Source organism: Papio anubis, chromosome 11, assembly GCF_008728515.1.
Source record: "Papio anubis isolate 15944 chromosome 11, Panubis1.0, whole genome shotgun sequence".
NCBI classification, from domain to species: Eukaryota; Metazoa; Chordata; class Mammalia; order Primates; family Cercopithecidae; genus Papio; species Papio anubis.
The window spans coordinates 98,349,379-98,620,234 of record NC_044986.1 but is presented as its reverse complement, the minus strand read 5'-3'; the positions used below and the strand labels follow the sequence as shown (position 1 = coordinate 98,620,234).

Here is a 270,856-nt window from a genome sequence, read left to right as displayed (position 1 = left end):
TCGCTGTAGGAACTTAAAGACAGGGGTAAATCCTAAGGTTTCAACCGTCAATTTTCAGCGAACAAATTTCACCACAGAAGCAGATCTAATTGATTTCATAAGACGAAAGAGCCATCTTCTCTTTTATGGTCTCTATCAGTGGTGCTGTCACCAGGAATTGTAATGAAATCAGCTCTAACATACCCCTGAAACATTTTTTTGGTCAGCTGTCCCAGGTAAAGCAATAGGCATGATACAGTTACTTGCAGTTTCTCAGTATTCTACTAACTTTTTGAGCTATATGCTATAGTACATGTTAGTATAGGACAAATGAATTTTGTTGTTTTAGTACTTAACTATATTTACTCAATTTAAAAATGCATTTAGAGCGCTTTTATTTAAGATATTCTTACAGGTAATATTTGTTTTCTTAAATTCTGAAATGAAATATACAGCAAAAGTCTTAATGCAAAAATAATTTTCATTTGATATAGGAATAAAATACGTTTGAGTAAGCCTCAATTCACTAAAAAATTAACATATGGTAATTCCCTTAGACTATGATTTAATAATTAAAATCCATTTAAAAATGAAAGAAGAGTGAAGGATCCATTCTAGAAGTGAAATGGTGTGAAATATCCCTCTGTAATATACAAATGAGCATTTATTTTATTTTTACAAGTTTTATCCTCTATGCAAAAGGGAAGTGTTGTCTTCATTTTAACCCACAGTTCAAATACATTCATAATTAAATTACACCTATTTCTAAATTAAATGTTACTCAGCTTCTTGTGCTATATCCAATGTCAGTATATGAAATGCTATATATAATCCTCAGAAGTAAAACCTCCAGTTTTAGAAAGTTTTAGAAGATTTAAGAAAGTATATGTAGTTTGTGGAAGATGGCCTTATGCAGGGGGGAAAAAAACCCAAAACACCTAAAAACTTAGACCAGAAATCAGAAGACTTGAGCCCTGATTAACTAGAATCAACTATCTTAATTCTAATTAATTTGATGTTGGTTTAGCCTGAATTTACTAAAGTATAAAATGACAATAATAAGTTTTCCACAAACTGCCTTACACTATTATGAAGGTTTTTTGTGTTTTTTTTTAAATGTGAAAGTAAGATATTGCTTTGCTAAAGCTAGAAAGACGTTAAGTAAGAACATATGGAAGAAATATTAATTCATTGTATTGGACTCTGCAGTTATAAATATATGTAATTATTACTTTCTGGTAAAGAAAAAGAACAAGTCTTCAGTTTTAGCATTTTGATATTTTACCAAGGTACCCTGACATTTCAGAATAAATATTGGTCAAAGTGTTTGAAAATAATGAGTGTTTTAAAACTCCTTTTTCCAGTTATTACTTATAAGCAATAAAGCAAACTACAAAACCAGAGAATGACTACAACTTCCTGCTCAAATGGTATAAAATAGTAAGTTAATGAACAAATAGCAGGTTCAGCTCACACGTGGCCAGTTTGATGGCAGAGATACATACTGGAGTGTGTAAGGGGAACAACAGAACAAGTGGTGACACATACGGCTGCAGAAACACTGAGCTAAGTAGTAGAATGGGTGGCCACGAAGTATCTCACAAGATGTTTCTGCTTTGTTTATAAGTTAATTTTAGTTCCATAAATAATGCAGAATGAATAACGCCTTACAGGGAGGGTCTTTTGCATAAATCCACTCTCAAAGGAAGAGGAATACAAGTGAAAATGCCTCTCAGCCACTTCCACCCAATCACATTCTGCAGAGGAATCACCCAAAGCTGGCAGTTGCAGGTTGGATATGCATCTCTTTAAGTTTTTTCTATGCACTTACATACATGAATAAAACAAATAAATTATAGCTTTGCCAAATGAGACTGTATATAAGTGTACATATACATACCGAGTATTAAACTAATTCTTGCTTTTTCATTCCGTGATGTCCTAAAGAACTTGTGTATTAGTAGGCATACATGTAACTCCTTCTTTTAAACTGTTACATGAGACTCCACAATCTATTTAACGATTCTCCTATGAACATGTCTGTCTTTCCAATTTTCACTATTGTAAACATCAAACATCCTTGCATATGATTATTTCCATATATGTATACGTGTTTCTCTAGAAAACAGTTACCCAGATATAGAATTTCTGGGTTGAAGGAAACATGGTTTTTAAATATTGATAGATACTTGCAAATTTTTCTCCAACCTATACCACCACTGACACATGTACGCTCCAATTTCCTCACATGCCACACAGCATTGCATATGTTCAATCTTCATGTTTGCCTAAATGATGAGTAAAATAATGCCACACTGTTTGAAAACCTATTCCTTTATAAGCTATTTGCATTTCTCAATTGAATTTCCTTTGCTTATATCCTTATGAGATGCCTTATTGATTTACAATGCTTATTTATAAATCATTTTTTCAGGATATATATTTTTACATGTTGCAAATATGTTACCTGGTCTGTGGCTTGCCTTTTACCTGTTTTGTCCTTGTCTTACAAAATGATTAAATGCAAATAGATCAGTATGTCAGTCTCCTTCTTTGAATTCTGGTTTTTGTGTCGTGCTTAAGAAGGTTGTTTTTGTTTTTTGTTTTTGTTTTTTTTTGTATTTTCATCTAATACTTAAAAAAATTGCTTCCACTTGGCTTCTTAATAAGTTATGGTTCAGATTGAGATGGTTGATTCAATGGTGTTCTAGGATGAAGTCATTTATCAGCTTAGAAGCAGGAGAGCAGTTTCCAGCAGCTGTATTTTCCACAGCACAGTGTGACTGCACATAGCTTTTCAAAAACATCATGTAAAAAAGAAGGGATAACCTTTCACAAGCAATATAAGGTTATTTGTAAAAGTAATGAAAAAGCACCCACTGTTTGAAAGTAAAATGTATTTCTCTCCTTGTTTAACTTTTCATGGAATGGGAATTAATTTTTTTTCTTCGTAAAGCAGCTAGTCAAGATAGGAACCTTTGATAATGATTATATATGAGTCAAATTCATTCTGGCCAGAAATGCAAGTACTGTATCACCATGATTTTAAAAACCATTAGCTATGTATAAGTGCAGAAAATACACATAATAAGCAATCAATAGAACTGAGATCCAAGTGGGTTAATGTCTTGTTCTACTCCAGGTCTTGCTTGAGACAGGACCTGATGTGACACTGACCTCTAACAACCTATTTTTTCTCTTGATACCAAAGTATCTTCAGTGACCTCAAATTAGAGTCCACTATATTATACACAAGAAAATATACTATACATTGGGGCTTTGACGGGAACTGGTGGAATATTTCATCCTGAAAACGTTCATTTACACTTAAATACTAGAATTACTTTCAGAAGACTCTTCTAGCTTGAGAATCAATTTGCCTTTCTGTCAAAAAGTGTCCTTTTAAATAAAAATAGTGAAGACTTTTGTCCCTAGGCCAGTAGGGCTCTACATATGAAGCCTAATGGACTTCAGGAAATCAGTAGATTTTAAATATTTAATCACGATATGTGCTTCAAAATGTGTCATGCTTTTGGTTGGCCCTCCCCAAATCCATCTTCTCTGTTTTCATTTTCGATCTATGTGTAGGATAACTGAGTAAATTCACCAAAGGACTGAATGTGAGCAGGAGTGATGTGTACAACTTCTGCTCAACAAGCTTAGAAGGAAATTGCTGCCTTTCTCTCCCCTTTAGCTCTTCCTGTGTCCAAGGGTTGGAGCATGGATGTGGGAGGGTATTAGTTCACTCCAGCTGCCATCACAGGATATCACAGGCTGGGTGACTTAAACAACAGAAATGTATTTTCTCACAGTTTTGGAGACTCAAAGTCCAAAATCAAGGTGCTGGCAGGGTTGGTTTCTGGTGAGTTCTCTCCCCCTGGCTTGCAGATAGCACCTTCTTGCTGTGTCCTTACATGACCTTTTCTCTGTGCTCAGGCTGTGGTCAGAGAGAGGGGAGGAGAAAGAGAGAGAGAGAGAGAGGAAGAGAGAGAGAGAGGTCTACTACTTCTTCCTCTTTTTAAAAAGGACACCAGTTGTATCAAAGTAGGATCCCACCATTGTAACTTCATTTAACTTTTTCTTTTTTTTTTCTGAGACAGAGTCTCATTCTGTCACCTAGGCTGGAGTGCAGTGGCACTTTCTAGGCTCACAGCAACCTCTGCCTCTGAGATTCAAGAGATTCTCCTGCCTCAGCCTCCTGAGCAGCTGGGATTACAGGTGCCTGCCACTTCGCCCACCTAATTTTTGTATTTTTAGTGGAGATGGGGTTTTGCCATGTTGACCAGACTGGTCTCGAACTCCTGACCTCAAGTGATCTACCCACCTCGGCCTCCCAAAGTGAGCTAACATGCCCGACTGACTTCATTTAGCTTTAATCACCTCATTAAAGGCCTTGTCTCCAAGTTCAGTCCCACTGGGGGTTAGGGTGTCACATATGACTTTTGAGGGGACACAGATCAGTCCATAACAGGCAGTGACCCATGTCAGCTGAGCAGATAACAACCTAAGAAACAGCAGAGTCACAAGATAAAGGGAAACTGTGGCTTTGAATGGACCACTCCAGTGAGAGCTGTCAGGCTAACCTAATCTGGGTCCAAAAACCTTTTTCTGTAAAGGGCCAGATAGCAAAGCCTTTCTGGGCCCTGTGATCTCCCCCATGGTGACTGAACTCCATCATTGTGGTGCAGAAGCAACCGTAGACAAGACTTGACTATGAATGAGTTAAGGAATGAGGGTTGATGTTTTCCAATAAGACTTGACTGAATGGCACTGAAGATTGAATTTATGTCATTCTCATGCTTACTGATATGGTTTGCCTGTGTCCTCACCCAAATCTCATCTCGAATTGTAGCTCCCATAATTCCCACGTGTAATGGGAGGGAGCCAGTGGGAGGTAATTGAATCATGGGGGCAGGTCTTTCCCGTACTGTTCCTGTGATAGTGGTGACAGTGAGTAAGTCTCATGAGATCTGGTGGTTTTATAAAGGGCAGCTGCCCTGCACAAGCTTTCTTGGCTGCCACCATGTAAGATGTTCTTTTGCTTCTCATTCTCCTTCTGCCATGATTGTGAGGCCTCCCCATCCATGTGGAACTGTGAGTCCATTAAACCTCTTTCCTTTATAAATTACACAGTCTCAGACACGTCTGTATTAGCAGCGCGAGAAGAGACATACACACACAATAGCGTTGTTCCTTTTATTTTTTATTTCCAACCAGTTAAAGATGTAAAAGTGATTCTTACCTTAGAAGGTGGAACAGGCCATGAGCTGGATTTTGCCAGAGAAGGGGCTGTGTTTGCTGACCTATGACTTACACTACTCAGCTCTCATTGCAGAGGAGACAAATGCCCCTTATTTAAGTCACTGTATTTGGGGGCTTCCTTGCTAAAGGAACTTAGTCTTTACCCTAAGTAATAGACACTTGTAAAAAAAAAAAATGATCCCAGTGGCCACAGGTGGGCTTAAGAAAAGTGCTTTCTAGATGCCTAGAGGCTGCTACACCAGGGCAATCTGGAAAGGAGATGGGAAGAAAAAGTGCTTCCTCCCCTTGCCTCCTGAGACTGTGTTCCATGTGTTTAGAGAATCAGCCTAATTATTTTTACGTTTATTTGGTGCTATGCTCATTTAAAAAATCTTAATTTTTCCTTTCTTTTCCCCTTTCCTTTCCCCTTTTCTTTCCTCTTCCCTTTCCTTTCCTTTCCTTTCTTTCCTTTCCTTTTTTATTTCATTTTTTCTTTCCTTTCCTGTCCTTTCTTTTCCTCCTTTTCTTTCCTCTCTCTCCCTTTCTCCTCCTCTCCCTCTTTTTCGTCCTTCCTTCCTCTCTCTTCCCCCTTCCTTCTTTCCTTCCTTTCTTTCTCCCTCTCTCTCTTCCCTCCCTTCCTTCCTTCCTTTCTTCCTCTCTGTCTCCCTTCTTTCCATCTTTTCTTCCTCTCTTCCTACCTCTCTTCCTTCATTTCTTTCTTTCTCTTTCCCTCCCTTCTTCCTTACATGCTTCCCCTCACTCCCCTTCCTTCCTTCCCTTCTTCTCTTCCTTTCTTTCTTCCACTTCTTAGTTATTGATATGATACGATATGCCTTTGTTATTGATATGATATGCCTTTAGGTGCAGTATTGGTACTTGGATTTTGATGCTTATGTTTTATGTAATCATGGAAAATGCTGATTAATTTTCAAGGCTTGCTGTTTTCTGACCAATACCCCACCACTACCACCCCAAAAAACTCACAAAATTTGAGCTATTTTTTATTGTTTTATTTTTAATAATCAACAATAAGTATTTATGGAGCACCTGCATGCAAAGTTCTGTGCCAAGAACTGCATCAAATCTGATTTAAAAGACACGATCCTTGCCTAGCTTACAAACCTGTTAAGAAAGCACCGGAAAATAAATATACCTCATCTAAAATGCTTTAGGGTATCTGATATAAAGATTGCTTGAATCCAGTAAATCTATAAGTCATCTGTAGCAATGCATGAGGGAGCTTAAAGATGATAGAATGACCATTTTATGTGTCTGCTAAAAATTTTGTAACCATATTACCAACATCCTTCCCGAAAACATGCAAAAAGAGAGCATTATTTTAGAAATTTGAGCCTGATTGAAAAACAGTATTTTCACCTCTTACATCAGGCTGTTTGAATGTTATGCCAAAAACTTCTGGGTTTCAAGAAAGATTTTTAGGACTTCCGTTGAGAAAAAAAAATACAGTAATGGTAGACACACAGAGGTTAGTTGTGACTTTTCTTCCTTGTGCGTGCCTTTATCTAACCTACCTCACTGCACCCCACTTTGATAAAACCCCGGTTTTGGAAAAGTGCTAAAGGGAGAGAGGTATTGGAATAGAGGTGTTCTGTGCATAAACTTGTTATGGGTGGCAGTGAAGTCATTCCTGGGGTTCTAGTCATTCTCTGCACAAGAAAGATTAATTCTTGCCCAAGTATCTGCGCCAGGGAACCTCAGGCCAGGCAGCAGGCACGAGCATCTTTTTGCCCTGCTTTTCACTGATCTTTGTTAAAAGTGCTTTGATGGAGTAGGCTACCATAAATCCTGCTGAGAAAGGAGTTCGGGCTAGTAGAAAGGGAAAAGGAAAAAAGGCATTAGGCCAATTACTTGCATACTATTTATTTATTAATGTAAATTCTTCGAGATAGGCTCTTGCTCTGTTGCCCAGGCTATAGTACAGTGACATGATCATAATTCACTGTATCCTTGAACTCCTGAACTCAAGAGATCCTCTCATCTCAGCCTTCCGAGTAGCTGGGATTACAGACACATACCACCACACTCAGCTAATTTTTAATTTTTTTTTTTTTGTAGAGGTGGGATCTTGCTATGTTGTCCAGACTGGTCGCAAACTCCTGGCCTCAGCTTCCCAAGTTGCTGGGATTGCAAGTGTGAACCACCACGCCAGGCCTAATTGTATAATTTAAACAGCCTGAAGTGTAGGATAGGGAAAGTCTTGCAATATCCAAATGTCACAAATTTTTCTTAGACCTGCACTAGCAGGCAGCTCAAGACATATGTCCTGATACTACTCTTCCAGACTCATAAATGGTGACATAGTAAAGTATATTTTAAAAATACATAATACATACAAAGCACTTCCTATGAATCCATGCACTATTCTAGGCAATTAACTCATGTAATTCTCAGAACCACCCTTTAGTACCCGTTTTGTAGAAGAGGACATCTAGGCATAGGATTACCCTAAGTCACAAAGTTGGTGACTAGTGGAGCTGGGATTTGAACCATGTCAGGCAGACCCTAGAGCTCATGTGCTATATCACTTAACTCTGCCCCTTCTTTGAAGGTATATAGGAAGGGTAGACAGAAAGAACTCTAAACCCTTGTCTCCATAATTGCAGGCACAGCTAAACATGCAGCTACACACCTTCCAACTCCTCACTTCACAGGTAGAAACTCAATGCCAATATGTTCGCTTTTCATTCTGTATATGACACTTTTTTCTAGGTGGAGAGTAGTGGAGTGTCAGTGTCACCCGGAATAGGATGATTTTAACAGCTTCAGCATCATGGTAGAAAGGCTCCACTTCATGTTCATCTTCATGGCTGGGCTTACACCCAGAAGCCAATTGCTGCTGAATATTCTAAGGGTTCTCGAAATCTGGAGAACATCTTTTCCACCGGACAATGAAAAATAACATGCTTTGGAATAGCCTCAGTGACCCTGAAATGTTGTTTTCTTGTGGGAGTAGACACAATTATAAGTGGCTGATTCTAAGAGGGGTGAAAACCAGTAGCTTTGAGGAGGAAGGTGGCAGTGGCCCTACAACTTCATGATCCTCGTTGGTTATTTTGTCTCTGTTTTGTTTTGTTTTGTCTTGTTTTCATTTGTTACCGTCGTCAGGCTTACCCCTAACATTTGTGAAGCCTAAGGCAAGAGTACAAATGACGCCCACGTACCATATGTCTAAATATTTAAACCCTATAAATCAAGCTAAAACATTTAAGTAACATATGCCCCATCCTTCTACTTTGACGAACATACCATCTCGCTGGAAAATCAAAAACTGTATAGAAAGTTAGGACTTTAGTTAGAAAAATGTTAAAGGCAATCAGATTTAATTGTTATTGCACATGTCTGGATATCTTGCTGTTAAGCTTGCGGTGTTTAGACGAGTAATAAAATATAAGAAATATAAAATATATTTATTATATTAAATTTAATTTTCCTGTCTTTATTTCAGCAAAAAACACTGTGTTATTATAATCAATATTTTCTCATAATTTGTGTTCCGAAGGATTACAAGTAAATGCAATTCTATTAAGTGTTTAAAATCTGAATATGTTTTTATAAAGAATGTACATTAAAGTAAATATGGCAGGTTTGAAAATTAAATTCATTTTCATGTGTCATTTATGAAGTGCTATTTTTATTCTAAAATAATTATGTATAAAATTAAAAGATAAAAATAATGAATATAAAATTTCAAATAAATCTAATGTTGTATTTAATCTTTGGAAAATTAATTTAAAATATCTTTATACAAATGAAATTATTTGCATTGCTAGTGTTCAATACATGGCTGGTTTCAATGCAAAGTATTGACATCAGATTTCTGACTGATTTATCAAGATTTATACAATTACTGATTTAAGTGTGATGAATTATTTAATATTGCAAAACGTTCTTTTGCTACCAGTTGCAACTATTGCAAAGCTTTGCTAAATATTGAATACCTCCAGAACCACGTGTTGGATGAGCAAGAAAAAATGATGCCAGGCACTACTGGGAAACAATATTGCATGAGGCAAAGATATATTGCATTCATCCTCTCTGAAAAGAAGGATCTGTTGAGTTAACTAATTGGTCTTTTCTCCCAGCTGTCAGAAGCAGTGTTCACTGCAGTGTTCACCTCCAGTGTTCTCAGCAGTGCAACCCAAACCTTTACAACATTTGAATGTGATCACCTTTTACTATGAGGACATAAAGCAAACAATGTGTAGAACAATTTCCGTGGGCCTGAATGATGTTGTCACAAGAGCAGACATTTAGGTTTAGATTGCACTATGCCCTGTTTGGCACACAATCCCAAATGGTAGAGTGTGCGTGTGTGTTTTTGTGTGTGTGTGTTGCAGACCTTTTAAAAGAAGGATTCAGGGCAGTAGCCTTTTGCCTGGGTTTAAGGGTGGCATGGTTATTTGAAGTGTTTATTTATCTACTTATTTTTTTTAAAAAAACTATTAAACTTGGCCCTCTGATTAATGAAAAAGAAATTGCAGTAACTGAAGCCTTTCCATGAGTTTATCCTCTGATGATCCCACAATGATTAACACACAATTCAGCCCCTGAAATTGCAATGGCAGGGCCACTGTCTTAGTTCTTTTGTGCTGTTATAACAAAATACCTGAGGCTGGATAATTTATAAAGAATAGAAATTTCTTTCTTACGATTCTGGAGGCTGAAAAGTCCAAGATCAAGGTGCTAGCATCTGGTGTCTGGTGAGGGCCTTCTTGCTGCATCTCACATGGCAGAAGAATGGGAAGGGAATGAACCCACTCATTCAAGGCCTTAACTAGGAAATAATGTCCTAATTCCATCCATGAGAGCTCCACCCTCATGACTTAATCACCTTCTAAGTGCTCCACTTATCTTAATGTTATCACACTGGCAATTAAGTTTCAATATATGAATTTCAGAGGACTCATTTAGCTTATCACATTGGAGAATAAGTTTCAATATAGGAATTTGAGAGGACACAGTCAGTCTGTAGCAGTCCCTATAAAGCCCTATGTAGGTCACATACATTTTTTACAGAGCCGATTGTTGCAGAATCATCCTTTAGGAAATAATTTCTTTGCTGAGGGTAAGAAGTTTATACACTTAAGGTTGGACTTGCAAATTCAGTAAGACTACTAAGGAGACTGCTGACTGTGGACACTGTATATAGCCTATGGCTGTCAGTAGAATGCCTTATTCCTAGGCACTCGTGGTCTGCACGGAATGCTTTTTATTTCCTCAATGCTAGGCTTTTCAAGCTGTTGAACCACCTTAAGCAGTGGGTACTTGTTAGAAATGCAGATTCCACATCCCAACTATAGATGCTCAAAGCCAGGTTTTCTGGGCTTCAGGCTCTATAATGGTGCTGATACAGATATTTATCAAACTGTACATTGAGGAAAATTGGTCTGGAGCAATGGCCCTCAAACTTTTATTGTACACTCTTATCGGTAGAAAATATTTAGGGGTGGCCTGCTCTAATACATATGTAGTCATTTACTGGTAATGGATGGTACAGATGTACAACTGGGCTAATATATTTTATAAATTGTAAAACATTCAAAAATGGAAAGGTTTTTAAAGAGGCAACAATGAGATAAACAATATTTTAAAACAAATTTTTCTATTAATGATACAAATATATTTTTGTTCCCACCAAAATATTATGTCAATAAATAATTATTAATATTATCAACAAGGCTACTTTTAGTGAAAGCAATGTAATTTGAATTGCTTCATGCTTAAAAAATAGTCACACTGTTTTCCACAATGATTGAACTAATTTACACTCCCACCAACAGTGTAGAAGTGTTCCTTTTTCTCCACGACCTCACAAGCATCTGTTATTTTTTGACTCTAGTAATAGCCATTCTGACTGGTGTGAGATGGTATCTCATTGTGGTTTTAATTTGCATTTCTCTAATGATTAGTGATGTTGAGCTTTTTTCATATGCTTCTTGGCTGCATATATATCTTCTTTTGAAAAGTGTTCATGCTTTTTGCCCACTTTTTAATAAGGTTATTTGTTTTTTCCTTGTAAATTGGTTTAAGTTCCGTACAGATGCTGGATATTAGACCTTCGTCAGATGCATAGTTTGCCAAACTTTTCTCCCATTCTGTAGGTCGTCTGTTTACTCTGTTGATGGTTTCTTTTGCTGTGCAGAAGCTCTTTAGTTTAATAAGATCCCATTTGTCAGTTTTTGGTTTTGAACAACTTAACTTTGATTTCATAAAAGCTCTATGCTTTTACTCCTATTTTATGTTTATGAGGTCACAATTTACATATTTTTGTGTTATGTATCCCTTTACAGATTGTTGTAGCTATTGTTAGTTTTAATAATTTTGTCTTTTAACCTGCATACTAAAGATACATGTAATTTACATACCACCATTACAGTATTAGAGTATTCTGAATTTGACTATGTACTTACTTTTACCAGTAAGTTCTAAACTTTCATGTTGCTCATTAGCATCCTTTTTTCTTTTTCATTTTTCATACTGCTGTCATCCCTAAAATCCCAGATATCTCAGGACAAGACATAGATTCATACAGAAGAGGTGGATTTCTGACTATATTTACCGCCCCATCCACAAATTATACAAAGGGGCTTGCTTGAGATTATGCTTTTAAGTCTTCCTTGATATCAATCAGTTCTTCTTATAAATTGGTCAGAAAGTGTGGCACTTCAATTTAAAAAAATGACTATCATATTCCCTGCAACTTTTAAAGAGATTTTAAAGTAGATTTGAAAATTCCTTTTCCAAGTTTTTAAGTAAAATCAGAGTTTTTCAATAGATAATACAAGTTATTTTCAGAAACAAAATTATGGAATGAAAGGCACATTTCTAAATCCTAAGTGTCTTTTGGAAGGCAGTTATTTTCTCAATTACTGTTAAATGTCATCTTTACCTGAAGGGGGCAGATGAAGAGTGTTTTATATGTGTTTTGCTTTTATATAACTATAAAGTAGATATCCTTGAGGATGATAGTCACATCCTCAAGAAGGTGAAAAAATTATTGTGGCTTAAGGCTGAAGCTTAGGATGCATAACAGAAAGTGAAATGAGAAGACTGCCAATAAATGGGCAAATGCTAGATGATGGAAGGCCTGTATCTTATGTCCATTGTTTTGGTTTTCTTCCTATAAGAACGGAGCAGCCACAGATGCCACTGGGTCATTGTGGGAGGAGTGAGGGAGCCTCCAGGATGGCCTGCAGCCCTAAGTGACTCAGGGGACAATGGAATCCTTCACTGTGAGAGAGAACAATCACAGGAACAAGAGCTGATGTTTATGGAGCTCTTAGATGCTAGGCATTGTTCTAGGGCTCTCATGTGTATCTGTTCATGTAAGGCAACACCCTAAGCACACGGTCTCATTATCAGTCCTTTCCAGATGAAAATCTGAGCTCGAGGTCATATAAAAGCCAAGAGTCCAGCAAATCTGGGCTATGCTGACAACTTCAGTTGTGGACACGAAGAGTTAAAGTGCTGACCTGGCTCTGGACCTGCTGATTATAACTCAACTCTGTTCTGCTAATCCAAATTCTCTATTTAAAGTCATTGAAAATGATTGCATTGATCAGCGCTAGGTCTCAGAAAGGTCTAAAACCCTAATGTCATTGAACTGTGGCACTCCTGCCCTCAGCACACAATTCTTTCAGTTTCTTAACCAATAAATAAATTTTATTGTTACAGAAGCCATATATGTGCAATAAGAAAGCTAGAAAATAAGATAAGCAAAAATAAGAAAATAAAAGTACCATATTCTTACCACCCAGGAATTATTTCTGTTAATACTATTTCAATGATTCATTCAGATGATTTACATATGTTTGTATTTTAATATAAATGAGAAAATACTTTGCAACTTGTTTTGTAACCTGGTTTTCTACATTAATGAGCTTTAACTTTAAAATTCGATAAATTTTTATGTCATAATCTATCCGTATTTGAAATCTTCATTGTCTTCAAGGCACCATTCAGAACCAGTCTGTCCAAACTAGAGTCAAATCTAGGCCCACATCTTGAATCTAGTTGTATTGTCTCCAAGTTTTTTTCTAACCAATCACCATCCCTAATGATTTTTCACTACACACTGACTTGTTGGATGGACTGGACCAATGACCCCACAGAATTCTCCACCTTCTTCATTTGTCTGTGTACTTTCTGATGCTGTTATTTTACTTTCCCTCATGCCCTCTGTTTTCCATAAACAGAAGTTAGATTTGAAAGTTTGCTGGACTCACACTGAGCATTTTCGTAGAATATGTCTCAGGTGGTGGTTTGCATTTTGTTGTGCGTCACAGCAGGAGACATGATATTTGATGGCTGCACCATAAATGAGGTTAAACTTGACCACTGGCTTCCGGTGATGAAAACCTGGTCCTTCTATTGTACACTTACATTTCTCACCTGTGACTAGCCAGAAAGCTTTGGTATTACTTTGGTACTCTGCGAATGTCTGATTGTCCATTCATCTTTTTAAAGCCCAGCTGCTTCCAACACTAGTTGATAATTCTTGCCTGGGTCAATAATTTCATTAGGAATTGACAACGATTATCATAGTGTTCAGTTTTTTATCTCTCTTCATAGATGGTATTCTCTTGTAAAACCCCACTAGATGAAGTGAGGGTTTTTTGGTTGGCCTGAAATATAGTCTTACTGGAAAAGCAGACTAAGTGTTAAAGTTTTCCCATTAGACATACATTTTTAGAATAAGGAGCTTAATTAATAACTGCCTCAAATGTGTATGTGGGTGGGGGGGCTTTCTCCTTTTTGAATACCATTATTCAATTATGAGTTTTCATTGTTTCCATCTAAGAAAATCACAGAGTTTATTGGCTTTGTAAAAATTGCCACTTCATCCTGAAAACATTTTGGATCCAAGAAGTTATAAGTTGAACAACTCAGCATCAGTTGCTTTTACACTAAAGTGTTATTTAAAAGAAGCAGATACAGCCAACTTCACAATTTTATGAACATTTAAAAAAAATGAATTGACAAGAAAGTGAGAATGTCTTTTGTTACACATGATGAGCCACTCAGCCCAGAGAATGTCCTCTTCTAATGGCAGCATATAAGGCTCTGTCTATCAGCCTTGCATAATTAAAGATGAATTCACTCCAGAAATATGGGTTTATTAAGGCTGGAAAGGAAACACCATTTCAAAAATGGTTACCTATACCATCGTCAAGACAAGATGTCTCTATTTTGAGAATTTTTCTTTTTATTTAAAATGCAAATACTGAATTTTAGGTTTTACTTTTCTTAAAGATGAGTTGATAAATAGCTAACTACTGGTTTACTTGCACACATAGCACATAGATTGGAAAAAGTATTATATTTGGTCGTTATCCTCTAAAAGGATGTTAAACACAGAGAAAAAAATAATAACAATAAATGTATCTGAACACACATACTTATACACATATACACATCCACAGACATAACCCCCCCCCACACACCGTGCACCTCCACACAGACACACACACACAGAAGCACACACACCCCATAACCACTCACTAACACACACGCAGATACACATACACTCTGAAAAATATATTGCTAAATTGTAGCGTGACCAACTGTCTTGATGTTAGCACTGAAAATCATGTGTCCCAGTAAAGCCTCCAGGGTTTGGCAACGTGGTGGGGATGATCCCTATAATTGGTCCTTAAAATTGCCAGATAGGAAACCATACAGGATTCAACCAACAGGTCTCTAATAAATCTTCTGTTCTTGACCTAGACATTTAAAAAGGTCTTTAATTCAGATATGAGCGATATATCAAAATGGCAAGAAAATACGTTTTTAAATACATAGGATGTGAGTTCTAAGAGTTATCAGGAATGTACTAAAATTCTTTAAAACTCCCAGCACAAAAGGGCCCAAGAATCTCACTACCTAGTTTTTCTTCCAAAGAAGTAACATTGTTGCCAATATTTCTGAATATTTCAGCCAAAGTTTAGAAAATAAAATGGTATAAGGTACAATGTGCTTGGGTTGATTTTCACTCTGCAATTTTATTTATAGCAAATACTATTTGTACAGCGACTATTCATTGAAAAGAGACCTTGAGAAGCCAATAGAATCTATCTTTCCATATTTAGTCAAGGCCATAATTAAGCCATCATGGAATTCTACCCAATATACTTAAAAATATCCCCAAAAGGGGGGTATCATTCTTTGACAAAGGTTAGAAATTGTCTTTGCTTTTCTTTTCAGTATTTTAGTTCTAGAAGCTGTTAACTTTTCTTCAAAGTTTATATTTTAAACTTGTAGTTACATGTGAGGCTCTCCTCCAAGTACCTGAAGCATAGATTTGGATGTATTAAGCAAGCAGGACTGCAAGCAGAGATTTTCTTTGGGGGGAAAAATACAATTTCTACTTTGTAATACAAGTTTTTATATTCTTGAAATGATATGAAACTGACATATATGTAGTGGAAATAGTATTAAATAATAACCTATTGTTGCAGACCTGTAATAAAATTGATGTCTCAATAAATAAAACTATTAGTTTTATTTATCAGAATTTAACAGACTCTGTAGGATCCCCAAGAGATTCTACAGGTATGGCATCTTATTGTTAGAATTTATCACTATCATTTTATCATTTTCAGCTGAGGATCAGAGAGGAGCCTAATCCTAGATGCTTTCTAGGAAAAAGAAGTGCTTTGAAATGAAAACATACTCCCTTTTCCCCCAATGGGAATATAGGTGATGCTACGAGACATATGTTTTAATTTTAGTCCTTTTTTTGTTTTGGTGCTTGGTGGGTAGTTTAGAAGTACAGAAACGTTTTATTTAGGTGACTAGTATTTTTGAGATTGAAAGAGCTGAGAGAAGTTAAAGGGTATTTGTTACTTAATGTCAATACAGAAGAAATGAAAAGCAGTATTCTCAAATATTCGCAAACTTCAACTTGCGTGCAATTCACGTTGGGATCTTATTAAAACCAGATTCTGATACTGTGTGGTCAGAGATTCTGCATTCCTAACAAGCTTCTAGGTGGGGGTGATGGCCCAAGGACCACACTTTGAATAGCAGGGGTGTAGGGTGGTTTATATACAGAATGAAGTATTATTCAGCCCTAAAAAAGAACCAGATCTTGCCATTTGCCACAAAACGGATGGGCCTGGAGGATATTATGTTAAGTGAAATTCTCCAGGCACAGAAAGAAAAATATTGCATCATCTTACTTATATGTGGAATCTGAAAAAATTTCAAATATGCAGAGATGGAGCATATAACAATGATTAGCAGGGGTTGGGGATGGGGGGAAGAAATGGGGACATGTGGGTCAGAGAATACAAAGTAGCAGATATGTAGGATAAACAAGTCTAGAGATCTAATGTACAAGAAGAAGATTATAGGTAATACAATTGTACTGCATTTGAGATTCATGCTAAATGAGTAGATTTTAGCTGCTCCTGCCACAAAAACAAATAAAAAAGTGAATAATTATGTGAGTTGATAGACATGTTTGTTAATTTGTTTCACTATATTAACCTTTTTACTCTGTATATGTATCCCATAACATCATACTGTGTAACTTAAATACACACAACATAATTTGTTTCTTTGGAAAACTTTCAGCTATAGCTTAGTTTCGTCTTTCTCTTCTTAACTTAGAAAAACAAATAGAACCCAATGAGATACACTCATTATAGAGAGGGGTAAGGGCATGGACAGGGATTAGAAAAACCACCTCTATGGGATGATTTATTTGGTGTAGAGAAATATTTGTATGACCAGTTAGGAAGCTATTTCTGTAGCACAGTGACTAGAACATAGATATAAATCTGAACACTGTGTTGGTAGTTTAGCGTACAATTGCTGAGTGTTTTAATTACAATTTTTTAATTGTTTATTTTTAGAGACAGGGTCTCACTCTCTCTCAGGCTGGAGTGCCGTGGTGCCATCATAGCTCACTGTAGCCTTGAACTCCTGGGCTCAAGGGATCCTCCTGCCTCAACCTTCTGTGTAACTAGGAGTACAAGTGCACCCACCATCCCCAGCAAATTTTGAATTTTTTCTCTGTAGAAACAGGGTCTCTCTGTGTTGCCCAGGCTGGTGTCAAAGTCTTAGCCTCAAGTAATCCTCGGGCGTTGGTGAGAATTATAGACATGAGCCACTGTGCCAAGCCCCTAGTTATAAATTTTTAATCTACATTTTATAACTAGATGTAGACTTATTTTAATCCTCTTTAATAAAGTTTAGTTTTCTCTATTTTATATCCTGAAAATACCAAATAACTTTATACAAAGATACTTCATATACTGAAATTTGGTATTGCAAATATATAAACCAAATACCTTTTTGTATTTTGTACTTCAAGTTGATATGTAGATCTTTGAGACAAGACCCAATAGCCTTATTTCATGGGGTGCATACTTCAATTCACAGTCATTTATTAATCCAGCAAAAATGATGTACTGAGCAGTCCTCATTATTTACTATGCTTTTTGAATTTTTGCCTGATCTGTTAAGATTGTTTGGCCATAACAGAAAAACTCCAAATCAAAATAGTGTAAACAAGATCATTGCTTACTTTCTTTTCATATTCGAGAAACCCACCTGACATTCCTATATGCCAAGGATCTAGTTGCTTTCTATTTTGTTGCTTCCCCAATGCAAGGCTTTCTGTCTTGAGATAATTATCTGGTCTAAAAAGGCTATGGGGGTTTCAGCCATTATGACCACATTCCAACCAGGAGAAAAGGAGAACGAATGGGAAATAGAAATGCATGCTTCCTCGTTCCCACACCTAGCTGCAAGAAAGGCTGGGAGATGCAGTCTTTATTCCAGGTGGCCATGTTCCTATCTGCAAAATAAAAATGAAGGATACTATTACTATAGAAGAGGGATCAGCAAACTATGATCTGCCACCCTAATCTGGCTCACTGCCTATTTTTGTAAATAAAGTTTTATTAGGAAGACATAGCCATACTCATGTATAGAATATCTATGGCTGCTGTCATACCATAATTGTAGAGCTAAGTAGTCCCTAAAGAGATCACACAGCTCATGAAGCCTAAAATATTTTCTGTCTGGCCTTTTCACAGAAAGTGTTTGCGGATCTCTGCAATGGGAAAAAAAAAAGCAGGGAAAGCCTCTGTCATATTTCTTTTCGTTTCTTTTTTTCTTTTTTTTTTTTTTTTTTTTTGAGGCGGAGTTTTGCTTTTGTCACCCAGACAAAAGTACAATGGCACAATCTCGGCTCTCTGTTATCTCCGCCACCTGAGTTTAAGTGATTCTCCTGCCTCAGCCTACCGAGTAGGGGGTACTACAGGCATGCACCACCACATCCCGTTAATTTTCGTAGTTTTTGTAGACACAGGGTTTCACCATGTTGGTCAGGCTGGTCTTGAACGCCTGATCTCAGGTGATCTACTCACCTCGTCCTCCCAAAGTGCTGGGATTACAGGCGAGAGCCACTATGCCTGGACACCTCCGTCACATTTTTTGGGCCATTTTCTTCTCATCTCTCATCTTTAGCCAAGTTCAGTTCATTTATGAAATCCACCAGCTTCTACAAAATGCTGGGAAGTAGGGCCTGCACAACAGTGGCATTTAGCCTGGTACAGGATGAGGGAGATTATTTGAGCAAGTTACCAAGATGTTCCCACATATTACTATCATTTTCTTTTTCTTTTTTTCAAGATGGGTCTTGTAGCAGTTAGGGCTTCATTGGTGCAAACGGAATCCACTCTAGCTAGTTCAATGAGGAAAAGATTGATTACAGGACATGAAATGATGTGGAAAACCACTAAGAACTTAAGAACAGGAAGAAGGGAAGTGCTTAATTAGTAAACTCTGGGTACACTTGGTATCACCCTAGTCCAGGTCCCTTCTGCCCACACGCAATAAATCAATCACCGTGATACGTGTTTTGCAAAAGAGAGTTTATTCACAAGGCAGCCAGATGAGGAGGTGGGAGAGCAGGTCTCAAATCCACCCCCTTGAAGATGAGGCTTATAGGGATATTTATGGGTTAGAGAAGCAGGGTGGTCTAAGGTGTGGGAAAAGGTGATTGGCAGTAGGGAAAAATGATGTAATCAGTGATCTGCACAAGCATAGGCAGGGTGTCTGGCATTTCACAGGACATATGTTCAGAAAATGGCATTGTGAGCATGATCTGTGGGTAAAGTTTTGGGTCCTCTCATGTCAAAAGGTCAGTTTTTGGGCATTTGCACAGGCCCCGTTGAAGGGTGGTCTCAACCAGTTTGGACTGGATAGGAGCTGTCCCAAGTTCCTGAGAAACAACTGACGTGACCATTACCGTGGTGACTTATAAGTGTTGTGAATAAGGTGGCCAGTGAAGGTGACATTGCAGCATTCATCTCATGGCCTTCAGATTCATGGAAATAAAAATGACCAAGAGCAAGAAGGCGGCTACATCTGGCAGACCTGATCAGGTTAACCCCTCAGTTCCAGGTTTTTCAGAAATGGCTTCCTAAGTACACTGCAGAGCAGAGGTACTGAAAGAGCTTCTGCCTCCTCCCTGATCCTAACTCCAGAGCACCACCCCACTGTGCCACAGTCAGGAAGTGCTATGATCAAGAAACCACCACTGCTGCTGGCGCCAGGACTGTGACTCCCATGAACAGCACCGATGGCCTGCACCTCACCTCTGACACCCATGGAACTTGTATGTGGACACCAGAAAGTCTGCCAATTCTGGAACAAAAACCTGAAATGTCTCCACGAGACTGACTGCTGAAAGAAACAGAAAACCACAGAGGTGAGGCCTCCACCGTACTTCCAAATGCTGTATCGCACATGGAACGCATTTGATTTGTCAGATCAGTCACATTCAGAATCCAATTTGCAAAGGAGTTTTGGAAACATAGACCTGAGTTTTCCAGCCTCTGTCAGACGAGAAAGCTAAAAAAGATTGGAAGGGATGATGAACATTCATATTTCACATAAATTCAACTTCTATATATGTGATAATGTCTTCTTTCTTTTTTAAGATTTATTTTATTTTCTTGTAGAGACAGGGTCTCACTTCGTTGTCCAGGCTGTACCACAGTGGTAAGATCATGGCTCACTGCAGCCCCAAACACCTGGACCCAAGCAGTTTTCTCCTCTCAGCCTCCTGAGTAGCTAGAACTACAGGCACACACCACCATGTCCAGCTAATTTCTTTCTTTCTTTTTTTTTTTTTTTGGTGGAGATGGAATTTCACTATGTTGCCCAGGCTGGTCCTGAACTCCTGAGTTCAAGCAGTCCTCCTGCCTCGGCCTCCCAAAGCACTATGACTACAGGCATGAACCACCATGTTCAACCTCTTTTTTCTTGATTCTGACAAGTCGGTACATCACTCTGTTATCATCAATCTCCCTCAACTTGATCAAACCACGAAAGCACCAATTTTATTTCTCCGAAGTACACCTAAATTGTGCCATCTTAGATTTGAAATAGTCATTTTTCTTATTAGATCAGTGCCTTAACACATGTTTTTCTTTTGAGCCAGGAAACTCTTCAAATAAAATATCCCTTGGAAATATTACACACAAGTAAAGAAATATACAAATCACTGCTCTTGTTGGAGTGGGGGTAAGGTCTTGTAGCAGAAATCATTTGTACTTGCTGTGGATCCTAGGTGCCTCCTGAGGTTTCCTGGGCTCCCTGGAAGTTAGACAGGGGCCATGTGACTTCATTCTGGCCAGTGGAGACTGCCACGTCCAAGCTGGCCCTAAAATCCTCCATGGACCCTCCATTTCTCCTTTTCTATTGCAGCAACAGCAGTCTTTAATATATAGTGGCATCACACAATGGTGGCAGATGGATTTACCAGATGAAAGAGAAGGCTTTTTGGTCTGTGCTGGTGTTTGTGGAGCAAGAAATAGCATTTGTGGTGTGAAACCACTGAGATCATATATGATTCCCACATAGCCTATCTCTCTTGCAAATATGAGCCTAGGGAGTCCTGCCCAGTCACCATCTCCCATATCACAAACTCCAGCCTCCCTTTGCTTTAATTTTTTCCCCCTGCTTTCTATACACATCCTAAGACAACTCCAGACAACTATTTCTAGGGAACAGTTTGTAAACCATTGTGTTAGGCTTCTAAAATAGCCTCTCTTCTGGTTTTGGAATGTAGAAGACTGTATAAAATATGAATATTCCAGTTACACATAAATCCAGTGATATGGTTTGGCTCTGTGTTCCCACCCAAATCTCATCTTGAATTGTAGCTCCCATAATTCCCACATGTTGTGGGAGGGACCTGGTGGGAGATAACTGAATCATGGGAGTGGTTTCCCCCATACTGTTCTCATGGGAGTGAATAAATCTCTCATTCTCTCTCTTGCCTGCCACCATGTAAGATGTGTCTTTCACCTTCCACCACGATTGTGAGGTCTCCCCAGCCATGTGGAACTGTGAGTCAATTAAACCTCTTTTTCTTTATAAATTATCCAGTCTCAGGCATGTCTTTATTAGCAGCGTGAGAACAGACTAATACATCCAGGAAGGACAGAAATTAATTCTGTCATTGGGATGGTGAAGGAATGTGCTGATCGCCCACCACACTTCATGGAGAACACTACTGAATTTATGTTTCACAAATAGAACCTCCACTGCTCAGAAACATCATGAAAACCATTGTTTTCAAACTTTTAAATTATTATGTATAGAATCCAGTTTAATTTTCTGGAAAGAGCAATGTTTGCTAAAGTGATATAATTTGATAGAATTTGAATCTGATTTTTCCAAAGAAAAAATGTTAACCTAGGGACTAAGGGTGTTGACTAAAAGTCCAACTTCTGAAATAAAAATGACCACAGACATTATACTTAATCAGCTAGAAATAGAATATGTGATTAGCATATCAAAATAAAATAAATAAAATAAAGCCACATTATTCAAATAAATAGGAAGATGTATTAACTAGTCACAGAACATTTTATTTTATAAAAAACATGATCATCATACAGTGTAATAAACCCATCAGCCCATGAAAGGCAATCTCAACAAAGGTCACGAAGTTCAGAAGGACTTCTTTGAGAAAAGATTAACAGCCCTTTTTGCAGGGAAATTTCGGCCACAGACTTTTGACACAGGTCCCCCAAGATTTGATGACTTTTTTGGCTCATCCAACATAAATGCTGTAATAATTGTAGGTATCTGATATCAAGGGCTTGATCTTCCTGATACATTGAGCATTGGACAATGTTTCTGTCAACTTCTCTGGGGTCTGTGCTTGTTCATGCATGCCTCAAGGATCAGGAGCAAAAAGATGACTGGACTGAATGTGTATTCTGTTTTTGCAAATTGAACTTCTAATTCATTCAGGCCTCAGTGCAGAGGCCACCTTTTCAGGGAGATAGTTCCTAACCATCTTATCTAAAATAGCTGTGCCCTATTTCCTAATTGCTTTCCAGGCCAGCCTGCCTTCCTTCCTTCCTTCCTTCCTTCCTTCCTTCCTTCCTTCCTTCCTTCCTTCCTTCCTTCCATTTTCTCTTTCTCTCTCTTACTTTCTTTCTTTCTTTCTTTCTTTCTTTCTTCTCTCCCTCCTTCCTTTCTTTCTCTTTCTTTCTCTTCTTTCTTTCTTTCTTTCTTTCTTTCTTTCTTTCTTCTTTCCTTCTCTTTCTTTCCTTCCTTCCTTCTTCCTTCCTTCCTTCCTTCTTCCTCCCTCCCTGCTTCATTCCCTTCCCTTTTCTTTCTTTCTCCTCTTTCTTTCTCCCTTTCTTTCTCCCATTTCTTTCTTTCTCCCATTTCTTTCTTTCTCCCTTTCTTTCTCCCATTTCTCTTTTTTCTTTCTTTCCCTCTCTCTCTCTCTCTTTCTGTCTTTCTTTTTTCTCTCTCCCTTTTCCTTCCTTCCTTCTTTCCTTCCTTCCTCCCTCCCTTCCCTTTTCTTTCTTTCTTTCTTTCTTTCTTTCTTTCTTTCTTTCTTTCTTTCCTTCTTTCTTTCTTTCTTTTTCTTTCTCCCTTTCTTTCTTTGTCCCATTTCTTTCTTTCTTTCTCCCTTTCTTTCTCCCTTTCTTTCTCCTCTTTCTTTCTTTCTTTCTTTCTCCTCTTTCTTTCTTTCTTTCTTTCTTTCTTTCTTTCTTTCTTTCTTTCTTTCTTTCTTTCTCTTTCTTTTTTCTCTCTCCCTTTTCCTTCCTTCCTCCCTCCCTCCCTCCCTCCCTCCCTTCCTTCCTTCCTTCCTTCCCTCCTTCTTTCCTTCCTTCTTTCTTTTTTCTCTCTTTCTACAGGACCTTGCTCTGTTGCCCAAGCTGGAATTTAGTGGTGTGATAATAGATCACTGCAGCTTCCAACACATGGGCTCAAGTGATCCTACCACCTCAGCTCCCCCAATAGCTGGGACTACAGACATGCACTACTATGTCCAAAATTTTAAAAAAATTTTTATAGAAATAGTCTCTCTATGCTGCCCAGGCTGGTTTTGAACTCCAGGCCTCAAGCAATCCTCCCACCTCAGCATCCCAAAGCACTGGGATTACAGGCATGAACGACTGTGCCTGGCCAGGCCTTTCCTTCTCTTAGTCTCTGCATACCACTTACCTCTAATTGAAATTTTGTTGTTTATGGTCTTTTTTTCTCTACTACCACATAAGCACGATGAGAGGACAGCTTTTGTTTAACGCCACTGTGTCTTTGGCAGATAAGCTATTGGCTGGCATATAGTAGGCACTCAGTATTTTCTAGGTTTCCCTTAGAGACTTATACTTGAAATATTATCCGAAACTCACACTTCTTTCAGTTGTATTCCCCTGTGTGATACAGGAGCTCAACTGGTGTGAAGATAAGGAGTCAAGAGGGGAGGCTTCCTCTAGACCTGTGGGGAGGTCTCAGTCTTGAAATGAGCCTGTGCCCCTGGGCTGCGACCTTTCCAAGTGCTTCTCAGGTCCCCCCCCACCACCAAGCTGTGGTTAGACAGGAAGGTTAGATGGGGCTGGAGTTGGAGATTTCCCTCCTCTACATCAGTTGGGGTCTAGCAAAATCTCAGTAGGTTAGGCTCTCACAAAGCAGTTTCTCTTTGGGGTAGTCTTTGTAAGGAGAAAAGAAAGCTCTGAATGTTATTTCACAATGGCTACTTTCCACACACCCTACTGGAAACAGGAGGGGATTTTTCTGAGATGTTAACTGTGAGAACCTTGAGTGCTCTTGGAGGTACAATTCCTGAAAGTGCTCCCCATTCCTTCTAAGACCAGGTCCCCGGGAGTTTTTAATTCTCAAACTTGTCCAGACTGAGCCTCCAGCGATTTGTCAGTTAAGCTTAGGCTTTCCTACCCTGGTTCTGGTGCCCACCGAGGTTTCCGCTTGAACTTCCTTCCTTGTGTGATGGAATTTTCTGTATCCACCTGTCTATCTCTTCAATTCTGGGGGCAGTATTTTTGCTCTGTGATCTCAGTTCTCTGATGGATCTAAGAAGAGTTGCTGGTTTTCAGTGTGTGGAGCTTATTTTCCTGAGAGAGATGACATCCAAGCTCTGCATATGCTGGACTAGAAGTTGAAAATTTTTCAATGTGTTTTACAGGTACGTGAATGACTGCTAAAACATAGTGCATCTACCAGCTTGTTTGCTCTAGTTGCTCTAGGAACTCTTGTTTGCTCTAGTTTTGAATATCTGAACTTTAATCAAACATAACTGTACAGAAAGAGATTAATTTTCCTATCAGTGAATAGTAATTTCCAAACATGACCTCCAATGAATTTTGTTACTGTAACAGATTTTATTTTTGCACAATACAGAGACTAGTATATATGTTATATTGTCCATTAGTCAATAACTCCTTAAATTGAAGGCAACATTTTCTTTTTAAAAAAATTATTTTAGATTTGGGAGGTACACATGCAGGTTTGCTACCTGTGTATATTAAGTAACGGTGAGGTTTGAGCCAAATCTCACTATTATTAATGTCTATTGTTTCCATTTTTATGTCCATGTGTACACATTATTGAGCTCCCACTTGTAAGTGAAAACATGGATTATTTGATTTTCTGTTTCTGAGTTATTTCATTTAGGATAATGACCTCCTGCTTCATCTATGTTACAGCAAAAGACATGATTTTATTCTCTTTTTATGGCTGCATAGTATTCAATGGTGTATATATACATTTTCTTTATCCAGTAATCCACTGATGAACACTTAAGTTGACTTCATGCCTTCGCTATTATAAATGGTGCTGTAATAAGCATATGGGTGCAGGTGTCTTTTTTATAGAATCGTCTCTTTTCCTTTGGGTAGTAGATATCCAGTAGTGGGATTGCAAGGTTGAGTGGTAGTTCTATTTTTAGTTCTTTGAGGAATCTCAATACCATTTTCCATAGAGGCTGTACTAGTTTACATTTCTCCCAGTTGCAAATTGTGAATGCAATTTCTCTGCATTTACACCAACATCTGTTGTTTTTTGACTTTTTAGTAATAGCCATTCTGACTGGTATAAGATGGTATCTTGTGGTTTTAATTTGCATTTCTCTGATGATCAGCAATGTTGCTCAAGGTTTCAATTGTTTGTTGGCTGCTTATATATCTTCTTTTGAGAAATGTCTGTTGATGGTTTTTTGCCCCCTTTTTAATGGGGTTATTTGTTATTGTTGTTGAGTGGTTTGAGTTTCTTGTAGATTCTGGATATTAGTGGTTTTTGCAGAGGCATAATTTGCAAACGTTGTCTCCCATGCTACAGGTTTTCTGTTTACTCTGTGGATTATTTCTTTGGCTTTGCAGAAGCTTTTTTAGTTTAGTTAAGTCCCACTTGAGTATTTTTGGTTTTGTCGCATTGAAAGTGACATTTTCTAGGTGTATTGATTATGGTGTAGGCTAAACTGCAATAGCAGATACTTCCATACATCACTGGTTCAAACATAATAGAAGTGTACTTCTGTCTCATACAGTCTGGAGAGAAGTGGTTAACCAGTTTGGATGGGCAAAAGACTGGGTCGGGACCTGGGTTCGTTCTATGTTATTGCTCCTGTGATACTGTTCTCATCCAGATGGTTGAAACTGGCTCAGGTTATTGTCCATAATTTAGCCTACCAGAAAGGGATAATAAATGAATCTAGAGAGCAAGCAATTTTCTCTTAAGCACCTGCTGCAGAACTTGCACAATCACTTCTGCTCACTTTCCACTGGCACAAACCTAGTCCAGTGGTCAACTAGCTTCAAGGGAGGCTGATAATGCAGTCTCTAGCATGTGGGCTAGAGGGAGGAGGAACTGAGGATCAATTAGCTGTCTTCCACACCATGTGACTCTATGTGCGTGTATAAAGTAAACTTGCCTAAAAGTTTTGAAATGCATTTTGAAGTCTGACAAACAGTGAAACACAAATGATATAAATATTATTAACTTTCCATTCTTGGAAATAATGTTTATATGAAAATCTTAAACTAAGTACACAGAACACACTGCAGAAAATGAACCTAGTAATTTTGTCAAACTTTATATAGTAATAAATACGTAATCTTGATGCTGTTTAGTTGGAAGGACTGTATATAATCCAAATACAAAGAGTTTTTGTGTGCGGAGTGACTGTGTGTGTGTGCGTGTATGTGTGTGTGTAGAGCAGTTGTTCATAGGAACAGGTCTTAGTATAGTGTCTCACCTGAGGAAATCTAGACTCCAGCAGCAAAAAGTAACTTAGTCAATTTTGTGCTGCTAAAATCGAATAGCAGAGACTGGGTAATTTATAGTGAACAGAAATTTATTGGTTCATGGTTTTAGAGGCTGGGAAGTCCAAGATGCAGTGGTATCTGGCAAGGGCTTTTTTGTCGTGTCATACCATGGCAGAAGGCATCACATGGGAGAGAGAGACACCCACAGAGAGAACTAAAGAGCATTAGAACCAGAGGAGGCAAATTCATCCTTTTATAAAAGCCCACTTCTAGGAAAATGCCATTAATCCATCCATTCATGAGGGCAGAGCTCTCATGGCCTAATCACCTCGTAAAGGTCTCAACTCTTAATACTGTTACAATGGGAATTAAATTTTGACATGAGTTTGGGAGGGGACAAACACTCAAACCATAGCAGTAACTTAGAAGGAATTTTAATATTTTATGTGTATTTCTCAGTCTTAAAGGGAATCTATGTTATAACCCACAAAAATACTTTTGGAAATATCATCTCTCTTCCACACTTCTTTCAAGCTCCATATTTGTTGCAGACTCTCCCCAAACTTTCCAAATTCTCCCAACATCAATCTAGCATTGCTTTTCTGTCTTCTTCCTCCTTCCTCCACCTCAAAATCTTTCTTATTTATATCAATTTGGAATTAGGGTTCTTTTTATAGTTTCATTTCTGCTTTGCTCATTACCTGGATTCTGCACAATAGAGAACCCAGGGCCGACCCAGAAAGCAAAAATCCTTTCCTTTTTCTTCAGGCATCTGTGGCCCAGTTGCTCTCCCTGCCCCTTAATTTTGCATTACAAAAATATCAAGAACTAGACGGGCAAAGAAAGAATTCCTAAGACTGTGGGGGAGGGGTAGAATCTGCACAGACAGGAATGAAGGAGGCTATGAATACTTACATATTAAAACGTCTTGTTTCCATCACACATATATCATTAAGAGCTCAAGTGAGGCTAATGTGGGCTGCTATAACTCCAAAACAGATGGAAAATCTCTCAGTGTAAAAATACTCACAAAGCTGGATTTATACAGATGTTCCACCTGAAGGCAGAGCTGGACAAATTAATGCTCACAGTGGACTATGAAACTCTAATCTATAAAGTGAAAAGGGAAGGGAAGGAAACTAAAAGTTATTGAGCACTTACTCAAGTATTGTGCTAAGCTCTTTAAACAATGTCATGTCATTTAAAACCCCCAATAACCTTACAGATCAATGTTCTCAGCTTAGGGATCTACAGACCATATTCTCAGTAGTACATGAGTGGTAAGATTGAAAACTGCTTGTGTTTCATGTCAGAAATAATATGAACCTGGTTAACATGAGCATATTCTGAATCATCAGAAAGATTATAATCAACACTTACAATGAGAGTGTCACGCAAAGTAGTCCATTGTGCTACTTTAACTGAAGTACACTAATGAGAAAGGCACAAAGGCAGACTTAATATGCAAATGACATACAAATACATTCATTTCATACAGTATGAGGTCTTTTGGTCAAGACAACCTCACTGTGTGTGAAATCAATGATGGCTTTGCAGGAGTTCACATCCAGAATAGTGCTAAGATATTTTAGTTATCATCTGACAGACAGTAGTAAAGTCGTATCCTAAAGAACATGCATCATATTCATATTTTGAGCTATAATTTGATATAAGACAACAGTGTCACATTGAGTTAATACTGTTTCTTTGAGTTTCATTTTTTGCTTTGATTTATATCAGTGTGGTAAATTATTCTCCTCCTTTTTTTACTCCGTCTCCATTATAGGATTCTACAACCAAGCCCTTTGTCTAGACTTTGCAATACCTCACCTTAGAGAAAGCAGAATGCTACAGGAGGCTGGAAAACAAGACAACCTGTACCACTGTTAGCAGTGGTGTATCGATGCAGATCTTCAGCAACCTCAATTCTTGCATCCTCAAAAGAGACAATGTGACTGAGAGGCATAAGGCAGAGGGAAAGACCAAGGCAGGTTTTAGAGCAGGAGTGAAAGTTTATTAAAAAGCTTTAGAATAGGAAAAAAAGGAAGGAAAGTATACTCGGAAGAGGGCCAAGCAGGTGACTTGAGAGTTCAAGGACATGGTTAGACCTTTGACCTGGGGTCTCATACACCGGCATACTTCTGGGGTCTTGCATCCCTTCTTTCCTGATTCTTCCCCTGGGGTGGGATGTCTGCATGCACAGTGGCCTACCAGCACTTGGGAGGTGAGCATGCACAGTGTGTTTACTGGAGTTGTACACATGCTCACTTGAGGCGTTCTTCCCTTACCAGCCAAGGGTTCCTAGAAGAAGGTCATTTACCTGTTAAACTCTGCCGTTTTGCCTCTTAGTGTGCAGGCTTGAGCCTGTTCACCCAGTTCCTGAGATCTTATCGGGAAGTTGCTGATCACCAGTTTCTGGTATTTCTATCTGTTGGGAAACTACCTTTTCTTGGCATTGTCTGCAACAAATCATTATTTTAGAGAGATGGTTAACAATGGCCTGACCATCACCTGATGGTCGCCTGACATTCCTGGTGCGGGGCCCTCTCCTGCCATACTTATGTCTGCCTGACTATCTGCTGTAACACCATGGGGCAGTGAAACATTTGGGCAAAACTATCGTTTTTGATGACTAAGAAGGCAAAAGGTGTTCTCTAATGAACCTGTGGCACTGGGCAAGGAGATTCTGAATCCGAATGTTGATAACGTGAATAGGCTGCAATTCTCAGCATTTGAAAAAGTACCACAAGAGATAAGCTCAGAAAAGAACTGGCCAGTTTTCAAGCAAAATTGACAGGGAATGTAGCAAGCCTAGAAATTCCAGAAGCTGTCGAGTTGACGAATAAAGCTGTTTCTCATTTTCAATCAGTAAAATATAAAATTAAAAAATAACTTGCATTTGAAAGACTCACGAAAATAGCCTCAGAAAAATGACATGATCCAGGCGCAAACTCATCACAACAAAACCAAAGTAGGTACTTTTCCCTGGACGTAACAACTTTTAAGTGGCCCAGAAAGTGGGCTCACTGATGCCTGATGCACCCAAAGTACTTGTAATTGAGTTTAGAGAGAATGAGATGTGCCTCACAAAGAATTACAAGTGTGGCTTTTGGTACATGGAAATGTCTGGAATCAACTGCATCAAAACCCAACAGGCTTTTGAGAGAGCTGTGTTTGCAAAAGTGTTGCTAGATTAAGAGACTGACCTTGAGATGAAAAAAAGAACTCTAGGCTCCTAACTTTCTATAGGTAGGAAGTGGGTGAGAGAGCTGCTCTCCCATCCTCCAATACAGTTGGCCCTCTGTATCCACGGGTTCTGCATGGGTGGATTCAATCAACTATGGATCAAAATTATTTGAAAAAGAAAACATTAAAAATAATACAACAATAAAAAAAATACAAATAAAAAACCACGGTATTGTTTCCAGAGCATCTACTATGTATTAGGTGTTATACAGAGTAACATCTATTACATAGCATTTACATTGTATTAAGTATTATAAGTAACCTAGAGATGATTTAAAGCATATAAGAGGATGTGTGCAAGTTATATACAAATCCTAGGGCATTTCTATCAGGGACTTGAGCATCCACCAATTTTGGCATCCAAAGAGAGGGCATCCTGGAATCAATCCCCTATGGATACCGAGGAATGATTGTACTCTTTTCGGATGTGGCCAGGAAAAATAATGGAAAAGGAAGGCTGTGCCAGAGACAGAGCTGGGACATGGAGAACAGTGGACTGGGGCATTGCTCCAAAGAACAATCCCTCCCCCGGTGGGGAAACTGGTCAATACTTTCATAGTAGGATTTCAGAATTCCTATGGCCCAGTAATCACTATATATCTTCTCAGTCTTCCCCTTTTAAAAGAAGGGCATTTACTGCTATTTCTCAACCCTGTTTCACCATTGTATGTTGGGAATATAGGCTGACAGATGCCTTGTCTTTTTAGTTTGTGAATATCTGAATAAAGAAGAGCCACATCTCAGTGTTCAAGATTTTGAACTTTGAGCCCCATGCCATGATTGGTTAAGGCTTGTGGTGTGTCTTGAGGGGAGGGGGAGCACGTCACATATGGGAGCAAAGTGAATAAGTACAATCTTTTTTTTTTTTTTTTTTTTTTCTGAGACAGAGTCTTGCTCTGTCATCCAGGCTGGAGTGCAGTGGCCCAGTCTTGGTCACTGCAACCTCCGCTTCCCAGGGTCAAGCCATTCTCCTGCCTCAGCCTCTGGAGTAGCTGGGATTACAGGCGTACACCACCATACCTGGCTAATTTTTGTATTTTTAGTAGAAATGGGGTTTTGCCATGTTAGTCAGTCTGGTCTCGAACTCCTGACTTCGGGTGATTCACCCCACCTTAGCCTCCCAAAGTGCTGGGATTACAGGCATGAGCCACCATGCCCAGCCGTGAAAAATGATAATCTAAGAAAAATTGTGGATTGAATCATTGCTGCCAGTCCTTCCCTTCCTCCCTGTTATGGATTTATACTTCCATGATCTTTGCCATGGGTCTTTGCAGTACCTCTCCCAGAGTAAGCAGACTATACTTCCCTGACCCATTAAGGCTGGACTTGGCTGGAATATCAGCTAATGTGACACAGGAAGAGACTCTAAATGTGTATTCATAATTTGACACGGCCCCTGCGGTCTTGTGATACGTCATCAAAAACAAAACAAAACAAAACAGCCATGCCTCACGTAGCCTCTGATCCTGCGATGAAAACAGAGGAAGCAGAACTGAATCTACCTGCAACCTGGTGCTAATCCTCACCTGGCCCAGCTGAGATCGGCCAAACCCTACTGTGAATAGAAAACACAAATATTTGTATTTGTAATTTACCAAGATTTCTGGGGTTGTCAGTTATGCAGCATTATTTCCATAGTAATCAACGAATATAATTGGTATAAGAAGTTAAAATAAGCATAAAGAACTTATACCTAGATTTATGTAATAGCTCAGCAACATTAAATCAGAAAACACTTTGAATCAACACTCTAGGCATCTTTTTTTCCTTAAAGTTTCCATATATGAATAACGTTTTAGAAATTCTGCTTTAAATAGTCCCAGTTAACCCCATTTTAGGGATGAGTAAACTGAGGCAACTCCAAGAGGTTGGTGGCTCCTTTAAGCCATAGGATCTGACTTGACTTGCCTGACTTCAACATGAAGATTTTTCTACTATATGCCTGGCTGTCTTTGAAAATTAATTTTAAGTAGCTTCTCTTTTTTCTAGGTGATAATTAAATTAAAATTCTATATAAGCATACAGAGATCAAAAGATAGAGAAAAAAATTTTTTAAATGAAAGAAAAAGAAACGAAAGATAGAAAGAAGGTAAACTGCCAAATTCCAATGATGAAACCTGGCAGAATAACTATAAGCAAAACTGTGAGTGTCCAAATCCAGTCAGATATTTTCCCCATCAAAGGATTGACACGCAAAGCTCATGTGTCTGTGCTATTAACAGGAAACTGCTTTCAAAATACTTCAAAAACTTGTGACTGTCCACCAATAAGATTGATACTAACATCAAAGTATGCAGGACTTGAAGATCCAGCAGAATTAGACTTGGAATGAAAGGGCTTCTGGGAATAAAAGTGCAGATTACAAAACAAGTGGATTCTTTTAATGTTCAAGGGAGCTTTTTCTTGTTTAAGTTTTCCTCATTGGAGCATAATTTGAGTAGTTTCAGATGTTAATCACATCACGGAGAGGAGGGAAAAACCCTCCGGAGTATTATTTTTTCATGTGGCTCAGTGTTAACAGGCCCTTTAAACCTGGAAGAAACTCATAAGCTCCCTGGGATAGTTTTCACAAACCGTCCATAAGGCCTGCCATTCGGAATCCCGTCATCCATCCGGGCAGGATGAAGGCTTTCCATTGCTTCAATCATTGACTCTTTTTGGTGATCAGAGACCTTAAATGTTGCAGAGACCTCGACCCTTTCCTGTCTGTCTAGGTGGATCTGTCGTGACTACACCATTTGCTCTCACAGAGACCAGTAGGTAACCAGAATGTGCCTTTTATGAGCATGACTTCCTCAAGGAATGTTGTGGGAGAAGCATAATAATAAAAATAAAAGAAGGAAAAACTAATAAGAAAAAGAAGTTAAATCTTCTCCCTTGGCCACCGGTACCAAATTTCCTTGCTTCGGAAAACTCCCGCTTGATTTCTGAAATATCTCAAAAGATGCCCACCTGTTAAATTGACGGACCCATTTTGTGGGTAAAAGTACTCCCCTCTTTCGTAGGACACACTGAAACACATTGCTCTGGCAGAAGTTTTGAGTCAGAGAAGGACAGTTACCCCATGGATATGGGTCTCTTTGAGGAATAAAAGCAAGATGGTTCAGGCCACTGGGCTGGCCCTTGTAGACTCAGTCTCAGTCGCCTGGGAGGGTCACTGTAGTTTTTGGGGTTCTCTCAACAGAGACAGCCTGTGTCCAGGCTTCTCGGACATTGATAGCCTTGGGTGGGGGGCCATGCAAAGAGAGCAGCTGTTTAGTAAGAGCATGTTTTGCTCTGGAACATTATGAGGAAAACAGCACTTACAACAAATCAAATTAGCATCAATAAAAGTCACAGATTTTTCATCAAAATTGAGATGCATATAGATATTATTGTTATTGATTAACTGATTGGCTACTCTTTTTACAACCATAGGTGAGGCAAATTCATTTTTGTCTTTTCCTAGTTTTACTTTCCTCTTACTCCTTTTCTGGGAGTACTAATCTGATCCTGCACATCATGGGATAGAGACAGAGAAAAGGGAAATAGCCACAATTTTTAGAAGGAGTTGGGGTATCCGTCTTGGTGAAGTTCTTGCAGTAGACTTTCTTTAAAAGCCATGTTTAGTGTCTAAGATGTCTGAAACAAACTGACATGAACAAAATGGATATAAACACTTATTTTTGCCCATGTTGTGAAATATCTGAGTTTATTAATTAAATGAAATGTCAAAATGCTCTCAAAACCTTCAAAGCACGTCTCACATCTTTTGCATTGACTTTGACATTTTGTTTTCTCTAAACTAAGATGTGAAGTGATTATAATAACTTATGTATATCTGACAAAATGCGACCTATTACTGATACATCCATCTGAAATTAACATGAAAATTAGATATAGGTATGTCTTATGTAGACCACTGCACATATCCTTATCGTTAGTCATTTCATTTTGGGTGGCTATATTAGACTCTTTCTATTTTGAAATCAGGAAAATTGTTCTTTATCCATCATTTTAACAGATGTATTTTATATAAAATAAAACTTTCTCACTGAGAGATTTCAAACTACACAGAGGTAAATACAAAACCACCCAGTGTATGGGATTTTATTACGGCAGCATGAGGAGACAATACAAGAGTTTTCTTTTTGAATCCCTGAGAATGCTCTCACCTGCAAGCTACAGAAAGCCCAATTAAAAGGAGCTTAAACATTAAAGGCATTTTAAAAAACCTTTCTTGAGAATGTCAGAGTTTCAGGGAATTCCAGGGCGAGGTAACTCAGTGCCTCGCAGATTCATCAAGGGCTTAGGTTCTTCATCTTTTCCCTCTCCAGTTCCATTTAGATATTTCTGCCATTTGTCATGATTTTGAAGTTGCTGTCACAGTTGCCGGTGTCTTATTCAGACAACAGCTTTTGGAGGCAGAAATGAGAATATTCGTGACTTTTTCAAAGTGAGGAAATCTTTCCAACCCTCAGAAGCATATTTACACTAATGTTTTGCTGTCCAAAACTGTCTTAAGCAATGAGATTGCCATAATTAACATGCTTCAGTGAGGATTTTCCCTTAGGTAGATAGGAAGAGTAAATTCAAGAGATCTATTATACAACATTACACTCTGTTTTCCAGACTGGAGCGCGGGTGTGCAATCTTGGTTCACTGCAACCTCTGCCTTCCGGGTTCAAGCCACTCTTGTGCCTCAGCCTCCCGAGTAGCTGAGAATACAGCTGGATGACACCACACTTGGCTAATTGTTTTATAATTAGTAGATATGGGATTTCGTCATGTTGGCCAGACAGGTCTTGAACTGCTGCCTTAAGTGATCCACCCAGCTTGGCCTCCCAAAGTGCTGGGACCAAAGTGCTGGTGACTATAGTTAATAACAATGTATTGTATTCTGGAAAATTGCTAAGAGAGTAGATTTTAAGTGCTCTCACCACAAAAAAGATAAGTATATGAGGTAACACATATGCTAATTAGCTCAATTTAACTGTTCCATAATGAATACAGATTTTAAAACAACATGTTGGTCGGGTGCAGTGGCTGCAACCTGTAATCCCAGCACTTTGGGAGGCCAAGCTGCGTGGATCACTTGAGGCAGCAGTTCAAGACCAGTCTGGCCAACATGGCGAAACCCCATCTCTACTAATAATTTAAAAATTAGCCAAGTGTGGTGTCACGCACCTGTATTCCCAGCTACTCGGGAGGCTGAGGCACAAGAATGGCTTGAACCTGGAAGGCAGAGGTTGCAGTGAGCCAAGATTGCACCACGGCACTCCAGTCTGGAAAACAGAGTGTAACTGTGTTCCCCAAAAATAAATAAAATAAAATAAAATAAAATAAAATAACATAAAATAAAATAAAATACATGCTGTACCCAATACATTTGTACAATTTTTACTTGTCAGCTTAAATAAATAAGTAAATAGATTAATCCTCAGGGCTGAGAAGTCTAGCCTTTCCCAACAGACTGTTTTAGTTATCTATTGTGACACAACAAATTACTCGCATATCTCCAAATTTAATGGCTTAGAGCAACAAACTTTTATTACTTCACTCAGTTTGTGACAGTTGGAATCCAGGAATTGATTATTTGCTTAGTTGTTGCTCCAGATCTTTGATGAGGTTGCAGTAAAGGTATCAGATGGGGTGGCTGTCATCTGAAGGCTTGACTGGGGCTGGAGGATCTGCTTCCGAAATGGTTCACCAGCATGGCTGTTGGCCAGGGATCTCAATTCCTTGCTGGCTGTTGGCTGAGGGGCTCAGTTCTTTGCTACCTGTTGGTTGAGGGCCACAGTTCTTTTTTTTTTTTTTTTTTGAGATGGAGTCTGGCTCTGTCGCCCCAGGCTGGAGTGCAGTGGCCAGATCTCAGCTCACTGCAAGCTCCGCCCCCCAGGTTCCTGCCATTCTCCTGTCTCAGCCTCCCGAGTAGCTGGGACTACAGGCACCCACCACCTCGCCCGGCTAGTTTTTTTGTATTTTTTAGTAGAGACGGGGTTTCACCATGTTAGCCAGGATGGTCTCGATCTCCTGACCTCGTGATCCGCCTGTCTCGGCCTCCCAAAGTGCTGGGATTACAGGCTTGAACCACTGCGCCCCGCCGAGGGCCACAGTTCTTTGCTGTCTATTGGCTGGGGGCTACAGTTCTTTGCTACCTATTGGTTGGGTGTCTTAGTTCTTTGCTGCCTGCTGGTTGGGGGACCACAGTTTCTTGCTACTTATTGGCTGGGAGATTCAGCTCTTTGCTGACCATTGGCTGGGCTCTTCAGTTCTTTGCTGTTGGTTGGGGTCTTCAATTCTTTGCTGGCTATTGGCTGGGGGCCTCAGTTCCTTGCTGTCTATTGGCTGGGGGCCTCAGTTCTTTGCTGCCTGTTGGTTGGGTGCCTAAGTTCCTTGATAACTGTTGGCCAGGGTCTTTAGTCCTTTGCTGACTATTTGTTGGAGGCCTCAGTTCCTTGCTGCCTATTGGCTGGGGGCCTCAGTTCTTTGTTGGCTGTTGACTGGGAGCCTCAGTTCTTTGCTGCCTATTGGTTGAGTGCCTCAGTTCTTTGCTGTCTGTTGGCTGGGGGCCTCAGTTCCTTGCTGCCTATTGGCCAGAAGCCTCAGCTTTTTGCTGCCTACTGGTTGGGGGAGCCTCAGTTCTTTGCTGGCTTTTGGCTGGGGGCCACAATTCCTTGACTGTTGGCTGCAGTCTTCAGTTCCTTGCCATGTGAGCCTCTCCATAGGGCTGCTCATAACATAGCAACTAACTTCCCCTAAGGAAAGCACTACAAAAGAGATCCAGGAGGGGGCTGCACTGCCTTTCATGACTGTCACTTCCACTTGATTCATCAGAATTGAGTCACTAGAAGGCTTTGCTTCTCGAGAGCTTGTCTGGAGATTCTAGCAGGGGAGTGCAGCTACTCATACACCCTTGACCAAAGAAAGGACCTCTTCTATCAGGGAAGGTCGTCCTCTTTGATCAAGCATGCAATCCACCTCTTGAACAGAGAAGTGGTAAACAATTTGTGGACATGTTTCAGAACCACCACAATTGCCATCAGAGGAGAGTGAATAATGGTGGGGTTCTTTTAGGAAGAAGTGAAGTTGACTGATGAGGAGACACTCATTGTTTTTTCTATCTTCCATTCCTAATTTTCTAGGTTTATTTATTTTTAATTATGCACATTTGAATTTCCCCAAAATTTTCTCAATGATAGAAATAAGTGTTTTTCTACTTTAATATTTTAAGGTGTTTGATCACATAATTAGGTTTTTTTTTCTAACATTGAAACACCTTATTATTAATGGGACATACACTTTAATGTCATTCAGTATGAGTATTTTATACATTGCTGATTTGATTTTGCATCTATGTTCCAGGGTGGGACTAGTTTCTTCTTTAGTCTTCTATTGTACTTGTCCGGTTTTGGCTTCAAGGCTATATGAGCCTTGCGAGATATTTTGGGTAGTTTCTCTTCTTTTTCGGGCTATGCCTAACTGTCTCTCTTGCTCTATGTTTTTGTTATTTTTGCTCAGCTTTTTTTGGCTAGTGGGTATCTTTTTATCTGAAAAATTTGTCTTTCTTAAGTATGGAATTTTCTTCCACTACTTTTTTCCCCCAATAACCATTTTTAGCCTTTGGCTCCACAAGGAACTCACAGTTTTCGTCCTTCTGCTTTATTTAGAGAACTGTTTTTTAGGCTTCATTCTGGTGAAAAATGCCACCATTTCTGTATGATACTAGCCTAGTACTTCTGCAACATTCTAATCAGGTATGCATTCAATAGTGTGTGGCTTATGTTGGATCCATGGCCCTGCTGACTGTAGCCTACAGTTCTTGATGGGAAGATGGTAACTTGGTTTTCTGGTGGTCCTCTGCTATATGTGATTGGAGTTAGGAAGGCTGGGCTCTGGTTTTCCCGTAAATCCAATCGTGTTTGCTTTGTGTCCTACAGAAATTGTTCGCAGTATTTGGTTTCTTGATGCTATTCTTTGTTGGTTTGTAGCACTGTTATGGATTCGTATCTGTTTTGGAATTTCAATGAGATTTGGGGAGAAAGGGTAATAAATCCACACATAGTTTTATTCAGTCTGCCATTTAGACTGAAAATCGCTTGCTGCTGCACACTGACCACATAGAACTTTACCTGTGCACAAGCATGTCCCACAACAGTGGCACTTAGAAACCATTATTTTAAAAAATATATGTTTTATTATGGTTTTCATTACAAAAGTAATACATGCATTTTATAGAAAACTTGTAAAATGTACAAACCTGAAAAGAAGGAAAAAAAAGATGCATTGGCCAATCACCTCAATACAATTTGATTTATTTTATTTTATTTTATTTTAATTTTATTTTATTTTATAGACGAGGTCTTGTTATGTCACCCAGGCTGATCCCAAACTCCTGGGCTCAAGGAATGTCCCAACCTCAGCTTCCTGAGTAGCTGGGATTACAGGTGAACTCCACTACACATGGCTAAAACAATTAGTTTTATCAGGCTCAGGAATTTCCTTATAGTTCTATTAAATATATATCTGTAATCCTATAGTATATATGTTTGCATATCTTTCCACTTAGCACTAAACTAGGAACCTCTTTTAGTGTTGTTGCATATTTATAATGTACTGTCATTTTTGGAATCATAATTTCCATGGTTCTAAAATATTGGTATTTTTCCTGATTATGTCCTTTGCATGTTCTTTATAGCACATAGTCTTATTTTATACAGAGTTTTCTTCTGTATTGGTATTGTGTATTTTATAACCAAGGATGGCTCACATGTTATCTTTATATAATCCTTTCTATTACTTTCTTTGCTGTAGGGTATTTCTATGGTTGCGATGCTATTCCTTTACCACAGGCAGCTCTAATAAGGCTTTCTCTTTCATCTCAATGTTGGTATGCCATCTTGGGCCCCTTCTTACTTATCTGAGACCTCACAATGTGGAGGGCTGGGCCTGCCGTTTTGGCTCTATTTGGAAGCCCAAGGCTCTGGATGGCAAGGGAGTGCTCAGGAAGTACCAGGTTAGTCGGATTTGGTGAATGAGTTCTGATCTTTCTTCTATAATTTAATGTAAAGCCCTGTGATGGGGTTAATTCCATCTAAGCAGTGGCCTTTCTTATTCCCTTAGGTAGTTTCCTCAAGCTTCAAATCCTTTCCTCAATTCAGGATGTAGCACTTCAGCTAAGAGTCACTCCCGTCACTCGTGCCAGCAATCCCAGCAATCCTTCAGACGCTTCTCCCTCTTCTTTTTAAATAACAGTTTTATTGTGATATAATTTACATATGACCTAGGTCATCTTTTTAAAGTGTATAATTCAGTGGGTTTTTTTCCCTATATTCACAATGTTGTGCAAGCGTTACCACTAATTATTATTATTATTATTATTTGAGATGAGTCTCACTCTGTCTCCCAGGCTGGAGTACAGTGGTGTGATCTTGGCTCACTGCAACCTCCACCTCCTGAGTTCAGGTGATTCTCGTGCCCCAGCCTAGGGGCTGGGATTACAGGTACCTGCCACCACACCCAGCTAATTTTTGTATTTTTAATAGAGATAGGGTTTCACCATGTTGGCCAGGCTGGTCTCAAACTCCTGACCTCAATCAAGTGATCATATGCCTTGGCCTCCCAAAGTGCTGGGGTTACCAGCATGAGCCACTGGGCCTGGCCACCACTACCTAATTTTAGAACATTTTCATCATCCCCAAAAGAAACTCTAGCCGTTAGCAGTTCCTCCTATTGTCTTCTCTCCTCCAGGTCCCAAGAATCTCTAATCTACTTTCTCTCTATGGATTTGCCTATTCAGGATATTTCATATAAATGGAATCATACAGGATGTGACCTTTTGTGATGGGCTTTTTTTTTTTCTCACTTAGCATGATGTTTTCAAGTTTCACCCACGTGTAGCATGTATCAGCATTTCACCTCTTTATTTCAAATAATATTCCATTGTGTGAATATACCACATTTTGCTTATTCACCCACCAGTTAATGGGCATTTGAGTTGTTCATACACATTTTGGCTATTATGAATAATGCTGTAATATCTCAGGGTTTATTTATTTTTTAGAGATAAGTTCTCACTCTGTTGTCCAGGTTGGAGTGCAGTGGCATGGTCATAGCTTAATGCAGCCCCAACTCCTAGGATTAAGCAATCCTCCTGCCTCAGCCTCCTGAGTAGCTGGGACTACAGGAATATGCCATCATGCCAGGCTAAATTTTAAAAAAATTTTGTGTGGAGCGGTCTCAAATTATTGACCTCGAGTCATCCTCCCACCTCCACCTCCTGCCTGTTGGGATTACAGGCATGAGCCACCTCACCCAGCCTCAACTCAGGGGTTTAAAAGGGAAAAATTACACGGGTTTTGCTCCAGATGGTCTTTTATGGGAATGGAGTGGGGCAGGAGGGCAGGAAGTGGCAGAGATTTCCCTTGGCCCCACCGCTCTATCCTTCTACTCCTGCAAACGGTCTCGCCTTCTTTTTCTCTCTTCTTTGCTTTCTGTCCTGGCAAAGTGTTGTTTATGGCTGAGCTAGTTTTCTGTGCCTCACTATTGACTGCTTACAGTCCCCTCCATGTCTTCTCCTAGTCCAGAGCGACAAGCCATGGCAATGCTCTCTCTTCACTAGTGAGCACCAACCTGAGTGCAAGAGACTCTTTTTGCAGGAGTTTGCTGCTTTTCTTTCTCCATCCTCTCCTTCTCTATCCCTATTTGCCTCTCCCCAAGCTGAGTAGGATTATTGAAACTGCTTAGGAGCCTGGGCAACATAGTGAGATTCTGTCTCTACAAAAAAAAAAAAGAAAAAAAAAAAAGTAAATTAGCTCGGTGCAGTAGACTGCAATTGTAGTCCCAGCTAGTCCTCCAGAGGCTGAAGCAGGAGAATGGTTTGAGCCTGGGAGGTCAAGGCTGCAGTGAACTATGATCACTCCATTGCACTCCAGCCTGGGTGACAGAGTGAGACTACCTTAAAACAACAAAAAACTCCTTAGGATTTCATCTGCTCACCTTTCTCCATCTCATCTCCACTGCTTGGGGATGAAGAGTTAGGAGCTAATCCAAACGACTTTTTGGTTTTTCTCTCACCCTGATGCTTCTTTTCAAATACTATTATAAGAAGTTGGTCTTCTTTCTGGGTGCTGGGGTTTTGTTCCTTCTCTTTTTACCTATTTTTGCTCATTTCTTTAGTGTTAAAGGGAGGGATATTTTACAATTTTGTTTCACTCTTTCTGGGAGTGTCTTCAGTGATTCTCTAGAACCTGTTACAAATTATTTATTTAATTGCTATAAATGGTCCATTAAACGAATGTAACATGATTTATTTAAGAACCCTTCCCTATTTTTAGACATTAAATTTATTTCCATTTTTGGCTATTATAAATAATGCTGGGAGGAACAATTTTTGCAAAAGGCTTTTTTTTTTTTTTTGCTTTGAGATCATTTTCTTAGGTTAAACTGCCAGATGTGTAATTACCCGACTGAAGAATAGGAGTAAAGAAAAGGATGATTTTAAAGTCCTTGAAACAACTATGCCAAATTGTGTCCCCAAAAGATTCATTTGCATACCCAACAGCATGGGGTAAATGTCCCTTGCTGATCCAAACTTTCTTTTATTAAATAAATTAACCAAGCATAGGATCATTAATAACTTCTTATTGTTAGAATTAATAGCACTGCGGGTTAAAAAGAGCATAAAATCTTTGCAATTGCCTTAAAAGGCACAGAAGTGTCACAATGCTATTCGCATTTTTAAGAGACTCTATGTAAATTTTGATTGCTAGGGTTTATTTCAATTAAAAAAAGTGGAAAGACACTTGTATTCGTGTGATCTTAGCAAGTTTGCATATAATTAAGCAGATTTTTTCAGAATCTTGACTTTAGCTGGGCCACTTTTTATTTTCAACAGTTTTATCAAGGTACACGAACATATTGAAATATATAATATGTTGGATGATTTAAAGTGTACACTTTGATAAATTTTGACATGTATATACATATGTGTGATGTGAAAACATCACTACAATCAAAATAATGAACATTTTCATCAGTCCCAAGTTTCCTCTTGGTCCTTTGTAATCCTTGGAGACCCTTGCTGCCTTCCCACAACTCCATCTGCTTTTTATCTCTAAAGATTAGTTTTCATTTTCTAGAATTTTAAATAAATGAAATCACAAAATATGTACTCTTCTTCATCTAGATCCTTTCAATCAGTGTAACCATATTGAGAGTCATCTAAATTGCTGCATTTCCAGGTTAGGGCCATTGCAAAAATGTCGCTAGGAACATTTGTGTACAAGTCTTTGTATGAATATACACTTTCTGTTCTCTTTGGTAAATCCCTGGGAGTGACATGACTGGGTCATATGGTGGGTGTATGCTTGATATTTAAAGAAACTGCCAAACTTTTCTAAAGTGGCTCTGCCACGCCACACCCCACCAGCAGGGTACAAGAGCTCCATCTCCTCCACATCCTCGCCAACACTTGGTAGGGTCAGTCTTTCTGAGTTCAGATATTCTGATTCTGATGGGTGCATAGTGGCATCTCATTGTAGTTTTAATGTCAGTTTCCAGCTGGGATACTTTGACATTATAGAGGTAGAATAAGACACTGTTATGTGTCTTACAGCTTAGTGCCTGTGGATACGTTACTTAATATCTGTATACCTTGGTTTACTCATCTAAAAAATAAAGGTAATGAAGACTGTACTACATAATTGAACACAGTTGTTAAAACTAATAGACATTATGAATATAAAAATGCTTTGTAAACTACGTAAGTACTAGATATTATCATCATGGTGGTTGAATTGCTGCATGATTTTGGGACAATCATTTCAACTTATTTGAGGATTCTTTTTCAGTTCTATAAATTGAGGGCTAAATAAGGTAACCTCTAAGTTTCCTTGAAGCACAAAATGTTCTTGTTTAAAAAATATATTGATGTTCCAATATCACATATATATACACATATATGCATATATATATGTGTGTATATACCCAGCTCTTGATCTGAGTAACAAGATGTAGTGTTTTTTTTTTGTTTTTTTTTTTTTTTTTTTTGAGACGGAGTCTCGCTCTGTCGCCCAGGCGGGAGTGCAGTGGCCGGATCTCAGCTCACTGCAAGCTCCGCCTCCGGGGTTTACGCCATTCTCCTGCCTCAGCCTCCCGAGTAGCTGGGACTACAGGCGCCCGCCACCTCGCCCGGCTAGTTTTTTGTATTTTTTAGTAGAGACGGGGTTTCACCGTGCTAGCCAGGATGGTCTCGATCTCCTGACCTCGTGATCCGCCCGTCTCGGCCTCCCAAAGTGCTGGGATTACAGGCTTGAGCCACCGCGCCCGGCCAAGATGTAGTTTTTTAACTTTGCAAAAATACTTTGAACCGGCTGCGGGATATTTAGTGAAATGATTGCCTTATTTGGAGGTTTGAGAATACAGAAGATGGATTTCTATGTAAATATTAAAATTATTTTTTCTTTGGATCAAATTACAGAAACAAAAGATTTATTAGTAACCACTTCCACATATAAGACACAGAAAAATAGAAATCTGTAGTAGAAGTCTAAAATTTGGAGTAGCTGAGATAATAAGAACTTACAAAGTACATTTTTTTTAATGTTTAGCTCTCATTTTTTTCCACATTAAAGAGTACTTTTCCATAAATATGTTTATATATATATATGTGCACATATATATGTGTGTGTGTATATGTATATATGTACACACACACACACACACATATATATATATAAACACATTTATGGAAAATATATTCACATGTTTTTATTCCCGTTTCCTTGAATAGCTTATAATTTGTCCACACTCCACAGGCTTTAACAATTACCTTTTAGGTAAAGAGCAATACTAAAAAGTAGGAGGCCAATTCCTCCCCTCATATTCTCTGGCATCTAGCCAATTAAAAGTTGACAATGTCACACCATTGGTCTCCTATTTCTGTTTAAAAATTTTATCTTTCCAGCTATTTATTTCACCATATTACCCTCTTTCTTTAGTCCCTCTACTCTATTTCAGGGTTTGATGTTATAGTGTTTTCTCAACAGTTCTTGAATTTAAATGATGGCTCCAGTTCTTTCCCCCTCCCCGTGTTCACACCTTTTGCCCTCCCACTGCAAGTGGGTGGAGTGACTGCCATCCATTAACACTGGGCTCAGCCAGGTGATTTGCTTTGGCTAATGGGATTCTAACTGACCTGTCATAAGCAAAGTCTTGAAAAGGGTTTTCATATGTGTCTTGCTCTCTGGCACCTCTGCCATCACATGAGAACATCTCTGGGCTTGCCTGCTGGAGGATGTGAGAAATGCAGGCAGAGTCAAGTCACCCCAGTCATGCCTAGTCCTACCAGTCATTACCTGGATCAGAAAATGGCTAGCTGACTCCCACTTGAGCAAACTAGTCCAGCCAAGATTAGCAGAGCTGCCAAGATTAGCAGAGCCACCAAGCCAATCCTCAACATACTTCAGACACGTGAGCAATAAACACTGCCGGTTAGGGTTTGCGGTTTGTTACACAGCGTTATTGTGTCAATAGATAAGGATACATTAACTAAATTCCCACTTCTAGGCAACTTCCCGTCATGTACATCATTTTTTTAATTAAACAGAATATGAACATATAGTAACTAGAACAAAAAGGCATAGCCATCATTTCATCATTTTTGCAATGATACCAGGAAACTGCTGCTCCATTGATAGTGAATGGGAAAAAGTTTCACACCCATGTTGTTTGACAAGGTGGACTTATTGATACTATCAGACCTGGATGGATAAAAACCAGAGGCAGAGTTTGATGCTTTTCTGGCTGAAAAACAAATCAGGTAGATTTCTTATAGAAAAATGGAGTTTCATTATTAGTTTGAAGTGCAGTTTGATTGTATAGTTCTTAAGCAGTGCTTCTCAACCCTAGTTGCATATTAGAAGCACTGGGGGATTGTTCTAAAAATATTCGTGCCTACGCCCCATCGTAGACCAACTGAATTACCGCCTCTGGGAATGAGGCCCAGACTTATATATTGTTTAACAGCTTTCCCAGGTGTTCTAATGCACAGCCTGGGCTGGCAGATGCTATTATAAGATGAACGATTCCATTATATAGGAGATAGTTCTAAATATTTCAATCTGACCTCAAAAAGCAGGCTTGTTATCAAAAAAATAGCACTGAGTCACTTCTATGGTACGAGGCCTTTTCTTCCAACATGGGTAGAAATATATTCAAGCTAAATGTCTTGTGACCATTCTCAGCATTATCTTATACAAACAGTGCAGCACATAGTTTGACAACCTCTTCACCTTCCAAAGCTTCTCATTGACCACTGCTCTTTAGAAATCCCAGCCTCTGCTTCCCCTAAGAATCTACTAACCAGGGCTGAAACAAAGAAGAGTACAATACCTCCAGAATTCAACAGTTGAAGACTGCTACTAGGATAAGAATTCTAGCTCCAAATTCAAATAGTCCTGGGTTCAAAATCTGGCTTTTGTGATAGGTTGGTGCAAAAGTAACTGCGGCTTTTGCCATTACTTTTACTGTTTACTAATTTTAGTTTCATTATTTTCAAATGGGGATAATAATGCTCACTTATTCATGAGGCCATTGGCATATTAAATAACATAATGCAGAAAAGTGCCCTATACAGTTCTTGGCACATAGTTGCACTCAGTAAATGCTAGCTATAATAAGGATAGCAGTTGCTTTAAGACAATTATAAGGTAATTCATTCCATTATAGTTATGGGGCAGCTTTTTATTCTATTTAGACCATTATGTATTTTCTCAGAACTTCCAATGTCACTAATTTCTTTTTTTGGAGTAATATGGAATAAACTTAATCTCTCTTCTAAATGCACAAGCTTCAACTATTCTGAGAGATGTATCATGTTTTCTATTTTGGACACATTTTCTCCTTCTTTCTGCTTTCTTTTAGTAGATTACCTCTGCTTCATTGCATGCGGTCTTAAGTAAAAAGATAAGCCAAGCTTATTTGTTTGTTAGGGTAGCAAAGTACCACAGACAGGGTGGTTTAAACAATCGGAATCTGTCTTCTCACAGTTCTGGAGTCTGGAAGTCTGAGATCAAGGTGTCAGCAAGGTTGGTTTCTTGTGTGGCCTCTCTCCTTGGCTTGCAGATGGCCATTTGGATTCACATTGACCTGGCCTTCTCCTGCTGTGTGTCTCTGTGTCCAAATTTTCTCTTCTCATAAGAATACTGGTAGGATTAGGGACCACCCGAATGACTTAATTTTAACTTAATTACTCCTTTAAAGACCCGATCTCCACATATAGTCACATTCTGAGGTTCTGGGTGTTAGGACATTAACGTAGAAACTGGGGAGGATACAATTTAGCCCATAACATCAACCTTCAGAGTCTCCTCCTAGGAGGCTGAAGATCTTAGAGCACAGTGATGAGGACAGAACATGTCAAAGGCGGATTCACAATGGCAGGGCTGTTCCAAGGGTCTTTTCCCAGGGCTACCTTGCCATGACTTCTGTCCTTCCTGACACCTAGTCCTTTTGCTTACTTTTCTTTTTCTATGAGCAACCCTCATATCATTGTGATAAATTCCCTTCTTTTTCCCTTTGAGCTAGCCAGAGTCCATTTCTGTTGTTTGCAATAAACAAAAACTCTGATGTGTAGCCTTAATCATGTTCCCCAAATGTGGGCTCTTAGGCAACTGGTGCTGGAAGCCAGCAGCCCCCCTTGGATGTCCTTGGTATAAGAACTGCCAAGTTCCCATTTGTTTAGACCTAAAAAAAACTCTAATTGTATATGCATGCATGCTAGCAGATATTCTGCTTTACAATTGCATTAAATTATTTATGTGTTTACTATTAATCTGTTCAAGGAATATGTGCTGTGAAAGTATTAGGAGAAAGTATTCCATCATTTTGATTTTATCCTTGTTCTGTTTGTTATTGAAAACCTTTTGATACCGTTTGGCTGTGTCCCCACCTAAATCTCATCTTGAATTGTAGCTCTCATAATCCCCATGTGTTGTGGGAGAGACTCAGTGGGAGGTAATTAAATCATGGGAGTAGGTTTTTCCTGTGCTGTTCTAGTGATAGTGAATAAATCTCACGAGATTTGATGGTTTTATAAAGGGCAGTTCCCTACACTTCTCCTTGCTGCTGCCATGTGAAGAAGGACGTATTTGCTTCCCCATCCGCCATGATTGTAAGTTTCCTGAGGCCTCCCCAGCCCCTTGGAACTGTGAGTCAATTAAACTTCTTTCCTTTATAAATTACTCAGTCTTGACTATGTCTTTATAAACAGTGTGAGAATGGACTAATTTGCCCTTATTAGAGACAAAGTATTTTTGTTAACTATCGTGATCTATGATAAAGATCAGAAAAAAAGTTGAATTGGAAACTGTTCTGATGGAACACAAGCACTATATATAAGACAGGTGCTGCTTGGGAATAAAAGACGACAACTGAAAGTCAAACCCATTATACTTAATTCACAGGAAACTGTTGCTGGCTCTGGCAGAGACTGCTGATTGCACTCAAGAGCCATTCTTCCTTTCTTTTATGGTATTAGACTATTTTAGCTGGGTGCATGGCCACTCAGAATAAAGGCAACATTTCCTAGCATCTCTTGTAGGTAAAGTGTGGCCTATGAATGTGCCCTAATGGGTAGGAGATATGTAAAAGTGAGATGTGAAACTTCTAAGGTTTGCACCCTCCCTTTCCGTTTTCTTCCTTGCCATATAATCATGGGTCTTGTGAGCTGTTGTGGAATGTTGCAGACATGCAACATGCTAGAATGGCACTAGACCAAAAGAGAAGGAACATAGGCACCTGATAATTTAATGGAACAGCTTGGAAGTTTATGCAATGGAGAGAAATAAGCTTCTCTCTTGTTCCAGGCTCTGTATTGTGGTTTGACCTGCAGCAGTACTTATGGCTTAATTGATATAGTCACCATTAACATGCCACCTGCTCTTGATTAAACTTGTGATCATGCTGGAAATTGGAATATAATCAGGTAATACCCAGTAGTCCTAAGCTGTATTCTGTGTGCTTAGTGAACAAATGAACAACATGTATAATAATCAGCTCTATCACACGTTAAAAGTGAGAGAAAAGGCCTCAATTTAATGAGAAATGTTATATCATATATTTCAGTTTCAGTAAAAAAGTGCCAGCAAAGAACATCTCCAAGATTCCAAGTGACTTGCTAAAGTAGCATGTATTGGAAGTATATTTGGTTTTGTTAGTTGCTTGATTCTAACACATTAGAGCTAAAAAAAAAAAAAAAAAAAAAAGAAAAAGAAAGAAAAAAAGGAAAAAAGACCCCTTGATTTCAACATCGGAGAGGACTTTTTAAGACAATCAAACTGTGTGGAAACAGCTCTATCACTGTGTGTATGACTCTTTTTAACACCAAATCTCAAATTTCTTCCTTCTTTAGAGAAAAAATAATAATAACATCATATTGAGCATATTATAAAACCACATGCATATGCTGTTAATAGAAATTATAGAACTCTCTCTGGAGTCAAATGCAACCAAAAAAACGGAAAACATTTACCCCACCTCCCAACTCAAAGCATACAAGAGTCCAGCTTTGGAGTGTATAGTAGTCTTCAATTGGAAATTTCTTCCTAGCTTCAATCCAAATACCCAGAACCATTTGTCAGAGCCATAAAACATTTTCTTCCAGTTCTGATGATTTATAATGTGAGTTAGAATTTTCTTATCTAGTAGAATAAAGATGAAAAAATAAAAGCATTTGGATATGGAAACTGATCTAATGCTTTAGCTATCCATTTTTGAGATGCATGTAGATTTTTGGTAAAAAGATTGCAAAGGTCAAAATTCCTCTTAAAATTATGTGTTTTTTTCTTTAAAAATCTCCTAGATCCTTTTTTATTCTCTTCCTCTTTCTTCCTTTTCTTTCTTTTTTTCTTTTTTTTTTTTTTTTAAACTACAGAGATAGAGTCTCACCATGTTGCCCAGGCTGATCTCGAACTCCTGGCCTCAAGTGATCCTCCCACCTTGGCCTCCCAAAGTGCTGGGATTATAGGCACAAGCCACTGCAGCTGGCCTAATTCTCATAAATCCTTTTTTGAAAAAAATGTACTTACAATGGATGGTCCCTGTGTACAATGAAGTTTCAATAAAAGGATTTTACATTCCAAAATTTGAAGAAAAAATACTCTTTAAGTTACTTTTTCTCCAGGGTTTGCATTCTCAGATTCCTTAGGGTCAGGATTCTCAACTGGGGTCCATGAGTGAATTTATGGGTCCATGAGTCAACTGAAATTATAGTCAAAATTTTGAGGGTTATATGCTTTGTTTTGTATATTTTTATACAGATCCATACTTTTCATCAAATGCACATAAGGATCTATAACCCCAAAATAGGTTAAGCGTCTATAAGGTACTGAATAATAGGTACTAAATAAGAGTATCTATTATTGGAAGTTAATATAGCATTGGAAGATTAAAGCAGCTTACTCCAATTGGAAAGACAAAAGGAGAACATCTGTTGTAACAGTCCATGGTTTTCAAAACCTTGTTATTTTTTCCTCAATTCTACAGTCTTGCCTGTCCTCTGTGATTGTGGAGCCAGAGTCTTACAAAGGCTGCTTAATGGAGAGTATAATTCAAGACTGCAGTAAGAGTTTGATGTTTACTGCATCAGTTTCCAAGTCCAGCTGTAAATATACTATAGTTGAGAGATGGAGCACTATAATCTATTTGAGCTTGAAAAGACAGTGATGCATAGCCAAATACTTTGAACTGTTTGCTTGTTTAAGGAGAAATCTATTTCAAGATTTGATTACCATGAAGTCAGACAACTTTTTCATCACTAAGTCCTTTCAATTCCATATCATGTGTTTCAAATTTTGTCTGCATAACTTATTTTTGTTCTACTTTTCTGTCAAAAACAATGTGGAAATCCCAGGTTATATAATTGAGGTCTTAGAGAGGCAATATACATCTAGCCAACCAAAATAAAATGAAAGCTATTATCAGGAAACATGCTTAAGGAAGTCTATCCTTTGTTCGGTTAAGAGTGCCAACATTTGTGATCTTAGGATGAAGTCGAAAGGAAATAAAATGGGTTTTCCTTAATGCAACCATGTGCAAAATCATTCTTTACCATAACAGATGATCTGTACAAGTATTCATGCATTTTAACTATTCATGACAAGAAATCAACTTTAAATAAAATAATAATGTATTATTTGTATAATAAACCTGGAAGTAGAAATCATTCTATTCCTCTTTCTTATTTGGGTTTACTATCATCCCTATGAGACAAATCAAATGAAAGCTCTCTACAAACTCTCTCTACACAGGGCAGGTGGTGAAATGTTCATTTCTTCCTCCCTCCTTTGAATCAAGTTGAGCATGCAATTCATTAGAGTAAATGGTAAAAGAGAAATTTTGCATAGCTTTGGATTTTGAAATTCACAGAAGCAGATGTTCTATCAATAAGAGGTTACTAATGTGCAGAGTTGTGAAGCTAGTGACAGAGTCCACAAGGAGATGGCCAGGTTAGCAATACTTGGAGCAATTTAGATTTCTTTGTGGAGTGGCCAGAGAGGGCAATAAGAAACTCCTCTGATAGCCACCTTACTAGCATAAGGAAAATGTTCCCCTGTGGAGTGGGAGTGTGGACAGGCTGACCGTTACTGGTCTGGCTATTTGAATAAAATCGCCACAAAAATGCTTAATAAAGAGAAAATAAATGGCATGTGGACTCTAACTGAGACTTCATGAAAATACTCAAGGAAAGAAAGAACAGAGGGCAGTCTTTCCAAAATACATGGAAGAAGTATAATGTTTTCCTAAATTTTCTGTCAGTGTCAACATTTTGGATGGAAATATGTTATTAGAAAAAAGACAAGCCCCAGTTGTCTCAGAAAGAATTTTCCCTGCAAATAATCCTGCATTCGTTTTTAATATGTAGGGTTTCTATTGCCAGTCAGTTCTGTTTTACAATTTTCAATATTATTTCTTTTTTGACCCATAAATTATTTAGAAGTGGGTTTTTACATTTCTAAATGTATTCGTTTCATGACTATCTTTAGCTATTGATTTCATTTGTAATTTTACTGCTTTGATTTTTTACTGAGTTGCACTTTGTGGTCAACTATGTGATCAACTTTTATAGATATTCAATATGTGCTTGAAAATATGTATTTAATATTTTTTTGCTTGTAGCACTGTATACATACACAGTATATATATACACACACACATATATCAATTACATCAAGCTTAGTAATTCTGCAGTTCATAATTTCTCAGTTCTTACTAAGTTTTGTTCTGCTCAATGTCCTTGGAAAAAGTATGTTAAAAATCTTCCACTATGACCTAAAATTATATAAAATTATTTATATTGCCAGCTGGGTGTGGTGGCTCATGCCTGTAATCCCACCACTTTGGGAAGTTGAGGCCGGCAGATCACCTGAGGTCAGGAGTTTGAGACCAGCCTCAAACTGGTGAAATATCTCTACTGAGATATGGTGAAACCCCATCTCTACTAAAAATACAAAAATTAGCTAGGTGTGGTGGTGCACTACTCGGGAGGCTGAGGCACGAGAATTGCTTGAACCTGGGAGACAGAAGTTGCAGTGAGCCAAGATCGTACCACTGCACTCCAGTCTGGGCAACAGAGAAAGACTCTGTCTCAAAAAAAAAAAAAAAAAAAAAAAAAATTGTTTATATTACCTTATATTTCTGCTTGCTTTTTACTTCATGTATTTTGAAGCTATGTTTTTAGGTGAATACAGCATCAGAATAATTTGTCTTCCTGGTGAATCTATCATTAAGTAAAGCAGCCCTTGATCCTTAATAATGCTTTTATGTCCTTAAGTCAGTTTAGTATACATCAACTTTCTTTTTGTCAACACTGATCTGGTGTTGTGATCATCACCGCTTGCCTGGCTAGAATCCATTTATTCCCCTTCCTTCCTAAACCTCAGATTTGTTTAGGTAGTCACGTCTTTCCCAAATAGCTAAGTGTCTCAGGCAAAGATTTGATTGGTCAAGTGGTGAGTCCATTATGCTTTCCACTTGAGTGTTTATTGGGCATGAGGTCCAGTCCTGGCCAAAACGAAGCGTGCTGGTAGCTAGATAGCCTCTGGGAAAGTTTCCTTTTTCTGAGCAAGAGCCAGGGCCTCTTATCTCTACCTGAATATTGCTATTTCTGCTATGACACTCGAAATTGCTGCGGCTGTCTTGCTACAAGCCAAAAAAATGAAATCAACATAGAGGAGAAGGAAAGAGCTCAAGTCTTTCATGCAACCATTACCTAATTTATTTTTGCATAGCCCTTTATTTTTATGTGTAGCTTTTCTTTTAGTGCCTTGCTTAAACTGAATAAAATTGAGTTGCTTTGGACCTAAATACAGAGGGTTGTTTTTTCGACCTCTTAAGAGGTGCATTCGTTCATTTGCATTCATTTGCTCTTCCATTCTCGTATTTTGCTAGTTTCAACTTCCTTGCAGTTTCTTTTGCTTTCAACCTTTTGTTATACCGATTTGGTTTTATTTGCTTTTTTCCTTATAATTTTTGAAAATTATAATCTTCATTCTGCAACAGTTGCCTTTGAAAATAAGATTTTTGATGTTCAATGACATTTTTGTAAAAATGAAAATTGATGCAATCTAAATATTGGCAAGAATTAAATTATTATGCATACAAATAATGAAATATTTATAAGCAATTGAAGTGGTAATATTGATATTCACCTGGAAAAACCTTCAAGTCATGCTGCTAGATGATAAAAGCAGTTTGTAAAACTGAATTTACAGTTGACCCTTCATGACTTCCTTAGTCTGTTTCCATTCCCATTATATTTAGCAGAAATTCTGTTATGTTTCTGATATGTAAATGCCACCTTTTACTATTTTCCACAGCTAGTTCAGGCTTTCTCTAATTTTTATATTCCTTTAGTCATATCATTGGCCTGAGTGGTGGCATGAGAATTAGAGTTTCTATCTTTCCTGTAAGCCTTTGTTTTTCTTTATAAATCAATGTTGTGCTTAATTCCTTCCTTCCTTCAATAAATGTTAATGACTACCTACTAAGTGCCAGATATTTAAATTTAACTGTAAGGATAGATGTTTAAGCCTACAGATTATGTAATCTGTAAACTAAACATAACAAAAGGAAGAGACTGGAAGACAGAAGTATCTGGAAAATAAACACCCAGCAGAGTAGCTTTGACCATGAATGAATAGCAGAGATAGTGTCTCATGCATGTATTTGCTGAGTTTCAACTGAATCGGTTCAGTAACCAGAAGAAAGTTCAAGGAAAGTGTAAAAGAGATTAGCAAGTCTGAAGTTATTTTTAATGTGAATCTTAGTAACTTATGAAGAAAAAGTTACACCATTTCAATACCTTGGAAACCCAATGCCTTATTTATCATCTCTTTGTGTCTCCTCTGTAAAATGTGGTAATAAACACCAACCTCTTAGGTCTAGCCTGAGCATTAAGTGAAAACTAGTAAAATGAGGTAATAATGATGTTGTTATATAATAATCTTGCATATTACATATATAATAATGATATATTAGATGTGTCAGACACTGTTGTACTTACTTTTTATATGTTAAGTTCTTTTATCCTCATGATGCCCTATGAAGCAGGTGTAATTATTCTTATTTTGCAGATGAGGTTTTGAGGTTCACTCTAGACATTTCTTTTAAGAGATAAAAATGTTTTTCTAGAAATTTCAAAGACATCAATGGTAGTAATTATAGAGAAAAAATGGAAATTATCCTTTATAGAGCAAAAATCACTTTTGTTCATTTAAGAGCATAAAAATGTGTCTGGACATTTATTCTGACCAATTAAGTTTCATTGAAATTAAAATTAAATTTATGCAGATGATAATTACACATGGAGGAACTTAATTTACTTTGAAATATTTTCAGCTTTATCACAAAGTGAGGTGTAAGCACGAGAATGTTTGACTTTTCAAAGATCCAACGTGAGAGAAGGGTATTCACGTTCCTACAAATTTAGTGATTACAGTAAGTTAAGAGAGAAGATGGCTGCAGAGCAGCTATTCATGCTTTTAATACACAGAGCTGGTGCTTTTCTTTCAGGCAGATGTGGGATACAACCGGGCTGACATTCAGGCCCTGAGAATGTTGTCTAACCTGCCATGGTTTGCTACATGTTAACCTTGTTCTGATTACGTGCCTATTAAGTCACCCAAACCAGAAGAGAATGTAACAGAGTCCTTTTCTGCTCAGACTACCTGAGGCAGGCATTTTACTGGCTTCCTGCACATTTACCCCATTGAGTATCAGCCCTGTGGGTTGGATGAGATGGAGCCCGCCATGTTCCAGTCGACACATGACCCAAGGAAGTCAGCATAAATCCATCTCCTTACCAGTGCCTGGTTCTTCAGGGATGAACACATCTAGGATCAGTCAATCCGCATGGTAATGACCTGAGTCAGTTCAATCAGCGTGAAGCCCAGACAGTTTGCTTTGTGGTTGGAGGAAGAGGAACTCCTCTGAACAGTGCAATGAGGATATGAGATTTGGAGTGGCTACAGCCATTTTGCAACCATGAGGGAAGCCAGCTGAGAATGAAGCCAATGTACAGAGGAGGGCACGGCCAAGATAATTTCAGACGCATAGAATTCAAAACTCGATCAAACTTTACCTAAAGATCACTCTATCTTTAGACTTTTTGTTTACATGAACCCACAAATTCCCATTATTTAAAAAGCCATTTTGGCTGGGCATGGTGGCTCACGCCTATAATTCCAGCACTTTGGGAGGCCAAGGCCAGTGGATCACCTGAGGTCAGGAGTTCTAGACCAGCCTGGCCAATATGGTGAAACCCTGTCTCTACTAAAAATACCAAAATTAGCCAGGTATGGTGGCACATGCCTGTAATCCCAGCCACTCGGGAGGCTGTGGCAGGAGAATCGCTTGAAACTTGGGAGACAGAGGTTACAGAGAGCCGAGATCGTGCCACTGCACTCCAGCCTAGGCGACAGAGAAAGGCTCTGTCTCAAAAAAAAAAAAAAAAAAAAAAAAAAAAAGTAGCCATTTGAGCTAAGGTTTTGCTATTTGCAATCAAAAACATTTAGTCAATGCTGATTATGGAGCCAGGCAACAGGCCAGCAGAGAAATACTGTATGTGAAATCCAGGGTTGGTTGTTTAGCCAAATGGTAACATGGTCAGGAATAACTTGGATTTTATTAATGCAGTTGATTAACAGCTTCCTGATGTCTTTTATGTCTACCCACACTGCAGTGTCTTTCTCACTTTTGATGTGGTCCCTGCACCTCCCAGTCCCTTCTTTTTGTTCTTCTTTGGTGATCTGGCTGGACATCATTTCACGGTTCTCTATTCGCCTTTCAGAACTTTGCACAGTTCTGCCTTGCCAGTTTGGCACCCTGTTCCCTGTCCTGCACTTCCCATACAGTTTGTTCACCTGCCAACATTGTTTGTTTAAAGAGTATCCATCTCTTCTGGATGGCTTTCTTCCCATTAGGTTTCCAAAATATGTATCTATTTATTTATTTATTTTGCCAGTGCCCTAAAGTTACTGAAATTTGCTTTCCTGGAACAAATTATTTTTTCCTCATCAGTTTCTTTCCTTTTCCTTAGGAAAAGAATGCTGTGCCTTTTTTTCCCCTTAGTATATTAATTTCACAGAAGGTTCAATCCTCTTTTAGTTCTCTGTTAATTCTGCCGTTATTGAAAATGGAGTTAGAAAGGATCTTTGTCTTTATGATGTATTTTGTAAAAAGTAATTATCTCCAGTGTACTTAAAAATCAATTTCACAGTTGGTGGCTGACCCATTTTCTTCAGCAAATTTCAGGGTAGCTAGAAACTGTCTGAACATACCACACTGGGGTGTTAGGACACTCGTCCTCGTGTAATTTTGGGTGGGATGTATTAAAATAAAGCAGGAGTAAATATACATTTGTATTGTTTGCTTATCTTAAAGTCCCCATAATAAAAATTTTGAAGATAAAAAATTAAATTATTACCCAGGAGCAAAAACAATTACTTTCGTTTCTTGCAACTCTCCCTGTTCCCAAAACACACTCACATACTGAAGTTATTTTCTTGTGATCTTGGGAAGAAAAATCACAGAAGTTTAAGAGGTGGCTGCAAAGTTCTTCCAAGAGGAAAGAAATGTATTTTAAGTAAAAACAACTTAAGGACTATTTTGATTATGGAAACACAAGCCCTTGGATTTGTCCTATATATATGTGTCCCCCACCCAACCACTCCCCATATACACATCTTTTTACAACATGACTTTGTAGCCCCCTATCAAGTGGAGACCTTGTGAGTTGCTTTGACAGATGGAATGCAGCAGAAGAAATGATGTACCAATTGTCCCTAGGCTTCAAGGATCCCTACATGCTTTTGGGTGTTCTCTTGAAACTGAGTGCAACCTCCATAAGCCTGGGCTTGCCTCCTGGAATGTGCGTGGAGCACATTCAGATCAGCCCAGCTGTCCCAGCTGAGGCCCCAGACAAGTGAAAGCCCGGCCAAAACATCAAAGTCAACCTATAGGTGACAGCAGATGCATGCAGGCCCCCACCTGAGCCCAGTCCAAATTGCTGACCAGTGGAATCATGAGCTCAACAAATGACTGTTGGCAATGGCTTGTTAAGCAGCAAAAGCAAATAGATACAGAAGTATTTAAATTTCTGAGGATAGCATCTGGGGGTGGGGTGGTGGTTCTGGAAATGGGGGGAAGTTATGGGAGAGGAAATTGGATGGTGAGAAAGAAGGATCCCAAGGCCAGTGATGCCGGTGAGAGGTTCTCAGTTTTGAGAACAGCTGGGAGACAGAACATAGGTGTGGGTTTACAGAGTAAAGCTTTCTTCAGTCCTGTCCTCATTCATGGATCATCACTCAACATCTCCTACTTCTATTTGCCTGAGGCCAGTGGTATTTTTCAGAAATCAAAGAAAAAGGGTTGCGTTACATGCCTGAGATTACAAGGGCATGAAAGAAGAAGGAAACGGGAACACTTGCAAGAGGTGAGACTAGAGAGACCTGAACAGGTAGATGATCCGCCAATCATCAGGATCATGAGGTAACGTGGAAAAACAGGTCCCACTCAAGAATTCCTGGAAATACTGGAAGAATGTTGAGTTTTCCCCTCTCTGTGTGTTCAAGCTGATTTTATCAAAATCTTAGTGGATAAGATCACCCCCACCACGCAGAGAACGCTCATTGACAAGGAGCTGACATCAGGTTATCCAGAACTTCTAACCTTCATACATACTGTTTTGTCTTTTCATCTGTTTCCCAGGGGTTGCCAGAGAAAATGTGCGGCCCACTGGTTTGGCTCTGACATCAGTAACAAGCCATTTTCGTTGCTAATTTTCCTTTTAATAAATCAGGAATGAAAGCAGAAATCATTTACAACAACTAAGGCGAAAAGCCACACAACAGACAAGCAAGTGTGATGTGAAAACTAAGCCCCAGGCCTTATTCGAAGTGACGGGATCAACACAGACAAGATGTGGAAACAGGACAGTCCAGCATATTCACGGAAGAGAAGCCGTTTAGTTTGGCTGATTGAAATAGGCAATATTTTGAAATACCATATGATGTATTTTTTTTTCTCTTTAGTATTTCCAGGGTCGGGTTTGTTTGTTAGTTTGGTTAGTTGGTTGTTTTTAAAGTTTTGCAGCCTCCCCTCTATTTAAGCCAGGATGCTCGCAGAAGATAATTTTCTGCAGGGAAAGGGAGACAAAATGCCACCCAGAACAAAAAAGTCCTTGCTCAGCTTTGAGTTTCCAACTATATTTTCAAAATAAACTTTGCAAATAAATAATCATCTCCAAAATTAGGCTTTCAAGCAGGAGTCGATGGTTTTCTCAGACCTCTAAGAGCAGGTTTTATATAAAGAAAGGAGGATTGGAGGATTGAGATCAGAAAAAAATGGAGAATTCGATTCCAAAAAAGCTCCTGCTACACAGAGGAGAGTAAAACTCCCCTGTGTTGGGAGGACAGCTTGGAAGTGCAAGAAGAGAAGGGAAGGAGGTTGCTTGGAGAGCTTGGCTTACTTTGAAGGAAATAAAAGTTATTAAAGTCAGCCTAGAGGGGTTTATGCTCCTCAGGGAAGGTCCAGTTTCTGCAAGGCACCATGTCTGGCCCAGCTAAGGGAGATTTCTAAGCCGGTGAGCTTAGGGCAGCCTTGAAAGAGCCCATGCATGATTTTGTGGTACAGGGAAAGCAGCCAGCAGCTCCCAGTCTCCTGGGAGAGCCCAGCAGAGCTGAGACGACCCAGACACCAGACAGGGCCAGGGGTTCTAAGGAGAGGTCAGAGGTGGAGGCTTCTTGACTAGGATCCACGAGAGACTCCGTGCATCAGCACAGGTGCCGGCCTGCCCTGTGACCAGGACACTCAAAGCTACCCACAGCAAGACAAAAAGGAGGCAGGCTGGGGATAAAGGAACAAAAAGGGGCGTGCAACTTTCCTGGAGATTCCCACACGTCTTCCCAGAACTCAGCTCACAGGCGCCCAGGAGGGCAGAAGGGAAGGAAGGGGAGAACACTTGAGAAGGGGGAACAACTTTGAGAGATGTAGCAGTGAACCAAGAGGAGCTATTTTTAATCAAAAGAGGCTAGACACTTCTAATTGGCAAAGTCAAGCTTTTCACCCATCAGTGGAAAGACATGTAAAAATTAAAGGAAGTTACGTAAATTTTTTCACATCTGAGTCAACATATGTGATTTTTTTTTTTTTTTTTTGGACCAGACTACATGTAGAATATATTTGAAGGAGAATAGTGGGAGGTAAGAACGGGGAGGTAGATTGAAATTAGAATGAATTGAATTGAGGAAAGGGAAATCGAAGACATTCATATCAATTTCCTTTGATTGCCTCTGAATAGATTGGCCAGGACTACATCTGAAGAACTAAGAATAAATTGAAGGTTTTCTAGTGCTTATAAGGCATTCCTCATTCCTTCTCTGAAGCCTCAGTTCTCTGCTGAAAGGGTATAAATAAAAACAATCTCCTTTCCGAGGAAATTATTAACAATATTATCCAAAAAAATGGAAAACTGAGAGGCCAAGGAGGGAGGACTCCTTGAGCCCAGGAGTTTGAGACCAGCCTGGGCAACATAGCGAGACCTCATCTCTACTAAAAATAAACAAATTTACCTGGGTGAGATGGTGCACGCCTGTGATCCCAGTTACTCAAGAGGCTGAGGTGGAAGGATTGCTTGAGCCTGGGAGGTCAGGGTTGCAGTGAGCCATGATCACACCACTGCACTCCAGCCTGGGTGGAAAAAAAAAAAAAAGAAAGAAAAGAAAGGGAAACCTCATATAGTCACAGTGCAAGAAAAGTCGGGCTCCTATAGGCCCATGAGCAGATTCTGCATTAGAAATCCAAGCAGACCAGCCACACATCTTGGTTAAAGCACATCTGTCTCCAACATCTGTCTTGCACATTCATGACACTCATAGGCAGAAAAGCAAAGACCCTCCTTTCCTTTACACCTTCAAGTTTGTTGTTTTAGCTCATAATTAGTTCCGTTTAAGAGAATAATCTAAATAAATTGACCTCACAGATTACAATGCATTAGCTTGTCTTCTGTTTTAAATCAGCATCAGCAGCTGTTTATTGCTTCAAACAGGACAAAATAATCAAGGTGATCCCTTAATGTTTTACGCCTTGCAGTTGAAGATTAGGAACGATCATCGAAGCTTGAAAAAGCAACACATCTCCTTCAAAGCAAAACCTGGTGCTAACCGTGAGATTCTCCCCATGTGTGCACAACATTTAAAGCAAGATGAGGTTCGGCTGGAGCTACAGTTTCTCTGCAAATGAAGGGAGGGGTTATAGAGAGAGAGGGGAAGACTATGCAGAAGCAGACAGTGGCATTTGCAAGCAGTCAAAGAACCAGTCTCGCCATCTTCACGGGCCTGTTTGTGAGTATGAATTACATCCACAATGCAAATTGAGCAGATTGTCATGGCAGCATCCCACCCAAGAAATCTTTCTCACAGTTCAAGCACGTTTTCAGAGGTCTTCTGCCCCTTTTTCTCTCTAAAAGGGCTTAATTGCACACAGCAGTTGCAGAAAACTGACATTTGCCTTTTAGCACAATCTAAACATCACACAGTAGAACTTAAGAGAGTTAGTGTCATTTTTTAGGTCATCTTGGCACTCATAAGTGGCACAGTTATAACACCTTACTGGCATTTCAAATGCATGACTATACCTCCTCAAATGCCTAATTTGCCAACTTCTTACACAGCGAAGAGATAACTGTCTGCAAGCCAGTAAAAGAGGCCTCCCCAGAAACCAACCTGCTGGCCCCATGATCTTGGACTTCCAGCCTCCAGAACTGTGAGAAAATACATTTCTGTGGTTTAAGCCACCCAGTCTGTGGTTAAGTTTTACGACAGCTCTAGCAGACAAATACAGCTGCCATATTTAAAATGTGGGAGATTGGCTATGAAAAAATATGTATTTCTACTGAATAACTGCAAGATCTGGCAATGGTTGTCCAGCAGTGAGTAGTAATTGTCTGTATTCTCCAGTTCTCCATGGTCTCCACCCATCCCTTTTGTCTCCCAGATATGGAGGCTAAAAGTCAATTGGCAATTATATCAGTATTATTATTATTTTTTAATCTAGCTATTTTCTCTCATTTAGATTACTTGCCTAGTGCTTACAGACGTTTAGGTTTGAAATTGCTCATGTACTAATCTAATGGCAAACAACAGCTTTTTCTTTTTCTTCCCAATAGTGAGAAAGGAGTTGCATTGAACTATCCATACTCCTTTGTCTGAACTTCCTTTCTGACGTATGTATAGTCTTCCTCAGTGGAAAAGCCAACCAGCTATAGAGTCTTCAAGTCTATAAGAACCACACTGATATGCACGAATGTATCTTTCGATCATGAAAATAAATTAGGATATAACTCTAAATTGTAACTACAAATCTAAACTCTGAACATCATGGGGCAATTATGTAATTTATAAAAGATGTCTTTATCAACTAATAAATCAGAGTGGCATGAATTGGCAAAAGAAAAGCTTCCTTTTGTCTTGACAGATGCAAATAAAGAATAAGTCACTTTTACTTGAAAATTTGAAAATAATGGGTTGAGAGTATAAGGATTCCATCTGTTACACGATTTCAAGTCAGCCATGACAATTATACATCAGAAACATATTGAAATATCAACTTTATATCTTGCATTTATAGAAATTGAAGCATAAAATATTTTAAGAGCCAGAAAATGTAATAACCATTTGTCAGAGAAAATGGGAGTAGAAGCTGGAAACATGGAGATTAGAGTGGAGGGAAAAAAAGAAGAGAAACAAATGTTGGAATGAGGGGAAATTAATGTAACAATCAGAGCATAAAGAAATAGCACAAAGGAGAAAAACATAATGCTTTAAGAGAGAACAGAAGTCTAGAAAACTGTCCTATATTTACTTATTGTTTGGCACAGTTTGGTTGAGAGTGTACTTCTGTTAGAATTATTCAGGTAAAATATATAAAGAGACTTAGTAAATCACAATATTATTCATCTTAGGCATCTACGATGGAGTAAACAAATAAATGGGCCCAAATCATTCTTTCCTTCTCAAAACAACATTGTATGAAGCAATCTTTTAATGATCTTCGGAATTGTTACATCACTTGTGTGTTTTCTATACTCCTGAGGTAGAATTCAGCTGCTTGTAATGGACAAAAACCAAATAAGGAAACAGTCAGAATTTACACATGGGCCACTTCAGCACGTTTCAGTTATGCTGCAGCATTATTATTTGTGGGTTAAGGCTATTGCAAATACATATTTTGTAGATTAAGAATATTTTTATGGTGTTTCAGATGTTGAAGCTATTTTTCTTATATTTCCAAAAAGTGTGTTGTGTATTCCATTTGTAAACTGAGAACTTCTCTTTTAAAATTAGTGCTAGAAAGTAGGAACAATGTCTGGTTTAGAAGTTTACAAATGATAAAAAGATAAAATTAATCGATAATGGTTTCCCTTTAAAAAGCAGAAATTCATGTTCACTGTGAAATAGATCAGAAAACACACAGAGGAGCAAAAGAGGAAACAAAAATCATTTTTATTTCAGTATTCAGGAATATGTGTGGATAACTCAGCTCTTTCTTTCATTGTAACTATTTAGCTATGTGTATATAATTTTTTAAATGTGCTCATACTGTATATACTATGTCAGAACCTGATTTTCAATTTAATGATATATTCTGAAATGCGTTTTATGTCATTAGCTATTTTATTATCCTATAATGTTTTCATTGCGTGATTGAACCATAATTGAAATAAAGCAATGGTGTGTTGAGCATCATTGTAGATAAATCCTTGGACATAGCACAAAGGTATACAAAATTGTAACACTTTGGGTATACATTGCCAAATTCACCTTGCAAAATGATTGTGCCCATTTAAGTAGGCCCTAGTCAGATCTGAGAGTGTCTGTTTTATCAGTTCTCCTGTATTTTAAATGATATAATGAGTACAAAATACCTAATACGATGCTTGCATAGAGTAGCATCTTATAAAAGTTGGTTTCCTTTCGACTCCATTCTCACTTAGAGAGAGAGTTCCACTGTTTACGCTTAAGTTCTTGGGGACCATTGGTTTTTGGGGGCCATTTAATGAATGTGAAGCAGTGAGGCTCTTAAATAAGTGGGTGTCCTTATTGTTTTCACTGAGTTACAGGAATGGACATAGACTATTCCATTCCCAAATCTTCATGGAACGAGATTAAATGCTTTAAATTATCTGGACGGGACAAGTTTCTTTATTTTTGCTAACCCAATCCCACTAGGTAAAAGAAGAAGGATGGATTTACTTACAGTCTGGTCATCATCTGTTTATCAACAACTGAGATACTTACTCTCCTGAGTAGCAATAAATTTTCTAAATATTTTTAATTATAGTCTCTCAGTTCCATGCAAATGCCTTAGGGATGTATAATGGTAACATCAAACTCTATCAAAAATAACAGATTTTTCAATGCCAGGCCCTACGAAAACTATCCTCGCATTCACTTTCAGAAGCTAGAAAAGTTTTTGTAAGAAACAAGTCATTTTCAGTACAAGTCATCTTGATATTAGCAAAAGAACATTGACTGCAAAAAGCAGAAGGATCAAAGTAAGGATTTCTAGGAGGAAACCTTGCAAACTAAAGAGACTAGAACATCAAAGAATATCTGCTTAAAATTCTTTCCACCTTAAACCCCTCTCAAACTGTAGCAGCCATCAGTTATTAAGAGAGCATACTGTATTCCCTCAATGTCCTGGGCGGGGGAATAAAGTCTAAAAAAGAACCTTGTCCCCCAAAACTTACAAAGAATTAAGACTGTCAGCCATAAATAGCACAAAATAAATATAACAAAAAAATCCCTCATACAAAAATGAATGAAAAAGAAAAAGAGTACTCACACGGTATGGGGTAGCAAAACAATGGAGCGATCATCCATACCTGTGTTCCCTGAAAGCTGGGGGTGTTTCCGCTGGCTTTGACATTTTTCTAGCAAGACCAGAGTTTTCTGTGATGCCATTTCACAACAATAGGCCAAAAATGGACCTTTAATTTCAACTTCTCATTTGTTTACTCTGAAATTACTACATTTCTGGTGTTTAAGAATTAGAAAAAAAAAATCCTACTTAGAAATATACAAGACAATCTTCATGCTAATTTTCTCTGTTTCCAAGTGCTTAGTCTATTTTAAAACGGCACTGTTACCTTTCTTTTATGCATTTATTAACCATAAACACAGAAGCCCCAAGTTTTCCTCCAAGCAAGCACATGGTAAAGAAACGACTCTTCCTTTCCAACGTTCATACGGTTCTTTTTGTTGTTTTACCTGCTGTTTTTTTTCACTCCCGGGACCACTACTGATACAAGAACATTTTAAAATCTGAGAACAATGGTAGAAATTTCCTCTAATAATATTACAACAGCAATGTGTTTTATTCTTTTCCTGTCGCTGTCATAATCCATGGCTTCTAGAAGTATTTTTAATGCCTAATGAAACAAAGCCAAACAGTGACTTTAACATTAGAAATCTCTGCTGTTGAAAATTAAGGGATTTCCTCTATTATTTACATTTCAATTTTTAGTTCGCATTAATACCATGTTCTTGTTCTTCGCATTATCCTTTTTTAGAACCTCCTTTGAAAAGTCATGACAATGAATTGGTGGTTTATGAAACCTTAACATTCTCAGAAGGGCTTTATCTTTTTACCACAGTATCTATCCCTTGTATGATTTTCATCCTGTACAGGCTTTTCATTTCATACAAATAATTTACATTTAATTCAATTAAGTTTATGATCTTGAAACGATGACACACATATCCAGTATCTAATATTTTTCAATAAAACCTCCTTGATTGCTTTTTTAAAGCATTAACTGAGATTGTCAGTTTATGGTGCTGATGAATACAAAGCAATTTTTCTGGCAAGTGTTACAATACTAGGGACAGTGAGTTCCCAAACATTTCAGCACACCGAGCTTACATATGTGATTCTTCTAAGTGGGTTCTAATGTTTCTATAACCTGATAAAATGCCATTTTTTTTTTGTAGCCACTTTTTAAAAAGTACTTCGTGTGCTGAAAACAAGTTCAGAAATTCAAAGCAATTTTATGTGAAGTCGTATTATCCTTACATCAGTATCAATTAATTTCTTTCAAGAAAATGTTGGTAAATCTCTGTGAGAAATAAAACATATAATTGTTTATGCTCTGTAAGTCCAAGTGTAAAACAACAAAACTCATTGCTTATGTTCTTGTGATTTGCATGATCTGGTACAGTGACAGTTATACATTATTCTTTCAGATGTTTGCTAGTATTTAGGAGAAATTTGGGATGACCTTAGGATGATCTCTCTAAGTCCAGCTGCTTGACACTAAATTCTATTTAATAACAGTTTGTGAAATCAGCACATCTCCTCGGAACTCTCCCGTGGGTTGCAAGTGATCAAACAGACAAAGCCGTAATGACAGGACAGTTAGATTAGTTTAGCAGAAAGGGAACTGTAAAGACGTTCATGAACAACTATGAAACTGCACATTGGGAGGGTCATATCGTTTATTACAATCACCACAAAAACAAAAGCATCACTGAACTCTCTCTATATATACTGCATACGTATATTCTCAAATTCTTAGAAACTTATCAGAGGTTTATTGGCTTTCCATCTTACTACATGTCATATCTCTAAAACATTAAATGGAAACAAAAGTCTCCATGAAATTTTCAGATGAAAAACATTCTGTGCATTTTCAATTTATGTGTTTTCATTTAGACGGTTGAAAGGGTTTGCAAACGTTTCCCAATGTAGGTTTCCTGGCCATGGGAGTGACACGTCCTGTGTCATGTAGAATTTGATAGCTTGTAATGTCCATTTAAATTTCAAGGGTATCTGGCCTTGTCTATAGCAAGAGCCAGCCTGCGGATATTGGATATACAACCAGCTGCAGCTTCCTGGAGAGCGTGGTCAGCGGATCCAACCATATCCAGTAGAAGCTGTCACACATAAGGAGGAGGAGAAGAGACACAAGAATAAAAACATTAATCTGAAGACGTAAAGTTAGGCTATGAAAATAATTTTCAGTAGTAAATATTTTTTAAAGCCTCCAAGAAAGCATAAGAAATTCCATTTAAGCAAATGTGAATATAAACAGTGCTAAATCAGATGCAGGAATTCCTCATGCACTTCTTACCTTTCTGGAGCTGAATTAGACTCCTTCCTCCCCACTTTCTCTGGGTATCTAACTGCTATTTTGGGGTTCTGCTTCTCAAATTTTTCTTGCATCCTTTCTGGCTTTTCCATCTCTCAGAACAAGCCAACAGCACACCATGCTTAGACTAGCAGGGCATCCAATAAGATTCATCTCTCTGAGTCCCAATCCACCTGATCATGTCACAACCTCATTATATCAGTCACTTAGTAGGGACTTTCAGTGACTTCCAGTGCCAACTAACTAGAGCAGATCTATTAACTGGTCCTTGAAGGGTTTGTGCACTCTGACCTCAATGCATTTCCAGCTACTCATCTTTCTCCTCTTCTCCAAGATCACACTCTCCTACTTCTCTTGACTTTATTGATGCTGTCCCCCATCTAAAATGCCTTCCCATCCCCTTCTCTGGCTTGGTAAGTTTTATCCATCTTTCAAAACAGACCTAGCCAACTTTTCCACGAAGCCTCCAAGATTTCCATCAAACTAAATGCCATTTATTCCTCATCAGGCTCTCAGTAGCAGTTTACTCAAATGTCTGTAGCTATACGTATTTTTTCCTTTTCATAAGATAATTGGCTTAATGCTTTCTGTCCTTCTTTAGATTCTAAGTGCTTAAAAAATGTACAGTATCTAATGCATAGAAGACAAATAAATGAATTAGAACATTTAATATCTAGAAATTATGATTCTAATTAATAGTCTTGGTAAAAGAGTTTTTAAAAGTAAATTTGAATCACATATTTTTCTACCCCATAGCATTTGAGTGCAAATGTAGATAATGCCAAAATATGAGGATGATTTGATAAGCAAAGAAATCTTATAAAGAAAAATACTGTGAGATGTTTTACATATACCAGGCTTAGGGTGTGGCTTTTACTCTATAGGTAACAAAAAGAAGTTATTTAAGCACTTTAATCAGGGGAGTGACAAGGTCATATTTGTATTTTAGAAAGGTAACATTTACAGCAAATTACAGAATATAGACTGTAGGGAAAAGAGGTGGAAGTACTGTATTACTTCATGTAGAGGTGACAGGATGGAATGTGACAGGATGGAATAAAAGGTAAGGATAGTGAGGAAGGAACATATTCAAGGGATATTTGGGATGAAATAACTTCAATAAATGGCCCCAGAACAACTGCTTATCCAAATAGAAGAAAATTAAAACGGTAATCTGACATCACACATAAATGTCAATTCCAGATGGATTAATGATGCTGTAGGACTCTCTTCTCAGTTCAGCTACAGACAGGGTCCTTTTTACAAGGCAAGGCCATGAAAAATTAGGCTCACAGACAATTTGAAGGGGGAGAAAAATGGAATTTATTGGGCAAAATGGGGGAAAAAGGGAAACAGGGACTCTCCGCAAAGCCAGAGTCCTTGTGGGTGTGCTTCCTGCCTCGCAGATTGAATCCCAGGTATCACCCAGGAAGAGGAGGGCCAGGCTCCTGCCTGCTGCAAACATCACGTACTTCTGTGGCTCCACCTCAGTGCACATTCCTCCACCCCAGTGCCCATTCCTCCCAGTGCGCATTCCTCCCATTGTGCATTCCTCCCAGTGCGCATTCCTCCCAGTGAACATTCCTCCCAGTGTGCATTCCTCCACCCCAGTGCGCATTCCTCCCAGTGCACATTCCCCCCGTGCACATTCCTCCACCCCGGTGCACATTCCTCTACCCTGGTGCGCATTCCTCCACCCCAGTGCACATTCCTCCCAGTGCGCAGGCTGTTTGAAGTTTCTCTGGGGACCCCTTTCCACCTGGCTGTCTCACTGAGATTCAATAAGAAAGGGACAATGCAAAACATTTAGAAGGTTGTATATGAGAATATCATGTTCAAATTGGGGCACCGAAGGATGTCTGTCCTATTAGTTCCTTCACCTCCCATTGTCACTGATCTTCACACTTCAACCTTCCACCTTCAGGGTCTCACCTGGGCCCTGATTTTTCATCACTGTCAACAGTCTGACCTCCAAACTCTCTGACCACAATGTCTCCTCTCACGATTTGGCTATGCAGCCATCTTACTTGTTTGTTCTCATCATGATCTCTTGTCCATAGGCTCACATACTTTTTCTTTAACCATCTTCTGTCTTTGCTTCCTCCATAAGCAGCTTAGATTGCATAGTCCATCTTTTGGATCATTCTCTTATCAGTTTCTTAAACCTCCTTACAACATCCCTCCAGGAAAACCATTAACTGTCCATAAATCCAACTCTGTTCTTCCCTGTGCCTTCACCAATAACTGAGTCCTGTGAGAGACCATATGTCAACAAGGCAAATCAATCCACTTTCAGTTCAACCTCAACTGGATTCTCATTCACTGCCCAGCAATAGAAATTTGTGTCCCTCTCATTAGGTTACTTTCCCTTTTCAATGCCTATTTTAAATCTTCCTCCTTCTTCAATCTCCAGTTCTTCCTTTAACCACCATTTCCAGAAGATGACCAATAAAGTCTCCTTCATAAACTCAATAGTGTTTGGGTGAGGGAAAAGGGACATGATGGAGGAAGATGAACAAGATGGAGCAGTCCCTGTTGTTTCCGGGTTCTTCATCACAGATTTTCCCGTGCCCGGGGAAAGAACCAAATCAACTGAGCATGCGCAGAGTGACGTCAAGCCGGGGACACCGAAATTCAAGAAGCCACTCCTACACACACGCCCCAAACTCCTCCCCCTCCAGCTCCCAGGCATAAAAGTCTGCTGCCCGTAAGCGCCGGTGTGACTTCTTCGGCCCCCCACATTTGTGGACCGGAGAACATCACCCGAGAGCGCCGGCGCGACTTCCCTGGCCCCCCACACCTGAGGACCAGAGAACCTCGTCCGAGAGTGTATGCATATTTGCAAATAAAAGGCTGCCACTTTCTTCGCTCGTTTTGGCCTTTATTGATATTTAGTCTTTGCGTCTATTAATGGTAGTAAAAGAGAAACAAAACAAATAGAAGCCATTAGATAGAAACTACTCTACCTAAAACGGCAACCATGCCAGCATCTTAGCAGATCTTTTTATCCTACCTTCCAGTTATAATGGCTCTCTCCTATCCCAGGCCCACCATCCACTTGTATTCTTCATTCATTCTTCTTCTTCTTAGGACATTTTACTACCAAATACTCCCTGTTTCTCTTCTACTTTAGCTTTCACCTCTTCCTTTCTAATGATTCCATTATCATTTAAACACATGTCTTACACATTAAAAATCAACAAAACAAAAAGACACCACTTTGACCCCATTTTCTTCCCTTCATAGCCAAATTTCTTTAAGGAGTTGCTGTCTGGAATTCCTATCTCCAGTCTTAAATTCCATCCCACTCACTCCAGGCTGCTGTCTGCCTTCAGCTCTCCTCTGAAATGACCCTCTCAGAGGATGTCGGTAACTTCCTTCCATGTGGCTAAGAGTAGTGGACACTTAGGAGTTCTCATCTTATTTGACCCCTTAACAGCATTTGATATAACTGGCAACTTCCTCCTTCGCTGCCACTGGCTTTTTCTACCCCTACTCCCTGACTTTTCCTTGTATCCATTCATTCTCATCTTCTCAATCTTCATCCATGGCTCTTTCTGTTTCTCCCAAACAAAAATTGTTGGAGTTCATCAGAACAAATTCCTCTTCTGTTTTCATTCTGTTCTCCCTCCCTAGATGACATCTTTCACTACCTGAATTCAAATGGCATTCATATGGAACCATCTTCTAAATTTCTATCTCCACCCCAGAACCTTCTTTGGATTGGAACACTTCATATCCAACACTTCTTAGCCATCTCCACTTGGAAGTCTCACAGCCACCTCAAGCTTAATAGATTCCAAATGAAATTTTTTACTTTTTCTATATAAACATGAATCTCTTTCCAAGTATTTTCCTGTATCCATAATAGATGTTATCACTTAGTTGTTCAAGACGGAAATCTGTGTGCCTCACACTCACTCCCACCCTCATCTCCCCTATGCTGCATCCAACCTATTATCATATTCTTGTGATTCAGCTGCCTACACATCTTTCAAAGTCATTCACTTCTCTTTATTGCTGTTGTCATTCACCCCAGTAAAGCCCACAACACCGTCCCACTGTCCCTGCACCCTGTCTTGTCCCCTGATTAACTATTCACACTGTATCTAGAGTAATTGCCTAAATTGCAAAATTCACTAATAAGATATAATGTTTTTGACAAACAGGAAGGAACAAGACAGGATCAATCTTCTGAGATTAAAGAGAAAGGAAGATTCTGTTCTGCATGAGGGAAACAGGGAAGTTTGGAGGGGCTCATGCCTTGGGAGTTTTGTATTTTTCTTTTTCTCCAGCATTGTTCAATATCCTAGGCATAAGACAGAGGAAATAGATTATAGGAGTGTGATTCATTTGAACAGCCATATGGTCCGTGCTGGGCCGGAAGGGAAGTGAAAACAGGAGGCTACTGATCACTGGGAGAATTAGGAAGTGAGGCCTCAACAATGCAGGGAAACAGTTTTGGTGGGACCAAAGCGTAGGAAAAGGGTGAAAATAAGACATTCTCATCTGAGAATGAGATATTTGGATTTAAGATTTTACAGATGAAGTTGCTTTGAGTATTGACAAGATCCAGGGTATGGCCATGGGAATGTAGGTCAGTATAAGATTGTTAAGCATTTTTTGTTTGTTTGTTTGTTTGTTTAGACAAGTCTCGCTCTTTTGCCCAGGCTGGAGTGAAGTGGTGTGATCTTGGCTCACTGCAACCTCTGTCCCCCAGGGTTCAAGCGATTCTCCTGCCTCAGTCTCCCAAGTAGCTGGGATTACAGGCGCGTGCCACCACGCCCAGCTAATTTTTGTATTTTTAGTAGAGACGGGGTTTTGCCATGTTGGCCAGGCTGATCTCTAATTCCTGACCTCAGGTGATTCACCCGTCTCAGCCTCCGAAAGTGCTTGGATTACAGGCATGAGCCACTGTGCCCAGCCTGTTATGCAGTTTTATACATACACACAGATGTATGCATGCATGCATACACACTTATATATTCTCATTCTCTCTCTCTCACTGTAGGAAAAGGAAACAATGGAAAAATAATGAGCAGGAAGAACAAAGTAGCCACTCTCTTTGGTTATCCTAACACATGACTTAGATGTCTTTGTATAACTATTCACACTTAAATCCCTTTCCTAGCTTGCAACTTTTAACACATGATCTATGGTTCAGGATTTTTATTAATCTCTTTGTTTATATCTCACTTTACTATATAGATAGTTATAATTCTTTCCAAAAATTTTGGATATATTTCAAGGGTACAAGTGCAAATTTCTTACATGCATATATTGCACAGTGGTGAAGTCTGGGCTTTTAATGTACACATCGCACAAATAGTGAACACTGCACCCAATAGGTAATTTTTTAACCTTCACTCCCCCTCCCCATTTCCCATCTTTTGGAGTCTCCAATGTCTGTTATTCCATGTGTACTCATTGTTTAGCTCTCGCTAATAAGTGAGAACATGCAGTTTTGACTTTCTGTTTCTGAGTGATTTTACTTAAGATAATGGCCTCCAGTTCCATTTATGTTGCTGCAAAAGACATGATTCATTCTTTTTTACGACTGAGTAGGCATTCCATGGCATATATATACCACATTTAAAAATCCAGTCCTCTATGGATGGCCACTTAGGTTGATTCCATATCTTTGCTATTGTGAATAGTGCCACAATACACATACAAATGCAGGTATCTTTTTGACATAGTGATTTCTTGCCGTTTAGGTATATATCCAGTAATGGGACTGCTGGATCGAATGGCTGTTTACAGACAGTTTTTAAAGCAGATATAACTTTATGAAATTTAGACTATTTCTTCTAGATACATACTTCACACCATTCACCATTTTTCATACTCACATGGCTTTTACTGACCTCTTTGTAGCCCACATCCACCATGGTAACCTTTGTTATCCTGGAGTATGGAGTGCCAACTGTCAACCTGGAGATTTTACTCCTCCACACCACTACTACATCACTGAATGTGAGCGCTGCCAGCTTGGATGCCAACAGATCCTGATATTCATGTCTCTATGCCCAATGGGCCTGTTTTTTCCTCACTTCTGCTTTCTGATCTTTAAATTATTTCTTATATTAAAACAAAACATTCCAACTAATTTCTTGGTAAATTATGTAATCAAGGGATTGACTTGATCCCTTGATTACATAATTGTATAACCCCTTGATTATAGGATTTTAAAGTTATTAATTTCCCTTTACCTGAGTTATTTTCTCACTCCTTCTCCCAAGTAGATGATTCATAAGGATTCATGAGTCCCTGTGTTAACTCCATTGTTGTACAAAATATAGCAGAAAAACTCTCCCAACAATCACTTTAATAGACAACAATTATTACTTTACGAATTTTGTTATTACAGCCAGGTCATCACAATGAATAATGCCAGTTCCCTGTAGGTGTTTCTGGGCCCTGGATTAGGGGACCTAATGCTACACTAAAAGCTTGATTTCCACAAGCAAATGAGATTTAGAAAAAAATCTAGTCTCCAATTGCCCTGTATTTGTTGTTTAGGTAATAGGAGGAGAATAGATTGCTAGCTACGGCAATTCCACCTAACATCTACCTCCCACAGCCACCCACCTTGCTTCCGCTCCAGTCCTTGGCCTCTCTGCTCATAGTTCTGGTCATTGTTGCTTTTTAAATCTGGAAAGAAGTGAAGTAAAGTCCTAGTCCATAGCTCAACTACCTGAGAAGGAATCTAGATGCCTTATACTGTTCACTCCTTCCCAGAAAAATCACTATCAAACCATAGTCAAGGGTATGGGTTTTGAGGTCACAGCATCTTGGATCTGTACTCTGACTCTCCCAGTTACTGGTCACATCACTGAACCTCTTAACCCAACCTTCTCATATGTGTAAAGGGATCACATACCTCTGGGGGTCACTGCAAAGATGAATTAAACATACATCTTTAATAGATGTTTGAACACCTGTATTCACAGCCTCTTCCTTTCTTTATGTCCTTTGATATTTCCCCTTCCTATTTCATCTGATGATTCCCCCACCTTCTGCAAACCCAAGTCTGCAGTGTGTGAGAGGAAAGAGTGGAGGAGCACAGGTGGGGGGAATTTACACTGGCAAGGGCAGAGGACTCCTTATGGGACAGAAAAGAGCAACAGAAGGAGAAGGAATGAAAAAGGGAGAAGGAGAACTTTCATCCTGTTTTGAAGAGTTTGAGAGGTTTGGAGTAGAAAGTTGTTTTAAAAGCAACTCTGAGGTGAGAGAGATATACTGAGAAAGATTAAGAACTTAAAGCTTAATAGTGCATGATTGTACTCTCTATCTTCTAGAGAGTAAAACTAGGATTCAAATTACTTTCAGGCCGGGTGCATGCCTGTAATCCCAGTGCACTGGGAGGCCAAGGCGGGAGGACGGCTTGAAGCCAGAAGTTCAAGACCATCTTGGGCAACATAGTGAGACCCTGTCTCTAAAAAAAAAAAAAAAAAAAAAAAAAAAAAAAAAAAAAATTAACCAGACATAGGTGTGTTCGCGTGCACCTGTAGTCTGGGTAGCTGGGTGGGTCTGAGAGGCTGAGGCGGGAGGACTGCTTGAGCCCAGTTCTTCAAGACTGCAGTGAGCTATGATCACACCATTGCTACGACCTCAAAACCCATACCCCTGATTATGGTTTGATAGTGATTTTTCTAGGAAGGAGTGAACAGCATACTGTAGATTTAAGAGAACTCGTCTCTTAAAAAAAAAAAAAAAAAAAAGAAAGAAAGAAAGAAAAAAAATACTTTCAAGTGCTATTGGGTTGCTAGGGTTCTGTTTCTCCGACTGCATTTTCAGGTCAGGACTGGACCATGAAGCAGCCTGGTTTCATATGGGTTACGCATTTGAATCACATAGTCCAGTGTCCAATACAAAGCAAGTGCTCCATGAATGCTATTCATGCTCATGGTGATTATTTTGCCAGTTCAGAAGTCTGGTTCTGGCATTATTTCCTGGAGGCCTGGCCTGGTTAGTTTGGAAGGAAGGAGGAATTTTGGCCCAGAGGTCAGTCTAGCTTCTGTCAGCACCTGCTCCAGGCCCTGCCTTGTCGCTGGGTGACCTCTATGGACACCGATGGCCCAGGCTCCACAAGGCACTGGCTGCTGCTACCCGGTACAGCTGCCTTGGAAAGGAAACCCTTGACCTGATGCCTGTCAAAATCTAGCCTGCATTTCGCCCACCCTCCCTCAGACCTGGTCATTGTTCTGCAGTCTCTGCTTGGGCTTTCTAAGAGTCGGTTGTATTTATTCCTAAACTCTTGATTCACTTACATAATTTCCCATTGCATAAACCAATGGACTGTGAGTGTCAAGCATATGAGTCATAATGTTTGGCACACAGAAAACTGCTGTGTGTTGGCTATTCCCGGAGTCAACCAGATAAGGGTTGCTGGAGGCAGCATCTCCTGTGTGTTCACAAGACTTATGTTAGAAGAAAACTTGTAATCTAAGCAGGTACCCTTTTTTTGACTCTATAAATTAAATTTTTCTTTACCTGAGTAACTTCTAGTCTTGAATGTACCAAGAGGACTGCTCTTTGTTGGGGGAATTTATTTTCCCTTAAGTTTCTTACATTAACCACAAGGCTTCATTCTATATCCCATATGCTGGTTGGTTAAATTTTAGCTTAACAATTAAACCAATGAAGCCCAGCAAACCCCCTCCTTTTTTTTCTCTTTTTGACAGAGTTTTGTTCTTGTTGCCCAGGCTAGAGTGTAATGGTGTGATCTCGGCTCACTGCAACCTCAGACTCCTGGGTTCAAGCCATTCTCCTGCCTCAGCCTCCGAGTAGGTACGATTACAGGCATGTGTTACCATACCCGGCTAATTTTGTATTTTTAGTAGAGACAGGGTTTTACCATGCTGGTCAGGCTGATTTCAAACTCCTGATCTTAAGTGATCCGCCCACCTTGGCCTCCCGAAGTGCTGGGATTCTAGGCGTCAGCCGCCGGGCCCGGCCAGCATCCCACTATTTTAAAGAACTATGATTTATTCTTTACTACTGAATTTAGCTTGCTCTGTCCATTTTACTTAGCTAAGTACAGTCTCAATCAAGGGTATGGAATTGGAAGTCTAGAATTTTCTGTGTGCTCAGGGTCTGAATGGCTTATTATTTGAGACGTACCCCCAGAACCCTCTTTGAGTTTTGCTGCTAGCTAACTGTATTGCTTTTCCCGAGTTTAACTTTATTGTCAATAAATGTTACTCGTTGCTTTGTTATACACCCAGAGGCTACGCATCTAATGCTGTTTTACAAATTGAATAAGGTTATGCTACTGTCCCAAACCACCATCTGAAAAATATGTAGCATATATGTGTCTTGGTTTTGAATTGGGTTCAGGAATATGTTTTTATTTTCCTATGAGCCTCACAAGCAAACTAAGGCACTAATTTCTTTAAACTAAGGCACTAGTTTCTTTAAACTAAGGCACTAGTTTTGTTAAAACTAACAAATACTCATACAACAGAAAGTTGGTACAAAATCCTGAATTTGATGTGCAGCTAACAGAAATGAAAGGCAGTGCGTATTTTCAAATCACTCACACACAGAGCAAGGTGAGGGCGGTTTCTAATCTTTTTGTCACAATTACATAAAAGGAATAGTTTTCTTAGGAAAGTGAAATACAAATTTGGTACAAGTAAGTATGAAATTGGTATACACTTTTTCAGTGTCTATTTTTTGATCTATAGACTTTCTTTCCAACAATAAAGGCATTTTTTAATATTCTAAGGGGATTACCTTTTTGAAGTCCTTGTTCCTTTCCAACTTTTCTCCTTTTAATCCTCTGCCTCCCCCAAAACACACCTAAGGACTTCAAATTTATTGGGAGTTTCATATATACACTGAAGGAAAACTAGCCCCCATGCTTTTGAAAACTTAACTGCACAGAGCACTTTAAAACAGCATTCAAACAAATAACTTTTTACAACGTTGGAGTGAACAAGAACGTGGGGACAGGCACAAGGAGTTGTTTGGAGACTGGGTTAACACCAATGCTTCCTCCGGTGTAAAAGGCTTTGATCTTAAGGTTCATGCCCTCGGCATGCAGCTGTGACCCACAGTTCACATCTCCTGGAAGGTGTGACAAAGGTAGCATGGGAATTGGGTCTGAATTCAATTTTTACATTTCCATTTAACAGTTTATGATTTTATATAATATTTCAGTTGTATGGAAAATATGTACCAATTTGAGTGATAACAGATTTTCTTGTGGTTTGACTTGACATTGTTTGGGTGAACACAGCCTGGAATTATGAGTTTTAATTAGAGCCGGATGAGCTCTGGAATGCATACCAGGCTTAGGGGTTTTCCCGAAAGATCTTAAGTGCCCAGAGCTGATTGGAACTGGGAACCCTTCTGACATTCTCCTGTTTACAAGGCATTGCAGTGACGTTGTAGCACTCATGCACAACCCAGTAACAAGAAATGCCTTTGGACTGTGTCTGCCTATGGAATGGTTTCCCAACTATTTGGGTTGGCTTGGGTTCTGCAGCTCTTCCAACAGAGAATCCACCGCAGTGTCTTGCACATCCAGACTCTGAGCCTCAGCAATTCATTTCATATGACAGCTCACCAGAGCTAGGGGCCTCAAAACATATGTAACATTTGCTGGTTGGAGCAAAACCTTTAGTTCTGTTTGGTCAGTGAAGGGAGTCAAGGGGCTTGCCTTTATTGATGTCTGTTCTCCTCAAGGTGATAGGTGTGTGTGTGATCTGAGGTCCATGTCTGCAAAACTTGGATCTGCTTATTGGATCCAGTACTCTTTCTGTGTGGACATTCATAAGTTTATCTTCTGGGTTTTCTTCCATGTTTCTTCACAACCCTTCTATTAGAGAGCTTTTGTGCCCAAACAGACAGACAGGAGATTCGCACATTGGCTTAATAGTATTGGGAGTAGAAATGGGATATATCATAGAGAGAGCCCTATTGACTTTCTTCTAAAAATGCTAGAAAAGAAGAATGACTTGATGGCTGGTTGGTCAGGGGATTGTGGAACATTGCTCAGCACCCTATATCAGAGGAAAAGGAAGTGATAAGTTTCTGTCTGCCCAGGGCAGAAGCTCATGGTGTCATTTGGAATGGCCTTAATTTGCTCTTGGATTTTTACTCCTATTAAATATAAAGAATATTGTCACACATAGGAGCTTCCTACATAAGAATGCTAAAGAAATAATAGGATAAGGATGGATTTAAAAGATCTATGTGGACAAGATTGTTTAGAATTGCATTTTGCTATTGGTTAGATCAAAGTGTAGATGGCAATTCTCTGGAAAAAAAAATTCCCATAGATTATGCAGCAAAGTGGCTATGAGTTTATGCTTTGAGTTCAGACAGTCTGAATTTGAATCCTGACTTTACGTCCTCCTAACTGTATGTGACCTGAGTTAACTCTCTCTAAACCTTAGTTTTCTTATCAGTAAAGTTAGGATTTTTAATAGTACTTTCCTAATAAGATAGATGTGGGATTAAATGGGAAACTTAATGTAAAGTCCTCATGCCATGTGCCCCTAAATTAAAGTTGTTATTATTATTACTCTTATTATCTTGACTTAGAGATTGTTGTTGACCAGAGGCAATAATATTTACTGTTAACTCATTTTCTCTGCTACAGTTCCTGTTGGATTGATCCAAATAAGCAATTTTAATCTAGTTACATTGAAAATTAATCTAGTTACATTAACAGAAGGTTCATGGTTTCCCATTAGATGGTCAAAAACAAAAGTCAAGGCATTAGAACTAACACATCTCTAGTTCATAAAAATAGATCAATAAGTTCTTATTCAAATTACTGTTTTCTCCTGTATCAGTCTCTAGTCTAGGAGAACATCAAATCCTGCTGTAGATTGAATGTTTGTCCCCTTCTAAACTCATGCTGAAACTTAATTGGCATTGTAACAGTATTAAGAAGTGGGGCCTTTAAGAAGTGAATAAGACCTGAGGGCTCTGCCCTTATGAATGGATTAATGCTGTTACAGGGTGGTTGGGCTCCTAATAAATGGGTAAGTTTGGCCCCCATCTGCTCTCTGTCTCATGTACTTGCTTCCACCTCCTGCCCTTCTGCCATGGGATGAAACTTGACAGATCCTGGTGCCATGCTCTTAAACTTCCCAGCCTCTAGAACTGTGAGAAATAATTTTTTCCCTCATAAATTACCCAGTCTATATTCTTTTATATTAGCAGAAAGTGGACTAAAGCCCCACAGGTAAACAAAGACACGAATTAAATTATCTGGAACAATCCATAGATCTCTTTATTAGAAACAATCCACAGGTTTCCTCTAGACTCTTAAGAAAATTGCCCTCTTGATATAAACTCTGAATACAATGCCTGCATTTAACTTGGGTTCTCTCCCATTGGTGTGAGATTGAAAGTCTGTTGGCTGTCTGTATTCTGTTGTTAGATCCATTTTTTGAGAGACTATTTGGAAATACGTTTCTTGGGGAAAGGTTGTATATATAAAACGGTCAAACAGTGGAACAAGCTGGGTTTCACTGTGACTTCTCTGGAATTTTAAGTCTCCAACCCTGACCTGAACTCTAGACCATTCAGCTTCCTACTTGACATCTCCACTTGGATATAAAAATGGCACCTCAAAAGGGACAGAGTTGAACTCCTGATCTTCCCATTTCAAACCTTATTTCCCACAGCCTCCCCTACTCAGCTAATGCCAACTCATCTCTCTAGTTGCTGGGGCCGAAAATCTTGGTGTATCCTTGACTCCTCTCTTTCTCTCATAGCCCTTATCCAAGCCATGAACAAAATTTATTGGCTCTACCTTCAAAATAAACCCAGAATCTGTCCTGACATCTTCTCATTACCTTCACTGGTCTGAGCCACTACCATCTCTTGAACTGAATTTAATGATTAGGCCAAGTTTTCAATATGCAAAAAGATCTGAAGCTGACTTTAAAGATTCAGCCTAGTGAAAGCAAAAATGCTCAGATTCAGAATGTATTAAAACCTTTCTTTCTTTTCAAGGGGGGACAGCAGAGAAGAGAAAAGACAACTTAGTGATCTGGGAGAATGGTAGCTTCATTTAGAAATGGCCATGAGTCTTTTTAAGAACTGACATGCCTAATACTCAACTCAGAAGTTGCTGGAATTGCTGCAATGCATATGTCCTTCCATCACTCCAAAACGTTGACTATTTTTGCTTTGTACGTAACGATGTTACGGAAATGTTTTGGTTTGGTTGTTGTCTTCATGACTAAGCTGCTAATGAGGAGGACAGGTAAAAAGGGTTGAGTTCCAAATCTAGGTCGGCTCCACATAGGATAGGGACAACATGTGTACAGGAGCGAGACAATGCATAGCCTGGATCAGGTTATCAGAAGCTGGAGATGTCTGTGGCAATATTTGGAATCCTTTACAAGCCGACTTTGCCGAGGGCATGGAAAGCAGAAGAAGACTTGAGCCAATGTTTCCTATACAATAAGTGGAATAGCAGCCCTTGTTAACACCTGAGCTACTGAATCCATGTTTTTCTAATATATGAATAAAATCATGACTGAAAAGACACCTCATCCTCACAGTAAACAAACAAGACAAAAACATTTTCCTCCAAGCACCTCGCCTCTAACATCAGACCCTGACTTCCTCAACTCCATTGATCTTCACTTCAATTCCACATTAATTAATCAGTCATTCTTATGGTCATACCCAGACCTTAGTAATACCAGTGACTGCTTCATCTCTGCCTCTCATTGCTGTCTATCAGAAATTCCAGGTTCTGGAGAAGGCAGAATGGGATCAAGAATATCAAAAGGCACTGATCTACCAGCGCAGTCTCCCTGCTCTGGTCTGCCATGTCACCTGCTTTACTGTCACCAGGTTTGACTCTCTGTTCTCTATCATTCTTCTCCCATAGTGATATTACAAATTGAAATTCTGGCTCTCAACCAGGCTTCCAGATCATGTACATCCATTGCAGCAATGGCACACACATTATGATCCCTAATTTCCATCAGCTCTCCATGTTGCCCGGTCATCCACCCAGGTGTCTCTCTCATCAACTTTCTCCACAGCAGCTATTTAAAACCATCTCCACTCTCCTCAGATTACCTAACCCACCACTTCAGTTCCCTCACTCTCAAGCATATGTCTTTGCCTCCTACTTGGTGGGGAAAATAGAAATCACGAAAAGGGAAGTGGCCCAACTCACTGCCACCACACGCACAGATTCCCGCTGCAAGTGCACGCGTCCTTTCCTCCTCCCATCTGTCATGTGGAAGAGGTGTCTCCTCCTGCCCAAGCTCATCTCCTTGCCCTCATGCTCTGCATCCTCCTGCCTCCCTCTCCACCTCCTCTGGAAGCTGACTGCGCCATTAGCCCCCCTCTTTCCGGTATCTTCACTACCTCTTTCACCCTTCTTCCTGCTCTTGCCAATTAACATTTAAACATATCTGCTATCTCAGAACAGAAACATAACAAACAATGGAAAACCACCAAGACCTCCTTTACCTCCCCTTCCAGCTAGCATCCTCACTCTCCAGCTAGCACTTTCCAGCTAGCATCCTCACTCTCCTTCTCAGTCAAACTTTTCCAAGGGTGACCTCCACTTGCTGCCCCTATTTCCTCACTTCTTATTCAAGGCATTTGTAATCGCTTTGCTATGCATCCAGGGGACACTTTTGGTTCTTGTCTTACATTACTTTTCAATAACACTTGTCCCATCAGTCATGCTCTTGTGCTTAAAATATTCTCTTCTCTTGACTTTGTGAAAATAACACTTTCCTGATTGTTTGTTTGTATTTTCACCTCTTTAATATTTAATTGCTTCTTTCCAGGAATCCTCTTTCTTAACCCATTATGATATGACTCAGGACATCATGGTATGTCCTTCAACCTCATTTTTTGTCTATACACCCTCCAAAGGAAATGTCATTCACTCTCATTATTTCATGAACAACTGCTCTCAAATCTATGTCTTTAAGGACATATATACATAGCAAACACACACACACATACTATATATATATATATATATATATATATATATATTCTCCATGTCTCTGCTTTATGTTTTCCAAGATGTTCAAAGCCATTGTGTCCCAAATGAGCTCTCACTTCCCCCCACAAGCAGATTTCTTCTCTCCTCCTTAAATCTTGTTGTCCCAGCCAGACATTTAGACATCATCACTCTGCCCTCTTTCCCAGGCATCACATCCAAAAAGTCACAAACTCCTGTTGTTTTTACTTGTCAATTACCTCTTGCTTGAATCCACTCATTTCTCTTCATCTCCAGGGATATCATTTTAATTGCAATCACCATTCTCTCTCCCTGAGCTACTGCCTAACTCATCTTCCAGCCCTGTTCCCATCCATTCTCAAACCAGAGTAACTTCTGAAGGGCCAATGGGACCCACTGATTCTCCAACTCAAAATATTTTAATGGCTCTCCAAAGCCAAATTTTATTCCCCAGAAAGGTTCACAGGGGTCTTCAGTAGGCTCCAGTTGACATTGTCCCCTTCTGTTCATCTTTAGCTTCTGTTCTTTTTTCTGTGACTATATATTACTTGTGCTATTTTAAAAGTTCTAGTATGTGGATTGGCCAGAAGGAGATGCAGAGGAGATAAGGAGTCATCAGAGAGGAAGGGGAGGACCAGGAGGCCAAGAAATCATAGAAACCAGTGAAGGGTGACACTTTAAGGAAACGGGGATGTCAGTATTATACTATGCCTCGGGGAGGTTAAATTCCTTGAAGGATGAAAAGAATCCCTTGAATTCAGACATTTGAAAATCCTCAAGATCATTAATAGGGAAGTCTCTGAAGTTTCTAAGGCAAAAGTCAGAAGACAGTGAACTGAAGAGCTAGGAGCAGCTGGGGCAAGGAGGCTCTTCAGAGAATGCTACTTCTCTGATATGATGATTTCTGCAGTGGGCATGATCAACTGATAGGGAGTTAGGAAGGAAGATTAAGACTAAATACGCAGAAGTGAGAGGGAATTGCCAATGTCAGAACTTATAGCTTCTGGAGAAGTCAAAATGAGATCACCATTACAGAGGATGGGAAAGGCCAGGAGAAGGAATACTCAAAGACCAGAAGGAAGATGTTTAGACTGAAGGTAACTACGGGTAAGTTTGTAGGTGTGCGACAGGAAGTTGAGATTTTTTCTGGCTTTAACTTCATTTTTTTAAATATCAAAGGCAAGTTCATGTGAGTAATATCCCTACTTAATGCAGACATAGGGTTACTGTTCATAATTTAACATGGAAATATTTTTAAAGCAATAAAAGATATGCACCATCTATTAGAAAACAATTACCTTAATTATATAAATAAGCTTTCCATGAAATAATTTTGTTTTGGTTGATAACTTTACTTTGGGAAATGCTAAGAATTTGTGTAATCTGATGCAAAGCTGTTAAATCTTAACAAGTAAGAAAAGTTCAAAATTGTTTAATATAAGAAAAAAGTCAAACAGAGAATTATCTAAATTATACCCATATTAAAAATGAATAATTAGTTCCACAGTATTCCTTAACATTAGAAAAAGTATAATTTCTTAATGTTATGTTTGCCTTTATATTTATCTATCTTCCAAAATGGGCTCATTATTAGAAGAAATTTGAAACCAAAGACAAGCCAATATTTAAAATACATTTTTGGATATAGAATTCATCCCTCATGTGGATAAAATTAGAATAGATATTATCCAGAAGAGATGAAGCCAAAGAATTAAAAAGGAAAAAAAAAAAAGAAACAAAATCCTTTTGTTGAGCCATTTTCCCAATTTTATTTTGATTTTGGTTCGGCTTTCAAAAGCAGATTAATATAGAAAAAATAAAGTACAAGGCTGGAAAGAAGAGCACAATTTTTCTTCTTCGATGTCAAATAAATAGCTTTCCCTGCTCCTACTAAATTGGAACTAAGCTCATAAGGATGAAAATAAATGACTAATTTCTTGAGAAATAACCTTAAGTGAAAGATTCTTTTGGTCCAATAATTGCTTTTTTCAAACTCCCGTTGACTTAACCTCATTCTCAAGGCCTCCTCGGCCTTTCCTTCTATTCACCCTGTTGATATCAAGTGCATCTTAAGAGTCTGTCTTGTCATTTGCTACCAATTTAAGGAATGTTTTCCTTGTCTCATATAATTTTTTGGAAGGCATATGTCAAATGTGGTTGTTATTTCTTTTTTATAACTTATTTCTAACAGAACTTGTCTAAGACCTTTAAAAATGGAGCCTAAAAAATATTACAGTAAAATTTCACAGAGTAATGTTTCTACCCACTCTGAAAAAGTCCCCTGATAATCCCCTAACATTTTAATAAGCAACTAGATATTAATTTTAGTCTTTTTGCAAAAATGATATAAAACGATGCTTTTCAATTTCATCTATATGAGAACTTCACATTTCAGTGAAAGAAACGGAATGAGTTTTAGAACAGAACGATCCTTCTTCCTCCCTGGCAAAGACTGTGTTCATTTCAGAGCCCATCTTACATGATTTTTGCCAACTTAGGTTTTCAGAGCTTCAAGACTGGCCCTAAGCAAGGTATTCAGACAGCAATTAAAAATATATATATATATAAGCAGTGGAACCTGTTTCTTTTTTCCCCAGACAAAACTTACTTCTTCTATGAAATCCACATATATGTGAACATACACATGTAAGATAAAATGGAACATCTGAACCCAAAGTGGGGCACAGGGTCGTGGAACTTTGCTGTTCCTTCTTGTTCCCCATAGAGATCCTTGAAGAACCTTCTCCAACTCCATGATACTCTAAAAACTGTTCATCTTCGTAATAGGAGTGGGGCCTAATCCTTGGTCTCCTCACCTCCTGGTTTCCTGGAATGTCTTTCTCACCACATAACACCTCCCCTTGCTGCTCACTCCTATCTGGTAGCCTACTCATGTTCCATTCATTACACACGGGTCTGCGCAATCTGCACTTACTCTTCTAACAATTGCCCCATACCACTGCACCATAGTCCCTGAAGCTCCCATTCTCTCATTGAGAGTCTCAAGTCGATGTTTGGAAGAACACAGTTTAAACACATTCCTACCGAGTTTTAAGTGGCTGATAGCCTTGCTTAATCTTCCCAGATTTAAAATGAATGTTTACAAATTTTAGAGAAGATAGTTTTCAACCAAATCTTTAATTTATGAAGTTTCAAATTATGTGACAATATCACATGTGCGTTTCAGGCAGCCTAGTGAAATGGTTCTATTCAGGAAGGTCTTTTGGGGCCCTCTAAAATATACATGAAGAGGATCATCGTTTTTATGTTTTACTGACTCGTCTGAATATTCTCCCTGGAACATTGGAGTGGATTGCATCTCTAAGCCTTTTCCAGGACCAACCCAGAGTTCCCGTTGGAGATTTAATAAAGTCGTTCCCTCAATACTGATCTTACTTTAATATCAGTTTGGATCTGGGGCACTGAAATGGCTTATTCATGCCAATACTTATTTAGTGTTAATATAGCTGTCTTCAGTGCACATCTTATACTTCTGGCAAGATTCTTTAAATAATTTTTTTTTCTCTAGTACATCTTTTGGATAAGTTGGGCAGGTGGACAGGTCCTTTTTCCTTTGTTCTATCAGGTAAAGATGTTGCTGATCAGCTGTGATGTGATGTTAAAGGCACCATGAGGAAAACACAGTCTAGCCCTGAAGGAGTGGATGGGGGAGGGAAGAGGCATGAGGAGGGATCTGGAGGCCAGTGGCCCAGGGGACAGTGCTCCCAGAAGTCCATCTGTCTTGTGCTTGGATGCATCTTTACATCTGCACATAATGCTACCTCTGCCTGCAACACTGATGGACTCTGGTCTATCAGAACAATTCTTTGTTCTTGTTTGACACTAATTCAAATGTTCTATGTATTGGAGGTAACATTTATAAAATATTAAACCTGTACATTTTTTCGTCATCACCGAAAATGACATTCCCCTGCCCAAATTCATCATTATAGACCCAGGAAAGGCAGAGGGGTTAGAGAACCTTCAAGAAGGAAGAGAATAATAGGAACAATAGCTGACACTTCCATAGCGAGTGCTTACCATATATCAGGCACTACTCGAAGTGCCTTATAGGATACTGATTCCTTTGAAGTTCTCAACAAACCTAGCTAAATTTTATTATTAACATTCCAATGTATAGATAAGGAAACTGCAGCATAGAAAGATTAAGCAACTTGCCCAAAGTTGCAGAGTTTGGCAAAGTCAGGATTTGAACTCAAGCCCTAGATTCCATGCGCTTATCTGCCATGCAGATGGCCTCCCTTGGCGTAGGTGTCCACACAGAAGAAGCTGGACTGGCCTGGTTCCTGGATGCCCGGTGTTGGCATATTCTGAGGCATAGCTGGTCCTCTCTGGGCCTTTGGCCGTCATGCTTATACTCTGTAGTCCCAGCCATGTGCCTTCATGTTTGCAATTGTTCCCCTCAATGGAGCCTGTTTGTTTCTGCAAACCCTCCCTGTGGGTCCATGGGTGCATGTGGCTCCCCTCTCCCCTGCATGCCACATGCAGTCTTTGAGGGCACCAGGACCTACCTGAGCCTCACCCTTCTAGGTGCCTGCCTTGACCCACAGTGCATCATTGCTCCTGCACCATATTGGACTCGCAATCAAGCACATCTGGGGCTTCCCCTGAAGGCTGGACCACATACTTTCATCTTTGCATCTTCAGGGGCTAACACAGAGACAACTCAATAAACAGTATTTTGAAGTTCAGATGCTTGGTGTATTTCAGCTGCAGCAACAAATGAGGCTGAGAAGATTTAAAAACCACTCCTCGGAACCTTTCACTGATTTCAACTCAGAATCCTTAAAAAATATCCTTGAATAATTCTCTGGTACCCAGTGAAACTTATTAGTCACTCTTTTGCCTGGACACAATGTCTCTGGGTGTCTCTGGTTTGATTTTTCTCACACCTTTACTTGTACACTGACTTGATCTTATCACACATGCTCTCTTTCAAATATCTTTAGCTTCTTCAATAAGGTTATTCCTAGCGCCGACACTAGAACCATACTGCCAAAGAATATGTCACCTGCTGACTACTTTCTCTCTTGTCCCTTGTATCGCAGCTAGGTCCTCTAATTATCCACAAGATCAACTTTCCGCCCCCTCCTCATGTTGTTCACACACACACACACACACATACACACACACACACACACACACACACACACTTCTTTTCAATTACTTTGGTATAGAACTTTGTCAAAAACATCCTGGAAATCTACATGATGATCTGGCGGGCTCCTTTTGGCATTACCGGTTAGCACATTTCATGAATTACCAGAGCACACATGACCAGGAATACTATTTTTCTCCTTAAACGTTATTGCTCAACACATATGGCAAAAGGACTTAATGTTGCATTTCAGCAGGATACACTCACAACGGGCATCCTATTTATCATGGTCCCATGGTACGCTAAAGCTCTCGTGGGTTAGAACTAAACATCTCTTTTTCAGCATATCATTTTACTGTGACATAAGCAGCTACTGAGAAAATTATCCTACTTATCATGAAAGGAATAAGTAATAGGAATAATTTTTTCAAATTATTTCAGTAAAGTCGAAGGGTATAAGAGGAAAGTATCAGTGCAATATGGCTTTTCCAACTTGGCAGGGGCAGGTGGAATCTGTGATGAAATTGTTACCTTAACAGATTGGCTTTCTCCCTTGCCTGGCCGTGCTTTTTGAAGTTTTTCATATACCACAAAATACATAATAAAGGGTAGTTCAATTTACTCTGAACCCCAGCTACATGGCCATGACATATTTAGAGATGACTCTGGGGTGCATTCTCAAACACGGTGCATGTTTTCTAAATTTACAGTCTGATTTATTGCTGCCAGCTATGACTGCCAAAGGCTTCTGACAGTGTGGCCAGTTTGTGGTGTCCCTAAAAATCATCAGCAATTTGAAAACATTAGCACCCGGCAATAGTCATACTTTGCAATGATTGCCTGTATTTATCACCTTACTTTTCCAGGGTACAAACTGAAAAAAAATCAAGGAGGGAAATTAAACTTCTCTAGCAGCAGGGAAAATACAGCATTGGAAATAAAATGCATTGTAGGAACTCAGCCCCTCCCTGTATTCTTCAAAATTAAAATAAAGAATTTAAACTCTGTGGCTTATGTGGCTACATAGAAGAAAAATACTGTAAGTATGCATCTCTCCTCAAATACTTTTTATTTTGTCTTCACATTTGAAGAGTATTTTGATATTAGGATATTATGGTTATGTGTGGGACAAAAAAATGGGGCGAATAGTTCATTGCTTCATTCAACAAATATCTGCTATGTTCTGCTCCATGGCAGGCACTGAACTAGTTCCTGGAAATGCAGGAGTAGACAAGAAAGGCTTGACTTCCACAGGGGTTTTGCAGTTTGCTGAGATGCACAATTATGTTGTTACAATGGGGAAGAGATGTGCAAGTCCTGGGTGACTACAGACAGCAAGGTAAAGGCAGGCCTCCCTGAAGAGCAAGAGCGAATCTGAAACCTGAAAGACGGTTATGAACAAAGCACTGTGTAACATGGGGATTTGGAGAATATTCCAAGCCAAGGAAGGACAGTGGTGAAAGTTCCACATGGTGCCACCTTACAGGGATTTGCAGTGAGTGCAGCACCAAGGTGCTGACCAGAAGGTGAGTGACATCCAGGCCCTGCTCTGCTTTCCAGCTTGGACATCCCAGAGTGTCACTGACAACTCACAAAAGGACACAAAAGTAGCAGATGATTGCCAAGACAAGTCCTATGAATGCATTGATTTGAGTCCAGGATAAACTGTTTTAACCTAAAAACTCTAAAATGTAATGATTGAAATAATCTAGAAGGTTGTTTTCCCTGGTGTAACATTATACGTGCATGTGGTCTAGGGCTGGTAGCATCGCTCTGCCACCTTCATTGTGCTGGCCAATCTCAGTGAGTCCAAAGCTGCTCCAAAGGCGCTATGCCTCGGCCTTCTGGGATAGAGATGGAACCCATGAAGCCACAGGCATCCCTTACATAGGGCAAGAAACACAAATAGCACGCATCACTTCTTCTCACTTCCCATTAGTGAGAAGCTAATCACACGGCCACACCAAGACTCAAGGGAAGCTGAGAAGCATCTTCTCTGGCTGGCTGCCATGTGCTATCATCAAAGACGGGAGGGTGAAGGTTGGTGGACATCCAGGAGGCTGTGCTATGAGGAAGGATGAGGGGCAAGAAGTGAGATAATGATGGAGAGGTAGGCAGGGGGCAGAACATAAAAGGGCTTATTTAAAGCAACAGGAAACCATGCTAGTGTTTTCAAAAGAGCAGTGACAGATGTATGGATATACGCTTGCAGAAAAGACTATCACAGAGAAGGCTTGATTAGGGTAGATACAAGCTGAGGTTTCTTAGCGATTCTCTCATTTAATTCTCAGATGTCCTTGTTTACCAACAGCCCAAATTCTGCATGCAGAAGACACCTATCTAAGTCATAGGGTCTCCGAAGAAATTGCCTGAAAGCTCTGATTTTAATGGAAAGTTTTTCTGTAGTTGTGGATGGAAACCTGAGCTATCCTATATTGTGCAGCTTTCCACCTTCAGCGACTTTGTGACGTGGCTCTGAGTTTTCACCAGGTCACCCAGGCCCGACAGAACACACGACCTAAGGTGCAGGGGTTGCTGCACCAGCACATCCGTACTTGTAGACATCGTGTGGCCCTGCGTCCTGGCCGAGCCACAGAGAGCAAAACCACTCTCAAGGCCAGCACAGTCCCACCAGCAGGCCCTTGGAGGAGTGTCAGATCCCGCCACGGACACAGGACCCATCTACACAGCTTCTTGGCCCTGAGGAGATAGGCTGCTGAAGCTGACACCTCCAATTCTGTCTACAGTGGAAAGCAGAGAGGCTGAGAGCTGAATACCTGCTGTCTAAGTTGGTTCAATGCACAGGAATGAGGCTTTAATCCAGGGAGGTCAGATGTGAGAAGAAGCAACTTAGAACGTCACCCATCTCACACCTGTAGCCTGAACTTGACGATTCTACTCCTATAATAACGACAACAGCTGCAGCAACATTCAGATGCCCCCACTGTGAGGCGGGTGTGTTCTCTCTCTGAACAATGTGAGGGTGAGGGCACCGCGCCCTCATACAGTCAAAAACCCACATATCGCTTTTGACTGCCCCACACTTAATGACTAATAGCCTACTGTTGCCCAGAAGCCTTAACAATAACATAACCAGTCAATTAACACCAAGTTTGTATATCATGTGTATTATATATTGGTTTCTTAAAATAAGAGAGGTTTAACAGAGGATAACATGTTATTAAGAAAGTCATAAGGAAGAAACAGCCTGTCCAACATGGCAAAACCCTGTCTCTACTAAAAATACAAAAATTAGCCAGGCATGGTGGCAGGCACTAGTAATCTCAGTTACTCGGGAGGCTGAGGCAGGAGAATCACTTGAACCCAGGAGGCAGGGGTGGCAGTGAGCCGAAATTGCACCACTGCACTCCAGCCTGGGTGACAAGAGTGAAACTCCCATCAAAAAAGAAAAAGGAAAGAAAAGAAAATCATAAAGAGGAGAAAGTGCATTTACTATACATTAAGTGGAAGTGGATCATCATAAAGGTCTTCATCCTTGTCATCTTCCCGTTGAGTAGCCTGAAGAGGAGGAGGAGGAAGAGGGGTTGGCCTTGCTGTCTCAGGGGTGGCAGAGGCAGAAGGAAATCTGCATAAAATTGGATCCATGCAGTTCAAACTCATGTTGTTCAAGGATCAATTGTATATATATTTAGTACATATACACAGTTGAATACATATGAGTGTGTATGTGTGTGTATACAGAAAGGTATTTCATCTTTCCTATAACTCTTTGAGGAAAATATTATCATCCTTATAGAACTGATAAGGACGCAGAGCCCAGGAGTACTGGGTGACCTGGCAGCAGAACTCGGGACCAGAATCCAAACCCAGATCTGCTAACACCAAACACACATTCATTTCCCTGAATCCTGTCTTTTTTACTTCATTAAATAAAAAAGATTTATCCGTTTTCTAAACTTGATCAGTGAGAGAACTTGGGGACATCTTCCTAAATTATACTAATATGTAAACATATTTCTATTCCATCTAAAATGATTTTTTGCAAAACCCATCTAAATTTGCAAACAAGTCACTGCTATATCCTATAAAAAAGTACATTAGAAACCTCTGATGTTTTTATTCTTGAAAAATGGCCTGTGGCGGCTTTAGTGCCTGTGAGCTGCAGGGTTCTTACCTTTATGGTTCACTCTCAAATCATTAGTTTTATGGTAGGACATAATGTCTTTAGGATTTCAAGGAATACGAAAAATACAGTTAAGCCATATTAGTGGTTTTGACTTAATTAATTATAATAATTACTATCAATTGATTAATAGTGTTGGTTAATATTCAATTGTTAATTTAATTGAATAATTATCAGAGCAGAAACTTGAAATGGTGTTGAAACACAGAGGATGGACTTCATAAACATCAAACCTAAAGAGTATAGCTCAGTGGTTCACGACTAAGCCTCAAAGGTATAAATCAAGATTTGCCCTGGCTTTGCAGGGAATGTCGCTTAAGTCAGGCTCTCGAGTTGCCTTTCCAGATCCTCAACTGCCCCCTGTGAGGATTTCTGGGACTCGTAGGAGTGTAACTGAAAACAAATTTTGATGCAAGAAAGGTCATATTCTTCCCGAGGGATAATTTGTTGTCCACACAATTCCACTGTAAAAGACACCAGCATCTCTGCTGCCTCTCTGGGTCACAGCGAGGATGCTCCCATCCTCATCTCTGCTCCCCTGTGACCACACGGTCCCATGCTGCTGTCACTCAGAGTGAGACCTATCGCGGGCGCCATCTTGGCCACACATCTTCGATGAGCGTTTCTTCACTTCTTTGATAAAGACAGTTCATTCCCAAGGAGGTTTTTGTTTTTACTTCTCTGCATGCAAAATGGCATGAATGAAAATATCAAGTTGATATTCTGGCAAGTCATTTCCTAGGCAAGTGATTGTCTAAGAAAAAATACCTTAGAAATTTATTTTCACAGAAATTTGATCAGATTTCCACAATCAGAAAATCATGGGTCTAGAGAAAATATCAGTGTTTTCAGTCATTAGTGTGTATATTTTATGTTCTTATAATAAGCAGAGGTATAAATACAGACTATAAATACAGACTAAGGCATCAAACCGAACGATGGTTTTCATTGCTGTAAATGGAACATTAGGGTGCTTTTCTAATTCCCTCTCTCTGCCGGGATTCAAACTTTAAACGCGGCTCATAAAGAATGATAAAATAAACTTTACAAATATTTCTCTTACTTTTGCTCCTGGGTAAACAAAGATGGAGAGAATCAAGTGCTTTTTCCACAAGCGTATTGTAAACGAACACAGCATCCGCAAGCCCTGACTTGTTAACCATAAGGACGAGCCATTGTGCTCCATCACTCTGGAGCACCTAGAGTTGTTCTGATTGAAATCTGCATAAGCTGTAATTAATTTGATTTTAATGTAACTTTTTTTTAGCTCCTGTATTTTTATTTCCGAAGACATTGCAAAGAGGGACATCTTACTCCATGGCGATGGGTTGAGAAACACAAAGAACAAAGCTCCTAAGAATCTAAGATTTTTGTATTTTTTTAAATAACAAAACTGGATTAATCCTGAAGAAATCGAAAAAAAAAAAGGAGTCTTAGAAGGGAATATTAATGCATGCATGTTTTTGGTACATTAGAAACTCCAACGTACTAATTCAAGCACTGTTTACTTTTTGTATATAACAGGATTGCTATTTTCAAGGGAAAAACAGAAGATATTTTCTGAGTGCCAAGAACTACTTACTCATGAAGTCTGAAATACCATTATTATTAGTAGTAATTCTTACATTTAGCATCTGTGAATAACTTCTTATACGAGAACACTATTTTGGGTCAGCTGAAGGCTAAAAATAATGAGTTGGCTTTCTGCCTTTGTGTATTGAGTCAAATAGCTGCCAATTAATATAATGGATATTTTTTTGTTCCTGTGATACATTTCAGAAAATGGGAACAAATAGTTGTTGATGTTTCATAATTTCCAATGGAAAGAATATATTTCTCACAAGTTTAAAGACTGACTGCACTCTAAGTAACCAAACAACTACAAGAAGCTGCTGGTGTATTTCTGTGGTTTAGCAAAAGGGCCAAGTCGGAAGGAAAAGACATTCCCAGCATTTTCTAAAGCTAGATAAATACAGAAACGAAATATAGATGAAAGATGGAACTGCTCTCTGTAGCATCTGCCAGATTCCTCGACTTTTTGGCACGCTGATTGAATTTGGCAAACGTACCCAGTAGCAATCTTTTCCATTAAAAGGAGCAGCATATACTTTATTTTACCATACTGTTTGTGTATTTTTGACCCTCCCAAACTCTCTTTTTTAGAAGGCAATTATTTCTACAGAGTTGGCTGCAATTACATTTATTTGAAACAGATCATTTATCAACAAAAAAAGCTGCGGGGCACAGCTGCTGTTGAACAGATCCAGTGGACCTACGGCTCGGCAGGAAAGGGTCTTTCTTTGAAACCAAGAGATATTTTAACATGTGCCCGCATCATCTTATGCCAATCTGACGCTTTTGATATCCAAACCTATTTAAATGTGGAGGAACCCTGGACTGTTCAATTTAGGCGAGATAAGCTACCCAGCTCTGTCGTTTTTTCTATTTGTGATCAGAAAAACTGTAACTGAGTCCAACATTCCTAATTTTGGTAACATGATGATGTTAAGAAAAGGAATAACTCTCCCGTCCAAAATCAAATTTTTGTGGAATCCAATACTTCTTAACCCTGAATTTTTTTCTGAGCTGGCAGTGATTCTATAGTAAACTTCTGAGGATATATAAGTAACAATCTCTAAAAATATGACACGCGGCAGCAAGTATGAAGCCAATGGTTTCTGGCTTCACTCAACTCAGGAAAGAGAGGCTCACACCTGATAAGCTTTTTATGTAACTCAGAGGACATGACTTTTTGTTTTCAGATTTTTTTTGGTTTCTTCTAAACCAAACAAAAGCAAAATATGAGGGGTGTTCACCTGTTGCTATGAAGTTTTTGACTGCAACATTATGGTCAGGTATTTGGTTTTCAAACAGCCCCAAATTGAGGCAGACTGTATAGTTGACAGTGACTTGGATATATTATTGTTACTAATGTTATTTGTCATCTAGTGCACTCTTTCTTAATCACTAAGTAGCAGCTAATTTAAAGCAGGGTAAGCGTATTAGCTTCACGTGAGTGCCAGAAAAACGCTGTGGTTTAAACATAAAGTTGGGAGCCAACAGCGACAGATATAAAATATCAAGATGTATAATTTGACAAGTTTAAAATCCCCAAACCAACATGGGAATGCTTCACAGGTTTACATGTGCATAAAGTGAAGACTGTTTTGCACAGATTTAAAATGGTGAAGGAGTGTATCTTTTCTTAAACTTAGGTTGACAGTGTAATAGTTCACCTCATATAATCACAAAGTATTTGACAAAAAAGAGCCAACTGTTATTCTGTTTAAATTTCAGGATGCTGAATCCATACCAGCAGCTGGCAGTAGCTGAGTCTGGAATATTTTCAAAAAAAATATAAATGATTACCTTTCACATTTATAATTTACATCGATTTAACTCACAAAGCTTGCCTTATGGAAGAGTTCTTTAATAAAAATAAAACAATAATAATAAATAAAACTAGCCAAAGCTGTCAGAAAGAATTTGTCATTTTCACAAATGAGGTAGAATATTCTACAAGTTAAATATTGGGTAAAATGTCCTCTGTACCTTTGTTTTGAATCTTTATTGATCTATGTGTACATATTTATGTACATCTTTAAAACAAGTGCAATAACAACCTCATAATAAAAGCATATATTTGACTCTAAAACAGCCTAGATAACAGTATGACAAAAGATAATGAATGTCAACTGACCTAAGAATTTCTCACATCAGTTGGTTCAGAAACTTAAATTCTGATTTGTCACATTTGTGCGCATCTTTTGGAATGCCTTTCCAGCATATCATGAACGCCTTTGACTGCCCTTGTGTTCCACCTCCAGTGGCAAGTCTTGGAAGCCATCTTGTAAAATATCACGTTTCCTTGTCCACCACTGATTGGACAAGGGGCGGGTACTTTTCCCAAACTGGGCCAATCAGCTTCCCTTGTCTGAGATTTTTGAACTGAAACTGGGGGTGGGGAAAATATGTGGCCTCTTTGGGGTGGCTGGATGTGTAAATCCAGGAGAAGCTGTAAAGAAAACAGTGGCAAAAGAGAGGAAGTCAACTTGCAGAGAAAGAGTAAAAGGAAACAAATAAGAAAAGAGGAGAGATTACAGATGGAAAAAAGATGCTAAAGGCTTTGGAGCTCAGCACCTTCTTAGGGCTCTGCTGCTTTCTTGCCCGTGGGAATTCTCTTTGGTGCATAAGTTTATTTGAGTTATGTTGCTCAAATATGAGTTATGAAGTAATTTACTGATTTATAGCGGATCCTGCATTGTATCTGTAGGACTTTGGATGCATCACTAAGACTGTCGAGCTAAAGCTTCCCAATCTTTAAAATGGGAGAGTAATGCCTGCACCAGGGGGTTACAGTGAAGATTAAATGAAATAAGGAATAAAGCACACAGGCCACGGGTGAAGGCTTAGTAATTGATTGTTATTCTTTTTAAAATAGATCAATCAATCTGAAATACACATTTTGTAACATATATATGAGCTATTTATATTGGATATTTGCTAGTGTAATTATTAAGCCTAATATTCTAATATTGGATAATTATTCACTTAATGGGTGACTCCAAGTTATCTAATGAAATTTAAAATAAAAATGGGCTTGCTAGCAACTGTTATTACTATGATTATTTCCCTCCTTGTGGTAGAAAAAAGGTTTGTGAATGGATTCTTAATTCTTCCTGTTCCCTTACTCTCTCATCCAATCTGTAACCAAGCCTTGTCTAGGCCACTATGTCTCACGCGCTTACAGCTTACCACCCTCATAGACAGATCAGCTTCCAGTTTTTCTTTTCTTTCCTTTCTTTTTCCCCTCCCCCCGACCCGGAGTCTTGCTCTGTCACCCAGGCTGGAGTGCAGTAGTACGATCTCATCTCACAGCAACCTCCGTCTCCCAAGTTCAAGCAATTCTCCTGCTTTGGCCTCCTGAGTAGCTGGGATTACAGGTGCCTGCCACCATGTCTGGCTACTTTTTGTATTTTTAGTAAAGATGGGTTTCACCATGTTGGCCAGGCTGGTCTTGAAATCCTGACCTCAGGTGATCTGCCTCCCTCAGCCTCCCAAACTGCTGGGATTACAGGCATGAGCCACCACCCCTGGCGGATCTGCTTCCAGTCTTTCTGATCCTGTCCATACACACCTCCAAGAGTGATCTTCTTTTTTTGTTTGTTTTTGTTTAGAGAAAGGATCTTGCTCTGTCACTCAGGCTGCAGTATGGTGGTGCATTCACAGCTCACTGCAGCCTCGACCTCCCAGGCTAAAGTGATCCTCCAACCTGAGCCTCCTGAGTAGCTGGGACTACAGGTACGCACCACCATGCCCAGCTTATTTATTTTTATTTTTTGTGGAGATAAGGTCTCCGTATGTTGCCCAGGCTAGTCCTCTGAAATTCTAGGTGCGTTCCTACCCTATGGCCGCTGAACACTTTCCCTCTGGCTGCAAATTCTTCTCCTCATTTCATCCTCCTTAGCTAAGATGCATCTCTTCAAAGATGCCTTCTCTGACTTCCCTGTATAAAATGGGTTTTCCCTTCATTAGTCTTTATTTGACCCCCTTTGTTTCCTTTACAGCATTCAGTACACTTGGTATTATTTTCTCCATTTACATGTTTTTGACCAGTCTCTTCTTAAATGGTTGAGAGGGTTATGAGAGCCTTGGCCTTGCTCTCTCCTTCTGAATTCTGGGGATGGTGAATGGAAGGACAGGTCCTGCCTATGTGGAGAATCTCTACACTGTATCTTTATTTCATTCCTTTGAAAAAAGGGTGCCGTTGTGAAGAATGTCATTTTCTGGATAGACACTAAGCATACATGATCATTCTTGACCACACTTTCAAGAGATTGTGCCTCCAGTTAGCAATACATATTTTCCTCTGATTACAATAAATTAACAGCCAATATATGGGAATAGATTGGATAACTATTTTTCACAAATAGTTATCAATCTTCTACCATTTGAAAGATTAATTTGTTAAACAGAAAATTCAAAAACATATCAAATTGTCTTTAAGAAGATTCTATAAAGCCATGGGCCATGTCCAGATCAACTAAAAGTAGAAGCCAAAATAATTCCCTACAGTAAAATCTTTGAATTCAAATAAACTGAAAGAAAAAGTCAAGTCAGTTGATTGATTAAAATTCTGAACAGACAAAATATTTATCCAGGTTTTATATCTGAACCCTCATCTGGCATGAAATCAATGGAGTAAAACTAATAATTTAATAATAATTACTAAAGCTAATTGTACATATGCCCTTTGATCCAGCAATTCTGCTCCTGGGCATATACTCAACATCAGTCGGTGCTTATATGCACCAAAATACATGTCCAGAAGCTCATAGCAGCACTATTTTTAATAGACCCTTTTAATATGTAGAGGATCCTAAAACAAAAGATTCATGTTCAAATTATCCTTCATAAATTTCTCAAGATGTTGGATAAGTGCTGTATGATTTGTAAACAATATCTGTGATTACATTTAAGGCAACATGTTATATATTCCCTAGAATAAACTAGAAACTTGTATCTAAAATAAATTAGAAAACCATATCTGGAAAAAATTAGAAACTGGTGTCACAGTTTGTTTTTTTTTTTTAAAAATAAGCTGAAGCTATTTACTGTGGAGTGCAAAGTCTAAAATAAAAACAGCCTATCTGCAACAAATCTGGGCATGAAAATCCTGAAGGTTTAGAAAAGATCGAGCTGAATCAATAGTAATGTACAAACCTTTCCAGTGATCTATAAAAATATACAAAGCTTGAATACAATTGTAGCGGATGCTGTAGTGTGCCACCCAGCATAACTGGGTAGAAAAGCAATGGGCTGATGCAGAGTGGCTCTACATATTCCTCGTTAACTGAAAGGTAACTGTAAAACTTAGCATTGAGGGCTGGGCATGGTGGCTCACGCCTGTAATCCCAGCACTTTGAGAAGCCAAAGCAAGTGGATCACTTGAGGTCAGGAGTTTGAGACCAGCCTGACCAACATGATGAAACACTGCCTACACTAAAAATACAGAAAAGTTAGCTGGGTGTGGTGGCATGTTCCTGTAATCCCAGCCACTCAGGAGGCTGAGGCAGAAGAATCGCTTGAACTTGGGAGGCAGAGATGCAGTGAGCCAAGATCATGCCACTGCACTCCTACCTGGGTGACAGAGCAATACTCTGTCTCAAAACAAAACAAAATAAAAAACTTAGCATTGAAAATTAAGAATATTAATAGCCTGAAGATGCAATAGACATAAATATAAAGATTTGCTTTTTCAAAAAATCATAAAGAATCTGGTTTAAACTTCATATACTATAACTACTACTAACAACAATGTTTAATTCTGCCCAACATGGTCATACCTGTAATCCCAGCACTTTGGGAAGCTGAGGTGGGAGGATCGCTTGAGGCTGAGTTCAAGACTGACCTGGGCAACACAACAAGACCCCATCTCTACAAACAATAAAAAAATTAGCCAGGTATGCTGACACGCACCTGCAGTCCCAGCTACTAGGGAGGCCAAGGCAGACAGACCACTTGACAGGAGTTAGAGGCTTCAGTGAACTATGATCGTGCCACTGTACTCCAACCTGGACAACACCGCAAGACCCTGTCTCAAACCAAAAAAGTTTAATTGGCATAAATTAAGAATATACACCAGCTGCAAGAGCAGCAAGGGGGGTTGGAAAATTGCTAAAACTGAAAAGAGAAATGGAGCCTTTGGGGTGGATTTTCAAAAGAGGATGTGGGAGTTCTAACAGGAAGGGCAGACATCATTCCAACATGAAGCAAGCAAACTCTCTGCCAAGTCCCCTTCCTTTTTGTGCTCTCTCCTATAAAGCAGAGTTTCTCAACCAGGCTTAGTCCTTCAGAAACAACCACAAGCCTAGGAGTCCACACACATTTGTGCATTGGGCACTTGAGCTTTACCTTCCAATGGTGGTTCAGAGAGCAGCCCCTAAACCCACGTTTTCTTGAGTCCTTTCCTTATGACCTGAGTGATTTGGGGAAAGTTATTTAATCTTTATGAAACTCAGTTTCTTTATCTGTAAAACTGAGATAATAACAGTTTCCAACTCAATAGGTTATGGAGAAGATTGAATAAAAGACTCCGTGTGTGACAAGGGTTCCAAGATGGCCGAATAGGAACAGCTCCAGGCTACAGCTCCCAGAGTGAGCAACACAGAAGACGGGTGATTTCTGCATTTCCAACTGAGGTACTGGGTTCATCTCACTGGGGCGTGTCGGACAGTGGGTGCAGGACAGTGGCTGCAGCCCACTGAGCGAGAGCTGAAGCAGGGCGAGGCATCGCCTCACCTGGGAAGTACAAGGGGTAAGGGAATTCCCTTTCCTAGTCAAGAGAAACTGTGACACACAGCACCTGGAAAATTGGGTCACTCCCACCCTAATACTGTGCTTTTCCAAGGGTCTTAGCTAACGGCTCACCAGGAGATTATATCCCGTGCCTGGCTAGGAGGGTCCCACGCCCACAGGGCTCCCTCATTGCAAGCACAGCAGTCTGAGATCTAACTGCAAGGTGGCAGTGAGGTTGGGGGAGGGGCGCCTGCCATTGCTGAGGCTTGAGTAGGTAAACAAAACGGCCAGGAAGCTCAAACTGGGTGGAGCCCACCACAGTTTAAGGAGGCCTACCTGCCTCTGTAGATTCCACCTCTGGGAACAGGGCATAGCCAAACAAAAGGCAGAAGAAACCTCTGCAGATTTAAATGTACCTGTCTGACAGCTTTGAAGAGAGTAGTGGTTCTCGCCAGCAATGGAACAAAGCTGGACGGAGAATGACTTTGACAAGTTGAGAGAAGAAGGCTTGAGAAACTCAAACATCTGGGAGCTGAAGGAAGAAGTTCGAACCCATCGCAAAGACGCTAAAAACCTTGAAAAAAGATTAGACGAATGGCTAACTAGAATAACCAATGTAGAAAAGTCCTTAAATGACCTGATAGAGCTGAAAACCATGGCACGAGAACTATATGACAAATGCACAAGCTTCAGTAACCGATTCGATCAACTGGAAGAAAGATATCAGTGACTAAAGATCAAATGAATGAAATGAAGTGAGAAGAGAAGTTTACAGAAAAAAGAGTAAAAAGAAATGAACAAAGCCTCCAGGAAATATGGGACTATGTGAAAATACCAAATCTACGTCTGATTGGTGTACCTGAAAGTGATGCGGAGAATGGAACCAAGTCGGAAAACTCTCTGCAGGATATTATCCAGGAGAACTTCCCCAAACTAGCAAGGCAGGCCAACATTCAAATTCAGGAAATACAGAGAACGCCACAAAGATACTCCTCAAGAAGAGCAACTCCAAGACACATAATTGTCAGATTCACCAAAGTTGAAATGAAGGAAAAAATGTTAAGGACAGCCAGAGAGAAAGATCAGGTTACCCACAAAGGGAAGCCCGTCAGACTAAGAGCAGATCTCTCGGCAGAAACACAACAAGCCAGAAGAGAGTGGGGGCCAATATTCAACATTCTAAAAGAAAAGAATTTTCAACCCAGAATTTCATATCCAGCCAAACTAAGTTTCATAAGTGAAGGAGAAATAAAATCCTTTACAGACAAGCAAATGCTGAGAGATTTTGTCACCACCATGCCTGCCCTACAAGAGCTCCTGAAGGAAGCACTAAACATGGAAAGGAACAACCGGTACCAGCCACTGAAAAAACATGCCAAAATGTAAAGACCAGCAGTGCTAGGAAGAAACTGCATCAACTAACAAACAAAACAGCCAGCTAACATCATAATGACAGGATCAAATTCACACATAACAATTAACCTTATTAACAATATTAACCTTAAATGTAAATGGATTAAATGCTCCAATTAAAAGACACAGATTGGCAAATTGGATAAAGAGTCAAGACCCATCAATGTGCTGTATTCAGGAGACCCATCTCACGTGCAGAGACACACATAGGCTCAAAATGGATGGAGGAAGATCTACCAAGCAAATGGAAAACAAAAAAAGGCAGGGGTTACAATCCTAGTCTCTGATAAAACAGACTTTAAACCAACAAAGATCCAAAGAGACAAAGAAGGTCATTACATAATGGTAAAGGGATCAATTCAACAAGAAGAGCTAATTATCCTAAATATATATGCACCCAATACAGGAGCACCCAGATTCATAGAGACTTACAAAGAGAATTGGACTCCGACACAATAATAATGGGAGACTTTAACACCCCACTGTCAACATTAGGCAGATCAATGAGACAGAAAGTTAACAAGGATATCCAGGAATTGAACTCAGCTCTTCACCAAGCGGACCTAATAGACATCAACAGAACTCTCCACCCCAAATCAACAGAATATACATTCTTCTCAGCACCACATCGCACTTATTCCAAAATTGACCACATAGTTGGAAGTAAAGCACTCCTCAGCAAATGTAAAAGAACAGAAATTATAACAAACTGTCTCTCAGACCACGGTGGAATCAAAGTAGAACTCAGGACTAAGAAACTCAATCAAAACCGCTCAACTACATGGAAACTGAACAACCTGCTCCTGAATGACTACTGGGTACATATCGAAATGAAGGCAGAAGTAAAGATGTTCTTTGAAACCAATGAGAACAAAATACAATATACCAGAATCTCTGGGACACATTTAAAGTAGTGTGTAGGGGAAATTTATAGCACTAAATGCCCACAAGAGAAAGCAGGAAAGATCTAAAATTGATACCCTAACATCACAATTAAAAGAACCAGTGAAGCAAGAGCAAACACATTCAAAAGCTAGCAGAAGGCAAGAAATAACTAAGATCAGAGCAGAACTGAAGGAGATAGAGACACAAAAAACCCTCCAAAAAATCAATGAATCCAGGAGCTGGTTTTTTGAAAAGATCAACAAAATTGATAGACTGCTAGCAAGACTAATAAAAAAGAAAAGAGAGAAGAATCAAATAGATGCAACTGAAAATGATAAAGGGGGTATCACCACTGAGCCCACAGAAATACAAACTACCATCAGAGAATAATATAAACACCTCTATGCAAATAAACTGGAAAACCTAGAAGAAATGGATAAATTCCTGGACACATACACTCTCCCAAGACTAAACCAGGAAGAAGTTGAATCCCTGAATAGACCAGTAATAGGCTCTGAAATTGAGGCAATAATTAATAGCCTACCAACCAAAAAAAGTCCAGGACCAGACGAATTCACAGCCAAATTCTACCAGAGGTACAAGGAGGAGCTGGTACCATTCCTTCTGAAACTATTCCAATCAATAGAAAAAGAAGGAATCCTCCCTAACTCATTTTATGAGGCCAACATCATCCTGATACCAAAGTCTGGCAGAGACACAACAAAAAAAGAGAATTTTAGACCAATATCCCTGATGAACATCGATGCAAAAATCCTCAATAAAATACTGGCAAACCGAATCCAGCAGCACGTCAAAAAGCTTATCCACCATGATCAAGTGGGCTTCATCCCTGGGATGCAAGGCTGGTTCAACATATGCAAATCAATAAACATGATCCAGCATATAAACAGAACCAAAGACAAAAATCACATGATTAAGAACATTCCATGCTCATGGATAGGAAGGATCAATATTGTGAAAATGGCCATACTGCCCAAGGTAATTTATAGATTCAATGCCATCCCCATTAAGCTACCAATGACTTTCTTCACATAATTGGAAAAAACTACTTTAAAGTTCATATGGAACCAAAAAAGAGCCCACAGTGCCAAGACAAGCCTAAGCCAAAAGAACAAAACTGGTGGTATCACGCTACCTGACTTCAAACTATACTACAAGGCTACAGTAACCAAAACAGCATGGTACTGGTACCAAAACAGAGATATAGACCAATGGAACAGAACAGAGCCCTCAAAATAATACCAGACATCTACAACCATCTGATCTTTGACAAACCTGACCAAAACAAGAAATGGGGAAATGATTCCCTATTTAATAAATGGTGCTGGGAAAACTGGCTAGCCATATGTAGAAAGCTGAAACTGGATCCCTTCTTTACACCTTATACGAAAATTAATTCAAGATGGATTAGAGACTTAAATGTTAGACCTAAAACCATGAAAACCCTAGAAGAAAACCTAGGTAATACCATTCAGGACATAGGCCTAGGCAAGGACTTCCTGTCTAAAACACCAAAAGCAATGGCAATAAAAGCCAAAACGGACAAATGGGATCTAATTAAACTAAAGAGCTTCTGCACAGCAAAAGAAACTACCATCAGAGTGAACAGGCAACCTACAGAATGGGAGAAAATTTTTGCAATCTACTCATCTGACAAAGGGCTAATATCCAGAACCTATAAAGAACTCAATCAAATTTACAAGAAAAAACAAACAAACAACCCCATCAAAAAGTGGGCAAAGGATATGAACAGACACTTCTCAAAAGAAGACATTTATGTAGCCAACAGGCACATGAAAAAACGCTCATCATCAGTGGCCATCAGAGAAATGCAAATCAAAACCACAATGAGATACCATCTCACACCAGTTAGAATGGCAATCATTAAAAAGTCAGGAAACAACAAGTGCTGAAGAGGATGTGGAGAAATAGGAACAATTTTACACTGTTGGTGGGACTGTAAATTAGTTCAACCATTATGGAAGACAGTGTGGCAGTTCCTCAAGGATCTAGAACTAGAAATACCATTTGACCCAGCCATCCCATTACTAGGTATATACCCAAAGGATTATAAATCATGCTGCCACAAAGACACATGCACACGTATGTTTATTGCGGCACTATTCACAATAGCAAAGACTTGGAACCAACCCAAATGTACATCAATGATAGATGGGATTAAGAAAATATGGCACATAAACACCATGGAATACTATGCAGCCATAAAAAAGGATGAGTTCATGTCCTTTGTAGGGACATGGATGCAGCTGGAAACCATCATTCTCAGCAAACTATTCCAAGAATGAAAAAACCAAACACCACATGTTCTCACTCACAGGTGGGAATTGAACAATGAGAACACTTGGACACAGGAAGGGGAACATCACACACCGGGGCCTGTCGTGGGGTGGGGGTAGAGGGGAGCGATAGCATTAGGAGATATACCTAATGTAAACGACAAGTTAATGGGTGCAGTCCACCAACATGGCACATGTATACATATGTAACACACCTGCACCTTGTACACATGTATCCTAGAACTTAAAGTATAATAAAAAATTTAAAAAAAACCTCTCTGTTTAAATATGCTTTTAGAATAAATGTCTGGCACCCAGGAAGCTGAAAAAGCAAAAATGATATGATTTTCATTATTATCTTGCTCTTTTGCTACACTTAGGCTTTTCTTTTTCATTTCTTCTCACTTCTAGCTCTAAGAATGGGAGGAAGATTTATTTGGCTAGTGATGGGGTGGTGGCGAAGGAGTTGGATTGGACTTAGCAGAAGCAAGGTGGATCCATTATAGTGAAGCAGAGCTTGCTTGGATGAAGAAGACAAGTATTCTATTGGCTCAGCCCCTCCTAGGCACATTCAAATTTCCCAAGTGCTCCTGGATATTTTAGAAGTCAGCTGAATCACCTCAGAGGTAAAAGCATTGCCTAGCGCTCCCCAAGGAAAACTGAAAAAGAGAGGGAAAAAAGTGGCTTTAAAGAGTCATCCTCCGGTATAAAAATCAAGATGAGAATTTTTAATTCCTACTGAAGACAATCTGATTTTGCAAACTTCTCTATCACAGAGGAGCAAAGTGCTAAATAAATGATTTAAAAAAAAAAAAAAAAGCTCCTAATGGGTTTCATGAACAGAACCATTAAAGGGCAGCATGGCCAAGTGCAGTAATTTTCAATTCTTTTTAAAGTCGCCAAAACTACTCTAAAATAGGAGCTTGTGCACGATTCTAATGTGTAAAATAGAAAAAGTAGCTGCTCTAATTGCAGTAGGTGAACCACCCAGCAACAGCTCTGAGTACCAGCCCCTGATCTCTGTCAGGGGAACCCAGAGTTCCTTGAGTCATGGTTTGAAATCTACTAATCAAATGGACACAGCGCTAAAGTGAACATTACAATAATTTATGATGTTACATCATATATTGATTGTGTAGGTTTAGACACTTCACTAATTTGGGCCTTAGTTTCCTCATCTGCAAACTGTGTGTTTAAAATGAAAACATTTGCTGGGCACAGTGGCTCACACCTGTAATTCCAACACTTTGGGAGGCCAAGGCGGGGGAATCGCTTGGAGTCAGGAGTTTGAGACCAGCCTGGCCAACATGGTGAAACCCCATCTCTATTAAAAACACAAAAATTAGACAGCCGTGGGGGCAGGCGCCTACAATCCCAGCTACTCAGGAGGCTGAGGCATAAGAATCGCTTGAACCTGGGAGGTGGAGGTTGCAGTGAGATGATACCGTGCCACTACACTCCAGCCTGGGTGACAGAGCAAGACTCCGTCTCAATAAATAAATAAACACCTACATAAATAAATAAATAAATAAATAAATAAATAAATAAATAAAATGGAAACCTTGGCTTTGCCGGCCCTAATTTTCTATGAATTTATTCTCTAAGAGAAAATATCCAAAGAAAAGACTGCTTCATGTTAAGATGGAGTAACAGGGACTGGATTTACCTTCCTGTCTAAAATAATTTAAAAATGGAAAAAACTCTGTGAAACAACAACTTTTAAAATATTGGAAATCAGACAACCAAAGATAGTGATTCTTGAGAGAAGGAAAACAAAAAAGGTAAGCCCTAACACTGACCCAGACTAACTCCAGGGAGAATGTTTATAGGCTACAGCACAGGGAAGGAGAGCCCAGACAAAGCTTGACAGTCTCTCCAAGTTGAGGAGACAGAGCTGGAAGTCTGGGAGAACCACAACCACCAGAGTCTTCAGGGCAGATAATGGAGATTGGGGAGCAAAACAGAGAACCCCAGGGTCTGCAGAAGGTGCCTCTTGAATATTCGGCTCAGTACTGATTAGCACCTGTATGAGGAGAAACTGTTTGAGGGCAGGAAAAGAAGAATCTTCTAAACTTCTACAAGAGGAGGGACAGTGTCTATCCACCACTCAGAGTGGAAGACTTCATAATGCACAGGTAGAGTAGCCAGAGGTCTCGCCTCAGTAGTGGGAAAAAAGTATCCGTACTCTAGTCTTGCTAACAAACCATTAAAGTAAGAACTGAAAGGATCAAATTGTTTCAAAATAGCAATCTGCGTCTTAGAACAAAGCTCAGGAATATTTATAGATATCCTGTTCCCCCAAAAAACAAAAACCAAGCACTCAACATGCTAACATTCAAGGAACCGAAAGCAACCCAGAAATGATATTAGAATTGGATTACATACGAAATTAGAAAAAGACTCAACATGTCAAGTAGAGACATGAAAAATGTGAAAGGAGATCCAAATCAAATGTCAATAGTATTGCAGATGTAAAACACACTAGGTAGCAAAAAAGGCAAATTAAACATTGCTGAAAAAAAAATTAGTGAGCTTGAAAACAAATAAAAAATTCCTAATTTAAAACATAGGAAAAATGTAACAAAATAAACAAAGTCTCAGGGAGCTGTGGGAAAACTTTCAGCCACTCAGAGAGCTGTGGGAAAACATTTACCTGTATTTTCACCAAATATAGGTGATAGTGGAGTTTACAAGGACAGTAAAAAGGGAAGAGGATGGAAACATATTTGAAGAAATAATGGCTGAAAATTTTCTAAATGTGATGAAAACCATAAGCCCACACATCTCAGAAGCTCAGCAAACTCCAAGCACAAGAAACATGAAGGAAACTACACGAGGCCCATCATAATCAAATTTCTCAAAACCAGCGAAAATGATGAAATCTTAAAAACAGCCAACGCAAAAAGATACATGACATACAGAGGAACAAACGTAAGGATGATAACAGATTTCCTCTCTTAAACAATGCAAGTGAGAATAAAATGGAGCACCAGGTTTAAAGTTAGGAAAGAAAAAAATTCAGCATAAAATTCTATACCTAGCAAAAATATTTTTCAAAAACAAAGACAAAATAAAAAGTCTTTTTTAGATATATAAGACCTGAACTAATTCATCATAAACAGAATTGCACTACCAGGAATGTTAAAAGTCTTTTAGGCAGAAGGAAAATGATACCAGAAGAAAATCTGCATTTACAGAAAGGAATAAACAGCACTGGAAAAAATAACTATGAAGGTAAGTAGAAAAGATATTTTACTGTGTATTTAAATCTCTGGGAAAGACAATTGTTTACAGTCAAAAACAAGAACAATACAGTTGAGCTTATAATGCTTGTAGGAATGAAATGTATGATAAAAATAGCATAAAAGCGAGGAGGGCAAAAATGGAAGCATATGGTTATACAATTCTTAAATTATATGTTAATATGTATAACATTACTAGAAGTTACATTATACTGAATTAAATACATATGCTGTGAACTCTAAAGCAATCACTAAATGACAACACGGAATAATAACTAATAAGCCAAACATGAGATAAAATGAAATGATAAAATCTTGAAATAATCCAAGAGGAGATAGAAAAAGAGGAGTAAAGAGAAAGAGCAGATGGGAAAATAGAAAACAAATAACAAGATGGTACATTTAAAGCTAACCGTGGCCGGGCACAGTGGCTCACGCCTGTAATCCCAGCACTTTCAGAGGCGGAGGTGGGTGGATCACCTGAGGTCAGGAGTTTGAGACCAGCCTGACCAACATGGCGAAACCCCGTCTCTACTAAAAATACAAAAAGTAGCCAGGCGTGGTGGCACCAGCCTGTAATCCCAGCTACTCAAGAGGCTGAGGCAGGAGAATCGCTTGAACCCAGGAGGCGGAAGTTGCAGTGAGCTGAGATTGCACCACTGCACTCCAGCCTGGGTGACAGAGTAAGACTCAGTCTCAGGAAAAAAAAAAGAAAAAAAAAGCTAACCATGTCAATATCACATTAAATGTAAATAGTGTAACCACTTCCCCTCCCAATAAAGGCAGAGGTTGTATAAAAGGTTGAATAAAAAAGTAAGCCTTGGCCAGGTGTGGTGGCTCACACCTGTAATGCCAGCACTTTGGGAGGCCGAGGCCAGCAGATCATGAGGTCAGCAGATTGAGAACATCCTGGCTAACATGGTGAAACCCCTTCTCGACCAAAAATACAAAAATTAGCTGGGCATGGTGGCGTGTGCCCGTAATCCCAGCTACTCAGGAGACTGAGGCAGGAGAATCGCTTGAATCCGGGAGGTGGAGGTTGCAGTAAGCTGAGATCGCGTCACTGCACTCCAGCCTGGTGACATGGTGAGACGCTGTCTCTAAATAAATAAATAAATAAATAAATAAATAGTAAGCCCTAACTACATGCTGCCTACAATTTTCCACTTTAAGTAAAAAGATACAAATATGATTAAAGGATAGAAAAAGCTATAAAACTTTAGTATGCTAATTAATATTAGTGCCCTCTCAAAAAAAACAAGGGTGTCTATATTAGTATTGAAAATTATTTCAAAACAAAGAATATGACCAAGAATAACGATAACCATTTTATAACAATAAAGAGGGCTTTGAGAGAACATAATATTTCTAAATATATATGCACCTAATAAAAGAGCTTCAAAATATATAAAGAAAAAACTGATATAACTGCAGAGAGAAATGGACAAATCCACAATAATTGATAGAACAAGTAGGAAATCAATAAAGATGTAGAATTATTGAACAATATCGACCAACTCAATCTTAGTAAACTTCACAGAACACCATACCCAACCATATTAGAATACTCAACCATATCAGAATACTCATTCTTTTTCAAGTACATGTTGAACAATAACAAGATAAATAATGTTCCAGGTCACAGAACATATTTCAAAAAATTTTTAAATATTCAAGTAATACAATGCATGTTTTCCAACTATAATGTAATTATGTAAATCAATAACAGAAAGGTCACTGGAAAATCCCCAAATGGTTGAAAACTAAATGACACAGTTCTAAAAACACACTTCTAAATAATTCATAGGTCAAAGAAGAAATCAAACAGGAAATTATATAAAGTGTTTTTACTGATTGAAAATGAAACACAACATATAAAAATTTCTGGGATGCAACTAGAGCAGCATTAGAGATAAAGTGCTAGCACTAAGTGCGTCTGTTAGAAAAGAATATGTGTCTAATAATTATCTTAGTTTTCACCTTAAGAAACTAGACGAAGGATAGCAAATAAAACCCTACATTGGCCAGGTGCGATGGCTCACACCTGTAATCCCAGAATTTTGGGAGGCCGAGGCAGGCGGATCATCTAGGTCAGGAATTCGAGATCAGCCTGACCAACATGATGAAAACCCGACTCTACTAAAACTACAAAAGTTAGCCAGGCATGGTGGCACATGCCTGTAATCCCAGCTACTTGGGAGGCTAAGGCAGGAGAATTCCTTGAACCCAGGAGGCGGAGGTTGCAGTGAGCCAAAATCACGCCACTGTACTCCAGCCTGGGCAACAAAGAGTGAAACTCCACCTCAAAAACAAAACAAAACAACAGCAACAAAAACAACAACAACAACAAAAAACCCTACATTAAGCAGAAGAAAGGAAGAAAGAATGATCATGTTGGAAATCAGTGAAATAGAAAACAGAAAAATAGAGAAAATCAATAAAACCAAAAGTGATTATTTCAGAAGATCAATACAATTGATAGAGTTCTAGCCAGAATTTTTGTCTTCTCTTTGATCCTAAGCAAAGACAAGACAAGTTTACCAATATCAGAAATAAAAGAGGTTCCATAGCTATAGATTCTACATATAATAAAAGAATAAAGGATTATTATGAACAGTGTTATGCCAATACATTTGACAACTTAGGTAAAATAAACTAAATTCTTGAAAGACATAAGCTACCAAGTCTCATTAAAAAAGAAATAACCTCAATAGCCCTACATTGGTTAAAGAAATTAGATTTGTAATTTAAAACATTCCACAAACGAAAACGTTATGTTCAGATGGCTTTACTTGTGAATTGTACCAAATATCTACAATATTTAAGGAGAAAAAAATAGCAGTACTATAAATCTTTTCCAGAAAATTGCAGAGGAAGGGACGCTTCCTGACTCATTCATGGAAGCCAGCATGACCTGATACAAAAACAAAGACACTGCAAGGAAAGAATACCACACACCAATATCTCTCATGAGCATAGATTCAAAATTCTGAACAACATTTTTGTAAATTGAATTCAATAATGTATAAAAAGAGTAACATATCATGGTCAAGTAGGTTTTTCCCAACAATAGTGAGTTGGTTTAACATTTGGGCACCAATCAATATGGTCATGATAATAACAAACCAAAAAAAGAAAAAATAATAAGATAATCTCAATAGATATAGAAAAAGTATTTGAGAAAATCCAGTATATATATTCTTGATTTCTAGAATTCTCATCAAAGTAGTAATAGAAGGAACTTTCCAACATGATAGAGGTCACCTAAAAAAACCGACAGCTAACATAAAGCTTAATGGTGAAAGACTGAATGCACTCCCCCAAGATAGGGAATAAGACGAGGGTATTTGTTCTTATCACTTCTTTTCAATATTGTGTAGGTCAACTATCACTACACAAAATGCTTGGGACTAAAAGTGTTTCAAATTTTCAGATTTCAGCATATTTGCATATACAGAATATCTTGGGTGTGGGACATGAGTCTAAACACAAAATTCATATATGTTTTGTATGTACCTTATATACACATAGCCTTGATATAATATCTTAAATAATACTGTGTGTGAAACAAAGTTTCACTGTGTTTTGACTGCCTAGTCATGTGACATCAAGTGTGGAATCTTCCCCTTGTGGCATCATACTGGCACTCAAAGAAATTCAGATTTTGGAGAATTTTGGATGTCAGATTTTAGATTAGGGATGTTCAACCTGCATAGGAGTTTCCAGCCAGTGCAATCTGGCAAGAAAAATAATTGAAAGGCAGTCAGGTTTAAAAGGAAAAAGAAAAACTGTTTATTCACAGATGACATGATTGTTTATGTGACATGCTGAGAAACTACAATGTGTTTTTGTATAGCTCAAAATCACAAAATGAAGCGTGATTTTTACATTTTTGTATTGTTGTAAATAATAGTAAAAATAATAGCAACAGTAACAGTAAAACAAGGAAGAATCTGCAACAGGGACTCTATTGACCCATAAAACCTAAAATATTTATTATCTTGCCTTTTAGAGAAAAGGTTTGTTGATTCCTGGTCTATGTAGAAAGTTTGATGGAATCTAAAAACCTACTAGAATAAGTGAGTTCAGCAAGATTGGAAGATATGAGATTAACATACATATTCTATTTCTACATCATACCAATAAACAATCAGAAATTGACATTTTAAAAATACCATTTACAGTAACATCAAAATGTTAAACATATATGGATAAATCCAACAAAGATTTGAATGACCTGTACACTCTAAACTATAAAATGTTACTGAAAGGTAAGACTTGAATTAATGAAAGTATCCCTTGTTCATGATTGGGGAAAGTTAATATTGTTAAGACATCGATATTCCCCCCAAAATACATAAATTCAACAGCATTCCAATCAAAATCCCAGAAAGCATTTCCTGTATAACTTGGCAAACTGATTTTAAAATTCCTGTGGAAATGTAAAGGCACTAGAGTAACCCAAACAACTTTGAATAAAGAATTAGGTAGAAAGACTTATCCTACTTAATTTTACTTTTGTAAAGCCACAGTAATTAAAACTGTGTGGTACTGGCATAAATATAGACAAATATAACAATGGAACAAAACATATATCAAATTGATTTTTATCTTTGTTAATTTATTTATTTAATTTTTTTTGAGACAGGACCTGACTCTGTTGCCCAGGCTGGAATGCAGTGGTGGGATCACGGCTCACCGCAGCCTCAACTTCCCAGGCTCAAGTGATCCCCCACTTCAGCCTTCCTGGTAGCTGGGACTACTGGTGCACAACACCATGTGTGGCTAATATTTTGTGTGTGGAGGTCAGGGGGATGGGGTCTTGCTATGTTGCCCAGGCTGGTCTCCTCCTAAGGTTAATCAATCCTCCTGCCTTGGCTTCCCAAAGTACTGGGATTACAGGCATGAGCCACTGTGCCTGGCTCAGTTGTTTTTGTTAATTGCAAAAGAAATTCAGTGAGAAAAGGGCAAACAGTTTTTTCAATAAATGCTGCTAATATGCCCTCCAAATGGACTTTGATTCATAATTAGCATCACAAAAAAGTTTACTTAAATGGGTCATAGACTAAAAGTGAAAAACCAAAAATCATAAAATTTCAGAAGAAAGCATGAAATCCTTGTGACCATGTGTTAGGCAAATATTTCTTGGATATGCAACCAAAAACACAATTCATTTAAAAAAAATTGACTTCATCAACATTAAAAACTTCTGCTCTTCAAAAGACACAGTTAAGAGAAGGAAAGACTAGCTACTGACTGGGAGAAAATATTTGCAAATTACACATCTGGTAAGCAACCAGAATGCATACAGAACTCTCAAAACTCAATAATAAGAAAACAAACAACCCAATTAAAAAGTGGTCAAAAAATGTGAACACTTTGCCCAAGGAGTTATACAGCTGATATACAAGCACATAAGAAGATGTCCACATCGTTAATTATTAGGAAAATTGAAATTGAAATCATAAGATACCATGACATACCTATTAGAAAGTCTAAAATCAAAAAGACTGACCATACCAAGTGTTGGCAGGGATGCTTTCCTATACAGCTGGTGGGAATGCAAAAATGGCACACTTTGGAAAACGGTCTGGCAATTTTTAAAAAGTTAAAGGTACACATACTGTATGATCCAGCCATTCACTCCTGGGTATTTACCTAAGAGAAGAGGAAGCAAATGTCCACCCAATGACTTGTACATGAATGTTTGTAGCAGCTTTATTTGTAACAACCCAAATTGGAAAGAAATATTCATTAACAAATGAAAGGCGGTTGGGCACAGTGGCTTACACCTCTAATCCCAGCATTTTGGGAGGACGAGGCAGGCAGATCGCTTGAGGTCAAAAGTTCGAGACCAGTCTGGCCAACATGGCAAAACCCAGTCTCTACCAAAAATATAAAAATTAGCCCGGTGTGGTGGTGCACGCCTGAAACCCCAGCTACTCGGGAGGCTGAGGCACGAGAATTGCTTGAGCCAAGAAGGTAGAGGTTGCAGTGAGTCCAGATCGCGCCACTGCACTCCACCCTGGGCCACAGAGAGAGATTCTGTCGCAAAACAAAACTAAACAAAACAAAAAAGAAAGGATAACCAAATTATGATAATTTCATACAACAGACTACCACTCAGTGATAAAAGAGTTTGATTGATCCACATAAGAACGTGAATGAATATGAAAATAAGTAAGCTGAGTGAAGGAAACCAAACAAAAAACCAAGTGCTTACTGTAGGAACCCATTTTTCTTAAGTTCTAGAAAATGAAAACTTATCTATATTGACAGAAAGCAGACCAGTGATTGGCCCAGGCAGAGTAGGACAGGAGACAGGGATTATGAAAGGGTACTGGGAAATTTTGGGTGATCATCATTTTGGTTTGGTAATAGTTTCATGTGTATGTGTGGGTATATGCATATATATGTCAAAATCCATCAAACTGTACACCTTAAACATGTGCATGTGTATGTTAATTATCCCTTAAAGCTGTTAAGGTTTCTTCAAATTAAAAAAAAATGAAATAAGAAAAACATTTGATGTACGTATGATATTAAAGTTAAACATGATGAACTAAACTCTAACTTACTGGACCCCTTCAGTAATCATGAACTTCTTTCTCACTTTACAGGAGAAATACAAATAAAAAGAAAAAAGCCAATCAGAAACAAGTCTGTTTATTACTCTATATGTAGTATATATTCATCAATACCAATTGATTAGGATCGGTAAAAGATTTCATCTAGTTATTAAGTTATTTAATAGCACATCACCTAGTAAACTCTTCTCGGCACTCCGAGGAAAGTCTGGAATGGGAGAAAAGCACTCAAAACTACAGCAACATTAAGAGTTTTAATTAACAGAAAATATATTTAGATAAAACATTAAGTATACGGGCACTTAATGAGTGTTTCTAGGTGACCTTAGTATCTAAAATCCGTTTACTTGACTCGCAAACATTAGCAGTATTTCTTTCTTTTTTTTTTTTTTTCCTGTGCTAGGCTTCAAAAATGATGGGTGTGTTTGTATCTGGGATCATCTTTCTGGCCCTCTGGAACGCCAGTACATGTACTGAGCCTAGGAGGCAGCTAGCCTGTTGGCTGTACCAATTCAGCAGTTCCAGTTGAACTGCTGTCCACTCACTCTGCCAATGCTGGACACACTTCTGATTGTATTTGTCTGCAATCTCTTCAATTTCCTGTCTTTCAGAAAGTTATAAGCCATGATGTAGTTTTCACTTGCCTGGTATAGACATTTGCAAAAACAAATCCAATGTCACCATGGGGAAAGAAGCTTGATGCCTTTAATAGGTGCTCATCAGTTTTCTACTTGATCACTTTTTCTGTCCTAGGAAAGGGCTTGCCTTGATGAATTTTTTCCTGCAATTTATTCTTCCCCATTACTCTCCTATGCTACAGCTTTGTTATAATTAGCAAATAACTCGGGTACCTCTTAGACTTCTCATATTTTCCACATAGTTTCCAACAAATCTGCATCCATATTCACAAGATTTTGTAATGGTACAAATCCCTGGGCTGATACATTTGAAAAGGAGGTCTGTGCAAAATCATAAAGAGAATAGGATTGAATATTCCTGTCACACCGTATTGGAGGGAATTGATTAACACATTTAGAAGAGATTTTTACCTCTTCTAAAACACACGCTGATTTTTCAACATAATTGGATCAGGAAATCCTTGTTGACCTCCTAGCAGTATTTAAATACAAACTCTTTTGAAACTTGCTCTTCCTTTGGCTTCTAGAACTCCTGGTTAACCTCGTAACTTCTCCAGTCTAGTCTGACAGCACTTCTTCCTAGTTTACATGCCCCGAAAGTGAAAATGTAGATATTTCCCAGGCTTCTCTAGACTCTCGGCCAAAAACATCTCATCCACTCTCATTAATGGTTTAATAACCCCTGTTGATAATTTCCAAATCTCTCCACTCTCCCCTCTGGAATTGCACGGTCCAGCAAGGAAACTGCTAGCCACTAGTGTGCTCTTAAAATGTGGCTAGTGCAAACTGAGATATACTGGAAAAAACACACAAGAGATTTTGAAGACTTGGGTACAAAGGCCGAGGTGGGTGGATCACCTGAGGTCAGGAGTTCGAGACCGGCCTGGCCAACATGGTGAAACCCTGTTTCTACTAAAAATACAAAAATTAGTCGGGCATCGTGGCGGGTGCCTGTAATCCCAACTACTCAGGAGGCTGAGGCAGGAGAATCGCTGAAACCCAGGAGGCAGGGGTTGCAGTGAGCCAAGATTGCGCCATTGCATTCCAGCCTGGGTGACAAGACTGAAACTCCATCTCAAAAATAAATAAATAATAATAATATAAAGTATCTTAAGTAATTTTTATATTGATTATATGTTGAAATAACAATATTTTGGATATACACAGTTTATCCTTGAACAACAAAAGTTTAAACTACACGAGTCCACTTATATGTGGATTTTCTTCGGCCTCTGCCACTCCTGAGACAGTGATATCAACCCCTCTTCTTCCTCCTCCTCTTCAGCCTACTCTATGTGACGATGACAAGGATGAAGACCTTTATGATGATCTACTTCCACTTAATAAACAGTAAATATATTTTCTCTTCCTTATGATTCTCATAACACTTTTCTTCCTCTAGCTAATTTTATTGTACTAATACATAATACATATAACATACGAAATATGTATTAATCAACTGTTGATGTTTTTGGTCAGCAGTAGGCTATTAGCAGTTAAGTTCTGGGGCAGTCAAAAGTTATATGTGGATTTTGACAGTGTAGTGGGTCATCACCCCTAACTCCTGCATTGTTCAAGGGTCAAGTGTATTGGGTTAAACATATTACTAAAATTAATTTCACTGTTTCCTTTTATCTTTTCTTAAAGTGTGACTGCTAGAAAATTTAATATTACATACGTGGCGCATGTGACATTTCTGCTGGGCAGCGCTGCTCTGCATCTAAAATTCAAACTGATGATTCAAACTGAACACATTAGAAACTGACTCATCATATTCCAGACCCTGCTCCGTCACAGTCAGGACAGAATAAACCTCAGCCTTCAGGAGACAGATACACCGCATTACATTGGCCACTACTGTTGAGGAAATTGTCTAACAAAGCAGCTAATCCTAGGATCAATTACTTATGAATAGGCAACAGGGTGACTCTGGTCATTGTCAAAGCCCCTGTCAACATTCAGTCATTGGCAGCTGCAGCAGGAATGTTTGTACAACTGGAAAATAACACGACAAGCATTTGACAAGAAGCGGGCAGCAGGAGTTAGGAACAAAGACAGCCAGGGTTTTGCCAAAATACTGGATAAAATTTACCTGCATTCAAAGTCAGAAATGTTAGCAGTCACACATGTAATTGTGACACATTCTCTGCAGGTAATTGAACCACCCCGATGTGCCAAAATATTTTGCATTACCTGGCTCATGAACTCTTCCTCTTCGTCTAGACTGAAATCTGGAATCATTTTTTTACTAGGCTTTCCTTTATTCCCACATCCAAGCAACTATCAAATTATGATTCTACCAACACCCAGTATGCCACACCTACATTTTTTCCTCCTTAAAGAAAACCAGAGAAAGGAAACACAGGTTGTTATGCTTCCCCCATGACCCCACGAGTTCTGGGGCTCAGAACAGAATAGGAAAAAGAGGTTGAGAGAGACAATCTCCAGGTTGCATATTTTTGCTGGTAACACAGCATGGTAAGGCCTGCCTCTATGTTATTGCAGAGTAATTTACAAAAAAAGTACCCCATTCTTTACAGTTTTCCTCCAGTAGAAATAACAGGCAGTTGGAAATGCAAACAGACTAAAGAGAAAGGCCCCCAAGAAACCCAAGGATAATCTGGGAAAGGCTCTAGAACACAACAGACACAATTTTCCTTCTTTGCTTTTTTCTTTTCTGTCCTTCACTCTAATCTTTCTTACTGCCTTTCTTTTTCTAATTCTACAGTTTCTCTTTACAGAAATTTTCCTAACTGTGTGGGTGGGCAAACAGTTTGATCACTTTACAAGGTAGGATAATATTCATAAATGATTTTGGATTATCTATTGTCTTGCATCTGAAGAAATCATTGTGAGTTGCATATACACCAGGTATTTATGTCAACTGAACCATTACATGTACACCTTAATACTTTTTTTTTTTTTTGAGACAGAGTCTCGCTCTATCGCCCAGGCTGGAGTACAGTGGCAGTGGTGCAATCTCAGCTTACCGCAACCTCCACTTCCCAGGTTCAAGCAATTCTCCTGCCTCAGCCTCCCGAGTAGCTGGGACTACAGGTGTGTGCCAATACATTTTAAAACTTTTTGAGCTTAAACTAACTGGCAGTTGTCTAAGCATATGCTATATGTCAGACATTTCTACCTGGCTACCTAAATAGTTTTCTTTCTTTTTTTTTTTTTTTTAAAGACTGCATACTTAGGTTGTGCAAGTCCCTGTTCAATAAAAGTATGTATACTTTTAGATTAGAAATATCTTCCTTTTTGAAATGAGAACACAGTCATATTGAGACAATGGCCTTTTTAGCATTCTTGAACAACTCGAAGTTAATGTTCCAATATGTTTTTTATAATCTACTTTTAAAAATTTTTACTTAGTTTAAAAGATGCTTTTTTTTTTTTTTTTTTTTTTTTTTGCCAGATTTTTGCTTGAAGAAACTAATCTGGCCTAATTTACATGCCGTAAAAACAGATTTATAATGGAAAGGTTGACACATTCAAATATAAATTGAGTTTAATTTCAGAAAAATTAACATCATATTCTCCCACTGGAATAGATTTCAAGAATTAATTAAAATAATTGCCTCAAAAATTACCAATTGGTATGTTAAGAGTACGATTCCTCCTAAGATGTTTCGTATCTGGCATATCTAGATTTGACTAGATACGACTAACTGGAGTTTTTAACTCTTAGCTAAAACAACAAGTCCACTTTGGGCATCTATTTTAAGATGTAAATGCATCTGGTGGTCATAGGCTCCAAATGAAGGTAATAAACAGTAAAATGATATTGTACAAAGAAACAGGCTATAGAAAAGAACTAATATTTTAAATCAAATTTTCCTAATACATGTAAGCTGTTCATGTACTCTAAATATTTTTATATTTATTGCCAGCAAAATATTTTAGGTAGTTTGCAATGTGTAGATAAGTTAGAGTCTCTTTACAGAAACTTTCCTAACTGCCTACTGATGCACAGATTTAAACAAACGAACATGTCTTTGAATCTATCCATTGTTATTATGGTTTAGACTGACAAGCTCCACCTATTTATTGTTTCAGTCAGTTCCTTTGGTGTTTAGTTGGTGCCTATGGTTGCCTCTATCCTTTATTATTTATGTGTTAAGTAAACACTATAGCCAATAGAATTGTGAATACTACTGTTTGTTCATATGCTGTACATTTTCTTTCATCAATATCAAATTATGGAATGATTATTCTACTAAGGACATTTCTATGCTTTAATTTAGAAAAATTCTATCTCCATACAACTTTTCTGCAGCATAAATCATCATAACACACTGGCTGGGCATTGTGGCTCACTCCTGTAATGCCAACACTTTGGGAGGCCGAAGCGGGAGGATCACTTGAGGCCAGCAGTTCAGGAATCAGCCAGGGCTGTATGGCAGAACCCTGTCTGTATACAAAATTAAAAAGAAATTGCCAGGTGTGGTGGCATACACCTGTAGTCCTTGCTACTTGGGAAGGTGAGGCAGGAGGATCACTTTGGAGCCCAGGAGTTCAAGGCTGCAGTGAACTATGATTGTACCACTATACTCCAGCCTGGGCAACCCAGCGAGACCTTGTTTAAAGAAAAAAAATCTTGTGCCTTGTGGCAGATGCAGCCATGGCGCAGCAGGCAGGCACTTTTATTGTCTCTGGAGGAGAATACCCCTTTAGAGAAATCTTAGTGATGCCTAGTTTCTTTTCAGCCTACATTTTACCTGACTTGGACTAAACCAAAGTCATTCAACTGTACGCTACTGCCATTCTCATGTATGTTGATGCAGTTATCAACATCTTCTGAGAGTTGGTACAAGGCCTGAGCTGGCCCGATGCACGTTGGTGTCATTGATCTCAGGTAACGCACTGAATTGAACCACTGCTTTTGTGCTCACCGAAGGCCACTCCATTCCTGCCCCACATGCACAGCAACGTGAAATAGCTTCTGCTAGATGATATCTCAATTTATTGTTATTCTGTGCAAGGAAAATGGTGGGATCTGTGCATTGTAATGACCCTGCAAAATCATGTCGATAAGCACTTTATGTTTATTAACCATTAAGACACCAATGTGTCTAGAGAAGAACCAGCTGGCTGACTACCTAGGTGATGTCTTGGAAGGAACTAGTCTTTTTTGAATTGGAGTCTCAGTCTGTTGCCAGGCTGGGGAGTGCTGTGTTGTCCCACAGCTCCTGCAACCTCCAGCCTCCTGGGTTCAAGCGATTCTCATGCCTCAGCTCCCAAGTAGCTGGAATTACAAGTGTCCACCACCAAGTCTGCCTAATTTTTGTTTTATTGTTAGAGAAGGGTTTCACCATGTTGGCCAGGCTGGTCTTGAACACCTGGCCTCAAGTGATCCGCTCGCCTTGGCCTCCAAAAGTGCTGAGATTACAGGCGTGAGCCTGCACCCAGCTGAAGGAACTAGACTTTTGGTAGGGTCACCCATGGACCAACGTTCAATCTTGAGTTGTCTTTTTATGAACTGAATGTAGTCAGTGCACTCAAAGGTGACCAAGCATCTGACATCAGTCATTAGCTCAAGGCTAGATTTTCTTTAGAATAAGTCCTACTACACAACACAAAATTACAGATTAACTAGTTGTTTATCCAAATATTTAAAAGTATATTGGATATTCTTAAAGGGATTCTGCACTTAACTTTGGGATAAGTGGACTGATTTGATTTCTCCACCCTAGGAGCATCAATATCAGTAATACACCTTGGTTCCCTTGGCTCCTAAGAGGAGAAGAGTGCAGCAAATCTGAAGATACATTTTGGGTCTTCCCATTTTTTCTTTCTGTATTTTTGAAGCAATACGTAACCCTGGTGATTATTCATTTAAGGATATTTCTTTATGTTTTAATTTAGAAAATTTATCTCCATACAACTTTTTCTGCAGCATAAATCATCATCATATCGACATTAATTGAGTTGGAGATTGTGGCTCACTTCCCCAATGTCAACACTTTGGGGAGGCCGAGATGGGAGGATTGATTTTGGAGGTGTCAGCAGTTCAAGATCAGCCAGGGCTGTATGGCAAGACCCTGTCTGTATACAAAATTAAAAGAATTACCCAGGTATGGTGGCATACACCTGTAGTCCTTGCTACTTGGGAAGGTGAGGCAGGAGGATCACTTGAGCCCAGGAGTTCAAGGCTGCAGTGAACTATGATTGTACCACTATACTCCAGCCTGGGCAACCCAGCGAGACCTTGTTTAAAAAGAAAAAAAAAATCTTGGTAACGCATGGCTTGAATGCAGCCATGACGCAGCAGGCAGGCACTTTTGTGTCTCTGAATACCCCCTTTAGAGAAATCTTAGTGATGCCTAAGTTTCTTTCCAGCCTACATTTACCACCAAACTTGGACTAAACCACAAAGTCATTCAACTGTACCTTTACTGCACCATTCTCATGTATGGTGATGCAGTTATCAACATCTTCTGAGAGTTGGTACAAGGCCTGAGCTGTCGCCCGATGCACGTTGGTGTCATTCGATCTCAGGTAACGCACTAGTGGAGCCACTGCTTTGTGCTCACCGAAGGCCACTCTATTCCTGCCCCACATACAGCAACGTGAAATAGCTTCTGCTAGATGATATCTCAATTTATTGTTATTCTGTGCAAAGGAAAATGAATTGGGATCTGTGCATTGTAATGACCCTGCAAAATCATATCGATAAGCACTTTATGTTTATTAACCATTAAGACACCAATGTGTCTAGAGAGAAGGGCCAGCTGGCTGACTACCTAGGTGATGTCTTGAAGGAACTAGTCTTTTTTAGACGGAGTCTCAGTCTGTTGCCCAGGCTGAAGTGCTGTGGTGCAATCACAGCTCACTGCAACCTCCGCCTCCTGGGTTCAAGCGATTCTCATGCCTCAGCCTCCCAAGTAGCTGGGATTACAAGTGTCCACCACCACGTCTGCCTAATTTTTGTATTTTTAGTAGAGAAGGGGTTTCACCATGTTGGCCAGGCTGGTCTTGAACACCTGGCCTCAAGTGATCCGCTCGCCTTGGCCTCCAAAAGTGCTGAGATTACAGGCGTGAGCCACTGCACCCAGCTGAAGGAACTAGACTTTTGGTAGGGTCACCCATGGACCAACGTTCAATCTTGAGTTGTCTTTTTATGAACTGAATGTAGTCAGTGCACTCAAAGGTGACCAAGCATCTGACATCAGTCATTAGCTCAAGGCTAGATTTTCTTTAGAATAAGTCTACTACACAACACAAAATTACAGATTAGCAAGTTGTTTTGTAATCCAAATATTTAAAGTATATTGGATATTCTTAAAGGGATTCTGCACTTAACTGGGATAAGTGGACTGATTTGATTTCTCCACCCTAGGAATACATCAATATCAGTAATACACCTTGGTTCCCTTGGCTCCTAAGAGGGAGAAGAGAGTGCAGCAAATCTGAAGATACATTTTGGGTCTTCCATTTTTCTTTCTGTATTTTTTGATGCAGCCTATATCCTTCTTCGTATATGTAATTGCCTTGTATGGGCATACTATAACTGAATCGGATGGTTTTGTGTTTATTAAGAGTACTGTTCTCTTGATTCAGGCAACAACTTGGTGTCCTTAACTGAATCTGACAGATACTCTTAGGAACTTGAAGTCTTCTAGACCAACCATCCTTCCAGGGTTTGAATTTCTGCTCTATGACTTTTCTGCCAAGTGTAGTGCAAGCTATGTTCTAATACCTCTGGTCATGGTGAAGTCATTGTCTCTCAAGGCTGCTTATTCTGTCTGGCACAGCTCTGGATAAACAATGCAATCATTGCCAAAGTCTTCTAGCTCAAGAATGCCATCGACTGAAGCTTGCTAAGCTGGGGGAGGCACATTTGACTTCTAACGTTGGCATGAACAACCATCAAGAATCATAACCATGATGTTGGTGGTGAAGATGATAGTTAACACTTACATAGTAGCGCTTGTATTTGCCACTTTACTTGCCAGTGGCAAATAAAAAACAGCTTCTATTTTACAAGGATCTTGCAATATTAACATTTTACAGTTTAAAATACACTTTCACATATGTTAGTCTCAGAGAAACTAAATGAGTTGACCAAATCTCATACCTCATTAGCAATGGGTATTAAATTTGAATCCAGGTTTCTGGACTGAAAACTCGTTGTTTTCATCATTACACCATGATAGCTCAGGACAACATGCATGTAAAACAAAAAGATACGTTACTTACTGTATTTGCCAGCTTGGACAACAAAGGAACAACTCCATGATCTGTAATAACAGCTAAATTTTCTTGATCTTTTGCTATGTTGGTAATGGCAGCACATACACTTGCCAAGACTTCTTTGTTATCTGATTTCAGTAAATTGACAATAAGTTCCAAACCACCAACAAAGGAACGAACCATTTCCCCAGAATCCTAGACAAAAATAAAAATAAAGGTGGTATCAAAACTAAGCCTACATCTAAGCATTTTTTAAGAGGCAGAAAGTAACAATACAGCTGTGAGGTACATCTCTGGCATGAAAGACTACTTCAGCTTAATTTATTTCTATATTACATATTATTTCCACATGTATATGTATAAAGTATGTGTGTGTACATATATATGTCTATATATATAAAACATACAAAAATTCAGTTTCAACAAATATTTATTGAATAACTATTACATGAGAGTCACTGTGTTAGCTACTGAGGATATCAAAGTTATTAAAGTACAGTTGATTCTTACTATTTGCAGTAGCTTTGCTCTGTAAAGTAACTGCAAACACTGGATTAGCCAATACTAAACTGTTTCTCTTAGGAGAAATATAGGATTAGGTTTCTGCAAACCTCTGGCTACAACATTTTCATCAGTTGACAGATACATAACCTTGTTTTATGTGTATTTCTGTTTGAAGACACCTGATTTCATATATTGTTCATGGCCAAGAGCATTATAGCTCATGCAGTGGAGCTTATTTAACACAGATATTTTCTCTTTCAGGCACACCACAGCCTTCTTGCCCTTACAAACCATAGGCAGCACCTCAGCACCACATCTGGGGGCCATTGTGAACAGTGAAATAACCAACAAAAACAAAAATCCAAAAATTACGGCACTAAATGGACTGCAAAATGGACACTTGCTTATAGTATGAGAACTGGAACAAGAAGGCAGAGAATCGCCTTCTTCAACCTCAGCTGAGAACATGTGCATTGGACAACTCACATACTTCACTTCTCTGTGCACGTCCAAGAATGACCGTATTGATTAGGGGGTTACAAGTAAATTTGAGCAAGTAGGCTAATTCCCAAGGAGAATCTGAATAACGTGGATCGACTCTATATATTCTTTTGCCACCATGTTGCTTACAACTGGTGGGGTAGATGGGCATTAAGAAATTACAAGAATAACAAATAGCACTGGAGGGAGGAGGAGATGAAGAGACGACAAATCCACACAATGACGGAATCTCAACTAATATAAAGGTTCAAGGGCTGACTCCCCAAGGCCTAAGGGACAAAGAGTTATCCAGCATGAAAGGGATTCTGATTGGACAAATCATCAAGTTGCATAGATCTGAGAGTGAGAGAGAAGGTGATTTTTTTTTTTTTTCTAGTTCAGAATGACTGGAGTATAAAATAGGAAAGGCAGCATGGGAGAAAGTGAGACTCAAGAGGTGAGATTTTGAAGGGTCTCACCTTTAAGATCCTTCAGGAGGCATCTTGGTAAAGAGTTTGGAGTTATTTTTAAGGGCATTAGAAGGCCCCTGAAGAGGCTGAAGTGTGGAGGAAGGATTTTTATAAATTTTGTATCTTAGAAGATTTATCAGAATTACAGGGTGCAGGGTTGGGTGGATGCAAAGAATGGTATAGGGAACACAGGGCTATTTCACTAGTCCATATGGGAAGTGGTGATGGTGTGGGTGAGGGTGGTGGTCTCTGCCTGGAGAGAAGAGTGTGGATTTGGGAAACTTGCTTGGAGAAGATAGAGATGAGTGATTCGAGATGATTCCCATGTCTCTGGCTCAACTTAGTAGGGCTAATGTTGGAAAAGTTGGTTTGGTTTTGCTTGGTTTGGTTTTCTTGGGGTGGCATATGGTATTAGAAGACCTAATTTGAATGAAGTACTCACAGACATTTAAGTGGAACTATCTAGGATGCAGGTGAATGTATGGGTTTCTGGAGCTTAGGAAAAACAAAAAAACAGGCTGGAAGTGGAGATTTGGAATTATCAGAATAAAGACTGTAACTAAAGCCATGCAAATTGAGTGGGGAGTGAGGTGTGAGTGGGGAGTGAGGTGTGAGTGGGGGTGAGGTGTGAGGTGGGGAGTGAGGTGTGAGTGGGGGTGAGGTGTGGAGGTGGGGGATGTGAGGTGAGGGGGGGGAGTGAGGTGAGTGGGGGTGAGGGTGGGGGTCAAGGGGAGTGTAGAAGATCAAGAAATCCGGAAATCATAAATCCCGGAAATAAAATAAATCAAATAAATCGTCGAAAATAAAGTCATCATCGAAATAAATCATCAAAATCATCCCGAGAGAAATAAAATCTCATCGAAATAAAATCATCAAAATCAAAACCATCAAAATCATCATCGAAAATAAATCATCGAAATAAAATCTCATCAAAATAAAATCATCAAAATAAATCATCGAAATCAAAATCTCATCAATCATCATCAAATCATCATCAAAATCATCATCATCATCAAAAATAAAATCAGAAATCAGGAAATCCTAAAGTAAATCCGGGAGAAATAAAATCATAAAGTCATCATCCGGAAATAAAATCATCCGCGAAATAAATCATCCGTCGTCTCATCGAAATAAATCATCAAATCGTCATCAAAATAAATCATCCGTCATCAGGAAAATAAAATCATCAGAAAATCATCATCAGAAATCATCATCAAAATCATCATCAGAAATCATCATCAAAATCATCATCATCGCGCATCGCGAATCAAGTCATCCGGAAATCAAAGTAAAGAAATCGAAATCTCGTCAAATCGAAAGGAAATCAAAAAAGTCGTAAAGGAAAATAAAAAGTCGTCGAGAGATAAAGAATAAATCGAGAATCCGGCGTCATCCGGAAATAAAATAAATCGAAATCAAAGTAAATCATCGTCGTCGAAATCGTCCGCGGAAATCATAAATGCATCGAAATCATCATCGAGAAGTCATCATCGAAATAAAATCATCAAAAATCATCCCAAAATCAAAATCCATCCATCCATCATCATCCAAATAAAGAATAAATCAGAGAAATCAAAATCAGAAATCGAAATAAATCAGGAAAATCAAATAAATCGAAATAAAAATCATCGAGATAAAATAAATCAAGAGAAATAAAAATCATCCCAGAAAATAAAATCATCAATCATCCATCGAAAATCATCATCAAATGCGGAAATAAATCATCGAAATCATCATCCGGAAATCATCATCAAAATCATCATCGGAAAATCATCATCGAAAATCGTAATCAAAAATCATCATCAGCATCATCCATCATCATCAAAAATCATCATCAAAAATCAAATCGAGAAATCAGGAGAAATCAAATCATCAAAATCGAAAAATCCGCAGAAAATAAATCACGAAAGAATAAATCATCCAGAGAAATAAATCAAAAAATCGTCAGAAATAAATCGAAATCAGCATCAAAATAAATCAGAAATAAATCAAATAAAATAAATCATCAGAAATCAATCATCAAGAAATCAAAATCAAAAATAAATCATCAAGAAATCATCAAAAGAAATCAAAATCAAAATCAAAAAGTGAGGTGTGAGTGGGGAGTGAGGTGTGAGTAGGGAGTGAGGTGTGAGTGGGGGAGTGGTGAGTGGGGGAGTGAGGTGAGTGGGGAGTGAGGTGAGAGTGGGGAGTGGGGAGAGAGTGGGCTCTTTCTGGTGTCCCAGGTGTGGGCCAAGGAAAAGGATATGTCAGAAGATCCTGAGGTCAGATCTCCTGGTTCCCTGAGGTCGTATGGGGGTGAGTGTAATGTCCACCAATGACTTGGCTCTATCATTTTCTCAAATAAAAATAATTCACATCTTTTGCCTCCCAGCGGTATATCAGGCGTGGTACTATGCACTTCACATAAGTTATTTCAGTTAAACCTCACAGGAATCATGCAAAATGGGTATTATTTCCATTTTAGATTTTTAAAAGGGAGGCTCAAAGAGATTGAACCTTATAAACTAGATTGTATCCCTCATGAAGGTAGGCACCATGTCTTACTCAACTGAGTGATCATTAGAAACTGTAAATCTGATCATTTCATCTCCATGCTCACCAAATTCTTCCACAGCGCCCCCTGCCCTGAGGATAAAATTCAAACTCCACAACGTTGTTTGCAAACCCTTCAAGGTGCACCCCTGGTTTATCTCTCCAGCCTCAACTTCCCTATCTTGACACCTCTTCTCCAACCTCCCCTACACACACCCTGAGCCAGTGGCTCCCTATATGAACTAATAATAACAACCCTGGCACTCATTCCCTGAGAATGTGATTCATTAAGTCTGGGTGGGGTGCATTAAAATATTTGTATTTTAAAAAGCTCTCCAGCCAGTATTGGGAACACTACTTTATGAATTAGTCCTCAGGTTTCATGTCCTCAAATGTGCATGTCTCCACAAGTCCGCACAAAGCTTTTCTGTCTATCTTCCTCTTAGCTTGGGAATTCCTACACATCTTCAGCTGCCAACTAAGGTATGCTTTTCTTCAAGAAACTGTTCCTGAACCTGAAGTCTGGGTTAAGCCGCATCTTCCATCATACCTGGTTCTTGTGTATTACAGCATCTATTCACTCCTCGTAGTTGTGGTTTCTTTGTTTGCCTTTGACCCTGAACTGTAAGTTCCAGGAGGGCTAGGACTCTTTCTGTCTCGTTCACTGTTGTATGCCTGGTACCTATGCCACTTTCTAGCAGTTAGTAGATACTCAATTAACTGATACTCATTCATTGAATTTTATTGTTTGCAAACTCATAGCCTTAAAAGAAAACTTTCACTGTGGGTACAACAAACCAAACTAAATTCCTACTAAATGGTGAAGGCAGGACATGACTCGGGTTCCACCCAAGTGTGAGGGCAAAGCCACCTTCTCTGTGTAACATGTTGCCTTACGTGATTGCTGAGAGAAGTGACAGCAGCAATATTGGTGGCCCAGTTCTCAATACCAAATCTAAATACAATTTCTGATAGTTAGGACATACTTCTAAATTCTGTTGTATTCATAAGCTTATTTGGAAAATAGTTAATTGCTGTTCTTTGTAAAATTCTACAATGAAGATTTTTATGTAGTACTAAAGAAATTATTATATTTTCAATTGTCTTCTATACTGTTACTTTATTACAATTCTATGCATTAGGATGCTCTCAAATCAAAATGCTATAAACACGAATGTATTAACCTTGAAATATCCAACGCCACTTAATTCTAATTACCCTTTGAGGCAGTTAGTGGTGGTAGTTGGAGCAGTAGTATTTGCATGTCACAGATGAAGAAAACCCAGAGGAATAAATTAATATGTAAAGGGTAAAATGACAGAGTGGTAGAAGCAGGATTTGATTCCAGATCTGTCTGAACCCAGAGCCCCTTCACAATATTGAGATTTGTAAATCCTAACCATATACTTGGCTCAAATGAGGCCATGCACATGTAAATTCAAAAGCAGAAACAGCAGCTCTTGGAATTTCAGGGGACTTCAAAAGCATAGCCCCAAAGCTCAACTTTTCCAAGGATCACCTTTGTCCAACTGTGTTGCTATAAAGGAATACTTTATAAATTACTGGGTAATTTATAAAGACGATAAGTTTATTTGGTTTATGGTTCTGCAGGCTTTACAAGAAACATGGTATTAGCATCTGCTTCTGGTGAGGGCCTCAGGAAGCTTCTATTCATGGAAGAAGGTGAAAGGGAGCAGGCATCACATGGTAAAAGGAAGGAGGCAAGAGATGGGAGGGAGGTGCCAGACTTTTTTAAAGACTTTTAACAATCAGTTCTGGCGGGAACTGATAGAACAAGAACTCACTCATTACGAAGCTGGCACTAAGGCATTCATAAGGGATCAACCCCCTCGACCAAAACTCCTCCCATTAGGCCCCACTCCAACAATGGGGATCAAATTTCAACATGAGGTTTGGAGGGGAAAATATCCCAACTATCTCAGTGATGTTGTATGTGTCAATAGTCTCATACATTTGTCAATAACAAAATCACAGAACTTCTTTTTTTTCTCAAGAAAAATGGGAGGAATTCTGGACAGATGATAGTGGCAAAGTGTTTGAATCTTACTCTCCCTATGAAAACAGTGCAGATAGTAGAGCAAAACAAAAAACACAACGAACAATATACACCATAGTAGGTGAACGAGGTATCCACACTGACCCCAAAGCACAAGCGGACTTGGAGGGACAAACTAGCAACCACAGTGGGAAGGCAGAGGCATTTGGGAAGGTCTTGAGAGCCAAGAAACCCCAAAGGGCCATGAAATTCTCACTGGAAAGTTCCAGAACAGCAGCAGAAGCAGCTGGGAATGGACTTTTCAGGCTGCGATGAACAGATAAGACTACAACACCACAAAGTCTGATGGTGCTGGGGCATTCTGTTAGGCCTGAGTTCCATGAATTCGTAAAACTACAAACTGAAGCGTTTTCTGGGACAAAGCCCTGCACGGAAGAGAAACTACAAGGAATTGCACCATCCAAATTGAGTAAGGCAGGGACACTGGGATGAAGGACTAAGAAAGTTCAGATAAAAAGAGACGGTGGAAGCAGAGGGGCCAGAATGCACCCTGCATCATTGTGAAGATGACAACAGAATCCTGGGAATCAAGAAAGTAGCAGTGCCATCCTGGTCCACATCTCCCTTCTAAAAGACCATGAAACTCATTTCACTTACAAATGAGCAAGGGCCAGGTGCGGCAGCTCACGCCTGTAATCTCAGCACTTTGGGAGGCTGAGGCAAGCAGATCACTTGAGGTCAGGAGGTTGAGACCAACCTGGTCAACACAGTGAAATCCCGTCTCTACTATAATACAAAAATTAGCTGGGCATGGTGGCGTGCACCTGTAATCCCAGCTATGGAGTCTGAGGCATGAGAATCGCTTGAACTCAGGAGGCGGAGGTTGCAGTGAGCTGAGATTACGCCACTGCACTCCAGCTTGGACGACAGAGCAAGACTCTGTCTCAAAAGAAAAAAAAAAAAAGGAACATAAAAAAGACTCCAGTCAATTTCCATATAGAGTTATTATAAGAAATAAAAAACATGAACAGACACTTCTCAAAAGAAGACGTTTCTGCAGCCAACAAACATGAAAAAATGCTCAACATCACTGATTGTTAGAGAAATGCAAATCAAAATCAATGAGGTACCATCTCATGCCAGTCAGAATGATGATCATTAATAAGTCAAGAAACAACATGTTCTTGAGTCTGTGGAGAAATAAGAACGCTTGTACACTGTTGGTGGGAGTGTAAATTAGTTCAACCATTGTGGAAGACAGTGTGGTGATTTCTCAAGGATCTAGAACCAGAAATACCATTTGACCTAGAAATCCCATTACTGAGTATATACCCAAAGTAATATAAATCATTCTATTATAAAGATACATGCACACATATGTTTATTACAGCACTATTCACAAGAGCAAAGACATGGAATCAACCCAAACGCCCATCAATGATACACTGGATAAATAAAATATGGTACATATATATACCATGGAATATTATGCAGCCATAAAAAGGAATGAGATAATGTCCTTTGCAGGTACATGGATGAAGCTGGATGCCATCATCCTCAGCAAACTAACACAGGAACAGAAAACCAAACAACATATGTTCTCACTCATAAGTGGGAGCTGAACAATGAGAACACATGGACACAGGGAGGTGAACAACACACACTGGGGCCCGCTGGGGCACAGAGGGAGGGAGAGCATCAGGATAAATAACTAAGGCATGCAGGGCCTAATACCTAGGTGATGGGTGAATAGGTGCAGCAAACCACCATGGCACACATTTACCTATGTAACAAACCTGCACATTCTGCACATGTATCTTGGAACTTAGAATAAAAGAAAAGAAAATAAAAATAAATAATAAAATTTCCCTGTAAACATAAAAAAAGAGAATAAGGAGCAAAATCATGCTCTTATGTAATGAAAGCACATTAGAAAGACATGCCTACAAAACAGATGAAAACTGTAAGATAAAATTTCAATAGGAGCTAAAGGAAAATAATACAAGCAATGAGGGAAAAACCTAAATTAGAATTGCTGAAGTTGTAATTAGGTGATTAATTTGAAAAACAACTTTTTAAAAGACAGATGAAAGACATCCATAAAGAATTAAATATAAAATAAAAATGTATTTTTGAAATGAAGAGTGAACTAGAAGGAGCACAAGAATAAATAAAGACAATGGATAATCTTTTTCAACAGAAGATCTGAAAACTGAAAGGTAATGTAAAAATAGTTAACAAAAAATTCAAGGCAACAAATAGGCAGAGAAGTTCTAACACACGTATGTAAGAGTCCCCAAGAAAGAAAACAAACCTCTACAATAGGGCATATTTTAAAATCTAGAATAAAAAATCTTTCTCCTGAAATAAATAAAACCTGAGAGTATATTGAAAAGTTATATATTTGGAAAAATTGACCCAGAATGGGGTAATGTAAAGATATATTCTGGTATAACTTCTGGACTTAAAAAAAAAAATTTAAAAACAGCCAAGCAAAAAGACCAAGTCACTTTTTTTTTTTTGAGATGGGGTTTCGCTCTTTGCATGATCTCGGCTCACTGCAACCTCTGCCCCCCAGGTTCAAGTGATTCTCCCGCCTCAGCCTCCCAAGTGGCTGGGACTGCAGGTGTGCCCCACCACACCCAGCTAATTTTTGTATTCTTAGTAGAGATGGGGTTTCACCATGTTGGCCAGGCTGGTCCCGAACTCTTGACCTCAGGTGATCCACCCACCTCGGCCTCCCAAAGTGCTAGCATTACAGGCATGAGCCACCATGCCCGGCCAACAAAGACACTTCTAAGGGAAAGAGTAAGACATTATCATTAGACTTTCCAATAGTAATGTTTGATGATGAGGGGAAGGGAGTGATACCTCTAAGCTACTCCAGGAAAGAAAATGCAAATCGATGTTCTAATATTGAGTCAAAATGACCTTCAAAGTAAAAAATATATATATCTATATATATAGAGAGATATATATAGTTGAAAATATAAAACTTTTATAAACATGGAAGGTTTCTAGGAATGATGTTAACACATGCCCTTGACTTGAGAATGAATGTCAGATCTCCAAAAAGTCTAGAAGGCCATTAACAAAAGGGCCGTCAATGTCTTAAAATCCTCTATTGGTTTCATTTTTGTTCAGAATAATCATTGGCATGACATTCAGGCATTTTCCTGATCTGACCCAACCTCACTCTCTTCTCTCCCAGTCTTCTCTTTGGCATAATCTACACTCCAGCCTTCTGGGATACTGTCTCCTAAAGTTCCCGGTTCCTGTACATCTTTGAATCTCTTATTTTCTTTACTGGGATTCCCTTTCAAACTCCCACAAACTCCTACTTAGCCCTGCAAACTCTAACTCAGCTTCTAATAGCAGCCAATTATTTGCCCAGGGCCCAATTACAGACAATGAGGTCTGAGATGATGTCTCCGAGGAATCCTCTGGGAGTTCTCCTCCTTATAAGGCAGGAATCATCACAGGTCACAGCAAGGAATGGCAAAATTGAAAGGAAAATTTCAATTTTCCTTTCAGCGTCAGCTACACTTTGGTTTGTCCAGGGTCAGCTACACTTTGGTTTGTCCAAGTGTACTTTCCAGTATGCTTACCGTGTTACAACTTATCTCCTCTATATGCACGCTGCCTGATGACCTTTTTGAGCTGCAGAATTGACTAATCCTAAAATCTGATGTGGTCATTTACAGCTAAGGGCATCTGTAGTCTTTTGTTCTTCATATTGTAATAATTTTCTTACAGATACTTCCCCCATTAATTATTGGGATCTTCCAGGCCAAAGAGACCCAGTCTTCTTGGTCTTTGATTCTCCCTTGGGATATAGACTTATGTCTACCACTCAGTGAACATTCAATAAATATTTGTTGAATGGTGAAAAATAAAAAAGGGGATTTTAACTTTAAAATACTTAGCCATAGTTACAAACACTTAAAAGGAACAGAGTATTAGCTATGTCTGATGGAATATAAATTGATGAAATCAGTTCAACAAGCCAAATTCCAAATCAGTTTTGCTCCTCTGGAGTTGACCTCACAGCGTCTAATGACTTCCCAGTTCTCTGGTTGCTTCATCAGTAGGGACGATCAACCATAGAACTGGGGCCGTACTGGGAAAAATGACAAAAGTGATCACATATGCCTCCGATCCAAGAACTTCCTAAGGTGCGTGGTATGAGATACCAGGAGCCAAAGTCCCAGTGAGATCATGGACACAGCTCAACAGGGTCCCATAAGGTTCCTGACGGTTCCTAATCTGTGGGACAAGGAAACGTTAGTCTCAAAACCCTGCAGGTCCCTCCAAAGTTTATTTGTTTTGAAGGTGAGATTTCTTTCTTTTCTTTTCTTTTCTCCTTTTCAGATTTAAAGATTTTAAACATATGACGTCTTCCCTCACATAGTTTCTATGGAAAGGGAGGCAGTATATCGAGGATGGAAAAAGTAATTATTCTGCCAAAACTGTCTTTCACTAATGCTGAACGACTGGGCAAATTCACCACATTTTCCACCTTCTCACATGTCTTAAAAACCTAGTCTTTGCCAGTTTCACCACTGGTACAATGTTGGTTATGCACAATTCAAATGTTCATCTGTAATGGCAAAACCCTTAGTAATAACAATGATAGTAAAAATAACAAAAGGTTAAGTTTTGCAATTTATAAAGGACTTCCACATGTATTATCTCATATGATCTTCACAACGTTGTCTTAAGGAGGCATGAAATTTTTGTCCTATAGACATAAAGACTTGAAGTTCATGAATAGTTAGTGGCAAAACAAAAAACTGACCTTAGATTTTCTGAAATCTTGTTTAATATTTTTTCACTATACTCTGTGCACTTAAGACTTGGAAGCACCCACAATTATTTATTAGATTAAACCTAGTTCACAGAGATTCAAAAGAACCTTCACTACTTATGAGATTAATAATTTTAAAAAAGGTGAAGTTATTTTACCAAGATCATCCCCTAAGACAAACAAAAAGTCATTGAGAAAGAGAATATGAAATGCCTTCATAATGGTACTAAAGTAAAGGTTGGATGGTTAAATAAGCAGGAAAAGGTGTCAAGTTCAAAGGTAATAAAATCATGTAGAATACACAAATATGATGAAAAATATAAAACAGCAAATACATTTGGTTAAAATTCAACTAATGGGGAAAATATTAAGACATTATTTACAGATTAATGAATAAAACAGAAAACTGGGTGTTTTGGCATAGAGCAATTAAATTAATGGGTATGAAATTCCTTCTCTTGCCTCCAGCGAAAAGCACTGGCAGTTTTCTGATGAGGTGAGATATACATAATGCAACTTTAAAGCACCTACAAGGCAAGCGTAACATGACTCAAGACAAAAATTTTTAACCAGGAGAGCTATAAAAATACCACTCTGGGCCATATAGAGACCACAGGATGCATAATATAGTGTTTGAAAAAGAGTTTAAAATAGCACATCACATACAGAAATTTTTTAAATCCTACACTCACATTAGAATAGCATGTCAGAGAAGTGAAAACTGAACAGGCAAATCTTGCCCTCAAAAGCATATTTAATAAATTAAATCCTTTAAAAATTCTCAATACAGCCTATATATCCTCAAGCACAGAGAGTTTGTTTGTGTTCCTCTATCACAATAAGATCCTTGTTCTGTTCCCAGTAGTTAACAAGTCCTACAACTTAAAAAAAAAAATTATTGCTGATTTAGACTTACCTTAACCTACCAAATGTAGTACTTCAAAAATCAAAATTAGAATATCAATTATTACCCTTGTCCTTGTGAACCGAAGGAAAGGAAAATTAGCTTGGGTAAAGGAAATGATGCCGTTGTTATAGTCTAGATTTGCATAGCAAAAAACGCATTACCTGTTGACGGTAGCTTTATCCAATTGAACCACAAGAAAAGCAAAAAATAATGGAATGGTTCTGATTTGTTTCTGCTTCTCTAGCCTGAGTTTAGATAACTTTCTTAAATATCACAGATAAGTGTGATTTTTCCATTTTACCATGCCCTGTATTGATTCTGCTTTAGATGTAATATTCCATTAATGAGGAGATCTAAACTGTGAGGTAGCATTGTGTAACCAGAGGCTTAGAGTTAATTACATGACATTCTTAACCAATGATGTATTTGGAAGAACTTTATAACAAGTATAAGGTGCTAAACAAATGTAAGTCATATATTATCATAAAAGTTATTATTTATAAATCTATGTGTGTGTATCTATGCATACGTCTTTTATATAGGAATATATGTATATATTAAAGAATTGAAAATGTACATATATTTAAATGTCTTTCCTACTTATATTCAGTAACCCACAGATTAAGAAGAGTAAAGTAATTTCCTGTTCAGATTCAGACAGATGCTTCTAAACAGTGAGTTGTACAGATTAGGCAAAGAACAACACTTGAAATCATAATTACAAGAAAAAAATCTAACCATTTGATGTATTATATTCCAAAAACAAAGAGTCTTCAATTTACGAAGAGATTGTTTTCCAAAAGTTTACTTGTTGGATCTGTTACATAACATTTTTCTGTAGATACGTGGTTAGCTTCCCAACTTGGTAGGTAAGAGTCTACTAACTCATAATGGATGTAAACTATAACATTATATTAACTGTAACTAATCTTCATTTTTATGAATGCTCTCCTAATATTCCAAGCCAGCTCTCTGGTCTCCCTCATCCTTTCTGCTGTGTACCTTTAGCCAATTTTTACATTAAATAGTTTGCATAGGCCTACTCTCTCATTTATCGAAGTTCCTCTGAAAATAAATGCAGAGTTTAATGCAGAATTCCAGATGTGGTCCAACTAGAACAGAGTGTAGTGGAATTCTTATCTTCTGTGATCGAGACATGGTACTTCTGCTGGTGTGGCAAACTCCAGAAGCTATTTCAGCCTCATGTTACTCTATTTGTTCACATTAAGCTTTAAAGTCAGCTGAAATTCCTGTGTCTTTAACAAGTGAATTACTATACAGCCAGGACTCCCCTGTCCTGCCCCTATGGGATTTCTAGCTACTCTTTATTGCATTAATTAAGTTGAACAATTTTCATATAAAAGAGAACCTTTTAGATGTAAATTTCACCTTGTGAAACTTTTGTAAATCTATGTAATACTTAGAGAAACCAGTTGAGCTCTCTGGATGTCTTGAAGTAAATAATTTATCTGAGCATTCTTATGTCTAAAACAATTCCTTTGGGAGGCAGAAAATATAGTTTTCAAGACAGTGGTTCTCAAATTTTACTCTATATTGGAATTACCTGGAGAGTTTTAAAACTTCCTAAGTTCAAATGCTATGGTTTGAATGTTTACATCCCCTCCAAAATTAATGTGTTGAAACTTAATTGCCAATGTAATAATATTAAGAGGTTGGACCTTTAGGAGACGATTAAGTCATGAGGATGGAGCTGTAGTGAGTGGAATTAATGTCTTTATAAAAGAAGCTACACATAGCAAGAGGCGCTATTGCCCTTCCCACTTCTGCCACGTGAGGACACAGCAACCAATCTTGGAAGCAGAGAGCAGCCCTCACCAGACACCAATGCCAGTGCCTTGATCTTGGACTCCCCAGCCTCCAGAATTGTAAGATATAAATTTCTGTTCTTTATAAATTATCCAGTCTGTGGTATTTTGTTACAGGAGCACAAATGGATCAAGTCACCCAAGTTGCACCAATACCAATTGATTCAGAATGTATTCATTGGTGGGTGGGGATGGGAGCCAGCATCATAAAGATTTCTACGTGAACCCAGTGCTTGGAAACTACTGGCTTAAGAGTTAAGTCCCATAGTGAAAAAATTTGGGAGCACATTCCAGCATCATCACTATTAGCAATGTGGCTTTCAGCAAACTACTTAACTTCCCTAAGCTTCAATTTCCTCATCTGTAAAATGGAGCTAATACGCTTTTACTCTTCAGGATTGTTAAAAAGATACATGTTAAACATATAGCAAGATGCCTGGCATATGATAATAGTGTTTATTATTATTATTTTTAGAAAGTATTTGTTACCAATAGTTTATATAACTAAAATAATCATTTTAATGAATAGCCACTTGAAATGTATTTGATTCCACATGTCATTAATCCTTATGAATGTGTTCAAAATATATAACTTGGATAACAACAAACATTGTACTGTATATTCAATGCCACTTTAAAACCCAAAGAAGGGCCAGGAGTGGTGGCTTATACCTATAATCCCAGCACATTGGGAGGCGAAGAGAGGGAGGGAGGGAGGGAGGGAGGGAAGAAAGAACAGATCTCATTCTCAATGATACAGATTTACTGAACAGGGAGAGGACTCTGGAATAAGAATTTCTTTTAAGCTCTCAAGTTTATTTTAATGTGTAGCCAGGGTAGAGGATTACTTATCTGGATAATTTCCAAAATGTGGTGTTGTTACCTCCAAAATTATAGCATAGTGTCAACAAGTGCATATATTTAGTTTAAGAATAAACAGAGAGGAAGCATGTCTGAAATGGTGGAATAGTGACTTCCAAAAATCTTATCCTCCATAACAAAAAGAACACTGGCAAAAAGTGGTAAAAATCAACATTTATCCAGTAACTCATCAAATCATTAAGTAAATTAGGTGTCTGCAGACATATACAGCTACTCTATGTCAAGAAAAATGCCTGAATCTCAGTTAGAAAAATGAGCTTTGTAGTATTTTAACTTTCTCTATTCCAATCTCCCTCTCTCCAGCTCTATAGTAGCCTTGAAGATCAGCAACCTTGCAACCATGGAATCTGGGGACATCTGCAACCTAGAAATCCCAGCATTTTGGGAGGTTGACAGAATGGGCAGATTACTGGAGCCCCCCAAAAGCTCCGTTCTAAAAACTGCCTGTATGGCAATTCCTAGGAAAAGCACCATTCACAAGCCTTGTCTTTACTTGACCTAAGACTTCACACAGTGAGTAAAGTCTTATCCCTAGAGTGTTTGTTATACAAAATCAGTGGCAATTATTTAACAAACAAACAAAAAAAAGTTGCTGAGATGAGCATACCAGTTGTGGTAAATAAGAGGCTGATCAAAAAAATTAAAAGAGAAATCTTAGAAGTGAGAAGTCTGTACAGAGCTTTGAAAAACAACATATTCCTGGGAATCTAAAATGCTACATACATGTGTCGGGTTGTGTGCATGCTCAGAAAAGATCTCAGAAGGCCTTAGTTTCTCACCTCTGGCTGACCTTGAGGTGCTATACAAGCAGAAGTGAAGTCTGAGAGTTGTAAACTGTAGTAATATTAAATGTGTGCCACAACATGCACACAGAACCCTCATCACAGGGTGGGAGACTTAATGGTGCAAGACATTTAAGGAAATATCTGTCAACTCATTTGTTGACCAATAAGCTGAGTAGAAACCTCTGGAGTCATGCATGACAAAAAATGCATACTTTACAGAATTAGCCTAAGGTAGTTAATAACAAAATAAACAATAGCAAAAGCAACAAGAGTAACAAATACAGACCACGGGAAGGGGAGAGTCTGACTTCTAGGATTTTCATATTTAATTATTTAAAATATTGTTTTAAACAAAAAATATGATACATACAACAAAGGAGAAAAGTATGCCTCAACGTATGCGCCAGGGGAAAAAGTATTCAAGAGATTCTGACCCTAAGGAAGCCTGTATAATGTTGGCCTCATTAGAAAAAACTTGAAAATCAGTTATTACAAATATATTTGTAAAACGAAAGGAAACTACGTCCCAAAAAAGTTTGAGAACAACTTTTCAGGAAGTAGTGTGCATCAATAAAGAGAATTAAATTGTATTAAAAATTAAATAGAAATTCTGGAGCAGAATTTCTTCAGTTTAGTTGAAAGTACAATAACTAAAATGAAAAATTCATTAGATGGGCTCAACAGCAGATTTCAGCAAGCAGAAGAGACACTCAGTGAGCATGATAGATGGGTCAATTCAGATTATCCAATGTGAAGAGGCAGAAGAAATGAATGAAGAAACATGAGCATAGCTTCAGATACCTGGGGGACATCAGCAAGTATGACAACATACACATATGAGCATTCTAGAAAAAAGGAGAAAGAGAAAGAGGCAGAAAGGATATTTGAAAAAATAATGGCCAAAAGTTCTCCAAATCTGATGAGAAACTTTAACTACATATCCAAGTATCTTAATGAATTTTATGTATAATATACTTAAAGAGATCCCCAGTTAGGCACATCACAGTCAAACTATTGAAAGACAAAGAATCTTGAAAGTTGCAAGAGAAAATGACTCAAACAAGGGAACCTCATTAAGATCGACAGCTGACTTCTCATCAGAAAGTGTGGAGATGTTACCAAGATGGTGAACTTGGAAGCTCCAGACCCTCGTTCTCCTATGAAAACATTACATAAACAACTATAGACAGACTCAACTTTATAAAGGCTTTGAAAATCAGCTCAGATATCTAAAGAAAATGCCAAACCACAAAACATCCATATTTGACCTATAAAATTTCCTGGCACTTTTATTTGCACTTTCTCCACCCCTTCTCTGGCACAGCATGGGGCAGTTGGGAGGCATTACTTTAAGTCTTATTTCCTTCCTTCAGCCAGAAGGACCAAAGTGGAAATTGTTTGCCATGTTTTGGCCTATCTGTGGGCTACTTGAGGGACTGGCTTCTGTTTTATCTGACTCAGAACTCAGACAGAACACCATGGCAGAGTCTAGATTTCAGCTAGCAGAAGCTGTGAAAGGCAAAGGCAGACACTGAGGCCTATGAAAACTTCAGGGAGACTGCAGACTCACAGACACCTGGGAGCAAGAGATTACAGGCACAGAAGTACAATAGAATGCCTAAGATCCCAAGAAGAAGCTGGGGTGAGCCTCTTTGGAAAATTAAGGCATTTAAGAACAGCCATGTATATGGGGGGAAAAAATTAAAAGCATACATACTGGCTCAGATAGGATGAATGCTCATAAAGGACCCAAGAAAGACCTTCTGCTTTTACTCTGGGATGATCCCAGGCTTAGGAACTTGTTAATTAGTGAAGGTCTTCCGAGCTAGTCTGCAAAAACTGGGAGAAGTGGCTGTTTCTTTAAATGCCCAGTTTTCAACAAAAGATCTGAAGACATATGAAGAAACAGGAAAGCATGGCTTATATAAAGGAACAAATCTCCCAAAACTGAAAAAAGAAAATACATCTTACTAGACAAAGATGTTAAAACAACTGTCTTAAGTATATTGAAGGAGCTAAAGGAAAACACAAAGAATTAAAATAAATAAGGAAAACTATCTATAAACAAAATGAGAATATAAACAAGGAGACAGAAAAAATAGGCTTGGCACGCTGGCTCATGCCTGTAATCCCAGCACTTTGGGAGGCTGAGGTGGGAGGATCATGAGGTCAAAAGATAGACACCATCCTGGCCAACATGGTGAAACCATGTCTCTACTAAAAATACAAAAATTAGCCAAGCATGGCGGCACGTGCCTGTAATCCCAGCTATGTGGGAGGCTGAGGCAGGAGAATGGCTTGAACCCAGGAAGTGCAGATTGCAGTGAGCCAAGATCTCACCACTGTACTTCAGGCTGGGCAACAGAGTGAGACTCCATCTCAAAAAAACAAAAACAAAAAACAAAAAACACCCATATATATATATATCTCCAAACAAATTCTGGAACTGAAAAATACAATAACTGAATTGAAAAATTCACTATAGGATATAGCAGCAGCAGAAGAAATCAGTGAACACAAACACAGGTCATTTGAAATTATCAAGTCTGAAAAGCAAAAACCAAAATAACAAACAAAAAGAATGTGAGAAATGGACAGGAAAAGTATTTAAAGTAATAATGATCAAAAATGTCCCAAATTTAAGGAAAGAGATAGATATACAAATCCAATAATTCAAACAATTCCTGGTAGGACAAACAAAAAGATAATCACACCAAGACAGCACATCTGCAAGTTGTTGAAAGACAAAGAGAGGTTCTTGAAAGTGGCAAAAGAAAAGCAACATGTCATGTACAAGGGATCTCAACAATATAAATATCAGTAGATTTCTCCAGAGAAGCTTTGCAGGCCAAAAGACAGTGAAATTATATATTTAAAGTGATAATAAAACTATAAACTGAACATTTGATATTGATTGAAACTGTCTTTCAAGAATGAAGAAAAAATTAGACTAATCTAGAAAAACAGATGTTGAGGGATTTATTACTAGACTTGTCATATAAGAGATGCAAAAGAGAGTCCTAGAAGTTAAAATAAAAGGATTCTACACAGTAACTTGAAGCCATACAAAAATACAAAGTTCTTTAGTAAAAATAAACAGATGAACAAATATAAAGAACAGTATTACAGTAATTTTGTAACTCCATTTTTTATTTTCTACAGGATTTAAAAGACAAATGCATAAAAATTATGCAAGTCAATGAGTATGCAATATATAAAGATGTTATTTGTGGCATTCATAATGTAGTCTGTGGGTGGAGGGGAAAGTGGAGTTGTATACAATTGAAATGAAGTTACTATCCATTTAAGTGAGATTGTTATAACTTTAGAATGGTATATGTAATCTCCATGGTAGTAACTACAAGGAAAATAACCATAAAATATACACAAAAGGAAATGAGAAGGAAATAAAAATGTGCCACTATAAAAAAATCAACTAAGCACAAAGAGAAGCAGTAATGAAGAAAATGAGGAATAAAAGGCTATAAAACATACAGAAAACAAAGCACAAAATAGCAAAAATAAGCGCTTTCCTATACTTTAAATGTAAATGGAATAAAATCCCTAATCAAAATAGATTGGCAAAATGGATTTTAAAAAAACAATTCTACAATATATTGTTTACAAGAGAATCATTTTAGATTTAAGGATACACATAGGTTGAAAGTGAAATGTTGAAATAGGATATTCTAAGCAAATAGTAATCAAAAGAGAGCAAGATTGTCCATACCAATAACAGACAAAATAGCCTTAAATCAAAAACTGTTGCAAGACACAAAGAAGGATATTATATAAAGGTTAATTCAAGAAGATGTAATAATTACAAACATATATGCACCAAACATCAAAGTTCTGAAATAAATGAAACAAACATTGACAGAGTTGAAGGGAAAAATAGGCAACTTCAATATCCCATTTCCCATCAAGCATAGAACAACTAGAGAGGGCAGCGGGGGTGGGGAGTGCCCAAGATGGCTGAATACGAACAGCTCCAGCATCCAGCTCCCAGCATGAGTGACACAGAAGATGGGTGATTTCTGCATTTTCAACTGAGGTGCAGACTGACACCTCACACCTCACATGGCTGGGTATACCTCTGAGATGAAGCTTCCAGAGTAAGAATAAGACAGCAACACTTGCTGTTCAGCAATATTCTATCTTCTGCAGCCTCCGCTGCTGATACCCAGGCAAACGGGGTCTGGAGTGGACCTCAAGCAAACTCCAACAGACCTGCAACTGAGGGTCCTGACTGTTAGAAGGAAAACTAACAAACAGAAAGGACACCCACACCAAAACCCCATCAGTATGTCACCATCATCAAAGACCAAAGGCAGATAAAACCACAAAGATGGGGGAAAAGCAGTGCAGAAAAGCAGGAAATTCAAAAAATCAGAGCGCATCTCCCCCTCCAAAGGAACGCAGCTCATCACCAGCAATGGAACACAGTTGGACAGAGAATGACTTTGACGAGTTGAGAGAAAAAGGTTTCAGTCAATCAAACTTCTCAGAGATAAAGGAGGAACTACGTGCCCAGCACAAAGAAACTGAAAACCTTGAAAAAAGAATGGATGAATGGATAACTAGAATAATCAATGCAGAGAAGACCTTAAAAGAACTGATAGTGACAAAAACCATGACACGAGAACTACATGACAAATGCACAAGCTTCAGTAACTGACTCAATCAACTGGAGGAAAGAGTATCAGTGATTGAAGATCAAATGAATGAAATGAAGCAAGAAGAGAAGTGTAGATAAAAAAGAGTAAAAAGAAATGAACAAAGCTTCCAAGAAATATGGGATTATGTGAAAAGATCAAATCTACATCTGATTGGTGTGCCTGAAAGTGACGGGGAAAATGGAACCAAGTTGGAAAACACTCTGCAGGATATCATCCAGGAGAACTTCCCCAACCTAGTAAGGCAGGCCAACATTCAAATTCAGGAAATATAGAGAACGCCACAAAGATACTCCTCAAGAAGAGCAACTCCAAGACACATAATTGTCAGATTCACCAAAGTTGAAATGAAGGAAAAAATATTACGGGCAGCCAGAGAGAAAGGTCAGATTACCCACAAAGGGAAGCCCATCAGACTAACAGCAGATCTCTTGGCAGAAACTCTAGAAGCCAGAAGAGAGTGGGGGCCAATATTCAACATTCTAAAAGAAAAGAATTTTCAACCCAGAATTTCATATCCAGCCAAACTAAGTTTCATAAGCGAAGGAGAAATGAAATCCTTTACAGACAAGCAAATGCTGAGAGATTTTGTCACCACTAGACCTGCCCTACAAGAGATCCTGAAAGGAACAACTGGTAGCAGCCATTGCAAAAACATGCCAAAATGTAAAGACCATCGATGCTAGGAAGAAACTGCATCAACTAATGAGCGAAATAACCAGCTAATATCATAATGACAGGATCAAGTTCACACATAACAATATTAACCTTAAATATAAATGGACTAAATGGTCCAATTAAAAGACACAGACTGGGAAATTGGATAAAGAGTCAAGACCCATCAGTTTGCTGTATTCAGGAGACCCATCTCACATGCAGAGACACACATAGGCTCAAAATAAAGGGATGGAGGAAGATCTACCAAGCAAATGGAAAACAAAAAAAAGCAGGGGTTGCAATCCTAGTCTCTGATAAAACAGATTTTAAACCATCAAAGATCAAAAGAGACAAAGAGGGCCATTACATAATGGTAAAGGGATCAATTCATCAGGAAGAGCTAACTATCCTAAATATACATGTACCCAATACAGGAGCACCCAGATTCATAAAGCAAGTCCTTAGAGACTTACAAAGAGAATTAGACTCCCATACAATAATAATGGGAGACTTTAACATCCCACTGTCAGCATTAGACAGATCAACGAGACAGAAAGTTAACAAGGATTTCCAGGAATAGAACTCAACTCTGCACCAAGTGGACCTAATAGACATCTACAGAACTCTCCATCCCAAATCAACAGAATATACATTCTTCTCAGCACCACATTGCACTTATTCCAAAATTGACCACATAGTTGGAAGTAAAGCACTCCTCAGCAAATGTACAAGAACAGAAATTATAACAAACTGTCTCTCAGACCACAGTGCAATCAAACTAGAACTCAGGACTAAGAAACTCACTCAAAACCACTCAACTACATGGAAACTGAACAACCTGCTCCTGAATGACTACTGGGTACATAATGAAATGAAGGCAGAAATAAAGATGTTCTTTGAAACCAATGAGAACAAAGATACCAGAACAACATACCAGAATCTCTGCGACACATTTAAAGCAGTGGGTAGAGGGAAATTTATAGCACTAAATGTCCACAAGAGAAAGCAGGAAAGATCTAAAATTGACACCCTAACATCACAATTAAAAGAAACTAGAGAAGCAAAAGCAAACACATTCACAAGTTAGCAGAAGGCAAGAAATAACTAAGATCAGAGCAGAACTGAAGGAGATAGAGACACAAAAAACCCTCCAAAAAATCAATGAATCCAGGAGCTGGTTTTTTGAAAAGATCAACAAAATTGATAGACCACTATCAAGACTAATAAAAAAGAAAAGACAGAAGAATCAAATAGATGCAATAAAAAATGATAAACGGGATATCACCACCGACTCCACAGAAATACAAACTACCATCAGAGAATACTATAAACACCTCTATGCAAATAAACTAGAAAACCTAGAAGAAATGGATAATTTCCTGGACACTTACACTCTCCCAAGACTAAACCAGGAAGAAGTTGAATCCCTGAATAGACCAATAGCAGGCTCTGACATGGAGGCAATAATTAATAGCCTACCAACCAAAAAAAGTCCAGGACCAGATGGATTCACAGCCAAATTCTACCAGAGGTACAAGGAGGAGCTGGTACCATTCCTTCTGAAACTATTCCAATAAATAGAAAAAGAGGGAATCCACCCTAACTCATTTCATGAGGCCAACATCATCCTGATACCAAAGCCTGGCAGAGACACAACAAAAAAAGAGAATTTTAGACCAATATCCCTGATGAACATCGATGCAAAAATTCTCAATAAAATACTGGCAAACTGAATCCAGGAGCACATCAAAAAGCTTATCCACGATGATCAAGTGGGCTTCATCCCTGGGATGCAGGGCTGGTTCAAAATATGCAAATCAATAAATGGAATCCAGTATGTAAACAGAACCAAAGACAAAAACCACATGATTATCTCAATAGATGCAGAAAAAGCCTTTGACAAAATTCAACAGCCCCTTCATGCTAAAAACTCTTAATAAATTCGGCATTGATGGAATGTATCTCAAAATAATAAGAGCTATTTATGACAAACCCACAGCCAATATTATCCTGAATGGGCAAAAACTGGAAGCATTTCCTCTGAAAACTGGCACAAGACAGGGATGCCCTCCCTCACCACTCCTATTCAACATAGTGTTGGAAGTTCTGACCAGGGCAATCAGGCAAGAGAAAGAAATAAAGGGTATTCAGTTAAGAAAAGAAGTCCCTGTTTGCAGAAGACATGATTGCCCCTGTTTGCAGATGACATGATTGTATATTTAGAAAACCCCATCATCTCTGCCCAAAATCTCCTTAAGCTGATAAGCAGCTTCAGCAAAGTCTCAGGATACAAAATCAATGTGAAAAAATCACAAGCAATCTTATACACCAATAACAGACAAATAGAGAGCCAAATCGTGAATGAACTCCCATTCACAATAGCTTCAAAGAGAATAAAATACCTAGGAATCCAACTTACAAGGGATGTAAAGGACCTTCAAGGAGAACTACAAACCACTGTTCAGTGAAATAAAAGAGGACACAAACGAATAGAAGAACATACCATGCTCACGGATAGGAAGAATCAATATTGTGAAAATGGTATACTGCCCAAGGTAATTTATAGATTCAATGCCATCCCCATTAAGCTACCAATGACTTTCTTCACAGAATTGGAAAAAACTGCTTTAAAGTTCATATGGAACCAAAAGAGACCCCACATTGCCAAGACAATCCTAAGCCAAAAGAACAAAGCTGGAGGCATCACGCTACCTGACTTCAAACTATACTACAAGGCTACAGTAACCAAAACAGCACAGTACTTGTACCAAAACAAAGACATAGACCAATGGAACAGAACAGAGCCCTCAGAAATAATACCACACATCTACAGCCATCTGATCTTTGACAAACCTGAGAAAAATAAGAAATGGGGAAAGGATTCCCTATTTATTAAATGGTGCTGGGAAAATTGGCTAGCCATAAGTAGAAAGCTGAAACTGGATCCTTTCCTTACTCCTTATATGAAAATTAATTCAAGATGGATTAGAGACTTAAATGTTAGACCTAAAACCATAAAAACCCTAGAAGAAAACCTAGGTAATACCATTCAGGACCTAGGCACGGGCAACGACTTCATGTCTAAAACACCAAAAGCAACGGCAACAAAAGCCAAAATTGACAAATGGGATCTAATTAAACTAAAGAGCTTCTGCACAGCAAAAGAAACTACCATCAGAGTGAACAGGCAACCTACAGAATGGGAGAAAATTTTTGCAATCTACTCATCTGACAAAAGGTTAATATCCAGAACCCACAAAGAACTCACACAAATTTACAAGAAAAAAACAAATAACCCCATCAAAAAGTGGGCAAAGAATATGAACAGACACTTCTCAAAAGAAGACATTCATATAGCCAACAGACACATGAAAAAATGCTCATCATCACTGGCCATCAGAGAAATGCAAATCAAAACCACAATGAGATACCATCTCACTCCAGTTAGAACGGCAATCATTAAAAAGTCAGGAAACAACAGGTGCTGAAGAGGATGTGGAGAAATAGGAACACTTTTACACTGTTGGTGGGACTGTAAACTAGTTCAACCATTGTGGAAAACAGTGTGGCGATTCCTCAAGGATCTAGAACTAGAAATACCATTTGACCCAGTCATCCCATTACTGAGTATATACCCAAAGGATTATAAATCATGCTGCTATAAAGACACATGCACACGTATGTTTATTGCGGCACTATTCACAATAGCAAAGACTTGGAATCAACCCAAATGTCCATCAATGATAGACTGGATTAAGAAAATGTGGCACATAAACACCATGGAATACTATGCAGCCATAAAAAAGATGAGTTTGTGTCCTTTGTAGGAACACGGATGCAGCTGGAAACCATCATTCTTAGCAAACTATCACAAGAACAGAAAACCAAACACCGCATGTTCTCACTCATAGGTGGGAGTTGAACAATGAGATCAATTGGACACAGGAAGGGGAATAGCACACACTGGGGCCTATTGTGGGGGGCAGGGGAGGGATAGTATTAGGAGATATACCTAATGTAAATCATGAGTTAATGGGTACAGCACACCAATGTGGCACATGTATACATATGTAACACACCTGCATGTTGTGCACATGTACCCTAGACCTAAAGTATAATAATAATAAAAAAAAAAGAAAAAAGAACAACTAGAGAAAGCATAAATAAGGAAACAGAAGAGTTCAACAACACTACAGACCAACTGTACCTAATGGACACATACAAAACACTCCACCCAACAACAGCAGAATACTCATTTTTCTGAAGTGCACAATAAGTATTCTCCAGAAGAGACCATGTATGAGGCCACAAAACAAGCCTTTAAAAATAAAAAAGATTGAAGTCATACAAAGTATCTCTTCTGAACACAATGGAATGAAACTAGAAATCTGCAGCAGAAGGAAAAGTGGAATATTCACAAATATGTGGAAATTAAACAACATACTTGTAAGCAACCAATGTGTCAAAGAAGAAATCATACAAAAATAGAAAAACAACATATAAAATCAATGAAAGCAAGAGTTGGTTATTCAAAAAGATAAAAAAATTCATAGACCTTAGATTAGAAAAAAAGTGAGAAGACCCAAATAACTAAAATTAGAAATAGAAAAAGATTGTAAGAGAATAGTATGAATAGTTGTACACCAACAAGTTGGACAACCTAGATGAAACAGACAAATTTCTAGAAACAAACAACCTACCAAGACTGAATCATGAAGAAAAAGAAAATCTGAACGGATCCTTAATGAGTAAGGAGATTTAAACAATAAAAAAAAGCCTCCCAACAAAGAAAAGGACACTTCAGGTGATTCCATATCTTTGCTATTGTGAAATAGTGCTGTGATAAACACAGAAGTACATGTATCTTTTTGATATGACAAATTCTTTGCTTTAGGTAGATACCCAGTAGTGGTATTGCTGGATCAAAGGGTAGTTCTATTTTTAGTTCTTTGTGAAATCTCCATACTGTTTTCTATAGAAGTTGCACTAATTTACATTCCCCACCAACAGTGTATAAGTATTCCCTTTCCTCCCCACCCTTGCCAACATACATTGTTTTTGTTTATTTGTTTTACTTTTTAATAATAGCCATCCTGAATGGGGTAAGATGATATCTCACTGTGGTTTTAATTTGCATTTCTCTGAAGATTGGTGATATTGAGCAGTTTTTCATATTCCTGTTGGTTATTTGTATGTCTTCTTTTGAAAAATATCTATTCATGTTCTTTGCCCTCTTTTTAATGGGATTATTTTGCTGTTGAGTTGTTTGAGTTCCTTGTAGATTCTGGATATTAGTCCCTTGTCGGATATGCACTTGGCAAATATTTTCCTTTATTCTGTAGGTTGTCTGTTTAGTCTGTTAATTATTACTTCGGCTGTGTAAAAACTTTTTAATTTAATTAAGTCCCATTTGTCTATTACTCAGTTTGTGCCCACAATATATCCACATAACAAAATTGTATAGTACCCCTTACATTTATACAAATAAAAAATTTTTAAAAAGATTTTCAACAAGGGTGTCAAAACTATTCAATGAGGAAAGTCTTTTCAACAAATATTGTTGGGAAAATAAATGGTGTTGGATGTTCAGATGCAAAAGAGTAAATTTGAACTCCTACCTTACACCGTATGCAAAAATGTAACTCAAAATGGATTAAAGACCTAAACATAAGACATGAAGCTATAAAACTTTTAGAAGAAAACATCCAAAACACAATGTATCTGAAGTTCTAAGCATGTTGAGTTTAGGTCCAGAAACAGACAAAGCCTCATTTAGTTTAGATTTTACAGGACAATAAAACAAAAGTGTTTCAGGCAGGGTAGCCAAATCTAGTTCACTTCTTGAAAACAGGTATACAAAGGGGCTTTCACATTCATGAAAGGAGACAGAAAAACATTACTACTAAAGGTTGCCTGTGGCTGCTTCTTATATCAAGCTATGTGCCTAGAGAGATCAAGTTGGACCCAACTTTCCAACCAGAAACTGAGCAAGGGATAAGGAAGATTTCACACTTGGGGCAGTTGCTAAAGCAGGGGCTTGTTGGGTAGACAAGCAGGCATGCTGGAGAAGGACAGTCTGCCTGAAAGAAGAGAAAACAGCCACACTTTGATGGACACAGCATATCAAATTCAAATCAGAGTAATTCCCAAGCACAGAGATAATCACCATAAGTGATTCTCTCACACAGGAATTTTGCTCAGTAAGAAATTTGGGGGGCCAGGCTGGAAAATGGAGAGGGATTTCCCAATCCCACTGTCTCTTAGTCTTATGATCTCATGGGTCTCTACTGGTGGTGTTGAAGCTCCACAACCTCAAAGTCTCTGCAGTCCTACATTTTGGTGTGCTGTCCCTCAGTCCCACTGTCCGACATTCTGATCTCACAGTCTCACACACGGACACTCCCACGGACTTCAAGTCTCCCAGCCCTGTGTACTCAATGATGACTGCAGCTTTGCGATTATGCATTCTCACAGTCTAACTAGTCTCATGGTTAAGTAGCTGGTGACCTCAGTTATGTTGGCCAGTTTGAGATTGGTGATCACATGTTGATAATAATGGTAACTGGCCCAATTACATGATTTTCTCCTGCAACATTCACCAGCCAGACTACAGTCATGGACAAGAAGGATAAATGCTTTTCCCAGGGTTGAGACTTCATTAGGCAGGTACCATGGAAAGAAAGAGAGTATATGGACTTGAGGGTATTTGAAATGCAGTGAGTGCTATGCAATATATCCATGGAACAAAACTGCACTTGTACCCCATTTATACAAATAAAAAATGCATAGCCAAAAAAATGGAGTAAGTATAATGATAGATCATGGAACTAATGTGTGCAATGAGGGAACTAAAGATAACAAAAGGCTGGTGGATAGAAAAGACAGTGAGGTCAATGGGCAGGGGGCCTGATGGGGTCACAGTGCAATGGGAGTGCTTAAGCAAGCAAAATGGAAGAAGAGGCCATCTGGGGTCCCAGTCAGGTATCTGAATCAATGAATTTTGACATGGCACAGTTTCTGATCTGATCACGACAGAGTGCATTGTTTGATGCTGGGCACTCTTGGCTGAGGTGAATATAATGACATGATTAATTTAATAGATGAAGTTATTAATTTAATAAGTAACTGAAAACTGATAAACAACTGCGCTTTCAAAATTAAGTGGTTAAGTGGTTTCATGAATAGTTAGTGGCTGGTACATAATTCTGTATATTCCTGTTTAGAATAGGCAATGCTTTTCATTGTAAGTTACCATTTTGTACACTGTGTTACTCTTCTGTCAGTTTCATCTCTTTGTAGACTAGCAGCCTCTATTGCAGTCCTCTGTGGAGTAGGGAATGGGAAGGGAGTAGTGGGGAGGTGGGGAGGAGAAAGGAAAGTGATAGATTTGAGCTATGGCCAGTGATTCTTCCAGCTGTGCTCTGAAGACAGGCTTTTTAAGGCCCTCCTTTTGTTTAGACCCCTCATGTCTCCCCTTGAAAATATGGTATATACATTAAAAAAAAAAAAAAAAAACTTGTATTATAGTTTGTTACTCTAATCTTTTAGGATTTTAGAATCTGGGGGCCAGATGGGTACATACTTAGAACTATTTGGTGACTGAAAATGACAGCTGACCCCAAACAGGGAGGCAGAACCCAAATGCGGATTACATTTTAAAGATGTTTTGGATTTAGAAAAAAAAGTTGATTATTTGGCACCATGTCGGACAGCGATATATTCAACAGCCCAAACATGGCTAAATCGGAGCTTGTGTTTATAGCAGTATTCCTAGTATGAAACTAAACCCCTCCACATGTCTTCTTCTCAAAGTTCTCAATGGCTTCCTGATTGGGCATGGCCCACTGGGCAGCTGAAGTTAAACAGAGGGTGATGTCAAATTCCTGTCCTGTTTGATCAGCTGTGTTCTGTCACACCTGTGGTCAGGAAGTTGGCCTCATCCATTCTCAGTCCTCAACATTCCTGGCTAAATTGCCCAAGCATGTATTATAACCTCACAGAAATTCACTTCTCTTCTCTTTTGGGGAATCATTCTCAAATTCCTGATTGGCTTCTTAGTTTGGAGGAGAGCTTTAGGTCATTGGTTTTCAAATTACTAGAGTTTTTTTTTTTTTTCCTTCAATATCAAAACCAGACATTGTCTAAACAAGTAGCAAATCCATATATATATATCATGGTTATTATTACTGATTTGGAAGACATATTGAGTTTTCTTCCTAACCCAACGACTGACTTATTATACATTCAGAGTATTTATTCTAAAATAAGAATACCTGTTTTCTGTCTAATTCATAAGGAAATGGTGATCACACATTAATATGAACTATACTAATTACTTCTTACGAAAATGCAAATATAGTTGAACATCTATTTTTTTCTTAATAAAAACTTTTAAAAACTCATTAATGAAAGGAAACAGAATTAAGGAAATTAAGCACTATCTTGTGATATTCACAAAACAAATAATATTAAAAACATAATGATATTTAAGAAAAAAATGTTTCTTACAAATGTTGACAAAAGGCATGAAAATAATTGTGTGATATGGCACAATTACATTTTTATATAAACTTTTATATTTTTCAGTATCAATGTTCATGGAGTACAAATTTGAGTAGACTTTCTGCAGCAGAGAGTTTTGCTTCTTAAGAACAAAGAATTTGATATATGGATTTTTGCCAGATTCGGTTGCATTCTTCACATCACAACTTCATAATACTGAACACCTGTTCAACCACCCTTTTTCTCCAAAAATGTGTTTGATCGTTCAGCTTGAAAGAAACAGTTTTTCACTTCCATTTACAAATCTCACATTTTTCACAAAGCAGTTATTAGTCTGCAACCTGACTTACGGCTCTTGAAATTTACACATAACATCACTACAGAGATTGAACCTTAGGATCTCTGTCCTTTTGAGCAATCTTAATAGGAAAAAAGAACTTTTCTTAGACCTAACACAGAAAATATCTCAAATGCTAAATGTTCAAATAAAACTTGTTCAAAAATATGCAGATTATTTTTTACGACTAGTTCACTTTAGTTTGACTTTCTTTTCTTGGGTTCTAGATAGACTAAAAAAGACCGTGTGGCTTTCTAAGTGAAGCTGCTTATTTCCTGTCTTAAATTATTTTGAGTTTTACAAAGATCATAAAACAGACTCTCACACTGCGATTTTCCAATCAGATAACGAATGCACAGATAATTTTTAAGCTGGAAAAACATATCTGTTTCACCTAGTACATTTTATTTATCACCAATAAGCTATCAATAACTATTACATACATACTTTCTCCAAAATGAAGTAAAGTTTTAAACTTAACTGAAACGCTAGTCTACTACCAAAAAGGTTAATATTTCTTATTACAAAAGTCCCACATTCCATTTGTTTTATGCATTTAATAACAAAATAATTATAATGCAAAGGCAACGTCAACTTACACTGTGAATCTTTATTTCTCTCAATTATCCCATAATTCATTACTGAAGTCTTCGATTCTGCTACTTGGTTGCTTGGCTCAGTCACTGACAGGTAGCTTTAAATGTTTCCCAACAAGAAAAGATGTACTACGGCCAGGCGTGGTAACTCATGCCTGTAATCCCAGCACTTTGGGAGGCTGAGGCGAGCAGATCACTTGTGGTCAGGAGTTTGAGACTAGCCTGACCAACATGGCAAAACCCCGTCTCTACTAAAAGTACAAAAATTAGCCAGGGTTGGGAGCGAATGCCTGTCCATTCCTGTAATCCCAGCTACTTGGGAGGCTGAGGGAAGAGAATCACTTGAACCTGGGAGGCAGAGGTTGCAGTGAGCCAAGATCGCACTACTGCCCTCCAACCTGGGCGACAGAGCCAGACTCCGTCACAAAAAAGAACAAAGAAAGAAAGAAAAGAAAAAGAAAAGAAAGAAAAGATGTACTACATTCACTAGAAACAATATTCACATCTTATTTTCTTAACAGATACATCTGAAAATGTGTTCTAATGTGTATGATAACAATGGATAACATCTGGTTTGAACAGTTGACATTTCACCATGTCCACACCACATGGACACACATATACATGGTGAACTTAGGTTTCATGATGCCTGGCAGACATGGCAGGGGCCCTGAAGTAGCAACAGCTTGTCTAAAGGCATAACTGGTACTTTCTTTCCTTTCATGTGGCTCTCAGCTATAATTAAAATAGCTGGTTTCTGCAGCATTACTGTCAGTGCCATTAATCTAAACAAAGACGTTATTTATTTCAAAATGATGCCAAATCCTATGACTCATAAGTTAGTATGTCTAAAGTTACTTGCAAAAGCATTGTATGTGAAAACAATGTAGAAATGCTTCCGTACACAATAAAAGGCAATTCTTTCCTAGAAAGCTGAGTCACTAACTGACCTAAATAGGAAAGGGGCAGTGAGGGGGAGAAAGAAAGGGCTATACTATTTGGTATGATCTCTTCTTCTAGTTCCACTGTTTTATTGCAAGCTGGATGTCCCAGCATATTCAAAAAACATTTCCCATCCTACTCTCCCTCAGAATTTACAACCTTATTAGAAGGCCGAGTGCGGTGGCTCAGGCCTGTAATCCTAGGGCTTTGGGAGGCCGAGGTGGGAGGATCACCTGGAGCCAGGAGTTTGAGACCATCTTGGGCAACAGAGCAAGACCCTATCTTGATCTGAAAAAGTTAGCCAGGCATGGTGGCTCAGGCCTGGAGTCCTAATTACTCTGGGGGCTGAGGCAGTAGGATTGCTTGAGCCCAGGAGATTGACACTGTAGTGAGCAAATGTGCCACTGTGCTCCAGCCTGGGCCAAGAGTGAGACCCTGTCTCTAAAAAATACATGTATAAATAAATAAATAAATAAATAATCTTATTAGAAAACAAGTTTAATTCTTCTAACATAGAACATACAAAATATTCATTGAAAATGCTAAATTTAATATAACCAAGTGGGGAAAGTTTTGTATAGTGATATAAACACAACACGAGACCTTAAAAAAATTCCAAGTACACGTAACCTCCACGGATATACATTTACATGTATCTTTGGCCATATTATTTTCCACTAATCCAAAAGGCAGTTGATTGTAAAATAAACTATTATTTTATGTACCACCAAGAAAATCACCACTGATTAACCTATGATATAATGTTACTGGTAAAACAAATATCAGTAAAACAATACTTTTTGGTAAAAACAAAAATTTTTACCAAAGGGTCAGCGGTAACTATTTTCTTTCCCTATGTGAAAGAACATTCTAGAAAGGCTTAAAATAATTTTTTTTTTTTTGAGACAGGGTCTTGCTTTGTTGCCCAGGCTTGAGTGCAGTGGCGCAATCACGTCTCACTGAAGCCTCAACCTCCCAGGCTCAAGCAATCCTCCCACCTTAGTCTCCAGAGTAGCTGGGACTACAGGCATGTGCATTTAAAAAAAAAAAATTTTTTTTTGTAGAGAAGGAGTCACCCTATGCTCCCCTAGCTGACCTCAAAATCCTGAGCTGAAGCAATGTTCCCCACTTGGCCTCTCAAGTTCCGGGGTCACAGGTGTGAGCCACTTTGCTCGCCTTCAAATGAAATTTTTGTTTCACTCAACCTCACTGTTCCTTAACCTGGAAACTTAATTACGAAAATGAATTATGATATATCCACACAATATAATACTATATAGCCAAAGAAAATTAGACAGGGATATGGAAAGACATACAGAGAGAATTAGAGAGAGACGCATTAGTCATCGGTTAAAAAAAAAAAAAAAAGTTGGCTCTTAATATCAGTTATCCCAAAGCACTAAAATTACAGGTGATTTTTTTTTTATTTGCTTTTCTTTAGTTTCTAAAACTTACATAATGAACATGTAAGCACACACAAACTCATTTAATTCTTGAGATTTACAACTTTTCATGGCAGATAGATGGCTTACCGAAACAACTCTCTCTTACTTGCATATCTCAGACCTGGGCACCAAAACAATAGCCACTAACTACACGTAACTATTTACACTTTTTTATTTTTATTTCTTATTCGAGATGGAATCTAGCTCTGTCACCCAGTGCACTGGAGCAATCTCAGCTCACTACAACTGCAGCCTCCCGGGTTCAAATGATTCTTGTGCCTCCCGAGTAGCTGGGATTACAGGCATGCACCACCACGCCTGGCAAATTTTTGTATTTTTAGTAGAGGCAGGGTTTTGCCATGTTGGCCAGGCTGGCTCTTGAACTCCTGGCTCCAAGCTATTTAACCGCCTCGGCCTCCCAAAGTGCTGGGATTATAGATGTGAGCCACCACGCCTGGCCTAAACTTTAATTAAAACTGAATATAACTAAAAATTCAGTTCTTTGGCCCTACTAGTCACATTTCAAGCACTGAGTAGCCACATGTGGCCAGTAGTTGCCATATCTGAACAATACCTTTTCATCATCACGCAAAAGTGCTATTAATAGACTTGCCCTAACCATGGTTTGATTGGGATCTGTGTAAATAATGAGATGCTATTCTTAAACATTATAAATGTGCTTTCTTTCCTCTTGCCTTTCCAAGCACATGACCTCCGTCATATTCTACTCCTGAAGTACCCTTCTGCCTTGGAAGAATGAGATTTGTTGTAGAAGGATGCAAGGTGGGAGACGAATATAATATTCAGCTTCTGACCCTGAAAAATAGGACCTTTTAAGAAGAAAGAGCCTTGCAAATCAGGTCACTTTCTTAAGGAAAGATGCTTTAAATTTCCCTCTCTCTCATTTCAAGTGTTTACTAGACAAGTGTCTTCAACATTTTGCTCACATATCTCCTTGCACTTTTGAAAAGCTGTGCATCTTCTTCATCTGTTTTGAATTGACATCTAAAAATGTTCATCATTAATTTAGCCACAAAGATTTACTTTCTGATATTATACATGTCAATGAAATTTTGTCCCTGCATATTTAGTTAATTCAATATATGGAAATATCTTCCTTATTACCTACTCATAAAAGCCAGTGCTCACTGCTGAAATAATCAGCCAAATTAGCAATCTGCTAGGAAAAGTCTGACTTTGATTTTTAAAATTCATATTAAGGTATTAATTAGGATCCCTTTGATAACTTTCTCACTTCTGGATTCAAATTCAAAGATATTGATGGGTAGGTAATATTCAAATTCAAAGACATAGATTGACAGGTAATAGATGGATAATTGATTGAAAGATAGACAGACAGATAAGTAGGCCATGCGTTTGTTGTCTGGATGAAATAAGGAGGTGCCTCTTTCAGTATTCCTTTCTATTCTTGCTCTTCTGGTTTTGTTCTTCCTGGACTCGCCCTCAGGAATTAGGCATTTTAGAATCATCCTTTTGCTTGGTGCTCTAGAAATCGTTTACCGTACTCAGAGCAATGTGCTTATAGGATTAAGGAACAGTGAGAGCCATGCCTGTCCTTTTTTTCTCCATCTGTGCTTGTGTGTGTGCACTCTCTCTAGATAAATATAGGTATATAGATATAGATATATAGATACACGCACACAATCACACACACATGCCTCTTCCATGTTTATCATTTCCTAAACCTGAGCTATCTTCTGGGTTTCATAAATGGCCTCCTTCTCTTAATAGCTGAGTCTCTAGAAAAAGCTATGAATCCTCTTTTCCTCTATTTCCTCCCCTCAATTCATTTTTCCCTCCAGTGCCATCCAGCTTAAACTCTCACCTCTCAGTGGAAATGGCTATGACCATGACCACCTAATTCCTGTATTTAATGTACTCTTTTCACTTTTCAAGGGAAATTGTCCCCTTAGGGGTAAATAATACTGTTGAACATTCTCCCTCCCTCTTGATTTCTCTCCTTTCTTGGCTTTTTTGTAATCAAGTTCTCCTGGTTTTCCCATCCCCTCCCCACCTACCTGCCTTCCTTCTTTACTTCACTCTGTCATTGGTGGTCTCCTCTCACTCCACTCCCTCTCCCTTCCATCTACTCTCAGACCTCCACTACCTCCTAAACGCTGATGACCCTACGCATATATCTCCATCCAGAATTCTCTCCTGACATCTAGATTCATGTATTCAAATGACTGGACATATCTACCTGGAGGAAGGCAACTCCATCATCTTTTCTTCAGACCACGTTATTCCCATGCTTGGTAAAAATTCTATCATGTTCCTAGCTGTTAACGTTGAAGAAAAAAAAAAATTCAAACATCCAATCACTCACTAATTCCTGATTCTACTTTTCAATTCTTTCTTATATTGTCTCTTCTCTCCATCCACACTGCCATGGTGTTAGGTCAAATTTTAATCATTTTCATCTGAACTACCGTAATAGCCTAATTTGTCACCCACTCTTACATGGCTAATTTTCTAATTAGCCATGTGGCTTACATCACTTCCTTGTTGATGATTCTTCAAGTGTTTGTGTTGCCTCAATGATAAATGCATACAAGAGAGGGCAGTTCTTGGTGAGAGATGTGATCAAGCAGAGATCTTTTTCAGGAGCCTGTCTTTCCCTTGAGATAAGTAAGAAGGCGGCTGGAGGCAAGGAGTATTCAGAGGGTAGGTGAAGTTCAATAGAAGTGGAACAGGAAGAAGCTCTTTTGGGAGCCTTGGATCTGGTTTAGACCTTGGGGCCAAGAGCAAAGAGAGAGGCAGGCTGGGTCATGTTTTAGGCTGCTTGCACAGGAGACCAGCCAGATATTCAGGAAAGAAAGCCTATGTGAGAATAATGAATATGAAAATACTGAAAAATCTTTTAAGCCCAATAATAGATAATTAGATTTACAGTTGAAATTTATAAGAAGACAGAACACACTTTACATATAATAACAGCACTAAGCAGAAATAATATCTATCAAAATGGCAACTCACCAATGATAACATTAAATTTGACATCTAAATATAGATTTTCAATGACCATTGAGAGTTAATCAGTATCTATAACATCCTTTTCTAGGAAAGGGAAAGGACTTTAGTTATTATTATATTAGTTATAATTATTTAGCCTTATTCATCTTAGTATTCATCCTTTCTACTAAATTTGTGGTTTTGCCAAATATATTTTCAGTTTCCAAAAAAATCAGTTTTAAGCCTACAAATTTTTAATAACGGTGTTTAATAACAACCCTTAGGTGTTTCTGAAAATAATAATTTTTAAATTATTTCATTCCTTACATTATCTCCGTTTCTTCTGAAGTCAGTTCTGCTAGTTCATGTGGGTGTGTGTCTTTAACATGGTTAGTATTCCTTAAATATATAGTGATCTTTGATTGTTTAAATTTATGAATGAAGGGCTGGGCTGATTAGTTAAAGTGACTAATGAAGACTATCCTTCAAGGATTTGTATCAGTCTTTCCCCAGTTGGCTTCTTTCTTTCTCTGTAAATAATATTATTTAAATTTGGCACTTTAAAAAATATATTTGAACTTTAATAGGAATTATATATCTATTTCTGCAAGTTTTATTTTGTTCAATATATTTGTGATATATATTGATATTAATGAATACATTGCCAAAATACATTGATTTTTTACTGCTGCAGTGTATAACGTAGTGTGATTCCTGTAAAGATTTGAGATCTTTTTAATTTTTTGGCTGTGATAACAAATGATTCTATTAATGGGTTTATAATAGGTCTCCTCTATTCCAAACACACATTATGATTCACTTTTTTAAAAAATTATATTTAGGATGGTATTTAGAGTCAAGTTAAATTTATTGTAGAACTATCCTTTCTATAAAAATATTCAACAAGACCTGGGCAAGATGGCCAAATAGGAACGGCTCTGGTCTGCAGTTCCCAGTGAGATTGATGCAGAAAGCAGGTGATTTCTGCATTTCCAACTGAGGTACCCAGCTCATCTCATTGGGACTGGTTAGACAGTGGGTACAGCCCACAGAGGGTGAGCAGAAGCAGGTTGGGGCGTCACCTCACCTGGGAAGCGCAAGGGGTCAGGGAAATCCCTCCCCTAGCCAAGGGAAGCAATGAGGGACTGTGCCATGAGAAACAGTACACTCTGGCCCAGATACTACACTTTTCCCACAGTCTTTGCAACCCACAGACCAGGAGATTCCCTCAGGTGCCCACAACACCAGGACCATGGGTTTCAAGCACAAAACTGGGCAGCCATTTGGGCAGACACTCAGCTAGCTACAGGAGGGTTTTTTTTCATATCCCAGTGGCACCTGGAATGTCAGCAAGACAGAACTGTTCATTCTCCTGGAAAGGGGGCTGAAGCCAGGGAGCCAAGTGGTCTAGCTCAGCAGATCCCACTCCCACAGAGCCCAGCAAGCTAAGATCCACTGGCTTGAAATTCTCGCTGCGAGCATAGCAGTGTGAAGTCGACCTGGCATGCTCGAGCTTGGTGCAGGAAGGGCATCTGCCATTACTGAGGCTTGAGTAGGGGGTTTTCCCCTCACAGTGTAAACAAAGCCTCCAGGAAGTTTGAACTGAGCGGAGCCCAACGCAGCTCAGCAAAGCCACTGTAGCCAGACTGCCTCTCTAGATTCCTCCTCTCTGGGCAGGGCATCTCTGAAAGAAAGGCAGCAGCTCCAGTCAGGAGCTTATACGTAAAACCCCCCATCTCCCTGGGACAGAACACCTGGGGGAGGAGGTGGCTGTGGGCACAGCTTCATCAGACTTACACATTCCTGTCTGCTGGCTCTGAAGAGAGCAGTGGATCTCTCAGCACAGCACTCAAGCTCTGCTAAGGAACAGACTGCCTCCTCAAGTGGGTCCCTGACCCCAGGGCCTCCTGAGTGGGAGACACCTTCCAGCAGGGGTCGACAGAAACCTCATATAGGAGAGCTCTGGCTGGCATTTGGCAGCTGCCCCTCTGGGACAAAGCCTCCAGAGGAAGGAACAGGCAGCAATCTTTGCTGTTCTGCAGCCTCCGCTCATGATACCCAGGCAAACAGGGTCTGCAGTGGGCCTCCAGCAACCTCGAGCAGACCTACAGCAGAGGGGCCTGACTGTTAGAAGGAAAACTAACAAACAGAAAGGAATAGCATCAGCATCAACAAAAAGGACGTCCACACAAAATCCCCATCCAAAGGTCACCAACATCAAAGACCAAAGGTAGATAAATCCACAAAGATGGGGAAAACCCAGCACAAAAAGGCTGAAAATTCCAAAAACCAGAATGTCTCTTCTCCTCCAAAGGATCACAACTCCTCGCCAGCAAGGGAACAAAACTGGAAGGAGAATGAGTTTGATGAATTGACAGAAGTAGGCCTCAGAAGGTGGGTAACAACAAACTCCTCTGAGCTAAAGGAGCATGTTCTAACCCAATGCAAGGAAGCTAAGAACCTTGAAAAACAGGTTAGAGAAATTGCTAACTAGAATAATCAGTTTAGAGAAGAACAGAAATGACCTGATGGAGCTGAAAAACACAGCACAAGAACTTCAAGAAGCATACACAAGTATCAATAGCCAAATCGATCAGGCGGAAGAAAGGTTATCAGGTATTGAAGATCATCTTAGTGAAATAAAGCATGAAGACAAGATTAGAGAAAAAGAATGAAAAGAACAAACAAAGCCTCCAAGAAATATGGGACTATGTGAAAAGACCAAACCTACTTTTGATTGGTGTACCTGAAAGTGATGCAGAGAATGGAACCGAGTTGGAAAACACTCTTCAGGATATTATCCAGGAGAACTTCCCCAACCTAGCAAGACAGGCCAACCTTCAAATTCAGGAAATACAGAGAACACCACAAAGATACTCCTTGAGAAGAGCAACCCCAAGACATACAATCATCAGATTCATCAAGGTTGAAATGAAGGAAAAAATATTAAGGGCAGACAGAGAGAAAGGTTGGGTTACCCACAAAGGGAAGCCCATCAGACTAATAGTGGATCTCTCTGCAGAAACCCTACAAGCCAAAAGAGAGTAGAGGCCAATATTCAACATTCTTAAAGAAAATAATTTTCAACCCAGAGTTTCATATCCAGCCAAACTAAGCTTCACAAGTGAAGGAGAAATAAAATCCTTTACAGACAAGCAAATGCTGAGAGATTTTGTCACCACCAGGCCTGCCTTATGAAAGCTCCTGAAGGAAGCACTAAATATGGAAAGGAAAAACCGGTACCAGCCACTGCAAAAACATATCAAATTGTAAAGACTATCAACACTATGAAGAAACTACATCAACTAATGGGCAACATAACCAGCTAGCATCAAAATGACAGAATCAAATTCACACATAACAACATTAACCTTTATTAAATGTAAATGAGCTAAATGCCCCAATTAAAAGACACAGATTGGCAAATTGGATAAAGATCAAGACCCATTGGTGTGCTGTATTCGGGACACCCATCTTGCGTGCAAAGACAGACATAGGCTCAAAATAAAGGAATAGAAGAATGTTTACCAAGCAAATGGAAAGCAAAAAAAACCAGGGGTTGCAATCCTAGTCTACTAAAACAGACTTTAAACCAACAAAGATCAAAAAAGACAAAAAAGGGCACTACATAATGGTAAAGGGATCAATGCAACAAGAAGAGCTAACTACCCTAAATATATATGCATCCAGTACAGGAGCACTCAGATTCATAAAGCAAGTTCTTGGAGACCTACAAAGAGACTTATACTCCAACACAATCATACTGGGAGACTTTAACACCCATTGTCAGTATTAGCCAGATCAACGAGACAGAAAATTAACAAGGATATTCAGGACTTGAACTCAGCTCTGGAACAAGCGAACCTAATAGACATCTACATAACTCTTCACCCCAAATCAACAGAATATACATTCTTCTCAGCACAGCATCACACTTATGCTAAAATTGACCACAAAATTGGAAGTAAAACACTCCCCGGCAAATGCAAGAGAACGGAAATTATAACAAACAGTCTCTCAGACCACAGCACAATCAAATTAGAACTCAGGATTAAGAAACTCACTCAAAACCACACAACTAAATGAAAACTGAACAACCTACTCCTGAATGATACTGTGTAAATAACAAAATTAAGGCAGAAATAAATAAGTTCTTTGAAACCAGTAAGACCATGACACAATATACCAGAATCTATGGGAAACAGCTAAAGTAGTGTTTAGAGGAAAATTTATAGCACTAAATGCCCACAGGGGAAAGCAGAAAAGATCTAAAATTGACACCCTAGCATCACAATTAGAAGAACTAGATAAGCAAGAGCAAACAAATTCAAAAGCTAGCAGAAGACAAGAAATAACTAACATCAGAGTGCACATTCCTAAAGCCTTCCAGACTTTCTGTAAGAAGTGTGGCAAGCACCAACCCCACAAAGTGGCACAGGACAAGAAGAGCAAGGATGCTGTGTATGCACGGGGAATGTGGAATCATGGCAGGAAGCAGAGCGGCAATCTTGGGTTGAGCACTCAGGAGGCTGAGGCATCAGAATTGCTTAAGCCCAGCAGGTGGAGGTTGCAGTGAGCCGAGATTGTGCCACTGCACTCCAGCCTGGGTGACAGAGTGAGACTCCATCTCAATAAATAAAAAATATAAATAAATAAATATAAAAAATCCATCACTGCCTCTGAGATTTGATATGCTACCTTTATCATATACTAAATTCCCATTTGTATTTAGGTCTATTCTGTACTTTCTATCCTATTCCATTGGTCTGTCTGCCTGTTCACCTGGTCAATGTCACACTGTTTGAAATACAGGGACTTTACAGTTTGCTTTAATAGCCCATAGGGCTAGCCCCCCATTTTGTGTCACTATTCCAGCATGTTTATTTTCCATAGAAACTTTAATATCAACTTACCAACTCCATGAAACAAAGCTTGTTGGTATTTTTATAGGAATGGCATTTAATTTATTAATCAGCTTGGAGGTAATGGGCATCTTGATGATGAGTTGTGATAGCCAAAAACAAGGGATGTCTTCCCACTCTACGTGCTTTTGTGTTTTCCAGAAGTATTTCCCCTTTATAGATTTTGCACATTTCTTAATAAGTTTGTCTCTAAATATTTAATCTTCTTTGTTGCTATTATACATGGGGTTTTCTTAAGTCTTCTAACCTAAGTATTGTTTGTGTATATCAAGGCCATTGATTTCTGTAAGTAAGCCAATTTTCCAGAAAAAGGCTAAAACTACAAAGGAGATAGCGCCAAGGCTTGAGCACTGAGCCCAGCTGCAGATCTAAGACGATGCTGGCTATGAGGACATGCAAGCATTTTGAACTGGGAGGAGATACGAAGAGAAAGGGCCAAGAGATTCAGTTCTAAATTTCATCTTTTGTTTCATTATGAAGACAATAAAATCTTGAGGTTATGTTCAGTTCAAAAAAACAAATGTATGATAAATTTTACACTGTAAATAAATCCTTTTTTGTCAGTGAAAAAAAAATACCTAGGAATACAACTTACAAGGGATGTGAAGGACCTCTTCAAGGAGAACTGCAAACCACTGCTCAAGGAAATAAGAGAGGACACAAACAAATGGAAAAAGGTTCCATGCTCATGGATAGGAAGAAAAATATTGTGAAAATGGCCATACTGCCCAAAGTAATTTATAGATTAAATGCTATCCCCATCAAGCTACCATTGGAGTTCTTCACAGAATTTCAAAAAACGACTTCAAATTTCATATGTAACCAAAAAAGATCCTGTATATCCAAGACAATATTAAGCCAAAAGAACAAGGCTAGAGGCATCACACTTGCTGACTTCAAACTATAGTACAAGGCTACAGTAACTAAAACAGTATGGTACTGGTACCAAAACAGAGATATAGACCAATGGAACAGAGGCCTCAGAAATAATGCCACACATCTACAACCATCTAATCTTTGATAAACCTGAAAAAAACAGAAATGGGGAAAGGATTCCCTATTTAATAAAAGGTGTTGGGAAAACTGGCTAGCCATATGCAGAAAACTGAAACTGGACCTCTTCCTTACACCTTATACAAAAATTAACTCAAGATGGATTAAAGACTTAAATGTAAGACCTAAAACCATAAAAGCCCTAGAAGAAAACCTAGGCAATACCATTCAGGACATAGGCATGGGCAAAGCTTTCATGACTAAAACACCAAAAGCAATGGCAACAAAAGCCAAAATTGACAAATGGGATAGAATTAAACTAAAAAGTTCTGCACAGCAAAAGAAACTGTCATCAGAGTGAGCAGGCAACCTATAGAATGGGAAAAAATGTTTGCAATCCATCTGACAAAGGGCTAATATCCAGAATCTACAAGGGACTTAAACAAATTTATGAGAGAAAACAAACAACTCCATCAAAAAGTGGGCAAAAGATATGAAAACACACTTCTTAAAAAAAGACATTTATGCGACCAATGAACATATGAAAAAAAGTTCATCATCACTGGTCATTAGAGGAATGCAAATCAAAACCACAGTGAGATACCATCTCACACCAGTTAGAATGGCGATCACTAAAAAGTCAGGAAACAACAGATGCTGGAGAGGATGTGAAGAAATAGAAATGCTTTTACACTGTTGGTGGGAGTGTAAATTAGTTCAACCATTGTGGAAGACAGTGTGGCAATTCCTCAAGGATCTAGAACCATGAATACCATTTTACCCAGCAATCCCATTACTGGGTATATACCTAAAGGATTATAAATCAGTCTACTATAAAGACACATGCACATTTATATGTTTATTGCAGCACTATTCGCAATAGCAAAGACTTGGAACCAACCCAAATGCCCATCATTGATAGACTGGATAAAGAAAAGGTGGCATATATACACCATGTAACACTATGCAGCCATAAAAAAGGATGAGTTCATGTCCTTTGCAGGGACATGAATGAAGCTGGGACATGAATGAAGCTGGAAACCATCATTCTCAGCAAACTAACACAGGAACAGAAAACCAAACGCTGTATGTTCTCACTCATAAGTGGGAGCTGAACAACGAGAATGCATGGACACAGGGAGGGAAACATCACACACCGGGGCCTGTCAGATGGTGGGGGACTAGGGGAGGAATAGCATTAGAAGAAATACCTAATGTAGATGATGGGTTGATGGGTGGAGCAAACCACCATGGCATGTGTATAGCTATGTAACAAACCTGCATGGTCTGCACATGTATCCCAGAACTTAAAGTATAATTTAAAAAAATATTCAACAGGCAGAAATAACTTCAGCAACAAGGATCTTAAAGGGCAATCTCTAAACCTATAGAAAAAATGTTAAGAGAAATAAGCTGAAAAGTGATCTTCAAAGTAAATAATAAAATTTACAAATCAAGGGCTAAAATCGATTTCAGAAACTTCTGGTCTCCTCTTTTTAGTGACAGATAAGAAAAGTGAGTCATTGAAATCATATGACCTTTTCAAGGCAACACAGAACATAGTGCTCTCTCACTGCAGGCTGTAACGACAAGAGAAGCAGTCATGTCTCCCCAGTGGCTGCACTCTCTCTACATAGCAGGTAAATGCAGACAATTTCCTTATCCCTCAAGAGACAAGAACAGTCAACTTGTCCTCACTCTGATTTACCTGAGATGCTTGCTTCCATTGCACCAATCAGCTAGAACTTGGCAAACACCACCATCTTTGGCTAGTTTGGCTTTGCATTTTAAAACTGACCAGAAAAAAGGCAATGCTCCAAAATTATTTTGGCATAAACATTGTGCAACACTCTCTCCCACCAGATAAATCTGACTTATAGTAAGTAGAAAGCAATTAGTCACCTGTGGTGGCATTTTTCAGTGTAGTATTGGAGATTCTAGAAGAGACTGACTTGCAGTCCGTTCTTACCTTTGCATTTTCGATGCATGGACAGAGTGCCCACGCTGCGCTGGCCTTCACGTCTGGGTGAGGATTTTTCAGCAGGGACCACAACAAACGAACTCCATCTAAGCGATCAATTATGCTATCATGGAACACAAAATCATGACATAAACTGTCATTAATATGTGAAGACAAACCATTTTAATGACCCACTTATTTACACAATTTTAATTATTTTTTTCAACTTTTGATATTTTGCTTAGATTTTTTTTTTTTTTTTTTTTTTTTTTTTTTTTTTGCAAAACTTCATCAACAGTAGGGAGGTAACATGCTGTTGAATTGTCAGCCCTCTGATTTCAGTTTTAAATCCATGACACAGAAAACAAGCTGCATGATGATTATGATTCACATAAACTGAAAATCAAGCCATGTAATTTTTTAATTAGCTGTACACAGACTGTTACCTAAATGTAAAAATACTGGTTTCTTTCATATAGTAACATCTAAATACTTTCCAAAACAAATATTTATGCCTCAAAACTGTGCAGTTACCTTTTTTATTTGGTCCATGTTTAATTGACTTACCTTACTGTATGACATATTTTAAACGCTTTCAGTCCTAATCTAGCATTAGGAATTAAAATCATTACACCACAGTGCATCCTTTGTTGGGCATGAATAACACGTAACTTGTTTTCCATGTGCACCCTTCCCAGCAAGACTAACATTGCAGACTGTGTTATAATTACTTAAACACACTGTAATCAAAATAGCTTCATGACTAGCTGAAAAATGAATTATCATCAGAGCCATCTCTACACCATCTGTCTTCTGTTTATATATCAATCAGTCCAGGAGCATAACCTCGCAGTAAGGTCCACTGGGTACTCACAGCGGAGAAGAAGGCCAAACAAAACTTAATAACCTTTACAAACATGGCTTTGTTCAGAAAGGTATATTAAACTCAAAGCAGATGAAAAAAGATAAAGGGCATCGAAATTCCTTTGATTTGTAATCTCAAGTTGAATTAAACACATGTAGTATTGAGCCACAGATAGAATAAATACTAGCTTAAAATGCCATTCAAATTCTTCCTTGAAAATTGACATAAAAACATTTAGATGTCTTGATTATCTTAGATGAGTTTACCAGGGGGGAAAAAACATATTATTCCAAAGTTTTCAAGTAGGAGATCAGTTTTGCATAACCTTATAAAATTGGTGATGCTGAAAAAGAGCACTGAAAAACCCTGGTGATGCAAATAGCCTATATCAGGATAAAAACAGTCTTAAAAAAGGACTTCTAATAAGAAAAAATACACTAAAAAATTATTTTAAAGTAAAGCTTAAGTAAATAGGTTTTCAAACCTGAAACTTTCATACCATGCTGAGAGAAAACAAAGTTTTATTTCTCAATTAATGGAAACTCTAAAGAAACATACTGGCACTTCACAATGAAGAATTTGCTTTTCAAATTTAAACTGAAAAGTCATATTGCCTTCCATATGCTACTTAAAATATAACTAATGCCGATCTCTGAGCCTCTATTTTTTTCATAAAAAATGTCATAATGAACAACAGTGAATAATGGTCTGCCCTATCTTCTTGTAAATTTCGCAGCAAACTTGGCATCAGTGATATGTAACTGTACACTGCTGGCCAGAAATAACTTGCCATCACAGTGGAAGTCATTTGGATGGCACAAATTTGAAATTTAAAAAAAAGGATCGTTCAATACTGGACATAATTTCACAATTAACTTTAAACAAGTTATAGACAAAATTTCACAATTAACTATAAAAATTCACTATAATTGTAAAATTAGATCTATCATTTACCATTTTCAACCCAAACCCTAGGCAATTCGTCAGCCACTTAGTTACAGTGAGTGAGGATTTTGGTCCCATTACTGGTATCTTAAAAGAAGACTCAGGGGCGGGGCCCAGTGACTCACACCTGTAATCCCTACAGTTTGGGAGGTGAAGGCAGGCAGATCACTTGAGGTCAGGAGTTCAAGACCAACCTGGCCAAAGTGGCTAAATCCTGTCTCTACTAAAAATACAAAAACAAATCAGGCATGGTGGTACGTGCCTGTAGTCCCAGCTACTCATGAGGCTGAGGCAGGACAATCGCTTGAACCCGGGAGGCGGAGGTTGCAGTGAGCCGAGATTGCACCACTGCACTCCAGCCTGGGCGACAGAGTGAGTCTTCATTTGAGGTGGAAAAAAAAAAAAAAAAAGACTCAGAACAGTACAGAATGACAACTTCCTATGACAAGAACATGATTGAAAAACATTTGCAACCACAGGAACTAACAAAGTCAGGAGTGGTAAACTTCAGAGTTTAACTTTATCCCTTCCATCTCCCTCGTCCTCTGCATGAACTCATTTATTGCTAAATTTTACTTCACAATAACTTAAGTATCTGCCCATTTCCCTGTTTTCTATTTGATCACCCAAATCCCAGTCTTTGCCATTTCATCTCAGGATCGTTGTGTGAGAGAATAACTTGGTTTTGTGTCTTCAGTTTTTCTCAATCTCAATCCATCTTACAAATTGCTGCAAATTAATCTTCCTAAAGACACTTTTAGAGTTTCTGCAATAGCTCCTTGAGAGCAGGGTGCCAGGGATATTAATTCTGTTCATGACACTAGCTAGCACATTTAATCAGTGCCTGTTAAACAATTCACAACCCAAAGATCACTCCTAGGGAAAAAAGTCTCCAATGGCCTCCCGTTGCCTTCATGGTATTAAGCTGCAATGCCAAAGTTCGGTATTTAAAGTTTTTAGGGAGCTGGAATTTCTCATAAGACTCCTTGACTATCTGCTAAACACTAAGTACTAGGCATACAGAAATAACCGATACACTTGGGTCAGAAACGGTGGCTCACGCCTGTAAATCCTAACACTTCGGGAGGCCAAGGTGGGTGGATCGCATGAGCTCAGGAGTTCAAGACTAGCCCAGGCAACAAAGGACCCTGTCTCTACAAAAAATACAAAAAAAAAAAAAAAAAAAATTAGCCAGGCATGGTGGTGCATGACTCTAATCTCAGCTACTTGGAAGGCGAAGGTAGGAGGATGACTTGAGCCCAGGAAGCAGAGGTTGCAGTGAGCCCAGATTGCACCACTGCACTCTAACCTGGATGACAGAGCCAGACCCTGTCTCAAAAACAAACAAACAAAATGGATACAGTCAATTCTCATCAGGGGAAGTTATGTTCTATCAAGTCACTGCAAACCTTAGATGAACAAATACTGAACTACTGTTCCTAGGGTATATATAAAGTGGGTTCCCATGAGCCACTGGTCAGAACGTTTTCATCAACCAATCAATATATAACGTTGTTTCACGTGTATTTCTCTTTAAAGACATCTTATTTGATACAGATTGTTGAATCATGAATATTGGACTTATGGCCAACAGGTCTATAACTTGTGCCGGAACAGCGTTTGGGGAATACACAGATTTTTTCCAAAATGAACATCGCAACTTTCCTGCACTTAGGAACACTGGGCGGCACGTCAGCACTACACTTAGGGACCATATTAAAACAGCAAAATCACCATCCGAGAGCACAGACTGTGAAAAACGTGGCACTAAACAGACTGCCAAATGGACGAGCTATTCACAGGGTGAGAGCTGGAACGAAAAGTCAAAATGTCACCTTTTTGGACCTCAGCAGAGAACATGGGCACCAGGTGACTCAAAATGTGTCCCTACTTTGCACGTCCAGGAATGACAGCGCAAGTGACGTGACTACTGATTTAGGGGTTATAAACAAAGTTTAGAGAGTATATGAATTCGTCAACTCAGAATCTACAAATAATGTGGACTGACTGTGTTTTAATTGATCATTGGGAAACTACAGTCTCGTGAGGGTGATAAACAGACCATTATAATCTGTAATAAATGCTGCAACAAATGGAGCACGGGGTTTCACATGACCACAGACAGAAGACACCAGTTTACTCACAGACCACAGAGATTCTCCCCCTGTTATACTTTTCAACTATAGTTGTTTCCCAGCCATCTCCATATTTTACATAATAATCCATCACTTAAGGTCTACAACAAAACATCTTTCACAAATCCTTTGGCATCTTCCTCCTTTAAGCTTCTTTTTAATTTTGCTCTCCTTTTTCCTGCACCTCATACCACATTACTTTGACTTGTAGTCGTGTGTTGTGTGCTTCTTATCTCCCAAATTACCATGTAATCTCCACGATAGCAGGAATTCTGTGTTTCCCACCACACTCCCAGCAGGCTACCACACTCCCAGCAGGCTACCACACCAGCGAATATTGGTGAAATGGATCTGAAACAAGACAGCCTTTGCTTACTCTTCTTCAATGAATCAAAAATCTCTCCCAACACAAGTACATTCCTCCTTAAACCTCATACTTGCAAAATACATCTTCAAATTCTAAATGTAAGCAGTAAAGTTTTCATTTGAAGTTGTCTCTAAGTGGAAAGTGTATTTTCTCAGAATTTCTTGACAACTTCATTGCTTTCTGCATATACAATGATGGGCCTATAGGTGGTGTTCATTTATACCACTCTCCATTTTCAACAGGTCTACCCCTTACATAGTTCTCTTACTTGATTAGCATCTTGCTCTGAATTCATTTCCAGCAGTATGGTAGCTCTTCTCATTTTGTATAGCAATAGAATCCTACATTAATTTCTTGACATTATAAAAACAAAACTGAATTACATGCTTTCAAGATCTTCAGCTATATCCCAGAAATCAAACTGCCTGGCTGGCAAAATAACAGCTCTAGAAAGATGAATCCATGTACGTATTTTTGGTTATTTAAAAAAAATAAACATACCAAAAATATGCAGCTGCTTGCTCTGTTTCTCAGGCTCTTGTTATATTAACATTTTCCAGGACTGCTATGAAGTTTGGCTGGCTCGCCTGCCCATTGAGGCCACATATATGAACAAATGTGAACAGTTTGTGCCCATACTGTGGGCACGGGCAAGATTGTAGGGTTTCTTTCTGGCAATATCAATATATCTATTTTGAAACCATAATTTTTCATGTTTTCTAAAAACTTCACAGTAGTTGCTGAAAATTACACTGATAAATATTATTGAATGACAGTGGCTCAAACTAAGTATGGTTTGCTTAAAAGAACATGACGTTCTTAAACCACGACATTAAAAGATGTGACTGTCATCTACAAGTTTTGAAACCAAGTTGGCAATTCAATAAAATGGGAAACATAAATGTATGTCAGAATTGAAATGATCATCCCTGGGAAAAACAGATTAGAAGAGAATTTTACCTTTTAAAAAATCCTTAAGCTTTTTTACATTTCTACCTCTATGTGTTATTCCAAAGAGGCTATGGGATAACAAATTTGGAGAAAAGATGTGAATGTGGCAGTCTTGGGAAAAGTATGTCAGAAATTCTTTGGCCTTTGGAAAGCAGGAAGATAGTCTATGCTTTTATACTTGGTATAAGAAATATGATTAGAAAGACTCTAGAAACCTTTCTTGTCAGAAAAATTATTCATCATATAGTAAAATGTTTTTCCTTCTTTTTCTAAACTTTTATTTTAGTTTCGGGGCTACATGTGCAGGTTTGTTACACAGGTAAATTCCATGTCACAGGGTTTGGTGTACAGATTATTTTGTTACCCAGATAATAAGCATGTACCTGATAGGTAGTTTTTCGATCCTCACCCTCCACCACCCTCCACCTTCAAGTAGGCCCTGGAGTCTGTTGTTACCTTCTTTGTGTCCATGTGTACTCAGTGTTCGCTTCCCACTGACAAGTGAGAACATGCGGTATTTGGTTTTCTATCCCTGCATTAATTTGCTTATGGTAATGGTCTCCAGCTCTAAGCATGTTGTTGCAAAAACAATTACAACAAAATAAAAATGAACAAATGAGACCTAATTAAACTAAAGAGAGCTTCTGCACAGCAAAAGAAACTATCCACAGAGTAAACAGATAAACCTACAGAATGGGAGAAAATATATGCAAACTATGCATCTGACAAAAGTCTAATATCCACAATCTATAAGGAACTTAAATTCACAAGCAAAACCTGAATAACCCCATTGAAAAGTGGTCAAAGCACATGAACAGATCCGTCTCAAAAGAAGACATACATGCGGCCGGCAAGCATACTGAAAAATGTTCAACATCACTGATCATTAGAGAAGTGCAAATGAAAACCACAAGGAGATACTATGTCACATCAGTCAGAATGGCTATCATGAAAAAGTCGAAAAATAACAGATGCTGGCAAGGTTGTGGAGAAAAGGGAAAACTTGTACACTGCTGGTAGGAATGCAAATTAGTTCAGGCACTGTGGAAAGCAGTTCGGAGATTTCTCAAAGAACTTAACACAACGAATATTCAACCCAGCAATCCCATTATTAGGTATAAACCCAAAGGAATATAAATCATTCTACCATAAAGATACATGAATGTATATGTTTACTGCAGCAAAATTCACAGTAGCAAAGACATAGAATCAACCTAAATGCCCATCGATGGTAGACTGGATAAAGAAAATGTACATATACACCATGGAGTACTATGCAGCCATATAAAAGAATAAGATCAAACAATAAATACTAAGTGAGAGCCAATTATATCCCATGCATTGCAACACATCAAGAGGCACAAAACATCTAGTTGTCCAACTTTCAGCAATGCTGAGTTAGCAATGCTGAATTTAATTATGCTGGTGACCACCAGATCTTTCCATCGTAAAGATGCCATTTTTTCTTTTTATTGTATAACAACCTGTGGGGTCATATTGTGTCACCCTGAGAAAGTCCTATTCCAACAATCATTCCCTATTTTAAGTTTTAGAATCCATTCATTATCCTTGCCTAAAATAATTATTTTATTGGGAGTTGTAAAATAGTGATTTTTCTAATTCTGTTCATTTTCTCAATTTGTTACTTGGCATTATTCTATGAAAAAGAGCTTTTCTTTCATTAACTACAGCTCAGTTACAGTTCCTCCATACAGGCAGAATAAATGTTTAATCTGTTCCCTTTAATGACCAATTTGTGGTTATCTCCTCTGTAGGCAAAGGAGAAATATAGCATTTCTATTATTTATAAATATGGATATATGTGTGTGTATATATATATAGTGTATGTATAAATATGCATGTATACACATACTTTATATATGTATATAAAATAGAAACGCTATATTTGAAAACTACAGTATTAGAAATGAAGAATTCATTAGATGGGCTTAACAGCAAACTAGACACAGAAGACAAAGGGATCTGTGAATTCAAGGCAATAAATTATATCCAAACAGAAAAACGGAGAAAAGCCTGACTTTTCCTCCTTCGAAAAAGAAGCAACAGAGTTCAATGTCTGTGAAATATTATTAAATGAAACAACATATGCGTGATTGGAATACCAAGAAGAGGACAGAGAGAGAATAGGACCAAAGAATATCTGTGAAGGCGATAATCGCAATCTTCCCCAAAATTGATGGTAGACATTAATCCATAGGTCCAAGAAGCTCAGTAAACCCTAAATGAAAGTAAAAACCACAATATAAATGAAAGTAAAACCACACCTACACACATCATAATCAAATGGCTGAAACCCAAAGGTAAAAGCCAATCTTAAAAGCAACCAAAGAAAAAAAATACATGTGGCTTAGTCCCTTCAGGCTACAATAACAGAATGCCATAGGCTGGGTGGCTTGTAAACAACACACATTTATTTCTCACAGTTCTGGAGGCTGGGAGGTCAAAGATAAAGGCAGGCAGGTTCAGTGTCTAGTGAGGGCCTGCTTGCTGGTTCATAGACAACCATATTTTCACCTTAACTTCACATGGTAGAAGGGGCAAAGGAGCTCTCTGGGGATTCTTTTAAAAGGGCATTAATTTCATTCATGAGGCCTCTACCCTCATGTCCTAATCACTTCCCAAAAGTCTCAGCTCTAAATTTTCTCACAATGGGGATTAAGTTTCAACATGTAAATGTGAGGGAACAGTACACATAGCACAGTAGTTATAGAGAATTATGATATGATTGAATTCAGACTTCTCGTAAGAAACAGCGAGGGCAAGAAGACAATAGAATGGCATTTATAAAATGCTAGAAGAAAAAGAACTGTCAACCTAGACTTCTGTATCCAGTGAAAACATCCTTCAAAAGGGATAGTAAATCCCCTTGCCTTAGCCCTAAAGTCAGTAAATAGAGCACAGCAAAGCCACTGTGTGGGGCAGAACAAAGTAGTCATCCATGATATTGCCAGAAAGAAACTCTATGACCTTAACCATGCCTACAATATGGGCACAAACTGTTCACGTTTGTTCATATATATGGACTCAATTGGCAGGTGAACCAACAAGGTTGCTTTAATGGTCCAGCATGGAGTGTTAGAGCACAAGAAGGATGAGGAGAGAATCTTTCTAAGTGTAGGGGGAAACAGTCGCAAGATATTAGAATCTAAATAGAGTGACTGAAGCAATCTTTAGTGGTGCAACCCAATGCAGGAAGTCAGAACCCTGGCAGAATAAGGTGAATATCCTCATTGAAAATCAGCCGGTATGTGGGCACAGAGATTGAAAAGTGTAAAAGAAAGGGCCAATATAGTGGAGCAGCGTGGCACAGGAGGTCAAAAGCTGAGCAGGGTGAGGAGGGCAGACATACTAGGGGAAGGTGGCCTAACATGGTGAACTAGAGCCTGAATGGGGTGAAGAGAACATTTTGGTTGGTGGGTAATCCAGCATGGTAAATCAGAACCAGCACAGGGTGAGGAGAGCATCTATGAAGGGGAGGAGATGGGGATGCTTGGTGAATGAAAGCTTGGTTACATACAGGGAAATTGATCAAATAAGTAAGGACAGTAAGAACAGAAGTCAGTTTCTCACTGTCAATGAAGAGAATTATAAATACAGTTGACCCTTGAATAACATGGGTTTGAGCTGTGTGGGACCACTTACATGTGAATTTCCTTCCACCTCCGCCACCCCTGAGACAGCAAGGCCAACACCTCTTCTTCCTCCTCCTCCTCAGCCTGCTCAACATGAAGATGACCAAGATGAAGACCTTTATGATGATTCACTTCCACTTAATGAATAGTAATTACATTTTCTCTTCCTTAGAATTTTCTTAATAATATTTTCTTTTCTCTAGCTTACATTAGTGTAAGAAATCAGTATATAACATACAAAACACATGCTAATTGTTTATGTTATTGGTAAGGCTTCTGGTCAACAGTAGGCTATTAGTAGCTAAGTTTTGGGAAAGCCAAAATTATACACAGATTTTTGACTGCATGGAGGGTTAGCGTCTCTAACCCCTGTGTTGTTCAAAGGACAACTCTAGGGAGAAAAAACTAGAAATAAACAAATCTACAATCATGATTGAAAATTTTCACACCCCTTTCTGAGGAGTTGATAAAATAAAATTTAAAAAATGGTAAAGATAGAAAAGACTGAAAAACACACTTAACCAATTTAACTTAATCAACATTTAAAAACATTGCAGACAACTACTGCAGAATACAGTTTTCTCTCAGTGCAAAGGGAATATTGACAAATACAGACCAGATGGCTGAGTCATAAAGCCAAATATGAAAGAACTGAAATCACATATAATATCATCCCTGACTTTGTGGTTTTAAACTAGAAATCAATAACAACATGGGATCTGGAAAATAACCAGTTTTAGAAATTAAGCAGCACTTGCAAATAATCCCTGGGTCCAAGGTAAATCACACAAAAAATAGAAACTATTCTGAATTAAATAAAAATGAAATCACAACTTACGTTTATGGGATTGAGGCTAAAACTGTGCTTAAAGAAAAATGTATACCTTTAAAAATGTATATAAGACAAGAATTGGCCTATAATACCAATGAACACAGCTTTTACCTTAAGAAGCTAGAAAAAGAAGCCAAAGTTAAACACAAATAAGTACAATAAATAGAATAATTAAAAATAAAGGCAGATATTAATGAAATAGAGAATAGACAAAAATAGAGAAAATAAAGTCAAAAGTTGGTTCTTCTAAAAGGTGAATAAAAATGGCAAACCACTAAAGAAAGGTTGACAAACTTTTTCTGTAATACAATATGTAATATGTAATATAATATGTAATATAAAAATATTTTAGGCTTTGTAGGTAACATATAAGCTCTATTGAATAGTCTTCTTTGCTTTGTTTTTGTTTTTGTTTGCAAAACCAATTGAAAATATAAAAATAATTAGCTCACAGATTATTTTTTAATGGACCATGGTCCTCCCAAAAAAGAGATTGAAGGAGAGAGAGAAAAATAAGAACTACTATCATTATAGAATCTACAAAGATTAAAAGAATAATAAAATGAATAATATAAGGATATTACAAATAATTTAGGCTTGAGCTTGAGCTCAGGGGTTCAAGACCCACATGGCAGCATGGTGAAACCCTGTCTCTACAAAAATTAGCCGGGCATGGTGGCATGGGCCTGTAGCCCCAGCTACTTGGTAGGCTGAGTGGAGAGGATCACTTGAGTCCAGAAGATCAAGGCTGTAGTGCCACTGCCTTCCAGCCTGGATGAAAGAGTGAAACTCTGCCTCAAAAAAAAAAAAAAGAAAAAAGAAAGAGAAAAAGAAAAAAAGAAAAGAAAACAACAACAAATAAAATAACTTTATATCTAGCATATATATATACAAAATATATATATGAAAAGAAAACAACAATAAAAGAACTTTATATCTAAAATAAATAAAATAAAATGAGCATATTTCTTGAGAAACACAAATTACCAAAACTGACCCAAGAAGGAATTGAAAACCACATAGTGCCATATCTTTAAGTAAATTGAATTTGTAATTTCAAAAACCAATTAAAAAGGAATATTTTTCACAAAGAAAACTCCAACTTAGATAATTTTGCTAAGTGAATTATGTCAATATTTAAGAAAAAATAATCCTACACAAAATCTATCAGAAAATAAAGAGAAAAAATAATTTCTCAACTTGTCCTATAAGGCCTACATAACCCTGATACTAACAATGATAAAGATATTGCAAGGAAAGAAAACTACACACCGACATATCTCATGAACATAAACACAAAATATAAAATATCAGCAACTTGAACACAAGAATGCATGGAAAAGGTAACGCAACATGATCAGAGTGATTTTATCCAAGGAATGGAAGGTTGGCTCATCCTTCCAAAACAAATCAAGGTAAGCCACTTTATTAATAGAACAAAAGAAAAATCATCCGATCATCTCAATAGATATAGAAGAGCATCGTATAAAATTCAAAAATCCATTTTTATTAAAATGTAAATCTCACAGCAAACTAGGAATAGAAAGAAACTTTTTCAATCTGATAAAACATCTACAAAAACCTACCACTAACATCACACTTAAAAACAGAATGCTTTCTCCCAGATTAGGTACAGAACATATATGTTTGCACTCACTTGATTGTAACAGAGGTCTTGGCCTGCTTAATAAAGCACAAACAAAAAACAAATAACAGGCATAAGGATTCTGGGGAGAAGTGAACTGTCATTATTTGCAGATTATGGATTTCTACATGTAGAAAACCCTATGATATCTACAAAAAAAATTAGAAAAAATAAAGTTAGCAAGTTTGTCAGCATACATAAAGGTATATTTGAATATACAAAGGTATATTCAAAATGTAATTACATACCCAGTACTTGTAACAAACAAGTGGCAAAAAATTAAAAATGATTATCAATCACAAAACCACAAGTAAGTAGATAACTAGAAAAAGTATAATGCAAAATGTGCAATACTCTACATTGCAACTACAAGGTATTGCTGACAGAAATGGAAGACCCAAATAAATGGCAATATATGCCTTATTGATGGCTTGACATTCTCAATATCATTAAGATTTCCATTTTCCTTAAATTAGTTCAGAAATAGACCCATTCATTTACAGGCAATTGAATTTCAACTGAGATACCAAGATAATCAAATGAAAAATTGTGTTTTCAATAAATGGTACTGGGACAAATGGATACTGTATGAAACAATTAATTTTGACTCCCTTTCAAGCCATACTTAAAAACTAGTTTGATCACAGACAGGACAGAATCCCACGAACCTTAAAGGACAATTGAAAACCATATTAAAGGTTTCTGCTCAAAAGGAAATCTTAATGCTTATTGGTGAAAAATTACTCCACAGTACATACATCTAATAATGCAAACGTATTCAGAATATGTAATGGACTGCAACAAAAGAGAAACAATCCAATTAAAAATGGGCAAAAGACTTTAACAGGCCACAAAACAATATATACAAGTTGGTAATAAACATATGGAAAGTTACTCAATATCATCATTAGTTATCAGAAAAATGAAAATGAAATCTACAATGACATACCATTTCATCCTATTAGAATGACTACATTTTTTAAAAAAAGACTGACAGCACTAAGTATTGGCACTGGTAGGAGTGTAAAATCGTATAATCACTTCTGTGTACTATTTGAAAGTTTTTAGTAAAGTGAAACATGTACTCTGTGATGACTCAGAAGTTCCAATGCGAGAATATGCAATTCTAATCTATAGTGATGGAAATAAAAAAGTGGTTGCTTAGAGTGGGCATGAAAATTGATTGAAACATAACATGAGAAAACTTTCCTGGATGAAGGACATGTTTTATAATTACTTTTGCCTGCTGGTTATATGGCTGTATACAATTATGAAAACTCACTAAACTAAACAATTAAGTGTAAAAATAACCCGTAATTTAGAACAAAATGTCAGACAAAACACTTTATGCTTTCATTCAGATACACTCCAAACAGAAACAAAACTAAGCTGCAGTTTATAGAGATGCATTCTCAAGTATAAAATTATGAAAAAGAAGCAAGATCCTAATTACAATAAAGGCAAAACAAGGAGCCATCCCCAGAGTAAAGAGAGGTGGCACTAGGTGGGCTGTGAGCACAGGCAGTCAGGGGTTTATAATAATGACAATATTCTATTTCTTGACTTGGATGGCAGTTACATAAGTGTTTCCCTTCCAATAATTTACTAATGTTTTAATTTTCATTATGCACTTTCCTTTATGTATATTTTACAAATTAAAAACATTTTAAAGGCTTTTCATTTTATTGTGAACACACAGATACACATATGTGCTCCCCCAGTAAATAGTACTTAGAAGAAGCCCATTCTTTCAGCTATTAATATGAGTGCATATCATAACTGGCTGGATGAGATACAGAATGTGGAAAAATAAAACCCACATAATCCTCAAATTTAAAAATCCCTAAAGCCTGTTTTAAAATGAGAAAACCAAGATTCTGAAGATTAAATGATTCACGTAATTACTCTCCATTTGACACTTTTGTATCTCAGTTAAATCTACATGCTTTTAAAAGTATGCAGATGAAAAACAAAAATGAAAATGTGAAAGAAAAATGTTCTTGTTGATACAAACATGTAAAACATATATTCTATTTTATGTTTTGCATAAACCCTGAAAGGTCATGAAGACTGGTTCTATGGCAAAAGAAATATCTGGGCAGCCACAGAGAGATTAAATCTCTTCTGTATACAAACAAGCATAGCTTTACTTTTTTCCCCTTTTTACAAAGAACAAATAAACCCAATGTAAAAACTGAAAAAAAAAAAAAAAAAAACTATGTAAATGCAACATAATTATGTTTCAACCACAGAAGAGAGGAAATTTAGAGTTACAGATTCCATGGTAAGTTTTAATTCTATCCTTGTGTATATGAAAGAGTCTTTCATTACACGATCACATAACACTGGGCCATGTAACAATCAGTCCAACAAATGTTTACTTTACAACGTGTGGAAGGAAAATATTTTGTAAGAGAAATTGTAGGAAATTAGTATATTATTTATGTAAATTGTTAGGTAACATTTCTTAGAATCCTGGGCACTTACAAAATATTCATAGAAATACCTGTTCCTTATTTCCTTGTTCTAAAGAACATGAAATTTGAAGGATCGCTTGAGCCCAGGAGTTTAACGCTGCAGTGACCCCTCATCATGCCACCACACTTTAGGCTGGGTGACAGAGTGATACTCCACCTCCAACGAAGAAAAAAATAAACATGAAATTTAACTCTTTTATAGGCAGGCACTTACTTATGTTGAAAGCTAACCTTTAAATTTTAAGGATATTTTGAAGTAATGGAAAATTTAGAGCATTAGACTTTTAGTATGTTTTGAATCATATATGCCAGGTAGTTTGTACTAAAGAACAGTAGAGACTGAGTAACTCATGAAGATTCATGAATTCAAATAATTTTTAAAAAGGGGCCAGGCGCAATGGCTCACGCCTGTAATCCCAGCACTTTGGGAGGTCGAGGTGGGTGGATCATGAGGTCAGGAGATTGAGACCATCCTGGCTAACATGGTGAAACCCTGTCTCTACTAAAAATACAAAAAATTAGCCAGGCGTGGTGGCGGGTGCCTGTAGTCCCAGCTACTCGGGAGGCTGAGGCAGGAGAATGGTGTGAACCCAGGAGGCGGAGCTTGCAGTGAGCCGAGATTGCACCACTGCACTACAGCCTGGGCGACATAGCGGGACTCCATCTCAAAAAAAAAAAAAAAAAAAAGGAAAAACAGTCCTTATCAGTCGGAGTTTGCTGGGATTCCTGACAACTCACATATCTATATGTATATATAAATGGATTTTTTTTTTAAAAAAAAAGGAGGAATAAATTATTTATCCTTCCTTATTTGTATGAGTTATATTTCAGGTTAACAAACAGCAATCAATTCTGAGACAAACCTAGCAAAATTTTTAGATTACAAAGATAAAAATCCCCAGTCCCTCTCCCAAAAAAATCAGATGATTTACAAAGGTAAAATAATTAGACTAGCATCAGACTTTTCAAAAAAAGTTATGAAGCAAGGCAACGGAGCAGTTTTGTTGTTGTTGTTGTTATTTTGTTTTGTTGTTGTTGTTGTTGTTTTGTAATTTAATGAAAGAACTTGGAAATCAAGAACTTCAGGCCGGGCGCCTTGGCCCATGCCTGTGATCCCAGTACTTTGGGAGGCCAAGGAGGGTGGATCACTTGAGCTCAGGGGTTCAAGACACACATGGGCAACATGGTAAAACCCTGTCTCTACAAAAACTACAAAAATTAGCCAGGCATGGTTGCAGGGGACTGTAGCCCCAACTACTTGGTAGGCTGAGGGGGGAGGATCGCTTGAGTCCAGAAGGTCAAGGCTGTAGTGCCACTGCCTTCCAGCCTGGATGAAAGAGTGAAACTCTGCCTCAAAAAAAAAAGAAAAGAAAAGAAAAGAAAACAGTAACAATAAAAGAACTTTATATCTAGCAAGGCTGTCCACTGAGTATTTTTAGAAAGTTTTAACATGTAAGAATTTAGGGAATTCTGCACCCATGAGCCCTTTTTGAAGACTCTCCTAGAGGATGAGCTCCAAACTAAGACTATAGAACTGAAGCTAATTGAATCTCATATGCATAGATTATATAAGCAAATATATACGTAACTGTTGATCTGAGTTTAAAACAAAGGCAGGGTCAATGGTGAAATAATAATGTTTGAATGTTATATATAACAAAACAGAAATAATGCACTTTAAAAATGGGAGGAAAAGGAAGGGAGAAAAAGAAAAATAGAACGATCCCATTGATTACCATACAGGCAACAGGTGAGAATTAAAAGAAACCAATAAAAACTGAAAAACTAAATACTGAATGGGCTGGGCACGGTGGCTCACGCCTGTAGTCCCAGCAATTTGGAAGGCTGAGGTGGGTGGATCATTTGAGGTCAGGAATTCAAGACCAGCCTGGTCAACATGGTGAAACCCTGTCTCTACTAAAAATACAAAAATTAGCTGGGCTTAGTGGTGCGCGCGTATAATCCCAGCTACTACAGTGGCTGAGGCAGGAGAATCATTTGAACCCAGGAGGCAGAGGTTGCAGTGAGCCAAGATCGTACCACTGCACTTCAGCCTGGGCAACAAAGTGAGACTCTGTCTCAAAAAACAGAAACAAACAACCGAAAAAAAAAAAAAAACCTAAATAGTGAATGATTAAATAAGGAGGAGGATGAGGGCACTGGAAAAATTTATAGGCACAAAGGTAACCACTAGAACAATAGAACAAAAATGCAAACCTTTCTAAAGAACACAAATTAAAGAGCAAGGAACAAAAAATTAAAGAACAAAGACTGCAAATCTTATAGCAAAATACAATTATAAAAAATTGACATTGTTGAAACTAAACATTATTCATATCAATGAATGTTAATACATTTAACTCATTAAAACAAAGACTTTTTAATTGACTCACAAAACAAGACCCAATTTATATACTGCATGCAAGGGCACATCTAAAACAATGTGATTCAGAAAGAGTAAGAAGGAAATGGAAACAACAAGAAAGCAGGGATAAATATTCTGTTATCAGACAAAGTAGAAATCAAGCCAAAACACTTTGAACCTGACAAAGAACAGCACTTGAAATATCAAGTCATAATTCATAACCATTAGAAACATTTATGCACGAAATAATACAGCACCTACTATAGAAGATGTAAGAAGATTTAGATAAAAGTGCACTAATGGTAAGAGAATTTTATACAGCAGTTATAGCATAAGATAGATCAAATTCACACAAAATAATAAGATAGAAAACATAAGTAACATAAAGTAGATCTAGAGAATACACATCAAACTCTACACTCTGTTGATAAAGAATCCCAAGCACTAGCAGGGTACGGTGACTCACACCTGAAATCTCAGTGCTTTGAGAAGCCAAGGTGTAAGAATCACTTGAGGACAGGAGTTCAAGACCAGTCTGGACAACAGAGCAAGACCACATCTCTACAAAAAATTTTTGAAATTAGCTGGATCTGGTGGCACATACCTGTAGTCCTAGCTACCTGGGAGGCTGAGGTGGTAGGATAGATCGAGTCCAGTTCAAGGCTGCAGTAAGCTATGATTGCACCACTGCATTCCAGGTGATAGAAAGAGACCCTGTCTCATAGGAAGGAAGGAAGGAAGGAAGGAAGGAAGGAAGGAAGGAAGGAAGGAAGGAAGGAAGGAAAAAAAGAAAGAAAAATAATCCCAGTACCCATAAAACACAAAAATTCATCTTCTATTAAGTCATAAAGAAAGCATCAATAAGCTTCATTAACAGTTGAAATCAAAAAGTCAGCACACTCTGATCAAAATGTAGTGTGAGAAATATCTTACAAAAGCAAAAAGTAAAATTCTTTGTGTAGTTAAAAAAAAATTTAAACAAAAATTTCTCATTAATTCTATTAAGCAAATGGGCTAATAGGGAAATACAAAGTGAAATTAAGATACTTCTAAAAATGATGATAATGAAAGTACTACACATCAAAATTACAGGGTACATTTAAAGTAATGTCAAAGGAAAATTTATAACATAAGCAACCTTTATTATTTTAACAAAGAATGAAAATAATTGGAAAAATAGCTACAATATAAAGCAAAAGAAACCAAAATGAATAAAGATAAAAGCAGAAATGTATGTGGTGGAAAATAAAAGCACAGCACATCCAGTTAATAAAATAAAAAATATTCAGAAAAAAGAAAATCAAAATAGAGAAACCATATTAGCTAACTTGATTGGGAAGAAAAAAAAAACAACAGAATAAAGCTCACATATACAAAAATTTAAAATGACAAGAAAAAAAAAAAACCATTGAACCAGGCAAACTTTAAACATCATTAAGAGATTAGTTTGTAGGCCACTATTCAAATAAATTTGAAAGTTTAAACGAAATTGAACATTTCCTAATAAAATGCAAATTTCTAAAATTGAGCTCAGTAGAATAAAAAGCATAAATAGACCAGTTTCCATAGAAGAACTAGAGAAAGCTATTAAATAATTTTTTAAAACACAGTAGGTCCATATAATTGCATAGGAGACTTCTAACAAACCTTCAAAGCCCAGGTAGTCCCATTGCTCAATAAAATATTTCAGAGTATTGAAAATGAAAAGAAAAATTCCCAATTCCTTTTGTGAAGCAAGTATAACATTGATAACTAGATTTGATAAAGAGCCAGAAAATGAAAACAGAAAAAAGAAAAACTATAGACCAACATCACTCGTGAATACTATTATAAAAATGCTAAATATTAGCTAACAGAGTCCTACATCACATTAAGAAAAACAGTACACTATGACTAAGTGAGACTTATTCCAGGAATGCAAGGTTAGTTCAATGTTTGAAAATGCATTAATAATTCCCTATATTAATAAGAATAAGGAAAAAATCATAATGAAACATATAGAGCACAGTCGCCACAAATGCTCAGAAAGCTTTTGACAAAATTCAATATCCAATCCTAATAAAAACACTTTCTTTAAAAAAAATTATTTTTGAGTCAGGGTCTCACTCTGTCACCCAGGCTGGAGTACAGTGATGCAACCATGGCTTACTACAGCCTCAAACTCCTGGTCTCAAACAATCCTCCCACCTCAACCTCCTGAGAGGCTGGAATTACAGGTGCACACTACCATGCTCAGCTAATTTTTAAAGTTTTTGTAGAAACAGGACCTCATTATGTTTTCCAGGCTGGTCTCAAACTCCTGGCCTCAAGTGATTCTCCTGCCTGGGGCTTCCAAAGTGCTGGGATTACAGGCATGAGCCATCACACAAAAAACACTTTAAACATAGAAATTGAGAGATAATTTTAATATGATAAAATATATACACTTTAAACTTAAGGTTACTCTTTTACTTCATAGAGAGACACTAGAGGCATACGCACTAATATTAGGAACAAGACAAAGAGGATCCCTATCTCCACTGTAGCAGGACAAGTCGCAGACAATACCCCTCAGACACTGAGTTAAAGAAGGAAGGGCTTTATTTGGCCGGCAGCTTCAGCCAGACTCATATCTCCAACAACCAAGCTCCTGGAGTCAGCAATTCCTGTCCCTTTTAAGGGCTCACAGGTCCGTGTGAGAGGGTCGTGATCGATTGAGCAAGCAGTGGGTACTTGACTGGGGGATGCATACACCAGTAATTAGAAAGGAACCGAACAGAACAGGGATCTTCACAGTGCCTTTTTTAAGCAAATAACTGATTAGGTCAGGGATCCATCTTTAACTAGCACTCCCAGGGTGTGGCACTGGGCTGTCTGCTTGTGGATTTCATTTCTGCCTTTTGTTTTTACTTCTTCTTTCTTTGGAGGCAGAAATTGGGCATAAGACAATATGAGAGGTGGTCTCCTCCCTTACCACTACTATTCAAGAAGGTACTAGGGAATTAGCTAATGAAATTAGAGGAGATAATTCAATTTAAAGAATAAGAATTTTAAAGGTGTAACATTTGGGAGGCTGAGACAGGACAATTGTTTGAGCCCAGAAAGCAAGGGTTGCAGTGAGCTGGGATGGTGCTACTGCACTCCAACCTGGGTGACAGAGTAAGACTCCAACTTAAAAAACAAACAAACAAACAAAAAAAGTAACACTTTCTCTAACCCTAGAGCAGAGGTGAACAAATTTTTTCTGTAAGGAGCTAGATATTATTTTAGTCTTTGTGGGCCATCCAATCTCTGCCACAGCTACTCAACTCTGTAATTGTAGCACAAATGCAGCCAAAGGCAATATATAGATTAATGATGGTAACTACGTTCTAATAAAACTTTATTTATAAGAGTAAGATTTGGCCCATAAGCCATAGTTTATCAAACACTGGCCTGGAGACTTAACAATAAAAGGAACTCAACCAATAAGAGAATTCTGTAAGGTGGCAGGATATAGAATTATCATACAGAATTCAGTGGAGCTCATTAAATACAACCAATCAGTATGCCCACATGATGGCAGGTGGAAAAAAAAACATTTCCACAATCCACAAAGAGGACAAAATACTTAGGAATTAACTGGACAAAAAACCCACAAAATTCATGTGAAGAAACCTTTAAAACATTCTTCAAAGTCAAAAATCTGGACTTGAATAATGGAAGGTTTCTGAAACGTACTATGACTATATAAGATGTTAAGGTTAAGGGAAGTTGAGTAAAGGGCATGGGAATTCTGTGTTCTGTGTTGTCTCTCTGCTTTTGCAGCTTTTCCATAAGTCCAATGCTATTTCAAAGTAAAATTTAGCCGAAAAATTTTTTACAAAGAAAGTAAAGATCCAGAGGTGTGGAAAAATAAATCATAGATATTTCTGAAGTTTTTAACTTCAATTTTTTTAGTTGTTTGACATTTTATAATATTTTATCAGAAAATTTATTCCCCAAAACACAAATGTTAATGGTTTTTTGCAATGTTGGTATGATTTTATATACTTGAAGGCCAAATTACCTCCAGATGAATTTTGTAAGTATCAAATAGACATTACTTGATACTTACAAAACAAGAAAGGAAAATTCAGCACACATAAATCTACTTTTTCATAAACTTAATGTGTCAGGATACCTATTGTCCCATTTTAGATCTGGTGGTGGGGCATAGGGTATAATTAGTATGAATTAATGTATACTGAGTTTTTAAAAGAAGTAGTCTGGAGTACTGAAAAAAGTCAATAGAGTTTTGCAAAATCATTGGTTTCATAAAAATCACTTTTACTTCAGTAGCCAAACTATTAATATTAAGATGATATTTCTTATTCTTACTGAGAAATATGTGAAGGAAGAGAGTTGCTATGAATTCTACTCCACAAAGTTAATAAAACTGTGCTAAGGGTTTATATGTTTATTCTGATATGCAACCCAAGTTTTTGCCATAGCCACAGCCAAGTCACTAAAACATAAAGCGGCTAGTCATTAAAACAAGTTCCTAACCCATGAATTATAGAAGATTTACATAGGAGAGAGGGATTTGTCATTTCCTTACCGTGTAAGACTTAAAGCTCAGAGATGTAGTAAATTCTATAAATCTAGCAATAATAGCCATGCCTGAAACATAATGCAAAGAGTAATGCTGTTTTATTTCTTATCAAAGTTAAAAATACTGTTTTCTGAAACTTAGTGTGTTTATAAAAACACATGTGGGACGCCTATGTTCACAGGTGCAAAAGGATTCATTAACCTCCTTGTCGCACAAAAAAGGGCAGTTTAGTCCTTATCTTACCAGGCCTTGCTATAGAATTTAACATGTTTGACCTCTTTGTCTCCTTTAAACACTCTCTTGCCTGTTTTTTCTATAACTCACTCTTCTAGTTCCTCTCACAACTCTCTGGCTGATGCCTCTCAGTTTCTTTACCGAGACTTTTTCTTGTGTCCATTCATTCTCCTTAAATGATTGAGTTCAATAAGCTTCTGTTTTTGTCTTTCTCTTTTCACTGTGTTTCTCTTCCTCACAACCTCTTACATATATCCATGACATCAGTTACCAAATATTAATAATATTATACACCCAACCCACCCCTCTAATCTAACTAAGCTTTAGACATGAATACCCAATTGACTAGTTGCCATCACCACTTGGATGTACCATAGGAACCTCAGAGTCTCTAAACAACCACAACTGAACTCACCATTTATTTGTTACACAATAAGCGTTTGTCAGGTGCCTACCCTGATCATTGTCCTGGGTTAGGCAATGGAGGTATAATAATGAACATGTTAACTTTGTCTCTCCTCTCACAAAGTTCACTCTTTCTTCAACCATCTTCTACCAGTAAGTGGTACCAATATCCATATGGTTACCCAAGCCAGCAAACCAAACATCATCTACGACTCCTCCCTATTCTTTGTAACTCACGTTCAATCATTCACTTGGTCCCATCCATTCTCTTCCATCATAGGTCTTTATTTAAACTGTCAATTTCTCTATTTTTATTACATTGTATTTTACAGCATTAGTTTAAGCCACCTTCACCTCTCACCTATGATGATCCCCTAACAAGGTTTTCTGCCAGTATTAATGCTAAAACCCTTCAATGATCCTCAACTGACCTCAAAACAAAATCTAAATTAGTATGACACACAAAGGCCTGATTTATCCATTGCCTATTCACACGTCTTATGACATGCCCTCAAAGCTCCTTCACTGCAGGTGAGAGTTTAATGGAAATTATTTACCATTTAGGGCCCCTTGTTTCAATTTATGGCAAATTAAATAACATATCTTGATATAAGAGAAACACAATCAAAAGACAAAGTTGTCTTATACAGATGAATATACATACTAAGCAATCTGACTTTCATTTTCTAGTTATGTATTATCTTTTAAAATTTCTATTCATTGAAGCTACTGCTACCTCAACAATACTAGCATATATTTACACATAGCACTTATTATGTGTCAGTCACTTTACATATATAAATTTGCTTAATCATCTCAACAACCCAATGACATAGGTACCATACTATCCCCATTTTATGTATATGGTGACCAAGACACTCAGTCATTTACAACTTGCCAAAGGAAAAATAGTTGGAGAATGATGAGATTGGTATTGCAGGCAATGGTTCCAGAATCCACATGTTTAGCTATTATACACTACACGTTTGAACAAAATGGGATTGTACAAGGTGTTAAATAAGAAATTTGATTTTGTAAAGGTGACATATATTTATCATGTAGACAGTACAGAAAAATACAAAGCATTAACAAATAATCCCAAAATCCTACCATACTGAAATAACAATCACTAGCTGCTAATGTAAATTATTCTGGATATATCTTTATGTCTTTAGGTAGATAGAAGGATTGACGGATAGATAAGACAGATAGATAAAACAGATGAATATATGAGAGATGATTGATTGATAGATAAAATAATGTTTTGTGCCATGTCTATTGAATTTTTATGTGAAAGATGATAAAATTTGCATACTTACACATCTGCCCTGAAATGACTTTGATTTGTGTCAGTTGTATTATTAAATTATAATTATCCATTTCTGTAAAATATAGATGACTCTCCCTAATGATGATTCGTTCATTGTTTTGTCTTAGCTTAATATTTAAATGAATTCAAAGGTTTCCACTGGTATCTTTTAGCCATAGTTTTACTATTTTAAAATACTTTCAGTAATTTCTTGGTTGACTGGAATTTTGTCATCAAGTAGTCTTTGCAGGGAGAGCTAGAGAGCACTACATTCACTAATCCTGTATGCTTAAGAATATGTTATTGCCTTCACATTTGAAGGATAACTCGGCTAAAATGAAATTTTCGGGCAATAGTTTTTCTCTCTCAGGATGTTTTAATCAATGGCTTGTGACATTAAAAGGAGATACAGAGTTTAAAGCCAATGGTTTGCTTCTTTTGCCTGGATGTATTTATTTTTTCCCTTCTGAAATGCAAGTAATTTTATCAGGATATGTGTTGCTGTTGGTCATTTTGTGTCAATATTACTAAGATCTCTTGGGGTCTTTTTGACATAAAGACTCACAGCAAAGTTTTCTTCTGTTATATCCTTACTTAAGGTCATATTCCATTGGTTCCAACCTCTTCTTGAGGAATACCAATACGTTTACGTTGGATGTCCTTGGGTTTCATATTTATCCATTTTTCTATTAACTTTTTATATATTTTTATTTTTTATTTCCTACACATCACATTTCTGACTGTGTTTTTAGTTGTGTTTATTATATTTCTTTTACTCCTATCCAGGCTTTTTGTTCAATGATTATCCTATTTCTTTTCTCAGCTCTAACTACTTGCTTTTAAAACTACTTAGGTTGCCTTATAAAATCTTTTGCAAAACTATCTATGATTTTGACCAGGCCTGGTGGCTCACACCTGTAATCCTAAGCACTTTGGAAGTTTGAGGTGGGAGGACTGCTTGAGGACAGGAGCTTAAGAGCCTGTCTTTACAAAAAAAAAAATTTGAAAAAAATTAGCACACCTGTAGTCCTAGCTACTTGGGAGACTGAGGGAGGAGGATTGCTTGAGCCCAACGGTTTGAGGCTGCAGTGAACAATGATGGCACCACTGCACTCCAGCCTGGGTGATAGAGTGAGACCTTGTCTCTGAAAAACAAAAAATAGGCTGGGCGCAGTGGCTCATGCCTGTAATCCCAGCATTTTGGGAGGTCGAGGCCAGCGGATCACGAGGTCAAGAGATGGAGACCATCCTGGCTAACATGGTGAAACCCTATCTCTACTAAAAATACAAAAAGTTAGCAGGGCGTGGTGGTGGGTGCCTGTGGTCCCAGCTACTCGGGAGGCTGAGGCAGGAGAATGGCTGAACCTGGGAGGCGGAGCTTGCAGTGAGCCAAGATCGCACCACTGCACTCCAGCCTAGGCGACGCAAGCAAAAACTTTATATAATTTTTTGACTCTCTTATTAAGAAACAATATACTGTTTTAACAGCCGTGTGACTGTAAGGAAGTTATTTGAATTTGTCTGTTTGCTTTTGTGATGGAATCACCTCAAATACAATCACACAACAACCTGCAATCCCTTTCACCCTGAGAACACATTGTCACTCAGTTTTGAGCATTCAAACAGTCAATCTGGCTTACTCCAAATCTCTAAAAGTTTACAGCTTCTTTTTGTGTTATAATCTGGCAATCATTGTCTCTAATACCCTTTTCACTCCGAAATGTCTCCAGTAATCCCCCTGGGCTGGAAGGCTGTTGTAGACAAAACAAAATGACATGTCCATATGACTTTTCCCAGGGCTCCACTTCTGATGCCTCATAATGCAGAACTGGGTCTCTGGTGGCAAAGTCTTCACCTCTTCCAAGACACATTCAATTCCCCTAATCCCTGCTCTCTTAAAAAAGAAAAAAAGAAAAAAAAAAAAGGTCGACTATGCTTCGAATGACCATGACACTTATTTGGGAGGAAATCTTGACATCTGAAGAGGCATGTGTTAAAAGTCAGCATATTACAGATGGGTCAGTAATTCATAGCATTTTGCAGATGTGTTTTACATTTTAAAATTTGGAGTTGTGGCCATTCCCCTGTTTGTGTGAATATAATTTTTTCTCTACTTTTGCTCTCTTTTTGTAGGTTTCATGCCGTTAACTAGAAGTCAAGCCGCTCATAAAACTCCACAAACTAGTTTTGTGCATTACTAATAAGTGTTTACTGCCTTATCATCGTCTACTTTACTATTTTAAAATTATCACTTCACTTGTCTGTCTCCCCAGCTCAACCAAGTCCTTCGGGCTTGTTGTTTATCAATGACTTTTTTTTTCATTTCCATTTTATTGTTTCAAAACTTGATAGATTCTTTAAGAGTCAGAATATGAAAAGAAGATAGCTATTTTCTCTGGCCTTTTCTTCAATGGATACAACTGAAAAGTCAATAAATCTAATACTTGCTTAAAGTAGTTACATTAATGAGAATTTAAAGACCCATTTCGAAAAGTAATGCAATGATAACATTTAGAAGGAATTTCAAGGTGGCAACTAGATAACCTGGTAATTACTTACACAGAAATCATGAAAGCTGAGATACAGAATAGAAGTAGAGGCTTTGCAAGAGTAAATTCTAATCTACAATAAATACAATTCAATGCAGACACTCTCCTCACCTCACAATGGGGTTATGTCCCAATACACCCATCATAAGTTGAAAATATCATAAATCAAAAGTGCATTTAATATGCCTAACCTACTGCACATCAGAGCTTAGACTAGCCCACCTTAGATATGCTCAGAACATTACTGCAGCCTCAAACTCACGGGCTCAAGCAATCCTCCACCCTCACGCCCTCTAATTCTTTGCATTTTTTATAGAGACAGGGGTCTTGTTATGTTGCTTAGGCTAGTTTTGAACTCCTGGCCTCAAGCAATTCTTCTGCCTCTGCCTCCCAAAGTACTGGGATCACAGATGCAAGCCACCATGTCATTAGCCTATAGTGGGGCAAAATCATCTAACACAAAGCCTATCTTATAATAAAGTGTTGAAATCTCATGTAAGTTATTGATTACTGTACTGAAATTGAAAAAAAGAATGGTGGTAGAGGTACTTGAAGTATAGTTCCTACTGACTGCGTATCATTTTGGCACCATCATAAATTAAAAATTTCTAAGTTGAACCATCATAAGTTGGGACCATCTGTATATTTATTAAGAAGTTAATAGTCACTGAAAGATTAAAAGATGATTTGTGACACAGACTATCAAGTCATACAAAAATATTATTACTAACAAGGGAGGCAATGATAAATTCTATATGAAAAATACTTGAAAATTTTAAGGCAGTGTCTCAGGTGAAGCCCAATTCCATCTCAGGTCCTCCATGTTGGCTACTCCTGTCTGAGATGTTCACGCAAGCTGCCTTCTCAGTTTTTAGGTCTTGGTTTAAATATCATCCTCCCTGAGTCTACTTTCCTGACTGCTTGAGCTAAAGTAACCACCTCCCACCTAGTCACTGTCTTTCAATCACACTGTTTTCTTGTCTTCATAGCTTTTAACACAATGGAAGTCATTTTATTTGTTTATTGATTGAATGTATAGTCAATGTTCCACACATATAATAGAATGTAAGCCCCATGACAGCAGGAGCTTTGTTTGGTTACCATTATAAATCCAGTGGCTAGCACAAAAGATGCTCAATAAATATGTGTTTAATGTAAAGGAATAAATAAGGAGCTGGGTGTGGTGGCTCACACCTGTAATCTCAGTACTTTGGGAGGCTGAGGCAGAAGGATTGCTTGAGACCAGGGGTTCAAGACTAACTTGGGCAACATAGCAAGATCCCCATCTCCACAAAAAAATTCAAAGAATTAGAGGGCATGGTGATGTAGTCCCAGCTACTAAGGAAGCTAAGACGAGAGGATTGCTTGAGCCCATGAGTTTGAAGTTGCTGCAAGCTATGATCGCATCACTGCATTTCAGCCCGGGTGAATGCCTGAGACCTGTCTCTTAAAAAAAACTAAACAAAACAAATAAGAATGTAACTCCAGACAACTGATATTTGCAAATAAAAGATGAAAGCAGAGAAGTTAAATGGGGCCACAAGACAAAATGCTTTGAATCGCAAGTTAAGCACCTTAGCATTAAAATGGTTTTCAGCATTGAAGTCACTCAGGGTTTTGTGGGCCAAGAAAACATTATCAGATATGCAGTTTAGAAAAGAAAATGTCAATGTTGTTCAGGAACAAACTGAAAAGGGAGGGGGAGGCTAGAGGTGATGCCAAATAGGACCCATTTCAGTAGTTCAGGTAAAAGATGACAGAGCCCAACTGAGAGCAGAGAGGAGGAAATTTGTTTAAAGAACGTCAGAGGTAGCTGGTGGACAACTAGATTTGGGTAGGCAAAAAATAAAGAGGAACCAAAGATCAAAAGAAATACATGCAGCCATTTCTGGCAAGTGTTTATAAGATTCTAATGAATAGCAAAGCAAGTTTCAAAAACATAAATACATTAGAAAATGGTTTTATAAGTCCAGCCAGTATTCTTCCCTTAAAGTAATCACATATGCAACCTGTATTCCTTAGTGTCTGAAACACTGGAGACTAAGGTTCCAATAACCAAATTCAAAAGGAGTTATGGAGGTGTTAGGATTTGTTTATAAGATAATGTGGTTAGATGAAGCCCCCTGATATGGTTTGGCTGTGTCCTCACCCAAATCTCATCCTGAATCCCCACGTGTTGTGGGAGGGACCCAGTGGGAGTTAATTGAATCATGGGGGCAGGTCTTTCCCATGCTGTTCTTGTGATAGTGAGTAAGTCTCATGAGATCTGACCACTTTAAAAAGCAGAGTTTCCCTGCACAAGCTCTCCTCTCTCTTCCCTGCCACCATGTAAGATGTGACTTGCTCCTCCTTGCCTTCCGCCATGATTATGAGGCCTCCCAGCCATGTGGAACTGTGAGTGAATTAAACCTCTTTCCTTTATAATTACCCAGTTTCAGGTATGTCTTTATCAGCAGCATGAAAATGGACTAACATCCTTATCTCCCCACACTTCCTGTTGGTTCTGTTTCTCTGGAGAGCCCTAATAAAACAGCTTTAAGTCAACTGGGTTCCTCCTTTTTTGGAGTAAAGATATATATCTTTATATTATATAAAGATATAAGTCTTTATACATATATGAATATATACATATCTTTTAATATATGAATATATATCTTTATATATGGATCTATCTCTCTATATATATGATATATTTTTGTTCTATTGTTCTTAAATTATCTTTTCTTCCTAATTAGACAATAAGGAAAAATACCATCACTTAAAATCCTTGTCTCTTCCCCTCATCAGTTCACAGTTCTTGCTAGGTGCTCAAAATACATTTGCTAAATAGGTGAGAAACAAGAAAGCTACTATGAGAATGTACCTGGCACTCTCCAGGAGCCTAGTTAGACAGATGTATAATCCTTCCTTAGGAGACAGAGAAAAGTTTTGTTGATTGAATAAAGGTTTCCACATGGGAAATTGATTACCATGTATTGTAAATCCTCCCAATATGCCCAACTTAGCCCTCCATCTCATATAAGGTAATATTTTGGCTCTGTAACTCATGATTTGGTAAACCTGTGATTATTTACATGACACACTATTTTTTCATCATTTATGTACATCAATTCTAAGTGATGACACTTCTGTGACCTCCCAAGTGTTTTCCCTGACACTTTTATAAAATATTACCATCTCCAGGGCCACTTACGCCATACTTTCAGGTTCCACTGCGCAAGCACCAACTGCTTTTGTAACATTCACAAGAAGAGCTTGGTTGGTTCCAACAAGGAGGTTCACAAGTGGTTGAATGCCACCACATTTCCGGACAATGACTCGGTTTTCATGTTCTTGGCAGCATTCTCCCAAGGCCCCAACCACATTCACAAGTACTTCTTCAGGCTGATCTGTTGAAAGCCTCACCAAGGTTTCAATGACTTTGTATTCCCGAAACCTAAGTTCATCATAAGAAAGAGGAGAATTGGTTTTTGTATAAGGTTAGCTAAAAATTGCTAAATGTTCATTCAATCCTTACAACAACTCAGTGATGCAAATATTATTTAATCCCCATTACTGGATGGCTAATCTGAAGCTTGGTAAATAGTAGAGCTGACACCTACACCCAGCCATCTGCTCCAGACCTGCGCCCTTAATCACCATGCAGTACAGCCTCTAAGAAAACCACAGCTTCTTCTAAACCTGAGGGTCTAAGATTCTACTCTACTAGGGTTTTCTTCCCCCTGTCTTCCAGAGACTACTTTACCTGAATGAAGTCTTCTAAATGTTTTATAAAAATAAATTATATGTTATATATTTTTTGTTTTCAAATGCATCAAACATGGCTCTATTGTACCTATTTGGATTTAATAGGTCTCTTGAAATGAGTAGTAGCTTGTGCTACTTGGATAAAAAAAAATGTCACTCTCAAGTATCTTCCATATTAACCACTAATACATTTCAGCATCTCTCTTGTCATAAAATTTCACTCTGATATATATGTATATGTGTATGTGTGCATATATATACAAATACACACACATACACACACACACACAAACACACATCAAAAGCAAGCATGCTACATAAAGGTAAATATTTGAAAATTACTAGTTTCTATACAGAACATTTTCCCTTTCTAATAAATTTCAGCAGTATTTAAGTACCATGATGCAGTTTTTAATTAAGATAAAAGTTCCATTAGCCAAGGTTACTTTTAATCTAGCCATGTCTTCACTAGGCCTTATTTATTAAGTCAACTTATTTTGTGTTAAATGGTCGGGATGTGAATTTCTTGTTAAAAGAAATAATCAGATGGAGTCAAGGAGAAGCTGTCTCAGAATACCCCTTACTGAGAATGTAAACTGTCAAAAATAGGAAGAGATAGTTTAGAAAATTAAAATAAATCAAATGGTCGTAAAGTTTATACTTTAAAATCAAATCCGATGAAATCATGTTTGAAAATGACCACTCTTTAAAGAGTAACTGATTAGTTGGCATTTAGCTGATTCATCTTGTTTATCTTTAGAAAAGGAAAAAGAATAAAATCACTTCCATCTCTAAAGATTCCATGGGAAATCCACCCACTCACCTTGATAGATTCCCACAGAAAATATCAAAGATATTTCTAATTCAAATGGCTGCCCATATGCAAAATAGAGAAATCATGTCAGCAAGCCTCTTAGTGCCACTGAGGCACAGAAAAAGTCATTGCCAGGTGGTGGGCAATTTCTATTCTTTTCTTTTCTGTTCCAAGAATCCCTTCATTCAGCTAACTTCATCCAGAATATACATCTACGACTAACATTAGAATCAATTCCTTACTAGAACGGCATTAAACGACAAGAAGGTGTTTCAGAAGCCGTATCTTCATTTCAGAATATTAAGTGCCTTCTCTTACTTGGTCACATTCTCTTTGCTGATGGAACATTTCCATATTGCCCCCGTGACAGCGGCTAACCGCTCTTTATTGTCAGTGTTATTGAGTAGACTGGCCAAGGGCTTAAGTCCTCCGTGCAGCCTAACGAGGTCCCGGGTTTCCTTATCTTCAGCGCACTGCACAAAAAGTCAAATCAGAGGCTGTCAGTGATCAAGGAATACCAAGCTTTCAATGATTGCTAAAAAGGCTGCCATTCTAGTAGGTATGAAACTTCTTTCTAGAGAGATCATTTTCTAAAGATGCCTCCAAGTAAAATATAAAATATAATTCGTCTCTCTACTGGTAACTTTCTGACAGTATATCTCTCCCCTTACATGGCTCTGGGAATGGACAGCAGTTTCTACGTACTCGGCAATTCTCCCAAGCCAGTTTTGAGATGGCCTGGGCATCTCTTGAGGTGAAGGTCAGTGAAAAACCTACAACTCCACTGGCAAGGAATGGAGGATTTCTACAGTGATGCAACTCAGAGTCTTGGGAAAATGTCGTAGAGAAAACAGATGAGTGAAAGGGATTTGGTCAGCTCTTCAATGGCCCCTGAAATCTAGAGATAAATATATTTTCTTTTTTTTTTTTTTTGAGACAGAGTCTTGCTCTGTTGCCCAAGCTGGAGCGCAGTGGCATGATCTCAACTCACTGCAACCTCCACCTCCTGGGTTCAGGTGATTAGAGACAAAGAATTTCTCCAATCAAGTTTCTATGCCCAGAGCAGTGGGTGATATCAATAGTGCCCGACATTTTATTCAAATATGCTTATCCATGTTTGTCACCCTTTGAAATAAATATTTTCCACACAGATGGTCTCAACTGATCATTCTTCCTGGGCTCTAGAGCCAACAGATGATACAATTAGCAGAGACTTGGCTATTACTCCAAGTGCACAGTTGTTTTTTGATGCCATGAGATGCCAATGTGTCATGTGTCACCCATGGAGGCCACTAGAAGAAATCCTCATCACAATGCACCATACAGGCACCTGCCATGTTTATCCTCTACATGTGATTTTCATTTCTGGATTAGAGGCACCTCCTAAAAATTAATCCCTATTTCTATTCAACTCAATAGTTACTCCGACGAGGCATATATACAAATATATACAAGTCAGGGTCATATATGATTGTTATGGGCCAAATTGTGTCCCCTCAAAAGTCACATATAGAGGTTTTTTGTTTTTTGGTTTTCAGATCAAGGTGCTCTCTGTTGCCCAGGCTGGAGTACAATGGCACAATCTCAGCTAACTGCAACCCCTACCTCCTGGGTTCCAGCGATTGTCGTGCCTCCACCTCCAGAGTAGCTGGGATGACACCACCATACCCAGCCAATGGGTTTTGTATTTTTAGTAGAGATGGGATTTCGCCATGTTGGCCAGGCTGGTCTCGAACTCCTGACCTCAGGTAATCTGCACACCTCGGCCTCTCAAAATGCTGGGACTACAGGCTTGAGCCACCACGCCTGGCCCATATATTGAAGTCTTAATTCCCAATACCTCAGAATGTGACTGTATTTGGAGACAGAGTTTTTAAAGAGGTCGTTAAGGCTAAAGGACCTCTTCAAAATTACTTGGGTAGGCCCTGCTCCAATAGGACTGCTGTCCGAGGGGAGACGATGACACTGGCATACACTAAGGAAAGACAGTAGGAGGACACAGGGAAAAGGCAGCCATCTACAAGCTGAGGAGAGAGGCCTCAGAAGAAACTAACTTTGGTCTGAGACTTCTAGCCTCCAGGGCTGCGAGGAAATAAATTTCGGCTGTTCAAGCCACCCAGTCTGTGGTATTTTGTTATGGCATCCCACCCTCACAACCTAATACAATCCTCTACTGAAATGAATCCCTGTATCTTTTTTTTTTTTTTTTTTTTTTTTTTTGAGACAGAGTCTTATCTCAGGCTGGAGTCCAGTGGTGCGATCTCGGCTCACTGCAACCTCCACCTCCCGGGTTCAAGTGATTCTCCTGCTTCAGCTTCCTGAGTAACTGGGATTACAGGCACACACAACCATACCCAGCTAATTTTTGTATTTTTAGTAGAGACAGGGTTTCACCATGTTGGCCAGGCTGGTCTTGAACCCCTGACCTCAAGTGATCCGCCCATCTCATCCTCCAAAGTGCTGAGGGATTACAGGGATTACAGGGATTACAGGGCCGCATCTTGCTCCTTGTATCTTTTTGGCATACTCTCTGACTATGCACATCTTAATTGCATTCCTCTAGCAAATCTACTGTGATTAGGTAGAAGCAGACGTGCACAGTAACCAGCCATCCACAACTTTGTCAAGGCCATTTTTCTCCCTTTACCATTCTAATCTGTTTTCTGGTATACTATGAAATGTACCATACACAAAAAGTTAGTGTACATTACAATAAGTAAACCAGTAAAAAGATAAAACAGGAACACACACGCACACATACCCATTCCTCTGGCTAGTCTTGGTAGGAGATAAATGCCCCAAGATTATTTAAACAGGACATATTAAAAGCAATATAGAAGCACCATGTACTTATTTATCTATTTTCCACTAAGTACATTATTTTAGGAGACAAAGACGCATATGTGTCTTCTAGAAACAAATAGTCACAGATGTCAAAGCAGGTTTCTCTGACTTATACAAGTTGTCTGTCATTACCACAGGACAATGGTTCTTAGACCTAACTGTGTTTGAAAATCCAATGGGGTACTTGTTAAAAATGCAGACTGGGCACGGTGGCTCATGCCTGTAATCCCAGCACTTTGGGAGGCTGAGGAGGGAGAATCACTTGAAGCCAGGGGTTTGAGAGCAGCCTGGGCAACATAGAGAGATCACTGTCTCAGAAAAAATAAAAATAAAGAACATTAGCGAGACATGGTGGTAAACGCTCTAGTGTCTGCTACTTGGGAGGCAGAGATGGGAGGATCACTTCAGCCAGGAGATTGAAGTGACAGTGAGCTATAATTGTGCCATTGCCCTCCAGCCTGGGCAATAGAGCAAGACCCTATCTCTAAAAAAATAAAATTAAAACTTAAAGAAAAAATAACTAAATAAAGTGCAGATTCCTGAGTCCCATTCTCACAGAAGGAAACCACATGGTTAGAAAACTACCTTAAACTATGTGAGAAAGAACGCCAACAACCACTGGAAGAGTTCATCGCACCTGGTAAATGGCCATGGCGCACTGCTCCTGCAGCTCCTCGTTCTCACTATTTAGGTTCTTGACAAGGTTTTCAATGATCCTTTCTGCTTTGATTGCAGCCCGGTAGTTTTCCTAGGAATAAAAACCTACGTATTTATGTGTCTAAGGCATGAATATAAGTATCTGTTTACATTTAGTAATAAACATGCTGAACAAACTTTCTTAGGAAATAATCACCAAAGTCTAAGCTTGACATATCCCTACATCAATAAGAGAATTAACTGAATTAATATATATGTGTGTGTGTGTATATATAGTGTGTAGATATATATGTCAGCATATATATGTGTGATATATATATAAATGTCAGTATATATGTGAGATATATAAATACATATGTGTGTGTGTGTGTATATATATATCTCACAGATACTGATTTAATTAATGTCCTATCAGTTAGATCTTCTCTTTCTCATAGAATGCTGACTTCTTAAAAAAAATGTCCTTGAGCCATCAAGATAACCTTAAAAACAACTTTTGGACTAAAGAAAGTGAAGTTGAGAAGGCAAGGGAAGCAGAACTGGCGTGAGTACCTCTGATGCACACTCTTGCAATGTCCCCACCACCGGAATTAGCATGTTTTCATGAGAAGTCTTCAGCAGCCGAGCCAACAGAGGAATGCCCCCAGCTTTGCGGATGGCTTCTTTATTCGTATGACTCTTACTGCAGCTCCACAGGGCCAGTGCCCCACAGCGAGCCACTTCCATGTTTCTGGCCTCATACAGACTCGATTGGGCAGGTTTTGTGGAATCATGTGCACAGTCCAGTAGAGCAACCTACAATAATAGATAAATCCAATGTTCATGGAAATCTTAAAAAGAACATTTAAGTCATTCTTCAATAGCTACAGGGTTGTTTACCAAACTCACCTCCATCAAAAACAAGAATGCTTTAAAAAATCAATTTTCATAGTCCATAGCAGCCAGGGAAAGCAAACAAACAAAACCCTACAAAAAAACCTTCCTCCAGATTTGGGAGCTTATACATTTCCTTCCCACAAGAAATGTAAGCCCACCAAGATAGTATTTTCTTAACACGGCTCTAATATTTACATTAATCATATTTGTAAACCACATCCTCAGCCCAAACATCTCAGAAAACCAGCTTCCCTAAAACCATCAGCACTTTCTAAGGAGAAATGAATGGACTATACACTCTTAAAGCCACAAGACCTGACCAGGAACAGTGGCTGATGCCTGTAATCCCAACACTTTAGGAGGCCGAGGTGGGAGGATCACTTGAGGCCAGGAATTAGAGACCAGCCTGAACAACATAGCAAGATCCTGTTTCTACAAAACAAAACAAAACAAAACAAAAAAAAACACTGGATGTGGTGGTGCACGCCTGTAGTCCCAGCTACTCAGAAGGCTGAGGTGGGAGGACTGTTTGGGTCTAGGAGTTCAAGTCTGCAGTGAGTTACGATATCAACACTGCACTCCAGCCTGGGCAACAAAGCAAGATCCTGCCTCCAAAAAACAAACAAACAAACAAACAACAACAAAAAAAAAAAACCATGAGATCTCTTTGGAGGACACAGCCTACCTCATATGCTACTGAAACCAACCAAACCAAATAGCACAACTGCTAGCATCCAGTTTTTTTCTTTACAATAACTAAAGTCACTGAAGAGCTTAAGGGAAAGGCAATTTACTATAAGGATTAAGCAGTATGTCAGGTTGCCCCATGGAAGAAGGGAAGCTAGACCTCCCTAGAGCTGTGATTGGCTGTCAGCCATCCTTGTAGGCTCACTGTCTCTATCTGGGGCTTGGGAGCAATCATCTATGCATGTCTACTCCATTATTCTCTCCCTGAAGGTCAAATTCCACAGATACTGCCCATAACCATCAATCTCAAATTTATAAGGGAATAACAGCCCAGGCTAGGTAGAGTCTCTCAATCCCAATTCCAAGTTCCTGGGAGAGAGATCCAGTGGGATGGGCTTGAGTCAGGTGGAAACTCCTGGTCTAATTAGTTATGGCCCCAGAAAGATGGGAATGGGGCTACGGAGGCTTCCAGGTACTGACTGCAGATGGGATAGCAATGTGGGAAAAACTCTAAGACCGTGGGATTGAACACAGATGCAAAACAATGAATGATGTAGTACGGAAATGCTCAGAAAGCCCGTACCATTTGTGACTGTTTTGGAACTGCGTGGTGGTTAGGAGGTGCTCCTCACAATCTTTGCCTTGCAAAAATTTATTCCTTGATTTAACCCACTGCCACTATGACCAGCACGACTGGCTGATTCACCAAAAAGTGGTTAAATAATTGTCTTACTTGTTTTGATGAATCTTTCTTAAATGTATGTATAGATCATAGTCATTTCAATGTTTTGTTTTGTTTTGTTTTGTTTTTTTGGAGATGGAGTCTTGCTTTGTCACCCAGGCTGGAGTGCAGTGGCACAATCTCAGCTCACTGCAAGCTCCGCCTCCTGGGTTCACACCATTCTCCTGCCTCAGCCTCCCAAGTAGCTGGGACTACAGGCGCCCGCCACAATGCCTGACTAATTTTTTGTATATTTAGTAGAGACAGGGTTTCACTGTGTTAGCCAGGATGGTCTTGATCTCCTGACCTCGTGATCCACCCGCCTCAGCCTCCCAAAATGCTGGGATTACAGGCGTGATCCACCGCGCCCAGCCTTCAATTTTTAATGTTGGAAGTTTTGGGGTCTTCATTTAGAAGTCTGGTGATATTTTTGTGACCAGAAAAATGCCATAGGACCTTAGTTCTTGTTTATATCAGTTAGTCTATTAGGAAAACTGGTTTTGTTACATCTTGTTTTGCTTAAAGTCACAATTTTTGAGAACCTGCTGATATTGAATGAAGACTTACTGTACTAGGCTCCTGAATGTGATGCATAAAACATATTTTATATTACATTATCCATTCTTATAATTTAATGGGAGTAGTGTCAGTAGACAGTCACATCAACCTACCAAATTGTTTCATTATTTAAGCAGAATAATGATAATCATAGTAATAATTAAATTTTCTGTACCATTTTAATGAAAATTTTTGAACAGAAAAGCTTAAAGAACTGTACAATGATTGCACACAAACCTCCCTACATCCACCACCTGGAGTCTCTAATTAATATTCTGCCACATTCGTTTTATTACCTATTTCACCATCTATTCATCCATCTACCCAACCATAAGTCTATCTTATTTTTGAAACAAATACATGTATAGTGCTTTACAGATGACAAGTGAAAACACAGAATGTCTTTTGGAAAATTTCTGAACACATTTTTCAGTGTACCTATTTACATTAAAATTCATATTTGCCCAACGGGTATATATTAACCCTTTATATGGGTAAGGTACTGGGCTAAGTGCTGTGAAAGACACTAGGATGAATAAGGCCTGTCACTTAAAGTGCGGAAGTGGAAACAATACAGTAAGATAACAGCTCTGGGTGAGACACAAGATCTACTGATCCTTACTAAGAAGGTGAAAACATGTTGACTTTTTAAAGATCTTTCCTAATGATGGCAAAGGTGGTAAGCAGGATTCTGGTATTTTTCTTTTGATGCCAGCTATTGAGAAAATCATTTTTTCTGATTATAAAAGCAAGACTTAGACAAAGAAGACAAATTGGCAAATGTAGAAAAGCAGGCAGAAAAATCAGTCATCGATTCAGAGAAAACTCCTGAGAGCAGTTTCTGTGTTTATTTCCAGTGGGTTTTTTTTCTACACGGGTGGGTACATCTTTAAAAATTGGGATCATCGATAACAACAGTTTTTAATCCTGTCATGATTTTATACAATATTAAATATTATACATTTTATTCCTTGCTATTAAATATACTTTCAGGCTGGGTGCGATGGCTCACGCCTGTAATCCCAGCACTTTGGGAGGCCAAGGCAGGCAGATTGCCTGAGCTCAGGAGTTCAAGACCAGCCTGACCAATATAGTGAAACCCCGTCTCTACTAAAAATAAAAAAATTGGCCGGGCTTGGTGGCATGCACCTATAGTCTCAGCTACTCAGGGGCTGAGAGAGGAAAATTGCTTGAACCCCAGAGGCGGAGGTTGCAGTGAGCCAAGACCGTGCCACTGCATGCCAGCCTGGGCGATAGAGTGAGACTCCATCCATCTCAAAATAATAATAAATAAATAAACTTTCAACACACAATAGTGATAGCTGTCTCTACAGACGTTTCTCATGGACACACTGCAGACCATTTTACTGAGCAGATACTGCTAAACACCCAGGTTGTTTTCAGCTCTCAGTCTTCTAACAATGAGTTGAACAAGAGCCTGCAGCTCTGACTGTCTCCTTGGAAGACAGTTCTGCCAGTAAGGTCACATCAGAGGCCATGGGCCACCAGTAAGACTTACACATAAAAGGCAAATTGGCAAATGCAGAAAAGTAGGAAGAAAAATCAGTCATGCCTTCTCCTGAGAGCAATTTTGTGTGTTTATTTCTAGTGGATTTACTTTCTATACTGGTGGGTAGATCTTTAAAAAGTGGCATCGTAGGCCAGGCATGGTGGCTCATGCCTGTAATCCCAGCACTTTGAGAAGCCAAGGCAGGTGGATCACTTGAGGTGATCTATCTCTACTAAAAATACAAAACTTAGCCAGGCATGGTGGCAGGTGGCTGTAATCCCAGCTACTTGGGAGGCTGAGGCAAGAGAATTGCTTGAACTTGGGAGGCTGAGGTTGCAGTGAGCCAAGATTGCACCACTGCCCTCCAGCCTGAGCCACAGAAGTGAGACTGTCAAGAAAAAAAAAAATATTGCATCATAGTTATCAACAGCTTTTAAGTTGTAAAGTTTTTGACATTTTAAAGTTTTCAGCTTTCCACCGAGCAGCAGGTCTCACTATCTCTTAGCTCCCCTGCATCTATACATGGATGCATTCCTACCAATGTACCGTAGGTGGTGACTTGTACCAAAGAGTTACATCTGCTTTAAAACTTTCCTATTTATTTGAAAAATGAGTTTGAAGATGTTTTTGTTTTGGACACTCACTAATATAAATATGCAAAAATAATTCTTAAGGACAAGTGATACAGACAGAAGGCTCCTAGAACACACTCTCGTGGCTATGGAATGTTCGGAATGTTCAGTGTGGCCAGAAAGGACAGCAAGGAGCTGTGTGCGGTGGCGGCTGGCACTCAGTGATGATGACGTCAGGGCTACTCACCAGTTTGGTGATACCCCCGTGCTGCCTCACCACCCGCCGTGCTCTTTTAAACTTGGCGACATTCGCAATAGTTTCGGCTGCCAAACATTTCAGACTCTTGTGTGGAGAATCAAGTATATTCACCATAACTGGTAAGCCCCCAAGGTCAACAATATTACGTCTGATTTGAGGATTATCACTGATTTCCTTCAGTATTTTTAATGAACCAATCTGCATGAGAAAAAAAAAAAAAAAAGATGAGTGGTGAATATGTAACCCATGCTATGTTTTTAAAAATTCCAAGTCTACCTAAAATCCTTCCCCAGTTAAGTTTTTTAAGAAATAGTTTCCATTCCCAGAGGTTACACACATCTGGCATATTATCTTTCATTTAAGTAAACAATCCTCATTCAGGAAGCATGAGAGAGGAATGGAGAAGAGCAAAAGAAAGAAGAAAAGCAGAGAAAAGAGAAAGTGCAGTGAACAGAATTAGCAGGTCATCAGCAGTAACAGCAGATAAAGACAAGAACCAGGTAGCGAGGAATGGCAGAAACCTAGAGCTAAGAAGAGAACCGCAGGAAGGTGGAAACAAGACTCCGCATCCAAGGTGACAGAGCCACTCACCTTACATTTGACTTCATCGGTTTCAAGCAAATTTATCAGCACTTCCAGGCCTCCAACATCTCTGATGGCCAACTGGCAGGTTTCTTGAGCTAAGTTGAAATCCCTCATTGAACACAACGCAATCACTGTAGCTGTCTGATTTCCTCCCTATAAAGACGCAATGCCAGAGAAAGGTTAAGTAACACCGCGTTCCCATAGAAATGCACTAAGTAGTTACGAATCCATGAACTAGAAAACATGTCTCTGAGTGGGCTAGAATTTGTTAAATGAATCGGGTAGAGCTGAAGCTTGCAAAAGCTGTACACAGCATCATAAAACATTGTTCCAATTAAGAGTCAATATTTAAAGGCGGGCTGTCTCCTTTAAACAGCTGTAACATCAGGCAGTATCACCTATTAAAGAGAGTCATGGGGCCAGCCTTGACTCTTATCAGCTGGTTGATAAGAGTTCTGGCATCAGCACTGAAGTAGCTCATCACACACAAAAGCCAAGAAGGCTGTTCATTTTTGTAAAAGGTGCTGGTAATAGACAAGCCTTTGATCCCTGCTTGAAACATAGTACCAATGTTTTAAGGGAAGACACTTTAAACTATGTTTATTTCCATTTAGTAAGCATTATATTTCCATTATCTACTTGTTTATATATAATTACGTACACAAACTGATCATATATATGTAATAGATAAGGTAAACATAATGTATTTTATAAATTTATTCATTACTACCCATTATCTATTGTATAATTTTAAAATACATTTTAAAATATATAAAACATTGTACATTATGTTTATATAGAAATTTTAAATTTTAAATATATTGCACATAATATATAAATATAAAAAACAAACATAAAAACATATATTTCTATATATAAATAGATAATACATAATAGGCTTAGCACAGATCATAGAAGTTACATGCCAGCTGCCAAACTCCCTCCTCCATAGTACGAGCCTGTGCATGTGCAAATCTTCTTGTGAATTCAACAGAAAATGTTAATTTTTAATCTTTTAAAATTTATATTTAATAGTTGTACATATTTTGGGGGTACATGTGATATTCTGATGCATGTATAAAATGTGTAGTGATCAAATCAGGATAATTGAGATATTTATCACCTTAAACACCTATCTTTTTTTTATGATGGCAACTTTACAATTTCTCCCTTCTAGCTGTTTTGAAATACATAATAATAAGTTATTCTTAACTATAATTTCTTTACTGTACTATAATAGGGAACTTGAACTTAGTTGTACTATCTCACTGTACTTTGTACCTCTTAGCCAATTTATCTTCATCTCTTCATACCATGTCTTATATATAATAGGGTTAGCACAGAAAATGGAAATTACATACAAGCTTCCCACATGCCTCCTCCTTCATATCACACTTGTACACATATGCAAACCCTCTTGTGAATTCAACACAAGGCTTTTAAAATAAGAAACCGAAATGGGATTACTAGAGGATCCCAAGTGAAGATAGAAAAATTTAGATGTCAGCCTTTCTTCTTACTCCTTTTAAGAAAATTTCTTCCATGCCTCTAGAAATGTCCTCAACAACTGTCCCGTGAAGATGTCACTGACAATATCCATTCCCCACATGAATGCTCCCAATGGATGCACCAGGCTGTCCTGTACATTCACGATTAAGTTCAGAATGACAAGAGCCTTAATTTTACTATTTACACGTAAAATAAGTCATGTTCTTACAGCTTTTAGTGTCTTTGCTGCTTCCCATCAAGGAGAAAAGTTACCACCACCAATACCACCAGTTTTCATACAGTTGGTTTTAAAATAATGAAATTTTAAAATCCTCTCTTTATAACTGTCAGGTTCATAAACTCCCATATTTGGGTGCACGTGGCTCCCATAAGCCAGTACTTCCATTTCCTCTTAAAAAAACAAAAAGCAGATATTTTATAAGCCATAAAGAAGCAGCTAGTCTGAGTGTGGAGGCATGCACCTGTAATCTCAGCTACTCAGAAGGCTGTGGTAGAAGGATCGCTTGAGCCTGGGAGTTGGAGGCTGCAGTGATCCATGATCACACCACTCGAGCCTGGGCAACAGAGTGAGACTCTGTCTCTAAAAATAAATTTTTTAAAATAATGATAATAAAGGAGAATCTACATGCTAACCATAATTAATTAAAGGAAATTAAATCAGCACAAAAAAAAAAAAAACAAAGAAAATAAGAAAAACAATTCATTTGAATAAAGCTCTTTTTTTTCTTTCTGAATTTAAATGGTTAAAAGGAGCCAGAAACCTCCCCAGGAGTGTCTGAAGGAGCAGAGCAGGGTCCCTATATTAAGGGTTTGGAAATCCAAACCAAGTACTTCAGCAAGAGAGTTCTTTAAGCAGAGGCTTCAGACTTAAGCATGACTAGAAAGTGCAAGAAGACATGGAACAGTGTGTCATGCCTTGGTTAAGCCAAGAGCCTCCTCCCACCCTAGGTCCACTCGGTGAAGACGACCGTCCTGTCCTGACACTCTTAATCGCGCGTGCTGAGGACTTGCTTGACTGCTATTCTTGCATTATAATGTTTTCTTTGGTAGCAATTTTCAGGCTTATTCACTCAGCACAATCTTTGTTTCCTATTTCAAGTTGTCTTAATTTTTCTCTTCTAGACAATTTCTCCATCTTTTGAGCTTTATTTCATTACTTTTACTATAACCAATGACATAAATTCTTAAAGGCCATTTAATTGCAGCAGATGTCCCAAAGGTAAGAGTTTATAGCTTTCTGAATTATCTCTAGGCTAATTTGGAATGCAAAAGACTGACAATTTACAGTTATCATCAAGAAGTTAGATCCTTATAGAAAAAAAATTCTGTAAATCATCAGCTTTTTTTCTGAAAATCTGGAAACATATTCATAGGCTTGAGGGATTTTTTTAGAACAGTTTTATATTAGGGAAAGTTAGTTTTTCCACATTTCAGGATTTAGTTCTACTCTTGTCACTGACCACACTCCCAAAAGGATTATAAATCTTTCAGAATGAATACCAGAGGACAGGAGCCAAAATATTCAACATACAGAGCCACAAATGTTAGCCAATTGCTATTCTTTAAATACCAGCTATGTCAAAGGATTTTTGAATGTTTGTTCCACTTTGTTCAGATGCCATAAATATTGAACTGAGAAGAAGCCATGCAAATACACTCCTTTTTCAATTAAATCTCCCCTGAGAACAAATTATTTACCAATACTTATTTTCACATTTTATCACGCATTTGCATTTCTGAGGTTTTAAGAGCTGGAGAAAATACAGTAAAATATGATTTTACTAGCTTCTGAAGGGCTTCGAAAAATGCTTCCAATAAGTGTTTCCACTTCTTAAATTAATGCAATTCTTTTGCTAGTTGTCTTCCTGCCCTGTTGCTTTTCAAACATCTCCAGGCTCTGTTGGCCTTTGGATTTTTTTTTGTTTGTTTGTTTTGTTTTGTTTTTTTTTTTTGCAATTGACATTCCTTCCGATGACCAGGAGGCATTTGTTCATTGTTACCATTAGGTTTTAAACGTGCAGAGATTGAGTGAAAGTCGCTGTCTTTCCCTTTTCTTAAAATTTCTTTTTGAAAGATAAGACGAATTAAAGATAATTTCCTCAACTATGATTTTGCTTTATTACTTCAAATAAAATATTTGAAATAAGCAAGTATTACCCCGTTTGGTATACAGAGCAATGCCCCTCCCTTACCGTTGATAAGGAAGAAATAAACATTTGCTAAGTTGAAATGAGCAATGTATTCAAGAGTAAAACAGGAAGTGAGCTGCCTCAAATCACTTTTCTGTTATTTCATGCAACAAATGTGTTGCATGCTTCCTATTTGCCATGCTGGATGGTCGGCACTAGAGACACACCAGTTTACAAAAACAGACACTGCCCTTGCCTTCATGAAGCTTATAATATAGTGGAGGAGAAAGTTTTTTAACTTTTTTAAGCTCACCCAAATAAACAGAAACTATAAATCTGAGAACTGCTACACGGGACAGGGGCATGGAGCTGTGGACGCACATCACAGGGAACTTTGACCTAACTTGGAGCATCACCCACCAGGAAAGAACATCTGAGCTGGGATCTGGACAGAAAATAGGTGATTTCCCAGGCAGAGAAGGAGGGGATGTGATGAAATGTCCACCAGTCAGAGCAGACCATATATGCAAAAACCCGGGGGAGTAGAGCATGGCATGTTTAGTACCTGAAGAAGGCCAGAGCCCAGGGTGGGAGCGTGGTGCAAGATGAGCTGAAAACCAGCTGGGCTACTGAGCCCAGAGTCTGGGCTGAGAATTTTCATCTTTATTTCGAGATTGGCCAATGTAATTTACAATGATGCCATTTATAAAAGATCACTCTGGCTGCAGAGGCTGTTGGTTGGAGGGGGCAAGCGTGGATGGATGCAGTCAGGTTACTGCAGTGATCCAGAGAATAGAAGATAACTTGGAGTAGGAGGGGAGGGTGACTCATCCCGAATCATAAAGAAACTTTTGAAAGATTTTTATCAACTTGGTTCAGGAAAGGACGCTATAAGTGTAGATGAAACTCCAACTCTGTTGGGCAACACGCTTGCAGGGTCATCATTGGAAGTTATTATCAGAGTCCCACATGACCACAGTGAGACAGGAAGGCAGGCAGAGAATGATCAGGACCAGAGGCCTCTTCTTCTGTCCCTACCCCACACAGCTTCTCCATCTGCAATCAAGAAGCAGCCGGTGAGACTTGGAGAGGCGGCACAATTATCACATGGCCATGCAGCTGGCTTTGAACATTCTCAGCATTTTTTCCCTCAAACATGCCACTCAGAGCAAGAAAAGTGAACCCCTGCCAGTAACTGCTCATTAACGATCACAGAGGACCTAGTGCCCAGCATGAAGGTTGGCTTAGAGATACTCTTTTTCTCCCGGAATCAGAAATGGTACAAGGTGGGTGCTCACAGTGAGTAGTGGTAGACAACCATGTGAGTCAAAGCAGAAAAATACACTGCTTTTCTTCCGTTTATTTGCAAGTCTATTTTATACTGATGACTTAGCACTCCAAAACCTAAGACTCAACAGAACCCCGAGGAGAAAGAGAAAATACTGTTTCCAGAAGAAAAATATACAAATATCCTTAAATAAATTAGACTCAGGTTGTTGTATTACAAGCTGCTAAGAATGTTTTATCAGGAATGGGTAAGGAACAATGCAAGGAGGCTACATACATTCTTTTAATTGTATTTATTTATTTATTTTCAGACAGAGTCTTCTCTGTCATGCAGGTTGGAGCGCAATGGTGTGATATTGGCTCACTGCAACCTCCATCTCCCAAGTTCAGGAGATCCTCCTGCTTTAGCCTCCCAAGTAGCTAGTACTACAGGCATGCACCACCATGCCTGACACATATGCATTCTTTTTAATTTGCCATGGAACATTTACAGGAATTGACAGTTACTGGAATGCTGTAGTCATTGCAATGCAGAAAAATTTATAGCAAATATAATTATCTTACTAAAAAGATTCAGAAGAATGAGCTGAATAATTATGATAATAAAAATAGTTCAATAAAGTGACTGGATACAAGAGCAGCACTTTAAAGTGGTATTTATACACTAACGATAACAAATCAAAATGTTTAACTTGAAAAAAGTTCCCATGTTGAGATTAGCAAAATAATAATAAAAATATCTATGACTACATCTCATAGGAAATGTTTTAGATACACATGAAAAAAAGCTATTAAGTATTACTAAATTATGTAAAAGATTAAATGGATGAATGGTCATACCACGTGCCTGAACAGGATAATTCAACATTATTTAAATTGCAGTTAATCCAAAAATAATTTGTAAATTCATGTAAACCAACCAAAATGCCCACAGAATTCTGGGGTTTTGTTAACATGATTTTCAACTCATTCTAAAATGATCTAGAATGAAAAATCCAAAAAAATAAGTTTTAAAAATGTTAAGGTACCTATCTGGTCTACCAAATATCAAAATATACCAAAGCTGTAGTAATTAAAACAGCATGTAACTAGCATGGGAACATCCAAATAAGTTAACGCAGAGAAAGATCCAGAAATAAACTCTCACGTGTGAGACTGCAGAATTTGATGAAGGTGGTATCCCAGATTATTGGAGGGAAGAGCAGATAGGCCAATAATCTGTATTGATACAGTTGACTGCCCCTCTAGAGAAAAAGAAGTGAAGTTAGATGCTTACCTTCTATTATACATAAAGTGAATTCCAGGATTAATAATTTGAACTTTAAAAAAAGCTATAAAACTAACAGAGGGAACTAGAAAGTATTTTTGTCCTCTTGGAATGGCTTCAGAAAAAAACCTTCCTAGTTCCTAAGAAACAAAACCTATAAGCCATGAAGAAATAGAAGACACTTATTAATGTACAAAAGAGTAGACAAAAAGACATCCAGCTGGGCGCAGTGGCTCACATCTGTAATCTCAGCACTTTGGGAGGCCAAGGCAGGTGGATCATCTGAGGTGAAGAGTTCGAGACCAGCCTGACCAATATGGTGAAACCTCATCTCTACTAAAAATACCAAAATTAGCCAGGTGTAGTGGCATGCTCCTGTAGTCCCAGCTACTTGGGAGGCTGAGACAGGAGAATTGCTTGAACTGGGGAGGCAGAGGTTGCAGTGAGCCAAGATCGTGCCACTGCACTCCAGCCTGAGCAACAGAGTGAGACTCCATCTCAAAAAAGTAAATAAATAAAAAATAAAAAAAGACATCTGACACACTAAGAGAAAATAAATATCTGCAATAAGTATAACAGCCAAAGGATTAATTTGCATCATCAAGAATTAAAAAGACAAACCACCACACAGAAAAATAGGCAAAGGACATAATACAATGGCTATATGACATATAAAAAAATTGTTAACCTCACTAGTAACTAGAAATATGAAAATTCAAACAAGGTACATTTTGCCCCATGAGAATTGTCCAAAATAAAAAATAACAAAAAGACTACACATCGATGAGAATTTACAACAATGAATTCCAATCCTGTATTAATAACTTTTTTTTATTTTTTATTTTTTATTTTTTTTTTACTTTAAGTTCCAGGATACATGTGCAGAACGTGTAGGTTTGTTACATAGGTAAACGTGTGTCATGTGGTTTGCTGCACCTATCAACCCATAACCTAGATTTTCAGCCCCACATGCATTAGCTGTTTGTCCTAATGCTCCCCCGTCCCCTTGGCCACCTTCCCTGACAGGCCCCGATGTTTATTGTTCCCCTCCCTGCGTCCATATGTTCTCATTGTAGATGAACAGTTTCATTACCACGGGGAGATTCAAAAGTCTATCAATGCCTAGACTCCAGCTTGAACCAATTCAATCAAAACTTCCAAAAATGGTACCTGGGCATCAAGGTCTTTTGTTTATTTGCTCCTTCATTTAACAGCCCTGGCTAATTTCACTCTGAGGTTGAAGGTCCAAGGTTGAAAACTATTGGTATGTTACTGGTAGAGTGTAAATTGATAGTTGCTTTCTGTAAGGAGCTATGAAACTTTTTTTTACATAAACTAAGTTTGTTTTGTTTATTACTCTTCATTATTTCTCTTTAAATTGAAAATTTTTTAATGGAAGTCGTCTCAAATTGTAGTGTGCATATATTATTTTTCTCTTTGTTTTAAACAGCTTTATTGACATATAATTGATATAAAAAACTGTACATCTTTAATGTATACTATTTGATGAGTTTAGATATATGCATATACATCCAACACCTGTGAAATCATTACTACAATGAAAGTAATAAATGTATCCATCAGCTGAAAACATGTCCTTTGTCTCTGCCTTTCTTGTGGTAAGAACACTTCATATGAGATTTACTTCTTAAATGTTTTAAGTGCACAATATATATTGTTAACTATAGATACTATGCTGTACAGCAGATATCCAGAACTTATTCATCTTTCATAAATGAAATTTTATACCCAGTGAACAATTACATGAAACTGCCTTAGCTATCACAGTTCATTCCAATCAAAAATCTTATAAATATCTTGGCATGTATATAGAACTCCCTATTAGTGCTATCAAAAATGTAAATGTGCATTCCCTTTGACCCAAGGAATTCCATTTCAAAGAATCCATCCTATAGAAATAATGTATATATCCAAAGAATATGTAAAAATATTAGCTGCAGTATTGTTTGTGGTAACAAAAACTGATTTGAGTGACAACTTAAATGTTATCAATAAGGCAATTGTTCAATAACTTAATGATATACACCTTTAATGAAATACTATGTAGTAATTAAAAGGAGTGAGGCAGATATGAAAGATCACCAAGACAGAATATTAAATACAAAAAGTAAAATGTAGAATAAGAATAGGATTTCATTTATGTATATAAATATGTATATAAACAGAGAAACATCTAGAAAGGAGCTTTCACTTTGCATGGTTTGAAGTTTCACATTGAGCATATATGAGTGTGCTATTTGTATGATATTTAAAGATTTTAAACACAGAAGGGAGTAAGGGAAACAGGGGAAGAATACCACGTTCTTCTGCTATGCCCTGTGTCACAGAAACATCAGCAGCCACACCAGACAGCCACACCCACCCAGGGAGCAAGAGCCGGGGAAAACCACAGCCCTCCAACAGAAATCTCAAAGGCCAATGGACCAAAAAGGGACATGGGATTCAGTATTTTTCCTGCTACTATGCAATTTTAAATCATGATGACAATAGACCCATATAAAGATGTAAAATGAAAAATCATTCATACCAAATCTTATGCCTCTTATTCACTCCTTAACTCATATATTTAGAAATTCTTCAGCATGCAGACTCTGTAACAGGCCGTGAGTGTGTGTTTTTGAAACAGAAAGCAAAGCAGCCTAGCACATTATAGAAACTGGGAACTAGCCAGTACTACTACTCTTCTCCAATCTACTTAGCTTTCTCAAATGTATTTTAGGGGAAAAGCGTATTTTAAGGAACAAAAGTAAGTGTTGCTGCAAATACATGGGGCAAGAGATTCCCTGAAAAGTTCTACTACATAAAACTGCCTTAGATATCCCAGTTCATTCCAATCAAAACTCTTATAAATAACTAGATGGGTATGTGTATCATATCATCATGCTCTAGCTGTGCTGGCTCATAGCAAACATTCATGAATAAACACATGAGTGAATGAATGAATGAGTTAAAGCTTAAGGGAACTCCCCTGAGATTTTTAATATTGTCATTTTTCAGTCGGTAAGTTGATGTGGTAGCATAGAGCTAGCTAGTGGTCATATAAACTGTTAGGAGTCAGTAGCATTGTATTATCATACTGATCTAATTGTCTTTACTCTGCTTTTTCTCCACACGTATTTATTTATGACTGCCAAGAGGCAAGGAAAGTTTAAAGCTCAAAAATGTAAATACAGATTTCCCTTTGGCAAAGACGGAGAGGAATCTCTCCATTTCTTCCACAATCTCCTTTATAACAAAAATAAAAGACGACAAATTCTTTTGTGAGCAATATAAGCACACAAGTAACACACATTACCAGTAATCCAAATACTTTCAATGGATTCACTTCTTATACTACAATATTTATGAAAGCATAAATGCAGATTCTGAGTAGACTCTTTTTAGCTGATGGAATTTAAATATGTTATGATTTCAAACAGGCAAGTTAAAAAAAATAGTCACAAAAGTTGTCCTATTTGTTTGTCACTGACTTTTTTAAGAAAGTCAACCCACACCAATGTAGCAACACATGTACTAACTTAAAGAATGTTCCTCAGGAACATGGCACTCATTTGTCTTTCTAACTACTGGAGTTGATTTGAGTGGATGAACAGTGACCATTGTTTTCCATTTTCAAAATACTCTTTTTAACAAGAATAGCTCTGCGTCATCACATTCTTTTCCTTTTTTTTTTTTTTTAAGTAAAAACTTAGCAAAAGAGCACAGTCTAATACAGCCTTCCAATCGTGAATACTGAGTTCCTTTATGGGAAGGGCTCCCTGTTGACTCTTACTCGAATGAAGAAATCCAAACAAGAGAAAAGACAGAAGGTACAACAGCAAGTTCTGCAGGCCTCCTGGGTCCTGAATTTCTTGACAGTGGAACAGAACCACCAGGCAATGGGCAATAAAGATAGAAGCCTGGACTCCGTCCCAGCCCGCAGCTGCCTTCTGTGTGGCCCGGAGCAAAGAATTTCTCAGCTTTTCCACCAATGAAACAAGGATCAAACTACCTGCCACTCCATACCCAAAACTCAAGTAATGGGAAAGGAATTTAATTAACTGTAATTGATTGCGAAGCACATCAAATTCCTACAACAAAAACTCATACAACTTCCAATTACCACTCGAAAGAACTCTTTAACCAATTAAAGAGTGTGTGTGTGTGTCTGTGTGTGTGTGTATTTAATCAGTTTATGTAAGATCATTTATGTAAGATCATTAAGGAACTGAGCCTCACAAATGCAGTCTTTAACAAAAGTTTTCAAGTCTGAAAAATGTCCTTGCCAAGAATCCACCTCCAGAGAAGAAACCCAAAACCTTCCAGGGAGAGAGCTCTGGGGAGTCCCTTCTGAAGCTGGCAGCCCAGTGGCATTTCTGATGTGAATGTCTTTTAGATGTCACTCTGGAATACAGTATTGACCGCTGCTAAGCTGGGATCCACCAGGCCGCTTCACTTTTCATGGCCTGAAAATTCTCAATTTGTGGTTTCAGAGCAGAAGCATGGCAAGCAATCTGGCTCATGTGAAAGGTGAAATCAATGCCAGTGTTTGATGAATTTGATGATATAGAAGGAACAAATTAGGCGACCCCTCACCAATCTGTTGTGGGTCAGGGGAGAGGATGAATGTGTGGTAATGCCCATCCTTTCTACCAATGTAACCCCGTTGTCACTGTCTTCTCATCCCTTCCCATCAGATTCACTTGGCATATCACCTGCTGCTGGATTCATCTTTCCAAATCAATGTTTTCATCATCCTTTTCCCCACTCTCCCACCTGGACTCTAATCAAAATCCCAGGTGCAGAAGCTGGCTTCCCACAGGGAGGAGGTATACATGGAGAAATGGCCCTGGGAATGAGCCCTAGAGGCATCCATCATTGCAGCAAGTACTCAGGAATAACACCGGCTGAATGAAGCACTTCAAAGTATGGGCAGATATCCAACTGTGCTTGCCAATATAACCCTTGTTGAAGCTAGAGCTGGTGCCTGGATAATACGGGCATCTTACCCTCTAGTGACAGCTCTAGGAAATATCTTCAAAGGAAAGAAAGCATAGTTCTAGGCCCAGCCTCTGATATGCCTCTAAACTACCAAAAACTGACCAACCAACCACGTTCTCGGCATTATTCTAGTCTTCTCAATGTTTTCTTGGATTTACTGATCCTATAGTGTTAAATACCATACCCACGCCACCTTTAATCCACATTGACATGGATTTCAACATGTTTTTGACCTTGGGTCCAGAAATTCTTTTTCATTATAATATGTATAAAATGCAAATCTACTTATAATTAGGACCTTTCAATATTTTACCCCACTCTACTGAAGAATACCCATTTGCATGAATTTATAACATATGGTACTTGTAACTAATATTAATTTCCACATTTCCAAACAAGGAAAATATCCTACATCCCTTCTCCTATTCCACAAAGGGGCTCTCCACATACCTTATTTAGAAATGAGCACGATTTCACTGAAGTTTTAGAGAGACTCATAGATTTAGTATGGAGCATAGAGACGTTAACAAACCATCTCCTTTAATCGCTCAAGTTGATCAAAAGCAAGACATTTTCCTTGCAAGATTTTAAAACAATTTTGGCCAGGGAAGAAAATAATATCCATATAAAGTCAGCAAATACAGCAATCAACTAGTATGTCTACAAGAAAGATGGCAGTAACAGGAAGAGAGAGGGATGCAAGAAAAGTGGGAAAGAAGTCAGCAGCAGAAGGAAGGACAGGCTCAGAGGCAGGAAGAACTGCTTTCAGGGGGCTGAGAGTGAAAACAGCAAAGCCCTGCCACTAAGGAACCTCGTCCTCTCCCCTTCGCACCATCAGGGCAGAGGTGGGGAGGCGAGTTTGTGCCCATTGGCAAGATGCCATGCAAGATACAGCAATAAATTTGATGTGGTCTCTCTACTCAAGAAGTAGGTACTAAGGCAGACAACCTGAACCATCAGGATAGCAGAAGACAGAACATAAGTGCTTATCAGTAAGGTAGCTGAAAAGGGGGTTCATTGCTTCCTTTAGAATTAGGGTACAGCATCATCAGCTACGGGGGAGAAAAGCTGGAAGGTTGGTGAGTAAAAATGTGATACATTCATTAATTTAAAAATTAAATTGTGTTCAAAAATTCCAGATGAAAAGAATATATACATATATAAAACTTGCAGGTTGAAATTAACATACGTCAAACAAATAATGAAATACAAACTCTATTTATGTGCCAAGATATGAGCTCATAGCTCTGGACGAAGAATAAGCTATAGTTCATTGACCTCTTTGGGTATTAATGAGCTCATTAAATCTTTTTTTTTTCCCCAACAATCACAGACATTACTCTACTTGGAAAATGGTAAATAGAAAGTCAGGTCAACATGAACATTTCTCTGCTAGCTTAAATCTACATTTAAGCCATAATTTCATAAATTAAAATGTCAGGTGTATTTATTTTGAGATTACCTAGAGACATTCAATTTTGCATTTCATAGACTTTTAATATCGTTTTGTGTCTCCATATAAAATATTTATCTGTGTCAAAAACCTTGAAATCATTTATAGATATACTTTTCCTTTTATTGGCTATGTGAAGAATATTTACCTGTGGGAACTGTACGAATTCCAGGCAATTTACTGTCTGGCCAAGAGTATCACATTTGCACATGATTTATTAATGAATAACTTGTGCAAATTTAAGTAGCACTTCATCAATAAACGTTTTCTTTAGCTGTACTGGGACAGAAATAGTGCATCTCTTTTTGGCCTAATGCTACATGGACTTATCCTAAATAATTGAAAAACTCAAGACAGTTATCCAGTAATTAGGCTATTGTGAGAAACTCTCTTTGCCATGTTCACTGGGAGGATATTATTGAGGCTGTTCACTCTCTCACTCCATGCCTGCCCCATTAAATCCTAAGGGAGAAAATTCTGTCTGCTCTTAGCACCAGGATCAGTTATACTCGCTGGCAACTGGTTTGTTTTTATTTTAAGATGCTGAGAGACTTTCCCTCCCTGTACTAACTCACTCTATTTCCCTCCTTTTATTGGTTGCTAGAGAACTGAAAGTAAAAGTTGAAGGCCACCTGCACAAGTCAGTTAAGCCTCCATGCCACACATTTTCTACAGTAATAATAAGCAATAGAAATGATTATCATTGCCAACAGTTACTAAGTACTTTGTGCTAAGCACTTTACATGTGTTATATTTCATTTAACATTCTTAATAATCCTAATATAAGAACTTTTATTTTTCCATCTTCACCAATGAGGAAACTGAAGCTTAGAGGGGTTACTCAAGTCACCCAAGGCCATTGAGTAAGCGGCAGAATTTCAACTCAACTAGTCTTTCCAACGTCAAAGATCATGCTTCTAATTACTCTAGTATTCTGCTTCCTGATCCATCTTTTGTTCCTGCCATTTTGACTCTTGTTTCCTTTTGCTAATGAAATAAAGATAATGGACCAGGACTCTTGGGAAAAACTCAAGACTCTCTTAATTCATCTTCTGAAAGGCTATGTCTTGGATGGGCGTAGAGGCTCATGCCTGTAATCCCAGCACTTTGGGAGGCCAAGGCGGGAAGATTGCTTGAGGCCAGGAGTTCAAGAGCACCCTGGGAAAAAGAAAAGGAAAGAGGAGAGGAGAGGGGAGGGGAGCGGAGGGGAAGACCGGGGAGGGGAGAGGAAGACAGGGAAAGGGAGGAGGGGAGGAAGAAGGAAAGGGGAAGGGGAAGGGAAGGGAAGGGGAAGGGGAAGAGGAAGGGTAAGGGAAGGGGAAGGGGAAGGGGAAGGGGAGGGAAAAGTCAGGAAGTCTAAGCCCCAATGGCCCTGTCTAGAGCTGCCCACCTCAGAGAGAGTTGTGTTGGCAAAGTTCTCCACTGCCACTTCTTTTTTTTTTCCCCCTAGATGACATGCGTTTTGAGAGTCTAGGAGAGGCAATCACAGGAGGCCCTGTGGTTCAGTAAAGATGCAGAGGCACTGTTGCAAGCGTGTCCTAAATGTCCCAAAGCTGCACATGGTTGCCACGCACGCCAGGCTGGACCGCCGTGTTGAACTATGCGGTTTGTGCACAAATACTCCTGCCAAAGAGGAGTGCAGGAGCATGTGGCCTGAATCGAGCTTGTGCTCCATGCTGGTGTTTCCAAATTCCCGACAGGTTAATCTTCAAGATTCAGGAATATGCAATCAAAATTCCTAGAAATTTTCCTGAGTTCCCAAAATTATATTATTCTGTATTTTTCCTAACATTTCATTACATATCTTTCAATAATAATGAATGCCTATAATAATACTGAATCATTTCTATCATAATAAACATTGAATCATTTTTGGTGGTAGAGTTATGCTAAAAGTTTCAGAGGTTTTCTGTAAAAAAACCTTATGTAATAAATGCATGATTTATTATTATGAGCCATAATATATGACATAATTATATACTGCAACAACATGTAAAAACAATGTGCACCTGATATAGAAATTTCATAATACAAAACATAAATGAGGGAAATATTAACCGAAAATAAATGCCAATAAAACCATTTTAAAAATTGACAGATGCCATAAAAATATTTACTATTTATAAAGTATCGTGCTTAAAATGAAATTTTAAAACTCACAAAATATTAACTGTTCTGTCCAATAGTCTAGAGGTTTGTTTCATGACAATTAGTCCAGACTAAAAAAAATAATTTTCATTTTGCATTGATGGTCAAATCATTAGGAGCCTGCCAAAAGGATCTCCAAGTTGAGCATTAGGGCTTGTTTCGTATAAGGTCATGTCCTTTTTGAAATATGAAAATATTATTTATTTATTTTATTATTATTATTATTATTATTTTGAGACGGAGTTTTACTCTTATTGACCAGGCTGGAGTACAATGGCATGAACTCGGCTCACTGCAACCTCTGCCTCCTGGGTTCAAGCGATTCTCCTGCCTCAGCATCCCCAGTAGCTGGGATTACAGGCGTGCGCCATCACACCAGGCTAATTTTTTTTGTATTTTTAGTAGAGACAGGGTTTCACCATGTTGGCCAGGCTGGTCTCGAACTCCTGACCTCAGATGATCCACTCTCCTCGGCCTCCCAAGCTGGGATTACAGGTATGAGTCACTGTACCCGGCCAAAATATTATTTATTTTTAATTGACAAAAAATAATTGTATATTTTTGTGGGGTACAATGTGGTATTTTGATAAATGTTTACATTGTGCAATGATTAAATCAAGCAAAGCCATTGGCAAATGCCCTTGGTTGATTTGACCAAAGACATGAAAAAGCAGAAAGAAAACATGAGTTGAGTCAAATGCTTTTTCACAAATACTTCTGGACGTCGGCTTTACACAAGGCCTAGAAATCATCAATACTTGCTATCTGACGTCAGAAATGAATATTAATCTGGGTTTTGGTGAGTCATTCCCCTTGCCCTCCTGCAAATTCAAATACTTAAATATATGATGTGGGCCAATTATTATGTAAAATGTTCTCATGCGTGCTATCTGACTTGAGAGAAATGAAAATGGACCAACCCACACTATAAGCACCCACAATGTCTCAGAAACCATGCTATGTTTCAAGTGTGTTTTATTAAACACTTTATAATAGTCCTGTAGTACAGGTATATTAATTTTATTCCATGGGTTGAGAAAATTAGGGCTCAAAACTAATGTTTCAACAGCTACGTTGCTAGTAAGTGAAACAGCCTGGAGTTTAACCAAAGTCCAGCTTTAAAAACCCGTGTTGTTTCTTCCACACCAAACTACAAATCATCACATGGCAGCAAGTCACAGTGTCAGCTGTTTACCATGCCCACTGCCCAGCCAGGAGAGAGGGTTGGTACCAGGCAGCCTGGTTGCTCCATGAGGATGAATCTTGCATCCTCAGGGTAATAAGACCTTGCCCTGCACACCCTTAGATAAAACAACAGGAATGTTTACTACTCTTATTTGAAAGAAACATAAAGTAAACTTGGAAGCAGCATAGACATCTTTGGGAAAGTATTTTAAATGAACGTTGCAAACATACTACCATAGGCCTTTCTTACCTTTAAATATTTCACCAGCTTCTGAATTTGCCAATATTCTGATGGCAAATCTGCACTTGCTTCCTGACGATGGTCAGGTGGCTCTTCATCTTCCTCACTTTCTGAGGAGCTATCACTAATAATTTCCTCTATCTTTTCAGCACTCTTTCTAAGAACAATAACAACATACATACACATGTAAGCTACAGTGTGGAGATGGTTATAATCACATTTAAGCAACATGGGCACAAGCAATGGATCAGATACCAACACCTTCTGAGTTCTAGTAAATCTCTATTAAGATCTACACAAGGCCAGGTTCAGTGGCTCATGCCTACAATCCCAGTGCTTTGGGAGGCTGAGGTGGGAGGATTACTTGAGGCCAAGAGTTCAACACCAGCCTGGACAACATAGCAAGACTCTGTCTCTACAAAAAAAAAAAAAAAAAAAAAACAACCTTAATTAGCCAGACATGGTGGTGCATGCCTGTAATCCCAGCTACTCAGGAGGCTTGACCCTGGAGGATCGCTTGAGCCCAGGAGTTTCAGCTGCAGTAAACCATTATTACATTATCACACCACTGCACTCCAGCCTGGGAGACAGAGCGAGACCTTGTCTCAAAAAAAAATAAAAATAAAAATAAGAAGGAACTGCGTGCAATGAATAAACCTGTCTCTATTGCAGGTGCAATTGCTCTGGGTGCAATAATCATAATAAAGAAGATAGTGAGAAATAAACAAGGGTATTCAGTGAATGTCCTAAGGCTGTGTTTTTCAACAAGACTGCCACTCATTGCATGTGGTCATCTATATTTACAGATATTAGAACTTATTTATTTAACTAAAATTAAAGAAAATTAAAAATCCAGTTCTTCAGTCACACTAGCCACATTTCAAGTGCTCAATGGCCCACATGCCTTGTGGTGACCACACCGGACAGCTCAGATAGTGACTATTTCTATTATTCCAGTAAGTTCAACTGGGCTGTGCTGCAAGGCCCTAAAGTGAAAGAGTCTCTGTTACCAAGGAGAGTCAATATTCAGCACAGCCCTCCGTAATGTCTACACTGAAGTACTTGCAAGGGCACAAGGTGCCAAAGAACAGCAATGACATGAACATAATCAGGTTCAGGACCAAAGAGTCAACCACCAACTCTGAGAGGCATCACCATGCAAGGTGTTGAGTTCCACAGAAGTACACCACATTCTGTGGTTGGATGCATGGACAACAGTATTACAAGAGCCTTCTGGAATCCAATATAAGCCCATGTCCCTGCAGAGGTCCCTCGTGCACATGCACACTCATCACACCAGCTTGTCTCCACCTCCCACCGCCGGATGACAGGTTACTGCCATTGGGTCACCAAACCCACAATGATTTCTCAGGAACTGCTCATCCATCACTCACATGTGGAGAGGTGGTGAACCCTGGATATTTATCCTGATATTGTTTCCCACACATTCCTCATCTCACAGGACAGAAGCAAACCTTTAAATCTTCTAGTTAATTTTAATATTAAATAATACCAACAGCAGCCACCAGTTTTGTCTATTTTGTCCTAGGTACTTGTATTTTTTTGAAACAGGATCTCGCTCTGTTACCCAGGCTGGAGTGCAGTGGTGTGATCTTGGCTCACTGCAACCTCCGCCTCCCGGGTTCAAGTCATTCTCCTGCCTCAGCCTCCTGAGTAGCTGGGCTTACAGGCACGTGCCACCACATCTGGCTAATTTTTGTATTTTTAGTAGTGACAGAGTTTTCACCATGTTGGCCAGGCTGGTCTCGAACTCTTGACCTCGTGATCCTCCCGTCTCGGCCTCCCAAACTGCTAGGATTATAGGCATGAGCCACTGCACCCAGCCTGTCCCAGGCACTTTATATTCATTGTTTCTAAACTTCACAACCACCTTGCAAAGCGGGCTCTATTCTTCCCATTCTACAAGCAAGGAAACGTCAGAGAAATTAAGAGGAGAAAAAAAATCATTCATTTTGAAGGATCCAAAATTACTTAAAATATGACTCTTGCCAATCACATATTAAGGTGTCCTTAAATATCAAAGTCACAAAGTGAATGACCATTATAGATCACGCAAGTCCACAATACTTTTCCTCTAACTCTGAAATCCAAAAAGCTCTGAAAACTATTTTCCCCCCACTGGACTTAACTTGTTGCTAAGGCCTTAGATGAACTGATACTAGACTATTTATGGTCTTTATTCATCTCATCAGTGTGAATATTCATGTTTCACTACAGAAATGCTCATGCTTTTGATTATAGGGTATTGGCTCACACTCCAATAGAGGTTATCATAATATACATTATATAAATTTCATCACCCTTTTTTAAAGTGAGTTTTTCAAAACCCCACGCATTTGGCCACGAGAGTTCAGGACAACAGACCGTGGGTTAAACGTCTCATTTGAATTCTCTCAACAATCTATGAGGTTGTCATTACTCTCATTATAGAGATAACAAGTTAAAAATAATTTGGGCCGGGCGTGGTGGCTCACGCCTGTAATCCCAGCACTTCGGGAGGCCGAGGTGAGTGGATTGCTTGAGGTCGGGAGTTTGAGACCAGCCTAGCCAACACGGTGAAACCCTGTCTCTACTAAAAAATACAAAAATTAGCTGGGTGTGGTGGCATGCGCCTCTTGTCCAGTTACTCGGGAGGCTGAGGTAGGAGAATCACTTGAACCTGGGAGGCAGAGGTTACAGTGAGGCAAGATCATGCTACTGCACTCCAGCCTGGATGACAGAGCAAGACTCTGTAATAATAATAATAATAATAATAATAATAATAATAATAATAATTTGAACAAAACTCCATGGTTAGTGAAGTGGCTGTGCTAAAACAAATAGTTGTAATGGGAGCTGTTCATCTTGGTACCTAGAGGAGCTGGGGTAGTCATTTAACTTACTTGTGCCTCGGTTTCCTCACCTGCAAATTGGGGATGATAATAGCAATTAGTATGTAAAAAGCTTATAACAATGCCTGGCACAGAGAGAGTGTGAAATACGTGTTAGATAGTTCTGTATTATCATGCATATTCATTCAACAAACATGCATGGAGGGCCTGTTGGCTGCCAGGTATCGAGGGCATGCTATTGAAGAACGCTGTCTTTCAGTATCTTTCTTAAACTCCAAGGAAAAGCTGTGGTTTTGAGAAAATCTGATCTGTTTTCATCTTAGGGCCCACATAAATTAAGTAACTGGTTAGGTTTTTGTCTTTACCTTGATCTTCAGCAAGAACAGAATCAAATCTGTGGTCTATGAGTAATTATGTAAGTTCCCATTATTTTGTAGCTCAGTACCTTGTCCACTTTGGTCACCATCAGAAAATTTTTATTTCTGTGTTTTCTTGTATTGTCTTAGTAAGTTCCATGAAGGCAAAGACCATTTCTGTTTTTCATACTGTCTTCCCTAGCACAAGGAAGGCACTCAATAAATATTTGCTAGAAGAATTAATCAATTAAAGCAGGTATGAATAAGTGAATGAACAAATGGATTCGGTCTAGGTTAAGATTTTGGAAGAAGGGTATTTCTGGTGATAATTCCAGGAAGTGGCAGTAGCAGCAGCTTGATGGAGAGGAGGCAACAGTCAGTGAGACTGAAACCAGGGAGTGTGTAGGTCAAGATTTGGTACTGGTCTTCCTCTTGGGGTTTCAGGTTTTTCAAATGATGATTGGACGTAGGATGAAAGTGATAGTAAGTCAATGTCAAAATTGTCAGTAATAATGGATCCATAGAAAACAGCAACCAGGAAAAACAGAGGGTTACATCAGCCTCATAGGAAAGGAGGTCTAATCTGAAGAGTAAGGTAGTTTGAAGCAATAAAGAGGAGATTTCTGCCTATGGTCCCCATGCCCTGTATTTTTACACATGCCCTGTGCAGTTACACAGGGCCTCGGAAAAGAAGATCTGAAGGAGAATCGCTGCTGTCACGGAAAAGTTTCAATAAACGCAAGAAGGAGACAGTGGAGGCTTTGGTGCATAGGGTGAGGATATAAGGAAATTCAGTTCCTTGTAGTATGAGGGCGGTCAAGGAAAAAATGTAGAAGAAAGAGCAAAGTGGAAGAATGATTCATTTGGGATATTGCAGAGCTCAAGACAGGGACGAGAGTCCAGGAGGAGACAGGACTCATTAGGGTTTGCATTTAGAGTGGTGTCCATGGGTAAGAGGAACCCGAGAATCCTGCCAGCCACCCCCTGGAGTAGTGTATTCATTCTGGGTTCCCATTAATCTTTAGAAAATGTATCTGGGTCCCCAGTAATCCATAAAAGGGTTATTGACACCCTACACAGCACAAACCTGGAGTGAAATCAACCAGGGCTGAAAACGGGCCATCTGCAGATGTTTAACTTGGATTTACAAAAATAGAATTAGTGGAATCACGATCATTGTGCTCTAATTATAAAAAGACTTATGAGAAAGTACACTTTATTCCTCATCGCTCTAGAAGTTTCTAACTCAACATTAAGCTCATGGGCAAGGACTAGTCCATTTAAGCCTTCATGCTCATATCTAATTCATTCTCATTTTCTTTGTTTCTCTCCCTTCTCTGCTGTCTCCAACTCCCAGTGGGTTCTCGTGCATAAAAGTCTTTTCTAGTCTATTCCATTTTGGAGCATAGGAAGAGGATGGACAATTTTTAAATTTTATTAATTTGTAAGATTCCATGATTCTCTTAATTTCTTACAGGCTTTTTGGCACAGAAAACCCCCAATTTTTGCACTTCCAAAAGCCAATTTGTGTGTAAAACACTATGATTATGCTCTCTGGACCATGGAACAGGGAAAGCCTGAATTGAAGCATCTGTTCCCATTTAATGAGACACCAGAGTGAAGTTTCTAATAGATCAGGTCTATTCAAGAAGTGACTTAAACTTAACTCAAAGATTCCCGATTGAAGCATATAGTAGAATAAGCCTAAATTCTTTGGGAAAAGCCTAAATTTACCTTTCCTTAGCCTAACAAGGTCCTGGAGTTGAGGGCATAGTGAATTAGGTCTACTCAATCACTCCACAATCCCATTTTACAAAGCAGTGCCCCAAAGAAAAGCTTTCTTTTTTCCCAATTGATGAATCCTTTGATAGCTAACTTTAAAGTACTTTTCCTATTTGATATGATTTCTTCCAATCCTGTCCCATGGCAACTGCACAGTCAGGAGGTAAAAAGAAGCAAATGTCAATGTTGAATTGATCTACAAACTGCACCTTAAGAAATACTTCTCTACCACAGAATTCTATCCACTTAGGCAAGATTAGACACAAGGAAATTTCATTTTTATCATTGAGTAATAGTGTTGCTTGGATACATTACAACTTTACCTTATCTATTACCCTAAGCTCTCTAGCTCACTAAAAATTGAAATACTTTTGGCCCAGTATCTATTTCAGGAAAGATGAAGTAGATATACTTTTATCTATTTCCCCCACCAAGTACAACTAAAAATCTGGATGTTGTAAAAAAAACAAACATAAAGTGACTCTGAAAGGTAGAGAAAAAGAAGAGGACTACCTAAAGATCTGAAGACCTGTGGCTCAACACAGTGGTGCATTCCCTGGGTTTTCTTTTTGTCTTCATCCTAGACTGGGTACTGGAAAAGCCAGCAAAGCAGAAACTCCAGGCGGTGCAGGCAAATAAAGGACCTAAGAAAGTCCTGCTCTGTCTAATTCAAAGGGTCAGAAAAGGAAAGCCTAATAAGACAGAAAATGTTTAGACAACAAATGATCTATGTCAGTCAAGACCACAGATAACAGCATGGCCCAAGTCTACCTCTTAGAGCAAAGGCCAAGTGAAGAGCCTAGGGTTCCACCTTTATCGGACTGTAAGAAAGCATTGCAACCCACCTGCTGGGGTGGCCTCAGAGAAGGCCTGACAGAGAGTCAGATGCTCACTACCTCATGGCAAAAATGAAGTCACTCCCCGAACTGTGATGTCAGTAGAGCCCACAGACAAACCAAGGACTCCGCCATCACACTGTCCAGCTGGTATCAGCAGAGGCATAGGTGGAGCATGAACTCCCACTACCCTCCAGAAATAATGAGGACTCCTTTGCCTGACCCTCCAGGCATCAATGAAGGCCTATGGGAAAACCTGCCACTTCAATTCCTCACCAGCCTGGAGAAGCAGCACATACCTCATCCTGTCAATATGGTGGCAGAGAAGGCCTTCTAAAATATAAGATTTAGGCCAGGGGAAGTGACTCACATCTGTAATCCCAGCACTTTGGGAGGCCGAGGCAGGCAGATCACTTGAGGTCAGAAGTTCAAGATCAGCCTGGCCAACAAGGCAAAACCCCGTATCTACTAAAAATAAAAAAATTAGCTGGGTGTGGTAGTGCACTCCTGTAATCACAACTACTCAGGAGGCTGAGGCAGAAGAACTGCTTGAACTCGGGAGGTGGAGGTTGCAGTGAACCGAGATTGCACTACTGCACTCCAGCCTGGGTGACAGACAAGACTCTGTCTCAAATAAATAAATCAATAATTTAAATAAGATCCAGAGTCTCATAATAACCACAATGTCTACATTTCAACTGAAAATGATTTATCATACCAAGAATGGGGAAGATCTCATCTTAAATGAAAAAAGACAATTTAAAAATGCCAATATCAAGGTGATGGAGATGTATGAATTATCTGACAAAGATATGAAAGCCACCATCATAACAATATTTCAACAAGCAATATGAACATGTTTGAAATAAATGAAAAAAATAGAAAGTCTCAGCAAAGAAACAGAAGATAGAAAAGAAAAACCAAACGGAAATTTTGGAACTTAAAATCGTAAGTGAAATTAAAAACTCACTGAATGAAATTAGCAGAAGAATAGGACAGAAGAAAAAATAAATGAACTTAAAGATGGTACAACAGAATTGGCTCAATCTGAACAACCTAGAGAGAAAAGTAACTGAAAAAAATAATGAACGCAGTCTCAAGGACCTGTGAGATTGTAACAAAAGTGCTAATATCCACCACTCTGAAGCTAATAGAAGTGGCTGACCCTTATCTTCCAGACATGTCACTTTTTGTCAAACTGAAAATGAAATAAGAAGTTTACTAGTTGGCCTCATATTTAATTTTTAATTGTTTTCATTAGCAATAATTTATACCACTTCAAAATCGGCAGTCATTTGTGATCAGCAAAGAGAGGCTCAGACAGATGACATAACTTTGCCAGGACATGATTGTTCAGAGGCAAGACATCAGTTAGGAGCCCAGTGTTCCTAAACTTAGTTCACTGCTCTTTGCATTAAACACATTTCTTTTCCCACAGTCAACTAATACTAGTAAATCACTGTATTTCTGGTAACTCTGCATTAGAAGAATATCTTGAAAAAGTATTTAAAGAAATCCGGTGTGACCACTTTTACTAACATTCCTAGTAACCATCAGTGTAAACATCTTGGGACCCTAACAGTAAGAATGGCATTAATTTGCATGCTCAGTAGCCCACTGTGTGAGGGTGGCTTTAGGGAACTTGTCATGCTGACCAGAAACATACCGAAGTAATTGTGCTCTTCCGTGTGAAATAGATGGTCTTGTTTTTTCAAGTTTTCCTGTGCGTTTGTCCTCTTGGATTTCTTTTGCTGAGCCTTTGCTTCTAAAAAATATGTACAAATATATTAGCTTTATCGCTTTTTGCTAATTAATAAAAAATAAAAGATGGCAACGTAGATATATACTCCATTATTTCCATGTGCTCAAATGATGTGTGTTCCTGACAGATGTGTGATTCTGACACTTGGAGTTGTCTGTTTCATTCTTTCAGCACAGCCCTATGTTTTATATATCGAAGAAACTTTCTGTCCAGCACCTAGGAACAGGTCTCCACAGGCTGCCACTGTTGGTGTGAATCCTGCACCCAATGCCTTCTACTCTAGGTACGTATCACCCCCAATTATAGTTGTCTATTTTCTTATCTTCCCTACTCAACATTGCAACAGGGCCTGTGCCTGGTTTTCCAGGTATTCGCAGGCTTTGCATAGTCCTTGGCATTCTGTGTCCTCCCTTCAATACCTGCTAAGGAATCTCATGCTTGAAAGAGTAAGCATATGGAAAAAGCAGTATTTTAAAACTCACTTGCCAATTAACAGAGTTGCCTATGCATTTTTCATTTTCACATTGACTCTTTCAAACAGAGGCACAAAAGTCAAATACCCCAAAACTGATGAGAATCAATCAGAGGAGCTAGTGTCTCCCCTCTCCACAGGACTCCGTTCTTCAAACAGCTCTCTGGGTTTGCTTCCAAAACACAATCACCCTGTGGTTCTCAGAATCCCTGCAGGAGAAGGTGCCCGTGTGATCAACCAGGAGCCAGTTCTTAATCCAAAACTAGGACAACATAGAGTATCACTTATAGGCCGCGACTTGTAAACTACTTGTTAAATTTTAAAAAGTGGGCGGGGTGCAGTGGCTCACACCTGTAATCCCAGCACTTTGGGAGGCCAAAGTGGGCAGATTACTTGAGCTCAGGAGTTCGAGACTAGCCTGGCCAACATGGCAAAACCCCATCTCTACTAAAAATATAAAAATTAACCAGGCATGATGTCACACACCTGTAATCCCAGCTACTTGGGAGGCTGAGGCAAGGGAATCGCTTGAACCCGGGAATTGGAGGTTGCAGTGAGTCAAGTTTGTGCCACTGCAGCCTGGGCGACAGCAAGACTCTGCCTCAAAAAAGAAAGGAAAGAAGGAAGGAAGGAAGGGAGGGAGGGAGGGAGGGAGGGAGGGAGGAAGGAAGGAAGGAAGGAAGGAAGGAAGGAAGGAAGGAAGGAAGGAAGGAAGGAAGGAAGGAAGGAAGGAAGGAAGGAGGCAAGCTAGCTAGCTCTAGGTGTTTCAGACTGCCCCAGCACTTAAGTAGCATTGGCCCTCGATTTTTGCTTTGATGCCTGTTTATAGAGGGTCCTAAACGGCACTGTTTTGTGTATTTCGTACATTCATCAAGCCAGTGTCCACTTTATATAGGCCCATTCATATTTTTGAGACTCTAGCCTTTTCATAGTATTAAAGTTCTGTTAAAAGAGAAGACATTACCTCTATGACAGTTTCCCTGATTAACTCCATACAATTTTCACCATTCCACATTCTCCTAGTGCTTACTTAACCAGGTCTCTACTATGATTTTTACATTTCCCCTATGACTTTTCCAAGTGTTTTATCATCTTTTCTGCATATTATTTGTCCTGACTCACCAACTATATGAAAGTGAATTGTTCTTCTCTTCCCTTCATGGTGCTACACACATAAATTCTATCAAATCTTTCCGCTTGGAATACAAAGAGGAGCAGAAAGGAATCAACCTGTGCCTTGGAGGGACATGTAAATATCTACTCAGTATTTTTCCACTATAAAATAAAGTTCTGGCCAGACGCAGTGACTCATGCCTGTAATCCCGGCATTTTGGGAGGCTGAGGTGGGCAGATCACTTGAGGTCAGGAGTTTGAGACCAGTCTGGCCAACATGGTGTAACTCTGTCTCTACTAAAATTACAAAAACAAAACAAATTAGCCAGGTGTGGTGGCACATGCCTGTAATCCCAGTTACTCAGGAGGCTGAGGCAGGAGAATCACTTGAACTCAGGAGGCGGAGGTTGCAGTGAGCTGAGATTGCACCACTGCACTCCTGTCTGGGCAACACAGCAAGACTCCATCTCAAAAAAAATAATTAATTTAATTCAATTAAATAAAGTTCTGTGAAAAATTAGGTGAATATGGTTACTAAAGATGCATCTGAAAACAAATGCAAATGTCTACATACTGTTTGTAATTAACAGTGGTCTTCCAGCTTAAGGTTGGTTCCCATCTCTTGGTCATTTGATTCCTCCCAAAATTAATTTGGTTTTTCTCCAGTGACCTCTTGTCTGAACCAGAAATGTCTTTGCGGAAGGCAGCTGCTTCTTCCTTCTTGGGGGCTTTGCCCAGCTGATCATTATCCTTTTGCTGGTCTTCATTGATGCTAATCCCCTTTATTGAAAAAATGAGAATAATTTTTAATGATATCTGAATTATCTAGTGTTCTCTGGAACATTATGCCAGTGGTAAATTCAGGAAAGGAAGTCTCAGGTGCATCTAACTTGTGGTCCTTAGTAATAGCTAAATAAGGGCAGTGTCAAGACTAAGGCTTCTGTTGGAGTTAGGTGGACAGTAACGCGATGTTTTTAAATTCACTCCTCTGTTGCAGCACACACAGATACAACACCAGGGCTGGACCTGCTCATTCCTCACCACCACCAAAAAATTCAACTAAAACCCTCTATTGACTAAAACACATTATATTTAAATTGCTTGAACCAAAGATAAAGGGAACATCTTGAAGGTAGACAGGTATGACATATTAAACACAGAGGAATGAACATAAGAATTTTAAGAGGCCTCTCATCAGAAACACTGCAAACCAGAGAAAAAGAGAGTAATATATTTAAAGCACTAAAAAGGAAAAAACAAAAAACCATGTCAACCCAAAATTCTATACTAAGAATAAAACAAAAATCTTTCAAAAATGAAAGCAAAATAAAAACCTTCACAGATGAACAAAAACAGAGAATTAACCAGAAGACCTGTGCTAGAAATGTTAAATAAAATTATTCAGTCAGGAATAAAATCATGCCAGACAGAAACATGAATCTATGCAAAAAAATTGAAAGCTGCAGAAATGGTAAAAATAAATATGCAAGACTTTGTGTATTATTTTTAATCATTCTCACATATAATTGACTATCTAAAGCAAAAATAGTAACAACATTTTGAGGGGTTTATGACATGTAGAAATAAAATGTGTGACGACAATAACACCAAGTATAGGGAGGGGTATTCAAGGTATATTGTTGTAAGTTTCTTAAACTATTTGTGAATTTTAGAATCTTACTTAAAGGAGACATGACAAATTCGAGATATATATATAAGCCAGAGGGCAGCTAAGAAACTTTTAATAAGAAATATACCTAGTAAAGCAGTAGCACAAATAAAATGGAATCATTTTAAAAGGCTCAATTCAAAAGGGGTGGAGAAAGGAAAAAAATCACAAAGAACTGATGAAACAAATAGAAAACAAGTAGCAAGACAGTAAATTTAGATTTAACTATATTAGTAGTTACATCAAATGAAAGGGTTTACACACATCAATTGAATGAGAAATCATCAAATTGGATGAAAAAAGGGACTTAACTATTTGTGGCCTAAAGAAACTATTTTATATGTAAAGATACAAATACATCAGAAGTAAAAGGCTGGAGAAGAATAGTTTATGCAAACAATAATCAAAAGAAAGCAGGAATGGCCATATTAAAAACAGACAATATCGACTCCACAGCAATAAATAAATTCTAAATAAATATTATTATTTATTGGGACAAAGAGGAGCACACATACTAATAAAGAATCAATTGGCATACAGTTGTAATTGTGTATTCACCAAGCAACAGAACTTCATTATATATGAAGGAAACACAGAGCTAAAAGGAAATGTAGATAAATCCATAATTGGTGGACTTCAAAACTCTCTCAGTAATCAATAAAATGAGCAGAAAAAACATCAGTAATGATATAGAAGACCTGAGCAACACAATCAGACAAGTTGGCTTCATGGACATTTAAAAGACACACCTCTCAATAACACCAGAATATAGTCTCCTCAAATGTACAAGGAAAAAAAATCACCAAAATAGATCATATTCTGGGACATAAAATGAACATTAACAAGTTTAAAGTAACTAAAATCATATAAAATATCTTAAAACATTGGAATTGAACTAGAAATTAGTAAAAGATCTACAGAAACTCCTCATATATATTGAATAAAAACATCACGTATCAAAATCTGGGGAACACAGTCTACACAATGCTCATAAAGAAATTTGCAGCATGAATTCTTATGGTCAAAAATGATAAATAAATAAATAGGTTAGACAGGCAGATCACTTGAAGCCAGGAGTTCAAGACCAGCCTGGCCAACATGGCAAAACCCCATCTGTGCCAAAAATAAAATAATTTATTTTGGGTTCAGGGGTACAGGTGCAGGTTTGTTATATAGATCATGTCACAGGGGTTTGCTGTACAGATGATTTAATCATTCAGGTACTAAGCCTAGTACCCAATAGTTATTTTTTCTGATCTTCTCCCTCTTCCCACCCTCCACCCTCAAGTAGGCCCCAGGGTCTATTGTTCCCCTTTATGTTCATTTGTTCTCGTCATTTAGCTCCCATTTATAAGTGAGAACAGGGGGTAATTGGTTTTCTTCCCAAAAAGGACAGGATCACATTCTTTTTTATGGCTTTGTAGTATTCCATGTCATATATGTACCACATTTTCTTTATCCAGTCTACCACTAATGACTATTTAGGTTGATCTGATGCCTTTGCTACTGTGAATAGTGCTGCAATGAACATGTGTGTGCATGTGTCTTTATGTGATGATTTATATTTCTCTGGGTATATACCCAGTAATACAGTTGCTGGATTAAATGGTAGTTCTGTTTTTAGCTCCTTAAGGAATTGCTACACTGTTTTCCACAATGATTGAATTAATTTACACACCCACCAACAGTGTATAAGCATTCCCTTTTTTTCTGCAACTTCACCAGGATTTGTTATATTTTGACTTTTTAATAACACCCATTCTGACTGGTGTGAGATGATATCTCACTGTGGTTTTGATTTGCGTTTCTCTAATAATCAGTGATATTGAGCTTTTTTCACCTGCTTGTTGGCCACATGTATGTCTTCTTTTGAAAAGTATCTGTTCATGTCCTTTGACCACTTTTTAATGGGTTGTTTGTTTTTTCTTGTAAATCTATTCTTTATGGATGCTGAATATTAAACCTTTGTCAGATGCATCGTTTGCAAATATTTTCTCCCATTCTGTAGGTTGTCTCTTTATTCTGTTGATGGTTTGCTGTGCAGAAGCTCTGAGGTTTAATTAGATCCCACTTGTCAATTTCTGCTTTTGTTGCAATTGCTTTTGGCATCTTCATCATGAAATCTTTGCCAGTTCCTATGTCAAAAATGGTATTGCCTAGGTTGTCTTCCAGGGTTTTTATAGTTTTGAGTTTTACATTTAAGTCTTTTATCCCTCTTGAGTTGATTTTTGTATATGGTACAAGAAAGGGGTCCAGTTTCAATCTTCTGCATATGGCTAGCCAGTTATCCCAGCACCATTTATTGAATAAGGAGTCCTTTCCCCATTGTTTGTTTTTGTCAGCTTTGTTGTAGATCAGATGGTTGTAGGTGTGCAGCCTTGTTTCTGGGCTCTCTATTCTGTTCCATTGGTCTATGTGTCTGCTTTTTATGGCAGTACCGTGTCATTTTGGTTACTGTAGCCCTGTGGTATAGTTTGAAGTTGGGTAGTGTGATACCTCCAGTTTTGTTTTTTGTTTTTTTTTTTCTTCTTCCTCTTTTTTCTTAGGATTGTCTTGGCTATTCTTTTCTGGTTCCATATGAATTTTAAAATATTTTTTTCTAGTTCTGTGAAGAATGTTGCTGGTAATTTGATAGGAATAGCATTGAATCTATAAATTGCTTTGGGCAGTATGGCCATTTGAATGATATTTACTCTTTCAATCCATGAGCATAGGAAGTTTTTCCATTTGTTTGTGCCATCTCTGATTTCGCTATAGTGTTTTGTAATTCTCATTGTAGAGCTCTTTCACTTTTCTAGTTAGCTCTATTCCTGGGTATTTTATTCTTTTTGTGATAACTGTGAATGGGATTGCATTCCTCATTTGGCTCTTGGCTTGGCTGTTGTTGGTGCACAGGAATTCTGGTGATTTTTATACACTGATACATTGATTTTGTATCCTGAAACGCTGCTGAAGTTGTTTATCCGCTAAAGCAGGTTTTGGGCTGAGGATCCCTTGTTTAATATGCTCTGAGTAAAACATTATTCACTATTGAATTCATCAAAATTTCTTCAAATGCAAATATGCCTAGATTAAATTAAATGTATCATGACATTTTTTAGAAACTGGAGAAATAAGAGTAAATAAACCCAAAATAAAACCACATAAACATCAAAGTAAAGTAGAAAAGATAAAAATTAAACCTAAAGCTAGTTCCTTGAGAAAATTTAGTAAATCTATAGTCCTATCGGTATAGGTGGATCAAATTAAAAAACCACAAATGACCAATATTAGGAATGAGAGAGGTAACAATGACTAAAAATTCTACAGATATTAAAAAGTCAGTAAGAGAATACTATGAAAAAAGTTTATGCCAATAAATCTGGCAACTTACACCAAATGAACAAATTCCCTTAAGGACAATCTAATCCACCAAAGTTCCCTCAGAAAGAAATAGACAACCGGTATAGTGTCATAACTATCAAATAAATTGAATTTGTAGTTAAAATATTTCCCATAAAGAATATTCCAGGCCCAGATGGCTTTCACCAAACATTTCTACCAAACATTTAATAAACCTACCAAACATTTAATAAACAAACAATATTAATTCTATACAAACTCTTCCAAAAAATTGAAGATAAAACTTTCCACATCATTCTATAGTGTCAATATTACTTCAATACCAAAACCAGACAAAGTTACTAAAGAAAACAAAGCTACACACTAATAACTTTATGAATATAGGTGCCAAACTTAACAAAATCTTAGCAGATTAAATCTGATAATGTATATAAAAGATTCAAGTGGGGTTTGTCTCAGAAATGTAAGGTCGGTTTGTCACTTGAAAAATTAATTAATGTAATTAATCACATTAACAAACTAAAAGAGAGGAAAAAACCACATGATTCTTTCCACAGTACACAAAGAAACATTTGATAAAATCCAGCATTCATTCCTAATAAAAGTTCTCAATGACTCAGAATAGAAGCTTTAACCTTGTAAATGGTTAGCATCAAACTTAACTGAAAGATTTCCCTGCAATATCAGGAAGAAGACCATTTCTATTCAATGTTTTACTGGTGATTCCAGCTAGTGCATTAGAGAAATAAAAAGAAATAAAAAACTGTTGAGATTGGGAAGGAAGAGTTGAGATTAGGAAGGAAGAAGTAAAAATGATCTTTATTCACTGACAATATCTACATAGAAAACCCTCTGGAATGTACAAACAAGATACTAGAACTAATAAGGGAGTTTAGCAAAATTTTAGGATATAAAATCAGTATACAAAAATCAAGTATATAGTTATACAATAGGAAAAAATGACTAGAAATAGAAAAGCTAAAACTCATTAACAATAGACCCAAAATATGAAACACAGATAAGTTTCAAAAGAGATGTATAAGACCTGTATATTGAAAGCTATAAAGCACTGGTGAGAGAAATTAAGACCTGAATAAATGGAGAGATATACTATGTTCATGGATTAGAAAACTCAATATTGTTAAGATGTCCACTTTTCCTAAATTCATCTATAAATTCAAGGCAAAAATTCCATTAGACCTTTTTTTAAGAAATTGACATGCTGCCTCTAATATTCTTATGGACATGCAAAAGACCTAGAATAGCCAAAAAACTTTTTAAAAGAACATTAGAGGATTTAAACTAAACAACTTCAAGACTTATCATAAAGCTAGAGTAATCAAGACAGTGTGGTATTGGTGTAAAGACAGAGAAATCAAAGTTACAATATGAAGTGTTCAGAAATACATTCACAGACAAATGGACTACTAATTTTTGACAAAGTTATAAAGGTAATTCGGTGGTAAAACAATAGGTTTATTTTTGACAAATGATGCTGGAACAACTAGATAAGCAAAAGAAAAAAATGAACTTTGATCCATACCTCATATACACAAGACAAATTAAAATGGATCATAGACATAGATTGGAATGGTAAAATTGAAAAATTTCTAGAAGAAAATATTGGAGAAATTCTTCATTATACTGGGTTTGGAAAAGCATTATAAGATAAAACACTGTAAAGAAAAAATAAGTTGGACTTTATCAAAATTGAAGACACTTGCTCTTTGAAAGACACTGTTTGGAGAATAAAAATACAAGACCTGGCAGGGCACAGTGGCTCACGCCTGTAATGCCAGCACTTTGGGAGGCCAAGTTGGGCGGATCATGAGGTAGGTGATCCAGACCATCCTGGCTAACACAGTGAAACCCCGTCTCTACTAAAAATACAAAAAAAAAAAAAAAAAAAAATTAGCTGGGCGCAGTGGCGGACGCCTGTACTCCCAGCTACTTGGAAGGCTGAGGCAGAAAAATGGTGTGAACCCGGGAGGCAGAGCTTGCAACAAACCAAGATCGCACCACTACACTCCAGCCTGGGTGACAGAGCAAGACTTCGTCTCAAAAATAAATAAATAAATAAAAAATACAAGACCCAGATTGGGACGAAATATTTACATTTCATATATCTAACAGAATATATAAGCCAAGAACATATATAAAGATCTGTTGCAACTCAATAAAAAACTGAATAGCCCAATGCACAGAGTCTGAATAGACACTTTACCACATAAGATAATGTGAATGGCCAATAAGCACATGAAAAGATGCATTCAAGAAATGCAAATTAAAACCAAAGGAGATACCAGTACACACCTATTAGAATGCCTGTAGTTAAAGGACTGACCATAATGGTTAGTGATGAGTATGTGGAAGAACTGGGACTCTCATACATTGCCTACACCAATGTAAAATATTACAACCACTATGGAGAGCAGTTTACCAGTTGCTTAAAAAGTTAAACATACAACTACCATATGACCTTACCATTTCATTCTTAGGTTTTTAACCTAGGCACAATGAGACTATATGATCATACAAATCTTTGTACAAAAATGTTCTTAGTAGTCTTATTTGTAATAGCCCAAAACCTGAAATAACCATATATCCATTAACAGGTAAGTGGATAAACAAATTGTGGCATATCCATACAATGGAATAATACACATCCACAAAAGCAATAAATTAATGATAGATGCAAAAGCATAGATGAATCTCAAAAAGAAACAAAAATCTGCACAAACCATACCACAAAAATTACAGAACACCAAGGAAGATCCTAAAGGCCTCCGAAGAGGGGAAAAAGCCAAAACAAACAGTTTGCGTGGAAATATAAGCCTTTGAAATGCTAACTAAAAATTAATTTCAAACCATTACTCTACAAACAACTGAGAGAAAATAATAAAGGTATTCTCTAACACCCAAATCCTCAATTTTTCCCTCCAATGTGCATTACTCAGGAGGGTCTACCAAATGATGGGTGCACCAAGAAAAGGAAAACTGGAGCCGGGATGGTGGCTCACACCTGTAATCCCAGCACTTTGGGAGGCTGAGACAGGTGGAACACCTGAAGTTAGGAGTTTGAGACCAGCTTGGCCAACATGGCAAAACCCCATCTCTACTAAAAATATGAAAATTAGCCGGCTGTGGTGGTGTGCACCTAGAATCCCAGCTACTAGGGAGGTTGAGGCAGAAGAATCACATGAACTCGGGAAGCGGAGGTTGCAGTGAGCCAAGATCACACCACTGCACTCCAGCCTGGGTGACAGAGCAAGACTCCATCTCAAAAAAAGAAAAGAAAAGGAAAACTGAATAGAAGGCAACTTCCTCAACATGCTAAAGGCCATATAGGAAAATCCCACAGCTAACATCAGGCTCAATAGTGAAAGCCTAAAAGTTTTTAAATTAAGATCAGGAGTCAGGCTAGGCATGGTGGCTCACAGCTGTAATCCCAGCATTTTGGAAGGCCGAGGCAGGCAGATTACTTAAGGCCAGGAGTTCGAGAGCAGCCTGGCCAACATGGTGAAAACCCGTCTCTACTAAAAATCTAAAAATTCACAGAGCATGGTAGCAGGTATCTGTGAACCCAGCTACTCAGGAGCCTAAGGCACAAGAATCACCTGAACCCAGGAGGGGAGGTGAAGGTTGCAGTGAGCCAAAATCACACCACTGCACTCCAGCCTGGGTGACAGAGTGAAACTCCATCTCAAAAAAAAAAAAAAAAAAAAAAAAATCAGGAATCAGACAAGGATGCCTGATGTTACCACTCTTATTCAACATAGTCCAGGAAGTCCTAGCCACAGTAATAAGTAAAGAAAAAGAAATTGTAAAAGCGTCTAAATCAGAAAGGAAGAAGTAAAACTATCCGTATGCAGATGGCATGATCTTGTATGCAGAAAAACCTAAGAATACACACACACAAACACACACACACACAGTTAAATGAATTCAGTGAAGTTGCGAAATTCAATCTTGACTTTAACACTCAAAATTTAGATCTGATTTGATCACTCAAAAGTTGCATTGCTACACACTAGCAGTGAATAATCGAAAATAAAATTTAGAAAACAATTTCATTTACAGTAGCATCAAAAATAAAATGTTAATGAGTAAATATAATAAAGGAGAAAAACTTGTACACTGAAAACTTCTAAACATTGCTGAAACCATTAAATATACAACTAAATGGAAAGATATCTCCTGTTCATAAACTGGAGGACTTAATATGGTTAAGATGGCAATACTATTTAAAGCAATTCATAAATTCAATGAAATCTCTATCAAAATCCCAATGGCACTTTTTGCAGAAATGTAAAACCAAGCCTAAAATTCATATAGAGTGTCAAGGAAAACCAAATAGCCAAAACAGTATTAAAAAACAGGAACAAAGTTTGAGGACTCATACTTCCTGATGTCAAAACTATTACAACTATAGTAATCAAAACAGTGTGATACTGACATAAAGAAAGACATATAGACCAATGGAATAGAATTAAAAGTCCCCAAGTAAACTCTTCCATCTATGATCAATTGATTTTCAACAAGAATTCTACCCAAAGGAGAAAGAACAGTCTCTTCAATGAATAGTGTTGGGAAAACTGAATATCCACATGCAAAAGAATGAAATTGGAACCTAAATTTCATTAGTCTCCAAATGGACACAAATCAACTCAAAAGAGATCAAGGGCCTAAATTTAAGAGCTAAAACTATACAATCCTTAGAGGAAAAACAGGGGCAAATTTTTCATGACCTTGGATTTGGCAATGATTTCTTAAATATGACTTCAAAAGCACAGGCAACATAAGAAAAAATAGGTAAATTTGGCTTCATCAAAAGTAAAAATGTTTCTGCATCAAAGGACACTATCAAGAAAGTTAAAAGGCAACCTGCATAACAAGAGAAAAAAATTTGCAAACCTTGTATCTGATAAAGGGTTAATACCGGGTATATACAAAAACTACAACAACAAAAAGATTCAACTTAAAATATAAGCTAAGGACTCAAGCAGACATTTCTTCAAAGAAGATATACAAATAACCAACAAATACATGAAAATATGGTCGACATCACTAATCGTTATGGAAATGCAAATCAAATTCCTAATGACACTGACTATTTGTAATTATGTTTGTAAATTATATTTGTAATTATATTTGTAAATATATGATGTTTGTAATTAAACAACAACCTAGAAAATAAGCAGTGTTAACAAGGATGTGAAGAAAGTGGAATCTTTGGATAATGCTGGTGAGAATGAAATTGGTGTGGCCCTGTGGAAAACACGTTGGCAGTTCCTCCAAAAGTTAAATACAGAATTGCCATATGACCCAGAAATTCCACTTTTAGGAAAAGATCCAAAAGAATTGAAAATAGGTACTCAACAGATACCGGGACACCAATATTCATAGCAGCATTATTCACCATACCCGAAAGGTGGAAACAACCCAAATGTCCATCAATGGATGAATGCATAAACCAAATGTGGTCTATACCTAAACAAAATCTTATTCTACCATAAAAGAATGAAATTATCATACATGCTGTAGCATGGATGAGCCTTGAAAACACTATGCTAAGTGAAAGAAGCCAGACACAAAAGGACAAATATTATATCATTCCAGTGACAATAAATATCTAAAATAAGCAAACTGATAGAAATAGCAGATCAGAGTTAACCAGGAAGTCAGGGAAGAAGGAATGGGGAATTACTACTTAATGGGTGTAGAGTTTAAGTTGGAGAGATGAAAAAGACTTGGAAATTGACAATAGTGATATTTGTACAACATTGTGAATGTAATTAATGGCACTGAAGCCTGAACAATGATACTACATTTACAATATTTTTATGTTATGTTATATTGTAAAAAAAACGCTAATAACAAAAAGTGTCCAAAAAAAGGCAAAGTTACTGTTTTCCTTGTACCATAGAAAGTTGTAGTTTAGTAACATAATGCTATGAAAGCTCAAAAGAAACCATAAAACTTACCTGTTTAGACATATTTTCTGAAAATTTTGGTGATTTTTCTCTTAAAAATGTGACAAGGTCTTTATAAATTGAACTTTTTCTCTCATAATTAACGTCCCCTTCATCATCTGTTTTGCCCTTTGGGAAAAAACAAGTTTCGTTTTACAATTAACATAAGAACAATTATAAGATCCTGATCAATACATCACAAGCTAAGCACATATATTGTTTTCATCTCTGAAGGATCTATATGGTAGTCTTTATACATGAAATGTATAGGCAAAATCCTTCCCCCTTAATTTAATATTATCTATTTTTCCATTCATTCACTCATTCCTTCCTTCATTCAATTGTTCAATCATTCAGTAAGGCTTTACTGAGTACCTCCTATATGCATGTAAGGCACTCTGCTATTCAGCAGAGAAGTGAGAACTTCCTCCTCTCCGCTCTCCTCTACTCTGAAAATGCATTATGATCTCACGAGCCTTAGTTGACGATGTCATAAAAGTCTTCAAGGTTAGAATTTAACCATGGAAAAGCCTGTGTTTCTGCTTGTCACACTCTGTTCTTCTGTGGCATGGTTGCTATAGGCTTATTTTCTAGATCTCTATGTAACAATCTGGCCACACATCCATGTGTCTCTTTCTCTTCTTGTCTCTTTCCTTTCCATATTTTCCTTTTCTTCCCTACCTCTATTGTTCTTTCATAACAGAATATATATATATATATATATGTACATACACATCACATAACTGTATGTATATAAATACATATAACTGCAGTGTGTTATATATAACTGTACACAAAAGCATTTCTATACATATGACTAGTGTGTTTTAAATTTTGTTGTAATTATTGAGTAGTTTTATTGTCCTCATCTTTCACTTTTTTAAAACTTAAAGGGTACTTAGATATCTCCATGCCAAATAAGTTGTATGTATGTAGATCAATAATAACCTTTGATGGAAATAAAGACTCCCTGCCCCCCTCCAGACGGTCAAAGAAAATCATTCCTTCTTTTGTCCCTTTATTCCTAATTAGAGATTTCGTTTTTCTAAAATACCATGACAAACCAAAGCAAAATCTTATTTGTCTACTTCCTCCTTGTAGAAATGAGCTCAGTGTCATGCTAATAAGAAAAGCACCAAAAGGCATGTCAGAAAGATGATTACAGGTAATCAGAAAAGAGGCTCCAGCATTTTGGTACCAACCCAAGCCAACACGTAACAACTCTCCAGGCAGTCCCCTGTGGTGGCTGGGTCCCCATTAAGGACTTGGGTCCTCATTATAGAATTTTGTTTCTGAGTTCCAAATTTACGTTGAAGATACCGAGGGCAGGATGTTGCAGAGGTGAAAGCTAAGCTCCTTCCAGCTGGTTCTGTGAATAGGGATGAGACTAAAAGTGTTTTAATCCAGAACACTGTGTGCTGTTTATCACTCAGCTCAAAGCCCAGTCACCCAGCCCCTACTTTGTGCTACTCACGCAGGAATCTGCAATGTCGTATTTCTCCTTTGCCAGGCTAGGTTAGGCTCCGTTATTAGAATCAGCTAAAGGAAGGCTGAAAGGCTGGGAGAGGGAGGAGGGACCTGCTGCTTTCTGCTGGCCCACTGGCCCTGTTAGAGTCACCCCAGCAACGGCCCTTCCTTCCACGCAGTGGCAGTTGCTTCCAGTAGCAACGGTTGGTTTCAGTTTCCAGGTTTGTTTATTTTTGACAGTCCCAGAAACAGGCTCACCACACCCCCTGGGAAATACCACTATCAGCCATCTAGTGCTCCACTTTCACAGGTCCGGATCCCAGCTTTGCCAGCTCTACAAGGATCCTCTTCCCGAGGTACAAGCATTAACTGGGCAGTGCCCACTCTCCAGAGATCTGCAGCCCTGCCTCATGGAGATGGTCTGAACTCTGTGGGGACCAGCACAGCCTGGAAGTGGACCCGCCCCAGAGGTCTGGGTCCCAGCTTCACGGGGCACTGTCTCCAACCTTCTACATTTAGATAAGCCCCTCTCTTTCCCTTTGTCCCTAAGAGTAATGCACAACTCTTAGGATGCCAGCTGCAGTTAGGACATCTGTATTATCTCAGTGTTCTTTTTTTGACCTTTCTATCCTTTGGTTGCTGTGTAACAAATCAGTGAAGTGATTATGTTAAAGACATTTATAAAGTGGAATGGGTCACTTTGAAGCCCATTTCTTATCAGATTGGCTTAATGACCTGCAGTGGAGAATAAGAGAGCTTATTCTGAAGCTGTTTTGGATTTGCCCAGCAAGCATATATCAAAGGAATCTGCTTCTATCCTACAGAACGGTGATTCATTCTCTGTGGTCATTGGGACACACCCTTGAGACATCTACAGCTAACAACCAAAGCCCACTGGTTTTAGTTAATGCTTTTAAAATGTACACCATTTAAAATACTCCTCCTGGCCGGGCGCTGTGGCTCAAGCCCGTAATCCCAGCACTGAGGCCGGTGACAGGCGGATCAATGAGGCCGTGAGATCGAGACCATCCTGAGCTAACACGGTGAAACCCCGCCTCTCACTAAAAAAAATACAAAAACTAGCCATGAGGGTGGCGAGCCTGTAGTCCCAGCTACTCGGGAGGCTGAGGCAGGAGAACGGCGTGAACCCGGGAGGCGGAGCGTGCAGTGAGCAGAGATCCGGCCACCGCACTCCAGCCTGGGTAACAGAGCGAGACTCCGTCTCAAAAAAAAAATAAATAAAAATACTCCTCCTGCACTGCAAGTAATGCACAGAGTCTCACCATCGTGAGGTTTCACCAGCACATAACAAATATCCCCGTGAGTTTGTCTCCACGGTGGGGCTCGACATCCATTTGAAAATTCATAATCTGAAACCAATCGTCAAGCAATTAACAGTTCTTTAACCTAGAGTTTGGTAAAAAGTGTGGGCTTCCACAAAATAAATATTGTGGAAATTTTAAGCTTTCCCCTTCTTAAACCTTCTCTTGTATTGTAGACATTGAAAGCATTTTGCAAATGTAATTATGAAAATGTAAATAACATAAAAAGAGCCTCAGAAAACATCAAACCTGAGGTATATTCAATAGATTCCAAGGCTGTTTGGTCTCCTTTTCCTGAGAAACATTTGAGCAGTTCTATATCCTTCTTCACCGCCACGGGATTTAAACTTATTTCTCTGAAATCAATGTTTAAAATGTCAGCTTAAATACTTTAAACAGAATCTAGGAAACACATGAACACATTTCATTGTATCAGGAGAAATATCTTTTTTGTAATTAAAATTGCAGTTAATTTTAGTCATGCCATAATTTTATAACAGCACTGTCAATACATCAAGTAATCAGTGATTCATGTTTAATGCAACATGAAACATACTCCATTAAATATTCACTTTATTTCATGCTGATAATATTCTAATACTAAAAATATTAGAAAATGAACATGCTTTGGACTATACAAACTCTACATGATATCTGCATTATAATTTAATAATTTGTGCAATAGTCTTGAGAGCCTTTGAAAATAACAAGGCCACCTAATGTCTTCAGAATTGCATGAAACCTCACCAGAATGTTTTAGCAATGTTACCTGCAATTTTTAATTTTTAGAACTGGAATAAATGAATCCCAAGAAAATTGTTTGTTCCAATAAAATGTAAAGTTAAATCCATAGCAATAACTTCCATGCTTTATTTTTTGTGTCTTTTTTTCTAAAACTCTGAAAGCAGCTTTGTAACTAATTGTTAAAGCTTCCTTTTTAATTTTTTAATTTTAATATTTTATTATTTATTTATCTATCTATTTTGAGAGACAGTCTTGCCCTGTCACCCAGGCTGGAGTTCAGTGGCGCAATCTTTGCTCAATACAATAGAGGTTCCTTTTTGAAAAAGACTCACAAGGAAATATGTTTTAGAGAATGATTGAGGAAGTGCAGATCCAATTGCTTAAGCAGCATAGCAATCTTCATCTTAATTTCACTTTCAGGATCATCATCTCTGGTAATTTTACCAAGAATATTTAATGCAATTGAGTCTTCTTTCATTGCATTATAATCGGAGCCCAGGATTTTTACTATGGGGTCTCTGTTAGCTGCCAAAAAAAAAAAAAAGGAAGACAAATAAAAATTATCCTCTTGTCTTCTAGCACAAGAAACATTAAGACTAATAAATCCTTCAAAGTCCATTTAAATGTGTTTCTTTCATTAAGCTTTTTCTAAACCACCCAATTAGAATTCATCTCTACGTCTGAGATTCCATTGCTTTTAGGAACTTTCTTCTATCTCATGAGATGCTCTAGTTTCTATTGTAATATCATCTGTATATCTCCCTAATAGCACAAAGACCAAGACAGTCATTCTTTCTTCCTTTTTTAATTGGCTGTGGGGCATTGTTCAGAATGTACATTCAATTAATATATTCAGAATTTATTTGAAGAGAGAGAAATAGTGATCTCCTTAAAAGAATCATCACTGGAACTATACGGGCATGTGTGTATGTGTGTGTGTAGCAGGGCTGGGTATTTATAAAGGCTTTCTTTCCAAAATAGCATGCTTTCCTAAGGCTACAGACCCCCTAGCACTCTTTTGCACCTATTCAAACTGCTTAATATTTGCAATGCCATGTGATCTTACAGCTGAAAAACACATCTAGCCATATATATATGTATAATGCAATTATATATATATTAAAATTATAGTGAAAAGCAAATACCAATTCATGATCAAGGCTGATAAAGATGTGAAAATTGAACCCAGAGATGCTGAAAACAGAATTTGGTTAATGTTAAAAAACAATATGGTTGAAAATGAAGGAGAAAGGGAAAACCCTTGTTTAGAATGGAGAAATTTGAGAAAGATGAAAGTATATATGCATTGAGATGGGAGTGGAGAGGAAGGCCTGTGAGACTAATTCAGAAAGCTTAACTTAAAAGAAATGAAGAAAAGTACAGTGAAGGCATTAACCTTCCAGTGTGGTCATGGGATATTCCACAGACTTGGGGCTGAGAAAAAAACTTCACTGGGGGAGACGAGCAACGAAAAGGAGACCAAGGAATCAATCATTTATTGAGCATCTCAACTTAACAACCTTATGACTGTCATCACACAGAGATTTACGAAAAGGCAGAGCAGGTGGATTCTGAGGAATGGCATAAACCTGACTACCAAATTGCCATGTACCATGCAACTTGGACATGAAACTAAGGGTTATACCAAAATTCTTGCAGAAATGGCAAAATGCAGCAAGTGATAAGTATTTAGCTAATGGATAAGTATTTAGCTATATAGAAATCTATGTATTATGTCTACCAATTAAGTTGAATTGAATGAACAATCCTTCATCTATTAACTACTTTCTTGAATTCAGCTTTACTCTTCAAGACATGATACCCTCACCTAATAAGGAGTAATAGTCAAGGGATAAAAAGAGGTTGCCATCCTGAGGTTGGCATATTAAAAATAAAATAAAATTTTAAAAAGACCCTCTTCCCATCTCACACAGAAATGGGCAGAATTCAAATACCTTGTGCCAGAAACCCATTGGTCACAGAATTCCAATAAAGCAAAACACATACATTATCACCTATGATTAGATATTTCTACTCATAAGAAACATTTACAACACAATTATAGCAGGCAACCACATTCATTTTTTGCATGTTAGATGATTAGACGATAGTGCAAACATCACATATCTTTAAGAAGAAGAAAAATATTTGTCACAGATTTGAATAATTGTAACTATTCACAGAAGGCTGTGAAGCCCACAGCAGAATATGGCTGAGAAAAGTGGAAAGGGAAATTATTAAAGGCTGTCTCTGCTAAAGAAAGAGCCTACGTTCATTTGAAAGGAAATAGATTGTAATCATTCAATCTATTCCTTGGCAGTAGGTTGAGAGAGAGTGGATTCAGAGGCCGGCCCTTGTCATCTGTCTTCTCTTCTGACGTTGACCTAACAGGCTACAGCCCCCTGTGCTTTCCAGAAGCTGAGAAGGTTCTCTTTCAAACCACATGCTAAAATCAGAAACCTGGAAACTTAGAAACTTACCAGTGGTAAGGTAACAGGCCTTTCATTCTAAAGCAGAAATTTGATAGGAGCATAATATTGCAGCCAAGGAAAATTAATAACATTTTCATGAAGTTGTACATTTGACTTTTTACCTTGTAGATTATAGAATTTTTTTCAAGAGACTCTAACAAATGATCCTCCCACCCTTTCCCCACTTCCCCAGCAAGATTATTTCTAAAAGTTCAAATCACAGACTGGAGCATTAAGATCACCTTCAACACATGCTTGGGCTTCCTTCAACTTCGCAGTTTTGGCAATAAGTAACAAGTGTGACAGCTGCCCAAAGCTCCTAATTTTAATTTGTGGTACAGAGAGAAACAGCAAAGGCTGTCCATTTTTATCAACTTCTTCTGATTTGACTGTTGTTTCACTAAAAATAAAAATAAAAAAATTGAAAGCTTCATGCTACCTGGAGGCCAGTAGAAGTTAAATTTAAGACATGTAGACAGATTATTCCTATATCTCATTATAAAATACAGAAAATATAAATACATCTGGTTAGTAGCTCATCTATTTTCCCACTTTCTTCCACTTAAATCCTCAAACTTACCAGCAACCCTAGTGACCAACAGGATATAACCAAGGAATATTTTTTTCTCCCAGCAATTTCTTGAATTCACAATTGAACTCAAATAGTCACAGTGTTTGTTTTCTAAAATGTGTTGATTTCTGGCATCTTTTTAAAAATCATTGGTTCTGCAAAACCATTCATGCTTTGGGGATTTCTAATGTTATTTTATTTATAAAATGTTTACACCACAGTAATTCGTGGTTAGAAGTTTTCTTGGCTACACTGTGTTTATGAATAAAAAAGCTTTGGAAAAAAAAAAGCAAATTCAAGGCAAACTGGATCCTCTCTGTGAATTCCCTTCCCACTCTAAACTCCTTTATTTGGTTTGCCTTGGGATAATAGGCAGTTTTTCTCAATGGACTCTTCCTGATCAAAAGTTATTGAGTCTCCTAGCTTTGTGCTTCTATCCATTTTAATGATTTTTTTTTTCAGGTTGGCATTTAAAAAAAAATATTAAGATGTTTTCATGGAAGTGATTTCTATAGTGATTTCTACCACTTACAACATTAACTAAACTGTCTAGGTTTTGTATTACATGAGGCTATCTCTGATGAAACTCCTGACACCTTAACACCTGATCTAGCCTTTTTTTTTTTTTTTTTTTTTAGACAGGGTATCACTCTGTTACCCAGGTTGGAGTGCAGTGGCATGATCTCGGGTCACTGCAACCTCTGCCTCCGGAGCTCAAGCAATCCTCCCACCTCAGCCTCCAAGTAGCTGGAACTAGAGGTGTGCGCCACTATGCCTCGCTAATTTTTGTATTTTTAGTAGACACAGGGTTACACCATGCTGGCCAGGCTGGTCTTGAATTCCTGAGCTCAAGGGATCCACACACCTCAGCCTCCCAGAGTACTGGGATTACAGGCGTCAGCCACCACACCTGGCCTAATCTAACATATTTTGAATTGCAATGTAGATACATAGATATAAAATGTTGCTAGTTCATCAGAAAAAGTAAATCTGACCGACCCAGATTACTTATTACTGATGATCTCACTAGAATAAAAACAAGAGGATAGGAACTAAGGGAGACAGAATAATGTTCACATCCAAATCCCCAAAACCTATGAACATGTCACCTTACATGGCAAAAGGAATTAAGTCAAGGATCCTGAGATGGGGAGACTATTCTGGGTATCTGGAGGGAGCCAAACATAATCACCAGGGTTCCCATAAGAGGAAGACAGGAGGGACAGAGGAAGTGACACCGATATGCTGATGGAAGCAGTGGTCAGAGTGATGTGGGGCCTCGAGCCAAGGAGCCATGAGCCAAGGAGCCATGAGCTATGAGTCATGAGCCAAGGAACACAGGGGCCTCTAGAAGCTGGAAAAGCAAAGAATAAATTCTCCTTAAGCCTCCAGAAGGAATGCGACCCTGCCGATACCTTGATTTTAGCCTTGCAGATTCATTTTAGACTTCTGACCTCTAGAACTATCAGAAAATACATTTGTGTGTGTTAAGCCATTAGATTTGTGGCAATGTGTTACACAGCAAAAGAGGGCTCACAGAAGGACTTGATGAGTCTGATTCTGCTGGGTGCAGATAGGGACTGCCCCTATCTCCAGCACTTCATATAGGAACTGCACATAGAAGACATTTGGTAAACATCTGTGGAATAAATGAATGAATAAAATATTTCTAGACTTGGCAATGACATGCATTGTTGACAAAATGTATATTTTCTCTAAAATTAAGCTTCTGGAATAATGTCCTTAGGACTGAAGAGATTTCTTAAAGGCCTGTTACCTAAAAGTTATGCACATCAAGGGCTGGCCACTTACACTAAGTGGATGGTGAGAGGGCTAAGTAACAGGCTGACTGAATGCCAAAGATACCAAGCTACTTAACTAGAGAGAGTGAAACTCCTGGTGAGAAAGCAAAGGGTATGGGTGACATTTTTCATTGCTCCTACCAGTTGAAGCCTGTAACTTAACAGAGAAGTAAGAAATAAAATGCCAGCTACATTAACCAGGCATGGTGGCAAGTGCTTGTGGTCCCAGCTACTTGGGAGGCTGAGGTGGGAGAATCGCTTGAGCCTGGGAGGCAGAGGTTGCAGTGAGCCAACATCACACCACTGCACTCCAACCTGAGTGACAGAGTGAGACTCCATCTCAAAAAATAAAATAAAAATAGATTTAAAAAATAAAAAACACCAGCTATCGACAAGATTTTGAAGAGGAAGTTTCAGGTTTTAGGCTCACAGTTTCTAACACCTGAAGAATGAGCTCTTGGAAAGAAAAATGCTGCACCCACCTTGTGAACGTCAGGAAGAATGAGCTATCAAAAACTCCAATGACCTGATGGAGACACTTTTAAACCAGAGCCATGGAAGGGTGCTAAAAATTCTGTTTATACTCTAAAGCAAGAAAGCAGAAAAATGTCTTTTTTCTTTAATCCCCAGTATCGAGTTTAGTGTTCTTTTTTTTTAAGAGACAAGATCTTGCTCTGTCACCCAGGCTGGAGTGCAGTGGCACAATCATAGCTCCCTGCAGCCTCAAATTCCTGGGCTCAAGGGATCCTTCTCTCTCAGCCTCCCAAGTTGATGGGACTACAGCCACACACCACCACATCTGGCTGTTTATTTATTTATTGGTCTGTTTATTTATTTATTATTTATTTTTTAGAGACAGGGTCTTGCTATGTTGCCCAGGCTAGCCTTGGACTCCTGCATTCGACTCATCCTTATGTCGCCACCTCCCAAAGTGCTGGGATTACTGGTGTGGGCCACAACACCTGGCCTCATTTAGTGTCTTATTACTTAATAAACATATGTCTAAATAGTAATATAGAAAATAAGGCTATAGCTAAGAAACTAGCAGTTCTCAGAGACAAAAAATAAAGAGCCACTTATGGCCACTGACCCTACTACTGTGACTTAGAAATTTTACCAAAATTCAATAATTACTGTCTCATAAAACAATATTATTTTATAAGTTGAGTGTAACCTTAGAGATCATGTAAATTCAGCCTTTCATGACATTGATCATAAAGCTAAGGTCCAGAAACGTATGAATTGTGTGTGAATTGTGCATTCTTGCAGGGAAGAGAGCTATTACTCAGGCGATCTGACTTCCTGTCCCAACTCCTACCAGAACATATTTTTATCTCAATGCATATATATCACTGAGATGCAGCGGAGTGAGATTTAAAACTAAAATATGACAATATTATAGCACATTTGATTCAAAATCATACTGTAGTTCTACCAGAGAAGGAAAAAAAATCAGGTCACAACATTTTCACTACGTGATTCTGAGCACTTATCCAATTTATAAATTTCCCAAGCTACATTCAAATGAATCAAAGTGCCTGAGTTCTATGCACCACAGACGGTATTGCCATTGAGTGGCGTCGTTTGTTCTTAGTTTACAGCATATTTAGGCTTCATTTTCAGGTGTTTTAGGAAGATTATTAATTTCATCCTGTCTGACAAAAACAAAAGCAATTGCAAATGATAATACAAAGAGACCTACGATTTCCATGCAATGAAAGTAGAGCTATTTGATCCCCAGCCCCCACCCCAAGAGGGAACGTGGAGAGATGATGACAAATGTTAAAACAGGGTGAAAACATTGGAATGATTCTAAGGAAAAGACAATCATGTAACATGAACAGGGCTATGCCCATCTATTCAATCAATAACAATCTGTACAAAAGGACAGAAGGTGGTTGATGAAACATAAAAGCTTTCCAGTGTGTGACTAAAATATCAGTTTCAGTATCAGATGCTCATTAGCCTAATCAGAAAAAGGGTGATCAAACTTTTATTGACTGTTGCCCACAGTGCTTTTGGAGTGTGCAACATCAAATGAGAACTAAGGCCACAAATATAACTATATTCCCATCAATGTCTGCAGAGACCAACACAAAAGGGGTAATTTATCTACTTTGGCAGAATTCCAGTGTAGATAAAACTTAACTTGTTTTGGAACAGGAGGCCTGAGAGGTCTACCCACAAGGAGAAGCATCCACCTTTACTTTAAAAGATCCAAGGACATTCCTATTTGGTAGAAACACATCCGGAGACTCCAAGCTCAAATCCTTCAGGATAATCTTCGTCTTACACACAGATGCCCAGACCTGAGTCCTGTCTGGAAGGAAAGTAGCTTCCCCACTTTCAATAAATGTATAAATAGTGTACTAACAGCAGAGAAGTCAAAAGAGTGTGCTTGCTCCAAAGGGCAATGAATGACATCATGGGGACAGTTTTGATAATAAATTCTTTGGGCAATTGAGAATATTTCTGGTTGACATCACTTGTTGTTGTAGCAAACACCGAGTAGCTACAGGTTACTGAACTTTCTTTGGTTTGGGGAGTAGACCAAAGGGTATAGTCAAGATCCGCATGTTAAAGCATCTGATATTGTCCATTATGACCAAAATCTCAGCTGCACCCTTTGCTATCTTCAAGGCGATCTTGGTTTTCATCAGAGCCAGGCAAGCACAGCTTCCTTCAGATACAACGGCAATACCTCCCTCTACTCTTCCAACATCAAAGATATCATCAATAACGGTCAGACACAAAAAGAATGGATTGAGAAATTAGCCCAAGGAAAAGTTGCACAGTAAACGTGACAGAAGTATAAAAATCAAGGGGTAATTGTTTCAAAATGTAAAAATGTCCTTCTCAGGAGGGAACACTGTGCATAAAGACTGCATGCAGAGCTGGGCACAGCGGCTCAGGTCTGAAATACCAGCAATTCAGGGGGCCAAGGTAGAAGGATCTCTTGAGGCCAAAAGTACAAGACTGGTCAGAGCAACATGGTGAGATCCCGTCTCTACAAAGAATTAGAAAAATTGACCAGGCATGGTATTATGTTCCTAGCTGCTTGAGGGGCTGAGGTGGGAGGATCCATTGAGCCCCGGAGTTTGAGCTGCAGTGAGCTATGATCACACCACTGCAGTCCAGCCTGGGCAACAGAGCCAGACCCTGTCTTAAATAAATACATACACAATTGTGTGCTGAGATATAAGAATGGAAACAAAGCAAAAAGAATCTGGACAAGAATAGAGGGGAAACAGTGATAGATTTGAGTGGTGTGTGTCACAGCCAACCTAACCAGGGGTCAGATGTGGTCATGTTTGTGCTTGGAGCACAAAATTTGTACAGAGGCAAAGCAATTACAATCATGATATTCTTTTCTGTCATCTGCTTTAAATGCATTTTTATTAAAAAAAAATAATTAATTATTTTTTGAGATGGAGTTTCTCTCTGTCACCCGGGCTGGAGTTCTGTGGCGCAATCTCGGCTTGCTGCAACCTCCACCTCCCAGATTCAAGCAATTCTCCTGCCTCAGCCTCCCTAGTAGCTGGGATTACAGGAATGTGCCACCATGCCCAGCTAATTTTTGTCTTTTCAGTAGAGACGGGATTTCACCATGTTGGCCATCTGGTCTTGAACTCCTGATCTCTGGTGATCTGCCCACCTTGGCCTCTCAAAGTGTTGGGATTACAGGTGTGAGCCATGTGATCAGCCAAGTAGTTAATATGTTTTAAATTTGTTTTACATAGAAGACCATATTTCAAAAGTTAGGAAAAAAGCTGAACAATACAGAAATAACAAGCACTTCTGGAGAAAGTTACCACTGGCACAGTTAGAAATAAAATGCACTGTTAAAAAAAAATAAGATTTTAGGCCAGGCTTGGTGGTTCACACCTGTAATTCTAACGCTTTGGGAGGCTAAGACAGGCGGGTTGCCTGAGCTCAGGAGTTCAAGACCAGCATGGGCAACACAGTGAAACCCCATCTCTACTAAAATACAAAAAATTAGCCAGGCATGCTGGCGGGCGCCTATATTCCCAGCTACTTAGGAGGCTGAGGCAGGAGAACCGCTTGAATCTGAGAGGCGGAAGTTGCAGTGAGCCGACACTGCACCACTGCACTCCAGCCTGGGCGAAAGAGCGAGACTCCATCTCCAGAAAAAATAAATAAATAAATATGACTTCAAACAACTCAGAGAGAAGGCCGACCAATAGAAGAATTAAAGAGCTCTTGAATTGCAGTTTAAGAATGGTTTTGCTGCAGTTCTAAAAATGAAATTCTGAATTTATTCTCACAAATAATCCCAAAGGGAGAAAAGGGAAAAGGCATCTAGAGGAAGCTTTGGCTTCCTACGGAACTGTTTTTCATACGATCGGACTTTAAAAGTTCATATCCAAACCAAAGAAGAACAAGGCGGTAGAAAATAGAATGCCTAAAGTGCAAAACAAACTGCGACTGGCAAAAATGTGTGTGTGTGTGTGTGTGTGTGTGTGTGTATTAGCTTGCTTATTGTATAATTATGCTTAATGAAATAATACATTCTTATACAATTATATTTAATTTGTTCACATAATTCATGCATTTTTTTTGTGTGTGTAGGTATTTTTTAGCCATGTTTGAATGAGGTAGATGGAGAGTTCACTGTTTGAGACAGAAGTAAATTATTTTTTTTCATCTCAGATTTGAAAGGCTCTCATCTGAGGACAACAGTAATTCTTAAGAATTATCTCCCTTATATTGAGCAAAATCAAAATTCATTATTCATCACCCCTCCCCGCCGCCTCCTGCTTCTATCCCAGGAATTGATCAATTTAAATACCAGAAGAGATATCATCTACATCAGAGGCCACAAAACCAATGGCTCCTGGCATCTGGCAGGTAATACGGAAGTATCCCATATATTTATAGAAATAAAATTCAGAAGAATATGGATGACCTGGGGTGGTGGCTCATGCCTGTAATCCTAGCATTTTAGAAGGCTGAGGCAGGAGGATCACTTGAGGCCAGGAATTTGAGACCACCCTGGGCAACATAGCAAGACCCCATCTCTAACATATATATATACACACATCCACATATGGGTGGAAAGGCGAGGCATAAAGTAGCAATAAGTGTTGGCAGTGTAGTGACTTGGATAATAGATACCTTTTCCAAAGAAATTTACCCACAAAAATTAAAATTGGGTTTAATTTAAAAACTTAAATTTAAAACTTAGAAAGATAATGTTTTGGCCAAGCTGAACATCCTCAGACTTCAGCTGTGTGTCTCTGGTTCACAATCCCTGGTTTAGAGGGCTTGTGAGGTTCAGAGAGGTTAGGTGACTTACCCCCATACCTAGAACCAATTGATAAAAATATGTACAACGAAGATATCAAATCCTAGAAGCATGTAACTGGCTTACCTGACAACATAACCTGATTCAAATGCTGAGGGCTCCAAACTTGTGTTCCACTCAAGTGGTTCCGCAAAAACAAATTTCGCCTCTTGAGGATGTTTATAGATAAAACTCTCCACAAACATAATAATTTCTTTCAATATCGCTTCATTTAGAGGTGTGATTTCGAGGGTTCCAGTTCCATGCCCAGCAGCAGTCCACTGCGTCGATTTTGTCAGAGCCACACCCATGGGATCCGCCAGTGCTCAGACCTGAGCTTAGCACAGGCACTACATCAGAGTAGAAAGAGAAAGAGACAAGAGCATCCACCTTTTCCTTGGAACATTTTTCATTCTCAAGACTTTAAACTAGTACTCCCCGCCCCACATTCTGCTTATTAATCTTCAAAGACTGATTTTTCAAAATTATCTAATTGCTCTTCAGTTCAATGAAGTAGTAAACCAGCACTAGGTAAAACTGACTAGTATTTCAGAAATTTCCAGTATTTGCCCTGAAATTAATAACTTCTTTCTAATTTCCCTGGGGCCTAAGAGAGAGGATTCAAACAGATAGGCATAAAACCCAAACAGAAAACTCCAAGAGTGGAAAACAAAGAAGTGGAAGAGGTTAGTATTAAGGGCTTTTGTTCACAGTTCTGTTGGGAGCCAGCAGTTTCAGGGACAAACACTCCTTTAAGCCAGGACATACACTGTTTAGAATTACACTATTAAACTGAATACTGTTACCCCGACTTTCTTATAGTGATAATATCTGCATCATCACAATGATGACTAAAGAACATGATTCTAATAACTCCAGGTTCCCCAAGTGCCTTCTGAGTTAAAAAAGAAATAGAATAAGAACAGTATTGTGAAATATAATTTTTTTCTGAAAATTGATATAGGACACATTGATCCTATTACCAGAATATCTGGACAATCCAAATACTATTTTCCCTGCCAGTATATCCTGCCCAGAATGACATTTTACTGTAATTCACAACCTTCTTAAGAGTTAATGTGAGAGATGTAGGAATAAGTGAAAGTCTTTCAGACTTTTTATCTGAATTAGTTATCGGAAAAGTCTAGCAGTAAAATTTAAAACAAATTCAAGTGAGACAAATTTCACATTGGCTAAATAGAAATTAGTCTGTAAAAGAAGATCTTTTAAAAAGTAACAATATCTGTAACATTAAATAAAAGCCAAGTTAGAAAGCAAGTTCTGACTTCATAATGAACATTGAAGGCTTTTATGGCAGATAATCTCTACTTGTCTCTTTTCTCATTTGTAATAACACTTACTGATAAAATCTTTCTTCCAGAATATTAGAAGAATGGTTATACAGTTAAATATAGAATAAAATTAGCTTTTTTCTCCCATCATTACTACAAAGGCTTAAAGTACAAAGATTGGACTTGGAGATTTTACATTCTATACTGTATTAAATCTTAGAACTATCTATTAAATTCAATCACAGGAGATCATTGGATCGCAACAGGACAGTACTTCCTGCTGATAAACAGTATAGAAATATTATAGAGATGTGTAGTTATCAACATGATAGGAAAGGGGGCATTATCGGCCTTTAGTGTTGAGGACAGACAATGTAAAATATCCTTCTGTGCAAGACAGTACCTCAAAAGGAAGAATTCTGCTGTAACCTCCAGGCATCTGGTAAGCGAAAAACTTCACATAAGCACTACCTGAGCCTAGAATTTTTCTGCACTTTGCAAAAATTGCGGAGTATTTTGTCACAGTTTTAATACACCCTGAATTTTCCAGAATTGTAGCTATCGTAAATGAAAGGAAGGTTGTACATACTTTGTTTTACATGGAATTTTACCAAGAGCTCAGCATTTTGGAAAATGACACCATTGATGGCAATGTTATTTGAGAAATTTAAGTTGCATGGCATGTCTGTATCAGTCTGCATTTGGGGCTGCTGTGTTCAGTCATTCTGTGTAAGTCAGATGTGGACATCTGACTACTTCCTTATATATTCTAGTGTAGTGGTACTTGAGTGTTTACATGCCGGTATTTTCTTACAATTATTTTCTTTCATTTTATAGTTAGCATGCTACCACTATTTAAAACTATATTCAATATGTAAGATTATAACCTACAATCTTGATTTCAGGATAGCAAAGCAGCATTACAACATATTTGTTTTAAAAACCAAGTACTGGATCAGATAGGGTTGAGAACAACTGATCCAGACATATATACCAAAGTGTTCATGAAATAAAGCATAGAAGTTAGTGTACGAATTTGTTCTGGGCGTTTGTTTTAGTATTCCAGCATTTTGTTTCAACTGCTAACCGATGAGAAATGCTTTAGATTTAAACACATAAATATGTTCTGATGTGTATGTGTGAGACTCTTGAGTTTCCCATTGTTGCATAAAATAAGTGCAAATCAGTGTAAAATAGTGTGAAATAAATGCAAATAGCTGTATCTTACACAGGAAGACTTAGGTGAACAGTTCTGTCTGTCTTTAATCTCAAGCATAACATTTGTTTTGGTAATCTTATAAAGATTGCTTCTTGCACATTTTTAAAGAAAAAATGTGAAATTAAATAGATTATGTAACGCTATGGTAGTCAACATATCATATAGCAACTTTTTAAGGATCCTTAGCACAGAATTAAGAAATGCAAAATCGTTATTTTCGTCAAGATAAATTTTGACAGAAATGGAACATTTGAATCTATTCAAATCGTATTTCCAAGTCTAGTGAACCGTAGCAGTACACAAGTTTTATTCAAGAAGGTTGGTCAGCTTAAGAAAACTTAGGGTGGCCTATGACAATCCAGAAGGCAAGTTCAATGTTATTAGAAAATAAATAAATAAATGGTGTTCAAAAATGGTCAGTATAACTCAAAACTAAGATTTTAAAATCAAGACCAGTTGCTCCCCAGTTTCTACCCATTGCCAAGCTCTTTTGGCTTAAGAACCATAGTTAAAATGAATCCATGTAAATACACAGCACATACCTTTGAAGTAAAGAAAGTAAGCTTAAAGATTAAAAGGAAAAAAGTTTTGGTTACGTGTTTACATAAACTGGGATGTTTACATTAACTGGGACTCTCTTTATCCAATGGATACCATAGATTGTTTTTCTTTCTAAGGGTCAATTTCAAGCTTCCAGCATCATTAGTGAAATAAAACCCATTCGGGAATCACGTCGTAAAGATTTAAACAGAAGCACAACCGAATTCTTTAGGGGGCTATGGAAAGGCAGCCATCAGCTCTGAGATCTGTGAATGTGGTTGGTAACATCCACCGGGAGTCCGCACACACACGGCTTTCCGAGAATGCAGAAGTTATTCAGTAAGACCCGCAGAAAATCGAACTTTCAGAACTGACATGAACAGGGCCCTAAGTAAAACTAAAGCTAAGCCTAGTGTGGGATGACGGCCCCCAGTAGACTCTTTACAAGAAGTGGGCGTCAGAGCTGGGACTCTAAGTTTCCAGGGATGGATTCACTAAGGGGACGAGGAGGGAAGGGACGGCGAAGACCACGGTGGGAGCGGGAGGCCGAGCTGCAAGGCCGGAGGAGAAAGACGGGCTGGGGGAAGGAGAGGCAGGGAAGCGGCGGCAGAAGTGGAGAGCGGATCCGGGAGGTGAAGGGGCCGGGGTAGTGCAGAGCGGGGCGCGAGGACAGAGGAGCAGACGGTCCCCAACCTAGGGCGGAGGCAGGGTCTCGCGGGGAGGAAGGTGCGAGATGCGCCTGGGAGAAAGAAAGGGGGTGGGTCTTGGTCCCCAGGAGGGAAAGGGGAGCAGGCGAAAGCAGCAGCGTCGGGGCCAGAGAGCTGCCTCGGTTTCCCGATCCATGCGGCCTGCTGCAGAGCCCCCGCGGGGGTGGGCGTGGAGACTCCCAGCCGCACTCACCTGCAGCGCGCTGCCCCGCCGCAGTCGGCGCCCGCCTGTTGCTAGGACGCCGGTCAACGCTGCGCGCCCGGGCGCAGCGCACGGCTGCGCCCTGGTCGGAGGCCTCCAGGGCCGGTGCCCTCCCCCGGGCGCCGCCGCCGCCTTCCGCTCCCAATCTCACCCGGCCGCGGTCGCAGCCCAGTCGGTCATCCGGTCCCGGGACTTCCGCGCATCCAAGGTTCCCGCGGACCCGCTGCACCGAATACCCGCGCCAGAGACACTCTGCGCCCGCGCTGGATTCCACCCGCCCCGGCCACCTGCTGCTTTCCGCTCGGCCCCTCCCGGGAAACACTTTTGTTCAACTCTGCATCTCCCTTTCTCAAACACTTTTATGCAACTCCCGGTATGCATCCCAACTCACTCCACGCGGTGGGAAAGGTTGACTTTGACCGGAGGTCGTGAGCAGTTGCGGGGTCGGGGGCAAGTTAGCAGAAACTTAAAATGAAGCAGAAAGGAAACAGAAATTATTCCCTAGAAACCCCTTTTTACATTTGTCCACAGGCTTCCAGACAAGTGCATTGTATGTGCCTGAAATCTTCACTGAGCACCCTCAAGTAGTATAGGGCCTCTCGTAGGACATTTGAGGCTTACATGTTTCTCTCCAGAAAATGAATATGGTAGAATACTCTGATTCTCACCGGGAAATCAGAAAGCGCTCTTCAATAGGGCAGAGGATCGGAGTGAAAGGAAAACATGTCCTCTATCTCTTTCTTTAAATGGCTTTTACCTTTGTACGTTTTGAACCCACCTCTAGACACCCTACCAGCAAGAGTCCCAACTGGAACACCAGTGAGGGATAAGGGAGTAGGACTACTGGCGGGCGGTGGGGGAGAGGGGTGCGGAGAAGAATGCACTATCTTGGGGTGGGGGGACACGGTGTTTAAGGACCAGTGTCGGAGCGTTTAGGATGATGGGGTGTTTCGGAATTAAAACTGGATTATTTTCCGGATGCCAAAGAGGCAAATGTGGAATGATGTTAGGATATCACCTGTCATAATATTATATGGATCCAGCTCAAAGCAGAACCTTTCTGCAAACATGTAGGGATATGAGGTATAGATATTTGTCCTTTGTTTTGGGTTTTTTGGAGGGTGGGGGACAGAGTCTGGCTCTGTCACCCAGGCTGAAGGGCAGTGGAATGATCTCGGCTCACCGCAACCTCTGCCCCCGGAGTTCAAGAGATCCTCCCGCCTCAGCTTCCTGAGTAGCTGGATTACAAGAATGCGCCGCCACGCCCGGCTAATTTTTATACTTTTAGTAGAGACGAAGTTTCACCATATTGGCCAGGTGGGTCTCGAACTCCTGACCTCAAGTGATCCACCCACCTCGGCCTCCCAAAGTGCTAGGATTACAGGCGTGAGCCACCGCGCCCAGCCTGTTTTGGGTTCTTTTCTTTCTTTTTTAAAGTGCAAAAGTTGTTAGGAATGGAATAGTTTCGCCTAAAGGAGCTGCTACCTGCAGAGAAGATTAGACTTGCAACCAGTGAGAAAGGGGCTTATGCTAATAGGTATATAGAGAAGCCCTTTTTAAAATGGGTGGATTACAGTCTGAGACAACAGCATCACACCTGTGGCGGTAATGCAGGTCACAACCTGGTGAGGAGCAGCAAGCATCTTTCAGAAGGATCCTGGAGTAGTCCCAGTCCCGGAAGCAGGGAAGCTTCTGTGGGTACTTTAGTTCCTCTGCACATTTTAATCAGCTATATGGCATGAGGGAGCATTACTGGGTCCAATGTGGATGCTGGCCAGAGATATTCCAAGTTCAGGACATTTCACCTTGGTTTGCAAAGCTGGAAAGAGCCAGAACCCACCAAGATCTGAGGAACTATATCTTCGTTTGCCAAATTCACGCTAAGTGTCAAAATCTAACATTGCTTAATCTGATGCCAAAATGTGAATTTATTTTACCTGAGACTTTCCAAGCAAAAATAACTTAATAATATTTAAATTTGAAGGAGTCCCAGTCGCCTCTTTCTAATTTTTCCTTGCCGTGATTAAACACTACCTGAGCCAAGTCACTCCCTGAAGGATTTATCATGACTTGTCTTTTTTTTTTTTTTTTTTTAAGACAAGGCCTCACTCTGTCACCCAGGCTGGAGTGCAGTGACATAATTATAATCATAGCTCACTGCAGCCTCTAACTCCTGGGCTCAAGTGATCCTCCAGCCATGGCCTCCAAAAACACTGGGATTATAACCATGAGCCACTGTACCTGGCCATAACTTGTCTTTGCCTTGTTACGCATCTGCTACCCCTACAAGATAAGCTTTATGAAAATAGGGAGCTTTTCTGCCTCCTTCAGGTCTGTACTCCTAAGATCTAGAAGGATGACTGACACGTAGAAGGAGCTAAATTCACGAATCGCCTAGTCAAAGATTCCTTGCTTCTGACACTCTTCACCAAGCCCCAGAAAGGCAAGGCCTGCATTTTCTTAGGGTTGATAGAACCAACCTGAGGATTCTAAGTAGGCATGATCTTGGAAAGAGCCTTCATCACTGAGAGCACACCCAAGGTTTGCTGTACCAGAGGCCTTTACCAGTCCTGCCTATGGCTAGAGCACAGACACATGGTGCAGCGCTGTCCACTGAAACTTTAGAGAAAATCTGCCGTGGGCTCCTGGGAAAGACTTGATAGTTTTTGGTCCACCTCTGCAGCACTATGTCATCCTCAGCAGGGGTTCCCCACCCCTGCACCACACCTTCTGTCAGATCAGCAGGCATTAGGTTCTTATAGAAGCATGAACCCTATTGTGAACTGTGCATGTGAAGGATCTAGGTTACAAGCTCCTAATGGGAATCTGATGCCTGATCTGTCCCTGTCACTCATCACCCCCCGATGGGACCATCTAGTTGCAGGAAAACCAGCTCAAGGCTCCCACTGATTCTACATTATGGTGAGTTGTATAACTATTTCATTATATATTACAATGTAATAATAGTAGAAATAAAGTGCACAAGAAATGTAATGAGCTTGAATCATCCTGAAACCATCCCTTCCCCGACACCCTATCCATGGAAAACGTGTCGGCCATGAAACCAGTCCCTGGGGACTGCTGATCTACAGGGATTCTTATGAAACCATCCACCCTGGCTTGGGCAAATCTGTTCCTCTCATGTGTCAGAGAGTTCAGACACAGATTGTACACATTAGTTTGCTAGGGCTTCTGTAACAAAGTATCGCAGACTGGGCGGCTTAAATATCAGAAATGTCTTATCTCACAGTGCTGGAGGCTAGAAGTCCAAGATCAAGGTGTTGGCAGGATTGATCCCTTCTGAGAGCTATGGGGAATGGATCTATTCTAGGCTCTTCTCCTCAGCTTGTAGATGGCTGTTTTCACATTCATATGATGTTATCCCTGTGTGCTTGTCTCTGTACGCAAATTTCTGCATTTGAGGCAGGACCCAGGCTGGAGTGCAATAGCGCAATCACGGCTCACTGTAGCCTCGACCTCCCAGACTCAAGTGATCCCCTGCCTCATCCTCCCAAGTAGTTGAGACTGCAGGCATGCACCACCATACTTAACTAAGTTTTGTGGCTTTTTTTTTTTTTTTTTTTTTTTTTTGTAGAGATGGAGTCTTGTCATCTTCCCCAGGCTGGTCTTGAACTCCTGGGTTCAAGTGATCTGCCTGCCTCAGCCTCCCAGAGTGCTGGGATTATAGGTGTGAGACACTCCTCCTGGCTTATTTCCTCCTTTTTTTATGAACACCAGTCACATTAGATCAGGACTCACCCTCATAAACTCATTTTAACTTGATTACTTCTATAAAAACCCTATGTTCAGTATGGTTGCACTCTGAGGTACTGGAGGTTAGGACTTCAGCATACGATTTTAGGGGGAAACAAAGTCACACATAGCATTCTGTAAAGATGTGATCAGCAGGCTTCCAGGGCCCATTCATCCATGTTAGAGTGAAGCCAACTAAGAATTTACAGGCTGTAACCAGGGAGAAAGTAAGAGGCAAGGTTGGTTAAGCATCCAGTACCTCAATCAGTAAAGGACTAAGACAGATGAAATAAACCTCCTGAGGTTTGCAGGGAATTACAGTCATTTATATTGTGTCATAATGGGAGTAAGTCTCATTATAGGACAGAATTCCCTCTCTGCGGAATTTTTTCAGGAGTTTTTCAATAGAAATTCCAATGAGAGAAAATTGCATGAAGTCTTATGAAGTCCTAAAGACCAAATTCACCAGATTCTACCTTCTCTCATAGATAAAGACAAAATGTCAAAGAAGTGCAGCCTCAGCTGCCTCCCTGGGCCCTCTGATATTTCTCAGTGATGTATTGTGGACCAAGGCCCATGGCCTGGAAATCAAATGGCTCCTTCTTCTCAGATTCTAATCTCCTAGACATTCATTTACTCAATAAATGCTTTTTGGATGACAATTTGTGCCAGGCACTCCATTGGCAGAACTCGATTATCCAGTTCAAGTCCTGGCCAAAAAAGGAGCCTACTAAACTCAACTCAGAATTCCTGGACTAGGAGAGCCACTCACATGAAGCACAGTAGCAAAGGAGAGAAAGGAGAAGAGACTGAATCGGTGGGAAGGATTGCATGAGGTGAATAATGATAATGATTGAAATATTCTTCCAAGAACAAATGAAAGTTACTGGAAGATTTTTAGCAGGGAGTGACATGCTCTGATTTCTGTTATTAAGAAGCTGTTCTGGTTACATGGTGGAAGTAAACTAGAGAAATGCATGAGTAGAAAGAAAGGGACTATTAATAAGACACCTGGACTCAGGTTCCCCTGAGAAATAGACTCTAAGATAGAGAAGGGCGTGTGAGAAATGTATTGAGAAGTGCCCTCAGGAGAGTGAAGGCAAGGAGATTAGACTGAGAGAGAAGCTGAACTTCCGTGCAGTCACAACCGTTCCACAGAGAACCCTGAAGCTGGGATGGCCCAACAGTTTTCCCATATTGAGGCAAAGGGACTGGACCTTTAGATCTTCTCATCAACTGATCATTATCAGCCAGTCCCTGGGTGCAGGCTGTCCCCAGGACGAGGGCATAACCTTACTCTTTCAGTTGAGGGCTATCGGCTGCCCATACTCCCCAGCAGCTGAGGGCAGGAGTGCTTCAGTCTTAGAGAGGTGGGAAGGGGTCAGATATCTGGACAGTCCACAGCATCCCCTACTGTCCACCCCTTGCACAGCTGAGATCACTAGCATCATGCAATACAGCTCTAAGAGCGGTATCTGGGGGCAACTCTTCGGGGATCCTGGTGGTCCGCTTTCCCTGGGGAAACTTACAAGTGAAAGATGAGACAAAATTGCAAGCCCTGGCTCTGCAGTTGGTCTCCATGCCAAAACGTATCCATTTCTGCCCTCCTCTTCTGCCTATTCCAGATTCCCGGCACGTTTCACTAGCACTTTTGCTAATCTAGATGGTTTCCTTGGTGGGGGTGATCCTGACCCTCACTACTGAGTTTCTGGTATCATGCCCTTCTCAAGTGGTGAGTACTCTATACCTTTACCATCAAAACTGGGCAAAGACATCCTTACCCCACTTTGCAACAGCAACCTCACTCTTCCTGATGATCTAAGTCAGTTTCTCCTATAGGGATCATGACTCCTTTACTTGCCTCTTTGTCTTGCCTAAAGAGTCCAAAGTTACAACATAGCCACCATAACTTAAAGTTTTATGTCCCTTGGTGGAACATTCTCCTCTCCAAGCCAGGACCTCTAAATGTGCAGAATAGGCATCAGGTTCACTGGATACTGAGTGCATGAGGCCCTGCAGAGTGGAGACTTAAATCCAAGGTCATGGCAAAACATCTGAAGTTCATTGCCGGGACTATGATGGTACAGGAAGGGCCGTGGAGGTTACAGGACCCTCAACGGAATCCTCACCGTAGATGGACTCATTGAGGACATTAAGCATCAGGGATACCATCAGGGGTACTATAAGAAGCCATGCCGCCATTGACAGCAGGAAAGCCATGAAACCTGCCGGCAGTCCTATAGCACTGAAATGACTCACAAGATCAAATGCCTGATGCAAAAGAATTGGACAAACCTGTGGCAGGACTGCTGAGGCCTTTGGATAGGATGCCCAGCATGAAAACCCTTGTCCAGTTTATGTCTCCACCACCTGTTTTCTTTCTACAACTCTATTTTCTAGTACCTTTCTCTACAACAAATGCAATCACATATATGCAAGAAGGCCTGCACATAGAGAACTATCCCATTAGCCAGCAGTGCACCCTCTCTTTTATTAAGTGAAAGAAGAAACTGAGTCCGAAACACAATGGTGTTTGCCAGGGACTGGAAGAGGGGGTAGTGGGAAGTTATTGTTTAATAAGTACAGAGTTTCAGTTTGGGAAGATGAAAAAGTTCTGGAAATGGATGGTGGTGGTGGTTGCACAAAAATGTGAATGTACTTAATCCCAATGAACTGTAGACTTGAATGGTTAAGATGGTAAATTTTACCTTTTTACTACAATAAAAATTTTTTATGTCTAAAGAAAATATAAATGTGCAGAGCCCAGATCTGTGGTGACAGGAAGCACAAATTTTCCCAAATGATGGGTAAACATGGCCACTTATTCCATCTCTTGGTTCTGGAACTGGTGCAATTTACCCTCAGGAGTCATAGCCCCATAGAATGGCTGTTGATTTGGGGCACCTACTTTGGAGTAGATCTAAGCACCCCTTCATTGAAAGTGTTAGACTAGATGACCAAATGTTAGAGAAGAGATGTAGAAGAAGAGATGTAGAAGAAAGTGACAGGGATGGAGGCTATGCATGGGCCCAGTAATGTGAGTCCGTTCTTGCTGACACCAGTCTGACCAATGCCACTGATAGTTTCCAGCCTGCCAACAGCAGAAACCGACACCAAGCCTTTAATATGGCACCATTCCTGGAGAGACCAACCAGGCCCTGGTAGCAGGTCAATTACATCATACCCCTTCTACCTTGGAGGTGGCAAAAAGCTTCCTCCCTACTAGGGCTGACATGTCTTCCAAATGTGAGTTTGCTTTCTCTGCACACAGTGCTTCCGCCAGCACCACCATCAAAATGTCTGCATCATGGAAGGATCGCTTGAAGTCAGGAGTTTGAGACAATCCTGGGACACATAGTATGACCCCTTCTCTGCAAAACATTGTTTAAATAGCTGGGCATGGTGGCATATGTCTGTAGTCCTAGCTATGCAGAAGATTACTTGAACCCAGAAGTTCAAGGCTACAGTGAGATGTGATTGCATCACCACACTCTAGCCTGGGCAACAGAGCAAGACCCTGTCTTGAAAAGAAAAAACGCCTGATTCACCCACATGATTACCTCAGATTCACCACAGCACTGTATACCTCAGAAAAAGAGACTCATTTGAAAGCAGCAAAGATGCAACAATGAAAGGCATGGAATCAACTGAGATGCCCATCTGAGTTGGATAAAGATGGTTGGATTGAATAAAGAAAATGTGGTACATATACAACATGGGATACTACACAGCCAAAAAGAAGAATGAAATCATGTTCTTTGCAATTGCAGACCATTATTCTAAGTGAATTATTGCATAAACAGAAAACCATGTAGCACATGTTCTCACTTATAAATGAGAGCTAAATATTGGGCACCACAGACACAAACATGAGAACAATAAACACTAGAAACTCAAAAATGGGGAGGGAGGGGGCAAGGATTAAAAAACTACCTATCAGGTACTGTATTTACTACTTGGGCTATGGGATTATTAGAAGCTCAAATCTCAGCATCATGCAATGTATCCATGTACCAAACTCTTACATGTACTCTCTGAATCTAAAATAAAACAAACACACAAAAAGAAAGATACAACAGTAGGCTCGTGACTGTGAGTGCCACCAGTCTTACCTTGGACTATATCACCTAGGAACAGACAGCCTGATAGCACAGAAGAATGACGCGTTGAGGGCTCAGGTAAGGTGCTAGTATGGCAGAACTCTTTTTAGGGCTGGGTCTTCATCCTCCAAGATGTGGTATATGCTCGGAATTAACAGTGGATGTGTGATACACAGTGCTGTTTTTCCTTCATTGCTGGAATTCCTAGGTGTGCAAAACAAGGAGTGAATCTTCTTACCAGAGCTCTCAGTGACCTACCTACTTATGGAATTTGAGCTTCCAATTATCACCAATCTTGGGCTCTGCCAGATTAGAAACTCTACTTGTCATGGAGAGACTCCATCCATCAGGGAATAGAGTAAGGGTTCCATTGAACTTGAGGCTGTTACTACCACCTGGCTATGTTGGACTCCTCATGCAAGTAAACCAGTAGGCCAAAAAAAGGGGGGTGGGTGGGGGAGTTATTACACCCATCAGGTCATGATTGGCCATGATTGCATGGGAGCTAGGGTGCTACCACCAGGAAAGAGGATGTTTAGAACCCAGGGACCCTAAGAATTCACTTCATTGCTCCTCCATGGCTTACAGTAACCACAGCCTGATTAAGACAAGGCAGCTAAGGACTCAAACCCCTCAGAAACAGAGATCTGGGTCATCCCATCAGGCAAGCATCCCAGACCAGACAAAGTGTCAGCCTGAGGGCAAAGGACATTTATAATTGTGATCACTTTCTTCTTTCTAGCTTGTCTTCGCCATTTCCTACCTGGGGGTTCACTCTAACTCTTCAGGTGAAAAGGGACAGGGAAGGAAAAAAAAAAAAAAAAGGAACAAGGAACCTGTTTAATTGTCTGGTCCTGCCATAAGCTAGTTTTGCATTCTCTGAACAAAGCCTAGGCTGGCTGTCTCTCTTGTGGGTATTTTTCTTGGCTATTCAGAAACCTTGCCTGGTTGGTGTCCTTTCCCTTGTGTTTTGCTCCATCCCAGAACAAGCTTCTCTATTCTGGCTGTAGTCCTGGGAATCTGGCAGTTCACTACATCTACTATCTGCCGAGGTCCCATAGCTGCCATCCCACCTCCATCTCCCCCAACCAGTGAATTCCCCCCCCCCCACCCCAACAGCCTAAATCTGATCCATGGGAAGCACTCACACATTATTTGCCCAGCAAATTCTAGCAGTGCAGGTCAATCCCATCACTATAGAAGCTCTCTTGCTCTTTTCCACCAAAGCCACCAGACCCAGCCTGTCTCTTAACCCCAAGACTTCTCAGCTGGGAGTCAGACACTTGTCCACACTGTCCTCCCCAACCCCCAGCCACACAGGACATATATTTTGCTCTCTGAGTAGTACCTTGAAGTCCCTTTTCTCCTTTCCCCTCTGAATTGATGTTGGGAGCCAAGAGGGTAGCAAGTAGAGAGGCAATGCCTAGAATGACTCTCCAAAGAACTCCTCCCTGGAAATCCACTCATTTCCCTTCTATAACTTCAGTGTGAGTGAGTCAGGTAACTGACTTTCCAGTTATTTTACAGTTTTATATCTTAGCCTTGTACCCCACTGTGGAATGAATTGTCTATTGTATCTTGAACTAGTGAAACATTTCTAACATCCTATTCCTTAGGTATATGTATAAACTATGAATGGTTATGCAACAGATCAATAATATATATATATTGCCTTAGGAAGTGAATGGATGGGGAAGAACTGTTAATTTTTAAATTTATTTACCTCTTTATCTTTTAACATGTTACAATGAGTCTATGTTCCTGTAGTAACAAAAATTAGGATGGTATAAGAGACAATGAACATAGAACCTATGAGTAAATTTAAATTTCATATATAATTAAAATTAGGCCATCTGTCAAATATCCAAGTATAATGGGTTATTTCATATATATCAAACAAAATGATTTTGGTTCTGAAATAAAGCTGTAGAATTGCCTTAAACATTTTGGCTTGAAGAAACTTCATAGAGAAAAGGTGGTCTTTCCAATCCTTATCTAGTATTTACATGTGATTCAGTTGGCTGGACTTCTGACTAGAAAACTTGGGCAAGAAAATAATCAAAATGACTGGAATCTGAAATTGAATTTTGGGGGACAGGATAAGGATGTTATGAGCCTCAGTACTCTATATAAAAAAGAAGGAAATAAACCCAGGAAAGCATATTCTCTTCTCAGTTTGGTCAACACCTCTAGAAATGATGAAAGTGGTCATGGTCTCAATGGTATTTTAAACCCACATGCAACATTACGAAACTTCCAGTCAAATACAGTTATTGGGCGCATTCCAAAAGCCCACTAAAATGACAGTGGGGAAAGAGAATGGGAGAAAAGAAGAAGTAGACAAAACATGTCAACAAAATGTGAACGATAGAAATCAAAGGTGTTGAACTAGCTTAGATCAGAGAGAGACGAAATCTAAATGCTCTAAGGGGTAAAAGCCAACAAAAATACATTTGCAAATCAGACTCAGGGAAGGCTCAGAATTTCCAGGCATCTTTTTCTTTTTCCAGTTAACTGCAAATTAAATTTTCTTTGCCCAGTCATCAAATTTGACATAAACAATTTTGATATTTACAAAGATTCTTTCATACAAATGTGTCATAATTTCATATTGCTAGACATTGAGCTTAGTTGATTTTTATTAGCAATAACCCAGAAATGAGTATATTTATTCTCAAATATTTATTGTTATTTGGAAGTATATGATCCTAGAAGTTGAGTTGAGTCAAGGGACATAAATACTTCTAAAGTTTTTAATGAATTTCACCAGATTGCTTCTCAGAGTTTTAGTCAATTCGTTCTCTATCTTCAGTGTTGGAGCTTTTCTTTTCTCACCATGAACTATCCAGCACTGAAGTAGTCTTCTGAATTTCAGAGCTCATTCTTGCTCTAATTTGAATTTATTTGATTATATTACTGTTAATTTGTTGCATTTCAAGATACTTTTAATTTTAGTATTTTGTCTTTTGTAAATTTTCTATTCATGCTTTTGTGAATGCTTAAGGCCAGGATAGAGGTGGGCTGAAAACAAAAACTGCTTGAAAGCCTTGTTCAAAGGGTAGCTGGACCCCATATGCTTTTTATCAATAGACAAGTTTATAACTCAGAGCACCAGGCACAACCATGAACACTGTACTAACATAACTGGCATGCTGAATGCTGAGAGCCCCTCAACCCCTTCTCTTGGTCACCTTCCTTGCACTAGAAACCCAGTATATATCAGCAGGCAGATCTGAGTCTGACCAGCCTGAAAGCAAAGATCTATAGGTGCTCATACTTAAGAGTCTTTTCAATCAAATATGCAGGTCTTGGAATAGGGCAAGTGTGTGGGTAGAGTGGGGAAAGTGTGATGGAACAGAATTATACCCTCTTCTTCCAGAGTAAGAAGTCAATGATAATCTCTTAAAAAGAAAAATCAGGGCTGGATACAATGGGACATTCCTGTAATCCCAGCACTTAGGGAGGCTGAGGCAGGAGGATCACTCGAGCCCAGGAGTTCAAGGCTGCAGTGAGCTATGATTACACCACTGCACTCCAGCCTCAGCAACAGAGCAAGACCTTGTCTCTTAAAAAAAGATTAAAATTAAGCAAATAAAATAAAGAAAACAATAGCAGTTTAAGCATGTAATTTAGAAATGTAGAAATGTTTGAACAATGCTGAAGACAATGGTAAGAGTTGTTGCCCATCACTATGACTTTCAGGAAAAGAACAACCAGGAGCAAATCAACTTCTCAAGAAGAACCAGCATCGACCACTTTGCAGAAGCCTTGCTCTCCATTATCCAGGCCTGGCTAATCATCACAAAGGCTTAAATGCACTCAGTCCTGATGAACACAGACCATCAAAGGAGCTGAAGCTTCTGTGACAGTGAACGACAGGTACAACAATGTTGCATAACAAACTGTCCCCAAACTCAGTGGCATGTGTGTATTTATGCTCACACTCCAGAATCTACAGGCCATTTGGAGTTTCGATTGCAGTTTGGCTGATCTAGGTTGGGCCTAACTCAGGCTCTGCTTCAGGCTATGTTTCTTCTGGGCTTGGTTGCAGGTTGTGAATCTGCTCCACAGGTCTCACTCTGGATTCAGAGGCAGTGACTACCGATGACATGTTCTTGTTATGGTGGATCACTTCCGTGGACATTCCAAATCTTTGATTGCATCATATCCACTGACATTCCATTGACCAAATCAAGTCATATGTCAAGCCCAAAGTCAAAGTGTGGGGAACTATCATTTGCCCACCATGAAGCCATGGCAAGAGTATAGAGAGATGACATCACTATGAGAGAGTGAAAAAAATCATTGACACCAGCAATTCAATCTGCCAAAGCACCCTTCTTCATCACATCATTCATCATTTATCAAATATGTTCTGATCTTGGTCATCATTTCCATTATATTACCATGGTGGTTTGGTCATTTTATCCTATTTCATCCTTTAGCAAGAATAGCTAGGATGAACAGCAGAATTAATGACTAAGTGTACGAATTTGCTTCTTTTTTATGCAATTATTTTAAATTGTATTTAATATTGTTATAAATTGTTGTATTTAAACACTGTTTTGTTCTAAGCTCTCTCTTTTATCTAGAGAATAAATAGGAATATATTTTACTGTTTAAAAATGTTTGAACTCATTTTATGTCAAGTGGCACTTGTTCTGGATTTTTTAAAAGTCGAAACTCACAGCAAAATACCTTGGAATGTAGGGAAAGTTATTTGATATAGAAAATGTGTAGTCTAGCCAAGAAGTGATTACTCCAGAAAACCTCATGGAGGATAAAGGATTTAATGTGAGACTTGATATTTTGGAAAAACAAACCAAGGATTAATAATATCCGGGTGATGTCTCCCAATAACACCAAAGGAAACACTGAAGACGTCTTAAAAGAATGGCTTCCAGATGCCTAGTAAATCAAGTGTCCATACCAAATGAGAACATGGCTAAGGGAGAATGTTTCTTATTTTGAGAAGGGATGCATTCTTTGGGTGACTAGTAGTATTTTGCACTTCAACTTTGTAATATCATTAAAGAGATAAAAGCCAAAGGCATTATCCTTTTCAAATAATGAAATGATGAATAAACTATTTGCAATGAAAATCAGTTTTACCATTCAATGTG

At 38.6% G+C, this 270,856-nt stretch overlaps 1 protein-coding gene across 3 annotated transcripts; it reads right to left on the bottom strand.

The window, feature by feature from the left end:
- Positions 1-65,050: 65,050 nt before the first annotated feature.
- ARMC4 (armadillo repeat containing 4) lies at positions 65,051-257,971 on the bottom strand. 3 transcript variants are annotated; one of them, XM_021943137.2, is made up of 20 exons: positions 257,872-257,971; positions 254,008-254,270; positions 246,485-246,642; positions 244,104-244,296; positions 243,277-243,383; positions 241,441-241,607; positions 240,251-240,367; positions 229,830-230,035; positions 227,575-227,673; positions 220,092-220,239; positions 203,869-204,015; positions 203,266-203,475; positions 198,647-198,889; positions 198,075-198,185; positions 194,912-195,066; positions 193,226-193,468; positions 164,758-164,872; positions 121,539-121,727; positions 119,730-119,951; positions 65,051-65,506 (listed from the first exon to the last, which is right to left on the bottom strand). In XM_021943137.2, exons 2-20 carry the CDS (start codon positions 254,229-254,231, stop codon positions 65,393-65,395), a joined length of 3,168 nt encoding a protein of 1,055 aa, XP_021798829.2. In that variant the 5' UTR covers positions 254,232-254,270; positions 257,872-257,971; the 3' UTR covers positions 65,051-65,392. The 3 variants fall into 3 exon arrangements, with proteins under 3 accessions (XP_021798829.2, XP_017818115.1, XP_017818116.1); XM_017962626.3 differs by lacking the exons at positions 65,051-65,506; positions 241,441-241,607; positions 243,277-243,383; ... (2 more) ...; positions 254,008-254,270; positions 257,872-257,971 and adding exons at positions 93,365-93,970; positions 241,713-241,882; XM_017962627.3 differs by lacking the exons at positions 65,051-65,506; positions 241,441-241,607; positions 243,277-243,383; ... (2 more) ...; positions 254,008-254,270; positions 257,872-257,971 and adding exons at positions 93,365-93,970; positions 240,614-240,696.
- Between the last annotated feature and the right edge of the window lie 12,885 nt (positions 257,972-270,856).

What these genes read in the sequence shown, in the direction of transcription:
- ARMC4 (XM_021943137.2), bottom strand. Translation starts at nt 254,231, where the DNA reads ATGGGTGTGGCTCTGACAAAATCGACGCAGTGGACTGCTGCTGGGCAT. An exon ending in TGCAAGAGTGTGCATCAGAG is followed by an intron (nt 198,186 to 198,646) that starts GTACTCACGCCA and finishes TTTTATTCCTAG; the next exon opens with GAAAACTACCGGGCTGCAAT. An exon ending in CATGCATCGAAAATGCAAAG is followed by an intron (nt 121,728 to 164,757) that starts GTAAGAACGGAC and finishes ATTTTTGTCTAG; the next exon opens with GATTCTGGGGAAATGGTTCG.